The sequence below is a fragment of the Condylostylus longicornis genome, unplaced genomic scaffold (assembly GCF_029603195.1).
Source record: "Condylostylus longicornis isolate FDR11 unplaced genomic scaffold, ASM2960319v2 ptg000083l, whole genome shotgun sequence".
Classification (NCBI taxonomy): domain Eukaryota; kingdom Metazoa; phylum Arthropoda; class Insecta; order Diptera; family Dolichopodidae; genus Condylostylus; species Condylostylus longicornis.
In genome coordinates, this window is record NW_026578051.1 from 1,915,936 (window position 1) to 2,204,293 (window position 288,358).

Below are 288,358 nucleotides of genomic sequence, written 5' to 3' on the forward strand. Positions count from 1 at the left end.
TGAGTACATATTTGTTATAATATTGAGTATTAATCAACATTCCCTACATTTAGCCTCTGAAATTTATAAAATTAAATTTCAATAATTTTATATTTTCCTACTAATTTTATTACGCTTAAATAGAGATCTGTAGGTACTTATTTAACCGTACCTAGAATATGTTTAGATACAATAATCAATTGCACTTATAATACGTACATAGTATATCCATGTTTATACCCAGTATTCATACCTGTTCAAAAGACCTAAAATTAGTTATTAAGACTATTTTTGAAATTAATGAATTGTCAAATAATTTATTTTACATGTTTAACATCTACAGTACACTTTTATTTACTTCAATATTGCATCAGTACTCCATAATCATTGCTCAATTTTAGATGCAGTATTCTTGTGATACAATAAATTTAATAATTTTAACCAACCATTGAACATTGGAATTCGCTGATTTAAAGAATGTTGCAATAAAAAATTTTTTGTTCTTCTTCAAAGCGTTAAATTAGTTACTGTTTGCTGTTCATATACATTAACAAATAATATGTATAGATACAATATAAACATAGCCTTATAATGTAAAAGTATTGAAAACGCTAGGCTTCTCTACTTTGCTTTTTTTTACTGAGTTGGTAATTTGGTGTTCTGTTATTCAGCGTTTTGTTTTGTTTTTGTCTATAATTTTGTTTTTATTATTCTGTTAATAAGAATGACATGTTTATTATAACTAAATACTGTTGATATTTACAGGTCTAATAAACATCAATATCGATATATGAATGTATATGTATATGTATGTAAATTTTTCACATGAAAAATTTGATTTTTTAGGCTACTATCCTATATATACATTTGAACATGTGTGTATAGATAGGGTAGCATTAATTTCAGTATGGATGCCGTCAGTTCAACAAACAATAAATGTGTTTTTAATATTATAACATTCTTATTACTTTTATAATGTTTTTTATTTGTTCTTTCGTTTTCAGATAATAAATTGTTTAATTGAATGTTGTAAACAGGAGAAAATTAAAATATAATATGTAAAGTAGCTGTGAATAATAAAAATATGTTTTTCAGCAATACAACAAAATCATCTAGGTAAATCCATATGTTTATACTTCTGTATGTACATATGTATGTTTATAAATAAATCTATGCATGGAAGTATGTATGTATATATATATGTACAGCATGTATTTAAACTAAAGTTTGTTTTCAAGTTTGCAATTCCTCCTACTATATTCCCTGGACTATAAATATTAGGGAGTTTGTAAGTTAATTTGTATAACATCTCCAATAAAAAAATATGTGTTATATTATATTCTGTATACCATAATAAAATGTGTTATATATGTATGTATATTTATACTATCCTAAGCTGTTTGATTGACAAAAATGAAAAGTTTATACATTTTATAGTTGTAAATTTGCAAAACAAAACTGTTCAAATTACATAATTTTTTGAAAGTTTGGTCAGTCATTATATTCATGACCTTCCTTTATGTATTATCTGGCTCCCCAGATTGAATTTTTGGCCGAAAATTAACAATGTTAGTATGCAAAATTAATATTCTTATTGTTTGGACAATATTCTCGTCAAATATGAACAAAATACAATAAAATGTATGTATGTATGCATTCAATTTTATAATAATAAAATATAAAGATGCAGTCTTATAAAATATTACAGATTTATACATGAGCACATACATACATATACTATATTCATACATACATAAATGTGAACTAAAGGTAAGCTGACCAATTTATTTTTTAATAATACACCGAAAATTAATAGTATGAGAACATGAGAATTTTTTTTTATAGTTTTGTGTGATGTGCAAAGAAAAATTTTCGCATAAGTATTATTGTTTTCAACAGGAAATAGCAGACTGAAGAAATATCCTTTACTTTTTTCTCCTTTTTTTTTTTTTGTTTTCTTGTTTTGTTTTCTTTCGGCAACTTAATATGTATTGCTTTTCATCAATATTGTTCTAGATTGTTTTAAAATTTAAAGAAGGAAAATTATTGTTCTTTTGAATTACGTTTTATCAAATTTTTCGTAAAATGAAATCCGGTCGATTCAAATATGACAAAATATGGCAAAATTTAATTTTTGCATATTACATACTTACATATGCACATATATGGGATTAATTATTTTTTAAAGTTGTTCAAAAGTTTACACGAGGTCTTTTCCCCTTAATTTATTGTTAACACACGTTTCATTCTCCTTATCCATAGGCCACATGTTTTGTGTTCCACAAGCAAGGGAAATGAAACGTATATAAACCATTAATTGATACAAAAGACGCCGTGTAAACACAGGTATTGAAATCAAATCATAAATAATTCATTTAAATATTAACTCATATTATGTATTTATAATTATTAATCAATATACGTGTATATATTTATGTAAATAATTGTGTTAAATCTTTCATGAAAAAGTTTTCTGGAACCTGCACCTGAATTTACTCGATAAACTTATAATACTTTTAACTCAATAATATTTTGACATTTTAATAATTTTCACGATATTTTAATTAATTTAACGCTTGATGAGGGAGAATATTGTATGTATAAGAGAGTCAAATAGAATATTAGATTTATGAAGTAAATACATAATGGTTGTAATACCAGCAACATATTGACATGGTTCACGGATCGTATTTAAAACTCATCCTTATATTTTCTTAAAATAATAAATTTTTGAGAAATATTTCCATTACATAGCACAATTTATTTTGATTTTCTCTTTACATGATATGGGAGCTATTTATATTTATTGCTAAAATAACTTCATTTAAGGTAGCTGTAGACTATTGACCGTAACCAAAACACTGTAAGGTTGACGATTCCTGCTATTATGATAGTGTACATATTATGTACATATTATGTAAATATATACATATGTATGTATGTGTATAAAAATTTAATATTATAATAAAATTGATAAGAAATAAAATGAAAGTTTTGAAGACAATAATAAAATATTTGTTTGCAATTTGTCAACGATAATTTTATTTTTAGTATTTATTATTTTAAATCTTCAAGTATTGCTGTTAATTCTCAATATAGTTCACAAACATATAGACATGCATGTATGTATGTATGTAAAATAAACAAATGTAAGCACATATAATATGTAGTACATACATACATATGAGTGTAAATTATTTTGTTCACTTTTACTGTGAGTGTCGTTTATTTGCGATTAAAAAATATTGTTAAAATTGATTACGAATAGAAAAATTGTGTATAATAAAAAAAAAATTAATCTGAATTGAAAACCTAATCAAAAGTGATTTTTTTTTTTGCAACACCTTCAATATTTTAGGTGCATAATTTATTTTGTTCCAGTAAAAAAATATGTGCATACATACATAGGTACTTACTATAATTTTTACAGCATTTTTTCGATGGTAAAGGCTTTACTAAATTCACAAATTACGTTATATAATTTTTGACAAATAAAATTTTGTCTTGATTACCTTCTATTTGATTATGTATGTGATTGATTCAATTATAGCACATTTAAACTTACACTTAATAATTGTTTATAATTATAGATTACTCAAATTATACTTAAATATTTTAGTACACCTTAAAAGTACTATATACCTAGTACATCCATAATATAAATATAATTTATACAATATTACAAGGTTATATAAAATTTAAAAAGAACATATAACCCTTTTTTAATAAATGTGTCTGTATAATTAAACTTACGTACGTAAATTTACGTTATGTATGCATATAATTTACGTAAGAATAGGGACATTTTGTATGTACACTATGATATTGCTAATATTGCGTTGCAAATGCAATCCTTTTATAATAACAACAGCAGCTGTTTATATTTTTGGTAGAGTAACACAAGATATATAATATGACTCATATGTAGGTGGTATATTTTAACGTATGAACTTAGGTTTATATATTTATTATATTAAGTAAATTTTATAATAATATGCTTATACCAAAAATTTTCATTTTGCTTTCTATTTCATTGGCAATAGTATTTGAATATTCTTAAAATTTAATTGAATTTTTCAAAATTATATATGCACTAATATTATTTGCATTATAAATAGTATTTGTGAACGATATATGCATGGGGCTGTGTAAAATATAAAGAACCTCCAGGACATACATACATAAGTGTGTATGTACGTTTCAAAATTTCACTATAATTTTCAACATTTTAAACCATAAATATATTACCAAAAACTCAAAATTTGTTTTCGTTTGTTTTTTTATTTTTTCTCGCCTGCATAAAATTTCTACACAATATTTTTCAACCTGTTGAATGTTTTGAATTTAAGTATTGAAAGGAAAAATCCCAATATAAATAAGGAATTCAAAAAAAAAAAAAGGAATACCTTTTAATAATAATATTATGTGAAGTGATAAGTTGGAGCAAGAGGAGAAGTAAAAAAAGGAAGTTGATGTTGCTTCGTTTACGTTTTTTATTTTTATTATTGTTTTTTATTATTTTGGTTATGAATAACAATATTGTACATACGAGAACGTACATAGAAGCTATTTTGTGTGTATGTACTTACATTATATGGTGTTGTTGCTTAGATTAAGGTTCTTGTTCTACATTAAAAATGTTTTCGAAAATATGTGCGTCAATTCAATAATAATTTATTTTAATTTTTCACCTTCTATATTATTTTGTTTTTGTTTTTCTATTAGTATACATGTTATTTGTGTAGTATTAATAAATGAGAATAATATTGGGAATATGGATGTACTTTTGGCATATTTTTATTTTCTTGTTTTTTAGCAAATCTATGTTAAATTTTTGGTTTTATAACATATTTTTATACTGTACATACTATATTATGTACATACATATATGTATATGTACATAAGTAAGTGCAATAGAACTGTTTTGATTTTAAATTAATTGAGAAGAACTATTACGATAACACTTGAAATTTATTTTTAGGTACAGAATATAATTAAATACAAAATACTATTTAAAAATAAATGCTTATATAATAGAATAAATATGAAAATATTTTAATAATTTAGGTATTAGAGAATATTAGAAATTGTTTTTTTTTTTTAAATTTCAAATTTATTGATTCATGTTAATATGTATGTAGGTATGGAGTTAATTGGAGATGTTATTGAATTGCTGTTAATACATACAAAAATGAATTAATTATGTTTATTGAAATTATTTTCAAAATTTAATATTCACAGCTTTAGTTTTCAATATGATTGCAATTTATATACGTACATTACATAAATATGTAATTAAGTATTTAAAATCATAAATTGTCTACAATATTATTTTTATATACTTTCAATTATTCACGTTCATATAATAAGTATACATGTATTTTTTTTTTTAAATGCAAGCATTAAATTTTTTACCTAAGTTTGCTAGATATTTATAAGTCAATTTAGTATTTAAAAATTTATTCAGTACCCCATAATTTCACCAATTATTTGGCCATTAATCTGCCATACTGCGTCTATGAGAACTTTTAATTGCTTTTAACAAAAAATATTGTTGTCTTTATATCGTAATTTGTTTAAAGGAAAACATTGGGGCTTATTCTGAGTATCAAATCACTAAGTTATATTATATGATATTTTACTAGTGATATTTACCGTAAAATTTATTATAGACACGAATCATTTGTATGAATTACGATTACTAAATCACTATCACTAAGTGAATGGATAATCAGAATAAGCCTCAATGTATTGATACTATTTAATTTTAAAAATACTTATATAATACTATATATTACAGTATATTTTTCACAAAGAAAAAATATATTGCATTTTAGAAATATATTCCTATTTAAAATGTGACAAAACTATTACAAAAAAAGTTGACTACCACTGATTAAAAATTCTAAGTGGTTTAATTTTTTTAATTTCGAAAAAATAAGTCCGTACATGTAAAATCAAGGATGTGAAATCAAATTGCAAAATATAATAGTTTCATTTAATTGTTATAAAAATTAATATGTAATTAATAACCCCTGAAAAAAAGGGCAAAAGATGTATTTAGTTTTCATAATTTGTACATATACATACAAACCTATTTACACATATATATGTATATTAATTTTTTATAATATAAATCAATTTATAAAAATTATATACTATACTTCACAAATTATTTGTATTTTTTGTTATACGATCAAAAAATTTCTTTATAATAAGATATGAGAAATGATTTCATTCAAAATAAAAACAATAACATATTAATGTTATAATTATACAAGGTAAAAAATATTTATTAAATCTACATAGCTGTAAAATACTACTTGTATACTACTTGTATATACTTATGTATTTTATATAGGTAGTATCCACAAAAATATTATCTTTCTCGTTTTGTATATGTATTTATGCAACAAACCTGATATATATTATACTAAAATAAAAATACTATAATATTTAATATTTATAAAAAAAAAAATAAATAAAAAAAAAGCTTAGAGAAAAATAAACAAAAAGTTCAAAAAACATGAATGTATGGCAATTTTCTGATTCATAACGCGTTATTAAATATAAAGAATTAGGTAGATTTAGAATAAGGTAGACAATATAAATAATAATTTATTATATTGATATTCATATATATATTCATACGAGTATATATATACATAATATATATTTAAGAAATAATATTTAAAAAACATATAATTTTGTGTGTATATGTATATAATCTTAGAATAATTATCATGCTAATATTATGAAATATAATAAAAAATTTGTATAAAGTAGTGTATTGCGATTATAATAAGAGTTAAATATAATTTTTTTTTAATATTGCTTAAATATTTTGACCATTTTTTCTTATTTTGCGTAATCGATTACTACAAATTATTACAAGCTCTTGTATTACTACAATTTCGAAGTCAGCCATACATTTTTTTGTATACAATTCAACAATTATCACTCATAATATTGTACTTGTATGGTGATACTTAAAATAAAGATTTTAATTTTTGGTTTGGCCGGTATATACTGTGCTCAAATAAATATTATGTTTTACGAATAATTTTTTGTCATTTTGATTTTTTACTTGATTTGACACTTTATGCTTGATTTGTTTCTGTTTTCACTTCTGTTTTCACTTCTCAGCATCACATCGATATAATATATGCCATAAACACAATTTTGTACTTCAAAATTGCAAAGTTTGACGTGTTATTAAAATATGACAAGCAGCAACTGCCAAAGTTTTGGATATTTCAATTAAAATTCAAATATGTAGTAGTACACCTTTTAAGAATGTCATAAGCTACATTATAAAGCTTGCATGCAAATATGAATTTTTTTTTGTAAACATAAAATATATACATAAATTATAATTTGTTATTAATTAATCATATATGTATGTGTATACATAGATAATATATTCTTTCAATTTTAATTGTTTATGTATGTACATTCATACATATATTAAATGAATTTGCATGATTATCAATAATGTGTATTTTATCTTAAATAATATATAGCGTATATTATTGAATACATATAAGTAATATTTGTTAAATGAACTAGAAAATAATATTTAATCGGAACTTTTGTTAAAAATTGAAGAAAGATAAGAAACACAATAAACAAATTTATTTTGATTAATTTTTTAGTATGTACATACTTACTTCACAATGTCTATATAATTGGATTTATTTTGTTGTATTAAAAGTTTTTAGAAGATGGCAAAATGAGCATACAATTATTTTCTATAAAGATTATTTACATCTATTAAATATATATATATATACATATATATATATATATATATATATATATATATGTATATTTATGTACCTATATAATATATTAGTTTCAACAGGTTAACAAACATATACATCAAAATTATATAAAATTAATTTGAAATTGGACAATATACTCGTATGTAACTTTAAGCTACATATACCGATTCAGTACAATTGTCAGAGCTTTGAGATTTTTTGACATTCAATCAATGTTTTTTATTTAGTGATAATTATATTTTTTTGATAAGTATACTTTATATTTATTGAAGTAAATTTAAATATGAAAAATAATTGAAAAAAATAGACAAAAGTAGGATAAAAATATAAATAAAAAATATATTGATATCTTTTAGTCAGACGATCAACGAAAAAATAAATATTGTATGCAAATTCACATATTAATTATTGTTCAAAGGACAATAGTATTGTTAGGACAATAGTGTTGTTATTGCAATTACAATTTAAATAATTCCTAAAATAAATTTTATTATGCAGTTATGTAAGTATGTATGTATGTTTTTCGATTGTATGAAATCTACAGTTTTTCTTTTTGCGTTAACATCAAATTGTCATGTTACAAATATAATGGTCATCTTAATTATGAATTTTTTCAAAGGAATTCGCTACATTCATTATGTACTCTGTAAAAATTTTTTGCTCATACCTTGGGATAATACATTGGGTTCGAAGCTTCCAAAGTAAAATTATGTTGTGATACTTTTAAGACAATTTTTATATTATGGATGACGTATTGTTTGACATTTAATATAAAATATTAAATTGCATTTAATTTAAACAGTTAGTTTTAATTGGAGCATAATTTTGAAAAATTTGGAATTTATTAAAATATTTACTGTTTATTTAAACATAAGTATATACATAAGAAAATTAATATGTGTGTATGTATTTGTGTAGGTATGCTTAAGTATGTATGTAAATTATTGTTTGAAAAAAAATAATTGATTTGAAAGTTCAATTTGTTAAACAAAAGCCAAAAATGACAAAAAAAAAAAATAGTTATAAAAAAGCATCTAAAAATTTTTTTTATATTTCAAATAAAAAAAAAAGGAAAAAACTGCGAAATTTTTGGTCATGCGTTGGCTGTAATCTTTTTTTTTTATATAAATTATTATATTTATATATATATATACATTTTTAATTTATATTTACTATTTTTTTATTGCACAAAATCAAAAAAAAAAAAAGTTTTATTGAAAAAAAAAAAGGTTTACATATTAATTTTTTTTATCATTTTTAACGCTTGTCTAGGTATAAATGTATTAAATTTTATGGCAGGTATGGGAAGCGAGTTTTTTAAACGATGTTGCCAAATCTTTTGTTATCAATTGTTTTCTCACTGAATCCGTACTTTTACTATATTAGATTCATATTTGTGTACATACATGTTTATATATACATATATATACATATATGAATATTGATAGTTATGTATGCTTTATATTTTTAAAGTTCTGAATTACATATTTATATATGCACATAAATACATACATATGCACAAATATTTGCAGTATAGATACTATATAAATATAATATTGCAATAAATTAATTAGAATGCTCTAATTTGATTTTATATTTACATATGTATATACATAATTTTTATAAATATATGTATATGTATGCATGTGTATATATGCATATGCAATTTAAAACACCTTTATGTGTTTAGCTGCATGACTAAATTATTATGTATGGATCTATATACAAAATCTATTTTTCTGGGGTTTTAAAATATACATATTTATATGGATTTAGGTACATGTATATATACGTACATACATACATATGTTTGTGTGCAATAATTGTTTAATCTTATATACTTAGGTACCTACCGAAACAAAAAAAAAATAATGATTTTGTTTTATATAAGAGTTTTAGGGAGATTATGATTTTTTATGTTATTATATATATTATTATATATTGTTAATAATCTAAGATTTATCTTGAATTTTTCAAAATTTTAATCAAATAATATGGAAACTTAATAATTTTAATATTTTTTAATATTAACCATATTGTAGCTTCAAGCGTATTTGATGCCTATGTTTTTGCTCATCAATTAAAAATTTTTTTTTAACTTGATTTGAAATATTAAGAATGACTTGAAATGTAATAGCTAAACGTCATTTTCTGAATTTTATGCTGACATTCATGTACAAAATACCATTCAATATCTGTCAAATTAATGGCTTAATTTACTGACTTTTACCACTTTAGAGTTATTTATACATTAATATGGATTTAGAAATTAAACATTAAATAAATATTATTATGCTTATTAAACTAAAAAAATTCAAAAATTCATTATTAGGTCAAAAAATAAAACAAAATAAATAAATAGACCATATTATTAAAATTTTGTATAATAATCTAAACAAAATACATAAATAAAATTAAAACAAAAAAATAAAAAAAAAAAAATTCAGAATTTAGGATTAAATTTCAAATTTGTTTATCTAAAATGTACGTATGTAGATACATACACACATTATTTATCTAAACACTAAAAAACGTTTTCAGCTATATTCAATGAATTAGGCACATGATGTGTATATTGTATATATACTACATATACTCGTACGTATATATAAACTTAGAGATTATGGCTATTCATTTATGCATAAATCTAATGACATTTTAAGGCAAACTGTAAAGTCACAATAAAATATTTTTTGTATAGATGTTTATATTTATACATGCTCAGTTATTTTCTCTTAACAAAATAAATTTAGGGTCCCTATATTGATAACATCATCGTATCGTGTTTATTAAGGACAAAAGTAGTAAATATATAAAAAGGAAAATTCATAAGATGTAGTATACGTCATATATTTTTTTGTGACAAAATTTAATTTTTTGACTGCATTTAATAATACTTACCCTATACTCTGTTTAAATGACATCGCACGTTTTCTATACTCACCTACATATATAATATACATACATACATTATGCATGTATAACATTCCTATTATTTTCCTTTTGTTATACAAATGTTAACATTATACGTACCATTGTTGTAGGTATAATCGATATGAATTCATTTTTATTTCACATCCATTACTAGGATATATGAAATCAAAAAAAAAAAAAACAAAAGAAAATAAAAACCGAAATTAAACTAAAAATAAAAGTATAACATAAATAGACGCATACATGCATAATACGTATGTACATTTGTAATCATATTTTTTTTCAAAATCTTTTTAGTATACCTTACTATATGTATATTATTATTAAATTTATATTGTATGTAGGTACATATTTGCATAATGAAAATCAAATCACCCTTAAATCTGTGTATCCATGTATATTCCCTACAATATATACATAATAATATTAATATATGTGCGGATATCTACATATTATATAGAGAGACAGATTGATATTCGAATTAGATAGAAATTTTATAGAATTATATATTATTTACGTACATACATAATAATCGTTCGTACAATATATGTAATTTGTTCCATTGCTTATAATAATTTATCTTTGTGTGTATTGTGTGTATTTTTAAGTCGCGTTATTCGTTAAATGTTATATCCATATATGTACATAGAACTCTTTGCTCATTCTCATCATTTAATATAACAATAGCAGCGCAGTCACTGTAGACTCCAAAATGTGTATTTCCTGAGAGTAATATTTGAGACATATTCTCTAAAATATTATAATAGTATCCAAATATGTATTCAAAAAAAAAAAAAATTTTTTTTTTTATTTTATTTTGTAGGTATAGGTAGTTATTTGATTTAAAATAAAAAAAAAATATTTTATATATGCAATGTTATATCCTTTGTGATTTTCATTAAAATAAAATAACAAAAAGAAATTAGTGATTGGACTATTATAGATATTTAACGTATTTATATTTTGTATAACTATTTAAATTCATAAAATGAATCATTAATGTTTGATAGAAAGTCAAAGTAATTATGGTAATAGAATAAAAATTATTCAAATAAATTAAAAAACAGAACTAGAACATGGCGAATTTAATCGTCGGCGGTAAAATATATGTTGTTGCCGCTCAACGGTAATCGTATGTCGTTGCCGCTCACCGCTTTGGTTCTGTCATTATAGTAATACAGAAATTTATTCACATTTCATTATGATTTGTAGACAAATTATTAATTAAATTAAATATTTTGAACTTAAACATTAAATCAATATAATATTAATTTAAAACTTTGATTTTGTAAATTCTTATAATTATATTTTTGTATGTTATGTGCTTATACAATGGATATATTTATGAATTAGATTATTTAACTGTTATACCCTTATTTAATTTATTGATTAAAATAATTCAATACATAAATATATAATATTCTTAAATATTGAATAGAATAGTACCATCTCTATTTATAATATTGTGTGTATCCACAAAATATATTGTATATGAGACGAGCATAGTATTGATCCGAAGTTAAATTTTTTCTATATCTGTAATACTTTTTTTTATATTTTTGTTCTATTATTATAATATGCTTTTTATTTTAAATATAATATATATATATATACATTATATTTATAAATATACATGTTATGAATGTATTTAAACAAACATACATGTAAACATACATTATAATATATTGATTATTGTGTAGTAGAAAGGGAAAGTTTTTTATTCTATTTAGTACCATATACAAGAGCTTATATATTTTATTTAGCTATTTTATATATGTTTTATATTATAATATAACGTATTATAAGTATATACATACATTTTTTTATTTTAAAAGAATTTAAACTTTAATGTTATATCTCTATTATATTGTATAGAAAGTAGAATATTTTGTTAAAATGCAAAGCATCTCTGTATTTACTTAATGTGTACTCAACGTATGTCTGTTTTAATATTTGTGAATCACGTGTATTGAAATATTTGATGCAATCAGATTAAGTATTTAAAAACGAGGTAATTTTATTTGTTCATTTGTTCATTGAAATTTTCAACTATATTTACTGTTATAATGTATAGGTAAAAACATTAAAGAGTTTAATTAGACTTAACTTATAGGTTGCGTCTAATTAACTCTAATAATTAGATTGCGTCTTCTTATTCCAAAAAATAAGAACTTATTCCAAAAAATAAGAACTTATTCCAAAAAATAAGAACTTGTACAAAAGCTCGATTATTTTTTACCAACTTGTTTTGAAAACACTGCATTACTCATGAAATCGTTCTCTGATATGCCTGTAGAAACTGTTGTCCTGCAATATCAAACTTTTAAAAAAAATTAAAAATTAAAGCCATAACCTCTAGCTTCTTTTGAATTTATTTGATTTTTTCACAAATCTATCCTTAATTGTACATTAACATAACCCCAAACACTGTGTACATTTGTTTAACAATACACAATCTGAACTACAAAACAGTAAAATTAGTTTTATTTTTTTTGGAAAATAAAAGGCACAATATATTTTCATTTTTCCTGATTTTACGATATTTTAACGGTGACTTTAAACAAACAGAAATATTATTCTTCTAACAATTTATTCAATTTTATTCTTTTGTCAAATCAAAAAACATTCTTTTTTATTTTAATTTAGAGCAACATTATGTAATATAGAAGAAATTTCCATTTTCAAAAAATATTATTTTCCAAATCAATTGCAATAATGAAAATTTATTAAAAATTCTAAAATCAAATTCATTCATTCATACATGATATATTTACGGTTTATCGTAAATCGTAAGTTTACCCGTCAAAATAATATCGTATATCGGAAAATATTTTATATTTTGCTGATTACTGACTAAGGAGAAAAAGATATGCGAGCGAACATATTTCAGAATATTTTGTTGCTTTTGTTTTTTCTTTGATTTTTTTTTTGTTTTTGTTATACTTTTAATTTTTTTGTTTCGTTCCACGTTCATTGCTTTGCTTTTTTGCCTTCCTAGTTTTTCATGAATTTTTCATTCTGGTTTGGTCATTGCTTTGTCAACTTTCAAGTATTTGAGAAGAATTATAAAAAAGTTAATTGAAAAAAAAAAAGTGTTATTCTTGTGTATTAAAATTTTAAGTTAAAAATCTATAGTGTGAATTTTTAAAATATAAAACTTTTAGTTAATTAATAAAACTAAATTAAAAGAGTGAGTTAAAATTTATTGTTATACAGACATTTGTGATTTTTGTTGAAGAAAAAATTTTTATTGCAAATTTTATAAGTAGATACTTAAATACATATTTATATTTATTTTATATGTACATACATATACTTAATTTATAATTGTAATTTCACATTTATGCTTTTATTCCTTAAAAATGCCTTTTTTTTTAAGAAAAAATTCTAAAATTGGTAGACCTATTTATACAAAATTTAAAAATAAAAATAAGTCAATACTGGTCATTTTATTAACGAATATGTGTGTATGTGTGGATGTACATATAAAATCCCGCGTTTTGATTTTTTTCTTTTTTCATTGTATCATAGGCATTTTTATATCAAAAACCATATCAAACTTATTTTATTAACTATATATTTTCATTAATTTCATTATATAAATGTTAGATAACATGTACTATTCGAGATATTTCATAAAATTTACAATCATATTGACCGGCATAAATTCCTATTGGAGAGGATTATTTGAAATACAAAAATTTTTGAATTTTTCATATTGAAGAAAATGCTTTTGAAAGTACAGTCACTGATGAAAGCGTAGTATGACGCCCTATACAACGCGCATTAATTTATAAAATTAATCATAATTCCACCATTTTGTGGTAAATTGCAAAATTTTCTTCCATGAAATATACTAAATTTAATATATTTTAAGTCCTAGTACCTACATTTTTCACTTTATTAAGAATATTTTGTAAAAAATTGATTTTTTTGTTGACCACTTTCATTACCGAATTCACTCAGTATAAAATTTGTCTATCGCCATACAAATTTTATATGGGAGAATAATTTCATTTTATGTATAGAAGAAGATTGTAATATGAAAATGGTACAGTCATGTTAAAAAGTAGTAAAAATGTAAACAGAAATTTTGACGTTTCTGAAATTTGAAATTTTAGTTAACTTATTGTATACATGATTTGTGGAAATCAAGGAAATTATTTAATTTCAAATTTCTAGTGTATTGAGTTTATGTATGATTGTTTATACATATGTTTATATTCGAATGAATAAATTTTAAATATTTTTCAAATGGAAGTTTTGTTATATAAGTTTAAAAGAAATTCTATTGATATTGGTTAATATTTAGGATATCTAAATGTAAACATAATGTATTTAATGTTTGAAAAATTTAAGTTTTGTTATACTGTTTTTTAGGTAGATACGCGCGTTAGTGGTATATTGATGAGCAATATATGTATGTATGTACATGCATTCATATGTAATGCATTTACATTATAATAACGGTTTTATTATAATATAATGAACATATGCATACACACATCCATACATGCGTACGTAAACTAAGTAAGTAGTTATGCATGAAAGCATGTCATACGAAAGTATAAACAGCAATTGTCTTGATAAACCTATTTATATTATTTTTAATATATTATACGCGATGTAGATGCATATGCATAATGAGAGTAAAACATTTAATGTCTTGTTTATTCATCAATTGATAATTTAGTTAAATGATTATAATATAGCATAGTTTTGACATAATGTTTATGCAGCTTTTATTTTTATTGCGCTCTCTAATGTATATTTTAATCTCAATTCTATCTGATCAATATATTACAATCTTAATTTTTTTCGGCTATTTACTGTGGAAACAAACAAATCAAGTTTTTTCTTGAACGAATATGAAGTTACATGGAATTCATGTTTGATAAAATAGATTTTGTTTTCATACTATGTCTTTACATAATTTTTTTAAAGGTCATAATCTCAATCACAAAACTACCTATGTATGTATATAGACTATATAAGCAACCAAATTAACAATGATATACATATATACTTTTATTTTATCGGTGGGTATATATCTACCTATATTATCAAAAAAAAAATTCAGGCGGAAACCTAATGCACACTAGATAAATTTAAGCAAAATTTGTAAATTAGCTGTCAGATGACGGTAATTATCTGTAATTGAATCTAAAATTGCCAAATGTTTTTAATTTTGTCGAAAATATCGAATTGACCAGTTAATGTTATTGATCGTACAAGTATGTGTTGTTTTCTTTTTCACTTTAGCATTTCGACAATAATTTTTACAAATTTTCGGAAATGGTTTTTATAAATTATTTTATTGTAGATTTGTAGAACATAGAATTAGGTTTAAGGTTGAACTATTTAAAATCAAGTACCTACCTATTTTAAATTTTAAAAAATTATATTTTCTTTTGACATATTCAAAACTACTTATTAATGGAAAGGGAATTTAAAAAAAAATTGAGAAGCATTAGAAACAAACAAGAACAATTTTTATATAATGTGAGCTCAAAATTTAATTCTTTTTATGAGCATTTTACTTCACAAAAAAAATGCAATAATTTTTAAGTCTTATGTATTTCAAAATAATTTTGTATAAGCCACCAACAAGTTAACAAACAAGTAAGGAAAGTAAAACAAACACAACTGCTCTCTATTCTTCAGTATTGTTGTTTTCCTTCAATAAAATTTTCAATTCAAGTATTTTTAATGTTGTTACACCAGTATATATTCGTATAAAACAGCAAAAAACTAAAACTAAAATCAAAAAGAATTTATTTTATTCACAAATGCAGGATCTTTCAATTTATTTTCGGCTTGTTTTATATGAATTCCCTTTCCTTTTTTATTTTTTCATAACCGCTGTCATCTACTTCACAGCAGCTTGCCTCTTGTGATATTTACAATACACATTATTGCATATTATATACATATGTACATTAAAGATTGAACGGGATTCAAATTCAAATTAAAACAAAATTATATGTTTATAGTATGTACATACATATTTATTTTTGCCGGGAAAAAATCTATAAGTTCTCTTTTTATATGGATAAACGAAAAACAACAATAACATAAAATAATTGGTTCGTTTCTCAAAGCACAATAAAAATTCTGTGTTTTATTTGTGTATTAAAAAGGTAAATTCTAAAGAAAAATAAGGGTATAGAGAAATCTAAAGCAAAAATCAAAAAAAGAAAACAAGATTTTTTGTTCTTTTTCTTTTCTTTACTAAATATTCTCATAAAAACGTCAAACAGTTTTTCGATACCTTTGGATTTTTGAATTTTATCCATCATTCAGGTTCTTGAGTTGCTCTCGTCAAAAAGTATTCGTTCTTTTACTTAGCAAAAATAAAAATTCTTCGCTTTTTTCCAAATTCAAAATCAAACCAAAATTTTTTTTTTCTTTTCTTAAATTATTGCTTTTTTGGAAAGTGAGTAAAAAATATTATTTTTAATAAATTATAATTAAAAAATATAAAGTGAAAATTTTAAATTTCAATGTGAGAAACAAATAGAATTTTAAAAATATTGAAGAAGCGAAATGTAATGCGGTGGCTCGTCAGTGACTGTAATTAATATTATTGTGTAAAAAAATATTTCGTTATTTATAGGAACGACAATATTTTTGAATATAATTTTTAAAATAATATTTAAAATTTTTTTTTTTTAATTAATATCAGTATAATGTGAATTTAAAATATTAAAGACGCTTCAAACAAACCTTGGTTAAGAGAAAAATGGCGGGAAATTTTTCTTTATTAAGCGTTGCTTTATTTAACTGCAAAATAAAAAAAAATGGTTCATTTTTATAAAAGCAACACATTGTGTAGAGTTAATAAATTATGATGTGATCTTAGGTCTATATAAAATTTAATTGGAATACATAGATTATTCTCATATGTATATTAAATAAAATATATTTAATTAACAAATAAACCTAAATAAAATTAATCAAATATGTTGCTTATAAATGAAATAAATTCGAATGTTAAAAAAAACTATTAAATTATTAATATTATATAATATTATGAATATTTTAATTAATATTATTAATTAATAATATTTGTTATACTTGTACATTTGTTAATTGTTATACATACATATTTAATATAAGTGAATTGAAGCGGTTCTAATAATTATATTGGGTTTAAATTTTTGTGTTAGTATGTTGACTTTATACCTTTACCTTACCTACTTATAAATTTCAATTCTTTTATCAATTTAAAAACAAACTTTTAAAAATTTTGAATACCCTTAAATAATGAGAATATGAAAGTATTCAAAATATATTCTGGTACATTTTTTAATGAATGTTCATCCACATTTTTGTGAAAATATCAATTAATTAGTGTTCAAGATTGTGCAAATCCAAAACTTCTCATTCATATTTTTGCTAGACTATTCTTGATACAATAAAATGTGGTGCATAATTTGGCGTTCATAATAAGATTCGTCTTATAAGTAAATAGTTAATTAAATATTAGTAAAAGTAAAAACAAATTAAATATGAATTTAATTTCAGCGCATGCAAAAGTGTATTGATCTTCATGGGGAATATTTTGAAAAACAATAAAACCATTTCCAATGATAAATGTTTGTTTTTTATTGCTAGACCCGAAATATAAATAGTGACCCTCGTATGTAAATTTAATTTATTTAATAGAAGATAACCCATTTTTTTTTTAAATTAAATCCAACATTAACCAATTATCGTTCATTCAAAACTGAAATATAAATTCTTGTTTGGATTGAATTTCACAAACTATAACCAAGAATGTTACAATTAAGTTAAAAACTTAAATTCACATCAAATAAATTTTTTGTCCATCATATAAAATAAAGTATGGAAAACGAAACAAACACAACTGCTCTTTATTTTTCCATTATTGATCTTTTTCCTTTAACAATCAAATTCCAATTCCAGTATTTTTAATGTTGTTACGCCACTTTTTGTGTTTATTAAAAGAACAAAGCTTAAATCGTTTTTTTATTCTTAAATAGGGGATTTTTGTCGGAAGATTTGAAAGGGAAAACCAAGTACATAAATTTTTTGATCAAAATTTGCAAAAATTGATTGTCTCTCATTTCTTTGCGTAATGCGTTTTTTTTTTTTGCAGATTCAAAATGAACACAAAATGATTCTTTCAAATTGATTCGTTCTTTTAAATTTTTGTAAAAAAAGAAAAGAAAAGTAAACAATCATCCCATATTTCCAATTATTGTTATACAATTATTCATGCCGGTAAAAAACTACAACTCTTTTTCTCTTTATAATAAAACAATAAACCAAAATGAATAATAAAGGCGCATTGATTCGCTTTTATAAAAATTCAAAGCATAATATAAAATTCTGTTTCATTTGCATGAAAAAGTAAAATTCTAAAATGAAAAATAAGAAGGGTTCTTGTAGAGTTCTCAAAAAAAGGAAAGCAATTTTTTTGCCTTTTTTTTTGTTTTAATAAAAATTTGCATTAAAACAAAACAGCTTTTAGTTTTTATTTATCATTAAAGTTCTTTAGTTGATCTAATGCTCTCACCAAAAAGGATGCGTTCTTTTATTTAGCGAAAATAAAAATTCTTCGCTTTTTTCTCAAAATTCAAATAATTCACATTTTTAATTATAAGCTTTTGAAACGTGAGTAACGAATGCATTTATAAAAAAAAAAAATATTTAATGGAAAATAAAAAGTGAAAATTTTTTAATAAATTATTTAATTTTAATTGAATTAATTAATTTAATATAATAATTCTAAAAAGTATCAGAAAGCAGAAACAAATTTTTATAATACATACATATGTACATATGTACATATTTCATTATAAACGAACAATAATTTTGCATATGATTTTAAAATGTGTATTTTAAACTTTTACATTAAAATCAATATAAAAAAAAGCAAAAAAAAGGAAATAAGGGGACGCTTCAAACACATATGGTTTGGACGAAAAATGGCGGGAAATTTTTTTGTTCACAGATTTGCTTTATTAGCCATTTAAAAAAACAAATTGTTCTCTTTTTTAATTGCAATATTTAAATAAGAAAATAATATCTTTTATATAATTTATTTGAAATTGTACGATTATTTTGCCTGTATATTATTTGTATTTAAGAAACAAAAAAAAAAATGTAAAATCATTTATTGAACTCAGAATTACTTACTGACAAAATCAAATTAACTGTCAAATTACTGTTGAATTTAAGTAATTAATGAGTGTACCTTTAATCAAGCAAATATTGCTTAATTAATTAAATGAAAAATACAAAATTAATATACATAAATTTAAAATAAAGTTTTTTTAACTATTTATTCAAAATATTATTAAAAAAATAACAAATAACAATCGTTTTTTTTTTAATAAAAATAGTAGTCTTAATAATTTTCTTTTTTGGCATTATAAGAATACAATATTATAAAAAAAAAATTAATTGTATTAAATTTCGTTTCTTTTTTATTTATTTCAGTTTTAAAATAAAATAATTATAAATATGCCAGAAAAACCAAAACGTCCTCTCTCAGCTTACATGATTTGGTTAAATGCCAACCGAGATAAAATTAAGAAGGAAAATCCAGGTATTAAAGTAACGGAAATAGCTAAAAAAGGCGGAGAATTATGGAGAGCAATGAAAGATAAATCTGTAAGTAAACAAAAAAAAAAAAATATTTGTGATTATATTATAAAATAGAACTTATAAATAAAAAAATTAGAATAAAATTATAGATAATTAAAAATCTAATTATGTATTCAAAATTATGTAATATCGTTTTTTATGTAATATTTTCATAAAATATATAATTTATTTTTTTTTTTGTTTTTTTTTTTTTTTTTAAGGAATGGGAAGCCAAAGCCGCTCAAGCTAAAGATGATTACACAAAAGCTGTAAAAGATTATGAGGCAAATGGCGGCGGTGGTGAAGGTGGTGGTAAAAAGCGTGGTAAAGCGGGGAAGAAACCTGCTAAAAAGAGCAAAAAGAATGATTCAGAAGATGAAGAAGAAGATGAGAGTGATTAAATCAAATATCTAGATTTAATTTAGTTTTATTAAAAAACAAACAAAAAGAAAAAAAATAAATCCCAATAATAATATTTCCTTTATTTTGTCCCATATTTTAACCATTTTTTTTTTTTGACTCTTAATTGAAAATCCTTATTTATCTCAAAATATTATTATTCGTGTTTTATTCAACAAATAAAAAAATAAATAAATAAATAAATATATAAATGTATTTTACCCCCTATTTTAATAAATTTTGTATTTTATTAGACAAAAAGCGAAAAAATTCAATTTTTTTTTTCCTTTGCAAAAGAAAATTAAAATTAAAACATTGTTTTATTTTTTTAATTAACAAAATGAATAGTTCTTTTTTATGTATAGAAACAATGTTCATATAAAACAAACAAAAAAAAAAATACATACATACTTTTTTAAATATATTTAATGGAAATATTTTAAATGTTATTCATAAATTAAAAAAAATTTTTTTTTTCTTATACATATGTATAAAACCGAAAAAAATCGGAATGTAAAATGTAAATTAAAGAAATAATTTTCTACAAAATTATTTAAAAACAAAATAAAAACAAAAAAAAAAAATTCAAAAATTCAAAAATTCAACTTTTTTTTTTTCGTTTTGCCTTAAGAATTTTGAAAATAAAAAATATAAAAGCTATTGGAAGCACTCAAATTTTTTGTTTTAGTAAACTTTTGGACATCGGGAACATTTTTAATAACAAAAATTAAATTTTTTTTTTTTTTTGGCAATGGTTCGGTATTGTTTTGTTTTCCTTTTTTGTTCGTATTAGAGTTAAAAACAAAATGATAAAAAAGTACAAAACAAATTCTTAACAATATATTTGATTCAATATTTTTAAAACAAACATAAAATATACATACATATATATATATAAATAAATTAAAAAAAATGAAAATTAATATTTAAAATATTAATTAATAAGACAACGCATATAATTATATATTCGCATATTTATACACATAACATTTAAAGAAAACAAAAAAACAAAAATATCTTTTAATATAATATTGTTCATTTAAATTTCATATTTGTGTTTTATTAATTTACACAAAAAAAAAAAAAAAAAAAACAAAATGTTTTCTTAAATTTTACACGTTTCTGATTAAAGCAAAAAATTTTAAACCTCAAGGTACTCAAATACATTATAATATTTTAAAAAAAAAAATATATTTTATATAGAAAAAAAAAACAAGAGTTAAATTAACAAACACATGCTAAATCAATAATTAAACAAAATTAAAATTATAAAAAATTTAATATTATATATTTACAAATAATGATAATTTCATATATATTTTTTTTTTTTTTTTTTGAGTGTATTCAAATACAAATTAAAATCAGAATTCTCTGTCTGTAAATTACGGAATGAAAACTGAAAATAAATTAATAATTATAAATTCAAAATTACAAAATACAAAAGCATAACATTATATAATAAACTAAAAAAAATAAAGAAATAATCTAAAATTAATTTTCTTATAAATAAAATTCTTTTTCTAATTCTTTTAAAATATCAAAAGCTCATAGTTCTTATTTCAGAATGTTTTATATAAACACAACAAAAAAAAAAAAATTAATATTTGATTGCAATTTTCTATAGTTGTCAGGAAATTCTAACTTTTTCATAATTTTTTTTTTTAATAATTTTGTTAGAAATTTTTTTTTTAATTAAAATAATTATTTAATCGTTATTTTTTTATTCTTTTGATTTAATCCTTCCTTATTTTTTTAATTGTTTTCGTATCATTAATTTGAAATTCATTAAAATGTATTACTTGTATTATGCAACATTTAAAATTTTTTTCTTAAAAAAAATTATTTTTTAAAAAATAACCAATAAATTTTTTTAAATTAAATTCAAACAATCATCTCTCTTTCGTTATTTTTAACATTAAATGATTTTTTTTTTTAAGTCATCCTTAACTTTTTTTTTTTAATAAAAAAAAAAAATAATAATTTAAAAATAATTTTTTCTAATAAAATAGACGAAAATTTGTTAATTAAAATTAAAAAAAAAATTTTTTTTTTTTTTTAATTTTTTTTTATTTTTTTTTTATAATGTTTAATAAAAAAAAAAAAGAAAAAAAAAGCCAAAACTTTTTGACAAAAAATGCCTTTTTTAATTTTTTTTTTTTTTTGATAATTTTTAATGCCTTATCAACAATAAAATTATTATCAAATTATTTCAAAAAAAGAAAAAAATCTCAATTTTGTAGAATATTTTTTTTTTATTATTATTTTAATAGAAAATTTTTAATGTTTCATTAAATTTTAATTTTATTATTTTACTACTATTTTGTTTATTATTATTTAAAAAGCAGCAAAGAAAATTTTGTATGCAAAAAAAATTTTTTTTTAGTTTTTAAATTATTTTGCTTATAAAGTATTGAATGCATATTGCAAATTTAATATTAGATTGTATAAATAAAAATATTAATTAGATTTATTATTTATAAAATGAAATATAAAAAAAAAATTAAATATTTTATAATTTTAAGAAATCATCACATATTTTAGCTGAACACTGGTAACCAACCACCAATACAAGGATAGGCTACACAAAATCATTTCTCATTAAAGCTGGTTGACGTTTTTTTTTTTACAATTCTGAAATCATTCTGAAAAATATCCTTAAAACACCGAATTTACACAATAAAAGTAATAAAGGAAACAAAACAATAAAACCATTAAATTATAATAGATTTGTTGTTAAACAGAATGCATTTACCAAGTTACAATTAAAAAAAAAATATACCTAATATATATGAGATTTTAAAATTTCCATTTTATAAAATCTATAAAAAAATATGATGAATATTACAAAAAATGTAAAATATTTTATTTGTACAAATCTAATATTATTTATTTTGCATGTAATTGTGTATCGGGACTGAAATTTCAAATTCTCCGATTTTTTTTTTTTAATTTGAATTTGATTTTTATTAATTTTTAAATTTTTTTTTTTTACATTTGAAAATATTATTATTATTTTTTTTTATTAATTAACTTTTAAAATTTTTTTTATGTCATTTTGTTTCCTTTTGGATTATGTTTTTATTTTATTTTTATTTTTTTTAACTAACAATTTTTTTTTTTTTTAATTAAAGTAAATATTTTGTTTTATATTATTATATTTTTTTTTTTTGATATTTTTTATTATTTTTGTTTAACACGATTTTAAGGCAACTGATTGTTTACTAAACACCAATTGTAAAATATTAATACACAAAAAAAATTTTAAAAGACTGAAATTATAAATTAAATTCTTTAATAATATAAAATTAATATCTAGAATTTGTTTTTTTTTTTTTTAAAAATAATGAAGTCTATTAAGTTGAAAAACAAGAAAAATAAAACATCAAAAAATGTGTATTAATATTTTGCTCAAAATACCCCAAATAAAAGAAGACAAAAAAAAAAAAACGCGTCGGACTACTATTTCGTAAATATGGGAAATTTTCTCCGATAAATTTTTATTAATCATTTTTTTTTTTGACAATTTATTTTTACTAGTTTATAATTCTTTTTTTAATTTTTTTACATTTAATAATTTTTTTTGTTTATGAATCTAAGGATTTTTTAGCTTACAGAAATATTAAATAATGGAGATAAAAAAAAAAAACACATTATTTTTTTTTTAATTTTATAATTGTAGTGGAAAACACGGAAAGCAATTAAGTATTAATTTTTTTTTTATTTTATTTAAATTTATTTTTTTAATTCTTTAATTACTTTTATTTTTTTTTTAAATAACTAAAGTTAAATAATTAAAAAATTTTTAAAGGAAATTTGCACCTTAATTAACATTATATATTAAAAATTAGAATTTAAAAAAAAAAAAAATAAATAAATAAAAGAAGTGGACAAACAACGGTTTATAATAAAAAAAAATATTAATTTTTAAATTAATTATTAGAATACCATTTATCTAGAATTTAAGGGAAAAAAATTTATAAATAATTAATTAATTAAAATATACAACAAAAACTTGAAAAATGAAAAAAAAAAAAAAAAGATTACATACATGTTAAAACTCTCTGTGTAAAAACAAAAAAAAAAAAATTTAAAAATGAAAAATAAATAAATATATGATATATAGAACAAAAATGAACAAATAATCATAAATGAAAAGAAAGATTAAAAAAAAAAAAAAAATCGAAATAAAATTATATAATTTGTATTTAGAAATTTTATTAATTATTAATTATTATTATAATGTAAGTTAGTTTATAATTTGTAAGAATATTAATTATATTATATAATATGTATAAAATATTATATAAAATATATTTAAATTCAAATCTAAAAAATATTTAAATACAATTTAAAGAGTAAAAAAATTATAAAAGCAAAAATACAGATATGAGATGATCCACAAAAAACAAAAAACATTTTTAAAATACAAATACGAAAAATTATACGAAATTTAAGTCAAACCAAAAATAAAGATTTTTGAAATAAATAATGAAAATTTTAATGAACATAGCTCATTAATAAATAAACCGATATAATAACAACAGGTATAAATGATATACTTGTTTTAATAATAAAAACAGACCGAATTTTAATTTCATTTGAAATAGAATTTTTTTAATGTGCTATTGGAAAATATTTTTAATTAAAATACATTAAAGCTATTGCACAAAAAAAAAAAACTATTAAGAATATAAGGAGTGCATAAAACAAAAAAAAAACAGTGTGTTAGTGTTGAAAACAGTAAAACAATGCATTATATAAGGGACAACAATCAATCAATTTTTGATATTGGAGCGCACTCAGAAAACCTACTCACCAATAACATAACTATTTATTTCATTAAAATAGGAAATTTACGAGGGTCACTATTTATTTCATTGAAATAGGAAATTTACGAGGGTCACTATTTATATTTCGGGTCCTGGCAATACTAGTGCTGCCAGGTGCAATCTGACACTTCCATTGGAAAGTTTGACATTTTTTAGGACAACTTCACTCAGAACGTTTTGTCATTCGAGGGCAAATTGTTTTGTTTACAGTAACTTGAAAAATTCATCTCGGTCAAAAAATGGAATTGTCCCGTGAAAATTTTCAAGACACAAGAGTGTCTCGATCAACTTGTTTCGACTTTTGGTGATGAAGCACCATCAAAAACCACTGTAAATCGCTGGTACCAAGAGTTTGGTTTCGGACGCCGTTCGCTCCAGGATGAATTTCGTGAAGGTCGGCCAATTTCGGTCGTTTTGCCGGAAACCATCGATGCTGTGCGCGAAATGATAATGATGGACCGGCATGTGACATACTGTGAGATTGAGGCATCCTTGGGCATTAGTTCCAAAAGCGTACATAAGATATTTCATGAACATCTTGTATAAAAAATAATATTGAAATTTTCATTATTATTTTTAATCAAAAATAATTAAAAAAAATTAATTAATTTTTTAGACAATTTCGTATAAAGAAAAAGTTTTTTTGAAAATAATAATCATTTTTTTTTTTTTTATTATTTTATTTTTGGAATGTAACAATGATTATTATTATAAAAAAAAAAAAAATTATTTTGAATTGCAACCAATATATAACATCATTTTTTTGATTTCAAAAGAAAAAAAATAAAATAAAATTTAATATATATATAAAAAAGAAAAATTTAGAAAACATTTTTGAATGTTGATAAAATTTTAAAATTTAATATATAATTAAAAATATTTAGATTTTAAGGAAACTTATATAATTAATTTAATAAGATAATAAGAAAACGCTGGTATAAATTGTTATTAATATTAGTCGATTTAAATTTTATTTCATAAATATTAATTTTTTAAATTTTTTTTTTTTTTTTTGTATAAGAATTTTGAATTAATTAACATCATAGAAATAAAAAAAGAAAAAAAAAATCACGAAAAACTTATGGAAACATCAAATAAAAACATAAGAAAAAATTTTTTTAGTAAAAAAAAAAAAGATAACAACAACAGAAACAAAGAAAAATCGCTTGAATTTTTAAAAATTATAAAAAAAAAAAACATTCATATTTAATATCATTAAGAATGATTTTTTTTTTTAATTATTAACGTCTGATTTAAAAATTAAAAAATCTTGTAAAAAGAAATTTATTAATGTTTAATTTTTATTTTTTTCGTTCTATATTTTGTAGGTGTTTTCTGGCTCCTTTGAACGCTTATAAACGCAAAAAAATTTTTCTTTTTTAATAATTTTAATACTTTTTTTTTTAAAAAAAAAAAAAAAGAGGATTTTCTATAATTCAGTGGGGGTTTTCGTTTATGCACGCTACGCTGAAAATTCTACAATTGAACTAAAATTTCTAAGTCACAGCGCGTTAAACAGTATGCAAAAACTTTGGCAAAGTTGTTTTTTGTTTACGCGGTCTACACATTCTGAAACTTCTTAAAGACATAGTCGTTCGAGAATAACAGAAATTACATTGTTTATGAAGTTGTATCGCAAATATTTTTCGCCTTCACTACCAAAATAAGGGAATTTTAACAAGATTTAGAGAAAATATACTTTAATAATCCTTCAATATCTGATTCTGCCATTTTGAATTTTAAATTTAAAAAAGAAAAATTCATGAGGCAGCGACAAAATTTACATGTATTTAAGGTCTGCGCTCCGTTTCTAACATTTTTTTATTTGCGATTGAATTTCCCGCGATTGCAGCGAATTGATTTATTGCTTTATATACGATCTATATTTTCAGTGTATGTAGCGTGTAGAACTATACTAGAACTGAATAAACGAAAACCACCAGTTTTACTTTAGGTCTTTTATATAAAGCACGTTTGATAAATCTAAACTGCAAGATCTGAAAAAATAGCTCTTTCGAAAGTGAAAGTAGAGCTTGAAGTTCTAAAGAAATTTTTAAGGTGTTTTATAACTACATACTGGAAAAATAATTATAAAATTAGAAGTATGATGGAAAAATGTTGGATATTAATGAATTATTCAAATATGTTACGAATTTAAAAGGAAAATTTCTGCAGGTTTTTAATGTATGCCTGGATTTAAATAATATTAATAGGATAAATTTTTATATGTTCATATAAAAATATACAAAAAAAAATTGATTAGTTGATAATTTCGTTAAATCATAATATTTGGTAACTAACTTCTATCAATTCCTTTTTCTGGATATGCACACAAGTTTCGGTTGCGTCAACTAAAATTACATAATTCAAGGTATGTAAATAAATAATACGAATTTAATTTTATAAAAATTTTATGCATTTTTTTAAAGTTTTTATAATTAACTTAATTTTGTATTTTATTTCTATTTTGCAAATGAGGTCTAATACAAAATTTGTTTCGAGAATATTTTTTTTAAGAAACATAAAAACTACGATTCTTTTTATTCATCTTCACTCCCACCACCGCTTCCTTCATCTGTCATTTCAGCTTCACTTTCTTCGTCCTCATCATCAGACTTTTTATCTTTTTTTGATTTACTGTCTGAAGTACTTTTCTTTTCATTATCATCATCCTAAAAATAAAAAATTAAACAAGTTATAAAAAATATTTATAAAATTTGAAATTTTAAAATTACTTTTTTATTTTTCTTTTTATCTCCACCGTCGGAAGAGCTTTCATCATCAGAAATATATTCTTTACTTTTATAACCAGCACCAGCGCCAACACTTGATGGCTTTTTCGTTGGACTTTCCTTTTTTCTCTTTTTGGATGCTTTAGAATCACCACCTTCATCGTCACTTCCTCCACCTCCTTTTTCTTTGTATTCTTCCATCTCTTTTTGATATCTTTCCTTATCTTTTGCAGATTTTTCTTCCCATTTTGATTTATCTTTAAGATCTCGCCACAATTCACCGCCTTTCTTTGCTATTTCTGTTATTGAAATACCGGGATTATCTTTTTTAATCTGCTCACGGTTCTCATTTAACCACAACATGAAAGCTGTCGCAGCTCTTTTAGGTTTATTTGAATCTTTGTTCTTCTTTTTGGATGAAGAGGACGATTTTTTCACAGTCTTTTCTTTTTTCTTTTCTTTTTTCTCCTTTTTCTTTTTCTTTTTTTCACCTCCTGATCCGTCTTCTTCATCATCGCTTGAGCTATCTTGGACGTCACTATCATATTCATCCTCTACTTCAGACTCCTGTTCACCTGGTTTAAAATCTTCGTCTGTAGATTCTTCTTCTGAACCCATAGAATCTGCAGATTCACGCTCTTTTGCTTCAGCTTTAACACGTTCTAAGTAGGCATCTGGTTCAGCTTCGTTATCAGAATCTCCAAAATCTTCTTTATAAGCTGCTTTATCATTCTTTCCAGTATTTTTAACGTGGAGTTTTTTATCCTTAATGAAATCAAATAATTTTCCGTACTCCTCCTTTTCTATGCTACTAAAAGTGTGTATAGTTCCTGATTTTAATTCGATTTCGAAATCAAATGAGCGGGTTGAACCTCCACTTCTAGCAAAATTCACAGCTACTATTTCTTCAAACCGAATATGAAGTGGAGGTTTGTGAATGTACATGAATCCTCTTTCTAATGGATATAAATAACCGGCAGCAGCTTTAAAAGAACAGCCGATTGCAGCAGTTCCAGAGTGCCTAAAAATTTACATAATGTTCTGGGAAATGTTCAAAATAATATTTTCGATACAAACCCAACAAAGTTTCCTGGTCCAGTAATTTTACGATTCACTAAGACTTTCATTATTTTTCCCATGACTTCATACACTGGCCCTGATAATTCTTTCGTTATTTTACCTTCGTATTTTTCTTTAATTTCTTGTTCCGAAAAAGGTAATTCTAATGTAATCTCTTCCTCATTCCCAAATAATAATACTAAGAAATGGTATCTAGTTTGGCCTTGTTTAATAGGTGGATCTAGAGATAAAACGAAGAAATTTTGCCTTTGATCCTTATGAGGCAAGAAAAACATTCGAAGAACTGTTGACATTGGAATTTTGTAATCAAATGTTTTACCATGCAGTTGAAAGAATGTTTGAAAAACTTTAATGTCATAACGTCCACGTGGGGTTAGACAGTGAACTTCACGAAATATAGCTATTGCATCGCCAGATACAGAGATAACTGAAGCTTTGTTCAAAACATTGTCGTAAAAAGATTCGACTGGATCATTATCGCCAGATTCATTTGAAGGAATATGGAAACGCATCTCCAGTAATCCCACTGGAGCATCATCGTTTTGATGAAATTCTAATGTTACTTCATTTTTACCAGTTTGACATTGTGATACGTGATTTAATGGAATTTCAAAAGTCATTCGTTTTTCATCGCCAAATGTAAGAACATTTCCATTAAATTTTGCTATTCCCCAATTCCAACCTTTTAAAAATAACTCTTGCTCTAACATGTCTTTTTTATATTGTTCTTTGAAAAACTTTGCAATTTTTTCATTATCACCTTCCTTGAAACCACGAAATCGATGTAACTGACCTTGCTTAGTGAATATTCTTATCCCCCAGGTTCCCACGAATTTTTGAAAATTTACTACATCAATATCGCTAGGGCTGATTTGCTCAACACGACCAGTTTTACTGTTTTTAAAAATTATATTTTGATCCGTCATTTTCAATCGTCCCGGAGTCTAAAATTGGAGAAGTTTGCTTTATGTTGATTTCCTATTAATCCTTTATTATTTTTAAACTTACCATATATCCACGCACTTCATATGAAACATCATTGTACTCCAAAAAATCCATTTTATAATAATTATCAAAAACTGAGAAAAATCAACAAATTCAAATACAAATCTTAATACTTAAAACTTTCGGCGGAATCCTTTAACGGACTATGATGCTATGCAATACTATTTCTTTGTATGTTTTGTTTTTAAGGTTAATTTACTTTTTTTCTACTTAATATTTCAAAATGTCAAATATAATTTTGATTGAAGCTTGTCAATTTAATTTTTCTGCAGTATATTTACTACTTCGAACTTTGATAACTCGTCCTTGGCAACAAAAATATTTTTGTCATCCGCATACTCTTTCTTCACAAGCGCTTTCACATTCATGCCTTTGTTTTTATTAGTACATATTGCGCCAGCAGACCACTTAGTTCTTCAACATATTGAAACCTAACAAATTTTTTGACGTGTTGGAAAACCTAGTTGAAAGTGGCTGAAAGCGACTCCACAAATATTATACTATCTGAAAGTTACAGTAATTGACCTGGTCCACTTTTTCGACGCTGATGTCTACACTTGTGTTGTTATTTAAATGCTGTCATTCTGCTGTCACTATGGTTTAGGTAGTCAATCAATAATTCAGGCAAATTGTTTTTCTGATATTTTAGATTTTTTGTAAATAGAAGATAAAGAATTGTGTTTTATATAAACATAAATTGAATTTGCAATATTTTATATTAATTTAATATGGACAACGTAAATTAAAGCTGCTATTTGAAGAGTACAATTTTTATAATTCTATAAGTACAATATTTACAGGAACTTAAATCGAAAATTGAGCAAGCAGTACGCACAGCAGAAGATTTCACAAGGTTATATTACAAATATCTAGACAAGCAAAGAAATGTAAATCAAACATGTTTCTTTACAATCAAGTTTTTTATTAAGTTATATGCATTTTAGCAATTAAGCCGTTTGTATCTGGAAAATGGTCTATTGGTTTGGAATGGAAATGGAATATCAGGCAAAGACAATATTCAAAAATATGTTGAAGAACTTCCAGACTCTGATCATCATTTAGGGATTTTAGATGCTCAACCATACGTGGATAACGCAGTCTCAGGTCAACCAACTCTTTTGATTCAAAGCGGTGGAAATGTAAAGTATACCAACCACCCTAGCAAACCTTTTCAGCAAACATTCGTAATAACAGCACAAGGAGATAAATGGAAAATTGTGAGCGATTGTTATCGATTACAAGATTGCCTGCAAGCAAATCAAAAATGAAAACATACAATATATTACTTTAGACATGAGTTTTTATTTCAAGTTCTCATTCTGTTTTAGGTTTCTTTGCATCTGGTTCTTCATTTCCCGTAAATATAGGTTTAGGTTGGGTTTTTTTATATGCGGGCGTGATCCAGTAAGGGTTTTCCTCTGCTTCTTTTGCATATTTTAAAATAGCTTCTCTTGGATCTTGATCATCGTCAACCCGCTTGCTAAGTCCTAAATTTCGAATAACATATGAACTTAAAGTTCCTCCTGAAGATGCAACACGTCCACCTTGGCCGCTGGTAATAGGTAAATCTGGTCGCCGTGATTTTACAGGATCCATTCTATCTTTTTCCATTTTTTTTCGAAGTGATCTAGATTTTTCTTGCCTAAACATGGGAAGTGCATGCGGTGTTATGACTTGCGCTACGCCACCAAACACTTCTGACTGTTTCTTTCTTCTATGTACTTTCGTCACACATAATTTAGCCCCACGGAAACTACGTTTTTCATCGTAATAACATTTAATAATACCATTTCCACAACCAACAAAGAGTTGATTTAATTTTGGGTGCCATAGAGTTTTTATTACATGGGAATTCGTTACTGGAATCGCTTTGACTAATTCGAAAGTTAATGTGTTGTAAAAGAAAATATTAGCTTCTTTATTTTCTTTTGGTAAAGATTCACCGGTGACAAGTAGTTTATCGTTGGGACTTAAAATATAATAAAATAGTTTCAAATATTGAAAATTATTTGAATATTTCAAAAATATACATACCTGAAGCAACAATCTGCGACGTCATACCGAGTGTATATATTCTCCCATACGTGCAAAGGAGTTTTAAGACTTCTCATGTCCCATAATTTCATAGTTTCATCACAAGACCGGGAAGCTATTTGATTACCTTAAAGATAAACCAAAAAAAATTATAAAATACATATAAAACATGAATGTTTCAATTCTTTTTTACCTAAATATGAAAATTGTACCGATGATATCTCATTTCCTTTTTGATGGGCATTTCTTACAACTTGAGTTGGATTATTTGCGTGAATTTTTCTAGTGTCCCACATTTGTAAAGATCCATCACCACAACCGGCGGCAATCAAAGTTGCTTCTCTATTATAAGTACAAGAATTTGGAATTGCCCTTAGTCCACCCTGAGCCCTCACTTTTATTACACTTTTTTGTTCTTTTGATCTTAAACCGGACCATATTCGCAATGTGGCATCCATTGAAGAAGTTAAAAATTCCTCTTTAATAAATGGATGCCAACATCCAGCTGTAAGTTGAGCTGTATGTCCTTTAGTTTTTGACATATCTGTTATATACTGATCCCCTTTTACACATTCTAGTTTTTCATAACCGTCTCGATCCAAGATTTTTGCTTGTGAATTCCCTGAAACCACTAGTATTGTATCTCCAGTAACTGAGTAATGTAAGCCTCGAATTGGATAGTTTTCGCAAGGTTGAATTGAACGAAATGATTTCATTGACTTATCCATTCCAGAGAAATCCCAAAAGCACATATCATAGTCGATAGATCCAGAAACAAGACGTGCGCCAGAGGAGTCTACGGCTAATGCTAGTATTGCTTTTGTTCCATGTTTCATTTGAACTTCATGGCTATTTGGCACCATTTTCTCGACATTGTTTTCGTCATCAGAATCTTCTCCACTTTCGTTATCTTCATCTGAGTCATTTTCATTTTGTGTTTTCAAGTTATTTTCCAAAATTTCTGTAGGTGGTAATGGCCCTACGATTTCATCTTCACTTTCACTATCACTTGTATCGCTCTCTGATTCAGATTCACTTTCTGATGTCTTTTCAGGAACTTGTACACCTTCGTCGGGTGGCTTATGAATTTTATTTGATTTGGCTTGTTTTATTTGCTCCTGAAATTAAATTATATTTAAATATATGTATTGGATAAATAGCAATATTTTGAAAGTGCCTCTATGTCAAACGTTTGAGCCTTTTTCCCAAATCCTGTTATGCCCATCACTTCTTTAATATGTTGACTTTCTAAATCATCACTAACTTCATTGATTTTTTCTATCAATGTTGGTTTGTCAATTTTTTTAAAACCTTTAAAAAGTTTAAATTTATTCAATATAAAAATATTTTTAATTTATGATCTTACCAGAATTTTCGGATGTAGCCGAATGTTGTTCATTCCTATTTGGTTCAGCAGAAGGAATACTCAAATTTATTTTACCAAATGTTATTTTCGGTTTGTTCATCTTGTTTCAATTTAATTCTTAAAATAAATTTATTTTTATTTAATAATAATTTTTTTCTTTAAAGTTAGAATGTTTTTATTTACAAACTTTATTCTTATCAAAACTCAAAAGTTGTCATTTGTCAACCTGTTTATTTTGACATATTGTCAAAATTAAAAAAGTGAGAAACGGCTTTCACACTCAACCTCTGGTAAATCAAAACTTTTCAAAAATTACCAGAAAGGCAAAATAAAAGTATTATACCTGATTATACTTTAATTTTTTTATATTTGATTGCCCTTCGATTTCAGATGGGGATTGATTTTCACAAATTAAAAAAGCTTTAGCAAACAAAACAACTATTTTAAGAAAATTTCCTAATAAAAGACTTTTTTTCTATAATTTACGAATTTTATAATTCGGAAATATTTTTTCATTTTATAAATATATTCATTTAATAAAGATAATAGTTCTTGAAATTCAGTATGCGTAGTTAAGTTTTATATATACGACAAAATTTACGATTTAATCTGAGTCTGGTGAGAGATATACACTTTTGTAAACTCTGTTTGATAACAGACTTTTTCCGGCGACAAATAAGTTACTGTTACAACAGATACTAATATTATATCTGCATATACGACAAATTTTAAGATTAAATCGATGATAAATTATGGTGTTTGTGTATCATTAGATATTGTCGTATATGTAAAAAATATTTTAGGCTTTGTCGTATATAGACTTCAGAAAAAATATTTTATGGCGCTTTTAAGTCGAAAACGAAATAGATATCAAAATATTGAGTGTCAATAGCTAGCGCGTCTGACCACTGCACTATTATTGAAATGTCAAATTAAACAGGATATTTTTGTCAACACTTGGCAATTTCAATGTTTTGTAGTTTTGTTGTACATAAAACGCACATGTTACAGATTAAAAAAAAAATTGTTTTTTTTTTTTTTTGCTTGAAGAAAAATGATTCAAAAAGGTGATTTAATAAAAACTATTGATGAAGACGAAAATGTTGAAAATTTTTCAGAAGATTCAGATGTTGAAGTTGAAGTTAGTATAAATTTTCAAACAATTTTAAGATCAAATCTTAAAAATATTTTTATTTTAGTATCAACCATCTAAATTTCGTCAAAAGAAACTTACGGATTTCAGTAAAGAATTTCAGTTTGTGTCTTCTGTAAAGGAATATAATTATGATACATGGGATGATTTAATGAAATATGTTAAGCGTAAAGCAAGAACGAAAACAGATGATAAGATTGCTGAGCGTTTAAAAAATCGTAATCAAAATGAAAATGGACTAGAAATTGATTCTGATGGTGAAGAGGTACATATATTTTAACTTGTAACCTGATGTATTTGATATATGTTATGTATTTTTATATATAAATATTTTATGTAACAAGAACAGATCGATTTATCCGAAGATGAACTTAAACATGATGGTTTGCGTTTGAAAGAAAAAAAGCAATCGAAACGTTCGCTAAAAAAATTAAAAAAACTTGAAAAGGAAAATGGCGAAATTGTAAAAGAAGAAGATAAAATGGTTTTTGAAGAAGCTGATAATAATGAAGAAATCACATCTTTTTATCAAATGAATCTTTCAAGACCTTTAATGCGGGCAATAGGTGTTCTGGGATATATTTATCCTACACCAATTCAAATTGCTACAGTTCCAGTCGCTTTATTAGGACGTGATATTTGCGGTTGTGCCGCAACTGGCACTGGAAAAACAGCAGCGTATATGCTTCCAACTTTAGAAAGACTGTTATACAGACCTATAAATAACAAAACTGTAACAAGAGTTTTAGTTCTTGTTCCCACAAGAGAATTGGGTGCCCAGGTTTATCAAGTTTCTAAACAACTATGTCAATTCACAAGCATAGAAATAGGTTTAGCAATCGGTGGCTTGGATGTGAAAGCACAAGAAAATGTTTTAAGACAGAATCCTGATATTGTAATAGCTACGCCTGGACGTTTGATAGATCACATAAAAAATACACCCAGCTTTAGTTTGGATTCAATTGAGGTAAAAGGAATTAAAAATGAATTAAATTAAAAAAAATATATTTTAAACATATAATGATGATTAACCTTGCGCTCTGAGTTTAATAACATGTTCATAAAAATATGTTTCAAGTTGAAGAAAATTTTTTTCAACATGTTTCTTCCGAGAAGAAACTTTCTGAGATTTAAAAAATAAACTAATTAATAAATAATTAATAACATTTAAAAAATTGTTTTGAATTCACTACAGCTTCATTCTATTTAAGGTTTTAATTCTTGATGAAGCGGATCGCATGCTGGATGAATATTTTGCCGAACAAATGAAAGAAATCATAGCTTCGTGTTCCAAAACACGGCAAACAATGTTGTTTTCAGCGACAATGACCGAGGAAGTAAAGGATTTAGCTGCTGTATCACTTGACAAACCTGTAAAAGTTTTTGTAAATTCTAATCAGACAGTTGCATACAATTTGCGACAAGAGTTCATAAGAATACGTGAAGATAAGGAATCCGATCGTGAGCCGATATTAGCTGCTTTAATTTGTAGAACATTTCATGATCATTGTATGGTATTTGTTCAAACCAAGAAACAAGCTCATCGTTTGCACATTCTTCTTGGGCTTTTGGGTGTGAAAGCGGGTGAATTACATGGAAATTTAACCCAACAACAACGTTTAGATTCTCTAAAAAAATTTAAAGAGGAACAAATTGATATTCTAATAGCAACCGATGTCGCTGCTCGTGGCTTGGATATAGTGGGTGTAAAAACAGTTATAAATTTTGTTATGCCAATTACTACAGAACATTATATTCATCGCGTAGGACGTACTGCAAGAGCTGGTCGAGCTGGAATTTCGGTATCACTAGCAGGGGAAAAAGAGCGTAAAATAGTTAAAGATATTGTGAAAAATTCTGAAAACACAGTTAAACAACGTTTTATTCCACCAGATATAATTGAAAAATATAGAAAAAAAGTTTATGAATTGGAAGCCGAAATTCGTAAGAAATTGATTTCTAGATAAATTCGTTTTTTAATTTATTTTTAATTTAAGAAAACATTCTCGATGAAGAAGCAGCAGAACGTCAGATGGCAAAAGCCGAACAACAATTATCTAAAACTGAAAGAAAATTGAAAGGTGAACAAAATGAAAAACGTGATTGGTTTCAAACCAAAATGCAACGTCTTCAAGAAAAAGAGAAATTATCGATTAATTCTGCTTTAACAACAAATGGAAATGTAGCTGGGCCAAAATCAACCGTGAAAAGGAAAAAGCAACCTGAGTGGGGTGGTGATGGTGAAGATGGCCCACCAGTTAATTCTTTAAAAAAACCAAAAAAAGATACAAAACCTAAAACACCTGAGCAATTGGCAAAAGAACGTGTTTTTAAAGAAATGGAAAAAGTTTCGTTAGTTAGAGCTAAGATTTCGAAACTTAAAAATCGTCAAAGTAAATTGAATGCAGTCAATGACAAAGATAACGTTGTCAAAAAAGATCGTGACGTGATTAAAAAAACAAAGAAAAAATCTAATTTTACACAAGATTTAACTGATGTTACACGCGGAGGCGCGAAAAGGTTAAGATCTGAGGCGAATCGTCATATTAAATTAGGCAAATTGCGAGAGAAGAAAAAAACTAGTGCTGTAAAAATTACAAACAAAGCTGGGAAAAATAAATTCAACAAAGGCAAAAACTTTGGAGGTCCAAGGCATTCTAAAAAGAAGTGACGCTGTTAAAAATTTGTATAAATATTGAAATAAAATACACTTTTTCAAATTTAATTGAATCTAAGTTTTATTGAGTCTAGATATTGCCTGATGGTTCTGGTAAACTCAATACTTCACTTAATGTGTCACTGTTAACTAAGCATGGTATTTGATTTATAACCGCTGTGCTCTTCAATATCAGTTTTAAGTGTTTAATTTTCCAATTATTGTCGCAATTCGGATCTCTGATTAGCCCAAATAGAGATTCAAAGGTACCCATACATGTATCTGTTGTATGCAAAGTTCCGCAACATAATACTAAAACTAAACCATGCATATCAAGCCGACCTTGAACTCCTTCATATGCTAGATTGGGGTTAAAAGAAAATTTAACTGGATTTTTTATTCCTAGCAATGTTTCTACAACTTCTGTACTTGAAGTACATTGATGTTCTTGAGTCTCTCCACTCTGTACCTGCACCATTTTTAAATGCAATGATGAATCTATCCAAAAATCTTGTGGTTTTAATGTGTCATCATTGTAGGAGACAAAAAACCATTCCGAAAATTTCTTAGCTAATAAATTAATTGGATACGACATAGAATTATTTGTTGATAGTTGATTGTTTTGTTGAATCGGAAAATCATTTTGAATTAAATCTGTTTTATATAATTGATTATTTTGTTCAATTATGTATTCATTTTGGGGTTGTGACGCAGAATGCAATACATTTTGCTGATCAATATGGCTAGAATTAGGATTTACTTCACTCAGAGAACTTTCATTTTGATTTTTGTTATCGAAAAATTTTTCTTTCCAAAAGTTTTGAGTTTTTTCAATCAAACTACTTTTTGTAAAATCACTAGACGCTCGAACTGAGTTTTTATGTAAATATTTAAATAAAATTTCTTTAGTTAGCATTTTTTTATTAAGTATTGTTGTTGAACTACCACCATGTACAAATACAATTTGTAAAGCATCTAAAAAAAATTTATTATTTAAAATAAAAATAACAATGCTATAACCAACCATCTAAATTATCCGCAGACACATAATTTTTTGTTAAAGATTTCGCCAATTGTATTAATATTCCTTTGTCCTCTTGACCATTAAATAAATCAAATAAGCCTTGTTTTTCATAATCTAAAATTCCACTCATTTTTTGGATTCACTTAATAATATCATTCGATTTTTTAATAAAGTTTAAAATTCTTAATGGATAATCGCAAAAATATTAGCAAATAAATAAATAAGCCGTCACTTTCAACCAAAATAAAATTTGACATCATAGACAAAAATATGGCCAGATTACATTAACTTTGAGTAGTAAATAATGATACGTCAAATGTCAATAGCTGGGGTATTGTTGACACTTTTAACATTGTTAATTCATTTTGCGTGATTTGATGAAATCTCCTGAAAGTTCAAAAGACATATATATTTCATCATAAAAATACAAATATTTATTAAAAAAATAAAAATACAAAATTTTTTAAAATGTGATCTCAGCTATTTAAATTTTGATGTAAAAAACACTTTGTGTAAATCTATGTTTGATTGTTTATTGCTCAAATGTTTATTCAATTGTTAATATAATTATGACGTCTAATCGTCAGTAAAAAATGACATAATATTGTGAAATACCTTCTTCTGATAGGGTTGTACAGGACTTACCAATTGCAATCGAAATATTGTCCATATATAAGCAATAATTAAAGAAATAATTTTATAAATTGGGTATTAATATTTTTAAATACGTTCTATTAGATAATATTATATTGAAACTTTTTGAAGATTTTTCATAACTTAACATGATCTTGTAAAACATTATACTTTGAAACCTTATTTAGTTTAATAGGAATACAAATTTCTGTTATCTGCTTAAATTGTCTTATTTTGGCTTTCATTCTTTTCCTTTTGTTTATGTTTTCCTCCAATTGTTATTTCATTTTCTCAAAAGATAACTTCAACTTCTTCAAAGTTCTTTTGCTTTAAAATTTGCTCAATATCTGGCTCATTTAAATTAATATTTCCATTTTTCACTAAACGTATTAATCAAATTTTACATAAATTTAAAGAATAGAGCTTCTTCCAGGGCTATTTTAATAATCCCCAATATGTAAATTTATAGGATATTTTTTACTCTCATACATTAGATTTTTATAAAATGTACATATATATATGTAGCGTTTAACAAAAATTAAAAATATACGTCTTACTTTTTTGAATTTTGGTACTATCTGCAGAAAGTAGATTTGTCTTCAGTACTATTTACCAAAATGTCAAAGTAAAATCAAATCCAACTCAACTCGATACATTTTTTGTTGTTTACTAAAATGCAAAAGAAAAGTAGATGATTAAAAATCAAAAATTTGGTTTGCATTTTGGTATACGCCCTTGGACCATATCATGTAATTCGATTATCAAATTACATAGTAAGGCTCTTGTATATGCTTCGTACAATGTTATTATTTTCAAAGACATTAAAAATTTTCACAATATAAAATTAAAAACAAAATTTTTTAGTTTGAAAATCTTTAAATTTTAATTGTAATTTTAAATTTATTTTACTTATTTTATTTTAACATTTAATTCGAGCTTTTCATGTTTTTAAATAATAAAATTATTTAATTTTTTTTTTTGAAATCACATTACAGTTTTAATATTTAGCTGAATTCAGCAAAATTACTTGTTTTATATTATATTAATAAAAATATCTCAGCATAACAAAGATAGTTTTGTTATGTCAAGATAATAATGCATATTGATCTATATGGTGTATGTGTGTTTGTATATTCAACCATACAATTGTTTACAGGTTTGATTGATACAATTTTAATTTTTTTTTTTTATTTTTAATTTAACGCAGGTTCTATTAAATTTTAAACTATAATAATTAGAAACTATTTAAAATTTTAATTATTTAATTTTCTTTTATTTATATATTTTTTTTTTGTATATGTGTCAATTGATTTTAGGAGGAAGTGGGAGGGGGGGACTTTACAGGAGGTTTGTTTTTTCTTCTAATAAATAAAATTTCTATTTTAATAATATTTATTTTTATAGTTATTCTTTCTTGAATTCATTACCTTAAAACGTTTTTTTTTCTGTTGTTTTTTGTTTTTATAAATTGAAAATTTAATTTCAGTTCTTATATACTACGAAACTATACAATATGTATGATGTTTTTGTAAAACTTGGAAGCTTTCTTAAAATAAATTTGATAATTGAAATTCATCAAATAATATCATTTTAGAGAAAAAAAAAAAAAACAAAAAAAAATTGAAATTAAAAAGAAAATAACACAAACAAAAAATTTGCATTATTATTTCAATTCTATTGAATATTTTGTTCTATTAAATATAAATTCTATTAAATATATATAATAATTGAAAATTTCTATTCTAATGATCTTCTTCTTTGCTTTGTATAACCAATACCTTTATCAATAACTTCAGTTGATAGACCAGCTAATAATGGAAGTTCTCTCATTGATACATTAACTGATGGTAGTGGTTCTAATTTTTTCAATTTTTTTATAGATGAAATTTTTTCTGGTGTTCCTGGCAAACTGTTTGTTATATTTAAATTATCAATACTGATTGATTGGGGTGTAGCATTTGCTGTTATAGATATTTCTGTTTTAAAATTATTTATTTTATTATTTTTATTACCATATATATTTGATAAATAGAATTTATTTTGTAATAATAAATGCGGTGTTAATGAATTAATAATATGATTATTGCCAGATGTTGTTAATTTTGTTGGAGTTTGTGTTTCTTGAGATTTTTTATTGATCACATTATTATGATTAATATAATTATTAATTGTGTTTGGCGTTGTATTTATAATAGAAGAATTATTTATTGATGTTGTGTTTAGATTTGTTACCGATGCAGCAGCAGCAGCTGCAGCACATTCTTTCATCATCATTAAATGATCTAATTTATCGACAGTTGCATTTAATTCCATTTCCCAATTATCTTGTTGTTGTTGGCATCCGTCACCGCCTTCAACTGGTCTAACAGCTAATGTTTTAACTTTTTGACGTAATTTTTCTTCTAAATCTATAACATTGTCATTATTATCATCAGTAGATTCGAGATCATTTTTAATATTATTACTATTTATGTTACTATTATTATTATTATTATTATTATTATTATTATTATATAAATGTTGTTCATTTGTTATTATTGTTGCTGTTGTTGTAGTAATAGAAACACCAGATAATGAATTATTATGATTACTTGAATTCGTTTGTATTGAATATTCACTATCAGTCATTGATGGAAGATCATCATTATCACCACCACCGTTACTGCTGCCACCATCACTACTGCCACATTTATCCAAATCTAAATTAAAATCTAATGATAATTCAGCACCAACGCCTGGTTCCCGTGGACCCGGTGGAGGTGGTCTATTAACCGGTAAACCATTTGGATAATTACTAGGTGATCCACTTAAAACGATATCACCACGTTGTTTATGAATCTCTTCACTTATTTGTTCTAATTTTCTTAAAGCTGTTGAATAGGTTTGTTTAGCTGCTGCTACTTGAACTTTTAATTCTAAAATCCGATTTTTTTGTGTTTGAAGTTGATCTTTACATATTTGTTTTTCTTCAAAATATGGTCGAGATTTTTGTATACTACGTCGATAACGTTCTTCTAATTGTTGTACCTAAAAAAAAAAAATGAAGAAAATTTTATTTGCATCATGGAAACAGACTATAGTGGGCTGCTATTAAAATCATTAATTATAAACTTACTTTCATTTCAATTGCATTAAAAATTTGTGCTTTTCTTTGATGTTCAGCATGACATTCAGCTTTTTTTATTTCTGCGTCCATTACTTTTTGTGTGGCATGATTTAACATTTCTTGCCATGCATTATCAAATTGCCATTCATGTGAATTACTCATAAAACGTTGTTCAGCTAATGCAACAGTTTCTTTTGCAGCAGCATGATTTTCTATAAAAAAAATTTTATAAAAAAAATCATAAATTTATTTTATTTCTTTAAAAAATTTATGTATATAAGAATTAAGAATTACCATTAGCACGTTGAAATTTAACTGCTGCAGCTTGACATTCAATTTGAGCCTCACGAGATTTCTCTAATGCATCATAATATGGCCGAGCCTTTTCAATACAATTACCTAATTTTTTTATTAATAATTTTAAACGGCGTGTTGATTCATTCATTAAAATATTGAATGTTGTATTAGCTTCCTGTAAATAAGAAAAATATGAAATTAGTTATTTTAAGAAATAATAAGGTGAAAATTTTTTCTGTGTGGATCGGTCGCTACAATTGTAGTTAATTTACTGTAATATAAATTTATTACTAATTGATTATTAAACTGAAAAATTTTGTTAACGAAATATTTTTCGATATCGGAATTCAGAAAATTAAAAAAAAAAATTATTTTAGAACTAGACACTAATTAATTCTTAATTTAAATTAATATTTAAATTAATTATTAAAAAAAAATATTTTATATTTAAAAATTTTTTGATTCCTTCATTCATTAGAGTTTGCCATGTAGATAGATTGCATGCAATAAATATTTTTTCCCTAATTATTAAATAAATATAAGGTAGAAAAATTTATAATAAAAAAAAATAATTTTTGACCTTTTACAAACCGATAATAATTGACTCGACCTAACTCTATATTCGTATGTACAATACGCACAAATAAATATACATAAAAGGAAAAATTCATTCTATTACTTTAATAGATTTTTTTTGCAGAAACTTTAATAATGCATTTGTTAGGGAATTACTTTTTTTTATACGTATATCTACTCTTGTATACATATTGTATGGTATATATAGATTTCGTATTGATTCCCAATAGTATTATATAAATATAATGTTCTATTTACCTAGAAAAGCATAAAAATTTATGGAATTTTGCATGACAAATTCCAAAATATCAAAATATACGTATATGAAACCTATGTGTATATAAAACCTTGTATGTACATTATTAATATACTCGTATTATGTTAAAATACATGTATGCAATTTACATCTATGTATATATATATACAAAAATAGTCTAATGTTGAACATTCATAGGTATATTTGAAATTCCTTATGGCGGTAACCCCTCTCTATATTCAATATTTTCCTTTTACGAAACTAAAAAAAAAAAAAAAACATTAAAAACGTGACTATACTTAAAAAATAAAATTACACTTTTTGTGCAAAATAAAGGAGTTAAGAAGTACATATATATGTACATATTTTATTCTCAAGATTTATTATCGTTCAATATTTTTTTTTTATAAAAATATTTTATGTACATAAATTTAAAATGTACTTATATACATTTAATAAATACTAGGTCTAGGAATGTATATATACGCTATGTATAGTAAATATATATACAGAGTATAACAGTATTACTGCAGTAGGGTTATAGAATAAGCCAGATGAAAAAAAAATTTTTTTTTGGTGACATTTTGCTTTTTGAGCCCACCTTTTCGAGCGTACAAATTTGGTAGCATACAATATTTTTCAAGTTATCAACAAAAATGTATAAGAGAATTATGAAGCTTCATAATTCGAGAAGGAACGCCCAAAAAGTAAAATGTCATCTAATATTTTTTGTATTCCAAAGGCATTCAATCACCCTGCTTCGGGAGTTCTATCGAATCTTGGATACCCGGTATATACATATACATACATATAGTTTTTACTGCATATTTTTTTTAGTTGTACGTATTGAAACAATCGATTTTTTTTTATAGCTTTCCAATGATTAATTTTGTTTGTGTTGTTGTTGTTGTAAAATTAAGGATAGGTTGATTTTATTTAAGATTTCATTTCTTTTATTATATGGATAAATTATACAAAAATACTGCATACTTTATTAAAGTACAATAATGTGAAACAATGTCTATTTCAATTTGATAATGTGGAATTTTTATCAAAAGAAATATATATATATGTATTTCTAGCTTGAAAATTATTTATTACATTATTCCAAGTTTCCTTTATTATTTCTAGTCAGTTGAGTTAATATAGCACATTTTTCTTCATAGCTAGAGTTTTTGAATTCTATTGCTTCGATTGTTATAGTATACAAATTATAACAATATGTTAGATTACCTCTAATTCAATTTCCAATTTATTAATTTCATCTGTGGCCGTATTAAGATTTTCCAATTCAACCTAAAAAAGAGAAAAAACAAAGAATAAATAAGTATGTAAGTAATTTTTTTTTTTAAATACATGGAGTTTTATGCAAAATAAAATTGTTAAAAAATTCATAAAATAATTTAATGTAATTTTTTATTCACCACTTGAATTTACAATGTTTAAATTAATTCTTAATTTTGATTGCTTAATCAGAGTAAAAAAAAACTAATTCATATTAATTTTTTTATTAAAAATTTGTTAGAAAAAAAAAATGTTTTTATAGTAGATTAAATCAATTGAATTCGTCCGTACACAATAATTTTTAACTATGGAGAGAAAACGTCAATATTGTGTCACTGCGTGTAATATGAATTGTAAAATTAAACTGGTGTAAAACGAATTGTCAAATTTTGAAATGTAGAAGTAATTGTAGCATTTTTAGCATTTATTTTTAGCATTATTAAAAATTAATTTTGACTATGCATACAATTCTAAATAATTTGAATAAATTGTTAAAAAAAAAATAAAAACTCTGTTGGAGAAAAAAAATTAAAAAATTTTTCTAACACTAAAAAGAGTAAAATATTTGAATGTTTTGATAAAAACTCTAATAATTGATTAGCCCCGTAGTTCAACTTCTTTTTGCAATTCATAATATTTCAGTAGCATAAAATACTGTATAACAATATTACTACAAAAAAGTTTCAGCCATCTCTTATAATTTCTTAAAATTTTTTTTCGCAGGTGATCCTTAGGCACTTTTCACTTTGAGTTATAGGATCTTTTGTAATCGAGTTATAGGAGCTTTCGCGACGAACCAGTAAATTAACTGTAAACCGTCTATAAACTTAAGTGTCAAAAACGACAACGATTCCAATTCAAATTTATTTTGTAAAGAAATTAAAAAATGAACTTCTACATTTTTGTTTTTATATAAAGTTCTTATTAATACGCTTATACGACTTTAGATTTGTTAACATATTTTTCTCTATAAAACATTGAAATACTCGCTTTGATTAAATAAGTATTATAAACATACTAAATCTATGCGCATCCGTAATTTTCGAAAATTAAAAAAAAATTGGAAATTCATGAAATGTAATCCAAAAATTAGTTAAAGAGAAAGAAAACTTGTAATGAAATCACGAAATGTCAATTACTTTTTTTTTCTTTTCTCTCCCTCAGCAATTTTATTTCATGGTTTTGTTGAGCACTCATAATACACAACAACCATCTCTTTTAATACGCAACAACCATCTATTTATCTCTTTGAAATTACAGTTAAATTTTGAAATTATTTTTTTATGTTTTGGTTGTTTGAACTTTTATAATAAAATACACATACATATAGTTACGTATGTTTTAATTTTATGCAGAAAACACGCAGGGTTAATAACAGAATACAACGACTTTTTAAAAAGAAAAATCGGGTCAAGGTTCTCTCTTTATAACGCCAAAACTACGTTCGTTGCATTATTCGCTAAAAATTTCTTTTCAATTTTGTCTTTCTCTATTTTTTTTTCTTTTTTTTAGTAATAATTAATATTATACTATTAATAGTTGCTAGTTTAAAGTAAAGAAAACATTCAAACAAAACAAATAATAATTAAGTATAATAAAAATCAAATTTTTTTATTATTTCAATTAATACAACCATTCGAATAATTTGAATTTGAAACCTTTACCTTAAGAAACCGTTTCTTTTTTTCTCTCCTTGTTTTTTTTTTTTGTAATTATTTATGGTATGTATATGTATACCTGTTTGATAGTAAACGACCTGTATCATACAATTTCTGTTTGCCTATTTTATAAATGAGTAAACAATAAACTTAGTGTGACAGAAAATTGAAACGAATATGGAAAATCACTCATTAAATATGGAATTTTTTTTTTATATTTATGTTTACATTTTGTGTTTTGAAAAACTGCTAAGTGCGTATATGTATACACGTAAACTCTTATATGTTTATATGAATGTATGTAAATATATATGAACATTATTTTTAATATTGAAGTTTAATAAATTTAAACATCCAATAGATGACGTTTCATACAAAAATTAATTAACTTGTCAGACTAAATATGAACTGTTATCATTCAACACTCTCTTGAAATATTGAAAATGCCAGAAAATATTGTTGTTCTATTCAGAATTTGAGAAAAAGGTATCAAAGAAATCCAAATATTACTAGAATTCCGAGATACAACTTTAATTTTTTAAGATTAATTTTTAAATTGAATCAGAGACGACTACCTCTCTAACAAAATCAAACATAAAGCTCATACACGTAATTTTCCAGAATTTAAATGAAAATATTCTTATAAACATAAAAAAAAATTAAACATAACAACATCATTTTCACTCTAAATAACGTCAATGAAAATATACACTTTAAAATTGTGATTAATCTTGAATAATTTTTGATAGAAAAATATTAGAGCGGAAAATTCAACATTACCGCGTGCATATGCGTTTCCTTTGTGGTAAAAGTTTAATAATTACATTATGTAAATACGTATAAATATAGCATGCACCCACATATACGTCTGCTTTAATACATAATCTAAAACGAATTTAAAGCCCAAAAAAATAATTCTATAAAAAAAAATAATTTAATAAATTAAAAAAAAATAATTTAGTCACGCAAAATTCTGAATTTACTAAATACATAAATATTAGTTTAATTATTTTATTGGTTCAAAAAATCTAATATAGTTTTCCAGAATATTATTATACTTATATAATTATTGTGTTATAATTTATGAATGCATGAATGAAATTATTGTCAAGTTATACTATTTGCTTTTAGATAATTTGCAAATATCGTTATTGCATTCTGATGTTGGTGACCATCAATATTATAAAAAATGAGAAAAAATAGATTTGACGTTGTCAACTCTGTGATACCCGTACGAACTTGTTATCCTATGTTATCCGAATAAATATGCCATAACTGACTATGGGACAGACTATGACTTTAAGTTGCCGTATTACTATATTAATTTATGCAAAATTTCAATACTGTGTGTGCCAAACTACTATTGAAGATGTATGGCAGCTACTAGAAAGAGCCAAGAAATTTTAACGAATTTTCCTACTATTATATTCGCTTGTGTGAAATTTCAATACCACAGCTTTTACAGTTTCTGAGATATATGAACATACGTTCGTACGGGTATAAAAAAACACTTTACTCTTTTATGTACAATTATCCGGTTTTCTGTCAAAATTTTTCATATATTTTCGGTTCTAGTTAGAGTCTCTTTTTTTTTTAGAAATATACATTATTATTAATAATTAAAATTATGAATTGAGTATTTAAACTATTTAAATATTAAATTTTATTAGTCAAATTTCATTTTACAAAATCAAAAAATAACAATAATAGTAATTCAGCTAACATACATAACATAAATAAATGTAGGTAATTCAATTGAAATATTCAGATAAGTGTTTCCCTTATTCTTAAAATCATTATGTTGGTACATTGTTAAACAATCACAATAATTTTTTTAATGATTCTTTTTCGTTTATTGTGAATATCGTATATATAAAAAAAAATAAATAAACAAAAATTTTATACTTATACGTACAATAAATTCAAGGTTGCACATGTTTATTGTACAAAATGTATACAAAATCAATCAATCAATATAAATTGAACATGCATATAAAAGTAAAATAAAAATAAAGCATAAGTATAAAAGTTAAATTCATTTTATTATCAGATATCAGTTAAGAACTTTAACATTTTAGTATTTTGTATCATCCTAATCCATTCTATTATTGAACACACGTTCATTTACCACACTTTTAATTTGTATAAAACAAAAAGTCATGAAAAATAAAGAAAACACTAGTTCAAGTATTTCTTTATTTAATTGGAATTTATATTCATAATATGGCAAATTCATGTATAACAAATATATAATAAATTATCCTCATTTATTAATTTATTAAAAGAAATAGTTATTGGGTACGTGCGGTTTCTGAAACGGATTCAAAAATCCGAATTGAAGTTTTTTTTTTAATATACAAGAAAATTATGTTCAAAGAAATTGCGTCCTCTTCACATCCATTCAGAAGATACTCACAAAAAGAATAAGTATAACAGTTTCATCATAAGTTAAATTTAATTATTTTATATACTCTCTCTTTTCTGAATTGATTTCAACTACATTTCATAATTTCCAAAAATTTTTATTTTTCTCAAACTATTATAATGAGTTTTTGTTTTTTTTTTTAATTTAAAAATTATTTATTGTTAAATTGGATTATAAAATTAATTTTGTTACGCTCGATTATTATCCAAATTTTTTTTTTTTTCAAAAAAAAAAAAAATTTTTAATTAAAAATTCAAAAAGGAAAAACCATTCCATGCCAATTCCGTTTTCAATTAGCTTTGTATTAAAAAAAAAAAAAGAAAAAATTTCGGCCTGAATTTTAAAAAATGGAAAAAGAAATAAAGAATTTTTTTTTAAATTAATTTTTTTTACAGTATTCATGCACAAATAATTTATAAAGTCTGCATATACGTACATATAAATTTTATATATTTATAATTTATTTTTATGCCCTTTCAAGTCAAAAAATATGAAAATATAAGCGAGGATATTCGACAAAAAAAAAATGAAAGAGAGAAAAAACTTTTGTTTTTCAATTATGAGTATAACACTTTGCATAAAAATAAAATTTCTTTCTTTTTTTTTTTTATCAATAACTTTTCGCTTTTATATTATAATTTGAATGAATTATACACGAATTTGCAACAAAAAAAAATAAATAAATTATAACCATTACGAATTATTCATTTTTTAAAGTGAATTTATTGCATAAGTGCTTTTATATAAGTAAAATTATAATGTTATACAATATCATGATTACTGTCAAAAAAAAAAAATACAATTGAGTGTGAACGTCTTCTATGCCCTGTCATTACATATATTCACAATTTTGATTGTTAATTTTTATTTGAAATTAGCTTAATTTAAGTTATTCAACGCTTAACCTTACTTTGTGAATGATTATATAAAAAAGTAAAATCTTTGGTTCAAAAATTTAAAATTTTTAGATTCTAAGATTGGGTAAAAAATTTCAACTCAAAAAAATTTAATCAACTTTCCTATGACTTCAAAAATTACTAATTCAAAATTTTATTGTAAATTTAAATTTTCCAATTAAAAAATTTCAAATTTATTTCTTTACAGATATAGACCGAAATTTTTAAAAGTTCAAAAAAAATCAAAGTTTTAATTTGTGCCGAATTAAAATTACTAATTATGAAACTAATTTTATAGACTGTAGAGTGTAGAATAAAATTATTAGTAAAACTATCAATACAGTAAAATTCATTTAGTTCGAACTACTCCAAAACAATAAAAATAAGTTTGGAATAAAATCAATTTAGAGAGAACGTAAGAGAGAAAAAAAATTTAATTTAATTTGAATTTTAATTCAAGAGAAATTTAAAATCTAAAAATATGTAGGTAAAATGCGATTAATAAGACCCCTTTGCTAATATCTGTAAGTTAGCTTTTTATACTAATTTTTGAATCTCTTTAATTTACTTAAATACTATTTTTTTTTGTTTGAGTGAAATATGAAAATAGTTTTTATTTAAATAAATGCTTTACCTTAAATCATAACACAGTAAAATATGTTTCTAGATAAATATATAATTACGTAATATAAGTGATTTTCATAAGCTCATAAGCTCATTAATAATTGTTAAACTGTTCTACAAAAAATAATATACTAGTTTATATTATGATTTAACTGCATTACTTAGAATTATTTTACTTTGTTGCTAATAAATTTTCAATGTTTAAGAAAAAAGATTAGCAACATTACTTTATAAACATAAGAATAGCACAGTCTTACTATCTATTCTATAGTGATATACTGCGTTTAAAAAAAGGCCTATTATATATGTACATAATAACATTATTTATATAGTATATGTATAACAGTATAAATCAATATTATTTGAGATAAAATTGGCACAATTATCAAGTACGATAAAAAGTTTTTAGTAAATCATTTCTCTAAACAAGTTTATTATTTAATTGTTTTCTAAGCTTTTTTTTTTGTATAATTTCAAATTGATTTCAAAGATAGATAAGGTGTTTCTAAAACTTGAATTAATAGTAAAATAAATTTGAAGGGGGTATAAATACTTGGCTGGTAGAAAGTTAAATGACGTTGCACGCAGAAAAATTTTATATTTTAAGTATACATTTTACGAGTATGTTTTGTACAAGAAAAAGGTCAAAACGTAATTATTTCAATTCAATACCCTATATATTGATTCGGATAAGTGTTTTGTAATTAATATAAGTGCTATGCACTTTATTTATTAAAGTATGTATTAAAAATTTAATTAAATTTTTTCATCTAGGAGAAAGCAAGGGAATAAAAATCATTTTGAGTGCCATTACTACACCATTAATAATAATTTTTTCTGCATAAAATAGTTTGAAAAAAATGTCATTTAAGAGTGAAACAATAAAGGGATGAGTAATTCGGATGCCAAATATTTTATAAGAATTTTTTATTAACTTTGAAATATTTCTATGGAAAATGTTATTTAATTTGAGTCTTTTTTTTCTATATTATCGATAATTTTAATGTGTGAAAATTATTAAAATTTTGTTAGTTTTAAATACCGGCTTACCCAATTTAAAATTAAATTTAAGCATTATTACCAGGGCTTAAATAAAGTACAGTAGACTATCTACGTAACGAACATTCAAAAATTTCATAAAATTTTGATCGTAATACAGAGCTTTTATATATTAAGTGTTTCAAACAAGATAGATAAACAAAAATGATACTATCAAACAAATTGTTCGAAGGAAATGCTTTTCATATGAAATTTTCATTACTTATAGTATAGAAATTCTTATACTATTATATGTGTATTTCCTATACTATACTATACTATTATATGGAATGCACATCAATACATACATACATATCAATAAACTGTATTTATTATGTATGGATGTGCGGTCGTTTCTGTCATTTGTTTTTGCGAATTCTGTACTTAAATACGAAAATTTTTTACAGTTTGTATATAAATATTTGAAATGTAAGTGACATAGCAACTAAAATGTTGTGATATATAAGAAAATTTCAGTCAAACCACTAGTCTCGCTATATATATATTCAAGTAAAGTATGAGTAGATGTCAAATGTTATTCAACCAAAATTAATTTTAAAAGTACAAAGTGAAAAAAAAAGTACAAGTTAATATAAACCTTTTACAGCAATTTATTTTACTGTTTAACATTTTTTTCTTATCACAATCAAATCACATTTATTTTGTTTAGTGACAAGCCATTTTTTTCTTTTTTAACAAAACAAGCGGGAAATGAAATTTTGTTTATCATGAAATCAAAATTTATGTAAGTACAAATAAAGTTTGATATTCGAATTCAATTATTCGATTATTTTTTTCGTAAATATTCGTACGTCATATCATACGTACGGTCATACCAGTGCAAAAACTGGTTATTTATTAGGTAAGGGGTATTTAAAATTTTTTTTCTTCTCTTTTTTTTTTAGATTACGTTTTGGTGTTTTTTTTTTTTTTTGCCTCTTCCTTTTGGGGCAATTAAGTTAAATTGCTGTATTGCTGTACGGTAATTAGGTCAAACTCATTTGGAAAAGTTTTTTGAGAAAAAAACACGAAAAAGAAGACAAAAATAAATTATTTAAACTTTATCCTTTTACAGAATAGTTTTATAATATTTTCGAAATTGTTTTAACAGTTTAATGATATTCGCACATGATAAGAAAATGGTAGATGTCAAAAGTTTCTATAATTAATAATTATGAGTATGGTTGTGTATGTGCAAAGTATACGTATAATTATGTATTTGTATGTGTAGACACTAGAAAAATATTACTTTTAACACTATTTCTATACCTATATATTCACTTACATACATACATACTTCATGTATATTTACTAAATGAAAAGTAAATCTACTGTGTACCTTAAAGTAGATTTGCTTTAATAATATAAAAACTTTTGTGTTTAAATGTGCTTGAATTTCGTATATATAAAAATCCTTACTATATGCACATTATATACATATGTATGTATATACATGCACAGAATACATAAATAAAAAAAAACAAAGAAGAATAATAACAAAAATTTTTGGAGAAATTTCGAGTTTTATAAAAAAAATTTCAAAAAAAAATCCGGCTTTGACGAGCTGTATCTTGAAAACTATGGCTCAAATCTAATTAATTTTAAGACCAAAAATAAAGAACAAGCAATCGCCTGTAAAAAAAACTACCAATGATAACTCTATGTTGTATATGGTTCCGGAATTATAAGCATTTATTTATATGCAGGAAAAGAACGGTACATTTTTTTTCAAACAGGCTGTACCTCGAAAACAAATATATCTGCAATCTCTCCCCATACAATTTTTTGCAGGAAATTATCTTATGCAAAATACCCCTGTATAATACATATGTACATATATATATGTATGTACTGTCATATCTATTTTATTCCTTAGTTTTCAATGCAATTCAAATTTACATTAAAAAAAAAGAGAAATATATACCTACAATGAATGTGAGTATGTATACAGTACATATGCATAAATAAATTGCACTTTATATTAAAAAATTCGAATTTAATCTTCAATTTCTAAAAAAAAAAACAAAAAACGTGCAATAAAATATTTATCACAATTATCGTTCTAAATTTAAAATTAAGAAAATGTGACAACTAGATATTGAAATAATTCACAATAATATATAAATGTCAATAATAGTGTTGATAAAAAAAAAATTGTAAAAAGAATACCAAAGACAAAAAACCATTATAATTTTTTTTTTTAATTTTTAAGTACCCCAAGTATTTCTTTACTTTATTTTTAGACTTTTAAAACTTTTATTTTTTAATAACTATATGTGCCATTGTACATGTATGTATGTATGTGCTTGAATGTTACAATGAATATTTTTTCTGTTTTCATTCACAATTTGTTTCCTTCATGAGCACTTTATTATCCTCTTTTTGCAATTATTGTAAAATGAAATTTTCATGTTCGAAAAAATTTTTATTTTTCTTTTCATTTTTTTCAGTATTTTTTTGCTATTAAATTTTCTACACTTGCAAGTATATTTTATTATTTTATGTACATACATATGTACATATTCTGTAATCTAGACCTCAGAAATATTAAGAAAATGAAAAGAAAGCACACAATGTGTACTCGTATATATGTAGACTGCAATACTCATAATTTATGCATCAGTCCGTATATACTATGTATATGTATATATACATTATATGAACAAAATTCACATAAGTACATACATTCATCCGTCCAAGTAAAAATTTCAACGTGAAAATTTTATAATCGTGTAGTTCATTGTTCGTTTTACATGAATGCATTATAATTTTTCTCTGACTTCTCTTCTTCGTTATAATATATTAAAATTTAACAAATCGTGAAAAATATTATTAAAATATAAAAATAAAAAAATAATTTAGGCTTCTATACACATTACATTTTTTTTTTTCATGTATACAAAGTAAAAGTATGAAGATAACGTTACATACTCGTAATATACATAAACATAATGTATTCTTGTATAATAATATTATATTAAAAAAATTTTTTTTTGTGGTTAGGGTTAAGGTAATGCCGAAAGCATAAAAGCATCACAAATTAAAAGCTAACAGATACAAAGGAAGAATGAAATACAAAAAAATACAAAAAAACAACAAAAACATAATAAAATAGCAACATTATATGAGTGAGTTAGCATAAGATACCATAAGATATTTAATCCATTTGTCGGACTACAATATACAACATAAAATAAACGTGATATCTACATAGCATGCATGTATACATGTAACAATTATATTACAGAGTATTTTTTGTACTTTTTTTTTTTTGCTATACGTATAACTAACTTGACAGGTGTAAAATATTCGTATTTAAATAACAACATACGATGTATTTATATATGTGTGTATAAGTGTTAGAATTCTTAATAAATGTTTGGCGTATCATAAATATTAAATAAATTTTACAAAATTTCGAAAAAAATAAAATAAATAAAGCATTGTAGCTAATTAAATTTTAAATGTTATGCGTTGCTCATTCTTTTGACAGTTAATCTAAAAAGTTTGTCAAAAAGATACGAAGCATTTTTTGGAGAATCATATTATAATCAAGTTTCCTACATAGGAAAAAAAATTCAGGTTTCCTTTTAATTTGATTTCAATTTAAATCGCAGTACACATATGTCAAAGAATCGGTTTTTTGAAATAGCAACAAATTTATCCGAATTATGAAGTATTTTTGCCAAAAATTTGGATCTTCAAATATTGATCTTGGCCACATAATCTACAATTTTCAAAAAACAAAAAAACTTATAACTGGACTTCTTAAAAAAAGCTATAAAATAAAAACATACAAAAATTGGGGTATCTTAAATATTAGTCGCTATAAATACCAAAATTTACACAAATTAGAATATAGAAATCAAAACTATGTATGTATAATTCAACCAAAAAAAAAAATTGGGGAAGTGAGAAGTTCATATTAAATACGTTCTTAAACCTTCTATACTCATTAATAATTAAATATACTCGTATGTGTACCTTTGAAAGTACAAATACCTAAAATACGCAAATTTAATCTCATTAGTAGTTTGTAATTATTAAAAAAAAAAATATTTAAAGAAAAGTGGAGGACAACTTTAATATTTTATTTAATTATTTTTATAATTAAATATAATTACATTTTCTTACATAAAAAAACTGAGAAACACGACTCTACATATATGTACATAAGATGTTATATAAGTGTTTTTATCGATTTAATTATTTTAGATAAGGTTACGACAGCAGAATAAGTATTTGAATACGAGTACTTACTTCAACAAAATTGTATACCTATATATTAAAAATTTTTCATTATTATTGGCAATATTTAAAATTGAAAGGAAATTTTATTTTTCTATATAATACTTAAATTATGTTAAAAATTTAATCAAACAACTGCTAATAAATTAAAAGAATACAGAAATTTTATAACAATTGGAAAGAATTATTATATACGGTGACCATGAAAACATCAACATTGCTGTTAAATTTTTTTCTATTCTTTTTTCCTTTTCGTGCCAAAATATGTCCTTAAAAATGTTGACAACTGCGCCAAAGAACAAAAAAACACAAAACTTTTCGCTTTCTAAATAAAATAAAATAAATAAACATGTAAACAATAGGTGCAGTTATTTTCCTATTCATGCCCCCCCACCAAACCAGAAAAAAAAAATAGAATCATTTCTAGAATTTTAATTTAAAGAGACAAAAAATAGAGAACAAAATAAGATTTAATTGGTAACATTATTTACAAGCATGGCAATGTAGAAGAAAAAATTTTAATATTAATGTTTGTGTGTTAAGGAGATTTTGCGTTTGCTTATTTTTTTAAAATACAAAAATAGGAAAATGAAAAAGGATTTTTTTATGATTTTTTTCCTTTTTATAAAGGATATTTCAATTTTTCATGTTTAAAAATGACTTAATAATGACACAATTTTGATTTAAATTTTTAACGTGAAAGCAAAATTGGCTCTTCTAATGATAATTTGCGTTTTGTTTTTCAATAAATGTTTGTGCCAATTAAATTTAAAATTTTACAGTTAATTAAATATTTAATTTTATGTTTTTTGTATAACATTAAAAAAAATGTGTTATATACAATATAATGTGTATGTGTCGAATTTGTTATTTCAATTTATTAATACGATCAGAATTTTTTGAAGTTTTACATTAAAAATGTATAGAAAGACAACACAAATACGGTCATATAATTTTGACAATTGCATATAACGTATAAGTGCATGTGGAAGTTCATGCTATACAGCGGTTCTCATCTTATATACATACATGAAAAAAGATAAACTAGAAACTAAAATTATAATTTCAATAAATTTTTATAATTAATTTCACGGATATACTTAGAAAATAATCACTTATGTACTATTTAATTTTATTTGTACATAAAAGTATTATTTCATAAGTTACTTTCAATTCCTTCATTAAATTAATAATGATGACAAAATTTTTTCTTATTATTGATTAATAATATTTTAATCTAGTGTGACACGACATGTCAAGCCATATTTAAATAATATTTCATGAAAGGTAAGTATTAGCTTGTGTTCTATAATGAATTTACATATATATACATCTTACACATCACAAGAAAATATACATTATTATTTAAATTATAAATACATACATACACACATATATAGATAAAATATTTTTTAAGAATATATATAGTTCAATGTCAGAATAGTTTTTATTGCAGTATATTTTATTAATTTTTCTTAATTTTTGGCAAGAAAAAACAAAAAAAAAATATAGTAGAAAAGTGAAAAAAAAAAGTATAACTGTATGTTTTTGACATAACAATTGTGTATGTATGTATTTAAAATACATAAGTTTTTTATAACCAACTTTTATAACTTTTATAAAAAAAAAAAATCGATTCAAAATTGCTACCTAATATACACATGATTTTTTTTTAAATATTGCATACTTTTGGGCGACATTCAAATTATTTAATTTAGGATGCAATTAAATATTTTCTATCTAGATTTTAAGTTTTCAATTGAAAAATATTTTTATTATAGATCATGTACCGTATATTTTGAATAAATTTAGTTTTCTTCAAGGATTTATTGGAATTTATTTGAAGAAATTTAAAGATATTTGGTACTTAAAAAATGGTAAAATTATATTTTACTTTACTTTAAATTTTTCATTATACTTAAGCATTGTGAACGCATTGGAGACCTTAAATCTGACATATTGATACCATTTGCAGGATGACCGCCAAATCATATAAATGTTGCTGTGACACTGAGAAAGGAATAAGTGTGCTATGAGACGTTTACGTTCACTTAGATACGTTTTACTGAATTCTTATTTATATGACATTTTTAGGTTTAAATGCATTCGGTATTTTGAAAAAATGAAGTCGGAAAATAATATTCATATGGTTATTACAAGTTGCTGTTTTTCAGAAATTGAGTAAACAAATTGAAGTTGATTACAAAACAGGAACTAAATTTTAAAAACCAACAAAAAACTTATCATCCTCTCACTAATTTTAAAATCTTTTCAATTTTTTCGATTTTATTAATATTGTTTTATAATGTTCGATTAGTTCAGCAACCAACAAATTTACTGTTTTGCTTACTGCTTTTCATTTTTTAAACATGTTGTACATCTTTCCGGTTTTAATATAATTTTGCATAAGAGATTTATTGTTTTACCAAATTTTATATTCGTAAAATAAATAAAAAAAATTCCCACTTTTATACCTATGGTTTACAGGCAAAGAAATCATTTACAAAATATTTATTATAACAAAAATTCGAAATTTTAAAGCTTAGAATTTCATTACAATATTTGACCTGATACTCGTTAAAATTTTCACCTTTTCAAATAAAAATTCATTTTGAATATTCTTGTAAAAAAAAAATTTATATGCACACCAAGTACATACATACACACATTTATAAATTCATACTGGTTGTAATGAACACTAAACCGGACCATTTGAAAAGAGAAGCATCAAAAACATCAACCTGAATTTAAAAAAAATTTAAAATAGCCCTAAAGTAACCAAGTGGTTATTTTTTTTTTATGTTTTGTTACAAAAAAAAAAAAAAACAATTTCCTCCATTTTTTTTTTTTTGTTAAATTGAAACACACACCTGTATAACGATTTAACAAAGAAATGAAAACTTAAAAAAAAAAAAAAACAAACATTCCGAAAAGATATCACTTTGTGTATTGCCATGGTATCCGCTATGCATGCATGAGACAGCGAATTTATAACCAAAACATATTATGTACCAATACCAAAACCAACCAACCTATAGCTTTTGTTTTGTCTGTTGTCTTTTTTCTATATCACAAAAATGTACTAAATATGGTAAAAAAACCTAACTAAAAAAAAAAATTTGCTTTTTTAATTTTCATCGTATCTCTTTCAATTTTCATTTAAATAAATTTTACATTGGAGCCCAAAAAAAAAAAAAAAAAATTGTATAATAAAAACGTTAAATCCCAAATAAGCATTTGAATCCAAAAATGCAGTCATTCCACTTCATTTACTGACAATGTTTTATATATGTGCACATACACATCTACATTCTTCATTTAAGTATATACGTAAAATTTTACCCGTATTTTTTTTCTCTTCTAAAAAGTATGCTCTTATAATGCTGAGATAAAAGAATTCTTTTTTTTTTTTCAATTTAAAAAAAAAGTTTTTGCGCCTTTCTGTTTTTGCTTATATTTTCAATTTCAATAGTTTGTTTGTTGGTTGGTTGAGATTGAAGGTGTATTATTTACGGGCAAAGCGAGAAACTTACAAGGTTCAATTCACCTTTAGTTCAATTTTAAATTGAAATTTCTCAATACTAATTGTTCATAACCAGGAATATTTACAGAAATTGTAAACCTTTTTTTTTTATTATTTCATAATTGGTCCGCTATAAAAATTAAAAACTTAAATTAAGCTAAGCTTTTAGTAAATTTACTCTAATAATAAATTTTTGTAAAAATTTTTAATAATCAATTTCAAAAGTATTATTTCAAAAGACTCTAGGCTGAAATAAAGCATGTAGATTTTGAATGGTACGCAATTTTATATGGTAAATGGGGTTGTATAGATCAAGCGAACACACCTCGAAAAATATTCGAACAGTCAATAGTGTACTGAACACCGTTATATATGTTCTTCATTAGCTTCAAGAAGGCTCTCGACACAATGCATATCTGCACTGATGCATGCGATTTGAAAAAACACTAAAAGACAGGAGAATCCCGCACAAAATAATGCATGATTCTAGTGCTGTACGAAGGAGCCGCGCTGGCGTAATACATAGACAAAAAATAAGCGAACCATTCACCATCCCAATAAGAAATCAGACAGAGCTGCCCACATTCACCACTGCTCTTCACAATCGTTCTATACAACATACTACAAGTGACCTGCTCACAGAGAAAGTTTGGATTACGCGGATTACATCTGCCTTCATTTACATAAGATCAGAGACATGTAGAGCAAATTAAAACACTTCGAACAACTTACCAGACATCTAGTGATAAATATAGACAAAACTAAGACGACGAAAATATATTCCACTAGCACACACAGTCTGAAACTCAATAGCCAACAAATAGAGTTTGCCAGCATTTTCTGCTACTTGGGCTGCATCATAGCATTTAATGGCGGGACCATCAGCGAGGAGTTGCAGATTTTTGTCAATAGATGCCGCATCCATTAAGGTAGGTGTAATGGGAGTGTTATACAATTGGAATATTATACGTTTAGAGTGCCATGCTTTGCAGTAATATTTTTTTAAAATAATATTGTCAATAAAAGAGTTTTTTTTTATAATTAATGTTTAATAAAAAGGTTACTTCACGTTTTGGCTCAACAGAAAATCTAATATCAAGTAGATTCTAATCTAAATTTAAAAATTCTAATTTTCTCTTTATGAAGTGACTGACGCACATTATTCGAATGTCCTTATATGAGGAAATCTGAAGTACACTTTAGATCTCGTTACTGTCTTCGAAAAAAAAAAAGTGTATAACAATTTATGGTTCATTCAATTTACAAATCGAAATGGTTCTCCACTTTGTCATTTTTTCATACCTGTGTTATCGAGAAAAAAAAAAAGTGAAATAATATGCGAGTTCAAATCGATTTTTTTTTGTTATTATTATATTTTTTTTTAATAGGAGGAAATTTCAATAAAAGGCATAAGATAAGAGAGAAAAAAAATGGTATAAAAGAACAAAATTATAAAAATTGGATTTTTTTTTTGCCCCTCTATAAAAGTTGTACAACATCAGATCGTGTTATTTCTTTTGTTTTGTGATGAAATAGAAGGAGAGAAAAAGTAACCGAAACTTGAAAATGTATGGAACTTTAATATAGATAGATGGGACAAAAAACTCGTTTTGTTGCTTTGTTAGTACTTTCTTGAAGATTTTTCATGTTTGTTGATTTTAAAAAAATTTTACTCAAGAGAGAATATCTGTCGAAGTCGACAATATAATAATATATTTTTTAATACACTATAAAAAATTGTAGCTATATAAGAACTGCTCTTTTTCATTAAAATATATGAGATGAGTTCTCAACAATTCAATTCAAGTATACTTACTAAAAAAAAATTTAATTAAGAAGAAAATGTGGGAATTAGATTTTATGAAATTTAAAAAAAAAAAAAAAAATTACACAGTACAAAACAAGAGATAAACATAATTATTATTGTACTAACAAAATTTTAATAACAATATTGATGCAAATTGAAGGTGAAGATATTTGTGTTTATCGCACACAATAGAAATCTGATATTGTGAAAGTATATAAAAGTATGATGAGTGATAAAATGACTAGAGATTTTGACATTTTTAAAAATTGTTGTTTAAAATAATTGTTATACACTCTTGTTATGGGTTCATTAATATGGTTTGTTTTACTTTCAAAAAGTACTCAAATGAGTATAAGTATGAGTATAATGATTTGTATTAAACGTCACTTATTTGTCATTACATTAACAAGATTTAATAATTAAAATGAGACGACTATCAAAAGTTAAAATATTAATCAATACTCCTCTGTTGTATGATAGCGATTTGAAGCCCCAATAATTTAGTGGAGAGTACCCTCCTGGAAAAATGTAAACTCTCTCATCCTCATAACTTTTCAAATTATATATCTCAAATTTAGAAAATCCAACCATTTTATTATTTTCTCTGTCACTTTATAATTTAAATAATTTTTCGTCTTTTTTATTGCTCTACATTTTGGAGATTTTTGTTTTTCTTAATTTCTTGACAATAAATTATAAAATAAATTACAAAGATGGTTGGTGTCAGTTCATTTTCCCATAAAAAATATTTTTATGTTTTCCAAAAATAGTAAACTTAAAAATTACCAAAAATAATATGAAATAAAAAAAAAAAACTTCTAGCAGCATCTGCCTTCAGAATATTTTTTTTTATAAAGAATCGAACTTAAACCAAAAAAGGTATGCAACGGTATACTTTAGAAAATATTAAAATAAATAAAACAGTGCAGGAAATAAAAAAATTTTATATTTGATTTTTAAATTATGTCGGAGTCCATCCAAGTGTATTTCTCCATAAATATATATATATATATATATATATGAGAAAAGATTTATTTATTTATTGTTGTCTAGAAAAATTATTACCGTCGTCATGTAAGTATACAAAAATTTATATGCTTAAATTCTTAATATTTCAAAGTATATGTACTTAAATTTTTTTATCAGAAATTTTCTTAATACATATACATATACAATAATGGTAAAACACAAAGTAATTGCACATACTTACTTTCATAAATAAAATATAATTTATATACTTTAAATCACAATTTCCTTTTGTTCAATTGAATATAACAATTGTTTAATTTAACGCTTGACTTCTTCATTATTTACACGGATATTTAGAAATAATTTATCATAAATCAATTACAAATATATATATAGAATTTAATGGAATTTAAATAAAAAAAAAAATTATTTTGTAATTATGAATTTTTATAATTATAATAACGATAAATTAATTTCATGTAAAAATAATTACATTTTTAAAGAAAGAAGTTTTTAATATTTTCTTAATTATGGGAAAAATGAGAGGTGGTTATAATTAATTAATAGAAAATATTTTTAATTAGTTAGTAAAGTATATTATGAAACATTCATTTACTCTTATTTTTATTGTAGGTCATTTAATACATACAATACATATATACGAAATCTTTAACATTAATATAAGAAGCCAATTTTTCACTAATCCTTCATTCCCTTCACATTATTAATAAAATTTCAATTTAAAATTAGAATGTGAAATAAATATATAAAAAATATGATGAGGATACAAGGGTTAATAACTTTTCAATTGAAAAATATTGTGATGTAATTTTTAAAATAATTTTAATTAAATTTTTAAGACGATTTTAAGTATTTTGCATTTGTTATTGTAAATCACGATTTTTCACTTTAATTTTCCATTCAATCATACTTTTAAAGTAAAATTTCCAAGTAGTTATTAAGTAATTTTTGATCGTGCATATTAAGTAAAAGTAATTAAAATTAATTTAATCATTTTGTTAAAATGCCTGTTAAAATTTAAAAAAAAAAAAAAATTGAATAATAATTCGATAATTTCAATATTTCAGTATTGAATTGTATACTTGATTGATGTTCAAACAGGATTTGTTTTCGTTTTTAATTAAACATAAAATTGTCATATTCTTATGTCATATTGCTTAATCAAATTTGACATATTTGACAAGACGGGCTTGTATTTGATGGATTTTTTTATTTTATTTCTAATACCTTACTAAATTTATGAATATGTAAATAATTTGTAAAAAATTGTCAGTTTGAAAACAAAAAAATTTCTATTTTCACTTGTCTAAAATTTTTAGATTTAAGAAAGCTGAATTATCAGTTTTCTCCAGTTTTTCATTTTTCTTTTTTTTTTTTTGTTGATTACACTGTACACATAAATAATATTGGAGTAATTGTATACAATGTACACAATTGTATAATGTAAGATTAGAGAAGAAATCATCAAAAATTTTCACTCCACCTAAACACTTTACAATAAAAAAACAAAAGAAGATAAGTAATTGTGTTAAAAAAAAACATGTTACAAATCTATCAATCACTATATGAGAGTACAAAGTATATTGAATATGTTTTTCAGTAAAAATATGTAAGTATAATATGATGATTTTGAAAAGCAGTTATAAGGAAAGTAAAACTATATAAAAAGGTTGAAAATTGCCCTGAAGAATTTTTTTAAATACCTTGAAATACAAAATCAGTACCTAAATGTAAAAAATAGAAACGAAATTAACAAAAAGGTAAATAACAAATTAAAATGACAAATGATAATTTCCAGTTAATTATTAATAAAAAAAACAATTTCTTTGTAAAATATTTAGAAAGTTTTAGGTTAGGTACCTACACATACGAATATGAAAGAGGACCACTTCAAGCGCAATAATTTCAAAAAAAAAAAAAATTCGAAATTAATAAAAATAATAATAAAAAAATAAAATATTTAACAATGCTGTTGAAAAGTTCATTAACACTTAAATAACATTTGATTTTTAATCATTAACAAAGAATGCATTTCTCTCCCTTGAATCCTGTTCTCTCCCTCTCCAAACCTTTATACAGCATAGATAAGATAACAGATTAATATAACATTTTGTTATTGTTATATATACATTCATATACATACATATATATATCAAAACTTGTTGTTGTAAATATTTAATTTTCACAAAAATTTTCTCTAATGAAATTTCTCTAACATAAAAAATAAGTAGCATAATCATAATAAAATATTGTATTCATGTATTGTACATATGTATGTAATATTTTAAGCATGTTATATATGAATGCAGGTGCTTACATATGATGTTAATACAAAAACTTGAATTTTACCAATTATTCATATTTATTTTAATTGTTTCAAATCTTAATGATATCAAATACTTAAGTATAGTTTTATTTTGTTAATGATTTTATCGTATTATTGTTAATAAATTAAGTTCAACATTGAATTTAATTATAAAAATAGGGTTGTACTTACTCTAATCAGATTGAAATAAAAAGTAATTTAAAAAAAAATTTCTTTTAAAAACGCCTTGCGGACACTGAAGACATTTTTGTAATATTCTGTTATATTTTGTAGAATGATAATAAATTTTTTGTAATAGTAAAATGGTTGTCAAGCGGATAGTATAGAAAATAATAAATGACACCATTAATTTGACAGTTGGAAGAAGTAATTTAACAAATTCATGTTTTCAGATTTATACACAAATATGTACTTAGTGTTTTATTTTTTCAGTAAAATTTATAAAATATTTTGTATTTAATTTTTGTTTTTGCTAATGCAAAGTTATGACAAAGATAATAATTTGACAGTTCGTATACAGTAGTACTCTCTCATGTATGGTTACGAGATTAATATTAATCTTTGTTTGATTTAAAATTTTTTTTTTAATTTTCTTTTTTTCAATCATGTGATTTAATTTACAAAAAATTAATTGAAAACTTCTTCAGTTTTCTCATGAAATATCTTATAATTGTGAAGTATAATTCAACAGAAGATACAAGTTTTTACAAATTTTTCATTTTTGCTTTTCACTTTAAAAGCAAAATTCCATAATATTAACCAAAATAATAATAAAAAAAAATTTTTTTTAGAGTATTAAACAACGCCCAATCCTATCTCTGCAGTCTTTTAAAAGCAAAATTATAACTCAAAAATTATTGAAATATTTGAGTAAGCATTAAAGTTACAATAAAATAAAATTTTGCTATTGTTATACTAAGCAATGGTATTTTTAATTCAGCTCTTATACAATTGAGAATGTAAGCAACATGATTTTTTAATTGAATTTTTATTTAATCCCGACATTCATTTTAATGATATAAAAAAAAATTATTGAATTTACCAATTTTATAATTAGATTTTCGTGACCGAAGAAAAAATTATTTTTTTATATGAGATTTTTTACCATTAGTCTGTTTTTACCAAAAAAAAAATTTAAAAATTCTTAACAAGACTATTGAATTGGTAATTAATGAAAAAATAAGATGTTTTGCAATATTTTAAAAAGACACTTAAAAAAAATTAAATTAATAAATTTTAAAAAACTAGTCATTAATTTTATTTTGATATTAAAACAGGATTTAATTTACAGTTTGCTTTCAGTTTATAAGGTTCGAAGTACATAGGTGTCATAGAACAGAAGAAATATTTGAAAATAATTTTAGAAACAAAAAATTTTTAAAACAAAAAAACTTAAAAATACTTATTTTATATACAAATTGCAGTACACTGTAAGATTTTATATTCAACTGCATCCAAAATTTCATCTTATGGAAATAAAAAGAAGCTTTGGAATTGGGAGAAAAATTTTTGCTTTTAAATAGGCGGTATTCCGTATTGTAAAAAAGCCCCAAATTTTGACGTGATACATTATTCCGTATACTTAGTAGATATCTTAAAAAATTTTTACAATGTCACGTATTCCAAATTGTATAAAATGGTTTTTCGAATCGCAGGAAAGCAAATCGTGCTTCCAGAAAATTCTGCATACTTTTTGTGAACTTTTGACAATAAGTATTACCAGTGTGCGTCAGTTAATATTTAAATTAACATAGCGCTAACTTTTGACTTTTTGCATTGAAAATCAAAATTTGTATACCGAAACGAAAAAAGAAAAAAATTTGTTTTTGTTTTACTATGCAGTGTCATTGTATTTAAGTTTGGATTTTAATACGGCTTAAAAGATGCTTAAAAACTTTGTTTTCTTCAATACGGAATACTGCTATATTATTCCGATAATCAAAAAATTATTTAATTGAAAACAAAACCCTCTATATTAATAGAAAAAATTTACGATATTCATAAATTCATAATAAAATTTTATTTATTATACAATAAAACTTTTGAAATTTCTAAAAAAATTTTTTTTTTTTGTATTGTCTCAGAAAATTTACACAATATTTTTGAATTTATACAAAATTATTTATTGAAATTCAAATTCTAAAGAAAAATTTTACATAAAAATTGATTATATCATATTTTTATTATTGAAAAATCAAACTATTATTTAATATTTTCATTATATGCATGACATAATACGTAATTTGTATGAATTCACAATAATCATATACACACACGTATACGAATGTATAAAAAATTATAAATTAAGATTTAATGAACTTTGAAATATTGAATTGCAGATGAATAAAAAAAAAACAATAATTACAATAGAAAATTAATTACAAAATATAATTTTGCAATTATTATTATTTACTATTTGACTTTATTATTATATAAATTCTAATATTATTATAGTTTTTTAATATTTATGTGATAATTGAGTCTGTAATATTTTGAACAGTTCACAATTTAAATTAAAAATAGTAACTGTAGCAGAAACTTGCTTAAGAACCAAATTTAAATTGCTACTTTGTAAAAAACACCACAGGAAATAACACCCAATTGATAAACTGAATTTTTTTTTGCAACACTGAAATTAACCCATTTTTTTTTTTATTTGTGTACGGTGCACCACAATACTGAATCAGATTTTCAATGAAAAAAATATTAAATACAAAAAATCGTTCGAAGCAATTGTGACTGTTAAAGTATGTGTCAATATTGCTGTACTGTGTACACTGAGAAAAAATTTATTAACAATTTTTTTTCAAAACGGGACACGAAAATTCGCATTTTTGAAATACATACATATGTATGTACCTAAAATATTAAGTTATCTTAATTTTGCAAAAAAAAAAAAAAATAATAATTTTAAATTTTTAGTTGAAATTTTTTTTTTGAAAATCTCTACTATTTAAGAAATGTCACGTTCATAAACATTTTTCGATTGCATTATATGATTGTTCCATTAATTTCGTTCATGCTAAATATTGTTTGCTTAATTTTTATTGAAAAAATCCAATATAACTTTCATGTGTATGTACATACGTATATACATCTTATTTGATTCTCTGCATAACGCCAAAACATGGATACACCTACATATTACGTGCATATATTAATCATATCAAAAGATGCTACTTTTTAAATCATTTTAAATTTATTAAATTTTATTAATAACAAAAAAAAAATGTCTTCAAACGAATAATATTAATTTACATTTAGATATTTAAATATAAATTTTTATAGATTTCTCCATTTATTTTCAAAATGCATACATACATTATTGTATGTACTCGCTCACATTACGGAAGTCATTAACAAAAAAAAAAAAAAGCAATGCATGAATAAAACCGTAAAAATAACCTTATATTATAATGCTCATCCAAATGGTCATTAATCACCTACAGGCAATTATTATTTTTTTTATTACTATTGTGACAATTATTTAAATAAATATTTTCTATTGGAATATCAAATTACAATAGGCACACCACACAGATTTAATATGTAAAGATGCACATATACGTATACTTATTATTATTGTGCGTACCTATTGTTATTATAGATGAAAAAATTGTGTTAGCAAGTGTGTATGTTTGTATATGTATTATTTACTGTTATGAAACGGTTTTATTTTTTTTTGTTGTTTTCTTTTAAATTAACATCACCTTAAGTGATATAAACCTTGAAAATAAAATTAAAAAAAGAAAAAGTAATAAGAAGAATCAAATAAATAAATTTAATAGTTAAAGTATTGCCAGATAACTTGCATATTCGGAATTTGATAATTTCCTATATAAACAAACACAGTATTCAATAACTAGTACACAAGAAATAAAATTAATATTTGCTATTATTTTAGAAATAACAAAAATCCACCATATAGAGATGAACGTGGCAACACTTCTACTAAAAATGACATTTAAAAATATTAGAAATATTTTTCTTTTGTTAATGTTTACAAAAAATAACTTTAGTAAGGTCTTTTCTCACACTTTTTTCTTAATTGTAAGTTTAATTATTTTAAAAAGTTCATATTTAATGCCTAGCTGCTTTTGATTACAATTACATAAGTATATGTATATCTAAGTATGTTGAATGTAACATCTATGTATGTATGTATTATAATTTACATAAATGTAAATAATTTGCAAACAATATTGTAAATATAAACAAAAAAATGTATTCAAAGAAATTTTATTGTAGATTTTTTTTTTAATTACACCCGGAATCACTCATATCGCACAAATTATACATATTTAAGAGTAAATAGAAGAGCAGCATCACTCAGTCAAGTAGTAGTAATTGTAAAAACAAAAAATACTTGTATATTTTCAGTACCACTATATACCAGCCACCCACACCACACATCTACAAATGTGTCTGTGCATCAACTTGAATTTTTATTTAAAAAATATAATTATTATGAAAGAAAAACAGTGAATAAAATAAAATAGATAAAAACCGAGACAGCAAACTTCCCATCACCTCACGACTCACAATAAAAAAAAAATTCAACGTGTCGTAATGGAAAAAAAAAAGAATTTTTTTTGGCTTTTATCATTTTTTTTTTTCATCTTTTTAAAGTATTTTTTTTCTTTTTTCATAAATTAAAAATTCAAAGTTTGCTTTTTTTAGTATTTTTCCGTGTAAATGAGCTGCATTTTAATCATGCATATTTTATGAGATCAGATGGAAATTAGGAAATAATGACAGAACAAAACAAAAAAAAAACAAATAAAGGAAAAATTATTTTCGTAAAACAAATTACCAATAATGAAGAAAATAAAAAAAACGTGTTTTATTGACATTTTTTAACGAGGCATTCAGTTGTCATTTTGCTGTCAAAATTTAGATGGATTTAAGAATAATAGTAGAAATTAAATATTTTTGTAATTTTAATTTTTAAATAAAATAGTACAAATTCATGTGGAAAATCATACTTTGCATTTAATTTTAATTTACTTACTCTGCATTGGTGTACTTAATGAAAAAATGAAGAATAAAAAACAATTTCGAAATTTTTAATCTGATTTTAGCAAAAAATTATATTTGCATAAAAACTCGATTTAAAAAAACGATATGAAAAAAATTTTTTTTTTTTCATTCCATTTCGTGTAACTTTAGCAACATTTGTTTTTCTCGTTTATTGTCAACAAATTTGTTTACTGAACGTAAATATTACTAGAGAGAAAATCATTGTGTTTTCTCTTACAATATTCGTGTACATTATATTTAATTGAAATTTCGTTAATATTTGTAATATACTTTAAATTTTTTTGGTTCGAATCCAATATATTTAATTGATGTACTTACATATATACATAAACATGGACATGGTATGTGTTTTTTGTTTACATATTAATATTTTATTGTAATATCATTTTTAAATATTTTTATTTCACTTCACTTTCATTTGGCACAAGAAAACTTAATTTTAAATCAAATAATATTATTTATATAGATATATGTATATATACAGTCGAACATGGTTATTGGGAACACGAATATAAGCAAAAATTTTTTTTAAACGGCATTGCATTTTTTTGCTCACATATAATTTTTCTAATCAAATTGGAGTTGAATAACTGCACAATATATGAAAATATGCATAAAAAATTTTGCCCGAAAAAGTGTGCATATAAAGATCGCCTGTATATGTGTTTAGATAAGTTTTTCAAAATCTATGGGGTTTTTACCGGAATGTCATAATTGCGGTTGGCTTGATTTTTTTTATGAGAAAAGTAAATATTTTTTTTTTTAAGTTGCGTTCATTTGATAAATAAAAATTTAGACAAAATGCAGTTATACTTTTTTTTTTTTTGAAATTTTTTTTGATTTGTACATAAATTAAGCGATGCAAATAAAAATAAACTAAGAAAAAAAAATATAAAAGAACATTTTCATAGAGCATTAATTTTTTATATACATGCTTCAAAAATAGAAATATCTTACAGAATATTAACTAAAAATTAATTCATTGCTAAAAAATTAAAAAAATTTTCCTTTTCTATATTTTTCCCTTAAATTTACAAAATTTTCATATTTTAAATATAAAGAGTTTGTTTTTCATACTATTGTACATAAACGTATGTATTTGTGTGTGATGTACCAGAAATGGCAAAATGCCCATATAAAGGAAAATAATCATAAGATTTGAGCAATTCTAAAATTAAAAGAACATTTTTATTAACATGCATTTGAAATTTATAAATAGTTTATTAAATACATATATGCACAAAATATTTTAATTTATTTGAAATTTTTGGACTATTAAAATTATTTTAATAATTATTAGGATAATGGTAATTTTTATTTGTTAAAAATTAATTACGTATATATACAAAGTAAAATGGCAATGACAGCAGACAACAATTTTACTATTAAAATGTGAAAATGTTATTGTGAAACTTTTGAGCACTACGTAGTTTTAAAATTGAATATTTCCTACAGCGTGGCAAAAAAAAAAATGTTTAAAAATTTCTCGAAGAATTTCTTTTGTATGAAAGTCCGTTCAAATCACTATCCCTTATAGTTTAGGCATAAATGGCATATATGCCTAATTTAAATTAAATTTTTTCACAAAAAATAATTTAATTTCGTTTTTTTTTAATAAATTTTAAAAATCGTCTAAAAATTTTGAAATAAATAAATTTTTTTAAGAAATTAATTAATAAAATATTTTTTTTATGATGAAAAGAGACAAGTTGTTTTTTCTTCATGGACAAATGTCTAGCGCATTTATATATGCATAAGTACTTATATTTTATATGTATTCTTATTGTATATTGGCCCATACATATGACTAAATTAATAAATAATGACAGCGTATAAAATACCGAAAAAAAACACTACTTATACAAATTATTTTTTTCAAAATACTTAATAAAAATGACCTTTGCCGAAATGTTTAATTAATTTTTTGAACTTCCTAATTTAATTTTTAAATACAATCATACATAAACATTTTCATATATGGAATAAAGCTTTTTCATACATTAATTTGTGTATTTTATAATTTAAAAATATACTATGTTTTAAAAACAAATTGTCGTCTGTGTCTCTTATGCATATTATTTATTCGTTTATAAGATAAAAAGCAAATTATTTTTTAAATTAGCACTCATACTCTTGAAGTCTTGAAGTGTGCTCTTAAAATTAATATAAAAACAAGTTTATTGTATACAACTTATGATTTATGCGTGGGTATGATTGCATATCTATATTTGTATAATGTAGTCAATATTCTGATTCCGTAATCGATATTATATAAAGTGGTTAATCATTAACCTATTTTCGATACATCACGTCACTTTTATCAATTACTTTAATTATTTTATTATTAATTGATTCTTTTCAATTTATAATATGCCATAATTTTTATTATTTATTCAAATGGATTAATTTCAAATTTAAATTTTTTTGATTTAATTATCTGGGAATGCATCGAAATTTATTTTGATTTTAATTCGATTTAGTCAAATAATGGCCAATTTATAAATATTAGTAATCTAATAAAATTGCTCAGATCAAATCAAATTGAATTCCAAAATTATTCCCACCCTATAAAATATTTAATATTAATTTTTGTGTATATGTTACCGTAATTAAATTAATTACTTGTCATATATTAAATTTAAAGTTTTAAACCTTCAATTTTATTTTTATTTTTTTGTCTCTAATAAATTCAACGTAATTGTCTTATTTATTCCAAAAATGGATAATTATTAAATTTATTCTCGTTGTGACTTAATTGTAGATGGTATTTTATTAAATTCTTTAATGCACTCACTTTTATTTGTTGAGGTTACCTCTTCTTGTTCTAAAATCATCTGCATGTCTAGTGTTGTAATTATGCAGTGTTATACGAGTATTATATATTTCTGTCTCCGATGTTATATTTAATATATAAAAATCATTATATGAACCGTTAGTTGACGTTCTAATATCTAAATTATGCAACATTTTAATTGCTTTGTTTTACAGTGCTTGTAGTTTATTAATGTTTCTTTGAGAAGTTGGTCCCTAGATAGTCAATCTGTATGATATATTGCTATGCAATATTCAAAATAAAAAAAAAAAAACGTTTTACTGTGTTTGGCAACTTATTAGAAGTCTACCCGCTATTCTTCTACATTTTTTGACAACAGTATCTATATGCAAATTCCAACTGTACCTTGTATTATACCTACAAGCTATTAACCTTTCTGTTTAAATTGTTTTTAAAAAGTTTTAATTATAATTATTATTAAGTTTTCCCTTTTGAAAAATTAACAAATTATTTTAATTTCAATTAATTGTACATTAAGTTATTACAAAATAAAAAAATATTTGAAAAGTTTATTATCTATTATCTACTTTGAGTATTATTATGACCAGAATATATAAGTATAGGCTAGTTTATATTGTAATAATCAATAGTTTAAAAAAGTTTTAATGTTTCTAGCGTAATTTTAATTTTCTAGTCCCAAAATTTTATATATGTACTCGTATTTTAAAAATTATGTACTTATGTCAGTATAAAAATGTTATATGTGTATATAAAAGCAATTAATAAAATTTTCAATGTCATGTAAAACATGTCATAATATGGTATTGGTATATGCCTTTTTAGAAAATTTAATTAAAAATGTAATATTAATAATTAATATTACATTTTTATTATTGTAACTTGAATGATCAACTTTATAAATATAAAATTTAAAAAATGTAGTTGTATACATTCCAAAAATCGATAGAAAACTAAAAAGCAGTTTAAGTTGCTGTTTACTATATTCCTTATTAGATTTTTTGTTAAAACAGAACTAAATCGGTAAACGGCAACGGCAAACGATTTTTGTTGGTAATCCAGAACAATAGTGGAGCAGATTTGTATGTAAGATACATATACATGAAAACAGAAGAATGATGTCAAAAAAAATTTTACCGCTAGTGTTAATTTCGCTTGATTCTGGGCAGTCCCATTTAAATTTTTGACATTTCGCCGAGATATATAAATTTCGACATTTCGCCGAGTAAAATCACTCTTTTTCTGTTTTCAACTTTACTGTTAAAGTTTTTAAAAGTAAAATTGCGTCAATTAAAGTTTTGAGCTGCGATCAGATGATTTTTATTTTGGTTATAATTTAATAACGTAACGAATTGTTACTTTATGTTAATTTCAGTTTGTTATCAGATTTTACCGTAGATTTAATCTTAGATTTTCTCGTATATGTATATGTAAACAGTACCTAAAAGTAGAAAATGTTAGAAAAACGAACTACTACATGAAATTTTAAATTTTAATATTCAAATATTTTACATGTATTAAATTACTGGTTTGCACATACGTTATGTATTAGTAAATGATTGTGAAAATTTATCAAACCCTAAACTTCAAATTTGCAATTCTTGCAATAAGATGATTTTATAATTTCCTTGGTACGTTCTAGAATATTAATTTTGATATTTTCCTCCGAGTTTATATAATTACATTGCTAAAATCGTATCAATATAAAGTTAATAATGCTTTTATGTTTTAAGTTGTAGCAACAATAATTAAAATTTAACAATTATAAATCTTTATTTGTTTGAACATGAATCAGTCTTTTTGTTAAACAAAAAATATACTTTCTAAGCAATTTTAAATTCCAGATAAGCGACTAAAATTTAAAATAAATAAATAAATACACAATTTATAATTGAATTAACTACAGTAGGTTTTAAAAAAAATTTAAAAATTCAGCATTTTCGTCAGCAATTAAAAATATGAATGAATGAAATGAATCACGAAATTATCGAAAAATTGTAGAAAAAAATGATTAGTTTCGAATTTTTTCTTAACATTTTAATATTTTTATGTATGTATGTGTTTTAAACAAATAAAATAAATTCTTATTGAAAACAAAATTGAATTCATTTTGAAAAAAAAATGAAAACTTCTGCGAATATTAATGTTAAATTTTTTGGTTTTTAATTTTCATTATAATGAACCCATTGTTTATCCATGATATACGATATAAATGTATGTACCTATGTGGTTACAAATTTGACTTATGAGAAAACAAGTGATGACATACACATACACTTATTTGTTTTATGTCATAATTAACTAATATTTATATTTTTTTTTTGTTAAATTCACTTGCTGTTAATTCGATTTTTGTAAGTGTATGTGATGTCAGATTTTTCTCGAGTAAATATTTTGAATGATTCAATTATTTTACAAAAACAAATAACAAAAATAAACTCACAGTTTAAATAAGTATTATACTTCAACATATTTGTGTACACAATTTGGAAAAAAATAAAATTTCTTTTAAAAATCAAGTTCATTGTTAAAATTTCGTGAAAAAAGAAAACTCATTGATTGGTTTCAGTAAAAAATACTTGGTGGGATCGTGAATTAATTTCGTTATTATAAGAAAAATTTTAATTTTTTTTTTGTTACGCTTTTATCATGAAATTCTGTTCATATATGGCAATGGTCATAAAACTCATAACTATATATTCTGCTTAATGGAAGCACTACTTCTGAAAAATTTTTTGTTTTTGGTAAAATATTCAAATTAAATTAAGGATAATTCCTACGCATGTTGTCTTAAAAATATGAATTTATTATGTATTTGTTATTGTATTTTGTAAGTTTGTTGTCACATGCCTACATACTTAATAGAAATTGTAATTTCAAAAATTATATTGATCTTTCGTGAATCAACTTTATTTATTTTGATAAAGTTGAATAATCAAATATTTTTATGCTTATTTTATGCTTTTTTAAAAAATATATTGCTGAATGATTACAAAACATCCTCCTCAGACAAAATTTTTGAGTTGGAACTTCTTATAGACATAAGTATGTATGTGCGTAGATAAAGGCAAGTAGCCATGCTTATTTAAATAGTAACGTGGGTATTTTTGATTTTCAATTTTCTTAATTCAAATATTTGCACATTTTACATAAATTTTTTTTGTGTTTTATTAAAAAATTAAAATTTTCTTTATAAATTCCCATACTTGATTCTAGATTTTTGTAATGTAAAAATTTTATATTGAAATTTATAATTTTATTATGAAATTACTAATATATTTCAAATTTTGATTCTCTTTAAATTTAAGAGTTTTATTGACACTGATTAATTGAGAAAATTTAAATTAATTTCTCTTACACGTTGAAATGGTTAATGTATAAGAGTAGTTGAGAAAAGTTTTTTCTATTAATAATCCAAATAAACATGCACATGTACATAATTAATATTGTTTTGTTATTATAACTTCAAAGAGAAATAAGTTCTTTGAGTAATTGATTCACAATTATTTTCTTCACAATTCACAATTATTTTCTTATTTTTCGTAAATGTTACTTAAATTCATTATTATACGAAGAAATTTGTTTTAAGCTAATAGGAAAAAAAAAGACCAAGAAAAATGAAATTTTGAAATCAACACAATAAAAGTCAATTTACATTTAATACGCAACATAACACAATTTTATTTATTGTATAAATTATTAAAGTTATTAAACTAACATTTAGACTATAATGTGTCAGATTATCTACATATGTATATTAAAATTGAAGATATATTGGTATACAGGAAAACCTGTTTTATAATAAACAGTATACTTATAGACATTTGCTCTAGTGAACATCCAGTTTTATGATCTTTCCATCAGAGTGAACATACAATTTTTAACATTAACTGCCTTACCACAATGAATAAGAATGTTTATAAGAGCTCAACATAGTGAACAAATTTTACAGAACTGTTAATTTTTTTTTTTTATTTCTTTTTCTTTCTATCATTTTAACGGGACTTTTTATATTGAATTACAAAAAAAGGGCAATATTTTGTTTATTAAAATAAATCTTATATTGTGTTACGCGTCATAGTGTTCATTTATATTAAAAATTTGATAAAATAAAAGAGTGATTCCAGCGGTTTTTTTTTTTTAAATGCCGAAAACAAATATTAAAAGAAAACATTTAAACTTATGTGACATGAGCAAACTTATAACATCTTTCAAATCAGGAGTAAGAATTACAACAATACTTAACTGTGTGAGTGTTTATATTAACAAAAATAAAAAGAACCAATTTGGGGGAAAATTCATATAACATAAACGAAAGAAAGACTATTAAAAAGGTGAATTTCTACTAAAAACTATTTTTTAGTTTAATTTATTTGACATTTAATATTGTGAACTTTTTCACTCGAGCAAATTTCTATTGTATATGTACGGCTTACATAATTGTAAATTAAAAAAAACCACTTAAATAATATTTATAAAAATTTCTAGTTAAAAAATAAAAAATTTAAATAAAATTTTTGTTAAGAAATAGAAGTGATAAAAAATATTAATTTTATTAATAAAAAATTTTAACAGTAGCTTTTAAAAAATACAAATAAATTTTATTTTTCTTTTCAGAACCTTTTGCTACTTAGAACTTGATCTTAAATTTTCTTTTTCTTTTTATAAATTTATTAACGAACAAAAGATTATTTTTTTTTTTGTATAAAATTTTATTAAATTAAATTATACAATCTCATTGTTAAAAAAATATATATTTGCATAAGTATGTATGTATGTATGTATAAGTATATTATAGTCGTTTTGAATATTGTACTAAATCCAATATAATCTTGAACTTTGAAATTTCACTGACATTTCCTAACATCGCAAATACATAAAATTATAATTCAAAAAAAAAAAAAATATTTCTGCAAAATATTTTTTCATTTTAAAATTTCAAGATGATAAGAAAAAGAATTCAGTGATTAAAATTTGTATTTTTTTTTTTTTATTCTTGTATACCAAATGACCGTCAATTACTTGTCTACTTTAAGTTGGTTATCTTTTTTTTCAAGAACTTTATAATGTAAGCGCAAGTAAATTGGGGGAAAAAATCCATTTGAAAATGGAATACTTGATAAGTACTTGATAATAACATTAAATTTCGAGATTTTATTTTAAACTTATTAAAAAGAATTTTGTTTTTTCTTGATATTTTTCATTTTTTCAATATTTTTATTAAATTTCAGGAAAAAAGGGAGATGTTTAAGGAACAATTTTAATTAAGAGATCAATTGAAAAATTAAATAGGGACAGTAATCGGGATAATTTTAAATTTAATTGAATATAGAATGGGGCTGAAATTGTATGTTCAAATATAATTTTATTAAGCATAAATTTCGGAATCTCAATATTTTGAATTATTTTTCAATCATTCTGTAATTTAATTGAAACATTCTTATATGTTATCATAATAAATTTGAAAAGACTTGAATACTAAGACTAAGAAAAACATTTAGGTTGATCGATCACCTACTACTTACTTAACTCATCGCTCAAGAAGTCCGTAGGATGACATACATATATATGGCGATACAAATACCGAATCCGTATGGTTTTTAGAAAGTACCAACCTTCAAATGATATAATGGTAAAGTTTCATGTTATTCGGACTATTATTTACCAAAAGTTAGTGTGTGAACGTTATATAAAATTATAGAATTGAATAAATTTTCTGAACATGTTATAACTTGCTTTTGGAAAAGTTTTTCTGAGAAGATATTAAAATATTTTAGGAATTAACTTTCATCAGTAATTCAAAAGAATTGATGTTTATAATTATTATTTCATGTTAAAAAGCCCATCAACACCTATAAAACATTTTTTAAGTGCAGCAATTTTTTTTTTCGAAATTCAAGAATAAAATTAAGAATTAAGAGATTTAAGAAGAAAAATTTTCGAGTGTTTTGATTTAAAATAATACTAAAATATATACAAAATTATTCAAGTATATCCTTATAATTTTTTTTCAATTCTCTTAAATTCTTGAAGTTAAGAATATTAAAACAATAAAATACATAAATTTACATGAAAAAAAAAATATTTGATATACTTAGAATGAAATCTTAATAAAAAATATTAGTAAAGTAAAAAAGAAATTCTTATATACCAAAGTATTTTCCAAGAAAACAAAAAAACAAAACAGAGAAGCATTTATTTTAATTTAAGGATTAATTAATATTAAAAACCTTCAAGATAAAAATTCATATATCCTTTTTCAACAGATTTCTTTAATCATATTCGCTAGTATGATATAAAGTGTATATGTATACGTATATGTTTATGAATATGTATGCAAAGAGATAATGTTATTTAATTATTTGATGTTCTTCTTTAACAATAAATCCACATTAGAATGTTTATTAAAATCTGTATATGTATATATGTATGTGTACGTATTTTAAAGGATCTATTTATGTTAAGTACACAATATATTTTATGAATTTTTATTTCATTTTTCATATACAAATAGAGAATTTTTCACAGAAAATATTCATTGAGAAAATTCTTTTCTTTGAAATTCTTATATGAAAAAATTTATATGAATAATGCTATAATGTACTATATACACATATACGTATGTATATATGTATGTATGTATTTAATTTTCATGTCTATCTATATGATAATTTAATTTAGGAATAAATTTAAATAGCGCTTATTATGCATAATAAATAATATGTTAAAAATTATGTTAAAAGAAATAATTTTTTTTTTTATTTTAAATTACTTAGGATGTATTATAAAGTTTCTATAATTTTTTACATTATACATATATACCTATAATTTCATAATGTTATTATTTTCTTTTAATACTTTTGAATAATATGGAGTTTGTATGTTTTGTACACATTTCAAAATTTATAATTTTATACTTACGAGTGTTAAAGTAATAGAAAAATTTTGCTTAATTTTTAGAAAAGGCATTTATTTTTTGAAGAGAATAAAAAAAAATCAGTATCTCTTGAAATTATACAATAAATTTTGAACATTTGAACATTTTCCATTCATTCATTACAACATCAAATTTTCATTATCATACATAATCAAATCAAACAAAATTTATATGAATTGAACAATGTGTTTTAATATTAATTCTTATTAAAATTAACAAAAATTACTGTAGTAGAGTGTGTTGAATATTTTTAGTAAACATGAAAAAAAGAGAGCTCAGTTCAATATCGTTGTTGAAATAGAATTGGAATTTAATAAAATTGTTTTTATAATAATTAGTTGCGTTGCATTTTTCACGGTCAATAGAAAAAATCTTTAATTGGTATAATATAATTTCATAAATAAAATTTTATTGAAAATATGGTTCCAAGCCACGCACCTTAGTACATATGTATATTTATGTAAATCTACTTTCGACTTTCTAACTATTAAAACTCGTTCTAACACATACTTATATACAAATTACATAACATATATTTTGTCACTATACAAATGCAACTAATTAATTTCTATATACATAACATACTTATAATAGGAAATAAAATTTATTAATTTTATCCTAAGAATTACTCAATTGTATATTACAAAAATGAATAAATAACAAATTACAAAATATAACAAACCATTGTGAATTAAATTAATTTTATTAGTATTAATAAAATTTATGTATGAACTTTACAAATTACAATTTTATATCCTATATTAGGCCTATACTGTACAACTTACACTAGACTAATAAAATAAGCATTTTATTTACATACACTCAAAAAAATTAAAATTTATATATAAAGCTGTCTTGTCTTCTCCGGTTCTCTACTACTCTCTTAGATAAATTATTTTCAATACTACGTACGCTAATTTATGTACGTATTCGTACGTAGCGTACGTAGCTATGTATACCTACATAGATATACATATGTATATTAAATATTATAGCATATTATGTGAATTCAAAATTAAAAATGGAAAAATAATAATGAAAAAATTATTGAAGTGAATATTACTTAGGTATATAAAATAATTTAATTTATTATAATTTTGGATTAACTGACATGAATATGGTTTTATATACATATATGTACTTAAATTAAATATTATTTTTATTTAAATATAAACAATTAATAATATAAGTAAGTAAAATGAGATAGATTTTAAGTAGACGAATCATAATTCATTCATGTAAAAAATTATATAAAATGAATATGATGATCTCTTTAATAATAATTGATTTATCATATTAAGTACCTTTTTTTTTTTTGTTTTCCATGAGAAGAAATTATTGTTGATAATAATTATTCTAATTAATAATATTATAATTTTTGATTATTGAGATGTACCCATATGTATATACATACATATATGAATGCATATATGTATATTGAAAATAAAATTTAAAATTGAGTAATTTGGATTTTGTGTTGGTGTTGGTAGCTTTTGTTATATTTTTTATTTAATTATGATATAAGGATGTGAATTTTAAGAGATGTGATTAATTTCTATTGTGCTCACTTTGGAAAGTAAGGAAAATATAAAGGTTTTTGTATTCAGTATTAATTCTTGGTACTTAAATTTTCTTAAAAGAATTTTTTAAAATTTAAAGTTCAACAATTATTGATTAAAATAATAAACATTTATTACTTACTTATAGAAAATGAATAATAAAATAATCTATTAAATATTTCATACCGTTTGCATCTTATCTTCCAAGATAATATTTTTAAATTTAAGAATATTTTTACTATTATATTTCTAAAAAATTTTCAGTTTTTTAATTTGAAATTTTATCATCAAATCAAATTATAGATTTTTCCGTAAATAAAATACTCAATATTCAGAGCCGAATTCTATATTAATATTGCTATAGCAAGGCATTGCAGACTGATAACAAGCGATATAAAAATGCTAATTCAAATGGTCTAACTTGTGATTAATATATGGCATTAAAATAATAGCCTTTTTAAATAATTCAATTGGTTTTTGTAAAAAATTTAATTCAGACACGAAATTCTTCCAAAAAATTTAAATATATTGTAAAAAACTTAAAGTAAAAAGTGAAAAAGATAAGAAAATATTTTTATCCTTGAAGAAAATTACAAAAACAAATTCAAAATATTGATTTTAAACCTTTTTGTTTCTTTGCTTATTCGAGTCTATTAAATAATTTCTTAAAATAACCAACATAAAATAGCAATTAATTATTTATGTATATGAAATTTTAAATTTTTAAATATTTTGACCTTCATCCTTTCATCTCTCACTTAGTTACTTATATATATAAAATTTCTATGTGGGTATTATGATTGTGTTTAGTTTTGTTATTATTTTGTAATTTTGTGTTTTTTTTTTTTTGATATTAATAGGTCAATATTTATTTAATTAATTTTCTTTAATAAGTATTTGAAGAAATTGAATATTCTTATATAGATTTAAATTCTATGATATTTTAATAATAAAGTTAATTAAAGAAAAACACTTTTGAAATTTCTATTTGTCTTCTTTTTTTGGATTTAATTAATTTGAATATTTAAGATAATAAGGGATGGTATACAGAAATGAAAGTACATAACAGGAGAACCAGGCAGGAGGAGCAGGCTTCTCTTTTAAAAAGAGAACAGCAGTAAGAATTCAGTAAAGTTCTTAATATGACTATTTCGTTATATAATATCATTTTTTTCCAATCTATTAACTTTAATATCTTCGGATGCTCTTATACAAAGTATACCTAAAAATATTAATGCCTTTACTTATTTTGTGTTTATGTTTTTTAACATGAAACATGGCTAATAAAAAAAAAACTATTCAATAATAAAATACAGATTGATTCATAAATAGAAGCTTGAGAATCATCTACCGAATATTTTGATTCCAGACGAATAACCAATACAGATTTCTGGATCAGTCCATCAAGAGTTAATCGCAACCGGAATAAGGAAGAGAAAATTGAGATGAATAAACCATACATTGCGATCGTCATTTGAAACAATTGGTATGAAGCCCTCAGGGGGAAAAGGAGTGAAGAATGTAGAAAAAACATAACCTTTAAATTCAATTCGGTATTCATTTACAGTATTCATTTCAATTTGTTAACCCTACACTATGTATATTGTTATACTGTATATGCTGTTTGAAAAATGGTCCAATATTTTTCTGTGTTATTGAATTTTACAAGAGTATTAATTAAATTTTAAATTTTTCCAAAGAGAAAATAAGGGCAAAAAAAAAAATTTTTTTATAGAAAGAGTGTTATGTTTAAGTAAGAAATTTATTATGAACTTGAATAATTATGTAAATTAAATTTGATTAGAATATAATAAAGAGTAAAGGAGAACAAAAATCAATAATCTTAATAAATAAGAAATAAAATAAGAGATAAAAAAAAAATAAAGTAAAAATTCTTGCCTGAATTGTTCTGGAGAGAAATTTGAGATAAAAAAAAAATAATGAATTTCTCTTTTCAATAAATGGAAAATCATTTATTGTTACGTAGTTGAAAGGTGTTATACTTAGTGAAAAAATTTCTGTATCATGTACACCTATACTATTGGCGAAGAGTTGGCTCTCCTTTACATTACTTGAATGTATTGAAAAGATAGTTCTTGGGTCTTCTAAAAAAAAAATATCTTCCAAAAAGATATTTAAATTCATAAAGTATGCTAAGAGAATCTCGGCTATAATATTTTTCAGAAATCCACAATATTTTAATGACTTTAGCTGTGTAATTTCAATAGCTTTAATGTATTCAAAGTACATTTTATTCAAATTTGGAATGATATACTGAAAATAAAATTACCTTTAATTTATTATACAATATAATTCATTTTTAACAAAATTCAACTAATTTTAATAATGTGATTCACAATTTATTTTTTTTTTTCTAATAAAAGGAAAACGAAAATGGAAAGAAAAAATAACATGCGATGCGATACAAAAAAATAATTTGCACGTATAGTTAAGTAAAGAAGAAGAATAGTAAAAATCGATGGTACTTTCCTTTTTTTCTCCTTTTCTTCTTCTACACTTTAACCTACTTTATTTATTTAGTTTGCGCCACACCACCAAAAATACAATAATCGATTTTTATTTCAATAACAAAACTACATTTATCTATTATTTTGGATGATCGAATTTCACTACCTTCGCTACCTTTAACTACCTTCACTTTTCAATTTGTTTTTTATTATAATCTATGTTTATATTATACTACTATTGATTACTAAAGCCCTAACACTGTTTTTCCATTTAATCAAAACATGACAGAATTTTTTTTTTTATCATAATATTTTCAACGATTTTTACATTTTATATGGAATCAACCATTTTATTTATTCACCAATTTGTTTTATTTATTTCAACAACAGAGAAAGAGGAAACAACCGAATGAGAGAAAGAAAAAGAAAAGAAAAAAATTCGTATTTACCATCCCTTGAAAAGTGAAAATTTATGTACATTTTACAAGCTGATAACTTTATAATTTGACATACATGTCTACATAATATATTTAAGTATTTAATTTGATATATGTACATATATAACGTATGTACATAAAATGTTTATTTTATTTTATTTTTCTTATTTTTAATAATCCTATTTTGGTTAACTTTACATAAACCAAGGAAAATAAGACTAATTTTTTTTCTCTTTCTTTTTTTTTTTGTTTATTATAAATTCATTCGTTCGTTCGCTGTGTCTTTTACGAAAAATTATTTTGACAGGCCTTGATGAGCATAAGCTGATGTATTTAATTTAGTAGACAAAACAGCGAGAATAAGTAGGGACATCTGTAGGGTATTTGTAAGAAAGAAAAACTATTTAATGTAACAAAAATCTATATATTTTGGTTTCCTAACGTCCCCTGAATCAGTGATTAATAAAATTTAGAAGTTATTTCTCAAATTTTTTAAATTTTTTTGCCAATTGAATTTTTATCACTTAGTATACGTACTTGTTTAATTTCCCTTTAAGATGTGACAGGAATTACAATTTCTTGTTTGAGTTGCAAAAATTTCTCTGTGTTTACGCAGTTTGCAAACGCAACTTGTATGTGCGGGTGCCTAATATCGTAAGCGTTAGCAGATGTCAAATAAAATTTTGCTCGACACTCGAAAAATTTTTATATACAGCAAACTATACCGCAGAGATTAATTTGGACGACTTTGGCATAATACATTTTTTATAAAATCACAAAAGGTTTTAGAGATATATTAAAAAAAAATCAATAAGTGTTGAATAAAAAATCCGAAAATTTCGAGATTTTAACATGGAAAATTAAATTTAAAATACCTTTATCTAATTAGGATGATTGTTAACATTTATCTTATAAAAAACAAAAACGGAATATATAAAAAATAGTTGTAAGAATGACAGACATGAGTGACGGGGATAAATAAATTGCGAAAGGTACTGTACAGAGGCCAAAATACACAAGACACAAGGCAAAAAAAAAAAAAAAATGTAATGAGAAAAAAGAAGGAAAATTTTCTTTTTCCAAAAAAAAAGTTTTCTTTGTCTTTTCTTTTTGTTTCTTATCTTTTTTCACTTTTCCTACCAAATTTTTTTCTTTCGTCTTCTTTCTACTAAAATATTTCATAATAATGACGATTAGGGAGTGCTGTCGCTGTGCTAAATTATATTTTTTGTTTTAGTGGTGTGTCTTTTTTTATGATAAAACGCGAAAATTGCGAATTTTTCTTCTTTTTTTTTTATTAACATAATCAATAAATAATTATGGTAGACCTACTTTCTTATTTTTTGATATGAGAAATTATATAATAATAATTTTTATTTTGATTTTTTTTTATCACACACACAATGTTAAATGGGCAAAAAATATTCACAAAAGTAAGGTTATGTCATGTCAATTTTATGTTCATTAACAATAAAATATTAAGTATCGTACCGTACCGTACTCTCAGCCTTGCTATCTTTAATTAAAACTCTTGAAAATAAATTTTATAACATTAAGTGGTTTTACTGATAATATATTATTATTACTTATTATTATACTTACAAATTAATCAAAATATAATAGATTATTAAGTACAAAAAAAAGAATGAATGTTGAGTCAATTAAAGTTTATTACACTTAATTGTTAATGATAGTGTGATAATAAATATAAATATTACTAAGTATGGTCATTAGTCATTAAGTATGGAAATTGACTGTAAACCTTTTCTTTTTGACACATTACAATTATATTTTCTTGTCAAAAAAACTGACGTTGAAGCAAGTTTAAAATATGCATGGTTGTGTCTAAATACATATTTACATTTCGTGAACTTAGAGCCTTATTATATATCAAAACAAACTTTATAATTAACTATGAAAGTACGAATTTATTATTTCTGTATGAGTTTTTGTTTTGATATGTCGTGTTTGGGTAAAACCAAAAACAATGTATACCGAGAGATTACTGTATTTCAATTGGGTGCCCAAACTGTGTATGATTTTTAATGGAATTACTTTTAGACATTTATTTTAAAAATAATTTTCATTACTTTCATATTGAATATTTTAAAATCAAGGTTGTTCACTGCTATCTAATTGGCCGAAATTTCATTAAATACTTTTCGGTTTTAATTTGAACTTTTTATAAATCTTTCATCAATTAAAAATCTAACGATGCGTTATAAATTTCCCAATTTTTTTTTTTTTTTATAAAAAATTATTGTATTTTAAATTTCATTTTAGGAAATTTTTTTGATGCGAGGTCATTTAAATTTTTAACCTCTTTTTAATAGTAGTAAAGATTTTCACGCGAATAAATAGCAATTGATTTTTGGTGAAACCCAAATTTTTTTATTTTTGTGATGATAAAAATACTTAATTATTATTGATTTTTAAAACTGGAAATTAAATTTGAAAGTTGGAATTAAAAATCTCAAAAATTTTTTTCATTAAAAAACAAGTAATCAAAACTTGAATAGCAATATTTAGTAGTTATAACTCATAAATATAAAATAGTCTTAAATATTAAAAACTTATTAAATTTTTGCTTCTGATATAATTTGCTAGTAAAACAAATTTACTTGTAAAACATTTAAATTTTTTGCACTTCATTATTAAGTTAGATAATTTCTTTTCTTTTAACTCAGCAACTCATTTATATTCAAATTGGAATTTGTAACAAAATTAACATTTACCAAATCAAATAACATTTTTCTTGTTTCAAAAAATCACATTGTTACCATAAAAGATTTAAAAATTTTCTTATCAAATTCATGAATTTTTTCCATTTAAACTCAAACTACTGTAAAAATTTTTGAATATAAGAAAAAAGGGCAAAAAAGAAAGAAAATGTTTTAACTTGGTCCTGTGTTTTGTTTTTTTTTGCTTTTTCGAAATTTTTCACACTTATTTATTTAAAATTCTAACCACATAATCCTATAAAATTTCTTTATTTTCTATTTTCTTTGTTATTTTTTTTATACTCTCTCTACTTTGCACACCACCCCCTCCGAATTCCACTCAACATGACATTAAGTATAAACGGGTGTCTTTTTGTTGTTTTGGTTTTTCATGTTTTTTGCTCTTTTGGCATTTCATTTGTGATTCGTTATATTTTTGTCAATGTCAAATTTATTTTGCTGGATTTTCTATTTTACTATATGAAAACACTGACATTCTTATTTATTAATATTTAATAAAAATTATTATTTAGCAAAAATTTTACTAAGAATTGTTGAAAGTTTTTTAAAATTATGCACGACCCCCTACCTTGGCAAAAAATTCAAAATTTTTTAAAATTTTTGCACGACCCCCTACCTTGGCAAAAAATCGAAAATTTTTTAAAATTTTGCACGACCCCCTACCATGGCAAAAAATTGAAAATTTTTGAAAATTTTGCACGACCCCCTACCTTGACAAAAAATTAATAATTTTTTAAAATTTTGCACTACAACCTACCTTGGCAAAAAATTGAAAATTGTTTAAAATTTTGCACGACCCCCTACCTTGGCAAAAAATTCAAAATTTTTTAAAATTTTGCACGACCCCCTACCTTGGCAAAAAATTGAAAATTGTTTAAAATTTTGCACGACCCCCTACCTTGGCAAAAAATTCAAAATTTTTTAAAATTTTGCACGACCCCCTACCTTGACAAAAAATTCAAAATTTTTTAAAATTTTGCACGACCCCCTACCTTGGCAAAAAATTCAAAATTTTTTAAAATTTTGCACGACCCCCTACCTTGGCAAAAAATTGAAAATTTTTTAAAATTTTGCACGACCCCCTACCTTGACAAAAAATTCAAAATTTTTTAAAATTTTGCACGACCCCCTACCTTGGCAAAAAATTCAAAATTTTTTAAAATTTTGCACGACCCCCTACCTTGGCAAAAAATTCAAAATTTTTTAAAATTTTGCACGACCCCCTACCTTGACAAAAAATTGAAAATTGTTTAAAATTTTGCACGACCCCCTACCTTGGCAAAAAATTGAAAATTTTTTAAAATTTTGCACGACCCCCTACCTTGACAAAAAATTCAAAATTTTTTAAAATTTTGCACGACCCCCTACCTTGGCAAAAAATTCAAAATTTTTTAAAATTTTGCACGACCCCCTACCTTGGCAAAAAATTAAAAATTTTTTAAAATTTTGCACGACCCCCTACCTTGGCAAAAAATTCAAAATTTTTTAAAATTTTGCACGACCCCCTACCTTGACAAAAAATTCAAAATTTTTTAAAATTTTGCACGACCCCCTACCTTGGCAAAAAATTCAAAATTTTTTAAAATTTTGCACGACCCCCTACCTTGGCAAAAAATTCAAAATTTTTTAAAATTTTGCACGATCCCCTACTTTGACAAAAAATTGAAAATTTTTTAAAATTTTGCACGACCCCCTACCTTGGCAAAAAATTCAAAATTTTTTAAAATTTTGCATGACCCCCTACCTTGGCAAAAAATTCAAAATTTTTTAAAATTTTGCACGACCCCCTACCTTGACAAAAAATTCAAAATTTTTTAAAATTTTGCACGACCCCCTACCTTGGCAAAAAATTCAAAATTTTTTAAAATTTTGCACGACCCCCTACCTTGGCAAAAAATTAAAAATTTTTTAAAATTTTGCACGACCCCCTACCTTGGCAAAAAATTCAAAATTTTTTAAAATTTTGCACGATCCCCTACCTTGGCAAAAAATTCAAAATTTTTTAAAATTTTGCACGACCCCCTACCTTGGCAAAAAATTCAAAATTTTTTAAAATTTTGCACGACCCCCTACCTTGGCAAAAAATTCAAAATTTTTTAAAATTTTGCACGACCCCCTACCTTGGCAAAAAATTGAAAATTTTTTAAAATTTTGCACGACCCCCTACCTTGACAAAAAATTCAAAATTTTTTAAAATTTTGCACGACCCCCTACCTTGGCAAAAAATTCAAAATTTTTTAAAATTTTGCACGACCCCCTACTTTGACAAAAAATTGAAAATTTTTTAAAATTTTGCACGACCCCCTACTTTGACAAAAAATTGAAAATTTTTTAAAATTTTGCATGACCCCCTACCTTGGCAAAAAATTCAAAATTTTTTAAAATTTTGCACGACCCCCTACCTTGGCAAAAAATTCAAAATTTTTTAAAATTTTGCACGACCTCCTACCTTGGCAAAAAATTGAAAATTTTTTAAAATTTTGCACGACCCCCTACCTTGACAAAAAATTCAAAATTTTTTAAAATTTTGCACGACCCCCTACCTTGGCAAAAAATTGAAAATTTTTTAAAATTTTGCACGACCCCCTACCTTGGCAAAAAATTCAAAATTTTTTAAAATTTTGCACGATCCCCTACCTTGGCAAAAAATTGAAAATTTTTTAAAATTTTGCATGACCCCCTACCTTGGCAAAAAATTCAAAATTTTTTAAAATTTTGCACGACCCCCTACCTTGGCAAAAAATTCAAAATTTTTTAAAATTTTGCACGACCCCCTACCTTGGCAAAAAATTCAAAATTTTTTAAAATTTTGCACGACCCCCTACCTTGGCAAAAAATTCAAAATTTTTTAAAATTTTGCACGACCCCCTACTTTGACAAAAAATTGAAAATTTTTTAAAATTTTGCATGACCCCCTACCTTGGCAAAAAATTCAAAATTTTTTAAAATTTTGCACGACCCCCTACCTTGGCAAAAAATTCAAAATTTTTTAAAATTTTGCACGACCCCCTACCTTGGCAAAAAATTGAAAATTTTTTAAAATTTTGCACGACCCCCTACCTTGACAAAAAATTCAAAATTTTTTAAAATTTTGCACGATCCCCTACTTTGACAAAAAATTGAAAATTTTTTAAAATTTTGCACGACCCCCTACCTTGGCAAAAAATTCAAAATTTTTTAAAATTTTGCACGACCCCCTACCTTGGCAAAAAATTCAAAATTGTTTAAAATTTTGCACGACCCCCTACTTTTGCAAAAAATTGAAAATTTTTTAAAATTTTGCACGACCCCCTACCTTGGCAAAAAATTCAAAATTTTTTAAAATTTTGCACGACCCCCTACCTTGGCAAAAAATTGAAAATTGTTTAAAATTTTGCACGACCCCCTACCTTGGCAAAAAATTCAAAATTTTTTAAAATTTTGCACGACCCCCTACCTTGGCAAAAAATTGAAAATTGTTTAAAATTTTGCATGACCCCCTACCTTGGCAAAAAATTGAAAATTTTTTAAAATTTTGCACGACCCCCTACCTTGACAAAAAATTCAAAATTTTTTAAAATTTTGCACGACCCCCTACCTTGGCAAAAAATTCAAAATTTTTTAAAATTTTGCATGACCCCCTACCTTGGCAAAAAATTGAAAATTTTTTAAAATTTTGCACGACCCCCTACCTTGGCAAAAAATTCAAAATTTTTTAAAATTTTGCACGACCCCCTACCTTGGCAAAAAATTCAAAATTTTTTAAAATTTTGCACGACCCCCTACCTTGGCAAAAAATTCAAAATTTTTTAAAATTTTGCACGACCCCCTACCTTGGCAAAAAATTCAAAATTTTTTAAAATTTTGCACGACCCCCTACTTTGACAAAAAATTGAAAATTTTTTAAAATTTTGCATGACCCCCTACCTTGGCAAAAAATTCAAAATTTTTTAAAATTTTGCACGACCCCCTACCTTGGCAAAAAATTCAAAATTTTTTAAAATTTTGCACGACCCCCTACCTTGGCAAAAAATTGAAAATTTTTTAAAATTTTGCACGACCCCCTACCTTGACAAAAAATTCAAAATTTTTTAAAATTTTGCACGATCCCCTACTTTGACAAAAAATTGAAAATTTTTTAAAATTTTGCACGACCCCCTACCTTGGCAAAAAATTCAAAATTTTTTAAAATTTTGCACGACCCCCTACCTTGGCAAAAAATTCAAAATTGTTTAAAATTTTGCACGACCCCCTACTTTTGCAAAAAATTGAAAATTTTTTAAAATTTTGCACGACCCCCTACCTTGGCAAAAAATTCAAAATTTTTTAAAATTTTGCACGACCCCCTACCTTGGCAAAAAATTGAAAATTGTTTAAAATTTTGCACGACCCCCTACCTTGGCAAAAAATTCAAAATTTTTTAAAATTTTGCACGACCCCCTACCTTGGCAAAAAATTGAAAATTGTTTAAAATTTTGCATGACCCCCTACCTTGGCAAAAAATTGAAAATTTTTTAAAATTTTGCACGACCCCCTACCTTGACAAAAAATTCAAAATTTTTTAAAATTTTGCACGACCCCCTACCTTGGCAAAAAATTCAAAATTTTTTAAAATTTTGCATGACCCCCTACCTTGGCAAAAAATTGAAAATTTTTTAAAATTTTGCACGACCCCCTACCTTGACAAAAAATTCAAAATTTTTTAAAATTTTGCACGACCCCCTACCTTGGCAAAAAATTCAAAATTTTTTAAAATTTTGCACGACCCCCTACCTTGGCAAAAAATTCAAAATTTTTTAAAATTTTGCACGACCCCCTACCTTGTCAAAAATTCAAAATTTTTTAAAATTTTGCACGACCCCCTACCTCGGCAAAAAATTCAAAATTTTTTAAAATTTTGCACGACCCCCTACCTTCGCAAAAAATTGAAAATTGTTTAAAATTTTGCACGACCCCCTACCTTGGCAAAAAATTTTTTAAAATTTTGAACGACCCTCTACCTTGGCAAAACATTGAAAATTTTTTAAAATTTTGCACGACCCCCTACCTTGGCAAAAAATTCAAAATTTTTTAAAATTTTGCACGACTCCGGACGATTCCCGTTCTTAACACATAATGAGAGCGGAACGGCAAAATCAACTGTTATTTTGCATATAATGTCACACACACACACATGGGAACAGAAGATAATGTCAATTAAATTAGGATTTTAGGCTGTTTTACCGCTACCGGTTATGAATTTTTATAATGTATAGCTATGCAAAATATTTATATAAAATTTAAGGAAAAGTTGTGATTTTAAAAAAAAATCACCCGTTAAACAGATCATACTTATTTTGAAATTATTTAGTCTTATATAATATTTTAACTATGTTTATGAGGTCTTGTTGGAACTTTAAATTGAAATTAAATTTAATATTCTGATTACGATCATAATTTCACACATAATAAGGGTATTTGAGTAGTGTGAATAATTATTATTTAAATGTGAATAAAATAATTCCTTAGTACAATTTCGAACTTTATTCCTTTTAAATTATATTTTTTAAATTATTGAGCTGCAGCTAAATATCGTAAACAGAAGCCAATTTATAACTCTTAATTATTGTTGATAATTTTTATATGTACACACAAACATTTTTAAATGAAATAATTATCGGTAATAAGTAAATGATATATTTAAAAGAAATTTTACGATTTTTTTATACAGACATACATACTTATACTTAAAAGTCCATAAATCAAAATTTGTACTTTACTCATTCATTTTATACGTTTGTCTATACTTTACGTGAGTACTCGTAAATATCGTAACAAAAATTTATTTAAAAAAAATTTTATTGTTGTTTTATTGAACACCGCACGTCACGATTTCATAAAAGCTCTAGCTTTTTTACCTCATAAAATATCAAAGAATTTTAATATAAAAAAAAAATATCACATACAAAAAAAAAAATTAATGACCTAAAATTCGAACTGATATCTTCGAATGGTGGTCATTTTTAAGTATAAATAAATAATAAGTATAAAAATAGGTAAATAAGGTTACAAATTAGAAAAATACATAATTTTCTTTTATCATTTTCTATACAGCTACTTTTATAATAAACAATAGGCGTCTTAAATTAAAATGTTAAATATATTATAATACATTAGTACATATAAATGAAAATATTTCAATGAAAAATGATAAAAAAAATAAGCAGTCCGCTACAATTTTACTACCTTACGTATATAAAGCTACACAAGTATATAAAGTAAATTAATTTTTCGAGGTTATTCAACTTAAAATTTTTGTTCAACTTAAATTTTATGAATTTTACAAGTTTATATAGATTTTTCTCGAAGGGAACAAATAATAACAGTTTTCAATTAAAAAAATATTAGAAATTCTTTGTTTAATAATTCTGTGGGCAACAAGCAACAACTATTTATATCGAATGGTTTGTACCCGTCTAAATTTCCAAATTTTGAATAAAAACGAATCAGAAAAGCTTAATTTTCTCTTATTTTTAAAAAACTAAATCTTAATTTTTAACGTACTTTGATGAAAACACAATTTATTGCCTTCTTCCACTTTGACAGTTTTTTCTTAAAAACATAGAATTTGTATAATAAGTACTTTCCCAGAATGTCATCAACTGATGATCATGTCAGTTAATGTTCATTATTTTATTAATAAAATATTCTTTTCTAACTGTTGTCTTTTCTAACATCAATGTCAGTCATTTTTAACAATTAGTTATTGTGTAAATGCAGAAACACATGAATACAGCAAAAAAAATCAAAAAACGACAATCATTTACGTTAGCAACAATTATTAAGTACTCATGTGTATACTCGTATTTTTAATCATTTCGTAAATTTCTAAATTCCACATAAGATTATATCTACGCTTTCAAAAAAATTAAAATCTCTCTTTATTTTTTTGTACATCTACTTTCTAATGCATTTCGAAATAATTAAGACCAGAGCAAATTTGTTTGTATAAAATTAAAAAAAAAAAGAAAAGGAAACTATCATAGATAGCGCTATAATAATAAAAATCCAAAACAAATTCCATAATTGATTGATTTGACTGATAAAACTGCCTTAGAGTAGTTGTGTAACACTTCCATTTTAATTTTTTAATATTTCAAACGTCAATGAACTTTAAAACGCAAGAGTAATAAATAATGTAGGTACTTAAATATTATCAAAATTTATTTAATATACAAAAGAGACAACAAAAAAAAAAAAAATTTCCAATTAAAAAATAAAATAATCCATTATCGAAAAAAAAAATAAAATCAAATGAAATTATTTTTGAGAAAATGCTATTGCTTATGCAACGATGATTAATCAAATAAAATTATTTACAATACAAAAATAAAATAGAAAAATAAATATTTTTCAATGTTGAAACATAAATTATTAAATGCTCGGCTACATATGTATGTAATTGAAAGTTTTTCAATTAAAAGTACCCGATCTAATATCAATTTTTGATTATCATTACTTATTGGTAGTTGGTACATAAATATAGGTGTACATATTCTACTCGTTTTTGATTAAACTCTAGTTGATTCGATTAACCCAAGCCTCTAATAAAGCATAGGAAAACATACAAAACAATTTTTTATTTTGCTCAATAGTAAACATACTAATAAGGAAATTCAACATTAAATTGAAAAATCACATTCTATAATAGTGCATCTTGCATTTTTTTTTTTTTATATTATAAAAATTTTTTTTCCAGTTTCCTCTTAAAGATTTCAATCATCATTTAAAAAAAGAAAAAATGTAGCAAATAAATTACAGTTTTTAAAATACTAAGTACATGAAAAATAATTGGCTATTTTTTTTCTTTGTAATTTTAAAATATTTCCCTCAGTTTTTTCTTTACTAGTATGTGAATTCTAAAACCTAACAATATTGACTAGTTAAAATTAATATCACGTTCCTGTTTTCATAAAGAAAAACTTTTCTAATGGTCAAATACATTTTAAATCTTAATTGGCATTAAATTAATAATTTGAGTAATATTTTAGTGTCTGCCAAATTTCTAGTTACCATACGTACTAACATAATTAGAAAGAGTAAAATTAAATTAAATTATAATGGAAAATTCGGAAAATTATAGGAAATTCTTATAAAAATTATCCGGAAAATCTAATTTTTATTTATGATATAATTTTTTTAATTTTATTCCAATTTAATTTTCACTTACTCAAATTATCATTTAAAATATGTACGCAACTTCTTGCAAAAAAAAAACATTATAGACTTTGTAAATACAAAAGGCAACAAACACACTGTGAAAGTACCATTACGATATTATATCTATTTTTTTTTGTCATTGATTCGGTATTAGTTTAAAATGTTAATGGTGGTAAAAAATAAGAAATTTGAACTCCTCCAAAGAAAATATAGGCCTCATACATAGAATTCTATATTTAAAATTTAATATGGAAATTTGAAATTTTTTAAATTAATTGTTGTTCTTGTAAAATACTTTTTCTTCTTTAGCTGTCATAATATGAATTAATGTTATAAATATGAGTTTAAAAACTATTAAACTTTTTTATTAAATTACTTAATCTGCTGCATTTCTTGCTGTAAAATCACATTAATAATCTATACCCTTATTTATAAAACAAACAACGACACTGAACTCTACTCTATTAATAAAATTGTATTTCGTGAACGGAACATAATTTTTATGCTCGGGTTCAAAGCCTACTCGTGGCGAAATTTTATTAAAAAAAAATTTTTTTTTTTTTGGATATTTTTTTTTTAATTTCATATTCATTCATATATAAAAAAAAGCATATACATACTACAAATAAAAATTTTGTTTTATTATTTAGAAAAAAAAAAATTTTCAATATGCATCTAGAAATTTTTGTAATTATGGGAAAAAGAACCTAAGAAAAGGAAAATACAAAGTTTGAGCATTAAAAATTTTTCATATATTTCATTGAATAGATATTAGATGGCGCTTCTACGAAACGAAATTCACTTACATTTAAACATCAAACTTCCATCAAATTTTAGTGAAATCATACAAAAACAATAAATAATTTTTAGAAGTGAAAAATTTTCTCTAAATCAAAATACAAAATTGCATGCGGAATGAATGCAATGAATAAAATGAATTATTTATGCTATTAGTTATTTATTACACACACTTGCATTAAAATGTTAAAAATATAAAAAATATATTTTGCCTTTTCTCTTTAATTTTACTTTTACTGCTATTTTGTGAAACTAGTTTCTTTTTGTTTACAATATTGTACTGAAAAAAAAATGTCTGTATTTTAATTAAAAAAATTTAAAAATAAAACAAAATACAAAATTGCTACTAATTTACACATTTATTTTTAGATACATACTTAAATATTATAAAAAAAAATATGTAAATAGCAAATATACAACATACATATTTATATATTCTAATTCTATCACACACCAAACAAAAATTAAAATTGCGGTGTTCTTTTACATATTTACGTTACGTACGTTTTCACAGTATTTTTAATGAAATGAATAAATTAATTTTAAAAACAACAAAAACAAAAAAAAAATGTTGATAAAGCTGGTTTTAGTAGAGAAGCGCAATTGATTTGAATCGCTCTCCGTGGAGTGAAATTATCATTTTATTTTAGCCCCTTTATTAAATCACATGAAATAAACACAAAGGTGAATTGTATAAATTCCTTAGTGATTCCCATCAGGGCATAATTTTGTTGAAAAACATGATATTTTTTTTTGCAATTCTCACCACGTGTTTTGTATAAATAAAATTTTTTTTTCTTTACATTTATTGCTCTCAGAGAGAATTGAACTCAAACATTAAAAATTTTATTCATAACGTAAATAATTTTTGACGTCTTAGACAATTTAGCTAAAATGACTTAAAAATTTTTAACAACAAAAGAAAAATATAGAATCGTGTACATAAGCAGGTATGTGTGTGAAGAAATAATAAAAAAAAGGGCAATCTACATTATTATTGTTAACATTTTTGTTCGGTATAAGTAAATTGAAAAAATTTTAATAATAATTATTGTTAAATATATTAAGAATTTAATACAAAATTTAAAAAATTTAATTTTATGCGGATATGAATTTTGTGTTCTATTAAAGAATATACTGAATTAAACTAAATTAATCAGGTTAATTCCAGTTTTACTTAAAGCATTTAATGCTTTTAATGCTTTACAATTATACTTATACAGAAAAACCCATATAATGTGTTTACTTAAAATTGTGTATAGATATGCATTTATGGTAAGCGGTGTATTAGAGACTACATTCCAAAACTCTTTTAATGAAAAAAATTAGCATGCACAAATATGCAAATGAATTTATGAAAATTGAAAAATATTTTATTTACATGAATTAAGCAGAAGAATAAATCATAATTATTTTAATGTTACACTAAAAAGATGTTAATAATGAATTGAAAAATTTGACATTTAAAAATGTCAAATACATAAAGTTTGTAAAATAATGTTTTCAATAACATTTTGTGTTGAGCAACATTTTTTATGTAATTAAAATTTGTTTTTTTTTTTTCATGTAAATTCTGGTATGGTACCTACTGATTTCAAAATATTGTAGGCAGACTATAAGGTATAGAGGCTGTTCACAAAATGAATTAAAAATATTTTTTTTTTTTTCGAAAATAATTGTATAGAATGAGCAATTCGTGATTTCAAAATATTAGAATGCAAAACGGAAAGCAAAAACTTCTATACCAAATAGGGAAGCAATTTATTCGGATCTTACTGTAACTTATTTTACCAAATTAAAATTTTATGTTACATATTATATTTTTTGATTGTTAATCTTTTCTTTGGTAATTTCTCTGCTTTTGTACCTACATACACATTAACAAATATAATTTTAGAATATTTTACTGGAAGCAATAAAATAATCTTTGATTTATAAAAATTGCTACTTTTTTTTTTCTATTCCTACTATTCTTTTCTTATTAATTTTATTTATATAACTATATGTGTAGCAGCTATATTAGTACGTATTTATATATTTGTTTATTCTTAATAACGATAATATTTATATTTATTTACTTCATTTTGTAGGCAGGATGAGAAAAAACAAAATACCCAAACGTAGATAGACAACAATAATAGAATATCAACACAAGTAACAATCAGAAACGTTTAGCGTTAATAATTTTAAAATTAAAAAAAAAATATATATAAAAAAAGATTAAAACTAGTCGATTTCAATAAGATTTATGTATATCAATTTTTATATTTAAAATGATGAAGTCAGTTTTTTGTGTATTTCGCGAGAAAAATTTTTTATTTATTGTTAAAATGGTTATTATGCATGTTAAAGGAAATCTTAGAAATTATTGTGATTTTTTTTTTTATATTTGTTGTTATTTTACTGTTGTTAATAATATTAATGCGTTTTATATTGAATTATCGTTAAATAAATGTTTGTTAGTAACTATGTATATAAAAAGAAACATACATACAACTTATGTTAATAAGAAAAATAATAAATTTAAGATGAGACTTGAATAATATTATGATTTTTTATAATAAATTCATTTGAAAGCAAAAGTACTTGTACATGAATGTATTTTGTACAAACCAAAAGAATTTTCAGTTCGTAAATAATTTTGTAATTTTAAAAAAAAATATTGCTAACCATAAAAAGAAAAAAAGATATTATGCATGTATCCAGTTTTGAGTTATTTTCGATAAGTAAAAACAAACATAATCCTGTTGATCCGGGACAAATGGTTAATTCACGTGAAATTTTAAGAGAAAATATTAAAAGACATTGCCGATTAAAATATTATTTAGTTTTGTCTAACCCGGTAATGGCATTGTCTAGAATAAAGCAAACGGAATTACCGCCGCAAATAAAGCTTCTACTTTTTGTTCTCCGCTTTCGTTCTGTTTTTAAACTAAGTAAGCAATCGCATAAAAGAAAATTCAAATTAAATTCATTTGTTTTGTTTGCTATTAAAGAAATTTTTCTTACATGAGTGGAATATATACGGGGGTCCGACTTTATATTTTATATCAATTATAAAAAAAAAATCTAATTCAATATTTGAATTTATAGGGTATTCAATATACATAAATTTATTTTTATTTATTAATTAATTAATCATTTATATTGTAATAACATTTAATAAATAATTCTAATAAATAATTGATAACAATATTTTAATAGTAGCTATAAAAAATAATAATAGTAGCTATAAAAATCTTATCGAATAAATGAAGTTCAATAGCATTAATATAAAATATTTGAATATTTGAATTTTTCAGACATGAAAGTTCGACTAATTTGATTTTAGTTCGAAAATTAATATTCGAAATTTTTTTGTTACTATATAAGTAATAATAAACAAAATTTCTTAACTTAATGAATCATACACCAAAAGTAGTTTTCAAATTTAATTCAGTTTCCATCAAATTCGAAAATTCCTGAATGAAAGAATTAAAATAGACCTTAATCAATGACAAAATTCACGGAGAATATTCAAAAATTCAACTTGAGCAAAAAAAATTTGCCATTCAAAGTTCGACTTTGGGCAAAAAATATAAAAAAATTCATAATTTTATATTTTCTTCTTTTGTCTATTATTTTTCAATAGCTAAAATAATTTTGCGTATTTATGCTAAATTATTTATTCATGGATATGTGTGTATGTATATAAAATATTCCTATTCAATATGTTTTCTTAATATAAATTATAATCGTGCAGGTAATATTTAAAACCATATTAACATAAATTAAATGAACTGAAAAAAATAAACTGTAAAGAATTTTTTATTATAAAAATAAAGAAAAAGAAATAAAGTAATAAAAATATCAATTAATATATTGAATATATTAAATTAAGATGTCTGTGAACACACACAATAATTACACACTTATTTAGAATACACATTACTCTGTTTACTACCTATACTGTACAGGTACATAAATAGTATTTTGTTCAAATATGTGCTTAAATATTAATTTATGTATTCTTACGCTTAAGCAAATTTTAAAATTACGTAAGTACTTATCAGAAATTTGTTTCATTATATATAGATAGCTATATTTTGGCAAATTTCTTTTAGTAAGGGAAAGGGGGGAGGCAAATGTTTGTCTATTACTTAAGTATATTCCTGTTTTTTATTGTTCTATTTATTTTCAAGTATATGTAAATAGGTACTTATTTTATTCTTAAGTTACAAAAAGTAAAATTATCACATTATGAATATTACTGTCAAAAAGATAACCATTATTACACGATAAGCTATACATTATAAAATTTTCATTTAGAAAATTAATCAAAACGGTTGTTAGTCCTTGTCAGTCGTTATATATATAAATTGTTCGAGAATCCACAATACCCAAAAAAATTAACAAAATGTTACTCAGTTCGTTTAGATTCATTCCATCATCTTGTTTCAGGCGATAGAATACCTTTAAATCGTGTCATCGTGTCAAAGACGCTCTAAAAATAAAAATATTACGCACGCATCATAATTACAATTCTAGTTTTATGTAGAATAGAATGAATGACTCTTTTAAAATGACAATACTTTCCGTAATTTTATATTCAAAATATCACCAAATTATTTACCCAATACAATCCAACTTAGTTATTTTTTCTAAATTTTCGTCTCATTCTGGAACACTTTTATAAATCCAATCATTAAAAAATTTATAACTTGAGCACAATCCTATCAAAAAATTATCAAAAACAATTTACGATATTAAATAATAAATTAAGTACTTATGCAAACATCACGTTTTTCAAGTTTTTTTTCTAAATAATAAACTATTGAGGTTTATGTACTTATGTGTACTTTAAATTAACAAAATCTATACTTAAGTATGAGCATTTGAATTATATCAGATAGAAAAAAAAAGTAATAATTTTAAGCATATTGAAGTAACGTTTTTGTTTTTTATTAACTATTGCTTATGTGTTGATCAAACGTCATTTTATAATTTTTTTTTTTTTTTGGAATAGAAATCAAAAGTAATAAAGCTTTTATCAAAACAATGAAAATTTTATCACTTGTACAAAGTTTAAAAAAAAAAAAATACAAAGTGACTGATTAGTAAAATTAATAAAAATTTTTATTATTATGACGCAATTAAATAAAAACAAAAAATTTAAGACTTTTTGGAAGAAGGAAAAAAAAAACCACATTTTTTTTCTACAATAAATAGAGGAAAAAGCTTTAAGTAAATTACTTTTATTTTCAATTATAAAAACAGATAAAAAATATTTACTTATCATTTGTATCAAAAATTCTTATTAATGATAATGAAAAAATTCCAAGTTCAAAATGATAAAAGATTTGATTACTTTTTAAATTTCCTCATTATGTGGTTGATTACTTAAAGTAACTAGTACCTTAATTATTTATTATCATTTATCTTAAAAAATTCATCCAAAAATTCTTATCATTTCATTTTCCAATTGTTTTTATAAATAAATAATGTAATCAAAGTCTTATAACACAAACCATTGTAAGAGTAAATTTTTCATAACACTTACTTACTGTTTTGTTATACTTTTGCATTACCCTTACCCCTAATTATTTTTATTTCTCAAACCCACCACTATTTATAATATTTCTATGATTATATATACATATTCAACTCTATTTATAATACTTCTATGATTAATTAAATTATTATTATTTTCAAAACAATTACATGAATGTATAATTTTAAATTGTACATTCATGTAATTGTTCCTACATTTAAAATTAAATGGAAAGCACTAAACATAATTAAAATATTCTTTGATGAAAAAATTGAGTCAAAATTAAATTCCACGCGTTATAATGAAAAAACATTACTTTCAAATATTATTGATTACATACTTTAAAGGACAGTAATATGGATTTGATTGCCTTATTCAAAAAATAATATAAAAGTACTTATTAATAAAATTAATTTTCTCAACATAAGATATTTTGACTTACGAGTACTATTTTTTGCTTTTGTTTTCAAAAATATATTAAATACCGGTACGTATAAGGAAACTGATTACTTAAGTGAGCTTTCTCACAAAAAATTGGAAAAAATTTAAATAATTTTAATAATTTTACCATTATAATTGTAACCTACCCTACAATCATTTATAATTTTAATAATGTGTATTATTAATATACTAAAATTATTTGAATATTATTGATTGAAATTTTCTGTAATAATTCATTCTAAATTGATTTAATTATACATTTGACCTCAAATAATCTAAAAAAGTTAATAATAAATAATTGATTAAAAAAAAATTTTCTCTATATTCAGGTAATTAGATATTATGCAAAAGATTATTTCGAATTTAGAGATTAAAATTTGTTATATATAGTAAAGAGTAAATTAATATAAAAGTACCCAGGTATACTATCTACTTCCGAAATATCGAATATCAAGTTAAAAATTCATTGCATTAGATTAATTTGATCCTTATAATCTAAGTGAAAAATTTTATAAACAATTAAAAATGCGGAACAATCGGAAAATAATGATAATTTCTACCAGATTAGCTAGCATTATGATTACAGGAACAGTGAGGTGAGAGATTTTTAGCCTTTTTATAATTAGATATCAGTCTGTAAAACACATATTTTGTGGTTTTATATGTGTACATGTTTTATTTATAATTTTAATAAGAAAGTGAATAATTCCAAAACACACAATTCAATAATTAAGACAAGATATAAAATAATTAGATGAAATTTCAGATTAGATGCTAGGTTCTTAATTTGATGTTAGAAAAACTTGAACATCCCTACTATTTAGAATTATGCTGATCTTAGTACCTTATCTTAGTATCTATACTAATTTAACAATTTTATAAATTATTACAATAAATTAATAATAGATTAATACAAAGAATTCAAATAAGATTATAAGGCTCAAATTAATCCAATGCACTGAATTTTTAACTTGACATTCGAGTGTTTTTGAATTAATAAAAGTAGGTATCCAAATATTTTGATTGTGCAATATTTGTGCTCTAAAGACCCGGTTCTTTCTTTTTTCATTTCATTAACTCTATGTACCTGATTACATATATACATACAATTTTTAAATGCCTTATTTAATTTTACTTCTGAATTTCCTGACAACCAAGTCAAGTTATTTTTTTTTTTATATAAACAAATAAATAACATTACTTAGATATTGTGAGTTCAGATATACATATGTATGTTTGTAGACTAGAAATAGCTACTAACATATAAAAAATAAAAAATTAGGTAACTGTGAAAGTATCATATCCATACATTTACAAACATATATTTTTATATTTAATTTATTTTATACGCAAATTATCTAACAAAATCAGGAAAACAAACAAAAAAAAAATAAACCAGAAAAAAATAAGCACAAATGTCATGTAAGCGTAACTCAATAAAGCACCATACAATTATAATTTTTTTGTTTTTCTTTTTTTTTTTGGTTTTTTGACTTTTATGGGAATGATTTAAGCAAAAACTGTTGTATACAGTAAATTGTATAGTGTCATGCATGCTATTGCTACATAAGTAATATTTTATTATAAAAATAATGATTACCAAAATATAAATAGAGTAGGTAACTATTATGTATTTTATGTGACTGAATATACGATATGAGTTTTTTAAATAAAGTAGGTACTCAACTGTATATCTGCATACCTAATCTCATTAAAATTACTAGTTACTATTCGTTACTACAAGTAAATAGAACAAAATTCTAACATGAAAAAAAATTTGAAATTACTTAAAATTATGTTGGAAATACATATGTATGTACTTATATTCGACAATCGACATGAATAGTCAAAATTGTAATTTTCATTTTTCTATGTCACAAAAATGACAAAAAAAAAAATTCCCAAAATAAAAATGATATAAAAAATTCATTTTCGAAATTAGATTTGTTTTTGTTTTATTGTTTTCTATTTTTCTTTACTAACAAAAAACCTGTATTGCAAAATATACATAAATACATATTATATGTATATTAAATTTTATTATATAAGCTTGTATGTACATACATGAATTATTATAATATTGAAATTGACAAGTAAATCGTAATTGAAATTGAATTTTTATAATAAAAAAAAAATTATTATACAAACCTGTATACGGGGATCTAAATCTCCACCACATCCAACACCACCACCACTAGCAGCAGCACTTCCATCAATTTCTGACATTGTGACAGTTTAATCCTTAGCAGTAATTTGCAAATTAAATTTCAATTTTTATTTTCTAATTTAAATTAGGAGTATTTTATATTTTTATTTTATTTTTTTATTATCTAATTAATATTAATTAAAAATTTATGTTACAATGTATATTTTTATTGAATATTAACTATTAATTTTTAAATTTTATCATGTTTAATTTACAAGTGTATTTCTTAAAAAAAAAAACTAAAAATATAAAGTAAGGTTTAAAACCTTAATATTTTTTTTTTTTTTTTGATGAAAGAAACAATAAAAATAGAAAAATTTACAGCCTCATATTTAACATTGGGATTAATATTTTTTTCTTGTCATCTTTTCTGATTCTATTCTATTTTGAAGATTCTGTTTTTCATTTAATTTTTTAAAAACTATTTTAAAATATATTAAATCTATAGTAGCAAACCAAAAAAAAAAAAAATTAAAATTTATATTTTTTTTTCTTTCTTCGAACAAAAATCAAACTTTCACATTCCATTAACACCACATTCTTCCGTCAATTTAATTTATTATTTTTTATCGTATGATTTTACAGACCGCTGTCACTTAACTGATTTTTGACATTTTAAAAATAGTCCTAAAAATTTTGATATTTGGATTTTCGAAAAAAAAAATTAAAATGTTCGAACAATAATATACAATTCAAAATGGAAATGTCACTGTCATTTAATTTAGAAGAACGTAAAGTCACAATAATAAAATTACGATATTAATTAGGGTTTGGTAAATTAATTTATTGTTTCAAAAAAATAATCAATGAATAAAAGTTTTTAGTTGTTTTTTTGTGAAATTACCTAAATGAAATTTAGCAGTTTTCAAATTTTGATTTTGAAGTGCATGCTCATTGTTTTTAGGGTATTTAATTTCAGCTTCCGTATTTTGTATTATGTTTATGTGTCGATAAAATCATTTATGTATAAATTTAAATTGTTGTAGTCCTTTGAAAAAAATATTGCAATATCAAAATATACTTATGTATATTGTGAATAAATTAATTCAGCATTGAAGGCAATAAATTTTGACATATCTACTGACTCTTTAATATTACAAAAAAAAAACCCAACCCAAGGGTGTGTAAATGTCAAAATCAGCTGTATACTTTTTATTAAAATTTTCAAGTGCATCATTACATTTTGTCATTGCAATTTAGTAAAAGTATAATAAAACAATTTTTGATAAAGTTCTTAACATTTTTCATGTTATTTTTCAATTAAAAAATTTATAAAATTAAAGAAAATTTTTAAATATAAAAATATACATAATATATTGGTTTTATAAAAAGAGAAAAGTGCTTTAAATATGACTATGTCTTCAAAAGAGAAAAATGCATCAACAACTCCAACAATAGAATGGTCTGTTGAAGAAGATATTCAATTATTTTCTGCTCTAGAAGGTTTAAAACCAGTTGGTGTAAATAAACATTTTTATATGGCTTGTATTGCTGAACGTTTAGCAAAAGCTCTTAATCGAGAAATTCCAGCTGAAGCAATATGGGAACATTTAAGAACAATGTATAATTTGGATATGTTAGAAGAAATACAAACATTACCATTCCCAAATGAACAAAAAGATTTTTGTTTGCCAGATAGTGAATTTAGTCAATTAATTGCAAAAAAGAAAATGGAAGAGAAATTGGATGATAAAAAATCGGATAATAAAGGTAAAAAAAAAACGAAAAATCTTTATTTTATTTTTTTTTTGTATATTAGTTTACAATATTTAAAAGAATATTTTGGGCGCATATTCTACAAATTCTGTATCAAAGAATGGGTCATATATCAAAGTATTATTATTGATATAATTTTTTTTTTTTTTTTGTAAATTGTATCTTTTACTTAAATTTATAATTAAATTTAAATTGAAGTAAATAAATTATTTAATAGGTGGCTTGTGTATACATGTACATACATATGTTTATTATTAATAAAAATCACAGAAATTTAAATGTATACTGTGATACGTAAAAGTATCTATCTAGGTTTTTATGTACAGAAAAATGTGTTTATGGTAAAGTAAGTCATTACATTTCTTATTTTTTACGCTACAAAATTTATCTACTTTACACCAGTTACACATTTTTATCATTTTACCCACCTGTTGAATGAAATATTTTTTTCTCATATCCGAATGGGATAATATTGATTCTGTTCTTATGTTGAATTTGTTTTGTTTTTTTTTTTTTTTTGATAAGAGAATATAAGAAATCAATATACATATGTATGTACATACATGTATGTAGTCAGTTAAACAACAAATAAATTCTCATTTATTTTATTTTATCTTACATTGTTTTTATTTTATTTTAGATAAAACAAACAGCACGAGCAAAATACTGTCAACACAAAAAGATTTTGAAAAGAAAGTTACAGCTAAATTGCAAGCTGATATTCCAAAAAGAACACCAAAACGTACAAGAGGATCAGTTTCTTTAGAATCAAATAGCCCATCAACAACACCCCCACCTACATCAAGTAATAAAAGAAGACGTATATAAACAAAAATTTTTTTTTCTTTAAGAAAAAAAAAAAGTATAAGTTGAATGGAAAATTCAATTTTCTATTGCATTGACTTTCATCAAAAAACATTTACCTCAATTCTGTTAGATTCATCATTTGGGTTGTTATTCAAAAATGTTATAATGTTCTAATGTTAAATCAATTTTAGAATTAAAAATTCTATACTACAAAAACTAAAATATTTTTTAATAACATCCCATCACCCCAAAATGATTTGACTAGCAGAATAAGGTTGATTATTTCATTGATTCGGACCTTTTCAAGCCTTTTTTTTTCTAGCTATAATTATTTCAATATTATAATAATATGAATTAAGACTCTTTTTTTTTATTACTTTTAAAAATGTTCTTAATAAGAATGTAGATTTAAAAAAAAAAAAACATAAAAAAATCGAAAATTAATTAATCGTAAACAAAAAAACCTAGATAATAGTTAAAAACTCGTAGAAATAAAATACGAGAACTCAATGCAGAATTAAAACAAAAAAATATTATAATATTATGTAGTAAGCAAGTATTTAAAAAGAATTAAAGATTTTAAGTATTTGTAAAATTAATTTTAATGGAATTTTTAAAAAAAATTCAATTACTACTTTTGTGTATTTTTGTTTATTATTTTTTTTTCTCTTTTAAATTTATTTGACATGGATTTTGATGTGAATTAAGTTTTTTTTTTTTTGTATTTTCAATTAAAATAAGAATTTTATCTAGTTAATTTGAAGTCATTAGTGTAATATTGACCTAACAAAACAAAAAAAAAGCACTAAATTAGGTACGTTGTATCCAAAGATAATAAATGTTGTATACTATTAAAAATATTATAAAACAAAATTAAAAAAAAAAAAATTTAAAAGTAGAATTTAAGATTTATGATAAAAAATATTTTTAAAAATAAATTAACTAACATAAAATATGTTTGGAAAAACTTAAAATCCCATTTATAATTATTCTAAATAATTTTAAGAGATTACAAGGGATACAAAGGATTCTTTAAGAATTGAGGAATTTTCGATTATTCGGACATACACTGAAAATTTTGAAATTAAATCTTAAAAGTTTTTTCTCAAATACTTGCAAATCTTCAAAAATTGACTGTGTATTTTACTTGTAACATACAAGAGTAATTCTTTAAATATTCAACATTTTTATAACATAATAGATGACCTTCTTCTAATTAGTTATATTTTTGAAGTAGTTATAAAAAAACTTAAAAATTTCTGGACAACTTAAGGTACAACTATCATTTTCGAACGTGCTTTTGCAATTTGGATTTGTCGAACGTTCTTAATATTGAAGACATAAGTTAAAACTATCGAAAATCCCCTAGTTTAAGAAAATTACAAGGAATACAATGAATTTTTTTAAAAATAAGCTGGAAAAATAAAACAGAAAATTTTAATTGGAAAACGGTTCCCTCAACCTTTTCGTCTGGTTTTTTTTTTTTATTTACTTCTTCAAAATTTTTTCCACATTTTTCTTGTTTATTTTTTATAATATACAATTATTACGCACATTTACACAACAACTTTTTTATGTACTTTTACAATGTTTTTTTTTTTAAATTTTTGCAAATGAAAACATTTTATGAATGCTTTTTTCTTTTTCTTGATAATTTTCTACGATAAATATATTTTTTTATTTCTGTTTTTAACATTAAATTTCTACAAAAATTACAAAAAAAAATTATTTGACATTTTTCCTTAAATAAAGAGCAAGTAAATAAAAAAATAAGTTATTTATAACAAAATGAGAAGGAAAAAAATACAATAATATAAAAAGAAACTTTGATACATCTTTTTTTTAAATGGTTTCTGATTTTCTTTACCAATTTGATTTGATAAAGTTGATTAAACCATTGGTGGAACTATCATGTGAGGAAACTGGATTATTATTTGCAAGTTCAGGTTCAATTGCTTTTGCCAATTGTTTTCCCAATTCAACGCCCCATTGATCGAAGGAATTAATATCCCAAATAATACCTTGTGTGAAGATTTTATGTTCATACATAACTGAAAATTGAAATTCAATAAAACAATTAGTATTTTTATAACAAAAACAAAAAAAAAACCAAATGAAAATTTACCAATTAAAGCCCCCAATGTAAATGGTGTTAATTTTTTCACAACAATTGAATTTGTTGGACGATTACCAGTAAAAACTTTATGTGGTAATAATTTTTCGATTTTATCTTTAGCCATACCAGATTTTTCCAATTCAGATTTAGCCTGATCTGGTGTTTTTCCAGCCATTAAAGCTTCAGTTTGTGCAAGAAAATTTGCCAATAAAATTTTATGATGAATACCATTCGAGATTGGATTGTGAGTAACAGCTGGTGCAATAAAATCACATGGAATCAATCGTGTACCTTGATGTATCAATTGATAGAAAGCATGTTGACCATTTGTACCAGGTTCACCCCATACAATTGGACCAGTATTATAATCAACATTCAATGATGATTTTGTTACAAATTTTCCATTACTTTCCATATCACCTTGTTGGAAATATGCAGCAAAACGATGTAAATACTGATCATATGGCAGTAATGCATGAGTTTCTGCATTATAAAAATTAGAATACCAAATGCCAAGTAGTGCTAAAATAACTGGTGCATTTTTCTCAAATGGAGCTGTTTTAAAATGATTATCCATATAGTATGCTCCATCTAATAATTGTTCAAAATTATCAAATCCAATTGATAAACAAATGGATAAACCAATTGCTGACCACAATGAATAACGTCCACCAACCCAATCCCAAAATCCAAACATATTAGCACTATCAATACCAAATTCAGTTACTTTTTCTTTATTTGTTGATAATGCAACAAAATGCTTGGCCACTGATGAAGGCTGCAAATTTAATGAAAAAAAAATTATTTTATATTATTAACTAAAAAATATATTTTTTTTTACATCATTTGTTTTTTCCAACAACCAATTTTTAGCTGATGTAGCATTTGTTATTGTCTCTTGTGTTGTAAATGTTTTTGATGCAACAATGAATAATGTTGTCTCCCAATCAATTTTTTTTAATGTTTCAGCCAAATGAGTTCCATCAATATTTGAAACGAAATGTGATTTTAAACCTTTACAATATGGTTTTAATGCTTCAGTAACCATAAGTGGTCCTAAATCAGAACCGCCAATACCAATGTTAACAACATCAGTCATTTGTTTTCCTGTATGACCTTTCCATACACCAGAGATAACTTGATTACAAAATTCTTTCATATGTTGTAAAACTGCTCGTACTTCAGGCATAACATCTTTATCATCAACATTAATTGCATTATTTGAACGATTTCTCAATGCAACATGTAAAACAGCACGATCTTCTGTTATATTTATACGTTCACCTGAAAACATAGCATCTCTAGCTTTTCCAACTTCACGTGAATTTGCTAAATCCAAAAGAAGACTCCATACTTCTGGTGTAATACGATTCTTTGAGTAATCAAGAAGAATATCTCCATCAGCTGGTGTAGGTAATCGAAGACTAAAAAAATGAAAGTATTAAGATAACAAAATAAAAATTTGATAATATCAAAAGTATCTATCAACCAAATTAAATTAGGTAAGGTATACGTGTATATCTAAATAATAATTAAACGTTAAACGCAAAGCTAGTCAGAATAGATTCTTCTATAACAAAAAGTTAATGTAACAAAAAGCTTATTTTTTTCACCACAGATTAAACCGCATTTTATATGTGTACAAAATAAATAAGCAGTCATTTTTATTACATACAATTTATAATAAAAAACTTATAAAATTGTTATCGTTATTACAAGTGGAAAGATACCTTTCTATATTTTTAATAACATAGCACTTTAATATTTACATAAGTGGGTTTGCAGTCTAAAAACGGTTTAATCTCCATTACCTTTATCTAATGTAAATTGTTGTATGACTTTTAACCTTTTTAAACTTGAAAATACATACATACTTATAAAAACAAGAAAAAAATATCCTCGTAAATTTATTTTTAGCACAAATTTAATGCTATTGACCCCAACTCCTATTTACAAAATTTTACTTTGTAAAGAATATTTTGGCTTATTTCAGGTGCTATAAATATGTACCCACTAAAATAAATTCATTTTTTTTTATTTAAATATTCAAGGTCAACTGCCATATAACCATATAATTTTCTTATTTGTACGATCAAGAATCAAATAAGACTTTTAAAATGTAAAATTTATTTACATACATATTAACTAATACTAAGGTTCAATTTTTTTTCAATATTTTAAAATTTAAGTTTTTAATTGACCTACTTTTACAAGTTCATATTTATAAAACTTTCTAATTAATTCTGTTTTAATGTTACGGATTATAATTGATAGCCATTATTTAAAAATTTAAAACAATACAAAATTTTAATTAATTTTTTTTTTAATTAATATTGGAATTGGTTTTTTTTTTTCTTTTCAAAGAGATCAATATTAATATTCAGCTGTTGCATTTATTAAGCGGTTTTTTCTTACATACCTGAACTTATCAAAACGCCCATTATCGGCAGCAAATAATTCTTTGATATTTAATTTAGAACCGTTTGCATTATAATATTCTTGAATTTTCTTATAAACTGGATCAGTAGATAAAAGAGGTTTATTAGCCATTATATTTCTTTTAGTTTTAACAAAAAAAATATATTCTTAATTTTTGAAAAAAAAAAACTCCAGCCAACGATATTTGAACCTTCTTTTGGACAGCAATTTACCTTTGGTCAATGTCAGAAATGTCATATTTTTGTTCTGTTCCATCATCTGATAAAAACAATACTCGAAATTTTTTAACGTTATCACAATGATGTGCTGCCATCACGGCTAATATTTTTGTTATGTCAAGGTTGCCATACTAAAAAATTTTACAAAGTAGAAGTTCCACATATTCGCCTGTACTACAACAAATGCCATAATTTTTTAGTAAGGTAATTGAGTAATCTGATGTTAAAAAATTTAAATATTTTTCTTATTAAAGCTCCATTTCTCCCTTTCAAACAACTAATTTATATCAAGATAATTTGCTATGAAAGCATGTTCGATTAAAACTTCCTCTACACATAAAAATTTATATAGAAAAAAGTTTTTAACCGCTACTAGGTTCCTTGTTCCTGAAATATCATACATTTTCTTTACATTGCAAAATCTGTAGAGTTAATTTAATATTTTTACTTACATTGTGTATATGAATAAAATTTTGTCCTAGTAGTTGAACAGTATCAAACATTAGATTTCAGAGACAAAACTTACAAGATAAAGTGGCACTTTCTACTTTTATTTTGAGTTTAATTTTCGATTATCGATACTAGTTGTCACGAAAAAATAACAATCCATTTTGACATTTTCATATTATTTTGGCTTTAAATTGAAAACGATGGCGGCCATCTTAGAAAGTAAAATTTTGTAAGAAAATATAAGCGTTTTCTTATTTTTAATTAAATTTAAAAACAATATTTAAAAAATAAATATTAAATAATTTACATAATATTTTATGGAAAGTTTTCTATAAGTAGAAATATTAAAAAGTATAAATAAAATAATTGAATGAAAGTTTATAAACATTTAAAAAAAAAAACAATATGATTGGTGACATTTGTTTTGAAAAAAATTATTTAGAAAGGTAAATAAATTACTCAAAATGTGAAATAAATATAAATTAAATCATTAAAGGAACTAAAAATTAATGTAAAATGGTAAAATGTTTAAGAAAAATTCTTGGAATTTTATTGAATTATTGCAACCTTGCAATTGCGTATTTCAGTAGCGCTAGGCCTTCTGTGAAGCGTGGTTTAATTTTTGTAATTAATTTAACAAAATATATTGTTATTAATATTGTAAATATTAAAGAAAATTAAAAATATCTTATATTTTAATATTGAAGCAAAAATAGAATAGTATAGTACGGATTTAAACAGAATAAGTAAGCCTCAATTGAAGAGTGCACAGTAGTTAAAAAATCATGGCTGCTCTCAAACTCTACAGGTGGCCATTCAAGAAATTGGTGAGCTGGTATTGGGTATAAAGAAGAATAAACAAATTAGAATTTCGTTTTTAATAACTATTTAAATGTTTTATAATAAAGAAATAATTATATTAATCTAATAAAAGTAATAATTGTCTTAATGTAATTAAAAACATAATTATCACATATTTATTTACATTTTAGGTTCTTACAACTGTGTGCAAATTGAAATTAGAAAATATGATAAAAACTAATTAATTGAAGTAATTTTGTTTTTGTTGTAAGTTTATGAAGTAATTAGTAGCAAAATGTCAAACGAGCAACCAGTATCAAAGCGTCAGAGAATAGAAAATAGTTCTCGACCTAACTCAAGTATTGATAAAACCAATACGACAAACACGCTAACAAAGACTATCCAAACTCCAGATATCTTAGCAATTGGACACCAAATAACTGATCCATCTGAACACAATGGTAACTCTCATAAGATTAGTGCAGCTATTTCATATGGACCAAATTCTATGTCTTCGGGATGTTCATCATCTTGTTCAACGAGTACGAGTCCCACAAGTAGTTTAAACAGCAGTACTGATGAAGTTGACAAAGTTAATAATCACACTAATATACCAGAGTCTACATCAAATAGAGAAATTCCTGATTTAATAAAAAACAATGTATCAAAATCAAATAGAAACATTCACTGTTTAAATAAAGACGTATTACAAACAACGACAACTAGAAATGAAATGGCTGATTTTGAAGGTTTTTTGGTTAAACAGTGTTTATGTGAAGTTAGTGAGACAACATTAAGGAGACCGTTTGAATCACATTATCATGAAGACTCTAATGGTACTAAAAGAATAGCAAATTTAAGTGAATGGCCCACTAGTAAATTAATGCAGTTTTTATCAAATCTTCAACTTTTATTTGACATATATTTAAAACAAAATTCTAAGGGTTTTATATGCAGTCGAATTATGGATATATGTGACGCTTTAATTCGTAATGATCATAATTTAATTGATGAAATAATTGAACTAGCTAATTTCAACAACAAATTTGTGCAATTTATAGCAGGTCGTGTGTTAGCTAGCTTTCTTGTAATAGCGAAACATAATATGAATGATGATTGGCTAAAAAAACTAATCGATAATTTATTTTGCTTTGAACGTATGGATTATATCGCAATACGGAAAATGCATTTTAGTTTAGAAATAATTAAACAAATTGTGGAATGGAAGGATATCGATATTCATCCACTGGAAGATGAATTAAATGATCAAAGAAATGCGGGCATTTCGCATTCACAAGCATCATCATCATCATCAACATCAGCTGCACAACAACACCAGCAACCACAATTTCATCCTAGAATAGAAAATAATTATTTTGCAATAAATTTTAACAGGGAAATGGACCGTGAAGCAGGGGGAAGTAGTTCAAATAATATCGATAACGAATATATTGGAAGAAATGAAAGGTAAAATTTTTATTTTTCTATCTATGTTATTTTGAAAATGTGGTTTATTCTGTAGATATATAAGCAACGATAATGATGACAATAGCAATTCAAGCCAAAGTCCAAGTCATGTTTTATCCCAAAACGGTTGTCACCTAATTTCGTTAACCGATTCAGAAAGTTTTGATACAACTCATTTAAAATGCGTTACAATAAAAATTTTAGAAAATAAATGGCCTGCTTTAGTCAAAAATATGAGTCAATTAATATCTTCATTTCGTAATGTAACGAATGCAGAAAATTGTATTTTAACTTTTTTGGTGTTATGGGAAAACATAATAAGTGTGAAAGCAAATTTATCAATTGTTGAAACATTACCGTTTTACGCTCAATTGGATAAATTTGAATTACTGTTGAATCAAGAATTATCATGCACAATATATAAACAGATGTTAAGTTTATTTAATGAAGCTTTATGTTATGGAAGCACATTAGCGCTTCAAGATCTTTTACCGGAAGAGACATGCATGTTAGCACATCAAATTGTTCGCCATGTAAAAGATTTTCGAATATTAGATTCTTTACCAAGGCGACAACCTGAAAATTCAATAAGCTTGATTGGATATAAAGGTAAATTTTTAATTAAAAATTTATAATATTTTAAAAATTTTTCTTTTCTTTAAAAGTTGTGTTCACTTATTTAAACTTTTTTCTTTTTAGGCCGAAGTATAATTTATGAAAATACATCATTGGATCATATTAGTGAAAATGATTTGTTAGCATCGCAAATTATTGGTGATGATGATGGTACTGAAATAAATAGCAATATTAACGATAACCATACAAATTTGCAAATAGACTCAAATGATATACCAGATATGGATAAAACGATATTGCAAAAAATTGTACTACTTGTATTAAAATCAGTTGCTGTAACTGTTAAAGAAATTCGAAGTGATTCTTCGGATTCATCAATTGATAGTACAGATTATGATGCATTTCAAGATATGGTATTAATTGAACGATCAATACGTGATGTATTAAAGAAATTAGAATCATTTATTAAAAATACTTTAGAATTTCATCCAGAATGTCATTTTAGTAAAATTTTAATACATTTATTTGATGATCAAGATGATCATTTAATTGAAGCAATGGTTTGTACTTTAGATGTTACAGCTGGTATATCATTTCGTAATAATGCATTCCCAGAATTAGTGGCAATGTTAAATCCAGTTTATACGTTCCTAGAATTTTTAAAGATGATATCAAATAGTTCAGATTTATTATTAGATTTATTAGTTAGTAATGAAACATGTTTTCTATTATATCTATTACGTTTTCTAAAATATATAAGAATAAATTGGTCAATGTTTATAAGTAGTTGTCGTGAATTCGATGAAAATATGGGTGGATCAAATTGTTTAGATGATGCTATGAGTGTATTAATTCGATTAAGATTACAAATTAGTAGATTAGTATCAAAATCTTTATATCCATATGATATATCACCAATATTAAGATTATTAGAAAGTTGCGAAAGTTTATATGAAGGCAATGAATTAAGTTAAATAATTTAAATTAAATTTAACAATGAATTAAATTTGTAAAATAAAGAATAAAATATAAGATAATTATATTAATTTTAATAATAAGAAGTGCCGCAAAATAATTAACCTCAGTACAAAAACAAATATAAATATATCAAGTTGTATATATGAAAATATATATATATATATATATATATATATATTTTTTTAAATTGCAGGAAGTCTTAATTATCGGGTTTTTTTTTTTTAATTAATTTTCATTTACGGGAAATTTTTATAAGAAAAATTTATGTGTATTATTTAATATTTCTTGCTAATTAATAGTTCCATTATGATGTTAATATTTGTTTATGAAAATAATAACAGGTAATTTTGCTTTAAATAAAAAATAGATTTATGATTGCAGTACACATTTATATAGAAATATGTATGTAAATTTTAGTTATATACGTCAGAAATACATAAATAATAATAATAATATAAGAGCCATAAAATTACATAAATTTTCATAACTACTTTATTTTTTTGCATAAATTATGATAAAAATCACGCCAATCAATTCCGAATTAATACGCTCAAACTATTAAAAATTTTATTATTTTTTTTTATTTATTTTTGTTTCAACAAATTTGTTATTCAAAATGCATTGATTCAAAGCAAATTTATATAAAATTAAAAATTCACGAAATGTTGTAAAATAAATTAAACATTGCAGGGTAGTTTTCAAAACAAAAATGTCTAATTTTTAAAATTTTTAACATCATTTTGTGTTAAAAATTTTTTATATATTTAATTTAGAAAAATTAAATTCCTATAAAATTTAAGTAAACATTTTAATATTCATAATATCGCTGTTATATAATTTTACTTCATATATAATAATAATTTCGGAGAATGAGCATTTTATGTTGAAACCCTCAAATAATGTCCATATTTTGTAAGGCAAATCATTTGAATTAATGATAAATTATTAAAAAAGTTTATAGTTTGCAGAATTAAAATAAGTTCTTAAAATTAAAGTTCTATACTGAAAACTCTTAATGTTTTTAAATTAAATCCCATGATTTCAAGTGATGCGCCTTATGTAGGTAAAATATAAAAACAATTTGTATTAATTATAAATTTTAAAATAAAATTCAAAAATTTCATTTTAATTTAAATGATAAATAGATAATTTAATAGATATTTCATAAAATGTTTCATTTTATAAACACATTAATAACAATAGGGCTTGTTTTGTACTTTATACTAAATTTTTTTTTGTTATTTTCACCCTAAATTTTTATAAATTTAAACTCTTGGCCTCCTGCTTCATTATAATATATTTTTTTTAAAAATTATTTTTAAGTATTTAATTTTTAAGTTAATAATAATAATAAAAAAAAACAAAAAAAAAAAATATCTTGCCCTAATATAATTAATATAAACTTACTTAAATAACTTATTTAAAAATTTATAAAACAATTTAGAAAAACAAAAAAAAAAACAATTTTTTTTTTTGCAAAATTTAATTTAAAAATTTTTTTTTTTTTATTTTAAACAAAACAAGTATTTTTAGACTGACATCTAACCGTTTTTTATATTTTCTATATTATTTTTTTAACTTTTTTTTATAAGTTAACAAAAATTTTTTATTTAATTTGTAAAATATATAAGAAAACGTAAGGCAAAATTTAAATACCAGTAACAATTTTACTAAAAAAAAGAAAACAATTAGTATTTAAAATAAAAATTTTGTACATTTTACATGTACATACAAAATATTCACACTTTATTTATATTAATAGAAAATCATAAATGAAAAAATTTTTGAAAATAAAATTAAATTATGCGTTTTATTTTCATTAAAAAAAAAACTTATTTTTTAAATTGCTATAAATTATAAAAACAAAACTCTAGGTAATAAGTGATTAATATATAAAAAGAATAATGCTGTAAGTAATAAAAAAAAAAAAACAACTTAATTGTATTTATAAATAGAAAAAAAAAAACTATTTCATATAAAAATTAAATAACATTGAGAGATTGTATTAGAGTGTGCTAAAATGTGCCTTAAGAAGAAATTTATACATCAACATGCAAAAAATAAAAACTAAAAACTAAAAAAAAAAATAAAAAAATAATATTTTAAAAAAATAAAAAAAAATAAATAAAAATAATATAAAATTTTTTTAAACAAAAAAAATTATATTTCTTTTAATTAAAATTAAATTATTTTTAAATTAAATTATTTTTAAATTAAAAAAATAAAATCATTCACCAGGACGTCTTCTAAATTGTAGATCTAGGCTCAAATTGATTTATTTAGTAATTGTTTTGTAACTGTTAAATTTACAATTTTATTAGACTGCCTCACATTTCATCATTTTTCCAAAGGTTTAGGTTTTGTATTTCATATTCAAAGGTTTTAATGAATTTTTTTTTAAAAATGTCTAAAATAATTAAAAAATATTTAATTATCAAAATTAATAGATATTTTTCCAAAAACTGTAATCTACACATAACATTATCAAAACTAATTTTTCACTTAAACAAAAAATTATAACTTTTAAACGCTTCGAAAATGTTATGAATTTGTTCAGTAAAATCTAATGGAATATTTATAAGGGCTTGAATTTGAAATGAATATTAAATATTTATATTTAATATTTGAATATTAAATTATTTTATATTTAAAACTGGTAATAAAAATATCTATATTTCCATTGTGATTGATAAATCATGAATTAAATAGGGGCTTCCTCTTAGAAAAACTTCCTTACAAAACTTAATGGGATTCTTACAAATCTAAAAATATGTTTTTGTTTAATTTTTGTACAAAAAACAAATGAAAAATTTAAAATTTTATTCTTAATTAATTTGTTTTTATTGAAAGTATATTTTCTTTGAACTAAAAAAATTTTGTTTTTTTTTTCATAAAATTTACATATCAATTATAAAATTTTTTTACATTTCTTTTTCTTGTTTTTTTTTTTTAACGGAAAAATATTAATTTTATTATTAATTATTTTTATTATATATTGTCATAGTCTTCATCTAATTCTAAGGTTGTTGTTGCTGTTGTTGTTCCTGTTGTTGATGATAATATTTTTGAATTATTTGATACATTATCTGGCGTTAATAAATTACTAAAATTGAAATTGATTGTCGGCGGTTGTGTAGCAATTTTCGATAAATCTATATTTATTACTGGACTATTTGTTATTTCAGGTTTTTTATTAATTGTTTTATTTAATTTATTATCTGTATTTGATATCGTTTTAGAACTATTCGCATCATACTGTAATAATTTTAAATTACTATAATCTATATTAACAATAGGCTTATTAGAAATATTTTCATCGATGCTAACTATTGGTTTTTGTATAACCATTGAATTTTCTTGTTTTTTATTAATTTCAGTACTTAATTTTTGTGAAATTTCTATATCTTCTTTGGAGCCTATTGTCGATGAATTATTTATGTTAGCAGTTGATAATTTTGGTAATTTTAAAGAAGTCATTATTTGTGATTGCTGCTGTTGATCCTGTTGTGTATTTATAGAATTTAATCGAGATATTTTTGGGGGAGTTGAAGATGATGAATCTAATGATGTTTCATTTATTGTTGTTGAATTATTTTTGGAATATGGTGAATATAAAGTTGAAAGTGATGCAGCTGGATTTAATGATGATACTATTGATTGTATTGTTGTATTTGCAGAAGTATTTGTTGTTGTTGTACATTTTAAAGGCGGTTGTGTATGATGTCTTAAACGGCTCATTGATTCCCATGATCTTTTTAAATCATTACGATTTTCTAAACCGATTTCAGGGGTATTATTTTCTCTTAAATTATTGTCAGTTGACAATGTTGGTATTGAAATTTTTGCTATTACTGAATTTTTACACGTAATTTCAATTCCATGTGATGATGATGATGAGGGTGATTGTATTGGTACAACAGGTGGAGAAGAGCTAATGCCTAATAATTGTTGCTGTTGTTGATTATTACTAATATTATTACCATTTCGAATCAATGGACTCGATTGACCATTTGACATTGCTATTCCTAAAGGTTGTTGATTTTGTAATTGTATTGATGTTAAGTGTTTTTGAAAATTGAATTCACAGCTAGTTGACGGTCTACTTAAATCATATGGTTCTTGTTGTATTGGAGTGATTGGTGTGTGTGGTTGGATTGTTGGCGGTGGACTTTCTAAGCTCGGTGAAACTGGCATCATACTGTCATTCAAACTACCACATTCTTCATTAACACTAATATCTGGTATATTTTTTACTAGTTCACGTAAAAAATCAAATTGATTTTCCGACATTATACACTGTTTCATATGGGATGGTGATAGTGTCTTAGCATTCCGAGAATTTGTTATTTTCAATGTCTTTGTTAACAGCGATTCTACAAACAATTCAAGTGTTCTAGGTATATATAAAAATATAACAATTAAGGAAAATTGTAAATTGAATAATTTCTTAAATATATAAAATATCAACAATATAAATTGTTAAAAAAACAAAGCTAAAAAAAAAAGTTTTCAAAAATTAAAACAGATAAGAGATTTAGAAAAATCAATGCTTGTTTTGAAAAGGATATAAATTATCACTGGAACAGCCTGAGCGACTTTTCCTACTTCTTCGTCACTTTGCATTATCTTTTTGATTCGACCCTAAAAAATAATTAAAGTAAAGTTTTAATATTTAAATTAATATGAAAAGAAATTATATATTTATTATAAAGAACTTTAGATAAAAATGCTTATTACAAATGTTCATTTAAAATAAAAAAAGACATTTAATTATTTATCAATATTCCAATGTTACACCACATTAAAAAAAATCAAGAAAAAATGCACCGCCTCTATCTTTTTACTATAGACATCTAATTATTTTACAAAGTTTTATTGTACTCACCGCCGGAAATCTTGCATTATATTTTTTCTTTTTTGAAGGCATATTTCTGTATTATTTTCTAAAACTAATAAGAAAACTAGATTTACGATATAATAATTAAAAATTGTTATTTAAAATAATATTCACTAATGCAAGCTCCCATGCACAAAAAATGTATTGATTTTTGACATCTGTCTTCCAAGTAATTATTGAGTATAAATAGCACCTGGGCGAACATATTGGAAATGAAACAATGCATTTTTCTCCTTCAAATTTTATATTACGGCTGACAATGGTATTAATTTTGAAACAGATCAGAAAAAGGAAACTAATGGTAACAGAAAGAAACAATAATTAATAAATCTGAAAAATTTGTTTAAAATATTTTTTAAGATTTATTAAATCTATCGCTTAACAAATTGCTTGAAGAAAAGTACAATGCGTTTGTTAATTTGCTTTAAATTTTTAGAGAATTGAATTGGAATGAGGAATACGGTTGGTTTTCGTTTGAAATGTAAATTCTAAGACGGTTGAAATGTAAGGTTATGTAAGGTTGTCAAAAATTTTAAAACTTCTTATCACATACAAAATTGATGGTTATGTACGCCTTTCTAAATTCAGGCGAGTTCAATATCAAAAATTCGATTACATTTAGAAAATAGTGAAAATTTAATGTTTTAAAAAATAGCACACGGCTGACAGAAATACATATTTTTTTTAATATCAAGAGAAATAGAGTACACATGATATATGCATATGTATGTACACGTCTGTGCAAAAAGTACCTTTGTATTTATTAATTCTTCCCTCTAATATAAAATTAAGTCAATAAAACAAAGAACTACTCTAAAATCCTTTCAAAAGAAGGAAAATGTGAACAGAATTGTTATATTTTAAATTTTTTACAAAACGTCCTTGGAATATAAGAAACAATACAGATTACATAGATACAAATATTTATCTACTTATGTATGTGGAGTGTATGTATTCTTTTAAAGTAGATATATGAATGCTTTTGTGTGATTTAGATGAAGAAAATAAATATCGAATGTCAAGGTAACAACTTTTGTCGCAAGATTTTTTAAAGTTTAAAAATGAATTTATTAAATTTATATCAAAGGGCAAAAGACAAATTGCAATTATCAATATTATTACAATGGCAATTTTTTTTTTAAATTTTTATTTCGTAGTTCTGTTACTTTTTTTTGTTATGAATTTGTTAGATATGTAGATCTTGAAGCATTCAAATTTCCCACATGTCAAGTTTACAATGGTAATTGCTCAACCAAAATTGACGCCGGCATAAGTAACCAAAATTACCGTATTGATGGTGTAGAAAAGGGTAATTGTAGCACACGGCATTATGTATTTGTTGCTATAAAAATGTGGCTGACGTTTGCTCAAAATGTCAAAAACAACCAAATTACTGGTTTGCTTTTAAAAATGCACTCTTAGAGATCGGAATTCAAATTCTGTGCTGTGCAGCAGTTTCTGTGTTTTATATTTTAATAAATGGAATATGCAACACATGTGTCCAAATTTTTTGACAATAGCATCCCACTTACCGCATCCATATTTTTTGTTGAATTGAAAACTAAACGGTTCGGTTTGATGTTAATTTGACATATTGGGCAATGAATGTTTTGAATTGATATTATTTAAATCCATATGTACAAACATAAATGTACATAATTCAAAATGAAACTATGGTACTAAAATTAACAAAAAATTTTTAAAATTAAAACACAACAAAACATAAAAAAAAAAGAATAACTTCCGAAAATAGCACCAAAAGCAAATCAACGCCTATTGTATTTATTATACTTATATGTATGTATATGCACATACTTACTTATAAAAACGTCAAATTATTTCAATCGATTGGTAATTGATTGAAAAAATAAAAATTTTTAAGATCATTGAACATTATAATTCGTTAACGTTTTTATCCATATTAAGATTTAATTTGTTTTTTTTGCTTCAAACTGGTTAAGATTAACTATTATTTTTTATGATCTATATTAGATTTAATTTACATTGTCAAAAACAAAATATGAATATAGAGTTACCATATGCTTTTATCAATCATTTGAACAGTAATCATTTTTTAACAGTATTGAAAAAATTATTTTAAATTTACGATAATTTTACGAACTTTGTTCTTTTTTTGATTATTTCTCTTCTACCTTTAAGGTGTGTTTTACATTTAGTCTATGGTGAGCATCAGTACCTATTAACTTTTGGATAACTTTTTGTATAGTGTACCAAAACCTATTTATTTTATTCCAAATTTGTCTATATTAATTACAGTATTAAATTTATTTCTTAAACTTATATTAATTATTAATTTCTATTAATCTTTGTATCAAACAAAAGTTTTATATAAAATAATAAAATTTGAGTTCAAGTTCATATTTTCAACCGCAAAGATAAACTATGTGTATATACAAATGTAATGAGATAATAAATTTAGCAGATCATTTAATAAATGTGATAAATAGTTGATAATAAGTTAAAAAATAATTTAAGCGTTTGTCTAAAATTTTAGTACATCACCTACAGTATAATAATATCAGAGATTATAGAAAAAGTAACTGGTATAAAAAGATAACGCAAATAGTCTATTGCTGTTTTTTCGGTTCTAAAATTAATAAGATACATAAAACTATTTAAAACTATAAACATATATAATAAAAGTGTAATTAAATATTTCTTTACACATATAAATTCATATCTGAAGAGATTTATTTACATGTAAATATTTATGGTAATTCATGAATATAGATATTAACAATATACTATTGTCTTTCTTTATTATTCCATTGTTTTCTTTCAACTAAAAATTAAATTTAAATTTTATTTATCCTAGTTTTGCATACATTTTATACAATATAATATGGTCACCATACGTGTGAAATACGTATATATTTATTAATTATTTGTACTGCTTACAATAATGATATACAATATAACATGTAGTTGGATACATTATCACATCAATATTACCATCAGGTGGTATTTAGATAAATAGACGAAATTGTATACTAAATTTTACTCTAAATTTTGTAGTTAAAAATTTTTTCTTTCTTTTACATTTTGTGTAGTTTTCTATACACACATATTTATGGTTTTTTTTTTCTCTTTCATTTCTTTGACACAAACAACTTAAGGCGAGTAATAATAATAATAACAGCTTTTGCTGTCTTTTTATATTATCGTTAATAGATGGCATGGCATTGTAATTCTTAATATTTACCGTTAAAAAAATTTCATTAAAATAAATTTTGAAAAATTAAAAATTTGTTAAAATTTTTTTTTACAAGAATGAAAACCAAAATGTCAGTCAGTCTCATGAAAGTTGATATAAAAATAATTTGTAAGTTTTTTATAATAGTCTGAACTGACATTACTGAACAAAATAAAATAAAATCCTTCAATACAAAATTAATTTTCTAATGTCCTCTTAATTTGTGCGGAATTTTTAAATAATTAAATAGAAGAGAAGTAAATCATTTAAAAAAGGCACTAAATTTTTAAATTTTATAAAATAAATAATATAAGAGTCACAAGCTTTGTTCACCATCAGCAAATGTTCAGTAACGGACACAATATGCAATTTTATAGCGTGGCAAATTTTCTAACTAAAATTTTTGGACAGATCAACTATAAGCAAAAAAATTTATTAAGAAGAGAGTTGTAAAATATAATAAAGAAAAGAGTTGCAATTTTGTTTGCGCTGAATTTTTTTATGTAAATACAAGTGAGTATGTACATACGAGTATATGTATTCAATTATATTCGCACAATGCAATATGATTTTAAAGCAAAAATAAAATTTTGCCATAATCATAAAATTTTACCAGTCAATATTTTTTTCTTCTTCTTCTTCTTCTTTTCTTTTGAGGGAATTTTACTTATGTATATGCCAAAGAATAACAATCTGATGTGAGAATATGCGGATACTTGTTAAACTAAAATTATACAATAATAGTTAGGTAGTAAAATATTACAATATAAAAAAAATATCTAAAGTAAAGTGAATAGTAACTAATAATTTTAAAGTATGTATGTATATGAGTATGTTTAAGAAAAGCAGCAGGTACTTTTGAAATAATTGTTTTTTTTGGCACTACTTATAATTTAAAAATTGACCTAAATTAGACATTATTGTTATAAGAGCTAGTAGTATGGGTTTATGTATATATATATGTATGTACATATAAATATGGATTAGTTAAATGTAAACCCATATAATGTGTTATGGCTATTAGTAAAAGATACTTAATTTAAAAAAATATCTAATTACAATATGTATATGTATGTATTTGCTATGTATGACGTACTTATGTATAAAAATTATGATATTTTGTAAATTAGAAAAATGTATGTATGTATTCGTGAAAATATAAAAACAAAAATGTCATTTTGAAGGTCTTTCCTTCTATTAATTATGTATGATAATAGTTTTAAAAATGTAAGACCATAGAAATGCAGATGAATGACATACAAATTGTTAGAATCATATTTAATAGGTACATAAACATACATATATATGTATATACATACGTAATTATATAAATATAGTAAAAGTACAAAACAAAAAGAAAAATTGTAAATCTAATATTTTTGAGACCAATACGTCATGCTGTGCATACTATATTGTACGTAATTGTATATACGGATAAAAGTTATACACATATTATGTACATATGTATATAGATTTATAATAAAGTGCCCTAGATACCTGGGTCCTATAAATATTAATCCAAATTTTTTTTTTTTTTGTATATTCATGTTTTAACTTGTTATGATTTAGTCATTTTACGGGTCAAATTATGTAAAAAATATGCTACATTAAGAATATAAATGAACTTATATAATGAAAAATTAAACGAACACATAAAGTGTATACATACATACATATATATAATATGTATATTTTGACTTGTACAATGATACAAGCTGTTTTTCAATTTTTTTGTCATATCGTACAATGTGAATTGAAAAATGTCATAAAAAATTTTCTCATAAAAAAACTGCGTGTGACTGCGTTTATTCATCTAAATTTTTCATATTTTCTATATTATGGTCACCTTACAATTAATTAAATATTCATGAAAATTATTTGATTAAAAATATTGCAAAAATATATATATATATATATATTTATGTATAAAATTACGGAAAATTGTTCAAAATATAACAAATTTGGAATTAAAAATATTATTAAGATCTTTTTAGCAAAATGACGACCTTAACAATGACACTTACTTAAAATCTTTTGTTATTTTATTGTTGATTTAAGTTATGTGTCATATTAAATATTCAAGTTTAAAGAGTTTAACATAAATGTGCTTAAAATTTATTTAATTTTTTTGAATTTTATTGATATAACAATTTTATTTCTAAATTTAGTAAACTTAACTTTTTATCAAATATGGCAAGTACATTTAAAATTTTACACAAAATTATTAGATATTTTAAAAAAGGGTCCAATATGGTTTTGCTGGATTACTAATAAGTATTTATATAACAAAATCCGATTGTGGTTTAGGGCCCTTATAGGTTGTATACTTTTAAATTAGAAAAATTAGAAAAATGGTACATATATTATTATATCAGGTTCTATTTTCTTAATTTGCTGAAAAAATCATAATGTGAGCTTTGTGGCAGTAATTGCTCGTTTGTATTTTTAAAATTTACATACGAGCATGTATAAAAAATTGCCTATAAACAATTATACGGTTCTTGTGAATTATAGAGTTAACTTACCTGACATTGAAACAGGAGCAATATTTAAATCCCGATTTTCTACTAAACTATTTTTCTTTTGTGACTGTTTATAAATTGCAAACCCCCTGTATAAGAAATATTTTATCCTTTGTATTATTGCAATAGATATACTATATATACGTATGTATATATGTATATACAAAAACAAATAGTTTCCTTTTATTTTTTAATTTAGAATTTATCAACAAAGAAAAGGTTAAGAAAACAATGAAAAGAACACACACCTGTTGTATTTGATAAGAAAATTGAAAAATGAATCTTTATTAGTTTTCTTTTCTCTTCTTTTTTGTTGTTATTCATTTTTGTTATATAAAATATTCAAAAAAAAAACACTATTTAATTATTAGGTAATTAAAAATAAAAAACTTTAACATAGATGTATGTAGGTCAAGATTTGGATTCTTTAAAATTTAAGGTTAAGAATTTTGACAAGAAAATGAGAAATTTCTTATAAAATTTATTAATTAAAGGTAATTATTTTATTTTAGCTTTAATCCCTTCAAATCCCTTAAATCATGAAATTTTAAATATTTGATTGAAAATTTTGAAATGTTCGTGTGTGTAAGTATGTAGATGTTTTGGTGTTTTATATTATTGTAAAATTTAAACGGTGTGTATAAGAATTCCGAAGACGCAATATTCTGTTTACCGCTTCGTGTATACCATAATTATTTGAATAAAAAGTTACTACAAAAAGATACGGCGTACGAGATCTCATATTATAGTATCAATTTCGTTCAGAATGTCGGACAAAATTAGCCTCGATTTTAAAATTTGAAAAATAAATGTAACATAAACAATTTCTCATGTTTTTTGTAGGGTTGTCAACAAGCCTTAATCTACATTCATAAGGAGCAAAATTGTTGAATTTTACCAGGGAAGGCGATGTAGCGTGAGTTTAAAAAAAAAAAATTCTTTGAATATTCTCAATCCTATTATACTGTTTCTAGAACATTATAAATTGCGAACCAAAATAGCGCACAGCAAATTCGAGGTATGGGCTAACAAGACAAGAATCCAGAAATTTCAATTTGTAAGGATCATTAAATTCTTTTAACCATATATATTTTAATGAGACCAAATGAAGAGTAATAAGTATTGCCTACAATAAAATTAAATGTTTTTTGAAATACAATTGATACAATCGAAACTGATCAAAATTAAATTTAATTAATTTATCATCACATATACGAGTAGTTATAACCACTATATGGAATATAGTATTTTGAGCCATTAATGTTCAAGTATATAGATTATTAGAATTATTATAGTAAATTAATTATACTTAAGTATTATAGTATTAAACTAGATTTATGAATGTATATTTAGTAAAACAAAAACTATTTTGTATGTATATGCGTATATATAACTTATAAAAGGATTATTATTTAAATAAGATTAATTGTTAACCTAATAATTAAATTTGTTATCCTTTAATGGAATTTATATTCGTTACACTTATTTATTCCCTAATTTTTCTTATTTTAAAAATACATTTTCCATTTTGTTTTTGTTTTTATAGTATATTTTGTTCTTTTCTTAATGTCAACAAGTTCATATTATAATAATTGAAATTTTTACATATATAAATACAAAAAATTCTTTTAACTACTGTACCATCAAATAGAGTACTCTTTAAATATATTATTGCCCTTTATTGAATAATAGAAAAGATTATATTATATACGTTTGTGTATTATATAAAACAAATAACCAAAAAAAGGAAAAAGAAACAAGGATAAAAAGACACAAAGTTGTACAAAAAATCTACTATTTATTTTGTTATCCTTATGCATTATGTTGTAAAAAAAATTTCTTTATTCTTGATTTTTTCTAATTTAACAAGGATAATGAACCAGAAAGATTATCAGCAAACAAAGAAACTAGTTTTCTCTTATTTAATTTTTACCCTACTCTAGCCACTCTATATATTTGTAAATTTTCTATATATATAAATTTTTATAAATGCAATCACTAATATTTTTACTTACATTTTAATATTTTTGTATATTTATTTTATAGTTGTTATTATTATTGTTCAAAGGACCTGAACAATTTCAATATTTTATAAATTATTTACGCTATTTGATCCAAAAAAATAATTACATATATATACATATATGTATGAATGTGTATGAATATTTATTTTTATTCCTGTATCTTTTTTGAACCTTATATATTATATGATAAAAAAAGAATTGTGGTCTTCAGGTGTACATTATTGTTTGTTAAAAGGTACAAAAACACAAATTCAAAAAAAAAAAAAAAATGAAAAAATAACTTTTGAGAGTATCTAAAATAACAGACATGAAATATTATCGTTGAACAGTATAGCTTTAGGATATTTGTTAATTTAAATTCAATTCCTTGTTATCTCATAAGAGCACACGTTATTTCTCGTTGAACATTCTAAAAATTTGGTATTTTCTGAAAAAATATTTTTATATTGTAAATTTTGTCTTCATAATTCTAGAAATAAAACTTAACAGTAATATTACAAATCCAATATTGATTCGGACTTCGACTGTAAATTTGAAACTTTAAATTAAATACAAATAAAAATAAAAAAATTCCAGTAAAATTGTGAAAATTTTATTAAAAAAATAAATAAAATTTACAAAACTACTGAAATGTTTTAACTAATATAAGAAAAATTGCATTTGTCCAGGACCTGTGTTGTAAAAAGTAAAATTTTACTTATATGTAATTTACATATTTTACCTATTTTACCAAATACTCTGTCATACGGCCTCCTTTTGTTAATCTGAGCAGAGAAAATCATCTCTCCTCTCTACATCCTATATACAATTGTAAAACAAGTATCCTATAATTGTTAATCGTTAATCTAAAAATATTTAATCTAAAGTGGTAAAAATTCAATTTTATTTGTAACACCAAAATAATTTCGGAATTTAGGGTAAAATTTTACAAAAATTTGCGAGATTCTACATAATTACGAGTGTACCTGTATAGAATTGTTTAAGAAATTATTTTAAAAATTTTAAATAAACAATTGGAAAAACACATTATAAACAGTAAATCAAAAAAAAAAATATTTTTTACTTAAAATTACGATTTTCATTCCTATATCTAAAATTGGCGTGTCTTTTTTTTTAGAAAAGGCGACAATATGTCCAATTTTTGATAAGAAGAATTTAACACACAGGTATAAAATCAACCACCCTTCCGGTTACGAATTTTTTTTTTATTATTTTATTGTGCATTTGTATATTGTGTGTTGTTGCATTATTTTCTACTAGCAAGCAAAAAATAATCAAAGAATGAAATAAAGGACATTACTACAAATTTTTGTTTTTTTTTTTGTAAATTTTATAAAACAAAGTACCTATAAGGATATTTTATTATGATATGTTAATAGTGTATGATATTAATAGAAAGAGGGTAATTTTTATTTACTAAATTTTTGATATGACTTAATGAAATGTATATTAAGGGGAGGGGTAAATCAAAATGTGGTTATATTCTCTGTTTTAACTGCATATATACAAAATATTCTTGTCAAAGAACACAAAGAGTGTGATGAATGTTCATTAATTTGTTGTGTGGTAATTTCTTTGTCATTACAAGATTTTTCTTTGATTTCAGACACACACATAACTTACATTATGTACCTATTACAAAGTTAAAAGAAAATATATATATACATACATACGCATACACATACATAATATATATTTGTGAAAAAGTTTTAGAAAAAATAGAGAGTCAAAATAGTAAAATATGTAAAAATAAAATGTAGCAAGTATTCAATTTTAAACTTAAAATATTTATTATGTTAATTTAGGTGAGTTTGAATAAAATTTACGTAAAGAAAAACAAAATATGGTAAACTAATTATTAATGATAGTAAAATTATGAAAATTTTCTAAAGAAACAGATTTATTTTAACATTTAATTTTAATTTAATTTTACACTTTAAAAATTGATTATGTAATTTAAAAACAAAAAATTTTTTACATTGAGAATGAAAAGAGAGTTTTGTGTAATATTTAAATAAAAAATAAAATATTTTCTTTGTTGTATGAGCTTAATTATATAACTATATACAATGTATTTAATACAATTGAAAATTTCAATATGATTTTTAACTTTATTTAAATAATTTAAATAAAATGACATATCATATATTTGACACGAATGAATGACGTTTGAATCTCACGTTATTCACAAATGATCAGTATTGGACACTCAGAATCTTGTTATATATATAATTGAACACGCATAAAAGTATGTTCGAATGTACACAAAAAAAAAAATAAGTTCAGATCTGCTAGTAATAAATTTAAATGGTTGCGTAATGCGGCATGCGATTATCAAAAAACAAAATGGGCTCCAAGTGTTCAAATGTACATTATGTCGAAATAATAGAGCGGCAGCCAACATTTATAATTTGACATTTTAATATAATTTTTTGACATTTATAATATAAACGCCAATAATATATTTTTATAGAAAGAAATATGAATTACGACGCGTGTATTCCGATCACGGTATACCTTAGCGGTAATATGGAAATTTTGATTACTGTAATATTATAACCTAATATTGGGCATTAAAGGAGATTTCCTATTAGACGCAAAAATATATTAGCTTAATACTTTCTTAAATATGAAAATTATCATCTTTATAGTTTTGATATTACTTTATGCGGTTTTTATATTTTTAACTAACTTTTAAAATTTAAAATGTTTAATTTAAAATTTTAAAGAATTCAATAATTATATATTATATTACATATTTACTTTTATGGATTGTTAATTTGTAAATCAAAAAAAAAATAAAACAAACGTATAAAATTTGAAATATTTGATTCTTTATGTGGTTTTTAAACGGATTGTCAAGCAGTGTAGAATGCCAGAATATCAAATTGATCACGTATAAATAAATCAATATGAAATTATTTACAGTTTAAAGAGCAATTAAAATGGATTTTAACTAAAAATGTGTATTAAATGTATTTAATAATAAATTAAAGAAATGCTGTCAAGGTGAAGATTATAGTAGAATTTATATATTATTATTATGCTTCCAATTAATTATACGTTCAAATTATTCTTAAAAAAGCTCAAAGAATTCTTATACAAAAGCTCAGTGTATTAGATTGAAAATTTGTTATCATTCAATTTTAAGTAGTTTTTCGGAAAGAAATAGTGATTTATACTTAGAAATTTTTATACTTATATAAATTTAATTTTTACAATAAATTTATTGCAATTACTTTAATTATTTTAGAATATAAGGAATCGATCCAAGTTTTTCTTTATAAGAGCCCAAACATTGTAATATTCCTAATTTTTTTGTCAAATTGACTTAGGCGATTTTTCCATTATGCTGCACATTTTGTTAAAATTCAAGTAGTTTTTCTGTTTTATTTTTAACCTTTTTACCTTCATTCATATTTATGGTCGATTCCACATAATATTTTATGAATTTAACAATTTTTTTTTTTTCTTACTTTCAGAATTTTTATATGAAAAAAGAAAAAATTCAACAAAATTTTTTATTATACAACAATTTAATTTTTTTTTTCCCCTTGTATACCCAAACATATTATGAACATTTAAAAATCTTAATTATAATTACAAATATTACATAAAACCAAATTATTTTAATAATTTAAAAATAAAAGACTAAAATGAAATTGAAACTTGTATGAGTAGAGTGACTTCAATTTTTATAATTGTACATTGATCTCAATATTTAAGTTTTATAATAATTATATTTGTTATACTATTGCTATTAATATCAAAGAAAATTACTTATGATATCACATATTATGCATCATAATAATCTGAAATAAAATTTTGTTAACAACAAAGTAGGAAAAAATTAAAAAAAAATTGAATACATAATTAATTATTTGACATAAAAACAATTCCTATATACTATGTATGTATATGACAAGTTTGACATCTGAATTTTTTAAAATACATAATAATGTTAAAGGAGCATATTGAAATAAGTAAGGTACTAAATATTAATTTAATAAATTAATATAAATTATAATAAAATTTATTATTTAAGGTAGTATGGAATCTCAACAGTTCTCGTACAAGATGATGCACCTGATATTTTTTGAATTCACATTCTCCAGTAATGATAGAGCAAGCATTAATCTACAAGAGAAGGATATAATTTAATTAGTCATTGCGATATATTGAAAATAATATTGAAAATTACTACAATATCACTTACATGATTGGTCTAATTACAGGATACGATTTAAGATTAGATTTATTTAATAGTTGTCTCAAATTAAATAATTTTCTTGTAAATATTTTTGTAGGAAGTATATACCGTATTAAATTAACAGTGGTCAGCTGAACTATTAAAAATTATTGGATGCTCTGAACTTATCAAATCAAGGAAATGTAAAGTAATTAGGTTAGCACGTATAAATCTGGATGAAATCTAAAAATTTTAAAATTCAATTGTTAAAATGTGTTATATAAAGTTCTTTTTTTTTTTGTGTAAAATAATGTTTAAGAAAATCAGGAAAAATTTTACTTTTACTTGGCTCATCTCGGCTTTTATGTATGTAAATTTAAAATGAATTCCTCGTGTACATTAAAATAAAAAACCTGGTTCACATAAAAATATTATTACAAAAATACCTTAACTAACAGTTTAGTCTTAAATATACCACTCTATATACCAATAATCAACCACATTAAACCACTTTTTTTTTTATTATTGTTGTTTTTTGGTGGATTATAGTAATTAATAAAAATAATAATATAATTGTATATTTTCTTTTTTTTTTTTAATATGCTATTTAAATTATGTGACTTTTATTAAAAAATGTTTAAAATATTTTTGTCTTCTTATAAAAAAAAAAGATTTTTAAATACCTTTATTCACTATAGTCACATTGTATACATACGTATATGTATATTCACAATAGTATAGTAAGAAAAAACAATATTTTTTAAAAAAGTCTAAAAATTAAAAGAAAAACAAAAAACCTCTATACTTTTCATATTTTATAGTTTTACACACATGTTGTGAATATTACAAAATAACTTACTGATGTGAATTTATGGTAGATTTTTTGTACATTTATATATATATATATATATATACATATATGGGGCTTTTTTCAGATATATTATGTAGTTAAGATGTGTACAAGTTAGGATTGAATTGAATGTGCGTGTAATTATTTTTTTTTTACCTTATATTGTTTTCTTTTATATTTTCATATAATTTTTAAAATAGTTGAAGTATTCAATTACTGTTACTGATAAAATGATTTAGTAAAAATTTTATTTGAATATACTGCGAGCTCTTAGTTCGAATTTATTGTATACTGTAGGAAAAAATATTGCTGGACAAATTTTTATATATAAAACAACAACAATATCTGTCAAAACGTTACACAAATGCACGCATTGTAAATAGTAACTAACAGTAATGCAAATTTACTACATGAAGACTCTTAATATATGTTCAGTTCAGTTATTACTCGGATGGAGTTTTCTCTGAAAGCAGCCCAATCCGTTTGACAAATTTAAGAATTTTCCCAACAAATGACTTAAAAGTGTTATGAGTTTCGGTTGACATCTTGTTATATAAATCCCAAAATCATTGTTATCCACTGTCTCATAAAATTATACGAATGATTATTTTTTTATTTTTTTTTTGTCTAATTATAAAAACATAGCCAAAGCGGTGAACGGTAAGAGCACATGATTTCTTTTGTTAACCCAGAATAAGATCCGAACGACAAAAACAACTGATGTAAACCGAAAATGTAAAAAAAAAACGCATGCGGTAAAATAGGAATTTGGATTATTCTAGCGCCGGTGGTGATTTCCTTGGTTCTGAGCAGTCCTGTTTAAATATGTGTATTCTATATGAATTTTGACATTTCGCGGCGGATATACGTATTATAAAAGCAATTTGTGGCGGATAAATTTCATTTAATTGCAAGTAATTTCTATAAACACATATTGGATACGGATATTATAATAAAGAATAATTCCATACACTTATTAGTACGATTTTTCTTCTTTAAAAGTTTTGTGGGAGTCGGGGTTATAATTACACATATGAAAAACTCATTATTACTTGTATAAAAAACGATCATATTCTGTTGAATATGGATCAGTTGATATTAAGCTTTTGATTGAAATAGTTCAAATTAAACATATACATACATACACACATATTCACATATTATTTAATAAATTATTATAAATATAAAATTAAGTGAAAAGTAAAAATAAAGAGAAGATATAAAAACAAAACGGTATATGCAATGTTTTTAAAGGTATAGTGAAAAATTTATGTTGTTTGTTTATATTTTTATATGTGTAAATATAATATTAATTAAAAGTGTTTAATTGAAGTGAAAAATTTAAAAAAATTTGAATGAGAAAAACCAATAAATAAAATGAACATAATGAAAATTATATAATAAGAATTTTTAAAAAAAAAAAGAGTAAAAAATATTTTGTAATAATTAAATTTTAGGGAAATTTTTTTAAATTAATTTCAAATATCATGATGATAAATTTATGGAAATTATGTTGTGGAAAACAGAATAGACGACTTGCATGTTTAACTATCGTTTTTATTATGGTTATGTATGAAGTTTGTTACATTAAATGTATACGATATATAATATGCAGTGCATCTACTATAATTATTTTGTATACATTCTTACTATGTGTAATTACAAGCAAGAAATTTTTAGTTTTATGATATTTTTTTCTTTCATTATTTTTATGCTGTCATAACAATATTCGTGTTTGATAAAATGAAACTGGTTCGGTTATTAATTAAAAATTATGTATTAAATTATCCGGACAATTGAGTTTTTTTAATGTGATTTGTACATTAATGGAAAATTTACATAATTATATGCAACAATATTAATTTTTGTATATAGTGATTTTTGTACGGGTATAGGCTATAATTTGAAATTATTCTTAATATAGACAGCGTAATTTTTATATTTCAGTGATAATAGAAAATAAAGATTAATTATTTATTATAAGTTCAATGATTTTTAATTAAAATTTTGAAAATATGAGGTGTCGAACTATTGCTTTTCATAATATGAATAAATCATTACGTATGTTGTTAATTAGGATAATTATATATTAATTTGAAAAAAATATTTAAGGAACAACAATAATCTTATTAATTTTATTACCTATATTTAATTTATTTATTTAATATTTATAATTTACTTTAATACATGTATATATTTCTTAATTTATTCGAATAAGATTTTTCCCTCTTGCATTTCTCCTAATTTTTGATCTTTTAAATAATATCCACCTATTTAGTCAATGTCCATATATACATATTTTGGTATAATAGTCCATCAATTCATTAATTTAAATTATTAATAAAAGCGTATTATACATAATTCTACTTCTATAACAGTCATCTATTTCAAATTATCTATAACATCGTATTAATATGCATTCTTCTATATTTCTTATATTTGATAACAATTCTCATTGCCTTATTTTGTATTATTTGCAGTTTGTCAAGTTTAGTGTTGTTGGCTAAGAATAGTATTGATGCACAATAACTAAAATGAAGTAATATAATATTGCAGTATGTATAAATTTATTGCACATTTACATATTAATACTAATTTTAATATTTGTGTATCGGTTTTTGTAATCGATTTCTGTACTTGTACTTCATATAACATGTTGCTACTCGTCAAGTACTTTTCTATCTATGTATTAACCACTTTTTCTAATACTTTTTTATATGTTGGCAACATTTTTATTATTGGCGTTATATTTACCGATCAATGTGATTCTAGTTAAAAAAAAAAATTCTAACACTTCTTTACTTCTTATTTGCTTTTCGCAATTAAAGAAAATTAAAACAATTCAATAAAACTAGGAAAAATAATTGACATTTATTGAAAGCTGAAAAATTTGAAAATTTAATACTTAAATTTAAATTTGGGAAAAAATAATATTAATAGAAAAAAATATGTATTAAAGTAGAAAATTCAATGTTATTAGTAAAAAAAATATATAGAAAAACGTTACAAGGTTGTAACGCAGTAAAATTAAAAAAAATAATATGTCAAAAAATTTTATCACTTAGGTATTGCATCTAAAAGAATTTACCTATGTATATGAAATCTAATACGTAAACTGTAAATAATCCAAATATACGTGACGATTTTGTTTTTTATTTTTCATGTGTCAAGGCAAACCATAATAATAAGCAAAGTCAAGAATAGATCAGAACCGACGGAAATTAGTACAAATTTTTTGTATTATTTTATTAAAAATAATTGGTATTCACAATAGCTCAAATCGTTATTAATTTTAAAATTTAGGAGAAAAATTTCGATGAGAACGAGCACAATACGATATCGAATTTAAGTTGATCGTAGAAGTCTTTATTTTTATATAACATAACAAAAATGTTTAGTCATTTATAATGCAAATGTTGAAATGCAAATTAAATTTATTTTACTAATTTAATATATTTTTCTTCTTTCTTTCTTTTTAGGTTTACATGAAAATCTTTATTATTTCATTTTTAATATTCTATGTTAAAGGAATTCCATTACAAGATGATTTAATACATGCACATCATGGATCATTATATGAAAATATAAATTATGCTCATCAAATTGATAATCAACCAATTATTGATAATAAATTTAAGAATTCAAATTTTCTAACAACACAATTAGGATCTGAAGAAAATTTTGGAGAATTACATAAACAGAAATCAATTTCACCCGATACATACAATTTAGATCAAGTCATACCAAATTTGGATGCAAGTAAATTAATTGGAATCGCAAATAAATATAAAGCAGATAATTTATATACTCTTGCATTACCAAAAATTAATTATGGTCGGCCAAGACATTATTTTGTATTTCGAGATAATGATGAAACACATCATGAACTTCAACCGCATCGTTTTAGTAATTTGGCAATTAAATCTCATATGAATTCAAATGATGAAGATGATTTATCTGATTTAAAACATCATGAAGATTTAAAAAATATTGTTAAATCATATCCAGAACTATTTGAAACGGTTACATTAAAAAATTTTCTAGATCAACCAAAAATTAAATTTATTAAACCAACATTTTCAAATTTAGATAATGGTGGAAAAATATTTAGTAGAGATGTTAAAAATAAATTTTTACGTTCCACAGATGTTTCACATGTTAAATTCAGTGGAATGGGTACAAGTTATGAATTTTAAATGATGTAATCATTTTGTATTGAATAAGAAACTAAATTAATTAAATTGAAATTATTTTAAGTTGTACTAAAAATAAAATTAAAAAAAAACATAAAAAAAACTTGTTACATTTTTTAATTTTTTTTTATTTAAAAGACCAATAAAATGTACATTTTACAGGTTATTATGAAATGTGCTCATTTTAAAAGTTTTTTATTTAAAAACTCTTTTATTTCGATCTTATTATGGTAATTGCGGGTATATGACGTTTAGTAGAGTCAAAATGCATGTCATAAACGCTAAAGTTAAAAAATAAATAAGTTACAACGGTAACGCTAGAATTTAATTTGATGATAATATTTTAAAATAACTGTAAAAAATTATTATAAGATATCAAATTTACTTTTTGATTTTAAAAACACAATTCGTTAGCACTAATTTAAGACAATAAATTTTTTTTTTTTTAAATTTCACTAATATGTACAGTGTTTACACTATTATGCATAAAAGTACAGTCAATCAAAACATTAAAAATATTTCACTTTACATATTATATACACGCATATACATATTTGCATATAACTATACGTTTATGTAGTAATTTTTTTTTTATTTCAATTTGTTTCCCACCCCTGTCAAATCAACAATCAAGTCAAGTACGTAACAAGTACATTTATGCACACATAATTCACATTTACGTTCGCATGATTAGCTACATAAATGTATGATATTTACAGTTTTGTTTTTAAATTTTTTTTTGTTTGTTTTTTGTTTTTATGTATGTAATCAATTCGGTTATAAAAAAGAGAATAACAGAACTTTTCTCTCATTTTATAATTTATACATACTAACATGCTTTAATATTTAAATTATTATAGTTTTTTAAATTTTTTTGGAATATGTATTTAATTATGTAAGTGTCTACATAAAGTGTCTAAACTCTGTCTCTAAAGTGCCTACATAAAGTGTCGTTTCTAACAATGGTAAAAAAGGGATAATAATGTAGTTCTATCAGAAATATCAGAAATATTGTAATAAAAGATATTGTAGAGCTAACGAATATAATCAGTTAGGGATGTTGTTTATTTTATTAAAAACAAATATATTTCTTAAATATTTATTATTTTAAATAAAAATTTGTTTTTATTTAAATATTAAATAATATTTATTTGTATGCAAAATTTACTTCTTATATATTTAGATCATTTAGTTTACAAAGCATTATTTAATTCGTTATCATGCAAAAGGATGTCATAAATAGAATTTTTTATTTATAATTGTGAATCTAAACCATTGTTAACATGAATACATTGTAAATTTTAATCAAAGAAACAAACCAATTTTACAATATTCCGATTTCAATACTACATTAATATAATTTTCATTCCAATTTCCATTGTTACATTACATACCATATTCCATTTTCTTTCGTTTTGACTTAACATTTGACATTTTAATTTTTACCATTCTTATATAGCATAGTATATATACTACATTGTTTTTGTTCTGTTGTCAGAGTTACCCTCGAATATAAAATCAAAAAATGATGTTTGAAATTTTTTCTTTCAAAACAAAAAGCCGTCAAAATATTATAAAAATAATAAAAAAATAAATACAAAAAAAAAAAGAAAAACAACAACAAAAAATAAAAGTGCATTTCAGTTTTTGTTTTTTTTTTTATTTATTCTTCTTTTTTTTCTATCTATCTCTCTCTTTTGCATTTAAGAATTTTTATCAAAAGGGGGAAAAATAGAGGTAGCACATAAAATAATAAAAAAGAAAAATGAAAAAATTCAATTCCTCTTTTTGTTTTCTTTTAAATTTTGATTTTTTCAGTTCTTTGTCAAGTGCCAGTTTGGGCGCGTCGTAAATATTTTTTTCTTACTCAGTACAGTTTGAATTTTATATAAAATAAATTTTGAAATTTTTTTTTTCATATTTGAAAATTAAAAGAAAAAAAAAAATATATTTTTGACTATGAAAACATTTTTAAAAGAATTTATGATTAATTTTTTTTTTGTATAAATAAATAGTGAAGGAAAAAAAAAATAAATAATTAAAAGACTGAATTTTATAACACAAATTTATATTATTAATTAAATAAATAAAAAAAAAAAATAAAATTAAGTTTTGTATAATAAAGAAATATTTTCTTAAATAAAAATTAGTGCAAAAATTATTGAAAAAAAAAATATAGTTTTCATATTTCTATTAGTATTGCAAAAATTTCTTTTTGGAATAAAGAGAAATTTTATTTTAAATTCTACAAAATTAAATTTCTATTTTCGGTAATATTTTTTGTGATTTTTTTACTTTCATAATAATAAATGCACTTTTATTATTCTTTTTTTTTTTTTACTGCTATACCAACTTGTATTGTATAAACATTACATTTTTGTATATTAGTTGTGAAGTTATTAGAAAATTTATTATTTAATATTTTACTGTTTGAAAAGAAAATATAAAATAAAAATATTTAAAAACATCTACTTAATACAAATTTAAAAAAAGAAGAAAAAAATAAACAAAACAACAACATTATACAAAAAAAAAAAAGAATATAATTTTGTTTTCTTTTTTTTTTTTTAATAAGATCTTATCTTTCAATTTCCATCCATAACAAAAATTTCAATGCATGCATGTCAATAATATACCTTACCTTACCTACCTACAATTCTTTTAATATTATTATTCTTATTCCATTATTGTTGTTGTGCAGAAGAAGAAGAAGAAGAAAAATTAAACAAAAAAAAAAACACTTTAGTAGAAATGAAAAAATCAAAGAAAGAACAGCAAAAAACAAGAATTATAAAAAAAAAATAAAATCGCCAGGTGTGCTTTAAGAAAAAATAAACATAAAATCACAAAAAATAAAAAGTTATCTTACATTCATTAGGTGCATAAAGAAGTCAATTCTCTGCCAATCTTTAAGTACATATATTTGGATTTAAGTGCATATAAGCAGCAGTAGCAGTAATAATAATAAAAAAAAATTAAATAAAACAAAATACATGTAAAAAAGCAACAGCAACAGATACATAATAACTTATCCATGAAAATTATAAAAAAAAACAAAACAAGTAAATAAGAAATACAAAATCATAGTTATACAAGATTGCATATTTTGTATAAATACTTAAAATACATACATGCATATAATATGCAAGTATATATACACACTTATTCATAAAACATAATTATTCTAATTCATTATTCACAAGTGCATTCAATTATTAACAATTTATGCATATTGTGAATTAAAAATTTTTATAAAATTCAAATTTAAAAAAAAAAAAAAACATTCATGAATGTTGTCCGAATAAAATATAAAATTATTTTAATAAAAAAAAATTTTTTCAAAAAGTATTTTCCAAATTTAACAAAAAATTTCAATATTACTGCTATGTAAAATTATTGTATTGAATACAATCTTCTTCTTTCAATTTCAATAAATTAAAAATAATTTCAAAAAATTTTAATTTAATAATATGGTAATAATTACTGTTGCGTTGTGAAGATCAACAAAATACATAAAAAATTTTGAAATGACATCATAAGAATTTATTATAAGAGAAAAAAAAGAGCATTTTTTTTTTATTATTTACATGTCATCACGACAGTAAGCAAAAAAGAAGAGAAAACAAATAAAATAAAAAACAAAAACAAATAGAATTGAAGAATAAAAAATTATAATAAAAAAAAGACTTACAAATTTACATTTTATTTTGGTTAAATTTTTATATATATATATATTGTATATAAGTACGTCTACATATTAGTATTTTGGCCTTGAATTATGTCGCTCAAAAGGTCAATGACATTTTTATACAAAAATTTATTATTATATTTTAAGAAAAATTCATGATAGTGCTTATAAACAAAATATTATACAATAAATTACAATAATTATTATATAATAATTACATTTTCCTTTTTTTTTTAAGGTAAAATTATAATAATATTAAATTGGATAAAAAAAAAGGGTACAATAAACTTTAAGTACGGAGAAACAACAACAACAATAAAAGTATTGAAAAAAGTATTCACTCTGTAATGACAGTGAATAAAATTGAAATTAACTTAAAAAAAAAAAACAAAAACACAGAACTGTTCTCATAATCTCTCTTTCTCATTTTTTTTTTCTTATTAATCTTAATAACATTAATAATTTTAATTCAATAGTTATTTGCAGAACAGTAAAAATAGAGAAACATCCAATAACACAAGAAAAACATAAAGAATATTTTAATAAAAAAAAAACCAATTTTTGCCTATAAGCGAAGTATGTGATTTTTTTATAATAAATTCAAAAAAAAATATATATTTTTGAAAAAATAAAATTAAGTAATTAAATTCTAATCTTTCTAAATACATTATTAATAATAAAATATAAATAAATGCTTGCAATAAATATTAATTACAAATTACAATTATATATATAAAAATAATAATATTTTGTATATCTACATACAAACATACATACATAATATATTTTACAAAAAAAAAATATTTTTTAAATTAAGCAAATAAAAAAAAAATACAAATTTTAAATCCAAAATAAAGTGGTGCTTTAAATGTGTGCTAAAAAAAAATTAAAAATAAAAGTATTTCTCTTTCTATCTTAAATTAATATTAAAATAATAAAAGGCTAAAAAGAACTTATTTAATAATCTTTTTTAAAATAACTACAATCTTATTCAATATATTGCAAAAATATAATTTTGCAATATAAGCATAGCAATAAAATTTTATAATACTTACTTATTTATGCAATACAAGCAAAAGCATTCATTTACACATTTTGCTAATACATACAAAATAGTATTTAATATTAATAATAAATAATAAGAAATTTGTATATTTAGAGGTAGTTACATTCAAAACATTAAAATTAATAAGAGATTATCGTCGTGCATAACAATTATTACAAAAATTAACAGAAACATTAAATATAAAATCATAACAGAGACAAAAAAAAAAAAATATAGAAATAAAAAAACGCATTTTTTAATATAAGAAAAAACATTTGCATGATATATTTTGCTCTCTCACTCTCTCTATCGCTGTATTGTTTGTTATCATTCCCTGTTAGCCTTTGTGAACAACATAAAAAAATTAAAATTAAATTAAGAATAAATATTAAAACCAATATGCCATTATTCTAATAAATTTGAACTTTAAAATTACAATGAAATATTAAAAATCTAAGATTATTTACGTAAATTTTAAAATATAAGAAATAAATGCAAAAATAAATGAAGAAATTCAAATCTAACAATAAAATTCATTTAAAGCTCTCAATATACTATTCTTGTTTTTTTTTTTTTTGTTCTCAATTTCTTATAAAAAAATAATATTAATTTACACAAAACTATAATAAAAGTGCATACACATTAAAAAATATAGTTAATAAAATCTTAAATTTTTTACAAGACATACAATTATTTATCTACAATTAAAGGTATTATATATAGCTATTATGTATATATAACCTAATAAAATAATAAAATAAAACTTTGAATATAAGTCACAAAAAAAAAAAAAATCACAAAAAAAAAACAAATCAACAACAACAAAATCAATTTAAAAATTAAATTGCAAAACATACAAAAAATCGGCGGCAAAATTATTAATAATAAAAAAACAAAAACAAAATATTACATAAAAGTCCACGTTGGAAAAATATCTTTTATATAATATATACATACATACATTGCATATTAATTATTATACTAAACATTCTCAATATTATCAAAAAATTTAATAATAAAACTATTATACATACTTAATACATAAATATACTCTTAATATAAAAGTAATTAGAATAACATAAAAATTTTAAATTTTTTACAAGTGAGTGAAGTGATTGGATTGGATAAACCAGTAAATTAGAGAGACAGAAAAAAAAACAAGTTTTAATAAAAAAAATAAGATTTAACATAACATTTAACATAACATCATATTTGAAAATTTGTCGTCTCTCATTATTATTATTCATATTATTTAATATACGTATATATATACATAAATACAAAATGTATACATGCATAATATTGTGATTATTATGTCGAGATCACAGGTGTACTATTTATTTTAAATAAATAAATAAATAAATAAATAAGTAAATAAAATCTAAATACAGAGGTAAGAGAAAAATATAAAATTGTTTTATATATATATACATACTATATTTATTAGTATATTTTATATTACTTATACATTACAATATATTTACTTGTAATCTAACTTATATATTATAAAGCATGTCCAGCATAATAATTAAATATAATAATTTATTATTATTATTTTTCCTTGTTTTTATAATATTATTGAATTTATTATACATAAGTATATGTACGTTTCATATCAAATTGGAATACATTATACTTTACAGCTATATAGGAGTATATGTATATAATTATAGTAAATTTTTATAACAATATTTTACCTACTTATTCGTTCATGATTTGATTATTGTTTTTCTATAAAAATTTTAATAAATTATATAAGTAATATTAAAATTGAATATATATGCTTGCATATGTTATATAAATAAAAGATAATAATAATAAAAAATGATAACTTATTTAAGTATATATGCAATTTGATCTTATACTTAAATACTTACATAAATGTAAATTTATTGAAAGAGAAAGACAAGTTAACTAAGAACCTCTTATTTCTTGAATTGAGTAATTTATTTCTGATACAGTCTTCAAATATAATGTTTTGAATATTTTTCTTGCTTATTTTAATATACTTAATTGTTTTCAAAAATTCTTTATTTATTTGTTCAATATAGATACGAATTTAAATAATATGCGACATAGACTATTATATGAAAGTGACAGTATAACATTAATTGTATAGTTAAGTAACATATGGCTGAATGGCATAATTCAGTTGGGGTCTAACAATATTCAGTTCTTTGAAACGAAAACTTGCGGAAATAAAAAAATACTTACATATACATATTTAATTAATTTTAGGAAATTTTTTTATTTGCTTTTCAAATAAGATTTGACAATTACTCTTTCTTTTACGTTAGTTTCAGTATACGTTATCAATGAATACCAATCTACACACTTAGTTATTTTTAAATTTAAATTCAAAGTTCCAGTTAGGGATCGCTTTATTAAGTTTCATTTAAAATTATTCGTTTTAACACTTTAACTTTGCTAAAGGATAAGCTTCATTTTAAATTGAAAATTTAATAAGAAACTTGAAATTTTTTTTGTTAATTTTAATTATCAAGTTACATTAAATTTTGGACTCAATCATTCAAATCTAAATAATCATTTACTAATTTCAATATTCTCAAACATATTTAAGTATATATACATAAATATTATATATATTATGCCAGAAGTGCATGTACATATATTTCTGCACTAAAAGTATTGAAATAAATTTGTCATTTACCTCGTTCATATGAATACTTGTGTTGGAATTAGCTCAAAACTCAAACTGTATTTGTCAGCCTCAAAAATAATACATACTATAATAAATGTAAAGATAAATGTAATTTATGACAAAAAAAATTATGTGCTGTAATATTCAAGCTCTCCAGCCTTTCAAGCCAGCTTCGAGTCAAGTAACATTTATATGGCTTACATAAAAATGGGCTTCAAGTACGACGCATGAAAATGCAGGGTAGTTGTCAAAAATTTTAAGAATCTGTTAACGTAATTGTGTTATATTGTGTAAACGCTTACTTAAATAAAGCAATATTATTTTTTTTAATGTCATCTTAAGAACAAATGAAATTTATATTGCTTTTTTATAACATACATTCATATAATATGCATAAAAATTATTCGAAGATGAGATTCCGTCATCATTTTTCTTTCTTTCTCTCTCTCAGTCTCTCTCTTACTCTTCATATTATGACACATTGTTGATTTTGACATATTTTTAGAAATGTTAGTAACTAACTATATTCTATGTTCTTATTAGTTTTAAATCAATTCAATTTTATTGGGAAAACATTTTTTTTTTTTTTTTGAAATATAGAAAACCCAAAAATGGATAATTAATGTGACATTGCTGTTTTCTGTTTTTGTTTCAAATCTAATTATAAATTGCAAAAAAAAATGTTTCAAATGATTTTTTAAAAAACTAAACTTGTTTTTGCTTTTCATTTTTCCACTGAGCCTATATAAGTAAGTAAAGAAGGAAATCTAGGTTTTTCAAAAATGGTTATTTTTAATTACATTTTTGGAATTTTATTGAATGTTAAAAATAACTGGTATATTTCGATTTAAAATTGAAAATCGTGTGAGAATTATTAAACAAAACCAATAAAACAAAAAAAATATGAGAGGGCGAATGACGGGACGGGGATGAGCGGGTTTCTTTTTTTTAACTTTACTAGACATTTTTTTTTAAATGTTGCCAAATGGTTAGCCTTTTTCTAATTGTATTTTTTTTTTTTTTTTTTTTTTTGTTGTCATTTTAGCAATTTGAACTTGAATTTGAAATGTTTTATAAAATTTACTTTAGGTACTTATTAGGAAAATATTGCTTTGAATTCATTAAGAAACTCAATCAATTGACTTATGCATCTAGAAAATAATAATAAAAACAATAAAAAAAAAATTGAAATTGTGTCGGGATTCGTGAAAATTAAAACAAAATAGAAAAGTTGAATTAAACTTATGACTAAATATGTGGGCAAAAAACACAACGTGCATTAGTCAGAAAATAAATATTATGCAAAATGTTTAAAAATGAACAAAAATCCTTCTATAAACTATGAATTCTAAAATTTTTAAATAAAATTAAATTTTTGGAAATTTTCGTTTTTGAGGAATGAAAAAAAATTGAGGGCAGAACAAATATTGGCTATTGAGTTTTAAATATGTATTGGAGAAGGATATTGATTCGAAAAAAGGTGAACCAAAAAGATATACTCAATCCAATTAAATTTTAGAATTTGGTATTTAGAACACCAGAATTTTAAGTTGACTTAAGTTGTATAAGTTATTCATTTAATCATTGAATAAACCCAATTGACATTTTGGATTATAAATAATAAATAAGAGTTTCTTTAGATTTAAATTAAATATTTTCGTATCTCGAATTCAATAGAATAACGAATATAATATAACAATACAAGCTGAATATAATATAATAATACAAGAGAGTGATAGCTTTCGTGGACCCTTCCTGTTGAGTATGTTGTTATGAGATATTTTTCCGGAGAAAAAGTTTCTCGTATTCATCAAAAGTGTGGGTTTCGGGTATGTGCTCTAGACAAAATACTGGACACTCGTGAAAGGACAAAAGATCATTTAGGTCGCGGTGTATCGTCGTTCTAATCTACAGTCTACACTGACATCAGTGAGTACGTTGACACATCTATGGTCATATAAGTTTACTAACCACTTACTTATTCTTTAAATACTATTTACTATCTACTGTAATTTTAAAATTACAAATGATTATTTTAATTGTAACAAAGATTATTTTTTCCATTGATTATATTTTCCTATTATTCGAATGCGGGCATTTACCTATTTAGATTTTCATTGGAAAATCAAATAATGTGATGACAAAAATCCAATGAAATAGACCACAAATAAATCAAAGCACACAAAAAATAATATTAACCATTTGTACCATTCTATCAGTCGAGCCTATTTATATACGTCCAAAGTAACAAAACTTCAAACAAACAAAAAAAAAAAAACATATTTATACAATCCTTCCGTCCATTATTTTTTCATTTTCATCCTCTTTACTATTGAAAATTCACATCAAAATCCTTAAATATTATTTTCTCTCTTTGTATCCTTTTGATGTTTTTCTTAGCACTTTTAATTTATCATTAAATAACTGTAAATAAAATGCGTGTGTCTATTTTACTGCTTTCCCTGTCATGTTATTTTTCTCTTTTTTATTTTTTCGATTTATTAATTGATGGGTAAACCAACACCACAATTTTATACAGTTTAATAATAATTAAAAAAAAATATCCTTTTCCATCTATTTTGTTATCCTTTTACTTATAATTTTTTGTGTTTTTTTTTTTATTGTGATTATAAATTTATTATTATTTTTCTTGTCATATAAATTTTTATTTTTGTTTTCAATACTTTGTTTTTAAAGAAGTACTTTTGTTAAATTTATGCTGTTGCTTGTTTTTTTTTGTACTTATTACTAAAATGTAGAGAGCCCAGCCATTCATGTATGTATGTACTTACAGTAAATTATATATTGTAGAGAGTTTGGGGTTAAAATACATTGTAATGTTCACGTGACACAAAGAAAGAATAATAAAAATAAGTAATTAATAAGTAAGTATATAAGTACTTGTATATAGTTGTATGTTCTATATGTGGTTTTTACGGGAAATAATGATTCTTTATAATGTTAAAAATATAAAATAATTTTATTTGTATATTAATTAGAGATAGGCAAATTAGAATAAATTTATATTCTTAATAATTTAGATTTGGTAATAAAATACAAGAAAATTTGATAGTAGAATGAAATTTAATGAAACAATATGAGCTGACAGACAAGAATCCCTCTTAAGAACCAAATATTTGATCTTCAAATTAAATTACAAAAATTACTTAATTCATTTTGGATTTTTTAAACTCTGTTCAACAATTATTTGCAAATTTAAAGAAAACAAGCTGAAATCAAATATTTGATTCTGTTCAGTTATAAATAGAGGGCGCTACTCTTAATATGCCACTTTATAATATTAATTGTCAAATAAAGTTCTGTTGTGACATAATTAAGCCTTCAGTCTGTGACTCTAATAAACAAACTGACACTTTCCCAGAATGTAATTTTCATATAACTTTGAAAAATCATGAATTCTAATACTTTTGATGCCTAAAATTACATCCACAAAATAAAATTAAAAAAATTATGCTTAAATAAAAATCTATAAAAAAAAAATACAAAATTTACCTGTCAAATAATTTTCGTCATATGTCAGATTAGTGATGTGATAATTTTCTTCATCTGTCCGGTTTCTGATTTCATTTGCAATTTTTGACAAATCACAACGGTAAATTGCAATAGTAAAAATTTATTATTTAATAATTAAATAATCAATTAATTTTATAAAATATTGAAGTAATTAATTAAATAATTACAATATTAAATGTTAAGTATTATATTATAACATTTCTAAAATTAAAGACTTATAAACGTTTCTTTTCAATTTCTTTGTCCTTTTTATATAATTCAATAAATTATACTTAAAATTTTTACAATAATATTCTTCCTAAAAAAAAAAAAAAAATAAAATATCCCAAAAATTATAAAAAATGAAATTATTTTATTGTTATACTCACCCTTTAATAATAAATATAACAATATATAAATTTTAAACCCGCACCACAACGCACCATTATATTTACTTATGTCCACAATAATTTCACTGATTTGTAATTCTATACTCATTTATTTACTCACTACACAAAAAAAAAAAAAGTATCCGCGTCCCTTTTATTAGTAAAATATTAAAGTTCCAGTTCATCCAACTTGTTTTCTCTTTTACAATTTTAACAAAGTGAAAATAAATAATATTCTTTTTTTTGGGTGAAATATACAAAATAACAGGAACAACAGAACAACAATAGAGCAATAAGAATAATAAGAAAAAATCAAAATTAAAATGAAAAAAAAAAGGTACGCGGTGGTGAAGGTACGCTCTTTTATAATATTATATGTTTATATTTTCTTTGTTGCTAAAATATTTTTATATATAATCATCGTATAACAGAAAACATGCAAGTAAACTGGCTATCATTAGATTTTACGTACATTATACATATTATATAGTCAGTTATGTTGACAAAGGATTCTCATCATACTCACTTATGTACTCAATCTATATCATTCAATATGTACACTGTGGCAAATTTATATGTATATAATACAAGAAATATGTGTATATTAATATTTATGTATAACATGTACAATAAATTGATATTTGACACTTGTAAAGTAATAAAAAGTTCAACTTTACATATACACATATACTTACACACATGTATAATATGATTGGTTAAATACTCTTGATGAAGTATTTTGATTATTAGAAATTATGATGATGATGATGATGATGATGATGATGATGATTATCATTATTGAGAAATCTAACTTAATTCTTCAGTTCAATTTCAATTCGGCTATAAAATTTATTTGTACTTGATCATAAAAGTATAAGATGATAACTTGTAAAAAATCTAGGAATACATAAAGTTTGTTTACATACATACATACATATAAGTATACTTGTATGTTACTGGATATAAAGGAAAATGAAAATTAAATGGGAAAATATTTGATTTTCCTTAATATAACACGGTTCTTTGTTACCGGAAATCATGTAGTACAGGCACTACACCGTACGTACAATACGCTATAATAAAACAAAAAAGAAGAAAAAAACAAGGGGGAAATTGAATTTTTTTTTTTGCAGTTTTGATGGTATTGTTGTTGTTTTCGTCATTTTTTGTTGGAAATATCCTTTTTGCACACAGCGTATATCATATATATTAATGTTATCCTTTATTTTTCTTTGTTTGATAAAAATTTTTGTAAGCAAAATTTTCCAATGTTTATAAGTGCAATTTAAAAAGGAAAAATATTATTCGGATTATCCTTTAAAAAATAATGCCACAATTTAGCAAGTAAAATGAAATCATTGCATAAAGTTATAGTGTTTTTTTTTTTTTTGAGGAAATAAAAATCGAATTTAAAGTGTAATTTTTCCAATATTTCGAAATAAGTTTTTTTTATTTTAAAATTGATGTAAGGTGAAAAAGTAAAAAACAAAGACAAAATTTTGACACAGAAAGAGAAACGCTGCACGCATATAAAATAAAGGAGGGGATAAAAGAGAAGAGAGGAAAAATTTAGATAAGGGAGAGGAAATTTTTTATATTATGAAAAAAAAGCGCGGGTCTTTTTTATTTTCTTCCCTTTTTGTTTTTCTCTCTTTTTTTTTTTTTTAAAAAGCATGTGCTTCGATCTTCTAAAATATTTTCAAACAAAGAAAATATTTTTATGCTTATGTACAAGTATAATGAAATTAAGGTGTGGGGTAGAAAATTCTTTTCGAAAATTTTTGTGGGTAACTAATTTTAAAACATACCTTTGTACACTTATATCATTAAATACTTATATTTTTCATTCAAAAAAAATATTTGAATATTTGATTGAAATTTTTGTTGTTTGTGAAAGAGGGAAATAAGTGAAATTATTTATGGTGTCAAATTTTAAATAAGTATCACTTGGTAATCTGTAGAAGATCTAGATAAATATAATTTAAATGTCAATTATTAGAGTATGCAGTAATTAATTGATTATTGTATAAGAATTTAGAAATAAAGAAAGAATGAGAAAGTTGAAAAAATTTTAAAAATATGTAGAGGTAAAGTAGGGGAGAATTTAAATTTGTATATATGTATATATACTTAGATCAATAAATATCGATAATAAATTAATTAATTAATGTTAACGTGATATTGAAATATTATTTAATTTTTTATCATTGACAGAGGTTCGAAATGGCTTCAAATTCCGATTTTTTTTTTTTGCCAAATTCAAATTTGACTTTAATATTCACACCGATTTCAGACTTAATAAACTTATATTATGACTTTAATTACTATTTAAATTCCAACTCCGACCTTAACTTCGACTCCGAATTCGACTCCGAACTCGATTACTACTCCGAAATCAATTCCGATCTAGATTTTTACTGCGAACTTAATTCACCTTCTCACTTTCATTTCTAGTCCTAATCCGAAATCGACTCCGAATTCGAATTTCGACACTAAACTTTTGTCGAATCCAATTCTATTTAAAGATTTCGATTCCGAATTCGATTCTACTTTCAATTTAAGATTTCGTTTCTGAACTTGATCTGGAAACCGATTACGATTAAAAATTAGGAGTTCGGCATTAAAACTGATTATGATTCCGATTCAAGTATACCACTGAGTAAGTATACGATTCTGTTAGTTTTATTTGGTTCTGAATTCCATTTAATAACTTAAAGTAAATGAAATATAAATGAATATTTAACATTTAATTAAAATGGAATTTTTGTATTTTAAATATTTTATTTTTAAATTACATATATATTTTTTTATTTAACAATGTGTCATAAACAATTAAAATGAATTTGGTTTTTAATTGTGCTTGAAATAAGTTTAATATTCTTGATACTTATATAAGTACATGTACATATACATACTTTTTTATCCCTTTTATTCCTTGTTTTTTTCTTACATGCATTTTAAATATCACAATGTTATGGTAAATAAGTGCTAAAAGAAAAAGTTGATATATAAGACTCAAGATTTTTTTTTTAACTAATTTCTCTTCCATTTAAGTACCCTTGAAATATTACAACTTGTTCTCTACAAAAAAAAAATTATATTTTTTATCCTACATAGAGATATGCACACCAATACTTTCATAAGAAATTTTCATATATTTTTTTCTCTATATTAAATTTATGTGTAAATGTGCATTACTTGTTTATGTATGAATGCATCAATGCCATACTATGTGTATATAATACATATATAGTTCTCTACATACAATGGGTAAAAAAAAAATTAAATATGCATTTTTTTTTTTTTTACATTTTCCCATTTTTTTTTTTTATAAATATTTCAATCTATGAGCATCTCGATATCGATTTATAACTCTCTAAAGAAGACTGCAACAAAATGTATGAGTCATACTTAAGAATTTTCAAATGCAACCAGAAAACAGAAAAAAAAAATTATAAGAGAATCCTCTATAGAAGCCATTGAACTTTGACTTAAAGGAACAAAAAAAAAATGAGAAAAAAATAATACGAGAAAAACAAAGAATCAACACGAAATAGAAAATAATGTAGTGGACGGGATCTTTAAAAGGGATACGCGCTCTTAAAGGTAAAAAGTGAAAAATTTTGTGTTAAAAATAATAAAAAAATAGAATTGCTGTTATAGTTATGATTACATTATTATCATTTTTATATGATGATTAATTTATATTTAATAATAAAAAAAAACCGTCGTATTCCTCGAAATATTTAAACAAATTCACTTATGTGCATGACATTCTTTAAAAAAAAAAACAAGAAAAAGTCATTGTTCCTTAAATATGTTTTTTTTATAAACCTTAATAAAATGTAGAAAAAATTATAAAAGAATCAGAAATTTTATAGACAAAAATATTTTAATAAAATAAGAAAAAAAGAACAAAACAAAATATACAAAGGTACTTAAAAATTACTTGATTACGTAATATTCCCGATTTGTTGTATAGAAACGTAACAGAAAAAGATCATAAGCAACAGGAATGACTAATTTTTCTACCAAATTTTTTTTTTTTTTGAAAATTTATGAAATTGAATACCAATATACAAATCATAAGCATATTAAAAGACTTATTTCAACTTAAGCACAATTTTCTGTTCAAATTAATCTTTAATTAAGGGGTGAGGAGGGGGGAGGGAGTGAACGAAACAAATTCTTACGTGTTATATTATTTTCTTAATATTACAGAATATTGCATACTTTTAGGAGAATAAAATTTAAAAAGAGTTTTAACATAATAATTTAATGCAATTATATTATCTGTTAGAAAAGAATTTACCGTTATGAAAATAGAAAAACATTTTACCGTTATTTCTTAATTTTTATAGAAAATTTGTTTCGCGCGTAGAAATTTTCTTCACTGTACAATAGCAGGATATGATTTAAGCATACATATAAGTCTATATCAGATTTTTAGAATGCTATTATACCGAACGAACGCATGCAAATTTGGCAAAGAAGAAAAGCGATCAAAATTAAATTAAAAATCAGTTCTGAAATAGAAATAGAGTAATGAGGAATTGCAAGCATCTGTTTAACTCTTATTATTTTAATTCTGATTTTCGAAATGTATTTTCATGTGGCAAATCTCATAAGAAACCTTGCTCTAATATGTGAAGACTTCGTTTCTTTAAAAATATCGAGAATTTAAAAATATTTTCACTTATGCAACACTAGAATATATATTTACATATGCATAATTATGTGTGCAGTATGTGTTGTAGTATATATATACAAGTTTTTTTTAGCGTAATTTTAATATTTATGGAGACAACAGAAAAAAAAAACGCAAACTACATACTTATGTTTAAATTTATTCATACAGACAGGTATACACAAAGTGTTCATATGTATGCACAAATGTACGTAAATATGAATAAATAATTTTTTTTTCTTAAATTTTATCCTTATATTTATTTTTATTCTTATAATACATTTATAAAATACAAAAAACACTTATATATATTTTTGTATATGAAAAAAAAAAAAGAAATTATTCTGTCATCTCATTTTTTTTTTTTGCTTTGCTGAGGCAGGCAGGCAAGCAGGCAGGGCTTTTTACAAAAAAAATATAATGAAAAAATCAAAAAAAAAAAAAAATAATATCGAGAATAAAACAGGCTCCCTATACTTACATACTTTTTATGAAAAATTTGAACAAAAAAAAGAAAAAACAGAGTCGAGCTCGACGAACATTAAAAAATCCTTATGTCATATTTTTTGTAATTCATTGTGTATTTCTTCCGTGTTATAACAAGTGTCTAGGTAGACAACGTAAATCCTTTTCACTTTTTCTTTTTATTTTATTTTTTTTTTTTTTCAAATTATTATTAAAAGGACAAAAACAGAAAATAAAAAATTAAACTAAAATTTTTTTTTTTTTTTTTGTATTATTTGAAGGCATAATAAAAATTATAAGAAGAAAAAATAAATGTGAAAATATTTAACGCATTTTTATTTTAGTCGAAAACTGTGTAAATTAAAAAAAAAGATTGGAAAAATCACTTAAAATTTGACTGTCTGACGTTTAGAGTATATTGTCAAATTTTCCAATTCGAAATTTTTACATTTGTCTTCTAAGAATTTCGAAAATCTGAAATTAATATCAAAGGGCAAGCATAAAATATTTGGTGAAAGATATTTTAATGACAATCACAAATTATAATCTAAATGGTATTATCATAATTAACGGTATTTAAATTTATGACTCCACAGGTATAACACGCATAATTTAAGTAAAGTTTTTTAATTTTCAAATTTTATTTGTTGAAAATATCTTCCTTTATTAATAATAATTTAAGTAAAAAGTAAATGTCATAAATGACAGTTCAAAAATTGAATGTTGTTTGACGTCAAGAACTCAACTATAATAATACATGATTTTATATGATATTTTATTAAGTATAACAATTTCAAAAATATTAATGAAATATTACAATTAAATATTTATTTGTGAAAAATAAAATAAGTTTTTATATTTATGTATATCTACCCTCGAGGATTTGAACTTGTGCCTCTTAAACTTATAAATTGTTCTAGTTGCAGTAATATGAAAGAACTTTGCAAAATTCAATAATTTTCACTTGTTATAGTTTTTCAGTTCTGTTATTCCGATTCTTAAATTTTTTTTATTTTTATATTTTATTTTCAATTAAATTTCTTAATTATATTTAATTTCTTGTATTAAGTATAAAACCTACAAACGAAATACTTAATTTATTTTTTAAGAATTTCTTAATGAGTTTATTGTAAAATTGAAGAAATTCGTTCAAATTATCTAAAAATTGCTTTTATACGGCAATTCCTTTTGCGGCAACAATTTATTTTGCTTTAATTTTTTTCTTATCTCTTTATTACTCATGTGTCCCTTCATCACTTTTTTTTTGTATTCTTTGCTTCATCTTTAGTTTATGTACATTTTTTTTTAGCTCTTTACTACAAAACTGTTATATTGTGAAAGTAAGCAAAAGAAACATCTGAAAGGCAAAATACAAAAAAAAATATCCTTTCTTTATCCTTTTTTTTTCTTTATTTTTTTTTTGTTATCATTTTGATTTTTTTTTATATTTTTTAACTTTTTTTTTTTATTTTACAACAAAACTATAACCATGTTTTGTGTTTCCCTGTTATTCCTGTACATGATATGGAAATATTCCTGTACCTAAATCAATAAAATAAAAAACAAGTAACAGAAAAAGAAGATAAAGAAGAAAACACTGGCAACATTTTTAAATTTATACATACATACATCCATACATACATAGCAATAATGACATGCAATGCAATGCAGCAGTAGCATAGCATAATTTTTTTTTTTTATTTGTATTCTTTCCTTTTAACATTGGGATATGCAATAGCAAGTAAAGCAATGCACAAAACTAACATAATTATAATAAAACAACATCATTTCAAGCAGTAAAGCAAGAACAAGAATAAATAAATTGAAAAATAAAAAAATGTTCTTTCTTTCTCTCTATTTGCTGTTTCTCCCGTCTTTGCCTTCTTCTCTTTTTTCATCTCTACAAACTACACAACATAATATTTAATTCTCTTTCCTTCATAATGTTGTAGTTGTCTTCTTAGTCTCTTAGCTTATTTAAAATATGTCTTTGTTCTTTGTGTTGTATGTTGTGTGTTTCTTTGTCCATAAAATATAAAATTTTTATATACATATATATATGTATATACTTATATACTCTCGAATCTATAGATTTGAATATATATATTAATGTACTTGCATATAGATATACATACATTATGCATAATTTTACATTATATACATACACACATATTTTTTTATGAAAATTTTATGTACAAAGAAGTTGGTAATAAAGTAAAAAGAAGACAATATTTTTTGGTGTTGCTGTACATTTTATTTATGTTGCTATTTTTTTTTTGTTCTTCTCTTTATTTTTTCATTTTTATTATTATGATTTTTATGATTTTCTTAAATTCTTGCTGAAAACCTAAAACCAAATTTGAAGAACAAAAAAAAAAGGCAGAAAAATTTTTTCTTCTGTTTTTAACTTTATATCCTTGGCAAAATATTTATTTTCACCCCCTTTTCTAAAGAGAAAACACACAAACACTTGTACAAATGCATAATCTCTCGTCACAAGTTTTTTTTCTTATTGTTATTTATTTTACTTTTTGTTTTTTCTTTAACTATTATTTAATACAAGAAATAGGCAAAAATAAAGGAGCAACAACAGCACTACTGCCACTCACTAAAAGAAAAAAATATTTTTTTTTTTATTAAATAACAACAATAATAGCAATACAAGAACAACAACGTGGTTGGCTGTATTACTCGTATTGTATGAGTTGTATATATGCCATGCAACAAAAAAAAAAACAAGCAAAACAGTAGAAGATGAGAGAAGTGTAGATATTATAAGAGTTATGTAAGGTAGAATAAAAAGTAAAAAAATTAAAAAACAAAATTTTCATAATATCCCAGCATGGATGGATTTGATATTAGATGGCGGGATTAAATTATATAAAATTATTTATTTTGTGAATATGTTATGTATAATTATATGTACAAATGTGTTTGTGTATGTAAAATAGATTTTATTAAGGGTTTTTTGTTGTTTTGTTGTTGCTATTGTAAATGTTGCATCATTTTCACCAATTTATGTACATATATATTTATGTTGTTGGTGTTGTTGTAATATTTCTTTATCCTATTTATATTATATTATCTTTTTGGCGGAAGTTAAGCGTTATTTACTTTTATTATTATATACTTTGTATATGTATACATAAACAAATGTGATATATTGTAAAAAAATTTAACTGAAATTGTAATAAAAGTTAAATTATTTATTGAGAAAAAATTTTTTATGATACAATGTGGTATATATATACAGGAATTCTTTGTTGTCAAATTAAGGATTACCAATTTAATATAAACAAAAAAAATCACAAAAGATTTAAGAATTTACTTTTCAGCAATATAAATAGTTAAAATCGCATTGCTCCTTTTACTCCCAGACAAGCCAGTTTTTGTCGAAACTTGGCTTGCATGCCTAGCTGTTGCATCTTGCAGCACCACGTCACAGACACATAGGCTAGTAAGGGCCGTGTATATAGCCACAGTCGTACCCTCGGACTAATGCCCCAAGTTTTACTAACAAAACTCCTACACGACCACAAGGTCGTCATTAATTTTTTAATGACTCTCTACATCATATATGGTTACCCCCAGATATTTAATCTCCCTGTAGTACGCAATGCGCAAACTGAGACTCGTCACCAAATAGACTGAGACTCGTTAATTATTCCCTGCTCCTATACGCTTTGTGAAGGCAACCAATGTGCTCTTACTAGGATTTATATTTAGCCACAAGCCTGTGCACAATTCCTCTACAAAATACATACTATAAGTAACTTTCTGAAACCAAAATCAAAAAAAACAAAACTATTTTTTTTACAAAAATCGGATTTTCAAAAAATTCGGGTGCTTTCGGAAAATACTTCGTAAAATTGACGTCAATATGTCGATTGTAATAGGGTAGGCTTGGCCTCATTCTGATTGAGGGAGTTAATTTTTTTTGCTCCTTGAAATTAAAATTTTTGCTCCTGAAAGTTATCAAATTAAATTTGTGCTTCCGTTTACAAATTAGTGATTTAAATTCAATTTGTCTTGGGAGTACTGTTATGGATATCTAGGATTCAATACTAATTTATTTGTACATATGGTAACCTTTATTATATTAAAATATTATCTATATGCACATATACATATATATCAGTATAACAATATAATAATATATTTATAAGTACTTACTAATAAATTACATTATCTTTGTTATCTTATTGGTATACATATATATTTTATGTTGCTGTTATACTATTATCATTGTTTATAATATTATATTACTGTTATATTGCTTTCATTATTATTTATTATACTGTTACTTATTATTTAGAGCAAGCAGCAGAGTTAAGTAATTTTTTAGGGCAAACAGTTAACAAAAATATTTTATTTTTATGTATTTTATGGTTTTTTTTTTCTCTCCTTTTATTTTTTTGTTTTTTATATGAAATTACATGAAACAAAGAAGTTAAAATTACCAGGAAAACAAAAATGAAAAATTTATTTCTTCCCACAAAGAATTTTTGTGTTTCTGTTTTTTTTTTTTTTGTTATACTTAACTGTTTTCCTCATCATCATTTTGGGTGACAAATTCATTTAACCATAATAACCGTAGTTACTTTATATATTTATGTATGAACGCATACAATGTATGGAAGTTATAGATTTTTTTTTTGTATTTTTTGGTATTTAAATGCAGGTTTATTGTTTATTATAACTATTTATTACTTATTTTACTTATCAACGTCAATATTTTCTACTCGGGAATTATTTTTGATTTTAGATTAAATTTTTTTTTTTTTTTGTATTGAAAAATATTAAAACATAGCTCGAGGGGAGTAACAATTATTAAGTACATATTTGTATTGTCCTTAAAATTGAATTCAGTAATCAGTACTTTATTATAGCAGGAGGAGGGAGAGAGAGAGAGAGAGAGAGAGAGAGTGATTGTAATGTTGATGTAATGTTGATGCGTTTAGAAACAAAAAAAAGTAAGAGAAGGGAAGAAAAATTAAAAATAATGAGTGTTTTTTTTGTAATTTATAAAAAGAAGGGGTTAAAATGTAAGAATAACCATATATAACAAAAACAAAAACAAAAAAAAAATTATTGTTAATTGAGAGAAGATTTGCCATGGAAAATTTAATTTCTCTTTGTTTTGGTTTTTTGCTATTTTTGCTCTTTAAAAAATAATTGAATTGGTAAATTTTTTTTTGCTTTAAATACGTGTACGTGTACGTATACGTAAAGTACTTGTGTTGTATATAAAAAAATTTATTGTATTGTAATGGTAAAAAGTTTGATAATAATTTTGTTTTGAAAGGATATTTTAACTTTTTTTAAAGGATTATGGGAATTAAAAAATTTTACATTTAACTTTGTTTTTAACAATAATTTCATTTTGAATTTTTTTTTCTCTTTTTTTTTTTTAATTTTTATTCAAATTTAAATTATACAATATTTTTTAATTGTATACCAAATACATATAGTTAAAATAGGAATTGAAAAATTATGGGTTCAGGTGTTTTCTTTGTGTCGAAATCTAAATTTATTACATTTTTAATAAAATGATGAACAAACGAACTTGATAATGAGGGTAGTTTGTTCCTTCCAGTTGATCTCAATTAATTCCAAAATATGTTATGACAGACGGAGTGTTCATTGTATTATATGTAATATAGGCATATAATATGTGTATGTTTGCATAAATTATGTACATATGTATATTTAAATATTATGTAACTATCACATATACAATTTTATGTGTAATTGAACAGTGTTATGCGAAACAAAGAAAATAATTTGAAATATTTAAATGATTTGGTAATTGGAATAATTTTTTTTTTTTTATTTATTATAAATGGTGGAAATTAATTTTTCATGTAAGAATATATAATAATAGTAATTTATTTTTATTGTTTTTGTTAGGAACTCCTGAATTATTATTAAGCGTTTAGCTAATAGGATAATTGAAGCATATAAGCACACATATGTGAAAATTTGCAATTATTGTTAAGTAGTTATTTAGGATTTTATTTTAAAAATTACTTATGCAAGATTGTTACATAAGGAGTAATTAAGTAATATTTGCAATTTAAAAATATTAATATAAAAATACTTAATCTATAAAATTTTGAATTAAAATTTTTGATAATATCAATTCTGGTTCCAGAATTAAATGTTTAGGAAAAATTATATGAAAATTACAGCCAGGTTCTGTTATTAAAATTTTTATTACTTAACCAATGTTGAAGGCAATTTGTATATTTTCGAACATTTTCTATTTTAAACCCCAATTTTTTTTTTAAATAACTACATGTAGTATATATATATAGAGAGAAACCAATTAAATGCAGTTAACGTTAATATTACACAATATGAAAATAATTATGCATATTGTATTATCTGCATCTCAATTTCTGAATAAAATCAATTCCAAAGTTTCTATAACATATAGACTATTAACAGAAGTATGAGTAAATTTTAAGGACAAACCTATAAAGAGACAACATAAATCATTAAATTCTAAAACTAAATGAACATTTAAAATTTAAAATCACCCCATATTATTCTTGCAATATTTTATTGTGCAAATATTTTTTTTTTTTTTTTTCAAAAACCTTAAATTCAACAATTTGTATTTTATAAATTGAACAAATACACATAACATACGGTTGTAGATTCAACAATTTGATTTACTTGTCTTAAAGGAATAACAAAAAAAAAAAAAAAGATGGGGTAGTTTTAAATTTTTATAGCAACAAGTTTCTTACTTACTTACTCAATTTATTATTTTAATAAATTGAGTAAATTTGTACTAATTGAAATGTTAAAATTTTTTAAGGTTAAATTAAATTCACCATAATAATTACGTATAATATGAGTACTTTGTTTCTCTTTTAAAAAATTTAAGAAAATAAAGAGAATTTTTACTGTCCTCAAGGTATAATTGAGAGGTATTTTTTTTCAATTGAGCAATATTTTGCGTTTACTGAATCAGCTGTCTAATATTGGGATTTTAATTGTCCAATAATTTATTTAGATTAATTGCCGATCATACGAGTACAATGTGTATTATTTAATTTTTAATGTAATTTTAAAATTTATATATGTAAATTAATTCGGTTGAATTTGATTGAATGAAGGTGTAACGAATGCGAAGGTCTATTTTTAAAATGTATGATAATCTTGCATAAATAATTTATTTTTAACCGTATGCACTCACAAATTTTTTTTTAAATTTCTTAAAACAAAAAATTATATGTTTTCCAAATGTTTTTTTTTTTTTGAGGTTTATTTATTTTTTTGCAAATGTTTAGTATTTTTCACTTTTTTAATTATACAAATATTTATTTTAAAGTGAATTTTTTACTTATTTCTGCTTTCGTAAACTTGACTATATTAAAAACTTAGTAATTTTATTCTACACAATTATCAGTTTTTTTACCAATATGAAGTAAAATATAAAAATAGATTTTGAAATGAAAATTTTATATTTAAAAAAAAAAATTTTTAGAAATTTGATTATCGAATTTTTTAATATTTATTATAATATTATTGTGTATATACAACTTTAATATATATATATATATATACACAAGTGTGTATGTTAATAATTAAGTAACACAAAACAAAATTGATAAATTTCTAAATATAGAACTATGAACATCAAAATAATAAAGCATGAGAGATTATAGACTAATTTTTGCTAGACAATAAACTTTTTTAATTTTCTGCATGGAAAATTATTGTTTACGAAATTAAATAAATTTATACGTACATACATATAAATATTTAACGTATAAACGTATGTGATTTAAAATTACGGCTGCTATAATGCTTAAGAAAGAAAATTCGAAAAGAAAAATTAATAAGTAAATAATTTTCTTTTTTAATATAGAATCATATAGAAATTTCTTATTTTCTTAAGAAAATCAGCTGAATTTTGTTTTTTTTTTAAATAATAATAAAATATGCATGTACAAAAAATAAATAAAAAATAATCCATAATGACCATAAAAAAATTGTATATAAATTTTAAGATTTTTGTTCCATATATTTTTTTAAGATTATTTTGAAATTAATTTTAGTACTTAATGTTGAGTTGTGTAGCAATATTTATTATGCAATATTTTCAGTCCAATAGGCGATTCAAATTTTAATGCGTAATAGGTTTATTCAACAATTTCAAGAATTTGGTATATTAAGAATTAATTTATGCATATATGTATATGTATATATACATCTGATACCTAATTTTGATAAAACTACCGAAAATTTTATTTGATTGCAATTTTTAGTTTCCGATTCCGAATAACAATATAACTTACTGATAACACCAATTTTGTTGTGTACTTTATGATATGTTATCATCATTAAACGACAGGAAGTGTATATGGAACCGAAAGTATAGTCAGTAATTTAAATATTTGATAACACATTTCCTTTAACCCCATTTGAAATACCAGAATTTCTGATGAAAATTTTTTTCCTTGATAACAAATTTCCTTTAACCCCATTTGAAATACCAGAATTTCTGATGAAAATTTTTTTCCTTCAGCCCCATTTGAAATAAAAAATTTCGTAATAAAAAATATTTTTAAAAAAATAGTTTTTCAAAGATGAGAAAAATTATATAATAAGTACTTATATAATTATCAAATTGTTCGAAATTGTGAGCATTACGTAACATAGTAATTGTGGTGAACTGTGGTGAATTAACTTTTGATAAGAAATAATTTTTATAATTAGGCGAAAACACACATTTTTGACATTTAATTTTGAGTTTTTGAGCGTACATAATGTAATTTTAAATTTGACATATTGTATTTGGTGTTGGTGTTTTGTAAACATAATTAATTCTTAAAACTTTTTATTAAAATTGAATTTAGTCTTGTTTTTTTTTTTATTATTATTGATTTTAATTGTTATTTTTATGTGTTTTCGAATGCGTCCATCAATTCGAGATATTGAATTATTTATTGACAAATAAAATAATGTGGCTTTATTCTTAAACTCAGGCAAAGGTGTATTAAGTAAATGTCATTTCTGATTTTTAAAAGATTTTGTCTACCTTTGAAAAATCGAAATTATTTTAGAGTTTTTTTTTCCTATTTTTATTATAAAGGATTCTGAATTCTATTCATTATTCTATTGAATTTTTATTCAAAAATTTATTATCCATGAGAGAATTTGTAATTTATTATTATTATGTTGTATTTTATCCCTAATTTTTAAATAAATACTTTAACATATACCCAAATTTATCTATACATTCCTTTCAAATTCCATACAATATTTGTTTTATATTTTTATAAAACAACATTACGATAGTTTATACTTTTGATATTGTATTGGTTATAGAATTTCAAAAAATACAATAATTAAAATAAGAATTTTTGAGGTTAGAAATTAACAATCGATTTAAACAAAATTTTTTTTTTTCGTACAATGACAATCTCAAGAACAAAGGCAAAAATAAAAGTCAAACAATAACTACCAAAAAATATAAATATTCTTAGGTATATATAAAAAAAAATAAAATTATTTGTCAATAAAAAAAAAAAAAGGAAAGAGACAAAAAAAAGGGCAAATTATTTGCCACATTCATTAATATTCGTTCAGTTACCGCCTCTCTTACTCTTCTTATTTTCATATCTAATTCTAATGTTTTTGACATTTCGACCCTTTTCAAAAATAAAAACTATATTTTTTTTTTTCATTTGACAACTTATTTCGACATTAATAGTTCTCATACATATGTGTAAAGGATATGGTTATTTTTAGAAAATTATTAATGATTAGCAAACATTTAAAAATTATATACATATATGGAAGTACTTATGCTACAGTTGCAAAATGCATTCTTTAACTTAAAATACATAATAGATTTTTAGATTATTGAAAGGCATTGCCATATACATACAAAAATATTTATAAAATAATATTGGTAAATTTTGTAAACCTCCAATATTGGTGCTTATACATATATATTTCGTACGCTGCAACATGCGCTTTGTCAAACCTGGGTGCTTTTTATTAGGACAACAATATTAATAATCTCTTTATATTTAAAACAATTAGATTAGCTTCAATTGTAAGGGTTCAATAAGCGGTCACTATTACTGTAGTGTAAAAGGCTTACACCATGTTGAACATAACGGTTCTTCTCCAAAACAGGTTTTCAATATTTCTTTAATAAATCTTCATATATTATACATAATTTTTTTATTGTTTTTATTACAAAGGCGAAACTGTCGAGGAGAGAGGGAGAGGGAAGAAGGCGTGATAATTTTTACAAATGCAATAAAAACTTACTTAGCATAAAAAATGAAAGAGCTGCTACGTTCTGCTACGACTGAAATTTATTGTTACTATTAAAATTTATGATTTTTTTAGGCGGCAACTCTATAAGTTAATCGAATTTATTATTTTTGTTTTTTTTTACTCTTTTGTTTTGTTTAAAATTTATTGAATTTAATGTAATATTATGCTTTAACACCCTGTGTAATAAATCGATTTTGTTACGGTATTCAGAATTTATTTATTTTGTTTTTTTTCTGTTATCTTTATTATAATATCATTTGACAATTTACCCCTATAAACAGCCATAATTTTAATGCAATATTTTATTTAAAAATTGTGCACCCTATTTAACATACATCCAATTGCTTATATGTATATATATATATATAAGTAATATATATTGAAGGCAATGTCTGTCTACTACTAGTTGTAATTGAAATAAAAGATTACCCACTTTTTTGATTTTGTAACAAAGTGATACTTTTAATTATGATGACAAAAATATCAAAGATATAGGCAGGAAAAGAATTTTAAAATAAAAATGTAGATAAAGGTATACGATACATATATAGGTATAGGAATCATCATCAGAAATCATCATTATTATATCAACTATAATAACACAATAATAATGTTTTGTTATTCAGATTCAAAAGAAATGAAGGCAAAAGGAATTAAAATTAATGAAATTGATAACAAAACAGAGAAGAAAAGTTAAAATTCTAGTGAAGTGAATTACTTTCATTACGCGGCGGCGTCGTTCTCGTTGTCGTCATCATACTCATATATAATGTTGCCCCATCCTCTCTAAAAATTTGTTCCGGTTTTAACAAAGGATTTTATAAATATTCATCCATACAAAATCCATATAAAAATTTTTAATTCAACTTGTGATTGAATTCTCTGAATAGAGTTAACCATATAAACACAAAAGTGTCTGAAGAGAAATTAAAATTGAATTTAATAGAGGGTAAAGGAAAAGCAAAACATTGTTTTTTTTTTCCTGGTTAGAGGGTGAGAGTTTTTAAAGTTCTTTGTCCGAATTTTACAGAAAATTTCATTTCTTTTTTTTTTTTTTTTTTGTTATTTATATTTTTGATTTCACTGATTAAGGTTATGATTTACATGTTGAATTTATATAAAGAGATTATAAGCGAAATTGGATTTCTGTTAAAAATGGACTTATCGGTAAATGAGCTCATAACCTAATTATCTTTAATTTTATGTTTAAAGATTTTGTATGAAATGACATTTTGATGTAATAATGACAATTTTTTTGTTTTTTTTTGTAATTCGGTCTCCGTTGACCTGCTGGAGAAAATCTATTAAAAAAAAACAGTATTGCAACTTTCGGTTGCTTTATTATAGAGTCTAGAATACAGTGTGTGAAAAATTTTTTTTCATTTGGAAATTCAAGATTAAATTAAGAAGAAAAAAATTATTTTGTGAAAAAATTCACTAATTTTTATTTATATTAAGACTGACTAAATTTTTTACAATGAACGCAAGTTTTTAATTCTAATGTTAATTTTTATGTTTTTCTTTTAGAAAATGTATAGTTTTTCTGGTTTACTTTGGAATATCCTTTGGAGATATGAGAAAATTCGAACATACTTATAAATGAGGTAAGAAATTTATTTAATATAATTTTATATTAGTTATTAAAATTTTATAATTTTTTTATTAATTTATGTTAAAAAATTTTATGTTTACACATGACACTTAACTTTCATGCGATTGAATTCGCGATTGCATTTATGACTACAAGAGATTATGTTAATTAAAATTGCTCTGTAATAGAACTAAAAAAGATGAAGTGGCACCCAAAATCTGGTGTCATAAAATTTAATGATAGTGACAGCTGATAAAATTTAGTGACAGTGGCAGCTGATTTACTTATTATCTATGTATATATAGGTAACTACGGCAGGCTAATCACCTACCTACTTAAAACTCTATGACGCAATGAAATTAGGGTATGATTATCTATGATATCATGCACTAGCCTTATGCTCCTTCTAGGAGTGAAAAAAAAAAAAATCTATAAGTATAATTGAGGTTATAATATGAAACTGGAAAAAAAATTTTATGACGCAAATTTTGACAGTAAATATTTTGCAGTATTACCAATAAATTTTTTGTTCTTTTGAATATTGACATTTGTTCTATTATAATTAATTTGTACTTTTTACTATTTTTTATAAAAAAACTCAAGAAACAAACAAGTTTCGAGTCGTTATAAGTAGATTCGAAAGTTCCTTTGAAAATACAATAATTAAAAGATAGTCAGAGCAAGTACTGCATGGTCAGTATTAAAAAAAAGAGGCTCGCAGCTGAGAGTAATTTTAAAGCTATTCCGCCTTCCAAAACTACTACGGAGTGTTAAGAGGGATTGACTACAAAAAGAGAAAAGGCTACTTTTTGAAGCGGTTTCTTGTACACTATAATTATTTATGTATAATAGAATTTATAGAAATTACACTAAACCTGTCTTTGATTGACATCTATTCATTAGCATGTACATATATCTCATATATATGTATGTACATACATACATACATGAATATATTTATTTAAATTTGAAGATTTCTCGATTATCTTAAACCATCTTAAAAACTGAATTTAAAATGGACATTATTTTTATAAATATTTTGGTTCTTTCTATTGTATTTCTTCCTAATTAAATTGAAAGTAAGCACATGTAAACGCTTAATAAAGGAAAAAAACGTGAAAAAATAAAGAAATTTTGAACATAGATAAATTATTTTTAATATCTGTCTCTTTCTTCCTTATTCTACTTAATGCTTATTCCAAACAACTGACACCATCTTTAATGAAACGATAAAACTAACAAAAAAAAAACAAAATAAAGAAAGAAAACGAAACTTTCTGTTTTTTGTTTTTCTTTTTCTAATCAAAGCTTTTATTATGATTCATGCATATCATCTTTTTCTTTTGTAGTACGACGAGTTTTTTCTCTTTTATTCTTATTATTGCTTTTATTGTTGGATTTGAATTTACAACACAACACAGAACACAGGTTGAAGCTTCGATTTAGAATGGAAAATTGAAGATTTAAGAATTGATAGGTTCCCCAATTTTCTTATGTTGTTTGTGTTTAAGTTTCGTGTAAGGTTTTTTTTTTAATTTTGCGTTTTGTTTTTATTTTTCTTTTACCTCTTTTTTTTTAACTTTTTATTCTTGTTTTTTTAATGTTTTGTTAATATTTTGTTCTTGTTAATTGTATTGTTATTTCTCTTTCTTACTAACTACTGAAATAAAGAACAAAAAAAAAAGTATTGTAACCACCACTGTACTAATGCACAACAATATCAGCAAAATGCTATACGTTTAGTACATAATATATGAAAAAGACTTACCGCCTTACTTTATTAATTAGTTGCAATGGCGACATACTATTCAATAATCAATTGTTGAAAATCAATTATGTGCGTATTTATATTTTACATTCAAACATTCATGAAAGATATTTCGTTCTTCGTAGAACTAGGAATAAATAATAAGCCTTATTTTGATTTTCGCGTCACTAACGTGGCATTTGTCCGTTGTCACATCATTTGGAATGTGGTATTCAAGTGGTCGTGTGATGGGAGTGCGAGAAATCGACAAGTTAACTTTTCAAGTGAAATATAAACATTTTAAAAATAAATTGCGACGAGTTCTGTCAGCTGGTTCCACTTGACTTTATATTCTTTGCAAGTATTTATGCAGCTATTTTCTGCGAATTTTAGACCTGTTGCTATAAAGGCGTTTTCTCTAATAAAATTTCCGATCTATGCAAATTGTTTTCTTATGGTTTTTTTTTTATGATTTCATTTAAATTATTTTCTTTTAAGATTGCCGTTTTGGTGAATCTAGTTTGCTTGTCATTTGCTAAATACTTTTCGACAAAAAACCTCACTGCACTAAGCCGTATGTCACATCAGAACGACCACTGGAATCTGATCCATTGTTATACTAACAGATTTTATTTCGGCGTCGATGAGAAATCTTCACCCACAATTCTTACAATTACTTGATGCTGACTGACTTCGCCGATCGTCAGCGAAATGTTTTGATAACCCGTTCGTTAATACAAAAAAAGTGTCGTTCCATTATTTAGAAAATAAATTTAGAGTGGAAACATTTTCCCAAACGTATATTTCTTAACAATCTGTGATGTATAAGCGAATATAAATTTTTTTTAATATCTGAATATTTTTCCTTTTTAAATTTTTCGCTTAAATTACATAATTTTGGCATTTCGAATTCAATGAAGCCATTAAAAATTTTTAAGCTAGCTATAATATGTAGTAGAATGTTTTCAAATTTAATATAAAATTTAGCCCTCTATTACTTTTAGGTTATCTAACCTAATTTACATAACGGCAACTCAATTATTATAATCTTTAACATATACAATTCATACATGTATAAAAAACAAGTGTAAACCGCGGTTTAGATTTCGCTTAATTCGTTCTTTCGTTCATTCGTTTATTTCTTATTTATTTATTTTTTTTTTTTATTATGTTATTATGATTATTTCGTTTTTAAATAATAACAATAATAATAACGATATTAGTTATACATATACATAGGTATTTTGTTTTTGTAACAAAAAAAAAAACTAAACTTTGTGGTCTGTCTGGTCATATACAGTCATAGTCATAGTCAGTCAGTCAGTCAGTCAAAAGAGATAAGAGAATGTGGTTTAATAAAATATACAATAATTATTGTTATTACGAACTACGTTTGAATTTTTCTTTATATTTAAAGTGAACAACACGTTTATGAAATAGTTTTTAAAATAAAAATCAAATTGTTAATTTTTTAATAAAAAAAAAATAATTAATTAAATTTGTTAAAGAAAAACGCGAGCGAGAAGAGAACGTTTATTTATTTGATTGAGAAAGAATACAAAATTATGTTTGGAAAAATGTTAAAAATTAAGAGAAAAAGATTTAAATGTTTTTAATAAAAATAATAAAAAAAATATTAAAATGTGAGTAATTTTTAAATAAATTATTTAAAATAATTTAAAATGAGTGTGAGTTTTGTGATTTTCTGAAATTTTGATCAAATTTTATTTCTTTAATCATATACATATTATTAAAGAGAATTAAAATTTGTGCAAGTAAGAAAAGTTTTAAAATTAAATAATTTACATGGAATACCTACACATTTAAAGAATTATGAAAAATTTAAACAATTAATCAGGGTAAGAGTTTCATATTCGTAATATTCTACGAAAAAGTGCAGTAATTGTAAAATTCTAATTGAATTTAATATTAATATTTGCTTGTATTTCCTGAAATTGTTGTCAATATTTTAATTTTGTTCGTGAATAATTTTAATTTTAAGACTGGAATACAAATATTTTCTTTTATTATGAAATTTTCTCTCAAACTTTATCATTATTGGGATTTGGCACTTAAATCCTGCATATTTGATATAATCGAATTACTGTAGGAGTTATTGTGTCAGTATCACTGTGATTTGCACGTCGGAGATCCATTCAATTTAATAACAGAAACACAATTTTTGTTTAATAAATAAATGATTGTTGATGAAGCCTAATGTGGAAATTCGTTTGTGATTTCTTTATAAGATCTTAAGTGTTAAAATTATGTTCTATTAAAATTCTCATATTTATAAACACACTTTATTTTTCTCTTTTGTTCGTTCTCGGTAAACAAATCCTTTGAAACGTACTTTGTTTTGGGCATTTAGACACTTTATTTCTGATCAGCATTTTCCAATTAATTTGGCCTCCTCCGTGTTACGGATATAGTTCATTGTTAGTTATTATTCTGGCCACATATTATTTTCAAGCACCTGTTCATGTCTGTGTCTTATTTATATATATGTGTTTGTGAAACAGCCTTACTTGAATCTTAGAGAAGTACTTATTTTACACATGAATTGAATATTCTGATTTTAGTGCTCCTTGTTCAAACTGAAATGACTTTCATATGGGCTATAACCGGCCAAAGGCCTTCCTTACTCTCGACAACTCTGGTCTATGTCTTGTTTCACGTGCTTAGGTTAAATATTTATTGTTTAATAATCTCTGTAATAGTCCCAAACATAAATATTGGTAAAATTAAACGCGATTAATATATGGATTTAATTTTTTTATTATACCTTTTTTTTTAGAGATTTTTCTGTTCTTTGTAGTTTTTAAGAAATGCCATAATTCAAAATGACTGCATTTTTTTTTTCGTTCTTGTTTTAGTAATAAAATTGTAAAATTTAAATTTTTTTATTATCTATTTTGTATTCCTATTTTTTTTTATTAAACCATACTTTGCTACTGAGTTTAAAATATTTTATTTAAAAAATTAATGCTGATATGACCGCTGTCAAGAAGACATAGAATAATAGTTAATAATTAAAAAAAAAAAAACAAGTGGTAAATCGGTTTCCATTTAATCAGCTCTCTGTTTTTATAAATGTATGTACATATTGTTTTTTTTTTACGACGTGATGAATTGGTTTTGTACTAAAAAAAAAATTTACAAAAGAATAAAACCAGGAAAGTGTGTAAATGAAATATGATACGAAAATTTTGTGATATAGATTATAAAACTTGATAATCTGGCAACGTTGATTTTTTTCTTTCAAAAGAGAAACATTAATATAATAACACCTGTTTTCAATTTTGATGGCTGATCGGATCTCAAATTGTATTTTTATCGTTTATTTATGAATGGTTACTGCGTTTATTGTTCTGTTGACCAAACAATGTTTTAATTAACGCATCGTGTTTTTGTTGTCTATACTCTTTTTTAAAACAGAGTTTTGTTCTATTTTAAAATTTTTCTATTTAAGAAATTTTAATTATGTTTTATTTTAAAATATTTGAAGATTTAAAAGATTAATTGTATAATATATCATTTTGGGGACATTTTGATTCTGTTAAGAGAGATTTTGTAAAAACTTAAAAAACATTTTGTTAAATTAAATTTAAGGTTGTAGTTGTGTCAGATAAACATATAAACATATTTATTGAACTCTACACGTAAAATATCCGAATAAATTCAATCAATACTTAGAGTTTGACCGAAAATTGGGACAATGTGGGGACCGTTTGTGTAGATATTTCCATAATAAAGATGAGACGACTGAACATATTCTCTGTTTTCGCGAAGCATTCACCAAGAAGTGATTGCTTCACCTAGCTCTTAGTGAGACGTTAATTTCATAATTTACATTATGAAAGATCTTGACAGACATCCAAGCGCTTTGGTTCTTTTTAGGCGTAAGTTTTAAAAAATTTGCTTCAATCCCTCTAATTATTTTATTTTTAAATTTTTATTAAATTACTTATCAAATTTCAGTATTCTTCATGTACAATTCTAAATTAGACTTAATTCTACATTGAATTTTTAGAAAAAATTTTCACCACAGCAATTTAATTGAAAGCTTTACTTCAGTAATATACTTAAATTTTTTTTTTTTTTCACCAAAAATTTTCGACATTTTAATTCATTCATAAGAAAACCACAATAACAAAATCTTTAAATATTTTGATTTTAAAATTGCTGATTACCACTTTGCTGACTTAATACAATTTTTTTTTTTTTGTTTATGAATAAATTGCAAATACATACATTTATAAAAATTTCATTTAAATGTGTAAGTAAAAATTATAGTTTGTTTGTTTGTCTTTCTAAAATTTAAATTTCATAGTTATATGGAATTATAATAAAAAAAATAAAATACCCAAAAAACAATTTAATAACAACAAGATTCTCAAGGTTGCTGAACGTTGCCGGTTTTTTTAATAGTTCAATAACCTCAAAATGTTGATTACTTCAAAGTAAAAAAAAAAAAAAAAAACAGCGATATATGCTCTTTACTTAATAATGGCGATGGCGGTAATGCATAAATCTTAATTTTTTCTTGAGACATGAAAATTTTTAAAAGTTTGTAATAATTATTTTCGGCAATTGATTCTAGAAAATATGACTTACATATAATTTGAGAGCAAGAGAACAAAACAGAACAAAATCAAAAAAAAAATGTTGAATGATGATGTGAAGATCAATGTGGGAAGTAGCCATTTTTTATGCTTGTTAGTTAGGCCTGTGTCGAAATCGTGATATAAAAATTCTTGAATAAGAAAAACTTTTTTTTTTGTGAATCAAATAAGAAAATATGAAAATGAGGTCATTTCATTCAGTAGGCCCACTTTATATTTTTTTTTTGTTTGTGTAATTGTTGGGGGTTTTTGCTGTTTCAATTTTTTTTTTTGTTAATTTTATCAATCATTTTACGATTATCAATTTTTTTTTTTTGGTTTTTTAATTCTCTGTTACACTTTTACATGTACAGGTTTTTTTTGTAAGCTATTAAAAGGTAAATTGGTAATTGAAGTTAACTTGAAATAAAGTTGGGTCAAACCAATGGTTTGTATTGTAGCACTTTTCCCTTCAACAAGTGAAAATTCTGCTTTTAAATACAGTCTATGTATACCTATCAAACTATTAAAATTATTTTCATTCATATACAAAACTATTTCTAGAATTGCATATATTTAGGATGACGCATATATGCAGTGTTTGAAATAAAGCAAAAATTAAATTAAAATGGGGTTAACATAATGCTCGATTTTAAGGGTTAATTGTGTGAGTTAAGAAAAATAATTATATTTTTTAATTTCATGGAATTTACCGTTAGCTTTTTGCGTTTATAAAAATTTGGAAAAGCTTGCGGTTTCGGAAATATAAGGAGTCAAAAATTCAAATTTTACGAATTTCAAGAGGTGATAACTTGAGAGCGGGTGGAGATGGAAAAAAAATTTCTTCTAACGAAATGAACTATTTGTTAATGTCTAAAAGCTCCTAAAATTTCAAGCTTCTACAGGCTGGGGTCTAGAAGAAAAACGAAATCAAAAATTTGGAAAAAAAGGACTTTAGATAACGGTAAATTTGAACGGCCATTTTGTTTTTCTAAAGTTTAACTATAGTATATCGCGCTAGGGGAAGCAAGCCACTGCCTTTCTGCGTTTGCAAAATTTCAAAAATGCTTATGGTTTCATTGCAACAAATATTTAAAAAAGGCCATTTTTAGGGTTTTGGGGGGGTATAACTTCTAGAGGGGGGGAGATAGATAAAAATTTTGTTCTACGGAAATAAGTTTCTAGTGAAGATCTATGTACGTATGAAATTTCAGCTTTCTATCTTAAAGGGTGTAGAAGTTTTGTAAACAAAAAAAGTGTCCACGGACGGACGGACGGACGGACGGACGGACAGAGTGAAACTAATAAGCACTTTTTTCAAAAATTTTTTTGGAAAAGTGCTAAAAAAAACTAGTAATTCTAGAATTTTTCATAATTTATTTACATTGTTCTTTAATTTTTGAAAGTGATTTCATTAATTTTGCGTGGTATGGTTTGTCGATGATCTATTTAAGAGTTCAGTATGTGAACGTTGATATTTGCTACTTGCATTTATATTGCAATAAAATTATATAAGAGATAATAGATGACAGACGACTGTTAAAATTATAATAAAATTATGAGAGACGCTTTTTTACGTACTTACTTAATAAAGGCGTCTTTCATAATTAAAAAAATGACACTGATAATTCCAATCGAAAAGAAGTAAGTGACACTACCCTCTATTCAAGGTATAAATTCTTCTGTTCAAGTTTTAATTTTTTTATTTAAATAGAATGAGTGCTTTAAATTTTCGATATTTAAAATTGCAAAATTGCGTTTTTGCGTTGGTCACTCGTTAAAAATTCATTCGTATGGCAGGAATATTAAATTGTCTTTCAAATAAAATGATGATGTCAGGAATATTTTTAAACAAAAATTGGTTATAAATATCATAATTCTCAAGTTAATGAACTGAATAAATATGTGTATTATAATTTTTAAGTGAATTTAAATATTAAATTTCTAATTTAATAATAGACATCAAGCAATAAATAAAATTAATACAATAAAAACGCGCTCGTTAAGTGTTGATGACTATTGACGATGAATTTTTTTAACTATAAATTGAATAATTATGTAAAATTTTTGACACATTTTCATTTTGTATGTGGTGAAAATTTTGAATTTCAATACAATTTATATTTTCATGGTGATATTTTCTTTAATGGTTATATTTATTAAATTAATAAATATTTAAAAATATTCTTTATATTTTATCAATCAAAATTATTTGATTTACCTAAATTTTTTTCTAAAATCAATAGATTTACTCTCACCTGTTAAAATAAATCAGCAAACAGATAAAAAGAGAAACAAAATCTTGAAAGTGTAAATGTCACCTTCACCAAATTCACATTTATTTTAGTGTCTGTATTGTGCGTTAATTGCTATAGTGTGCGTGGTGCGTGATTTTTTTTGCTAATTTTTTACTCAAATATTTAGACAATGAATCGTTGTTACTAGATCAAATTGAATACGCATTTTTTTTTACCAATTAGTTATAGCGCTTTAATAAAGTGGTTAGATCATAACTTGACTATTTTGGCTATATTTTTTGAAGCTTTTATTCAGATTTTATATATGTATAGCAATCATATGATTTAAACTGAGAAAAATTTTTGAATTTGGAAAAGTGGTATGTGAATAATAAAATTAATTTTAGAGTAATGAGAGTTAATTTTGATTTTTTGTTTTTTTTTGCTTATTTGTGATTCTTGATGTGTGAAAGCTACTATTCAAAAATCTCAATGATTTAAATAATAAAAAGGTTAAGTAGTTAAGAAAATTCAAGGTTAGTTAAAAATTATTGTTAAAAGAAAGTGAAAATTGTTAGTTTGGTTAGAAATGGTAAAAAATCATTAAAGTAATGTGAATTCAAATTTATTAGAGTATTGTGTTAAAATGAATTTATTTCGTTCAGTAGATAGGATCTATGGGTATGTCTGTGAATCTTCGCAAATATACGAATCACATATGGGAAGAAGATCATTGTGAAACGCGACTAACAAATTGAGTGCAAAGCTAGATTTACGTAAAAACAATGACCGCCATCTTATACGGTGATGAAAGAGCATACAATATGTTGTATACTAGGTTTTTAATATAGAATAACCTATTTGTACCGATATTACACGCAGGAGGTAAAAATTTTGAATGTCATCCCTGTTCGTAATTAAGCGAATGACAGAAGATATTCACTCGGCCCCCCCAAAAAGATCGATTTAGTTCACATGAGGTTAGAAATTTTGGGATACATCGATTTCATAACTGGCCCGTTTATCTGAGTACACGAAGGTTCGTGTTAACTTGATCAAAGTTAACCTAACGGTTTTGGATTTGTTTTTTTAGCGAAATTTTAAATTATATTTGCATTTTTAAACACCTGCACTCATCTCTTATAGGATTAATAATGAATTAAAAGTTTAAATGAGAAAAATTGAGTTTATAAGTTGTTTATCTGGTTTTTGTTTTTCGTTTTCATTTTTCGAACGGCATTTCCGATTCAAAAACATCAACTGAGCTTGAATATTGGGCAACATAAAATTTATATTTTGTGTTTTATTCTCTTCTTATTTTTTCGTTAAGGACCATTTGAGAGAATCCAGATAAAAAAATTTTATGCTGTTTTTTTTTTTACTCCTATGCGTTATCGTTTTATGCTTTTATTGAAACCTGTATACGATGACTGTATGCCCGTTGGATGCAATCATCATTATTTGTTTTTATGTTTTTTTTTTTGTTTTATTTAGCCTTTTTTCGGAATACAAGCAAATATTTCCTTTATGAGTCATGAATCTAAGGTAAAAAAACGAAAATTATTATTGGACAAATGGTTTATTTAAGAGAAAAAAAAAAGAAGGAAAACATGAAGAAAAAAATCACCAGACTTTTGTTTTAGTACAACAAGTATTTTGTTAGTAAATTTTTATTTATTTTGAACTTGGAAGCGTCTCATATTTTATGGTAAAAAGAAAAAAACAAAAATCATATGACTTCAATTTTAGAATATTTATTCAATTTTATGCTAGGTATGGCGCAAGACGCCAAAAAAATTTTGTTTATATTATTGTTCTTGTTGTCAGATAATACGGCTTAGCTTAAGAGTAAAGCGCAAGAATTATTCAAAAAAGACATAAGTGATATTGTTTGTAGGTATACCATTTTTTCATCCGTAATATTAAGCCTAATAAAATTGACAAGCATCGTTATATTATACTTGAATGGAAGTTTAAGTTATGTTTGAAATTTTAGGTAAAAAGAGAATTTTTTTTAAAAAACCTTCTAATGTATTTTCTTCTGAAAATACATGATTTCTTCTAATGTACTTAACAAAATATAAAAAATGATGTATGCTTAGGTAGATTACCATAACAAAAATTTTAAATTGAGTGTTTCAATATTAAATTACATGTATAACTATTTTTTAATTCAGAATTTTCGTTCAAATGCATTCTAGGTTCTTGCACAATAATAAACGCTTATATTCAATAATATTTGGGTAGTATAAAAGATGTGTTTTACTTTTGAGTTCACTGGTAAATAGCATTGTATTAGATCACTGCGATGAGTTAAAATTTTTGGATGGAACCAGTTTTCGAAGTTCTATAACTTCCAAAGTACGGAGAGGCTTCAAATTAATTTCTTATCTTATCAATTTCTCATCAGAGCTCATATTCATGTGGCTATATTCGCCAGTATTCGTCTCCTAGTGGAAATTATATGAATTATGCAGTAATAGTTGTTTAATGTTTATATGCTACGTATATGTAAATAATATTTAATTTTTTCCGTACTGCGACTGCTTATTACTTTAAGAGTTATAGCTTCCGTGGAATTTGGGAAATTACAACAACTGAATTTCATTATAATGTTCTTTTATTTATAATGCACTATTTATATTTTAATTATAATGCCCTTTAATTTTCAAAACAATTGTCAAAAAATAAAAATTTTAAAATTAACTTCAACTTAGCTGCACTGTGACTACTTTCACAAAGAAGAATATTTAACGTAGAGAATATCAGATAATTTTATATACATTAAAAAAAGAGAAAATTGAGTTGTACAATTGGGATATATACTACAAAGAGAGAATTGAATTGTGTATATGACAAGTGAGTTGCTATGTAAGTAGGTAAATTTAATTTTCATAATTAAGTCAAATTCAAGAAGGTATGCAAAGATTTAAGAAAGCGTATTGCAATAATATGAAGACTAAGCCAGGGGTGAAAAACCTTTTGTGAGAAAAATTTTAACAGAGTCGCATTTATATATTTTTTACAGTTTATAAAATAGTTTAGTGAAATAGTTGTTCTTGTGTCAAAATTCATGTACTTGTACTATGATGTGGCGTACTTATATAAACGGACATCTATGTTAAATAATTATAACTAAATCATAACATTCACTTTATTAAATCATAATCTACTTATATAACTAATCTACTGTTTTTAAATTTTAAATTATTTTCACATAATTTTCCGTTCCATTTTTAATCACCATATGATTTTTGTTTTTTTTTTTTTTTTTAATTTCTTAAAAATAATAGAATAAATTAATTTTTATTTTTATTCCTTCTATAATATTTCATAATTATTATCTACTATCTTATAAGGTGTAAATCTATATCATTATTAAAGTTTTAGAAAAATGAAAATGTCAATGCACTTTTCGAGAATCAAAAAAGCAAAATAAAAAGTTATGTTTTTTTTTTATAACTAAATCTAAATAAGGACCTGTCAGTAGTATTAATATTTACATAACTATTATAAAATTTTTTATTATTACCATTTTTCTTCAGAAACATATACAAATATACTAAGTCTAAATAATGGAATAAAACAAAAAAAAAAAAAATTCAAAAAAAACAAAGACTAGAAGTCTCTTAATAAAACATCACTTTCTAAGAAAAATTTATTACTTTACTTTTACTTTACCATATTTTAAAAATACAATATTACCAAATATAAATAATACAAACATTTATAACAAAAGCTATTATCATAATATAAAATGAAAGGGTTTCCCTCTAAAAACGAAAAACAAAAAAAAAACTTTTCTAACTGAATATCCTATGATGCATTTGAATATAGCGGTATATTTAGATTCGAGAATCGGAGAAAAATAATAAAAGTTAGCACCATTTTAATTCCCGATAAATGATGGTGATCAATGATCAGAAAATATACGGATCTCGTTTATAACTCTTCTTTATTCTATTTTTGATTGTAGTTTTCTTTGCATTTTATTGTTCTTTCTGTATTTTACAATCCCTCAATTTTGTCTATTTTGTTTTTAAGAGTTAACATACATACATATCTATATATATATATATATATATATATTATGCATGTATACTTTCAATAATGCGTATGAAATTTAATATTCTCGATAAAAAAAAACCCAAACGAGCAAAATATAAATTAATACTGGAAAAAAAAATTAAAATGTTAAAAAGGAAAAAGTATAATACAAATAAAGTGTTGTTCAGTATTAAATATCTATTTTCACATCAAAATTACAGTAATAGCGGATATTTATACATAATGACATTTCAATGACATCGAAATTTCACTAAAACTACATTATTATGCAATTCAGCAATTGGCAATTATAAGCTGAATACATTAGTGGATGCGGTAATTGTATAATTCTGATATTAGAGAAATTTAAAATGTATGTAAAAATAATTTGAAACAAAAAAACAAACCATTTTGAATTCAAAATTGTAGTGATATATGTACCATATTAGCATGTAACATATTAGCTAATCAGAGCTCCTGCGAGATTATTGGGGATCAGAAGCAATTTAAGAAGATTATAGGGTTGAGTAAGAACGAGAATTCTCACCGGAATCTTGTTGGGACACTGCAGGCTTAGGGGGCGTCTTAATATGTTGGCTCTGGAAAATGAGGATACTTGCTGATTCTCTAGGAAGTATAAAGAGATCCGTGCTCACCTTTTGGGAAAGTGCAATGGTCTCGCTCGAAAGGAAAAAGATGCTCACACGATGTTTGACTTGCGGTTTCCGGGCCCCACAGGGTGCTAGAATTCATCGGGAGACTGAATTTCAAGCGTATGTTATATAGCATGTTCCACGCTCAAAGGAGGGAGGGGTCATAATGGATTTATATACGCGGTCGGTAGCACACTTACTCTGGTTGTACAAATCTACAATCTAATATATTAATTATATAAAAAAATTCAGCAATTATCATATACAAGCTGAATTCGGCATTAACAAGGTATTTCTAGAATTTTTAGGTAAACATTAACTATAGGATTGTTTTTAACTATGGAATGAGCTTTGCGTTTCGCAACAATTTTGTATAATCCTAATTGATTAACCCTCCCCGTAGATATTGAAATTACTTAGAAAAAAGTTGTTACACAGAATATTATACAAAAAAGAAAATCATTGTTCTTTTTAAAAAAGAAACAACAAAAACGGCAAGAAAGAAAAACCAATGTAAAAAAAAAAGAATCAAGCCTATAACACCATCCACTTAATACAAAAAAAAAAAAAGAAAATACAAAACAAAACAGAAAACGCATAAAAAAGAATAAATACAGAAAAACAACGGCTTCAGTTTTTTTTTTTTATATTTTCTTCTAATTTTCTCCATTCTAAAATCCCCCTATTTATAAAAGAAAACAAAAAAAAAAGTTATACTTTACCAACTTCTCTCTATACAAAAAAAAAAAAGGAAAAACAAACCAAATTAAAAAATAAAAATCAGATGAAAAAAAAAATTATCATTCACTTTCGAAGTCACCCAATCTTTTCTTCGACAAGAAAAGTTCTTTTAATATAAAACCACCATCACCATCCACATTACTAAATACATGCCCATACTAATAAGTAACATAATGTGTTGCCGCTGTTACATTCATTCCATGCACAGCCTATGTATTTTTTTACATACAACTAAATGTACAGGTTACTAACCAACTTCAGCATCGCATCCATTATAAAACAACATCGATGCATCTTTTAATATTATCATTATTATTATACTATTATTATCATCATTATCAATATTACAATCAATATCATTATTATAATCATTTCTATCGTAGAAAGAAGAAGAAGAAGAAAAGGAAAAACAATAATAATAATAAAAACATAAAAAATAACACACCTGGTTTAATTTTTACAAAAATTGTCTAGAATTATAGACGCCGATCATATCAAAAAAAAGAAAAATAAAAAAGAAAGAGAAAAATAATAGTTAAACTACTATAAAAATTGGAAAAACACTAAATGCATTTACATAGCTTTCATTAGAGTTACCAAATTATTTAAATTCGCACAATATACGAACATATATGGTAACAATTAATTTTGTTTACTCTTATCCTCCGAAATTATTCAAAAAAAATAAAAATTTTTTTAAACATTAAATTCCCGACTGATCTGAATGTTTTCAAAAATTGCATATTTTTAGGTGTATATTAATAATAAAATTTCCAGTGTTTGAAATAAGAAATCCTCAATGATTAACAAATGCTCTCATTGAAAATTAAACGTAAATGCTCTTCTTAATAATTATTTATGGTAATATATTGTACACGTTTTGTTAATTTTTGCCGACTTGTCAAATTTTCACTTAAGTGAATTTTAAATTTGAACAAGCTATAAGTCAAAATTTTAGTTTTTATATTTTAAAACAATTCAAATCATAAAAATTTGAAATATGACTAAGTATAAGTATAAGACGGGTTTAAATTGAAAATTTTAATGAAAAGTATGTCAAAATTTATGTCAATTATGTCAGTAGCAAACTGGATCTCAATGAGCAATACTTGCTCAAATTAGAAAAATTTATGGATTTTCATGTGCTATATAATCCATTTAATCTACCAATCAAATGGTTTATGGAGCCCTAATTTATAATTTTAAGTTGACCAATGGCAATGATAAAAATTATCTGCGGTCGGCAATCTTATTTTGTATTCAAAATGTATGATAACTATACAATAAAAATTTCATTTTTCTTTTCTATTAAAAATTATTTAATTTTTTTTTTCCATCATTTTCTTATATTGCATTTAAGATAATTTTCTATAATTTTAGAATCATTTGTAAAGAATTATTTGTAACAAATTTTATATTGTATATAAATTCTACGTATGTATTTGTATGTATACGTATATATTTATAGATTTATTTTTATTTTAAACAATAAGCAATAACAACAAAAAATCAAATATATACCACATATTATGAATTATAATAATAATTATATTACAATATTAAATTTTGATGATTCTCTTTTGGGACCAAGATCTTAAATCATATAAAATAACACTAATATTATTATAGATAAGAGAAAAAAAAAAAACATAAAATAAAAAACAGATGAAAATTTATGGATTAATTTGATTTAATATTATATGAACATACACACATTCATACAACATACAAATAAATGATTTTCTTCTTTCTCTCTCCTTTTCATTCATATCACATGGTAAATTATAATAATAATAAAATAAATCTAACTTGATTAATGTAATTAACCTCGTTTTTTAACCCCAAGTGTGTACTGTTTATCTTTTATACTCTTTGTATATATACAAACATACATTATTATAGAATAAAATTTTAATGGAGAGTGCGAGTAAAGTGCAATATAAAAACAATAAACGTATAGGGGAAAACAACAGCAAAATAATAAAATAAATTATTAGAAGAAAAGTGATAATTAAATAAAAAAAAATTTTTGAGTAAGAACTCTAAAATTACAGCATTTTTTTTTTTTGTGAAGTCGTCAGTTGAGTATTGTGAGTAAAAGAATAATTGCAAGAAGAATAAAAAAAAAATTAATAAAAAAAAGGAAGAAATTAAGATGGGCATGGGACTATGGGGAGTTTAAAGAACCGCATTTAGAAAAAACAAGGTACCACCTGTTTTTCATTTTTCACTCATCAATTTATTTAATAATCTTTTTTTTTTTTTACTATCAACATATCCGTACATACAAACATACATGTATCCCAACATGCGTATGTACATATGTATTAATTATTATATATGTATACATAATATTCTACCAGTATACTTAAAACAGTACAGGTTTATCGATTTATATTTTATATAGTATTGGCATGTACCTGAACACCAAACTGTGTATTTATGGCTCAACATTGTAGGAGAAAATTTGTGTAATAGTAGAATTTTTGGATATGATTTTTTGTGTAGTCGTCAGTTCAGTATTGTGAGTAGCAATTTTTTGGAGAAAAGAGAAAAAAAATATGTATTCAAAATTGTCATCACACAAATTTTATACTCACAAATTTTACAATAGCAAAACTATAGGAAGAAACGAGAAGAATGTATCAAAAATTAATTTTACCATTTTTTTTTTTAGAACAACTTAATGTTTAAATTTCTAGCTCTAATTTAAAAAAATTGTTCTAGTTATTACCTGCGAACAGTGTTCCACTTTTTTCTTGTTCAATTTACCACCTTTGGTTCGAAAATTCCTATTTTTGCTCATATAATTCTCTTTTTTCCTTTTCCTCTTCAAGGCTTCAAAATTCCCTCAATGTGGGAAATTACCCACGATTTGTTAACACTGCATACAAATATATTTTCGAACGACCTCTAACGAAGAGAAAAAAAAGTATTAGGAATAAAAAACGAAAATTTTGAAAAAGATTGTAAAGTTAAGAAATCGGAATTCGGAATTCAATTCGGAAACAATATTGAACTTTGAAAATAGAGTTTAGATATCTCTCTTATGAGAATATATTGCGCATACTCGTATATTTCTTCTCTTTCGTTAAATCCACTCAAACGGAGTTTACTTAAATTTGATTTAATCTTTAATTTTGGTTATAAAGCAATTTGAGAGAGAGAAACTCTTTGCCGCGAGAATCATTTTATTTTTACAGATTGAACTAAACCGGAGATGAAAAATTATAATTTAAACTTAGTTTTATAATTTTATATTAAAGTACAGAATGGTATTGAACTTGCAATTTATATTTCTCCAAATTTATTTAGAATATGCATTATGTTGACAAAGAAAGCTGTTTAATGCCTCACATGTATAATAAATAAATTTTAAAGAGTTTAAAGAGTGCACTGAGTCTAAAGAAACGTGTTTTACTGTACACTACGACTTATAATTTGGAAGCTAAAACAATTTTTTTTAATAAATTATACAAGGGATTTCTTTATATCTAATATACTATATGGCGTAATGGTACACCATGATGACGTGCACAGAATAATTAAAGGATTTGTTTTATCTATTTCTTAAAGCATGTACCTACATACATGTATAAATGTTATATAGTTATAAGATAATTATATATAATATTGAGTAACGAATGTTGTTTGTTAATTTTATTTCTATATTGTGTTATAAATGAGATCTAATTATGGTTATTATTATACAGTAGCAATTTGTAATATACAGTAGCCTTTTTAAATCTTATAATAGATAATAAATATGATGCAGTATTTTTGTTTTAAAAAAAATTTTCTTAAAATTAAATAGATATATGTAATAAGTATATAATAATAATATAGATGAAATAGAACTAGAATGTCATTAAGTTTCTGTAGGTTTTTCTGAAATCTTTATGTCGATGCATTTAATATTTTGTTTTTTTTTTTTAATTTTACTTGTAATAACATTATATAATTATATCCATATTATTTTGGTTCTTAAAACGAAAATTTATTCAATACATACATTCATATATATAGGTAAGTGCAGGTATATTTGTTATTTAAACAAAGAGAAAATAATTTTTGCATGTCATTAACGCCTGAAGAGAGGCAATTTAAAAACAAAACAATTTTTTTATTCATTATTTAATTGATATGACTATGGCATTAAATTATAGATTGATAAGCTATGACATTAAATTATGGGGCACATCAAGCAAATAAATCTCTGCAAACGAAATTAAAGCTCTGCAAACGAGCCAAAACCGAACGATAAAAAACTTTTTTAATTATAATTGGAGAGAGTCTACTCAATTTATTCATCAAACAAATAGTATATTGTTAATTGAAGATCTAAAAAAAATAAAACTAATGGTACACATTCATAAATTGCAAACTTCAGGTATTCATTTAGACAACCGTATTAACCAAAGGAAGTGAATACGACAAGTGAATACATTCAGTAAATACGGGAAATAAAAATTTAATTCACGTGAACTGAATAAACACTGTACATTTATCAACTACAATTTGATATTTATCAGTTTTGACACAAGCTTATGTATTTTGTATGAAATTGACATCATCTTTATTTTTAGTTCAGCTTTCTTTTTTTTCCTCTCTCTCGCTCTTTCTCAAATATATCAATCAAATTCAATTTTAGAGCGGAGTTTTTTTTTTGAAATGTCAATTTTTGTTTATTGAATTTATACATGTAGTTATTCTTGTCAAAAAAGTGTCAAATATATAGGGTAATTAGAAATAAGTGCGCTCAGCTTGTAACTAAAAGTGGCAAAACAATGAATCCACCTCTAACATGTGGTTGTAAATTTCCATTTAATCTCTTTTTATTGCAAATTAATTTTCATCTTCATTTTTTACCATTCACCTCATATTTACCTATTGCATTTTATGAAGTGAAGCTGAACGGATTAAATAAATAAAATAGAATTAAAAATTATGTTTTTTTTTAAATTAAATAAAAAAATTAAAAAATTCTACACAAGTCCTGACATTAGTCATCAACATTTTAACGGTTCATAAAATTTTAATATTTTTTTTTTGTTTTTCTTTCTGAATTCAATTTAAAAACTAAGTAAACCCGTCATAACTGACCTGACTTTACCTTTATTATTTATATATAAAAAAAAAAATGGTAAGGTGCTAATTGATTTACATATTTACCATGTTTTATTTGTTTTCTTATTCTTTATTTATTTCTAGTTATATATGATACATGTATGCATTATTCTATATAATATAATTTAATTTTCTTTTCATTATTAATATTTTATTTATTTATTTTATTTCTTTTTAAAAAAAATTTAGTTCAATTTCTAATTTATGAGTATACAGTCTCTTAACCAGTTACCACCATATAAGGTTTTTAATGGTAACCTATACCTTATTAATGTATATGAACGATTTACATTTCACGTATGTATGAATGTACATTATGTATTGTATTATTGGATGATGTATATTATGATCTTGATGACTAATTATTTATATATGCACCTTAATACACATATTTCAATTCAAATACAAGTGCAAATATAGATTAATGTATACATATGTAAGTATGTATATATTACGGTTATTTCATTGCAATAAGCACAAGATATTGAAATATGGAGAGAGGGTTGCTCATAAATCAGCCGATATAATTTTGTAATAGGTAAACAAGAAATGGAGAGGGTCAATAAACTTATTCAAGGATTTATTTATATTTATTTTTTTCCGATTTTTTTATATGTAAGTATAGAAAGTTTAACATTTTTATAAATGCGTCATTTTTTTAAAGATATTTTGTAGGTATTTAGAAAATTTGGTTAAGATGATTTTAGTATTAATAAAAATAGGTAAATGGAGTGAAGTTGATTAAAAAATAATACAATTTTTTTTATAAATTTCTTATTTAATTGAATGTAAATTTAATTTCAAATTTTATTTTATAAGTTTTTGTTATATGAAGGTGCAAGGTGAAAAATTATTTGACATAATTGAACTAAAATTTCTTTTCCTTTTTAACACAAATTGAAATTTTTAATTAAATTAATTCTTAAAAGTAAGTGAATACAAATAATTGATTTATTTTACATTAATGTTAGTTAACCCCAAATTAGTAAAACTTAATAGCAATTAAATTAATTCATATTCAAAGTTTTAAATAAGCGGCCCCAACTTCAACTAGCTGCCGAATTTTTAAAACCATAGTTTAGAAATTATAGCTATAATGTGAATTAATTAACATAGTACTAAATACTGCAATTTTGAAGCCCAAATTCTAAATAAATAAATTCCGAATAGCTGTGTCGTCATAAATCATATGTATGAAACATTTATTAATTCTGAATATTATTTTGTTAATTACACAATATTATTAAAATCTTTAAATTATTTTAGATTAACAGACATACATATAATATATAAGTTAGTAATTGTATATGAAAGAAAAATTACCTGAACTGTGTCACATTCGGAAGTCAATAAACTCAAAGTCGGATTTTAAAGAATTTGTTTGTTGGTTTGATTCATGTATGCTGAGTAAAAGTAATTTTAAATACACATTATTGTGAAATTTAAAAATATCGCTTGCTTATATAGTTTGTTTACAGTGAGCTGTGAAACCGATACACTTCATAACAGCATACGGCTGTATTGTCAAAAAATTTTGTTATTACAAGTTCAAATCAATTAAATGTGTGTATAAATATCATATTAATGCAATTTTGAAGTCAGGATATTATGTGTCTATATTTGTATGTGGATTTGAGCTATAATCATATTACCACCCTGCTATTTGCTGAATTGTTGTACTGTATACTTAAATACAGATTTAACGTCATCTTACCTTATTCAGTATATACAAAAATTTTTATTGATGAATAAAATAGGATAAATTTCATTTTGTATGTAGGTAATCGTTGACAGTGTTTCTGAATTCGTAATGTGTCGATATTTAAATACCTTAGACTTTAGAGTAAAATTATTAATCAATTTGCAGAATATTACTTATCATTGATTACATAACACTGGATGTGCATTTACGTTATTATACATTTTCATAATATTCGTTTTTGTTTTAAAATAATCGAAATTTTAATTAGAAGCCCATATGTACCTATATAAGAATGTACAAGTTATTGTTTACATATCTTAACGTAATTCTATAATAAACAGCAGAATTTAAAATATGTACAAAAAAAACAAAAAATATGTTTGACATATTCGTGGAACAGATTTGCCGCGTTGCTCGATCATGTCATTTGTAATTTAAGTAAAGAGAAAACAATAACAAAACTATCGATATTTCTATTGTTTACTTAAAAATAAAAAGAGAGGAATATAAAGCAAAGGCGAAAACTGTAAGGGAAGATGTAAACGTAATTTAATTGATTTTTGACACATTTTTTTTTTTTTAAATTCACGTTTAAAGTAGACTGTGTTGGTATGGATAGAGTACAATGTATAGTAGAGGACGAATAACTATGTATGTTACTATATTTTATATATGTATGCATGGGTTTGTATTTATGTTTGCATGAATGTTTAAATGAGCAGAATAAAATATATATACGTATTTGTGTGAATTAATCTGCTGTCTCAGGATTATTTTTTTTCTACATTTTGTCATAAAAAATTTTAAATGATTTATGCGCCTAAATTTACGTCTTTTTGTTATTTATTAGTTTCGATTTCTTCGTTTTTAAATATGTTTTTTTTTTTCAATTTTTATTCTTTTTATTTTTTTACAACTTTCTAAATTAAATACGGTTTTATTATGTGTTTCTATTTCCTTGTCAAGTTATTTTATGTTCTTTTAACTTATTCTTTTTTAGAAAACAAAACAAAACCAGAAAAATTTTTTTTCTTTACAATTTTACCCCCAGCAAGTAATTTTTTAAATATATCTACAATTTTCTCCTTTTCTTCTTTTTTTTGTGAATTGTGATGATTTTTAATTGCATTCTACAAAAAAAGGAAAAAAAAACGAAATAAATAAGTAAATATAAAAATAAAGTATAAAAAAAAGAAGAAATAAAAAATCTATTTTTAATGTGCAAACCTAAACTTAAACGTTCCTTTTTTTTTTCCAAATTAAAATTTGCAGTAGAGTTCAGTAATAATAGGTTTTCAGTTCAATGCATAGTAATTTACAGTTAAGTGTCAATTTGAAAAAATTTGACAGATTGTGTTATATGCGAATTCGATTTAATTTTTTCTTTATCAAAAATATATTTGCCACAGTACAGTACTCAAGTTTACATCTATACGCTGATGATTCTTCTAATTGTATCAGCCGAGACCATTTGAACTGTTTGAGGATGTCAGTTTCTGATTGAAGGCGAATTCGGACTGCAAAAATACCTGGGATTGTTGATCAACATAAAGTTTAAATACCTTATGGCAGGTCGAGAACTGATTCGTACGGATATTTTTACTCCAGTTAGTATTTGAGGAGTAAAGTCAGTGAAAAATTTTTGGTATGATTTTTAATCACACGTTTACGTGAGATGATCAATGTCGTCTAATAATTAGGAAAGTTTATGCTGAACATTATGGTTTTATACAAGGGATTTCTTAACGACTTCGCCCAGAAGTTTGCTGGCAAAAATTGTGTTAATTCTATTTTTCACATATGGTTGCGAAGTTTTGGGCACTGGATCTATGAATGCTCGAAAAGTTTCGATTGTATTTAGTATTTCATTTAGTTCAGTAATTATGTATGCTTACAATTTGCGTTATACTTCTCAAATGTCATATATTTTGACATATATCTTGATTATCGATCGTTGGTTTTTTGAAATTATTTAATGAAAAAGCCCGAGCTACATATACAACAACTTAAGATTTGTTAGATCAAGAAGGATGAAGTTCCTTGTTTTGCTCAACAATAACTACTTACTTTCGAGTTAACATTCTTTCACGCATTCGGTAAGACGCTGGAATTCGTTGCCGGCTTCAATATGGAGTTCATTGGATTCCATTTCTGTTAGCGAAACGTCTAGTGCTTTGTTTAGGTATCTCCAATCGACATAATGTATTCCCTGTGTTTATTTTTCTTTCTCGATTAGTCGTGCTGATTAATTGTGATTAATTTTAGCGTGAAGATACATAATATTATTGGAACTGAATAAATGAAGTTTAGTCAAATTTTAGTCAGTTTTAGTAATAATTATTCACAATTGAATTGAAAGGGTATTTAGGTTTGTAGTTCGACTGTATTTTTTATTTTACACAAAATATTATGTTCTTTTTAGATATAAATTTCCATATGGTATTAAAATATTTTCTAGCTTCAATTTTTTTACTATTTAGATGTTTTTTTTTCAGTTTTTATTATTTCGTATCTTCACTATTTGTATTTTTTTTTTTTGCCTATATTTTTACAATTTCAGAAATTTTCCACAAGTCACATTTGTTCGCTATCTTATTAGAATTAGAGTATTGTATATAAGGGCTCGAAACAATATTTTCTCATATATATGTACGTATAAGTATAAAATATACTGTACATTATGCACATGACTTAAACTGAATGTAATGAGTGGTAACGAACGAACATATGAACGCAACGATAAACAATTTTTGTTGGGTTGTTGCTTTGTTGAATATTTTTTTTGTTTTTCATAATTTATTTTTTTTTTTTCAAAGAATGAGATTAGATTTTAAATTTATATTATCAAAATAGTTTTCTATCTAGTTCATATTAAATATAGTCTGCTATTTTAATAATTTATGAGAATACAAAAGACAGCTAGAAAAAGAAAAAAAAAACGAGCGAACAATTTTATTAAACAAAAAATATAAAAATAAAAGAGAAGTTGGATTGCATTCAATATAATGGAGAAAAATTAAATAATAATTTGAAATAAATTTCCCGATTACTGTCAATTAAATAAAATTTTCTAGTTAGAACTAATATAAGCAACCAAACAAGAAAATAAGAAAGCATAAACAATATAAAATGTCAAAACAAAAGAAATGTCGTTAAGTAAAAATTCGTTTGGCAATCCCACGTTAAGAAGAGGAATTTTTTAAACTCAACAGTAGATTGTAGATTTCAAGGGAACCGAGTGGGGCAGGAGTAACCCCCCAAGCCATCGCAGCCATTCTTGACTTATTGTAACCTCCCCACGCTCCCACCTATAATATCCCCGTCCCAACCACTCAACAGTAGTTTGGGCACAAGTTATTTCTTGAAAGTTCGATTTATAGTTAAGTTTTGTTATTAATGTGTCGAAATCATTAGTTAAAGAATCAAAATTATTAGTTAAAGAGCAACATGACGTCGGTTTGCCGAAATGAAAAATCCACTTCATAATCTGACTTAATTATGTATTTTAAATGATTCAACATTGAATTGTCAAATTTTTTAAGGGAAGCTTCCCTATTTTACCAGTTTTAGTATATATTATACATTGTAAAGCATCAACATTGTACACTGTTGTGTACAATTGAGCGATCGGTACTAAATTATTTGTTGTTGCGATACGGTAGTATTTTTATCTCCTTCTGATAACTGGTAATCGTATACAATAAGATGGTTCTTCATTTAAAATTTCTTTTAATGAATTGTTTTTCATAATTACCACCTCAATTTGAAAAATCGGGAAAGTTAAATAAAAATTATCATTATTCTTTATTTATAATTTAACATATTAAAAATTTAAAAGACAGAGATAGTCATATAAATAAAAAAAAAATATTTGTGTAAAAAGAGAATCAAGGGACTATAAAAAAAAAGTGCATTTTCACTTGAAGCGAAGATCATTAGGTCAAAAATCTTTTGCTATATTCTAGCGCGTGCGTAATGTCATCATCTTCTTCATCATCTTTATTTATCATCATCATCATCATAACCATAATCATCAAGCACTAATAATAATAATTATTATTATTATGGTAGCTGGTAATCGCATGATATATAATTTGTTCTTTTTTTTTTTTCATTTCGCTTTTTCATTTAATTTTTTCCACATTTTTAGTTTCATTTGCTATGGTTGCTATGGTAATGAGATTTTCTTAATTTTAATTTCATTTGACATGTGTTAACTCTAGAAAAGAATTACTTTGTATTATTTTATATTCTTATATAATTTTATTTGTTTGCTATTTAAATTTAGTAGTACGCTTTTACGACGGATGGTGTACGATATTCATTATTCAATACGTATATGTAGATATGTACATGCATATGTCATATTAATGTTTATGTAAAAATTTTTTTAAGAGAACGCGTGTTGTCTTAATTAAGCGTGCCTTTGTTTAATGGAATTAGAAAGATGCATTGCATTGCACAGATTGATTCCAACCTCAAAAATTTTGAAATACATATTTTGTTTTATTTATTTTTTTTTTTTAATTTGTATGTGGGAACGGTAAAATATTTTATTTTGTTTGTTGTTGTTCTTGTTTTTTTTTTTTTTGTTTTGCTTGATGACATTTAGGGTGACATTTTCAACACAACTGCGTATGAAAATATTTTTAAATAAAAAATATGTAATTAATAAGGTATTGTATGGGTATTGTAACTGTAAATAAATGAATGTTGCGAATGGTATTTATTTAAAAATAATTTGTTTCTTAAGAATATGTCAAAAAAGATGACATTGTTATCTTGATACTATTATTATATAAGTAAGTAAGTATAATAATCTGTTTAAATAAGAGCATTTTATGATTTAAGGGAAAAATTTTTAAGAATGTTAGAAAATATAAAAATAAATTGGAATTACGCAGAAAAATAAAGGCGCAAATCAATATGTCAAAAATAAAAATAATTCATTCTCATAATTACTGGACTCTCATGTAGTTGCTTGTACTTTAAATAGTGTACTAGAGTTCAATTAATTTTGCAAATGGGTTTTAACTAATCGCTTGATTCTATCTTAACTACATTTTTATTTCTCTTAATTATAGTTTATTGATAATTAAAACGACCCTGGTTTCATATGAGAATTTAATTTTCCAAAAACATCATTGACATTTATTTGAATTGTGTATTAATCAGCTGTTCTGTGAAATATTTTGGATTTATAAGTGTTCACAAAAAATTAATGTTTATTATTTACATTTTATCTAGAACCTTTTTTTATTTTATCATAATAATTTCAAGGTAATAAAATGGAGAAATTTCTAGACAAATTTTGATAAGTGCGGCAAAATTCTAAATGAAAGATAAGATAAAATTATTAATTTTGAACAAATTTTACGAAATTCTATTAAAAAATACAAAATATTACAAAAACACCTCACTTATATGGTGAGTAATATTAATATTTTTGTCAATTTGCTTGAATAATAAAATGCGTAAACATATAGAAGCACGTTATCTAATTTTTTTTTGATTGATAATATTATAATAGTAATTTCAACAGAAAAATTCTTTAATACTAATGAATAATATTTTATTATTTTGTATAATAATGTTATAGTCCAAGTGAAATATGGTTCATTCAGATTTAATTAAGAACATGCAATATTACTAAATAAACCCCTATTGAATTGTTGACTAACTTTGAAATAAACAGCATATTAAAAAATACCTATAATCGAAAACTCATTCATTTTTTTTTTAAATTATAGTCCTTTAAAATTCATTTTGTTGAAAAGTAATGCCTCCCAACATAATAATTAATTTAATCAACAATAACATAATTCAATATTATAATGATAGTCAGACAATTGTTTTTCAAATTTTTCAAAATTTCACACAACATTACCTTAGATAATCACCACTAAACGTATAAGTTTGTAATGTAGCTATATCAAAAGGACTCTTCTTCTATATATAATTAAAATTTTATATTAATAGTATAGAATCACCCCTCCAATAAAAATATTTTTATAAAAAGTACAGTTATTCCTTTAAGTGACATCTATATAAACGTAAAATTAGTAGATTTTTATCTATTCCAAATTTTGGGAAATTTGGAAAAAAATTACTTATGGTGAATTTTTTTTTTGTAATTGACAGTGGACTTCAATTATTGCCTTTTTGTTTTATATTATACATACATTCGTATGATGACAATAAGTTCTTAACTGAAAATAAGAATGCATTTAATATTTTGATGTTTGATAAGTGATGGGCTATTAAAATGGTCTGAACTAATAATAATAACAATTAATGTTATCAATAATAATTATTTAATAATTAATTGAGAAAGTAACAGACGGTATTCCGTGATTAAGTATTTTTATTGATAATTTAAAAGAATCAAGCAAAAGGATTGCTTTTATAAATTATTTAGTACTTAAAACCATGCCTTTTCCAAGAATTTATAAGAAAAAATATATAATATTATTTAAAATGGAAAATAAAGAATTTAATTTACTAATACGAGTATTGTTTTCCAAAAAATTGAAAATTATAAAATAATGTTAATATCGAAAGGTCTTCGTTGCTTATATAATATATTGTCCAGAATATTTGACATTTTTTGCTGAGACATCTATTGATGAATACTTGCAACTTCCAGCTGACGAATTTTAATGTTATCCAAGTTTCATTGCCGTTCTGAATGGTTCTGATTTACGACAGCAAATCATTATGAATCATTTGCTTCAATTTTTGACATCAATTTGTATAATAGTCGTATGCAGCGTTCCCACTTGGATACAATTGTATCCATTTGGATACATTTTTTGCTTTAAATTTAGCTTGGATACAAAGATACTCAAATCTGCTAAAATGCCGAAATTGGCTACATTTCAAAATTTTGCTGAAATATGGATACATTTATTTTCTAAACACTAAATAAATGTTGCAAAACTGTTAAAATGCTGCTAATATTAAAACGCGCAATTGCTTTATCTTTCAAAAGTGTTATTTGCTGGCATTTCTAAGCAGATTTCCGAGTTTACTAGAAGAAAGTAAGAAATTTGCTTTATTAAATGAATGCTGCCTCTTCCTGTATTCAAATCTAGAACATTTAGACAAGAACGTACCAGAAATATTTTGGAGTAAGCTAGTTGTAATAGAAAATGCATTAGCTGTACATATTTTTTAAAATTTTTCCGTTTTAATGGTGAATTGTCTTTAGCACATAGTTCAACAACATATATGCATATGTTTTTTATTAAAATAAAAATTAAAATACACACATAAAAATTTAGGATGTCAAATTTAAATCATGTATTGTAATTAATAATTTTTTTACAAATTCTATTCCTCAACTACCATATCAATTACAGATAAATTACAATTTATATTGTATACAATATATATATGTAAATTAAATAAACGCGGTCACTTTATTAATTTATATCTGTGTACAAAATGCTTACATATATTTTGTAAATATTTTCTATATATAATGTACATAATGTACCTGAGTACAGTCATTAAAAAATATCAGAATTCTAACGCTTTCGATTCCTTTTATTTTTTTTTTATTATATAAATAAATAAAGTACATATAGCTAAATATAATTACAAATTTGATTACATCTATTATGAATATTTATTATTATAATCTATTTTATATATCTGTAGTGAAATATCCTCTATTAATTTATAGAGGTCACCATTCTTTCTCTCTGCTTCTTTTGTATTATTTATTTGATTGAAATGTCCTATGACAGTGTAATAATTTCTGTATATGTATGTATGGATATATTTCATAATAACTAAAAGAAAATCAATTATCTAATAATATCCGATCTTTTTTTATGTGTTACCGTGTTAGAAATGGTGTTATTATTGAAATATTATATTATGTATATACATTTACAATTGTACAAACGAATGAACATGCACTTTATTATATTGTGTAACATTTATAAGATATCATAATCAAATTTTTTTGTTGATACTTTTATACCTTCTGTTTCCCCTTCTCTCTTAATATTTTTTTTATTGGTTCTCAATTTTTTTTTTTGTTTTTCTCTATTTTATACACGGTATATATTTTGTTGTATTTATAAAATAAACTTACAATATTGATTTTGTTCTACATATGTACAATATTATTTACATATTGTGATATTAAAATAATATAATGTACATATAGTTACGGAGTTACCTATATTTTTGTATATTATATTTTAAAAGATCATAAGGATTAAATTACATTCGATAAATAGCCAATAAATGATTTTTTTTTAGATGTTATACGAATGTTTTAAGATTGAAATTCTTATATTTAAAAAAAATAAACCCCTTTGAAGCATATACATTTGTCGCAATGGAAAAATTTAAGGTTAAGTGCAATACAACGTGTTCCACCAAATTTTTTAAATAAAAATAATGAATGACAGTAAAACTATTGAAATTATTAGATATGTTTACACTCTAATTAATTAATATAGTCATTTGTCTGAATCTAAATTGAAAATTTGCATAGAAGAAATTAAATATAATTAGTATCAAATTGTGGATCCGTTTTTTTTTCTGACAATGACAATTGATTCAGATTTGTCAATTACCATTCAATTAAAATTTCGGAATTGAATTTATTTCTCGTCCTTTATTTCAACGAATAATTGAACCTGTAAAATGAATTATTTCACTTTTTTTTATTTTGTCTGACATTGAAATGTCAATGAAAATATTTATAATATCAAATGTATTGTGTCTGTTTTGAGCTTCTGATAGAGATTCTCAATAAAATTCCTAGGGTTCAAGTACAAACATGTTATTTCCGTATTTTGTTGAAATCTTTAATAGTTTTTATTATTTTTGTTCTTTGCACTACACCCGTTATTGTGTCCACAATTATACACAATTTCATTTATCAACGTTAATATTTTATAATTATATATACGTTTTTATATATGTAGATATACATTTGAGTATGTACGTTTGTGTGTAAAAACAAACCTGTAAAAAAATTCTGTGGGTTCATATTTTTTTTGTCATTTTTCTATTTCCTTTTACCTTAACACAATTTTTATGTTTTTACTCCTTTGTAGTAAATTTTAAGTAAAAAAAAATGAAAACAAAAATGATATCCTCTATTTAACTTTGTAGAGGGCACTTATTATAATTTTTTATTATTGAAAATCCAGAAAAAAAAAATTATAACCAAACAATATTGAACCCTTATTTTTTTTTTTTCATTTTTTTTTTTTGGTATTTTTTATTATTTTCCACTTTATATATAATATCATTGCACCAGTGTAACATATTTACATACAGATAAAATGCATACATTCTGGCATACATATAACAACCATAGATACTATTGAACATAAGGCTTTGGACATTTTAATAATAATAAGAAAGAAAAAATGAGAGAAAAAAAAAAAAAAAAGAATTTTTTTACTACTAAAACCATTTTTACGTATCACGGGTGCGGAAATAACACACTATAAATTAAACGCCAAAATATACCCATGTACATACCAACATACCTACATACAATATGGTACTTAGTACAAAACAATATGAAATAAAAAAAAATTAAAAAAAAAAAACGAAAATTCAATTTTTTTTTTCTCAATTTCACAATATAATGGAAAAAAATATTGAGAAAGAAGGAAAACAAAAAAAAAAAAGAATCAAACGTAAATTTACCTGTAAATTATTGCTGCCTACCTGTATTGAGAGATCCTTTATTTCTTTCATTCGTTCCTCATTCTTATTATCAATTTAGAAGTTTACATACTATGTATACATACATGTATTATATATTTGTACTTCATATTGTGTTTATGCCCTTTACAAATTTATGTAGTATTTTTTAGTGTATTACATATATACTTATATAAAATGTGTATACAATTTTTTTTGTTTATATTTCATTTTATGTTTTTTTGTTGCTTTCTTATTTATACTTGTTTGTTTGTTTATTTGTTCTTGTCTTTATTGTAAAAATTACCTTTTGACCAGAACTAAGCAATTTAACCGGAGTTCTTCAGTTCTTTATTTTGTTTTTTTTTCTTTTTTTGATTTTTAAAAAAAAAACTCAATTCAATCCTCCAAATCCAATAGTATATTTTTTGTTCAAACAAGATGTTGTTGTTGTCGTCATCATCAACATAATATTATAATAATCATGATCCTCATGAAATAAAAATTTTGTAAATTATTGTATTTATATGATATACATATATGTATGTAAACAAATATATCATTGGATGTACATTATGTACATATAGCCCGTAAAAAATGAAGTATATATATAAAAATATAGTAAAAAACTATGTATTTTAAAGCCATTATCGAGAAGGAATAAGGAATGAAAGGTGGTAATAGTTAAAATAAGATAGTGAGTTGCATACTACATACATATACCCTATAATATACTTTAAGTATGCATATAATTATGTATACATATATACATTTCCATGTGAATGTATAGTAAGGAAAAAAAAACAAGTAAAATTACTGAAAATCCTGAAAATCTCTTTGAACATTTTATAGGTTATCCTAACATACACAACTACTTAACATATGGCAACTCTTTATTTTAATTAAATAGTATTTATTTTTTATTTGGGTTTTGATCTTCTTTAAATAATCATAATTTTAACAATTGTGTTTTAAAAATTGTGTTTTTTTTTTTAAATAAAATTTTGAATGTGCCAAATTCAATAATGACTTTTTATTGTAGATTAATAAATTTGTATATTAATAAATTGGGAGCTTTGAGTTGCTTTTGTAATGTCAAAAGTTAAAAATCGGAACGTTAAAATAAAATTGTAATGTTGAAATTACAAAAAGTAATTTGAAAACGATAAACATAGATGTCGCACCATGGCGATCAGTTGGAATTTTGTTTTTTGAAAAAGATTGAATTGTCATTGCTTACGTTACGACGGTACCTTTTGTTTTTGTTTTTTTATTTAATTAATTTTTTTAATGATAATGTGTCACAATTTTTTTATTTAAATTAATCTGTATTGATTGCCATATACATATGTATATATAATGTAATTTTAAAATTAAAACATTTACTGATCGCCATTTTTCTGAATTGTCAATTTAGATTTTATTCAGAAAATTTCAAGATTTTTGAATGAACAACTAATTACGTCAAGTGATGCGACTAACAGAATCTTGGCGATATATGTTTAGACCTGTTGAAATTCAAATTACAGATGCTCATCAATTCATTTAATATGTCAATATTCCAAAAAATGAAAACTGCGACAGTTAACTTTTTTTGACACGGTATGTTATACAGAAACAATTTAAAAATTTTTGACATATTATGATTCAAATGAAAGTAAGACTGATATAAAAAAACTGGTCGTTATCAAAAGACGAAATTTTCACCATTTTAATTTAGAATTTTTTTATATCGTAATTTTCTGTTCTGTTTTAATTTTAAAAGAAATTGTAAAAAAACGGACAGACTGTTTAAGATTTTGACTAGAATTTCATGAATTTCTTTAAAATTTTAGGAATAATGAGAGAAAACAAAAACTCACCTCTTTAAAACAAAAAAAAAAAAATCATTCGCTAAAGACAACGTTAACGTTTCATATCTGACAAGAAAATCCAAAACAACACACACAAAAAAAAAAAAATTGAAATCACCGAGGGAAAAAAAACCAATTTTCATATTCCAAAATCACCAAATTGGTTTTCATTTTTTTTCGCTCTTTTTTGTTATTTTTGTAATTGTAGTTGTTTTTTTTTTGTATCTTTGCATCTGCATTAAAATATTACGGGTCAATGGAAGCTCAACGCTTTTTTTTTATTTTCTTTTTCATTTTTTTTTTTGTTTGGCTTTTGTTGTTTTGTTACTCTTCTTCTCGTATTTTTTGTTTCGTTTTTGCTTTTGTTTTTCTTTCAGTTTTTTTTTTTTCAAAATATCACGCCAAGTGTTCTATAATTTTATGTTGAATGTTGAGGAGATCCAATGGACATAAAAAACATTGTTAAGTATACAAAAAAGAGAATACAAAAAAAAAAGTAGAAAAAAACTACTATGATAAAAAAAAAGAGAAAAAAGAAAATAAAATGATGCACGTGTTCTTTCAAGTCCTTGTTTCGATTTTTCTTAACCATTTGTTGTTTGCTGGTCGTTTTCCATTTTTTTTTTACTACGCAAACAACATAAAAAATAATCAAAAAAAAAAAACACCATATCGCCATGCCATGCATACTTACTATCGACAGTCGACACTGGGCGAGAAAAGAACTTGTTTGATAATAACAAAAAAAAAAAGAAGAAAACCGAAAAAAGAAAAAAAAATGATTTTCAATATTAAAAGAAAAAAAAAAGAACAAAACTGATTTTTTTGTTCTCTCTGTTCAATTTTAATATCAGAGACACTACTAAAAACTTGATTAAGTTCATTTTGTATTTTCATGTTATGTAATAGACCTTTGAATTCAAAATTGCAGTAATTAATTAATGGAACAATGCGCAATTGAGCTTACGAGTTCATTTGCTCTCATTGAAAACGAATGGAGTTCTTAATTCGAAACTGGTGCAGACCTGCAGATTTAAAGAGTATTGAAAATGATTTTTAATATAACAGTTAATGAGAATGAATCCGTCACAGTAACACTTCATTCTCATTTACACTCACTGAAATACCGTACTACTTTACATACTTCTATATTATATACCAAAAATTTATGACACCAAAAAAATTTTTTTTTTTAAATAAATCCAAACGTCATATAGTTCATAATGTCAATTCATAACAATTGAAATTATTGACATTTTGTAATTAAATGAACCGAATAATTTTTTTACTTCATTTTTCATTTGCGTGTACCTGATTGAGTGCACAGTATTATTTTAATAATGCATTAATAATATATTGTTATATAATATGATACATTTGTATACATAAATACGGGTTTTTTAATATTTAGTATCTGCAAAGGTATAAACCTTTTATTTGCATGTAAAGAAATGTAAAATCTCGTAGGGATCATTGAATTGAAACATACATACATAGCTCACTTTCTTGACATTATTTTCTGTATACATATATTCAAGTGTTTACGTTTATTCTAAATTCATGTTTTCCAAAGAATTGATTTTTAAATTATAAATCTCGGGCTAGAAAAAAAATTATATTACGTTCTAAGTAAATTAAAATTTTGATATCGCTATAAGGCTTGAGTATAAATTTGTAGCTTTCTACTAACTTTCATTATTGAAATTATTAGGGGATTCTTTACAGAAACAATATCAAACGCTCTCCAAATATTTTTATTTCGCTCTTTATGATTCTAATGTCACTCTTTGTTAATTTATGATCTTTAACTCACTTTTCATGATTCTCGGGGAATAATTCTCTCCTCGTACTCTTTGTGATTTTTACAATTTTGTCAGGATTACACTTGTACGTTTTATGTTTTAATGTAAATTAGGCTTTAAAAATTGATATTATTTGTGAAAAACCACACTACGTACATACATCCAACATTTCATTATAAAAGATTTGTACAACATTTTCTTTATCTGCACACTAAAAAATGATTTGTAAAAGAAATTGTAAGAGAATCAGATCGGAAAGCGAGAGAAAAATTTGAGAACCTATGTTTTTATTATGTTTCAAAGCAACGCTCCAGTGTTGTGTGTTGTGAACTTAAGTTTATTTGGTTTTTTTTTTCTTATGTTATTCTCATTTTTTTTTTTGTTTTTTATATTCTTATGCAGTTTTTATGTTTTAAATTTATTTTTTTTACTCATTTTTTTTTTACATTTTGTTTTTATTATTATTTTTATATTCTATTTGACTTTAGGATATTGAAATTGCGATTGAGTTTTTTAGCTAAGCTAGCTCAGCTCAGGTTGTTGTTTCAGATTCAGTTCATCAGAGTGTTCAGTTTTGTTTTTGTTGTTTGTGTCATAATGTAAAACGTAAAATAGCAGATTGAAAATTTATGTGTATAAAAAACAAAGAACAAAAAAAGAACTTTTTTATGTATGAATGTATGTAAATAAGTATGTGAGTAAACAGGTATGCATATTTATACATCATATTATTATACAAAACTATATATGTACATACATTCATACATAATTACTCAAAATGTTAGCATAAAAACTGAGTAATAAAATGTAGTTAGAGTGCAACACTAAAAAAGAGAACCTAGAATAGAATAAAAATAAAAAGAAAAAAAAAATGCAATAATAAAAATTTTTTTTCTTTCTTTTTTTGCGCCCCTCTTCTTCGTTTACAATTCTTGCTTGGTTCTTTGTTCTAACTTTATGACGTACATGCATTTATACAATTTTATATACAAGTAAATGCATTTATATCAACATTGTGTATATATACATATGTATGTATGCATCTATATACATTTAGAGTAGTAATATTTTGCTTTTATTTTATAGAACGCTTCAGTCTTTTATTTTCATTTTTTTTTATTGTTAAATATTATTTTGGTTGCCGTTGTTTGTTGACATGTTTGTATGAAAAGTAATATGCAAGTACATATGTATTTATGTTCATATTGTATGTATATCTAAGTATTAGACTATATGTATTATAAAATGTTTGCAAGAAGAAAAAAATTATTAAGATTTTTTTTTTATTTCTATATAATATGCAGATGAATGTGTGTATATAGAAATAATTTCATTACGTCGTCGTCTTGATAATAGCAATAATAATGATGATGATTATGCTGTTGGTACTGATTATATGATGCTGTACTATAACAATGTTTTTACTTCTGTCATATTACTATTAATGAAAATACACGCTCACTTTTGTGCATACCTGTACATAAAAACATGATACAGGTTGAATAGTAAATTTAGCAGAAAAATTGTAAAAAAAAAAATTAAAAGGGTTGTTTTTACAAAATTTCAGTAGCCTGTTACGTGATAGAATATCTTATGAAGAATTAAAGTCCTGTTTATAGAACATCTGTTACCAATTTCATTAATTAATAAATTTTTCAAATAATATTAAGGAAATATTCAAAATTATAGTAATTAATTTGTCAATTGTCCGATTTGTCTAGGAATGGTTCGGTTCGAGTTGAATCAAATTTTATTAAATTATGGGTTTGAAAATTAGGACAAAGATATCTTTCATTGTTCAATATGAATTCACATGATCATTTAATTTTCACCCTGTACAATGAGAATTTTTGTTTCAAATTTGATTTTTATAATTGAAAGTTAAAAGTTTTCAATACAGTAAGTGTGTTTTTGTTATTTCGTTAACTAAATGTTTGTCCTGATCCAATATATGTATGTATATGTACAACTACAAATATAAATGTATGAGTTTGTAAATATGTAAATTAACAATTTTTTTTTTTTTTGGAAGAGTTTCGATTTTATAAAAAAAAAGGTAACAACAAATAAAAACAATAATTTTTAGAAAAGTCATTATTTTTCATTTTTGTTTTATTTTTTGTTTTTTCAATTCCGTTAGACAGTCAGCTATCTGACATTTTAAAGTTTAATAATAAAGTTTTTTCTCTTCTACTTTTTTTGATGGATATTTCTCTTTTTTTTTTTTTTTCTTGTCTTTTGAAAGTGCAATTCTTTTTTCAAAGGAAATTAAATTGAAAATATAGGCACGATCCATTTGGAGTAAACAAAAAAAAAAATTTGATTTGAACTAAAATTTTATATGCGTTGACAAGTGAATTGACAGTGACAGTGACATTAAAATCTCATATATACGAGTATTTTATGTATGCAGTTGTATTTAAATTTTTTATTAGTATAAGCCAACGCAATTGATGATTATGACGAGCTTGTATTAGAAATGTCAACGCAATTTAGCAACAATAAATGTCGCATGATAATGTCATATTACTGCCATAAAATGCTATAAAATTTAAAAAGAATCTTTTTGCTCTACTTCAACTCATAGATATATACAAAATAAAATAAAGTTGATTGTATCTTATGTTTTATTTTAAATTGACAAGTTTTCAAAGTTGTTATACTTAATGTTAGGTATAAACACAAATAAACTGTAGTGTGGGGCTCCTTTAAATTTTTGGATTTAGAATTTAAAATTAATCTTTCTGTGCGAATATATTTATGTACATATATAAATTTAGGCATGTAATAAAGAATAAAAACTTCTACATATGTGCGTACATACTATACGTATGTATATACTATGTGATATTGATAAGTGCACTGTACTCTTCATATCTTTGTATAAAATAAGTCTAACCAAAAAACCAAATAAATATCAACAAAATAAACCATCAAGTTTAAACAAATCAATCAATAATATCATATCTATCTACCTATACATATGTGTGTATGCTTAATGTACATATGTATGTGCATAATATTAATTATAAGCTTAAATTATAGATATACATATATAACTCCCTATATATATTTATTTGTGAATGCGTTTGTTAATCTCATACTCATATATATGCACATAATTATTATATAGAAGTAAGAAAAATTATATGTTTGCTATCTTAAAGAACTAAGAGAATATTACTCAGTGGTAAGTTTTTCTCTTGTATTTATTAATTCTATATGTGTTTATCTACATACATACATACATATACATGTAAATACATCTATTATAATAGAAATACTAGTTTATATGAAAATATCATGTTATTGGTACATAAATGTTTATATATGTATGTATGTACATAGATTTATTTATTTGGGTTTTTATGGTTGGCTACTAGTTTTTGAAGAAAAAAATAATTTCGTTTTTTATTATAGGGAGTTTTAAAACGAATAAAATTTTTATGACACGCACTAAGAATTCAATTGCAGCACTTTTCTAATGTGAGTAAAAATAAGTAAAAAAAAAAATAATTTTTTATGCGATACTTATAATATGCAATTTTTGTTTTATTTGTTGCAAATGTAAATGAAAAATTACAGTAATTTTATTTAATAATCATAATTTTTTTTTTTTGTGTTTTTAATTAATTGTCTGTCTGTTTATATTTTTCTGGTACGGTACAAATATAGTTTCACTTAATTTAATTGAATAGCATAAAATAATTTTTTTTTATAATGTTGCATATAGTTAGGCGCGCGATATTGCTATTTTTTTATTCAAACTTGATTTTATCTCATTTATTAAATAATTTCACTTAAATAATATGAATACCGCATTTTTTGCTCAATTTTAGTTTGACGTTTTGGTTTTTTAACTTCCGGCTAACATCGAGTCAGGTTCTGAGTTGTCAGAGCTCTGTTCATATCAAAAAAATTTTTAATTTGACAATTCTAATTTTAAAAACGAAAACAATAAACTTTATTCTGTCATTTAATACATATTTCAAATTTGAAATGTCAAAATTGAATAAATGAGTTATTTGAAAATTCAACACTCTTTTTTGAGAACGTAAAGCGAACTTAATCTCAACGATATGATCGTAAAGAACAACATGAATTTTTTTTGTCTGAGGTAAAAAACGAACTATGGAATCTGTTTTGACAGATCTAAATTTATTAAATTAAATTGTATATTAACGTTTCGGATATTTTATTAATTTTATTATTTCAATATTGGCAATTTTGTAATAATTTTATAATTTCAATTTTTCAATCTCTTCAAATTTAATTCGTCATAAAAAGCTTCACTTAAAAATTAAATTGCACAAAAAACAGATATGATTGACATTTAAAAACGCATTTCAAATTTGACAAACAAAAAAATGAATACGAATAATTGCGTATCACATTACGTGTCATTAATAAAATGAGTAATTGCAATTTTAAAATCAAACTTTTAATACGAGTAATAACACTCTTGCTCCAATGGTATAAAATATGTCATTAGAATTTTGTCCCCTTCTCTTATTTTTAATTCAAATTCTTTGTTTTTTGCTTTTTTGTGTGTATCATTTTGTTGTTCTACTGTAATTAAATGCAATTTAATGTTAATTTGTACACAGTTTTAATATTAATCTACTTAATAATTATTTGAACTGTAATTGAATTTGTAATATATTTATTAATAGTAAGACATGTAATAGTGTAATATTATACTGGTCATACAAAACTTTAATTAAATATATATATATATATATAACGTATATAGAATATTATATGGACATATATGTACATCTATAGTATTAAATGCATGTCCATACGTTTAATAAGATCAATTAAAAAATTTGTTCTTAAAAAAAAAAAATTGAAAAATATTTTTTGATTTACAATTTCCCAATTAAAATTTTAACAATTTGTTTTGTTGTTTTGACCTCAAAATAATGAAAATGAAAACTTTCAAAAATGTATTTTCTGAACTTATTTCAAATTTTCATATAAAATTAATAACTTGTTAGTATGCACTTACTTACTCTAAAGTTCGATTTTCTTTAAAAATTCGATAATTACTTTTTTTGACAAACAAAATTTAAATATTAAATTTCAGATAGTCTCCTTTTTGGTCAAGAAATTAACCTTCGAAATTCTTGTACTATTTGGCAACAATTCCTCCTTATTGCGGTTTGCAATGCGATTCGGTAACAACGAAAGACGTCTAATTTTATTGAATGCTCACAAGTTTGGATTTAGAGAATTCGAAAATTGAATTTAGAGAACTGAAGAATCTGAAAATTGAAAATAAATTTTGCATTATTCGATTTTAAAGTTGTGTGTGTTTATAAAAGTATGTTTGTATGTTTCTATGTACTCGTATTTCTTAAAAAAATTACCTAATGCAAATTACAATCGCCTCTTATTAATATATTTAAAACTTTTATTTATTTTAATATTTGAATAATGATTATTATTTAAAAATTAAACAAAAAAAATATAAATTAATTGACATATAGAATATAATGACATAAAATGAGTATTGTATATATCAATTATAAAATAATATGTTGTGAAATTTGTATAACAATTTTAAAATAAAATTTCGATTAATCGATTCTAATTATAGCGTATAATAAATATGCTAGTGGCATGATAATTATTGTTGTTGTATTGATGGGAGTATAGAAAAACTGTTGTAAGCGTGACAGCGTGCTGTGTCTTATTTTTTTTAATTTTGTTTTTTTTTTTTGTTTTTTATTTGGGGATATTAATCGCAGTTATGTTTTTATAATTTCACTTCCACCTGTGATACTCTAGATGATTTTTTTTTATTCTTTATTTTTTTATTTATTTTTTGGTAGGTTTCTTGTTTCTTTGCCCTTTCTTCTTATGCTTGAAATGATAATGACGGAAAATGAGCTGGAAAAAAAATAACCATAATTTTTTTTAAAATTTTTGCTTTTTCTTTTTCTCTTTCTAGTTTTCTATAGTTTTGCTCTTGTGATTATTTTTTTTTTTTGTTATATTTTGATTTTTATTCTTACGAGTAGTACAGTTTTGTTTGTTGCAATTCTTAAGGCTTGATTATTTTTTCTTTTATTTTCTTATTTTTTTTTTTTCTGGTTTTTTTTTGATGTTTCTTTTTTTATCTATTTGTACACATACGTGTATGTACATACATACATGCAGTGATAGTATACACTTAACTTTAAGTGGTAAACGTATGTTTTGAAGTTGTTGGCGCTTGATGGCGGAGCCGCTGCAGAAATGAATATCTTCTACTTTTATTTCTCTTTTTTTTTTAAATAGAATATTTAAAGAAGAAGTAAAGCGAAAGCGAAAATACTATTTTATTTAAAAAAAAAGAATACTACACTAAATATATATACGTATTTGTAGTAAAATAAAAAAAAAAAAAGAAAAAAAAAAAACAAGAGAGATAAGAGGTACTTCTGGTTTTGGCGGTTAATAATACCAGTTGTAAAATACTGATATATCTAGACCTAGAATAATTATGTTTATGTATTACACATGTATGTACATACAAGCATATAGCCATTAACTAGATTATATGTAAACTATACTTTTCTTCATAAAATACAACGTTCTCTTGTATAACTACTGTTATACATATACACTTTTAAGCTACATATGTACATAGCCTTATCAAATATGCTTATTCTTAAATAGAACTTATACATATATGCATGTTAAACCATACACATGTTTTGTATAGATCCTCGTATACTTGCAGAAGTATGAATGTGTGTATATACAAAAATGAGTAAATCTAGTGATAAAGTATAGTGGATTTTGTTGATTAGTTTTTTATAAAAATAAAAAAAAAAAGAAATTGCTTTTTATTATTTAAAAAAAAAAATTATCTATATTTAAAAAAAAAAACAAAATATATACATACATATATACATAGAAGCATATTTATAGCGTATATACATATAAATAGGTGCTCTTTTTCTTCTATTCGAGTCACTATAGTCAGAATATTACAAGAAGGTTATTAATACCACATTTTGATTGCCTTCTATATAGGTACAAATATATGTGCATATGGTTGTACTTATTCCTGTAAATTACAACTAGAAAACAAAAAAAAATAAAAAATAAAAGAGTTTGATAAAATGAAGATGAATATTTTATAATTAAAGTTTAAGTGTTTCACGAGCTACTGGTGATTATAATGTAGGTTTTTCTTTTGCCCTCTTCATACGTACATACATACATATATGGGCTCATAATGTTTATATGTATGTATAGATACGCATATATTTTTTTTTTGATTTAAATTTAATATTTAAAAGAAGTTTCTTTTCTTTTATAAGTTATTGAAGTCATAATAAATAAGTAGTTTCTGTATAATATGCAATAAAGATTTCGATACTATGAGATATGCAATACTAGATTACCATTTCTTTCACTTAATTTGAGTATACAAGTTCTTATGCTTATCTGTACAATTTTTTTTTTATAGTAATTATGTACATATAAGGACAAATAATAATTAGTTTTTGATATAAGTTTATAGAAGATTGATTGATAAGTAATAAAGGGATATAGGTATGAAAATTGTTATACCTATGTATCTGCCTTGCAAAATGTAAGTAATATTAAATCTCTTGTATCCCATAATAAAATTTAATTTTAAATCTTTTGCAAAAATGCAAAATAATGAGGAATTTTTTTAATATTTATTATACGATAAAATTAATAATATTATGTAATGAACTATTATTAAAATTTAAATTGTTAATTATATAAAAAAAAGGAGTGATTAAGTAGAAGAAGTTAAAAAAAAAAAATTCTTAAGGGCAGTAAATTATAAAGATTCGCACGGGGCCAAATGGGCCACACCTTGTATTCTATGCTCAAACGTCTCATACACTTCTAAGCAAAGACGTGAGCTGTGCCAGCTCACTCTCCACCATACTCGTCTTTTTCAAGTCGACGATAGAGAGACACTGAACACAATTTCACTCAAGTCTGGATGACCTAATTTGATCAGCCTCTCCCCTGCACTTTGAAGGGTGCAATAAAATTTTTTAGAGTCAGACATACTCAGACATCGATTCCATTAATCATCCATGAATCTCGTAATCTAGCCATCGACTATCCGCGGGATCGTCGTTTTCAGAACCAGACTCAATAAATGTACAGTCGTCGTCTCTCTGCGAGCAAGCTCATTATCCTTTTCATTTCTCTTAATAATGCCCGGATCGTTAACAATATCAACGTTAAACTGTATGTTTCGTAATTATTCGAGAAAAATATGTTCTATTAAGGGTAAATTTTTAACCTATAATATTTGAGTCTTAAACTTCAAAATAATAAAAGTTAAAATTAATATTAATAATTTTATAATTTTAATTACGATTTTTTATTTAAATTGAATTTTTGAAAAAAAAAAAAAAAAACAAAAAGCTTACTTATTTAAGAGCCTTCTTTTACAGAGTTACAGACAAGACTAACATAGAATTGAGAATAATAACAGAAAAGAAAAAGAGAAAGCAAAAAAAATTAAAAATCATAATTGAAACTTCTTATCTACTTTTTTTTTTTTTCTCAAACTCTATTGACACTATTGAGTTGTTCTCTCTTAACATTTTCATATCTACAGACTATAGGCACACATGTGTAATAGGGTGTGTATTGTGTTTTTTTGTTATTAAAATAGTGTGCTCATATGAAAATTTTCTTTTTGTGAAAATTAATGCGTTTATAACATTATATCCATAATCATATATATTTTATAATAAATTTTTGTTATACGAGTATACTTAAATATTTTGTAAAATAAAGTTTACAACAAAAAAAAAGATAGAAGATTCAAGAAAAATATACTTGATTAGTATAAATGGTTGTCTGAATAACATCATATAAATAAATGATATATGATTAAATTAATTCAAGAGTTTATACATACAAACATACACATATATATATATGTACATGTAAGTTTTTTACAATATTATGTAAGAGTATCTACAAAAAAAAAAAAAAATTAATATAATATGTAAAAAATAATTTATGTAAATCTGAAAAAAAAGGAAAATACTGAGTGTGTACCAAATATGTGCATACATATATAGTTATACATACATACATACATGTATTATTTAAGTACCTATTTAAATATATTATATAGTTGCATATAGGCAGGCTATAGTTTTACTGATTACAATAATAATGATGATGATGATTATGAAAAAAAAAAAATAAAGATTTTCGCAAGATTATTATAGTTATACGTTATGCATACAACTATACAACTATACAAACTTTTTCATAAGCAAAGCCTATTTATTTTGTTTTAATTTTTATTAATTATTATTTTTGTTTTTTTTTTTCTCATTATATAATTATTTTATTAATATGATGTTATTCACAATATTAAAATTTATATGAAAATTGTAATAAATGATGAGATAATAAGTAATTTTATTTGAATTTATGCTCATGAAATATTAACCTATATGTATGTGTGTTCTTTAACAATATTATGTACATACATATATGTATACCTTGCAATTATTCTTATTATAACCTTAAAATGCTCATTATATAATGAGTGGCATATAAAGTCATTTAAATAGATAATTGATTCTATGAATTTAAAAATTATTATTTTAGAACATAAAATTAATTAATAATTATGAAAATAAGCGTGGTAATATAAGACTGATCTTTTAGATTAAATGTTTTGTATAATAGTTTCTGATTGTATATTTAATATGTCATAAATATGATGTCGAAATGATAATGAAAATAATAGTGAAAGCTTATTCTAAAAGTTTAAATGTTAAGAAAATTAAAAAAAAAAACTTTTAATAGCACGCCGTAAATTAGGCAATTGTTTAATGAATTCAAGTACGTATGTGGATAAATATGTACATAAATAAAATAGATTTTCGATTTTTAATATTATTTGAAAATAAAAATAATATAGAATCTTCTTCGTTTTTTATAATAATATATTTAATAGTAAATATGAAAACACTACAATGAATTTAACAAAAAATGTATATAGTTTGTAAAATTCTCCGAACATAACTGTCATTATTTACTAAATTGTTTGTCAAAATGTAAAAATTAATTAATTACTCTATAGAATTTGGAAACAAAAATCGCTGATCCATTCAAAATTGGAATGAAAAATTGTAATCAAATTTCATTTCAAGATGTACATAATTTTAAAAAGAACCCAATTTAAAATCAATGAACTGATTAATAGTCGGCTAAGCAAATAACATTTTCGACAGATATAAAATTTTTTGGTACTGAGCTGTAAAAATTATTGAATTTTATCATATGAAATAAATTTGGCGCAAAACTAACAATGAAAACAAAATATTTTAAGAAAACAAATATCATACAGTCATTTTCGATGTCTTAAAGAGACAAGAATTTAGATATTAGATTATGGCAAATTATTATTAGATTATGGCAAATGAAACACATACACTGATCATGACTTGAATTGAATTTTTGCTAAACTGATTCAAGTTAATTCGATTACACTAGTTTTCAATAGCTATATTGTATTACAAACTCATTTTTCATGAAAATTAATTTTATTTTTCAAAATAAAATTTTCAATATATTTTAAAAAAGCTTAAAATTATGGTTATTTTAAAAAAACAAAAATTACTTTATAACCTATATTTTTATTATTCAAAATTCAAAATGCAATCAATTTAAAATAAGAAAATTTTGCTTGTTCTTGTTTTTCTCTATATTTTTTTTTTTTTTTTTTTTTTTTGGAACACACCAAACCTATGCTTTTCTGTACATGTATATATATTCAAAAATAAATATTAATCACAACTTTTAATATTTTATTATGTAATATAACGAAATATATATAGAAAAAATCTTTGGGTTCGAGTAGGTATTGTAAGTTTTAGTTAAGTAAGTTTTTATTAAGAAACTAACATGAAAAATTGTTAAAATGTTAAAATTTTTATGTTGTAATTGCAGAAATTCCGGTTTTTTTCATAAAAATAAACAATAAATACAAGTTGAAATAGCAAAATCGAATGAAAATTTAAAATAGCAAAAACAATAACAGCAATAATATGCAAGAACAACTGCAATAATATTGTATATATATATAGATATATGTACATACATAGATAAAATAAGAAAAATTAAAGAAAATTATCACGTATTTAGTGACTTTATTTTTTACATAAAAAAATATACTTGTGTACATACATGAATATGTACGTATGTACAAATATGTTTATAACTTGAAAATAACATTTGTATGTAATATATGTGTATATAAACTCTATATATGTTTAAATTACCTATAATTTTTTTTGCAGTGATCTATTGAGAGAATCGTGATTTTCTGTAAAATACATCTTAATAATTATTCATACATGTATAAGCTAATAAATGTACATATATTTAAAATTACATTTAAAAGCTTGATTTATATATAAATATATTATATGTATGTACATAGTTAATATAAAATGTATAAATATTATCAAATCATGTTTAATTTTGTTCTTGTTTTTTGTTTTTTTTTTTCTTCTCTTCATAAGCATTGAACTTAACCTATATTTTATTATTATTTATTTTGGTCTTGTTTTAAATACTCGTTTAACTTAATATTATAATAAATTTTTAATTTTATATATTTATATAATAATTATTTAATAATAATATAAATTTAATTCAATTTATTAAATTTAATTTAATTATGTAAAAAATTTGTTAAATTTTTGTTCATACCTTATTACAACTTACCAATTTAAATGTCAAACTTTTCAAAGCCGATGTTTTTCTGGTGGAATCGAATCGATATCGATATTATATTTCACTTAATTTAAAATTCGATTGTTTTACAAATTTCCTAAAAAGGTTGAATTCGATTTTCGAAAATTACCACATGATTGCCATTTGACCAATAGAGTAAAATATTCTTGCCATATGAAAGCATTTGCATGCTTTTTGATTGCAAAATGCTTAATTGTACGAGTATGTATGTATATAATTTTGCTAAATTAAAAAAAAAGTTAGCCGTATTTGCAATATTGGTATTTTACAGTACTTCCATATATTTAGTTATACCTTTTTTAGTAGATGTTATTGTAACGGTTGCTTGGAATAAATTTATGTTTATCAGTCTTTGCATTACAGATCATAAAGAAATGACACTTTTTCTACCCAGTTGCAACTTTTATAATAGAGCCTCCAGTAATTAATTGGTTCGTTAGCTCGTCTCACAAATTACTCTTTTGCACTATTGTTATTTTCTATAAAAGAACAGCAAATTCTACAATAAGTAAAGCGTCACATAGCACTTATGTATAGAAAATGGAATTTTTTTGTAGTAAAATTATTGTTAAAATAATAATCGAATCGAAATATTATTAATGATAATTTTTCTATTTTAAATTACTCATAAAATTTGAAAATTTCTCTTTTTATCCATTCCACATTTTGTACAATTTTATTCAATTTTAAATTTTTCAGTTCTATTATAATTTTCGACCTTGAAATTTCATTTTTACAATATTTTCATTACAATAATACAAGTACATATACAAATAGATATTATATATAATGATTAAAAACTAACCTCCATCAATGCATTCAATTATTTTATCATGAATTTCAATTAGCCTTTCAATATTTCACTATTAAAAATTATCTAGGATCATCACCATTCTTAGTAAAAATTAATATCATTTTCTATACCTAAATACGTGAGTTTTCTATAATTCTCTTTATTTATTCTTACTTTCAATTGAAATTTATATTTGTATGAAAATATACATATAAAAAATCGATTATTATAATAATATTAAAGATAATCGATTTTCATATATAAAATATTCTAGTATATTCACGGTTCTGGATCAAAAGAATTTTGTGAATTATCAATTATTTCATTTATATTTTTTTTATACATACATACGTTAATATTATAATCTTCTTCTATTTTCTAAAGGTACATTGTATATACGAACTGTTATACATATTATATACAACAAGGATATTATTGTGAATAACATTAGTAAATGAATAAAATTGAAAAATGATCATAAGGAGCCGCAATAGATTACACTTTAGTTCAAATTTATGATAAAAATCGAAATACTTACATGCATATATGTATGTACATGTATATTGAAAAATAGACGATTAAATTTGTGATTTATTGAGTTGTATAACACTATGGTATACTTAGCATGTATGTATGTATTTATTTTTATGGTCGTATTTATATTTTTATTATGTATTTTAAGCGGCAAAACTGAAAGAAGCAATGCTAAGAATTTAATAATACATATAACCGCATTTTGGCAAATCTACTTCGAAAATTCCCTTTTCAATGTGCATGATAGTTGGAAAGTTGATTAAATATCTAACGAGTTACGGCGAATTCATTTCATTTTTCAAATTCATAAGAAATGAGTTGAAAACTTGGTATTTCCTTAAAAAAATAAATGAATCAGAATATTTAGATTTAAAATTAAAATTGAATTAATAACATTTTTGATAGCAATAACAAAAACTACATTGGTATGAAATTATTTAATTATAGGTAGAAATTTATTATTAAAACAAAAATACACGATTTCATTATTAATTTTATTTGTAAGGGTTAATAATAATGAAATACAAATAAACCCTTAAATATATTACATATTTCCATATTTATGTATGTATGTATGTTCATGTATGATATTTTTATTTATAATTTTATATTTACGCCTTAATTTTCTTTTTTTGAGTGTAATAAAACTTTGTCAATCTGTTTTTTTCCTCAACACTGAAATCTGTCATTTGGGTTTAAAAATTTCCCTTTTTGTTCAGTCTGCTATGTGAAGAATTTTGACATTATACTTATAGAACCTCAGCAATGATACAATCATATGTTAGCCGGATTTTGTAGTAATGCAGTAATAATGGTGCGATTTCAATTATTCAACGAAAGTATTTTTCGATTTTTATTTTATCAAATTTTTTTTCTAAATAAAATTTTTTAGCAAAATATTTAAATTTTAAAATATATGTATATTGCATCTATTCCACATACATATATATGTATATATATGTATATTTTGTGCATACATAAATTCATGATTACATAATATATATGTAAATAGGTACGTTTCGTGCAAATTTACAAGTAAAAATATTCATGAGCAAATTTTATGTACATTCATTTTAGCGTAATTCCGGAGTAAAACTGGTTTTTTTTATTAAATGAAAACGATGTCAAGCTTTGAGAATAACTGAATTATAGTACATGTGTATATATGTTTGTATATATCGTATCTACATAATATAAAAGTATGGTACATTCAATAAGTATAATTGCAAGTGAATTTACGATAGATAGACGATCAAAATCCAGTTAATTATTATTTATAATCACGTATTCATATTTATGTATGTATGTTTGCAAATACGTAAGGAAGGAAAGGAGAAATAGCATATAATAGCAAAAAAAAATAAATAAACAAATAAAAAAAAAAACACCATAATTGCATGATGAACGAACAAAAATCCACCACGCATTTCGAAAATTACAAAAAAGAAGAAAACAAAAAATTAAAACGATTTTTTTTTTCGTTTCGTTTTCAACTCAAGATTTAAGGAAAAAAAAAAGCAATAGCAAAGAAACAACTTTGACTCTCGTTGATATTTTTTACGCGTCAATTTTATGCACTTTTGAATTTTTTCCTTTTCCTTTTTTTTTTTATTGAAAACTCGTTAAATGAAATTATCCTATATATACGAACGGGCTATACTTAAAAAATTTTTTTTTACTTCTTGCATTTTTCTTTTTGTTCTTATTATTTTCATGTATACTGATATATGTACATATACATATATACTTATGTATATGTATGTATAAATATGTACTTCACTGTAAATTTTATACTGTGAGCATGCAAAAATATTTGAACCTCTCTTCTACTCTTCTAACAATGAAAGAATGAGACGAACAATAAAATTAAAGTGCAAATTTAAAAAAAAAAAAAGAGAAAAAAGCAAGAAATGTTTTTGTAAGTTAAAAAAAAAAAAAAAAAAAAAATAAGAAAATTTTTCGCAATTTCACAATTTGAAATAAAGTTGCCAGTAAGAAAAATTTTAATCAAGTCAATATTAATTGTGAGTAAATATGGCGAACTCGCTAGTCAGAATATATGTATGTGTGTATAGAATGTATAAGATAATGTGATTAGGTTTTTATAGGTTGAATTATACTGTACATACATATATACTTATGTATGTATATATTAGGGTTCAATGACTGTATTTAATCCTATTTTTGATTCAACGTTATCATTTATTAATGTAATCAATTCATTTCTTTGATTAGAAATAACAATGATAAAATGACGCTTATAATTTAATTGTCATTGAATACAAGTTTACAAAATGAATAATTTGCGCGGAATTTGTAACATTTTAATCATACAAACAAATAAATGCATAGTACATACCCATGTACATATGTATGTATGTATAAGTATGTATTAAGAAAATTTATTTAGATAAGTAATAGTAATTTTGAATCTCACTTTACTAATTACATACATATGTACATACATATAGGTATGTTTATGAATTTGTATAAATGCCATTATGAAAGTGAGAAAAATATTTTTCATAAGTACCTACATATCTTACTTATGTATTCAAAAAATATGCAAAATTCACTCATTAATCGGTTCACTTTAATTTTGTTGAAATATGACATATTTGTACATACATACATACATATCTACACATATCGTAATTTGAAATTTACTCGAAAAGGTTAAATCTAAAATGAGGTATAGAATGAGGTTATTAATAAATTGCATTTTGATATATTTTACATACATACTCATGTAAGTATGTAGCAATTTTTTAAAGCATAATGGTCACATTTTTTAAATATTTATTAATTTTATGTAAGAATTCAAAATTACTATGTATGAATCTGTGTACATTGAAATTAAATTCGAATTCCCTGACAGAATGCATATGTAGGTATACCATTTATTAATTTAATTTTATGTTTCTGCACGAATATATGTATGTATTTGTATGCATATGTATATGTATGTACATGTGCGTATATGAAAGTACATAATAACATTTATTATGTACATATGTTTCCTTACGGAAAGGTAATTAAATTATAATGCAGTGTGTGGGGCAATTATGTACATACACACATGTATGTGGAAAAATTATTTCTCTTAAAGTATTTTGAACTTTTTTAAAGAAAAACAAATATATGTATGTATGTACATTATGCATGAATGTATGTACATACATACATAACTGTTGTATAACACAAAACTAAATTTTTCTCTTTTCTCTTTTTGTTTTTTTTTTTCTAAACAAGTGAAAATTACACAAATTATTAATCCTTATAAATGACTAAGTCATTATAATTTGAGGTTTTTTTTTTAATTTTTCTTCCTGAAAACGAGAAGGAGAAAAACATTTTTCAAAATTTTTTTTTTTGTAGGTAAAGTATATACTACATTCATGTACAAATGTACATACATATGTACATATAATAAATAAACTTGTCAGAACACTTAAAATATCAGTGATGATTGAGATTAATGCATTGTTTACATTATTACGTGTAAATTCAACGCATAAAAATAATAAATATAAGCATGTACCTACATACAATTATATGTACATATGTGTGTATGGATATAAATGAATAATATTCATTTTAGTTGAAATACTTATAATGTATGAAAGAAAGAAAAGTAAAATAATTGCAATAAAAAATTGTAATAAAGCCAAAGTGAAAATGTAATAAAATAAATGACGTTTATTATTTAATATGTTTATTTGATTGTTTCGCGCCATTTTACTTTGCTACTGTATGTGATTTTGCCTTTGTTGTTTGTATTGCGCTTAGTTAATGTCATTCTTATACGGTAAATTAGTTCAGAATTCATAATATTGATAGAGTAGTAGAGAATGTTCTTCCAAAAAATATTTTTTTAGTTTTACACAATTTGCTTTATATGTGCGTATGTATGTATGTACATGTATAAATGCTATAGATGGTCAATTAATATCCTATTCGTTTATTACTCCGAAAATCAAAAATTTGATTGAGCTTTTATGTTTCATACATTATAACAAATTTTAATTCGTATAGTTGTGGTTTTAGCTTTTTATAATATATTATCAAATACATAAGGTAACTTATAAGTTACATGCATCCAAAGTTTACCAATTTTCTATTACTGTCAAATATCAAGGTACCTGCTAGTGAAGGAGCAGTTTCGTCTGAGAAAAATTTAATTGAACATAGTAATGGATGGCACTATGAGAGTTTTTCATAACGTTTCGCAATAAAAAGAGCCTGTACCAAGTCCACTTGCGGAATATTTACTCGCATTTATAGGTGGAGCTAAATTCAATAATATTAGACTTGTGTTCAAATTTAATTTTGAATTTTTCTTCATTTTAAATGAAGCTGATTATAGAATATCATTAGTCACATCTGTTCACCTTACACTAGTATTCTAGACATCACGTCGCACAAAATTTACCAGAATAAACTTTAATATCAATAAATTATTTCAAGCACTCTAATTCATTGAAGAAATATTAATTTTATTTATTTTTTATTTATTTTTGATAACTGTCCATTGTGATTCATTTTTAATCGTTTCTGCTTCTTGTTGCTCTTTTTTTTTAATATATTGTTCAGGTCGTTGTTGAGCTCAAGTACTTTACTTTTATTATTTTATACACTTGTTTCAACCACTTATAAATCAAGTATAATTCACTTATTACGTTATCAAATGTTTTATTATAATTTTTTCTTTTTTCGTAAAATTAATAAATTTTGAATTTTAATCTTAAAGTAATTGCTTTTTTTATATAATAAAATGTAGGTTAAAACTGTTTAGTTGTCATAAAAAATATGAATATGCTTTGCATATACATAAATGTGTAGATGTATGTATGTGTATTATAACAGAGTGAAGGAGTCTCAGTGGTGCTCCCGTAGTTGTCTTATAGAATGAATCTATGAAGATTTGATATTGTAGATTGCAGATTGGGAGAAATGTCCTCTCACCATATTGTGGTGAAAGGACATTTCTCCCTGGGCCACTGTGACCACTGAGGCCATTTGTGACTTAATGTAGTCTCCTATGCTCCCTCCTATACAGTATTTCTGTTCCAAGTATAAAGTTGAAAATACTCTCAACGGAATTGGATAGTAGTTCACGAATACTTTAGAAACTTTCTCTAAAACAATTGCGACGCCGGAAAACCAGTGTCAGTTTCATCGTGACGGCAGTTTCATCACTGTTCCCACAAAATTAAAATCTAAAAAGGAAATTCAATTTAATCAGTTTATATAAATGATATTTAATTGGATGGGTGTACAATAAGCTAACTCGGGGAATGTAATAAATACTAATAAACTCACTTGAATCAAGTACGTATTATTTTTTGTAGTTTCGGACTTGTTCTATCACACTACTTTTCATTGACTATACGAATTAATTGCAGACAGTCTATGGGTACATATTTAAATAAATATTTGTGACAAATTAAATTTGTGGTAGCAAGTAAACCTTATACCCAAGTCTAATTTTGCGGTTTTTAAATTTAATTTTAAAATTCGAAATGTCTACATAAATTAATATGACAAAAGCTACAATTTCTTTTAAATTGGAATTCAAAATTTCTAAATTTAATTTACTCAAAATTCGATTTAGCAAGTTTTCCCTCGAAATCACAGGATTGTTATAAGTACAAAATTAAAATATAAAGAAAAAAAAAAAATTCTGAATAATTTCTTTATCGAAAATAGAACGTATTTTTTATTTTAATTCTGTTACATATCGTATACAATAACGCGTATATAAGCACTTAGGCTAAATTGAATCAAAATATAATTAAAAAAACCACAAAAGAAAAAAAACAACAAAAACGAATTGTAAACAATTTATAAATTAAATAAAAGTTTTCAACTTCCTTCCAATATTCAAGTTCTATTTTATAGTACAACACACTTTAAAATAGAATCAAAAAAGAAAAATGAACAGCACATGACACAATCTTCTACTGATATAAATTATGTATAAATTTTAAGTCTTTCTATATTTACGGGAACGCAAACATAAAAAAAAAGATTGCAGATAAATTCATCATAAACGTTTTTTTTTTTATAATTTGATCGATTTTGCTGATACTGTGGTGTATTTCAAGTTCATCAAAATATAACAATAAAATTTATTTTATAATAATTATTATGAAAAAAAGCAAAAATAAAAAAAAAATAGAAATTAAATAAAAAAGAAGACAAAAATCAATTGACTGTCCTACTTAATTCTAGGATACGAGTATTTTCATTCTAAAAAAACAATTCAAAAAATACGTGATAATAATTATTAATTAAAAATGGACAGTAAATCATACAACACACAGTGTTGTGGAAATATTCCTTGATAAAATTCCTTGATTTATACTGCTATAAAAGGAGCATGAAATTTAACATTAAATAATGTATGTTGCTCTTTTATATATTAAATTGCCCATTCACAATTTAAAAGTAATTTGCCAATATGTCTTATTATATTATTTCATTTCATATTGCATGTATATATGAATGTTCTATATTATTATTATCATCAATCAATGAACAATAAATTTTGAATCATTGATTCATTGAATGTCCACTAGTCTCTAGATATCATTCTTCTCAATCGATTTATTAATTAAGTTATATTATTTGAATTCGAGTATCAGAGTGTCGATTATATCAAGGTTGTATGTGTACGTAAATGTGTATATACAAACATGTTTATTATAGATAATTTGAATATGTTTATATTTAATATTATTTAAACTAAACTAATTTCTTGGTTTTAATTATTTTTTTGTACATAGTGCAGAATTAAAAATTTTTAAAAATATGGGTTTTAATTAAATTTTTGTGTTTGTCTTTTGAAATTAATAATTTATACAATTCGGATGCTTTCGGCTTATTCAAAATGATCGTCATCCACCGCGTCAAATGACGGTAACAATTTATTTTATAGTTGCAATTGTCATATGTTTAATTGATTTTCATTTAATTTTAGTTAACGCAACTTGTTTCGAAAACTTGCTAAGTAGATGTTTATATGTATTCGGTGATAATCTTCTTTTAATAAAAATGAAAAACTTAAAACTTAACTGTTGTAACAGCAAAGTAAGAAAAACTCTTAAATTGTCTTTCATTCATTTGCAATCATTTTGCAACTATAAAAATACATTTTAAGACTCAATTAAATTGTAAAAGAGAAAAATTGGTAGTCATCAAAAGAGATATTTTATAATGTTATAAGTAGGGGTATTCAGAATTTAAAATACAATTCTTAAGAAAAATTTCCTTTAACAATAGCAAAATTGAAAAAAAAAAAACTAATTTGCATGCAAAAAGTGATTTTAATTTGAAAATTAATATTCCACTTTAATTCAATCTAAATTCAATATTATTAATGTTAACTTTTAAGAAATTCATTTGAAATTGTTAAATTTTTTCATTTCCAAAATTGTAATGATTAAATGAAATTAATATAATTGTAATATGTAAAATTAGTAAATAATTATGACACATGACATTAGTATTGTCATTTTAATATTGGTAAAAATAAATTATCATTTTGAATTACAATTGGAATTATGTAGTGTTTACACGGTGAACAATTTACACTATAAATTAAATATTCTGAAAAAAATATGTTTGTACATACATATAAGTATGTATGAGAAAACTTGAATTAACCATTATAAACTTAGAATTAATATTCTTAAACCATTCTTATTAATTTTAATTTTCTTTTCATATTATATGCTATATAATATGGTAAAGAGCGTGTCAAAACATGTTTTATCGTCGTTCAACTAAAATCGAGCGATGTTTTTAATTTTTTTTTTTATGTTGTTTTCATCACAACATAATATTTTCAAGTACATATACATATTATGTATGTACATACATACTTACATATGTATATATGTGTATGGATTTATTAATTTTAATTAAAGGGTTAAAAAAAAATGTTATCAGTTATAGAAAACGGTGTAGGTACGATTTCTTTTCTCTTTTATACATGCCAACATACATTCATGCATACATAAAAACATAAAATTTGTATGCATACAATAACGTCAACAACATAAATATAAAAAGAATAATACACCACACGTCCTTTTAGCGGGATCTTTATAAATTCGAGATACGTACGTATTTATATGTGTGTATGTATGTATGTATGCATGGAAGTGTATATTTTATTATATTCGTGCTTTTTAATTGAGATAAATTGAAGTTTTTGATTTTATTTTCTTATTATTATACAGTATAACAAATTTAAAAGAAATATGTATAACTTTGTCACTTATTATATTTTTTAGAAGCGGGATGTTTTTAGCAATTCATACAAATTTCAACTGAATAAGAATTTTCATTTCATTGTACTTTAATTCGGCTTTTGTTAAAACTTATACGAAGCTAAATTTCCGTGGCATGTTAACATTTTTGACATCCGGAGTTAACGCGTTTAAAACATTTTCTTTCTTACAAGGGGGGGTTCTATTTTTAAATTTTGGAAAAATATATTGAAATGAATGTAAAATGATGTAAAGCTCATGAAAAGTGTGTGCTTAATTTTTTTTTCTTATGATGGTTTCTTAAAATCGGATTATACTGTATTCGATAATGTTGTATGACGTATGTATGTATAAAATTCAAAACAGATTTATGTTATTTTATTGGGATACAGGGCAGAACATGACCATATTATATATGCATATACATACATTAATATGTATAAACAAAGATATAATAAATATTTATAAGCAAATGTATATATGTGCATACATATATTATGAACATATTTGGTGCAAGTATTGAAAACATAAAAAATGCATCAGGTGTTTTCTCTCAAATTAAATGCTCTCAAATTAAATGTATAGTATAACAAACATAACATGTATGGGAGAAAAAAAAGGGATATTTACAAATACAAAAAAAAAAAAAGAAAACGAAATGTGGGAATTTTTTTCAGGACATGCTTAGGACATGTTTTAACTTGATTTTTGTTTAATATGATTTAAAGGAATCAACGAATGTGATGTTAAAAATTGGTAAAGAAAATTGATGTTGGTACTCACGACTTTTTTTTTTGTACCAGTTACATGCGATATGCAATGTTTTTTTTTTTTGTTTTATTATTAAAATTAAAATATGATGCAATTGGAAAATGAATTAAAGTTAAAAGCTTGAAATTACATATACTCGTATGCACATACAAAGGTACCTTTATAATTGTATATTATTCATATGTACATACATAATGTATACATAATATTTTATACCCGTACTTATAAAATAATCGCAATTGCAAAAAGACAAAAACGAATAAAATTTTCACGTTTATACAGGAAAATAATTAGGATTTGAATTAAATATACCTAATATCGAGTATCGATTTTCTATGTACACATGTACATTCATATATGTATTTTATGCTACTTGTTGATTCTTATTGTTTTGCTTGTTTTTTTTTGTTTTAGAATTAAGATCTCTCTCAGCAATGTGCTACTGTATTCTGTTTGTTATTGAAAAATAAAAATAAAAATAAGTAAAAATTAATTTCGAACACATAAATACGTATGTATGTATATCTAAATGCAAATTATTTAATATATATATATACATTTGTACATATGTACAAATATGTAGTAATATAAAAAATTCACAGTTTTCATCATAACTCATAAATTATTTTAAGATTAGTTTTAATAGTGACGTTATAGCAGTAAAACAAATACAACACTTAAGTTATGTAAGTTAAAAAAAACAAAATTATTAAATTATAAGAGAATAATTGTAAAAGAGTAGATTTTTAATTACAAATAATTAATTTTGAATAAATTAATTTGAGAGAGTAAACAATTCTACCGTGAAAATTATTTTAGGCATTTTAAGGAACATGAAAGCCATTTTAAGGAACGTGAAACCTAATATACAATAAAATAAAAAAAATTGCATATACTAGGGCGAAAATAAGTAAAATAAAGGTTTTCAATATAAAATCAAATTATTTATTTAAAAATTAAAACAAAGAAATTCAAAAATTAATTCATATAAAAATAAAAAATGAGTTTTAAATTTATGAATTTTTGATATTTAATTCAAATGATCAAAATTTTATTAATAAAGGCAATCACTTCCATTTTGTCATTGCGACTTAATTTATTTTTTAAATTTTCTATTTTATCTTATGTGTATATATATGTATCTAAGTAGTTTTATATTTTTGCAAAGTGTTAAAGTGTTAATCAGGTGATTTCCGTTTTTTAGGAATATTAATTTCGTTATTATCGCAATATTCTTTGTCGAATATAAACAAAAAGAATCCCCTTTATCTATATAGTTAGTGTCGCAAGAAACACAAAATTAAAACCACAACAAAATAAAAAATTTTAATAATACAATGGTTTTTTTTTTTCTATTTGTCATTATCTTTGTTTTACCTCTTATCATTAAATGACCAATCATCAACAAATTTATTAATATACCGTTATTTTAATATTTATATACATATATAAAATTTTACAATTTAATAATAAATTCTCTGTATACAGTTACTATAAGTAGATTAAGTATAAAGAACAATATACTTATAAGTATGATTAAGTAGATTAAGTATAAAGGGGTAGGTTATACATGTTCATAGAATTCGAATTTCGAAAAATATTTTATTTCGATAATTATTTTATTATATTTTGAATAACAATTTTTGAGTACTTATTTCTTGGATAAGTTACTAAAGAAATTGTATTTTTTGAATTATGTCACTGTTACAATAAATATGTTTTCTTATGACAATCATTCTAAAATTTGCTAATGGCTAAGAGAATCCGAATAAATTTGCTAAATTCACCAAATTCTGGAATGAATTTGCTAAATTCACCAAATTCATTCGGATTCTTTTAGCCATTAAATTCTGCTATAACATTATATTACGTAGACATTTATATACGTCTTACAATCCGGATTGAAATATTAATTGAAATGTTAAGAGAACTTGTTAAGTTACTGTTGCCATGTTGTAACTTGTTAACAATTTAATTTCCATTAAAAATTACAGGCGCATGTCTATGTGTGTTAATGCTAAAATAATAAATCATAATTTTAATGATCATAAAATAAATAAGTGAGAAAATTTTTTCGGAAAAATAAAATTGTTTTTTTTTTTTTTTTTTAAATCTACCCTATATAACTATAAACCTAATATTTTTAAGATTTAAATTTTGAAAATTTATAAGCTTTTTGTATGTACGTTAAAATTTGCTTATCAATGAATTTTCAAATTCAATCTTGTTTGTTTTTGTTTTGATACGGTCATATACGGAATATTTTGTAGGTGAAAAAAAAAATTTTTTTTTTCATATTAAATATGTAAACAAAGTGAAATTTTATTTACTCTCCTAAATCTCAATCACAAATCGTAAAATTTTTATTTACCATACATTATTTTTTACTCTCTTATTCTTCAATATAATTTCCCATAATAATCTTACAAAATACATCAAATACAAATATAATATTATTAATATTGTTAAAATTTTTAAAATTTGATTTTTTTTTCTTATCTTCTTCCTTTATAATAATATAAATTTGATATTAGGAAGGTATACAATAAAATACTCAATTTTTACTCACCTTAAAATTGAATTTATTTTATTATTGAAGTTTGTTATTACTCTCTCTCTCTCTCTTGATTTTGATTTCTCTTTGTTTTTTTTTTTGTGTTTTGTGGAGAAAATGATTAGATATTCACTTGCAGTTATAAAAATATCTTAATCATTATTAAAGAGTCGATACAAAGGAAAGGAAAGAAAGTCAAATTTTGCTTTATCAAATTAAGACATGTTCCTTATTTTTGATTCCTTTAAGAATTATCTATTTACATTATGTAAGTACATACGTAAAATAATATTAAATAAATGGTAATTTTTGTCATTTATATATTCATATATTTTAATTTTTTTTTTTACATTATTTTACATAAAATAAATTTTAATTTATTCCCTTTTTTTTTCAATTATTTTATATTTGTTTTTTTTTTTTTATATTTTCAGTTCTCAATTGAATTTTTAATAAAGTTCACATTAAATACGGAGATTGGAATAATCCAATCAATTCATACAAACATACATATATACATTTATTAATTGCAAAAGAAAAATAAATTAAAATTCAAAATGAGTTTTAATAATCATAGTAGAAGTAACAGTGATTGCGACATGCTGTCGTACAAGGAAATTTTACCAATATTTTTAGAAGATTTTCTACGTGATTTTTCATTTAACGATATTTATTTTCATCTATTAAATTGCGATATATTTACACAAGAAGAATTAAATAGAATAAAAACATTACAGGTGAGTTTTTAAATGAAATTCAAGAAAAAAATTTCAAAAAAAAAAAAAATAAAATAATAAAAATAAATTAAATTTATTATTGTATTGTTAAAATAAATGTAATAATAAAATTTTATTAATTTTAAAAAAATTTTTTTCTATTTCTAATATTTTAGGATAGTCAATTGTGGTCAATACAAGAATTAGAATCAATTTCATATCAGGAATTTGAATCACGACAAACATTATTAATGTTTACAATAGTTATTGATAAAAGAGATGATATTATAAGAAGATTTTTAGATATATTAAAAAAAGATTATTCATGGTTAACTAAAAAAGTATTAAATGCATATAAAATAATTGAAAATAAAGATCATTTACAATATTTATCAGCTGTATATGAATTACGTACAACATTTCCAAAACATTATGATTTTAATGTTCGACGTTTAAAATATGTAAGTATACATTATTTATAATATATAAATATAAATTAAATATTGTAAATATTTATAGTATATAAAATATAAATTAATTTAGTAAAGAAATGCAAATTAAATTTAATTAAAAATATACGTGAAAAATAAATTTAAAAGTAAAGAAGGCAGATATTAAAGCAAGGGTGATTTTCAGTAAAATGAAATTTTTTAATGTATATAATTAATTTACTAACTGAATTTATTTAATTTTTTGTCCTGATTTTTAAATTCAATTAAGTGAATATCGAATTTATACAGCAGTATTCATTAAAAAATTATATGTAGGGTTATTTACATTTATTTTATTTTTTTTTTGTATTTACTGTCTGAATTCGATTTATATTAATACCCCAATTTTAAATAGCAATAAAGTAAATTATTAAAATTTAAATTATTTTATAAAATATTTGCATAATTTATTTTGCACAAATATAGTTATTTTCATGTGAAATTTTATTACAAATTAATTAAATTAATTACAATTGATTAAAATTTTAAAGGATATATATATATATATACAATAATTACTGGGTATTTATTTTAAAAATTGTATGAATGAAAATTTTGTTTAGTAATTGCATTGTTATTAAATTTACTTGCATATCGCGCTTGTTAAAATTTAAAAAAATATTCTTTACAAACATTATTTTATTAATTTATTATTATAATTTAAAGAAAATGATTCATTAATAAGACGACGAGTATTTTTAATTTTTAAGATTAGATTTCTTAGTCATTTATTTCGAGAAATGAATTATCAATTATTGATATATATCTCGTATTACGGTACGGTATAAATAATAATATAATAAAATCGTAATTTCACTTATAAATATATGAGACAATTGTGCTGTCATTGAAAATAATTTTTTTTTTTTTCAAATATTTGGATGTAAGGCTAATTTTATTTATAAGATATAAGGAATACTTATGCAATAAAACATAATTGACATGCTATTTAAAGTGAAAATTAGTTCAAATCTGTTTTCTTAAGTTCAAATTTAAAATGCTATTTATTTAAGGTCATAAAATATTATATAATGAATTAGATATTAGCAAGGTTATTTCTAAAAATTAACAAGAAAAAATGTATATACATACTTATATCCACTTAAAATAAATATCAAAATAAACAAAAAGAAAATCTGATTTAAAGAAAATTAATGAATAATGGCATCAATTTCATTTTAAAATTTTTGGGTTGACAGAATTTCAATATATAGAAGTAAATAAATTTTATAAAAAAAAACTTGTATGTCACATTGTGTATTAAATTAATAGTTATTTTTTATTCTATATGATCACTACACTACGAGTATATCACAATTAATGACGCGTTTTTTTATTTATTAAATAAATTTAAATAAAAATTACATACTTATATATTGTTTTACATCATGTTATAATACGCTATATATATGCATATACATATGCACATACTACATATACATATGTCTATAAATAAATTTAAATTTTATAGATATTGTTCTAATTTTTTCTTTTGTATAACAGTATGTAATATAAAATTTGTGATATTATAAAAAAAAAAAATATTACATGATATTCTTCTTAAAATAGAATAATGTACATAAGTATGTACTTATAAAACAGGACAATGGTGACCTTGATTTGCGTGTAATTTTTAATAATTTTAAACAAAAAATGAACACACTCACATAGAATGGTTACAATTAATTAAAACAAAACAAACAAAAAAAAAAGATAAGAAAATTACGATAACATTTAAGTAGATCAATTTGTATCACAGGCTTGCTTGCGTTGCGGTTACGAAATAATTAAAAATTTATTACAAACTAAAATTTAAATAATGCGCATTTTTTTATTAGAACAATAAAAAAACAATAATTATTGTTTTATTGAACGTTAAACTGGCAGAAATCTGGTGATTATTAAAAAAAAAAAAAAGTAAAAAGAATTTTCAATCGAATCAGAAATTATTTGATATTTAAAATAAATTGATATTTAAAATTGAACAAAGAAATTTTTTTTTTAAAAATTTAATTGTGTGCAAAAAGACAATTCGGAACAAAATTATAATATTGTATGGTTTATTTTAAAAATATAGTAAGTCAAGTAAAAATTAAATATTGCTGCGTTTGCGTTTAAAGTAACTAAAAAAATCATTTATCTATGGTTATATACTTTGTAGTATATTTGTTTTTCTATCCAACAACATTAGTCCGTAACATCCGTTTTGCGAATGTAATTGCAAAGTTTGCACATAATATGAAGTACTTGCTTATAAAACAGTTTTGCTTTTTTGTAAAAATAATGCATTGCTTAGATTTTGCATTTTGGATTATAATTATAAACTCTTATTGGGCGTCATCAATTTATTAATGTCACATAATTTCTTTTTGACAATTTTATTCTTTAAAATTTTTTGTAGAAGAGTAACTTTTTTGTTAATTCAAACCAAATGCACAAGCTCCAAAAATTTATTTGTGCTATTAAATATATTTTTGCTTCTACAAAGTGTAAACTTTACAACTTGTATCGTATGATAAAAATATTCGGTTTGCAACCTGGATTATGTGATATGACATTGCTAGTTTAAATTTTTCAATTTAGAAAGTTAGGAAATTCAATTCTAATTTTTGACATTATCATTGTTTTGGTAAAAAAGTTGTTTGAAAATTGTAGTTTTAAGAGATAATTTGTATTTACATTTAATAAAAATAAAATTATAATAATTTTTTTTCCTTTTTCTTTTACAGTATTGCACTATACGAAATCATTTAAGAGAATTAAAACCTAAAAATTATTTAACAATTTATGGTGAATTAGGTTTTGGTAAAAAATGGTTAGCATTAGATGCATGTTGTGATTTTGCAACAATGAAAAAATTTGGTTTCAAAGTATATTGGATTGATGTACATAATTGTAATAGTCGTGAAAGAGATTTAGAAAAATTACAACAATTAAAAATATTATTAGGTGAATGTAATTTTCGTAAAAAATCTGGTGATTATGAAGGTATCGATAATAAAATATTGGAATTACAACAAGAATTACGTGCAATATTAAGACAAACAGAATATAAAAATTGTTTATTAATATTAGCTGATGTACAAAATCGTAAAACATTAGAAACATTTGATTTAAGATGTAAAATTTTAATAACAACACGTAATAAAAAATTAAAAGATTATATGCCAACATCATTAAATAAAGTAATACATATACAAGATGGTTTAACAAAATTTGAATATTTAAATATGTTTGAAAAAATTTTAATGAAATCAAAAAAATTTTTTCCTGATAATTCAACGGATTTATATGATTATAGTAAAGGTCATCCATTTTTATTAAATATGATTGCAAAAAATTTAAAACAGCAAATAAGTGATGAATGGTCACCATGGATTAGAAATTTAGAGAAATTTAAAATTGATGATAAAATTGCTAGTACAATACAATTATCATTAAATGTATTAAATAATGATGAAATGAATTTATTTAAAACATTAACAATATTTCATCATTCTGTTAAAATACCAGTTAAGGTAAAAATTTTATAATTTATTATCAATTTGTAATAAATCATTAATTTTATATAAATTTAATTTTAGGTATTAGCTGCACTTTGGAAAAAAAATGATCTTGAAGCTAAAAATATTATATTTAAATTTGATAAATTTTCATTAATTACAAAGGCTCAATTAAGTGATGGTTCAATGGCATGTGTAATACACTTTTTATATCATTCATATTTAAAAACCAGTACAATTTGTGATAATCGTATTGAATTGCATAGAAATTTAGTAGAAAATTACAGGTAAATTAATTATTTATTTAAAAATATGATTTTAATATAAAAATTAAATAATATTATTTATTTTGTATTTATATAATTTTAGGATTTCAAATGCATTAAATCATCGTTATGAATATGATTTAGTTGAATTACCGAATGATGATTATTTTCATTATTTTATTGGTTATCATTTACGTGAGGCAAATATGATTGAATATTTTCCAAAATTATATTTAGATTTTGGTTTCTTGGGTCAAAAATTACGTGCATCTGGATTACCAAATACAATTGGTGATTTAAAATATTATCGATCTGAAATAACTGGTGGTGATAAATACAGGGAGCAATTGGTTGATAGCCTATTAGAATTTTTACCAAATATTGAAGAAATGATATTTCGTTCAAGTGATACATATTTATTACAATATGCATTAATGGGTAATGGTATATTACATGAGGAAGCATATAAACAAGTTCAACAATTTCCAGATAAAATATTTTTTATTGATGGGTAAGAATTTCAAAATCAATTTTAATATAATGGCTTTAAGAAGAGCGTATATAATTATTTTATGTTATTGTTTGAGTATGTTTTGTTTTTTGTTTTGTTTAAAATATTGCTTATATTTTGTGCTTAATTATGTTAAATATAATATTAAAATTGAAATATATATTTTTTTCTATGTTTTTTTTTCTATTTTTCTTCCCTTAATCAACTCATATTTATGATTGGTGCTTAAAAATTTTATATAATCATCTTGCATTTTTTTCCCTGCATCCATCCGTTCATATATCACATAATACTCATCATTAAAACTCATCATTATTATCATAATCATTATCATGTTGTAATTTTATGTATTTTATATTAAAATATCAAAAAAAAAAAATCATCTTTCATACATAAAATTGTTGGAATATATCAAAATTAATCATTAATAACAAATAAAACAAAAAATAGATATGAATATCCAAATATACTAAATCCAACGAATAGTTTAAAAAATATTAAAAGACCAACCGAAATCAATTCTAGTGGACATTTTCATCGAAGGCGTCAAATGATCTCATTACCATATAAGCCAAAGCATTTAAAATTAATTGAACCAGATACATGTTTAATTGCTCTCGATAATAATATTATGTTATTGGCTGATCTTTCATTAGGATATAGTATTGAACCAACAAAATTTGAAGGACATCGAAGTGAAATTATTGAAATGGAAATGTTTGCAAAAAATTTCATAATTTCACTTGATCGGGAAGGTGAAGTAAGAATTTGGTCGATTGTAGATGAACGTAGAAGATCACTAGAACGTAAACATAGCAGTAGATCTGTTGTTAATCATATTGATTTTAATATTGAAAGAATGAGGAAGAAAGAATGCGTTCAAGTATGTAAAAATAAAAAATAAAATTAATTTATTTTTTTAAAATTCTGATAAATTAATTCAAATATATTTAATTTTATTTTAGGTGATCACAAAAAATATTGATGGACAAAAGATTAAAGTTCAAAATTTCCATTTGGATAATTATTCTGATGAAAGAGATATTTATTTACATTTAGTATTTAATAATGGCGATATATGTATATATAAATGGTCTGAAAATCAATATTGCTTTGAAGCTGAACGAATTCCAACATTACATTCACGTATTTTAAATATACGATTTTTAGTAAAATTATTTGATGAATATTATATATTATTGAATAATACTGGTAGTCTTAAAATCTATAAATTATTGGATAGTTCAAAAAGTTGTTTTTCATTTGAATGGCCACAAGATACAGATGCTCCAATACGTGTTCATTATTTTAAAACAAATGTTGAATCAGTAATTTTTGTTTTTGGTATGAAAATATTACAAGCAAATTTTCCAAAAACAAATTTTGAATTTTTAAAAGGTGATTTACAAGTTTTATACGAAACACAAGATCGACGTTCAGCTATAACATGTAGCTGTTTATCAGATGATAATCGTTATTTAATAATTGGTACAAAACAAGGTATTATTGTATTTGATGTTATCGAAAAATCTGAAATGTTACGTAACAGTATAAGCGAATCAATTGTATGCGTTGATATTTATACATTAGATGATCCAATTTATAAATATATTATTGTATCCGGTTCAGAAAAATATAGTGTATTAAATATATTTGGTTTAAAAATGAGTGGTAATGAATCAATAACATGGTCTAATAGTATTGGTACATTAGGTAAAGAAAAAACATCAAATCCACAATTTGAACCAAATGCTTGGTTATTAGGTGAAAAAATGTTTGATGTTAATTTTCGGGAAAATTCATCATCATTAGTTGCTGTTGATTCAAAAAATCGGGTATGTTTTTTTTTTTTTGCTAATATTATTTTTTAAAATAAATAAATAATATTTTTTAATAAATATTTTTTTTCCTCTTTTTATATTTTCATTAAAATAGATACATCGAATGACAACAGAAAATAAAAATTGGTCATTATTTGTACCGAAAGATATAAACTGTAAGATAACTGCCATAACATCATTAGATAATTTATGTTTCTATGGTTGTGAATGTGGAAAAATTTATTATTTAACTGGATCAAATGATAATTTTAGTAGCGGAAGTAGCAGTAGTACATTACGTTATGGTTCATTCTCAGATGAATCAGATTTAGAAGAAGAAGAATTATTTCATGGTATTATTAAAGAGAAACCAATAACATATTTAAAATTATTTAATAAAAATTTATTGGTTGCATCGTCATCACAAATAACAAAATGTTTGATAGTTTTTATAAATACAAAGCAAGTTTTTGATAAAAATATTAGTGTTGTAAATTCATTTATTGCTTTTAATGATCAATTTTTAATATTAATTGATGAGAATTGCTATTTCTATGTAAGTTTAATTCATAAATTACTTTTTAAAAATTTATAATTTACTTATTCAATTTTATATTTTTATACATATGTATATAATTTTGCATTTTAGGTAGTAAATTGTGCTAAAAACTGTGAAATACTATATCGTGATACTGACATATTTGAGAAATTTTATGATAATCCAAATGGACCATTATTGGGTGGTGCTGATTATAAAGATGGAACATTTGTTATTGGAACAATAAAATCAGATATTTTTGTAAGTTTTTTTTTTAGGAAATAAACTTTATTTGTTAAAAATTACGTAAAATTTTTCAAAATTTTATGAAAAAAAAAAAATGATAGATAGAAAAAAATAGAAAAATTCAAAAATTGGGTGCAAATTCTAATTGAAAAATTTAACAAAATAATTGCTACAATGTTTTTCAATTAAATAAATATTAATGTTTTTTTTTTTTTTTTAATTATTAAATAAGTTTATTAAATATAGAAGACATTGTTAATTAAAAAAAGAATATTATTATATTTCTTTCATTTTGTAGAGAAAACAAATATGAAATTGAATTTCGTTATTTTGATAAAAATAAAAATTAAACATAAGAAAAAATTCAATTTGTAATCAAAAGAATAATTTTTTTTTATGAATTTAAGAACATTTTAAATGATGATTGAGGACGTTAATGTCCCAAAAAAAATATGAAATAAGGTAAACCAAATTTTAAATAGAAAATTATAAAAATTGTTTTTTGAATTGTTAATCATTTTTAATCAACGAAATATTTATGTAAAGCACACAACTTATTATAAATGTTTTAATGTTTTATTTAATTTTTTATTGTTTAATAACATAACGCAAATATTCATAAGCATTTTTGATTCATTTACAAAAAAAAAAACAAATTTAAACGAAGAAAAAAGATCTGGAACAATACTAATTTAATTTCAAACCATAATATTAGTCTTCTCTCAGTCATTCATATTTGCTATTTTTTCTACATTTAATAATAATAATTAAATAACAATTAATTAATTTTTCTCCCTTTTTAATTTTTTAATTAATTTGGTTTTAATTGTTTTTAGATTTTTAAGCTAGAAAAGTTTAATATAAATAATTTTTATATAGTCTTAGAATTTAATTTTTGTTAATTAAAAATATAAATGAATCCGTCTATTTAAATGCATTTTTTTTTCTAATTTACTATATATGTAATTAATTTATCAAATGAAATTGAATTAATGGAATAGTCATAATTATATAAAATAAATTTGCATTTAGGTAAATATTTAAATTTTTATAAAATAGAAAAAAAAATTTATAGTTTCAAAAAAGTGTAAATGTAAACTTATAAAAGGTTCTTCTGAAAACTCAATTCTAATTTAGATTTGCTGTGTACATGTTTAATTGGAGTTGCTTAAACTATTAAGCAGTTCTTTTAGAAGTATAGAACTGCAATAATTTCATTTTATGTTTACATTTAAATTCTATTTTATTAATTCTTCAAATATATATTATTGTTATACATACTCGTACATACATTATATTATATCATTTAACTTGTAAATCTATTTTTTTTGAATTGATAGGGATGAATTAAATAATCCGAGATCTCTTTAGTATAAATGTTATAGATATAGTAATAAACCAATGTAGAACAGCTAATTTCCTAAAGTTACTAAAATGAAATTAAATTTAATTTTTATATTTACTTTCAGAATACGTTTATGAAAAAAGATTTTTTATAATTTTTAATTATTACGAAGAAGAGATTTAAAATATAGAATATAAATGATTACAATTCCTATAATGTTCTAGATTTTAGTTTAATTGAATTATTTCAATTTAAAATAACAAAAATTAACAACAATAATTGTAAATATATAAAAATAATAGGTGTTTATTTTAAAAATATCAGTTTAATTTTTCAATTTTTGTAAAATCATTGTAAATAGTTAGAATTTTTAAAGTAATAGTCATCGTTTTATGTCTTCACTCTTTGATAATCAAATATTTAATAAATAAAAAAAAACAGAAATAAATAAAAAATACTGATATATGTACATAAAAATGTGTACCATAATTCTTATTAAAGAATTTTTTAGTTTGTTTTTTATCTTAACAATTTTTGAAATAGTTTAAAAATCTCATTTTTATTTAAATCTCAGAATTATTTTTTTTTTTTAAATTCATTAATACATACATAAAAATGTTCATAAATAACCTTAAAAACAAAAAAACAGAGCACTCAATTAAAATATTCGCACGTGATTCTAATTTGTTTTAAATGTTCAATCATTTAAATAATTTATAAATATAAAATAAATTAATAAAATCATATTTTTTTCTAATTATATTAATTACTAATAACTATTTTGTTTCCTGTAGACCTACAGAATAAATTTGGAAGAATCAAATCAACTTTTAGACATTAATGTGTCAACATTTCAACGAAGTACTACAGAAGAGATTACATGTATAGCTGTATCAAGAGATACAAATTTATGTGCTGTTGGTTTAAAATCCGGCCAAATAGAGGTAAATGACTGCAATTGTAATTTATAAATTATGTAAATCTTAATTTTATTTAAGTTTAATACAAGATATATTTGATAAAAATTTTAGTTTATAAAATTTAGAATAAGTAATACTAATCTAGTTTTTTTTTCTTAATAATATTATTACAGGTTTATAGATATTCGGGTGATCAATTAATTATATTACAAAAATTAGATTCACATAAACAACAAATATATGATTTAAAATTTTCACCATGGCAAAATGATAATTTACCAATTGTATTAGCAAGTAGTTCAGAACAATTATGCTTTTGGGATATAACATATGTATTAAATAATCCATTAGATGGTAAAAGACGTCGTCATAGTTCACGTTTTAATTCAACAACATCAGCTAGTAATAGTCCAAATCGTTTAAGTACAATTAATCGTTCAATTGTTCCAATATATCCTAATACAAGTCAATTAAATAATGCTCTATTAGATGTCAGAAATCAACAACAGCAATTTAATCAACTACAACAACAACAACAACAATCGCATTCATTACAAAATCAAAATGTTTGGTCAAATAAAAAAGGACCATCTGATAAACCAGAGCTATTATCATGTATAAAATATGCTGGTGGTAGAGCTGAAAAATTTTATGCAAATTCAACATTTACAAAATTCGTTACTATTGATGATGAAGGAGAATATTATTTTTTGACTGTACAAGATGCTACACTTATAAATAATGAAAATAAAATATTTAATAATAATGATAATAAAAATATTAATAATAATAATAATAATAATAATAATAATATTCTAAATAGTACTAATTTAAGTAATTATTTTAATAATAAATTTTATAATTTAAATATTAATAATAATAATAATAATTATGGTACAAATGGTGGTTTATTTAATGGTCGTTATTCACATAACGACGATGATGATAATTTAAGTGATGATGTAATAATTTGACAAATCAGTAATACAAAAAATAATGAAATGAATAATTATAAAAATAATAAAATATTAAATAATTTATTTGTTATATTGTATTACATGATTGTTTGCATATTTTATATAAGTATAACGTTTAGTACCAATTTTTGAAATATCTCAAATTATATAATATATAAAAAATGAAAATTTAAAAAATTTCATTAAAAAAAAAAAAATATATGCCAACTTGTAAATCAATCAATTTAATTCCAACAAATTCAGACCAATCAGTAATTAAAAAGTCTTTTGAGGCTTATAAAATAATAAAAAAATTTTTAATATCTCATATTTGTTTCATTAGTTTTTTTGTTTTTCCGCCCCCATTAAATGAACATTTATTTTGTAATTAATTATAGATCAGTTATTAAAATAAGAATTAAATTGAGACAATTATTGTAAAATAATTTTAAAATTTTTTTATTTTAAATATTAAATTAATATAAAAAATTTATATGCACAATAATATTGGTAAATTAATAACAATCAATAAAAAAAGTTTACTAATTTTTTTTTTTAATTCTATTTTGTTTATTGTAATAAAAGTAATAATTATTATTTTTATATCATATCAGTTTATTTTTTTTTTTTTTTGTTAAAATATGCATTTATATAGAGAAAGATTAAAATAGTTCATTAAGAATACGGCAAACGTAAAAAATAAAGTAAAATAGAATTATTATTTTTACTTTTTTTTTTTACTTAATAATTCTCATGCACAATTTATATATATATAAAATATAATATGTTACATATTAATTATTTAATATTTTGAGAATCATAATTAATTAATTAATTTAATTTTTATGTTCATTCATTTATTATACAAAAAAAAAACAATTCTTTGATTGTAATATACACTTTGACTTAAATATGCAAAAAAAAAATATAAATAATTTTTTTAAAAAAAATTTTTAAAATATAAAAAAAAAAAACAAGTTGAATTTATAATATGATTTTTAGTTAATTAAAATTATTAGTTTATTATTGTGTATTTAAAAAAAAATAAATAAATAAATAAATATTACTTTTCTTGATTTAAATAAATTTTCAGAATTGAAATTTATTTTGTAATTGTAAATCAATTTAAAAAGAGAGAAAATAAAACAATTTGTAGATAAATTTTAGTTAATGTGTTTTTCTTAGCTTATTAATTATTAATATAAAAAATTAAATATACATAAAATATATATATATATATTATTCCATTTTTATGAAAAAAAAACTAAGTATTATAATTTTTGAAATTTTTGAAACAAAAATTTAAAATAGAAATATTTTTTTTTTTTTTATAGTGTAAATTTTTAAGAAGAATTTATCATTTCTATATAATGCATAAATTTATGCATAAATTAAACATTATTTAATATTGGGATTGAATATTAATTATTTAAAAAAAAATAATAAATCATATAATATAAATAATTTTAAAATGTTATAATTATAATGTAAAATATAATAATTAGGAAAAAAAATATATATTATATATTTTTTATTTTCAATATAAATACATAATGTATTTATAAAAATGTATTTAGAAAAAAATATAATTTTGAATGATTTTTTTCATTTCTTAATTTCATATTAAAATATATTTACAATTTTTATGTGTACAATGAAGTCTCAATAATTTAAGCAATAATAAAATAATTCCATTCATATAAATAAAAATTTGAAAATGAAATATTTAAAAAAAAAAAAAATAAATAAAATTTTACTTTTTTTTTTCATTTATCTAATCCGATTTGTAAAATATTATAAATTGTTTATAAATATAGTATCATTATACATAATAATGTAATTATAACAATTTTGTGCAGATCTATATAAAATTAAATGTTAAAAATTTTTATTTAAAATAAATCAATCTCTTAATAAAATAATTATAATATTAATTAATATAAAAAAAAAACAAAATTGGAAATTATAATTTAAAATATTTTTTTTGTTTGTTTTCTTTTTTATTTTATATATTATATACATATTAATTAATTTTTTTTTTTTTATTGTATTTTGTAAAAGTTGAGTATTGTTTAAAATTTTATTATATATAACATATTATTATACATTTTATAATATAAATTATATATTGTAAAGTACAGTTTATTATGAGTGTAATTAAATATCAATTAAATTAATTAAATATTAAATATTTGAATATTTTCATTGCTATAAACCATAAAATACAAAAAAAAAAAAAATAATTAAATTTTGTAATATTTATTAAATCATAAAAATAAATTAAAAATTAAATTAATTATTTACTTAAAATAAATATTTAGGGGTGAGCGGAGGGTGCATGTCATCATTATTTTTGATATCATAATTAAAAAATAAACTGTCAAAAAAAAATGTGCCATTGTGCATTGTAATTTTATATGAAAAATTATTATCATTCACTTCAATTTTTGTGACAACGATGACAGATATGCCTCCACTGTGTGTTTTAATTTAAATAATTAATTATTTTATAAATGAAAAACGAATATATTTCAATTTATGTAATTCTTTGTGAACTGTACTTTATTTATGATATAATCAAAATTACATAATGATAATCTATTTTTTTTTTTCATATATACAAATATAATATTTTTTTTTTTTTTTGTTTTTTCCTTTTATATTCGATTTCAAATTTAAAATAATTAAATTAAATTTAAAAAATGTAATACTGTTTTAAAATATTAATTTTTTGTAATAAAATCAAAATGTTTTAAAATTTTTTTTTTTTTTTTTTGTAATAAAATCAAATTAAATTATGTATTAAATAAATAATTAAATGAAATATATAAGTAAATAAATAAATATAAAAATATTATTCATAATTAATTTTCTTAAGTAAAATAAAATGAAAAAAAAAAAAAAATAAAGCAAAAGAGAAACAAAATAAGTTTTTTAAAATGGCCATAATTTTTGAACAATTGAAAATAAAATTTTTTAAAATAAATATATATTGTTTTTTTTTTATTATTATTATTATTGAAATTAGTAATAATTATTAATATACATAAAATAAATACTTATAATATTATTTAAAATCAATAAAAAAAAATTTTTTTTAATAAAAAACTTGTGAAGATTTTTTTTTTTTTTTTTGTTTTTTAAAGGATAATTTGTTATTATTACTTAGGTATTATATTTTTATATTTCTAAATGCTTATTTTGAAAAAAAAAATATGAAAATATTAATTAATTGCAGTCTTTTATTAAAATCTCTCTATAAAAGAAATAAATATTAAAATCGGAATGATTTATTTAAAATATAAAAAAGCATTTATACAATAACGCAATAATTTTAATAATTAAACAATAGAAAACTAATTTAACAATTAAATTCAATTTATTAATTGAAAATAAAATTTAATTTCCAAAAAATTATTTTATAATATTTTAAAATCTATGGAATTGATGTTATTTTTTTTATGTAACTTTAAATTCAAATTCTTCTTGAGGGTGCAATAAATTTTTTTAAGTGAAAAAAAAAATATTCGTACAAATTTTTATAAGTTTATGAAATAAAAATGATAAAATATTGCTTTTTTAAATTTAAATTAAAAAAAAAAATACCTCAACTTAATTTTATGTAAAAGCAAATACAATAATAATACAAAATTTTCACTGAAAATCACATATCACATATAATTATTTTAATTGTGATAAAATAATAATAATAATATACATTTTTAAATATAAAGGTGCTATAATACATATATTTTTTATACAATTTATAAAAGAAAATAATTGATAAGAGAATATTAAATTATTTTTAATAATAAAAAAAAATTCAATAAAGAAAATTACAAAAAAAACAAAAATAACAAGACAAAGAAGAATTTTGAATTTAAAAATCTAGTTATTCTAGTAAAAATATAAAAATTTCTTTCTTTCATCAATTCCATCTTGATCTAGTTTTAATTCGGAGAGAATAAAAATATTAGATTTCACATAAGTTCTGATCAAAATTTTTCCACTTTTGTATAGCAGTGGTTATCCACTGAACTGCAGTGGAAATCCATGGACTGCATTTTTTTTTTGTTTTCTTAAATTTCAAGATCAATACGATTAATTTGTTCTAGCGTTTATTTTGTTCTAGCGTATATTTTGTTCTAGGGCTGAATTTTCTTTTACCATTTTAATTTTTGTTAATAACAATTAATTATATTTGTAATAGCATTACGTTATAATAAAAAACTAGGAAAACAAAAAAAATAAGAAAAAAAAAAGGAGCAATGAAATTTTAGTAGAATTGTAAAAAAAAAAATTATAAAAAAATTGCCAAAAATTAATAATGGAAATTTGATAAAAAACAAAATAACAACGAAAAATGGACACAATAACAAAAAATTTTTGGAATATTTTTATTTAAATTTCTGTTAGCCTCTTGTTTTCCATAATACAAAAAGAGTGTTATTATTTTTTGTTAGAAATTTTTAGAAGATTAAATTAAATTTATTTAAGGCTGACTGTAAATGTTTATTTACAATTATGTAATTTTTTCATTTTTGTTCAAAAGTCCAAGAACTTCTTTCCTCATTGAATTAAAATCTTTTCATATATTTGAATTGAAAATTATTTTAGTAGTTAAAAAAATTAATATTATTAAAATTAAATTGTGTCTTTATTATCGGCCTTTATTTTTATTTTTATAAATATTATTTTGTTTTTTATTATATTGTGTATAAAACAAATCAAACCTCATTTTTAAAAAAAAATTATCCTTATAAAAATATTATTTAAAGTTATATATAATCACTCATATTCTATTACGAATTGCCTCATTTGAATTGATTGAATATTCAAGACAATTGATGAAAAATTGATTTTATTTAGAAGATGCGATTTAACAGAATGTGGATGAATATATACACATATTTATATATACATATATATATATAAAAATATATATATATTTATATGAAGGATAAAAGTCCAGTTTTCATAGATCTCAAATTCTTTGTAAATTTTTTTTGTTTTTTTTTTTTGTGTAACAATTTTTTTTTTAAAATAAAATAATTTTTAAAATATATATTTAATAAATATGCATAAATAAATGAATATAGTTAAATGAATTAAAATAATAATAATATAACAAAATAAATTTTTAAAATAAAAATATCTTTTATAAAGATAAGAAAATAAAAATATTTTTTAATGAATTAAAATAAATAAAATAATACTCTTGTTAAAATGAAAATTATTAATTTTATATAAAAGGAAAATTGATTTTTGAAAATTCTTAAATTATTATTTTTTATCAGTTTGCCATTTTTATATTATATATATACAGATTTTTTTAATTTCAAATTAGAAAATAATTATTTTAATATTTTTTAATATTTTAAATGAAAAATATTTTTTAAATAAATACATATGTATATGTTATGTTAAAAGTTAAATTAGTATACGGAGGCTGCAAAAAAAAAAAAATATACCGAATGTAGAACAAAAAAAAAGAGAGGGTAGTTACAGTTTCTGATCATCAGCTCTATCATGAATTAAACTCATAGAATTATACGAATTACAAATATAATTACAACGTAGACTTTTAAATGATTACAAATTCTTTTCGTAGAAATTATAAATTACCAATGACAGTAACATTTTCCCAAGTATCAATTTCATTATTTTATTTCAATTATCAAAAATGTTTATTTTTTATATATTTCTCTAATTCAGTAAACAATTTTCATTGATTATTTCTTTCGTAGATTTTTGAATGTAATTTTTATTACGATCATTACGATATAATTTATATACGATATAATTTATGATTACTCCCAATGCCGTATATATCTATCAGGCTCCCAAGCTAAAATTATTTTCCGAAAATTTTGAATCGGAAAAAAAATTACAAAACAAATTTGTTAATGGAATTATCAACCGATTTTTTTGAAATTTAAATTTTAAATTTAAAAAAAAAATTATTGAACTATTGTTCAATATCCTTCACAAAAATAAATTCCGACAACGCTTCCAATTATGTAAATTTGGATTTTTTTTTTGATTTGCTCTCTAAGCTTCATGACCTGATATGAAATATATATGGCATTAATTACCGCCATTATGAATATTCGGAGCAGAATTTTAGTAATTCGTAATTTATAATATCAGATTGATATCAGATTGATATTCGTATAATTTTCCAAATTTCAGAGTTACAAATGAAATTCATGATAGGGCTGCTGCATGCCTCCTTTTCATAATTAAATGAAAATTATTTAAATTCGATATTGAAATTCGATAATTGATACTTTTCTTTATTTATTTCAAATTTTTCATTATATAAATTTTCAATTATTCAATTAAAATATTAAAAAAAATGAAATAAATAAATTTAAATTAATTAATTTAAATTTAATTTTAATTTATTTTAATGTTAAATGTGCCTCTTCTATACTATCTATACTTTGTCTCATGACATATATTAAATTAATTTTTTTTAATTATTTTACTTGATATTATGCGATATATCTAAAAAAAAAAAAATTTTTTTTATTTAAGGTATTAAATGTAGAAATTTTCTACATATTTTAAGAATAATTTCTTTTTTATACTTGTATTTAGAAAAAAATTTCTTTATTTTGTATAACATTGTTTTTCATTTTAAGACTTCAATTATTATTATGATTTGTTTTTTTCTTTTTTTTGCATTAATATTAAAAAATTAATTTTAAGGCAAAATTTTTCATCAAAAAATTTATTTTAGGGCTATGTTAGGGAAATACATTCACAAAACAAAAAATATTCAGTATTGCCAATTTAGGAAAAAATTTTTTTTCATAAAACGCAATAAACATGAGACTCATACCATAAATTTTTCAGAAAATTATTAATCACCCTTTACTTTTAAAAAATATTTGGAAAATTTTCGTTTCGCCAATAGTCTTATTCACTAATCGCTAATGAAATTTTAATTTAATGAAATATGTAATTTTTCAATAGAATTTAAAAAGTATGCAATTAGGAAGGACCCTGATGATATTGTCTCTAATAAAATTTAATTGAAATTCTAAAATTCGTTTTGCTTTTATTTGAATTAATTATTTAATAGATAAGAACATTAATAATTTTTATATTGATTAAATTCAATAAATTTTTAAATAAATTTTAAATATAATTAATAAAATAAAATCATAAATTGTGTAACAAAGATCTCATATAAATTTTCGTTGAAAAATTAAAAAAATTATAATACATTTTGCTTTTTTTTTGTTTGATTTGTTAAAAATTTAAATTATTTACTTAATAATAATAATTTTCAATTTTTTGCCCCCAACAACCCCTTACACCCAATTCCCATTTGCAATATTAATAAAAATTAATTAACAAAAAACTACAAGAGAAAACGGACAAAATGAAATGAAAAAGAAAAATTGTTTTTGTATAACAAGAACAGGATTAGTCTCTTAAAAAGACCATTTCTGTGATAAGAGAGAAAATTGTAAAAAAAAAGAAATGAAATATTTTTTTGAAATTTAAAATAAAATAAAAATATAAGAAGAAACAAAAATCTTTAAAAATATTTTTTAAACTAAAAAAAATAAATTTTGGTAAAATTAAGAAAACACAAAAATTATATTTTTTAATCATAAATATTAAAATTAAATATAATTAATTATAAAATAAAGAATATTAAAATATTAAATATAAATTAATTGTGAAATAATTGTGATTTTTACATGTGACCATTAAATTTTTCAATTATTTTTTTTTGTGTAAATTAAATTTTAAAAATTATCCAATGATTAACCATTGAGGTGATTATATTCTAGGATTTGGTCCTCAATCTTTAATATTTTTCTGAATAGTAAAAAAATGAAAAAATGAATAAGTGTCATAAATTGTTTTCATTATTCATATTGAGTAGCCGCTACTGGAAAGAGAAAAATAGTTCCTCTTGTCCATTGTAATTTTTTAATACGGAAATGAATTCGATGAATACGGAAATGAATTCATTAAAACAAAATGAATGATACTGCATATGAATGTCATTCATTTTTTCATTGATGAATGATAGTTTTTGCGTTTCACTCATTTTATTCATTTAATCACGTTTTTGTGACAGTGATGACAGGTTGGTTGTCCAATTGAAAAAAATAATATTTTTGTATATTTTTTGTTTTTATTCTTCTTATTTTATGATTTTTAATACATAAATGTTAAATTTCTTCTTAAAATTAATTTTGAAAATGAAATTAAATGTGCTACTTTTAGCTTATTTTTTAAAATATTCAATTTTTTTTTTTAAATAAATTTTCTAAATTCTGTTAAAGAAATTAAGGAAACCACGTTGTTCAATATTTTCGCATTTTATTTAATAATCATTAAAAAATTATTCTAAATTACTAAATATTTATGTATAAAATTGCTCTTATGCTAATTTTAAATACATACATACATAAAAATTTATATTAATAATATTAAATATAATTATTTAACATTAATATTACTATAAATTATATAAAATTTAATATATCGATGTTTTCTTTCAAAAAGGAAATAAAAATTAAAGCACAAAACAAAATGTTTTTAAAAAAAAAAAAAAATACAAAATTAAAATAAAAATAAATCAAATTATTAAATAAAATTTTAAAATGTAAGATATAAAAAAAAAACACAAAATAAATAATTATTTTTCAAAATAAAAGAAACAAATGACAAGCAATTTTTTTTATACATTTTATACAATGTTTTTAATTTAATTTAATTAAATATTATTATATATAATTAAATATAACATTTAAACTTTATACATACATTATATAATTATACATTTATACATACAAAACTACAAAAAAAAAATGAACCTTTTTATATCGTTAATCATTACAATGAAACAAAAATAAAAACAAACAAAAACAAAAAAAAACCAAGTTTGGAATGTAATTTTTTCAAATTATAAAATATTTTTGTGTTTTATTTATATTTAAAAATATTTAAATTATTATTATATTTCCATTTATCCCCTTAATAGACCCAATATTAAAAATTAGAAAAAGAACTAAAATCATCGAAGATTTTCGAGGTCTTAATATAAAGCAAAAAATCTGAGTTCAATAAATCTAAACTGTAAAATCTGTGAAAATGACAACAGTTGTGCTAAATGAAAACAGTGAAAGTTCTAAAAGCAAAAATATTATAAATTATAAGAAGAGCATAATTGAGAAATGTTTGATATTGAAGAATTTCTCGTATATGTCACTAATCAAAAATTCAATATAATAATTATTGATCTATCCAACATTTTTGCAAAAATTGTGTTATAGGCTCTTATTATGGTCGGCGAAGAGAATATGAATTTTTGGTATTATGATTAACGAATTCGCCTAAATTTCTTTGCAAATGAGTTGTCAATTATCTGTCGAATGAAAATTCTGTACGGTAAGCTTAGCGAATGAAAAATCAAATTAATACATAAGTGTTTTTTTTTTTTATTGGATATTATAGCATTTATCGGTAATATAATGGAAAAATCTAAACTATTTGAAAAAGTAAGTACATAAAATTCTACAAATTATTGTAAAAAAATATTGATTGTTTAATATTAATTTATGTATGGAAGCAAAATGAACCAAACAAAATTCGAACATTTAAATAAATTACTGGACAACAACCACGTAATATGTGTTGTTAACTTTATTATTTTCGGTAGGTTTTCTGACATCTTGCGGTAGCAACATTTTCGATCTAGTCCATTCAATTCGATTAGTCATTCTCACTTTGCCGATCATAATAACGGTAATAATATTCAATAGGAGCTGTAATGGGCTAAAGAATTTCTCTATATTTTTAAAATACTTTAGTTTACTCCCCATTTTCATTTTAATTTGAAATAAGTTCGTTTTTGTTTTTTAAAAAATTTTTTTTAAAAATTAAATATTTAACATTTCAATCGGAATTTATTCGAAATGTCATTTTTGCGAGTAGGTCATTAATGCGTTGAGTGCCTCATAAGTAAAAGATCTTTAAGATTTAATTTAGAAAACAAACGATAATTCCCGTGAATTTAAGGCATTTAAGTGAATTTCAATTAAAAAAAATTAAAGATTAATAAAATTCTTCGTTTAATTGGAAACATGTTGTATTGAATGAAAATTTCAAATTCAAATGATAAACTGTTGAAATTACGAACATTTTTTACTTTTATTTCAAGGGTTCACTTTTATCAAAGAAAAGAAATAAGTTTCGGTTTTAACAGAGATTACATTTATTTCGTTATAATACGACATTTTAAGTGGCATTATTTCTGTGATTTTATGATTAAATATATCGTGACTTTCCAATAGTGACCTATGCACCTAATCACAAAAAAAATGGGTTCATTTTTGTTTGTTTTACTATTATCAATTTTTCTCGGGCTCTTCCTTGTTAATTTCAAACCATTATGTTGTATAGATATTAAATATTTTAAAATATAACGTGCTTCCAAATTATTATTCCCCTTAACTTGCAATTAATATATTAAAACGCATGCGTTATTTTAATTCAATGTATCGTAATGTAATATGTACTTCATTCAAAGGAATCATCATAATATTTAGGGGTCTTTCATAAACAAAATTCTTCCATAAGTGAGCAATATAAACAATTCATTGGTTTACTTATATCCTTATACAACATTGAATTGTAGATTAGTTTGTAATAATAAATCGATAAAAAAATAACAAAGGCAGAAAATGATATTAAAAAAATTAGAATATAAAATAAGTAAATAGTATTTTTAATCCTTCATTTATAAAATTTCAAAAATAAATCATTTCACTTTAAAAAATACATATACATACGTATATTAAAATGTCTTCAGAATCAACAAAGATTAAAAATATAAAAGAGGACCATGATGAATATTTAAGTTTATTGAAATTATCACCACCGTCCAAATCGACAATAATTGACCATTATTCATGTTGCGAATTTTGCAATTGTGATTGTACAGCTGAATCAACTAGAAGAGGTGATACAAAATGCGATAAAGATCGAAATAATAATAATCATTTTATAAGTAATCTTAATGATAATAACAATAATGAAATATCAATAACAAGAAAATTGAATAGTGGTAGAAAAAAGAAAAATAAAAAATCAAAACGTCCTAAAAGTGTTAATACAAGTCGTAGTTATACTAAAGATTGTGTTATATTAAATGAAATATTAAATCTTGAACTTCCAAAACAATCAAATATAAAACAAAAGTCTAAAAAGAAATCTGAACTTCCATTAAGAGTAGCACAATTCCCTCCTGATAATGAATTCGATGATTTATGTGAACCAATGCAAAATTTATGCCTTTCACCAAGAATACGTCAAGCATATAAAAAAATTCCAACACATGATAGAAAAATATTAAATCGAATGGCTAAAAGACGTAATGAACGTGCTATACTTAATGAGAATGCATGGTTAGCACAAAGACTTTGGGAGAATGAACGTTTTGAACGTGAACTTATAAAATATGAACAAGATGAAGAATATCGAAAAGCAATTAGAGAAAAACAAATATATGATAATGAAATGACAAAAGCAAGAGTCGAAGCAATATTAAGACGAGATAAAGAAGATATACAACGTTTAAGAGCTGAATTATATGAAAAAGATTGTAAATTACAAAAGCGATTAAAACGTATAAAATTAGATAAATCTATAAAAATACAACAACGTAATATAGATGCATTTAGGAAAAATGAAGCTGTTCAAATAGCCCAAGATGAAATACATTTTGATAATGCAATAAAAAAACAAGAAATATGCGATCGTTATGAGAATCGTCTTGAACGTGCCGAATGTATTCGTAATCACATATTAAATTCATATTTAAGACGAATTAAACATGCTAATTATATACAACAAGTTATTCATGAAGAAAATTTCAAAGAAATTGATAAATATGAAAATATACGTCGACAGCAACTTTGTAATGAAATTCAACGTAAAACAAATCGAACAGAACAATTTGTAAGAAAAAAACAAAAAAATTATAATGAATTATTAGAACGTGCCAAAATTTCGGCAAATTTAAGAGATTTAGTAAGAAATTCTGTAAGTCCTGATGGAACCCAACAATATTTAAATTCTATGCCTAATAGCATTTTTAAAGCATCATTTAATGAACGCCCAATATCCGATTTATCATTTCAAAGTAGCGTAAGGTTAGGTTGATTTTTGTCTTTTGCAACATTGTTTAATATATTAATATATTTAAATGAATATTGTTTTAGATTATTAAAATTAAATTAATAATAAAAAATACGAATATTTTACAGTTGAAGTTTTACATTAATACATATGTACAAACGTATGTATGCTTAAAACTTTTTACTTTTCTTAAAACTTAGAACAAAATTTGGTTTCCATTTTTAAAAAAAATTTCAAAAATTTCTTAAAAATCATATAAAATATTTCGTATTTTAGTCACTGTTTTTTTGTTTACCCGAATGAGGATGACAGACCTGTTATTTGGTCTAAAATATCTAAAATGTAATACAAAATCGAAATAAAATTAATAAGCAATTAAAATATAATATGTTTACCTGATATTTCTAGATTCATTGAGTTTTCATCAAAAATTTTATGCATTTTTTTAGTTTCTTCACTTGTCTGACGTTTAAACATAGCAGTTCGTAAACTAATTTCTAAAATATTTCAAAAAATAAAATAAAATACTTCAAAAATTTTGAAATTTACTTCTCTTTAGCTTTTTCATTTCAGGAGTCTTAATCGTTGTTTCTGAATAGGAGCTGTCAAAGCTTAGTTGTCTAGAACATTGTCCGATTAAAGATTCAGTCATATTTAATTTTTTGTTCTTATATAAAATACTTTTTATAGTAGGTGAAATACCTAATGATTCAAACATTTTCTGAGACTCTGCTAATTCTTCTGATGTTATAAAAATCTGTTCATATTTACTTTTTGTTGAAATATCGCTACCTTTATTTAAAATGATTTTAAATTTTTCGAGACAAGATTTCATAATTTTGAAACGTTTCAATATTCTTTTTGGTTCAACCTGGTCAGCACAAGTTAAAATAGCTGAGCATTCATTTGCCATCAGTTTAAACTTATTGTATTTCTCATTTTTTTCATGGTCATCCTCTAGTTTTAATTCCGATTCATTAAGTTCAATATGCTCTATTAACAAATTTGCCATTTGTGTTATATTAGTAAAATCTTTAAGATCAAATTGGTTTTTTTCTAGAATTTCACTTAAAATATTTAAGTATGATTCCGTAAGTGCATCAGTTTCAACTATTGTTTGAAGAGATTTTTTAAGTTTTTCAACTTCTTCTAAAAAGTGTTCCTCTAATATAGCAAAATTAAAATCGCATTTCGAGTATAATGATGGAACTAGATAGGAATCCAAGGATTCTAACGATGCCAAAGAATTCCGGACATTTGTTTTCACTAAAAGACAGTTCAAAAAAATTCTATTCGCTTTTAAAGCTGTAGAAAAATTTTAATTTTAAACAAACCTTTTGAATTTGGTGCAAAAGTTAAAGCAAACGTTCCAATCTGTATTAAACGATCAACATTAATATCAAAGTCTGCTATCATATCATCAATTTTTTTGTCCTTTGGATTTTCTTTTATACTCTTGCGAATATTTCTGACCGAATTATTTTCAAGGTCCGTAAAAACGAAAAAAAATAATTTTAAGAGACTTTCATTAATAAAATCTTCTAGCTTATATATAGCATTTTCTACTACAAGTGATTTCAAGCGAATATTTTTCTGGGTCAATAACTGCTTCTCTGTACTTGAAAAATCACATTCGTTTTGAAAATCTATGCAGTCTTTTAAAACTTTTTGGCACAATGAATTAATAACTTTCTTATCACATGATTGGGCAACATTTGCAAAAGCTAATGATTGACCTATCAATTTATCGATTGCGGTTCTTAACTGTTGACAAGCGATTTTTGTTTGAAATTTTTCCTAAAAAATTCCAGGATTATATTTATAAATATTTTAAAAATTATGTTTACTCTGGGAGTTGATTCATCACAGTTTTCTTCGCCATATTTGCTGTAGGGTACCAGCAATTCTAAAGCAGTATCTATCAAAACAATGAAACTTGTTTCATCTAAAATTTTTGGGAAGGTATTATCGTTCATTGAATTCGTTAAAGATTTCATTTTGACAAAGCACCAAAGTATTCGATCCACAAAAAATTTTCTAGTTAACTGAAAGGAAAGTAGTTTTTATTAAATAAAATATAATATATACGCATATCAATATTTGGCGTTTAAAATCTTACACTCAAAATTGAATTAGAAATTCGTTCCATTTTTATAGTTTTCTCCAAATAGTTGACACAACTGATAATTTGATATAAACACAAGAACATAATTTCGATAATATCATATTTTTCATGGCAATCAAATATTAAAATTTTATGAAGTTTAATACAACATTTAGAAAATTCAGCACAAAATTCCTAAAATATTGCAATTGTTTGATTTGGTTTTTGACTGGGAAAATTTTGGTGGAATAACATTATTAAATTTCATTTAATTTCTTACATTTAATATAAGTAATGATCCGGATTTTGGTAAATCATAAATTTTATGAAGGATGCTTTCACATAACTCTAAATGTTTCAAAATATCCATTTCCATTTATCAAATTGTCTTGTTTACAATATCAAACCTTTGTTTTCAATTTCATTTTTAAACTTCAACAGAACTATTTATTTCGAATATCATTGCCATATGTATTAAATTGTAATACATCACAATAAAAATTCACAATAATGTTAAAAAATCACCAATGAATTGAAAATTCACAATAAATTCCGATTGAAATTTGTTTATGATTTGAATATGATTATACATTTTGACGTAGTTACGCATTGTTACATTTCTCTTTGCTTTCAGTATTTTTGGTTTTGACAAGCTACGTGTTAGGAAAACAAAGGGAATTACGATGCAATAAGGATGCAATAATTCTAAACATTATATGAGATTATTTGATATTCACAGCACATACATATTTCCGTTTTTAATCAATTCAAGTTTAGTTTTAATAAAAAATTCAAGTCATAAAAGCAAAATAAAATAGATGGCTTTCGAACTAGAAGAATGTTATCAAAAAAATGTGCATTCGTTAAGTGTTGAATGGAAAAATTACCTTGATTAAAAATCTAAAAGAAATGATACGTAAACAATTTAACGCAAAACATTTGACATTTTACATTGGAATTGCTAACCTTTTGCTTGCATATTGAGTTTAAATGCATGTTTAATTGGCAAGATATTGTTTTTAGTTAAAACGTTTGATGTTTTAAATTATGCATGTATTTAATCAGCAAAATGCTTGTTTATGATCAAGTGGTTGACATTACGTGAATTCTTAAAATCAAACGTTATGATTAAAGGTGAAAAAGAGCGATTTTTCGCTGCGAAATATCAAGATTCATATAGAATACACATTATGTGAAGGGAGCTAATTACAATACAATGAAATTACAAAATGCAACATCAACAAATACAAATGCAAATTCAACTGATGACGGTAAAATAGCTTAAAATCCTTTTTTATCGCTAATATTTTGTTTTAGAAAATTTGAAATGTCATTTATTATGCAAAATACTGAACACCTGATTTTGTCGTTGTGCTGTTGTTCAGCGTTAACAACTGCAATCTTTCATCGTTTTTTATATTAACTAGTTGAATAGTCACCTAATCCACTAAGAATTCAACGTTTTTAAAAGTCTTTATGTTGTCAACGTGTTGAAGAGCCAATTTGAGTAGTGGACGCGCAGAATTAGATTTCGGATATTACTCTATGCAATAATTATATTGAAAACTTTATAATTTTAGTTCATTTGTAGTTAACGAACGAACTGTTTTTGTGTAAGAATAAGCAGTAGAGTAAGACTAAGAACAGTATAACAGTTTTTTGTAATTAAAATCAAAATTTTAAAGTCTAAGTATGTCTAGGCTACTTCATCGGATGAATCATAATAACCATATTTCTCTAAATTGAGAGAAGTAGAAACAGCGTATTTAAACTTTTTATATAATATTTAAACAAATATATTTCCAAATCAAAAAACTATTTTTTTAAAATATTTTACCAATAAAGGCGTCATCAAACGTTTTTTTTTTAATGGATTCCGAATTAAGCGTTTCAATGTTTTCAACATATTCAAAAAGCGATCAATTACGGGAGAAATTTCATAGGAAAATTAACAAAATAAAAAAATTAAGTTTATTTGTAAGTAAACAATCATGGTACATAATTGGAACCTGTGAAAAAATTCAAAGTAGTATCATCTAATTGTGGTATTTTTTTTAGAATGATTCAGTATGGATGTTTTTTAAAGTTTGTTTTCAACAATTGGAGATATGTAAAAATAAATATGGGGACGTGGTAATTGATTTAGTGTTAGATTCACTGGATTGCTTATTGGTAAGATTGATAAAAATTTATAAATTAATTGTAAGATTTCAGTGTATGTAGATAAGGTAACTTACAAATAATTCACGAGCTGGTAAAATGGAATCACTAGTTGATACATGAATAAATTCATGTCTTGTTTTTTACTTGCATGTGTTTTTACATGTGTTTGCTTTGGTGTTTTGGTCATGCATGTGTTTGCTAGTAGTTTTGCAATTGGTTTTTTTAATTTTAAACAAGATGTGGAAAGAAGACTCCAATAGACGGCTACAATTTTCTATGTGTAAGGCAAAAAACAAAAGTTTTTTACGCATCGACTCAATATTTTCAGTGAAATCATGGTGTAATTTGCAAACCTCGTTTTATTTGTAATAATATTGCAATATTTTTAATTACGCACGATTCAAGTGATTGTTTTGATGCGAAGAATATAAATATTTCTTTATTTGTAACTAAAAATTTTTAATTTTACTTGTTTTTTTAGTTTGTAGGGAATGAATGTAAGAGCTCATACGAGAAAGAAAAATTTGAGGAAACTGCTTACGATGTAATTAATTATTGTTCTTTATTGATGTCTTTTAAAAATTCTAATCCATTGTATCTTGGTAAACTTTTTGAAAAATGGAGGACATTATTGAATTCAGAACTTTTAACAAGCAAGTTTTTCAAAAAGACATTTGATAAAGCAGAAAGTGTTATGTAAGATTTTTTGCTTTTGATTTATATACCTATTTATTTTTTTAATTTAAATTTATTCATTATATTTTATTGCAGACCTTTAATATTAGACAATATTTACTTAGCTGGAAATTATGAAACACAATACAAAGGTCTTACTCTACTTATAACATATTTTAAATCAGCTAGTGAAGAGAAATTGATTCAAATACTTGATAATATAATATTACCAAGCTTCAAGCGTAACATCAAAGAACTGATTGAAAATCTTTATTCAAAAAAATTTTTTCTTTGTTGTCGTAAATATATTAATATTATAAATCTTGAATTATCTGAGGAAATGTCGGTATTTTCTGAAAAAGTTATTTCAATTTTCATAAATGAGTTAGAAGTTAAGAAAATTAAATTGGGAAAGAAAAAACGAATGCCATACCATAATGGTTGCCCATTATGGGTGGATTTTAATTCAAAAAGTAAAAGTGTCTCATTCGAATGTTCTGCTCGTACCTTTAAAATTCCTTCTGATGAAAGAGTAAGATTTGAAATATTTGTTGATCATATTGAAAGTGATGGGTAAGTGAATAATGGAAAAATATAATAAAATCCAATTCAATATTGATGGTATATTATAAAATAAAAAATTGTTTCTTCTACCTTCTATATAAAAATATTTTTTTTTTATAAAGAAAATTTAATCTTCATTATTACTGATTCTATCTTTTTTTATTCTATATAAATATAGTATATCTACTATTTTCATTTCTTCTAAATCGGATCCAAAGATTTTACCAGAAAAATATAATCCTGTGATTCAATCAAATTCAATGAATTTAAAAAGTTTAAAAATAGAATATAATCCACAAAAATGCGCTAATAATATTATACAAAATATAATTGATTTTATGAAAAATGTGAAAGTAAATGAAATTAAAAATATTAATGGAATAAAATTGGGATTTAAAAATTTTAAGAGCTTTCTGTCTCATGGTAAGTATTTAATTTAGTATTTTACCAATGATTTTTTACTTGTTTTTCCAATTTTTTTTTTTATAAAAGAAAAGCCCACATCCGAAAATTCAAAACTACGAAAAAATAATATTTTCACAGAAGTTTTAGCTTCTGAAACTACAGAAAATCATAGCAATTGTAACCGAAAAAATCAGAATGACATGCTGATGTCGCCTGTTTCTACAATAATTACTGGTTCAACTACTACGAAACAGACAGGACCAAAATATACTTTTGATGCCAGTATTATTTTATATAGCTAAATTTTTTTTTTAAAGTTAATTAAAAGGAAAATTTATTTATAGATAAAAATTTCGTAGAAATGAATTCACTCTTGAAAAATAAATGTTTTGTTAAGTTATCAAGATGTGATGAGGAAAATGGCAATAATAGTTCTTCAAATAGTTCTTCTGCATCAACTGAATCTTTTAAAAGTTATAAAATTCGTAACTTCTATAAAGATAGAAAAGGACGTAAAAAGAATTCTCAATCTAGCGAAAGCAAAAAAATTGAACAAATTAAAAATTTTGAAAGAATTAATGAAGAAATAAAATTTTTGAATTATAGAAATGATGATTTTGATAATTTAAAACTATCAAATAAGGATAATAAAGATCAACAAAAGGTGAAAATAGTAATTCTGAAAATAATTTATTAATGTTTTTGTAAATTTTAGAATTTTTAGCAAAAATGTTGAGACCTAATTGTTTTATTTTCAAATTTCAATTAAAATTAATTTTCTTTTTTTAGGGAAATAAATTACCATTGTCAATGCCTTTACCAAAGAGTAATAATATAAGTGATCAATTAATTTTTGAAAAGAATTGTAATGATAAAGAAAAAAACATGATTAATGATAACATTTATATTGAAAATGATAATAGCACTAAAAATGATAAATATAATGATAATAAAAATGAAAAAATGGAACATATTAAAAGCATAAATAATAGTAACAAAAAAAGACATAAAAAAATGCAAAGTACCCCATCAAAAGTTCAAAAATTTGATGAAATATCTTCTTCGGATATAACTCTCGCAAAGCAGCAAGAGAGAAAAAATTTCGCTATGAAATATTATGATACAAAAAATCAAAGTCTTTGTCTTGTATCATTGGTTAAACCGTTGTATAAAAACAATCCTGAAAATGTTAATAATAACAATAATAATAAGGAAAATATCAGTAATGTTAGGAACACAGAAAAAAATGATGTTGCATTAATAGAAGATGAAAATTATTTAAATAAAGCTGTTGATGAATATGCTAAAAATCATGGTTTAATTGGTATAAAAACAGCTTTAAGTCAACCAGAAAATTATAAGAAATTTTCTCAAACTGAACGTGAAGTTATAATTAAAAATTGTGATGTAATATCAAAAGCAGCAGATCGGTCGGTTCAACGTTTTTTTAAAACCGATCCGAAAGAACATGATGTTTATGCTTTAAATAATATATTAAAAGATGCACCAATTGGATCAAAAAAACGGAGTATTGCAATTACAATTATTATTTTTCATATGAATTTTATTTTTAACAATTTAAGAGTTAAATTCCATTTTATATTTCAGGAAATCATCAAATGTCAGCGAAAAAAGCAAAAAAGAGGTCGTTTGAAGGGGATATTACCAAATCCACTGTAATTTTTATTTGAAGTATATCAAAATAATAGAAATTGTTGAAAGATATTAATTGTTTTGTATAATTTTTTTTTTTTGCTTACATATTTTTGTGAGCAATAATGGCTTGAATTTTAAATATTACCATTCCCTTTCTTAATATCAGTTAAAAAAAGAAAGATTATTAATTTTCCTTTAGTTAATATTTAATAATGATAAAATTGCCGAAGCCTCCGGTAATTTCCATTAATTTTTATTTGATTCTTTTTTTTTTAGATCAAAATAATTGATACACCAAAAAAGAAAATCAGGGCACAAAATCATTTAATACATGAATCCATAGAAGATAGAAATCATAATAAGGTAACTACATTGCAAAAACTTTGAATGCATTTCTTGATAATCTACAGGGTAACTTAAATTTTTAGCATATAACACCCAAATCAAAAAAAAATAAATCTAATGAATCGAAGAATACAGTCAACGAATTGACGATTGATGAAAATCTAAATGATGATATTGACAAAAATGTAATATATGAAAAATTCTTTAATTCACTGTCTGATAAATCAGTTCACCCAATAAACGATCTGTTACAACCAGTGGAGGAAAATAATTTGATGAATATAAGCTCACCGGATTTGTTAAGGCATAATGAAAATATGAATTTAAATCATTGTTCCCCAATTATTAATATAACTTCTACGAAAGGTGAATTTTTAACATAATTATAAAATTAAAAGTTGGTATTGGCAGTAACACTTTTTAGTTATTTTTTCGAATTTCAAAAACCAGTGTTAGAAACTATTTTTTTTAAGTATAACAATATTATTAATAATTGTTCACACCTTATATTCTTAATATTAAATTTGCATTTTTGCATGATTCTATTGTAATTTTTAAGTTATTAACTACATTTTTAATTAATAGTAATAATACATATATACATACATTAATAATTACTTATAATTATATAATTAATTATTTTTTAACATCGCCTATAATTATTATTGAAGTTGATTATTTTAACCTTAGTTGTACCAAACTGTTTATGAAAATAAAATTAAATAAATTTTTCATGAATGAGAATTGAACACTTTAATTGATGAAATTGTAAAATTTTTTTTTTACAATTAATTAAATATATTATTTTTTAGAAAAAAATATGGTTGAATCAAAGATTTGCACCAACGTTCCATTGGAAATACGTACATCTCAAAAAAAATCATCTGAATCATCTGCGTGTATGAATCAAAAACATAAAAAGGTTAAAACAAATGAACGACAATCAACAAATTTCGAAAACTTGAATATTGGTAATATAAAAAATGAAAATTTAATTAGAATAAACAGAGAATAATATAATAGTTTAGATGGGGATAAAATTCATTAATTTAATTTTTTTTTCTATCATCTCAGAGAAAAAACTGTTTGAAGAGTTTGAAAATAGAATGGAAAGTCATAGTAAACGCATTTTCACTGAATATTTTAAATTTGATTTGTCACCATTGAAAGACAATAAAATTCAAGCATTAGAATTATTTCAAAATGCTTATGAAAATTTAGAGCAATTTAATGAAATTTATGAACACATTATAGAACTCATCAAAACACTTAAAACAAAAATGAAACAATTAACTAATGTGACTGAAGCTAACGTTAATTTGTATATGTTACTTAGACTAATTCCGTTTTTCTATCTATTAACAATTAAATTAAATTTTTTAGGATTCGTCAAGGAATTCGTATTTTACAACCGATGATTGTATCATATGATCAAGAAATAGCACAAAATAAAGCTAACTTGGCTAAATTTAATGATAAATTCAAATCTTATTCTATACATGTGGAACAAGAAATTTGGAAAACATTTGTTAAAGATTGCCTACAGGACTTCTGTTCTATTATTGAAAAGAATTGTATTTAAAGAATTTTTGAAATAGAACTAATTACATTTTTTAATATACTACTAATATTATTCATTTTCAGTTTGTAAATTAAATGAAATTTAAAATTGATATTCTTTTTTTCATATTTGTTAATTATTGAAATGTGCGAAAATTGGTAGAGTTAATTGCGAGACAATAAAGCATTTTTTTTCAAACTTTCATAAGTTAAAGTTGAAAAATGTATTTTTTATTTTTATACATTTAATTTGGACGGTCTAGCTTTTCAGTATAGCATTTCAATAATTTTGTTAAGAGTTTAGTTTATTTTTTATTAAGAATTGATGTTAAAAAATATGGATGTATTAATTTATATTGAAATAATATTTTTTTTATATAACATTTACATACATTTATATGTGATTTATATATCTAGTCATATTTTTCGTGAATCTAGTGATGTAGTATTCAAATATTCGCACATTTTTTGCAATTCCTTTTTTTCACTTTTTCCTTTGTTTTTTTACCAACAATGTGTTTGAAATAATATTGAAAATTATTTAACATTATCATGCTTTTGTGCTATTCGAATCTTGCAATTGCCAGGTTAATGTTAATTAATGCTGTTTATCATTTATTATTTTGCATTGTAGTTGACCATAGTTTTACACCATAAAATGACCTAAAATTAGATTAAAATTATTTTTTAAACCACAATAAAATTCCTGTCTTAATAATTATGATTTGTGGTGTAAATTATAATATTGCGCGTTTAGTAAAAATAATTTAATATTGTTTTTTGTTTCTTTGTGTAAAACGTATTAATATAGAAAAAATGTAGATATTATTGCAATTTGAAAAAAAAATAATTAAATGATTAACAATAATTCTATTCGGTTTAAGATCTAGATTTATAGTTATAATATAAATTAATATAAATTATTTGAACTGAAGCATCTTTATATTAATTTTCATAAAAATATATCTTAAAAGTATTGTTTTAGATTACCGAAGCACAATAAAATTTGAAATAGAATGAAAAAATAATATTTTATAACAATATAATTATTGCTCTACTATTTTTGACTTCTATTGCAATTTCAATACACTCTGTAAATTACATAAATGGATTGTAAAACCCTAATATTATTTATATGAAAAGCATGATATACTAATGTACTTTTTTTTTTTATCAAGAATATTCCACTCTATAGAAACATAAGTAGGTATGAAATTTCATTTATCTAAACTGCAATAATGGTAGCAATCATGACCTTATTCCCACAACATTGTAAATTATTTTATAATAAATGCATATCAATGTTCTTTAAAATATAAAAAAATATTAAACACAATGTACAATTAATATTGTATGTATAACATATATGATACAAGTTTAAATATATTAGAATTAAAAAAATAACTAATAAAGAAATTTATTGTAGAATTTGAAAAATTTTTGTTGAAAATAATTTTTTATATTTAATGGGAATAATTTGTTCTAAATTTTAAAATATTTAAATTTTCATGTAATTAATAACAATTACTTAATTAATATTTTGCTTTCTTAGTTTTTATAGATTTAGTAGATATTTTGCGGAATTATGCATGTGGTACATAAAAAGCAAGGGGCTGTATGTAAACTATTACAGAAAATTTAAATTTTAAGAGAAGAAAACTAATATGAATTTGCTAAGGCTAAAAAAGATGAAGTCATAAAATTAAAATCAATTTTTTAATCAAGGAATGCATACATCAAAATCAAAGAAGTTGAAACTTGCATTCGGAAAAATTTTGGTATATAAGAGTTTAGTATATTTTTATATATTTTTACATTTTATATATTATATATTTTACTTTATATTAAATTTACAACATTTTTTAGGCATGAGAATTACAAATTTTGGTCAGTTTTCCAACATTTTTCCAACTATGAAATCACAATTGGGTATAGAAGACGTTAATTAAGTTATTTTATTTAATTTTAAATATTGTATTAGTATATAGAAGCATTTTATTTATATAGAAATATAAAAAACCAATATTATGTAAATCAATTATCACGTGCACAAAGCATATACAATTATACATAAATATGAAATCCATGTAGTACAAAAGAAATATTTCTTTCAACTAGGTACTGTTACATACATTGAATATTCATTATTCTTAAAATAATTGAATATGATTAAGTGTAAAGCGTTCTTTCGGTTTAAAATTTCAAAAAAAAAAAATAAATATTAATTTATGAACCTTAAAGTAGATGAGTAGCTATGAACTTACTTTATATATTTACATAATACCTATATACTTTATTTAGTTCCCTATAAAAACCTCATATAACTTATTAATCGTGCATAATTCTTTTTTGTTTTTGTTTTACTCTTATATACGAGCACAATCATTAAAAATGTATGCAACTTTAGCTAAAAGAATAAATTGTAAAATAAATAAATATTAAATATAGAAACTCGGTTAAAAAGTAAAATGAAATGAACAGAAATAAAGAATGAAAACAAAATGAAATTTTTATTATGTATATAGTATATATAATATAATAAATAAGTAACTGATTTAAAGATAGCTGTAATAATATAAATAGATAAAAGAAAATTTATATATAAAATTTTTAAAATTAGAATAAAGTTTATTTAAAATGACGTAATATGTGATTTATCAATACATAGGTAATGATAAATAGGTAAATTTATAATGGGTAATGAATTAACTACTACTAAAATTTGCCGAAACGTTTTAATTTTAATATATTAATATTTGTTAGTTTATATATATAAAATAAATTTAATTTTTAAATTCGGAAAGTTTTTAATCAATTATAGAAAATAATACAGATTTAAAATAGATTTTTTTTTTTAATTTTATAAAATTTTAATAGATTTAATAGCCTTTTAATGTTAAAATCGGTTTTAATGTGTAATTTCACTTAAAGTAGATTTGATTTGAATTGGACCCATAACTGAAATAGAAAAAAAAAATGCAATATGATCATAACTTTGTGCAAATTGCACCGCGACCAATATAATGTCAAATATTAGAAATTTGAAAAAAAATATCTTAAATTTTTCTTCATAATAAAATGAATTGTGAATTTTTTAATAATATTTCAAATATAAGTAATTGTTGAATTATTGAAGAAAATTTGAAGTAATTTAAAAAGTTTCAAAAAGTACATGTTACAAATTTGTGTTTAGCGTTCAAATTATCTTAAGCATATTGCAATTTAGATTTATTAAAATATTATAGAATTATACTTCGAAAAAATTAACAAATTTTTTAAAAATAATTAATAATATTAAATTTAATATTATTATTTAATTGTTAAATATTATTTAAGGTATTCAGTTTAGTTAGTGGTCTTACAAGACATACGTACATTACAAGAAAACGATGGTTTTTTCTTACTACATAAGTTAGAATAGCGAAAAAAATTTAATATTGCACAACAAGAATTCTAAATAAAAAAAAAAATTTTTTATGCAATTATAAATTTACTGATTGTTATTATCCCCATTTTCCCTTTACTTGTTTTGTATGTAAAAAAAAAAAAAATCTTTTCCAATGATTTTAGTTTAACGTTTTTATAATCGCAATTTCTTTCATTGTTTTTTTTTTTGTCTAACTTAACAATAACTAATTTTTTTATTGTTTTTAAGTTTGTTAGTTTATATTTTTTATATATGTACATATTATTTTATGTACAAGGTATTTGTATTATACATATATGTATAAATATAGTTGAACAGGCATTATTTTTATAATTGAGATCTATGATGGGGACTTGGAAAACAATAAATAGATAATCATTTTTTTTTCCACATACTATTATTAATTTTTCTTTTATATTAATTTTCTATATACACTTACTATGTACATAATAATAATATGAATGTATTATACTTTATATACTTGTTGTTTTTGTTTTTTACAATTTTCAATTTAATAATAGAACATAAACTCGGTTAGTTTTTCATAAAACTTTGATTAGAACGCGCGTATATTAACGGAGTAATTATCATTTGTAATGTGTGATCATCATTGTAAAGATTTTAAAGAAAAATTTTAGAATGAAAGATTAGAACTAAATAAATACGATTTATTATTTATATTTATGGATATAAAAATATAAATGCATTTAGAAGGAAAATTCAATTCGAAAAATATACTAACTATATTATAATATAGTTATTAATTTATTGATATAATATTGAATAAATAATAAAATGAAAATAAAAATAAAATCTTAATAGTTAGTGTGCTTAGGAATTTAGAAGAATATTAGGATCAATTAAAAATGATTTCTCATAGCCCTTGAATTGCAATATATTTTAAATTTTTCGATTTTATTTGCAAAAAAATTGAAATAATAATTTAAAAAAGAATAGCAAATTTTAATTAAAAAATATAAAAAAAAAAAATAATTGGAATAAAATGACAAATCAAATGTAGATTTTTTTAATAAAGAAAAAAAATGTTTCATGCTGTTGTTCGTGTACTTTTAAAATTATTTGAGCTTGTAAGTGTTTTAATCTATTTGATTTTAAAAGTCTTTTTTAATATATAAGTATTTTATAATAATTGTAATAATTAATAATGTTATAAATATTATAAATTTTTATATTTTACTAATTTTATAGTAGTTTAAAAGTATTATGAGTTTTATTTAATTCTGGGCCGAAAACATATCCAAAAATTGTTATATTGAAGCAAAAATTTTGTTAGTTTAATATTCATTACGAGTATATAATTAATAAATTTATTATTTGACTATTTTAAAATAGAATTAAAAATTCATCTTTAGTTTATAGAATAAAATTTAATAAAATGGAATTAGATATATTGAAAAAGTAATTAATGTTGTTTGAATAAAGAAAAAGAAATTTAAAAATAATTTTTAATATAAATAAATGAATTTAAAGAATTTAAAAAAAGTAATGTACATTCTTATAATTCTTATATGTTATAAGCAATGAAAATATTTAAATCATGTATAAAATGTAAATGTTAACAATATTTCTATGAATTTCAAAATTAAATATTTCAATAAGTAATTTTTAAAAAGTTATTAAGCTAGTAAAATTGCATTTCTTGTAATTTATTTTTTTTTTTTTGTTAAAGTCCTAACCAGGTTCAGCTAAATTAATTTAAAAAAGAACATTGCAAAGGGTTTGTTTAAAATTAATAATAAAAATAATTAAAATGTAATATTGCAATATTTATATATATATATAGCGATTATTTAATATTAAAAAACAAAAGACTTTAATGCCTATATTTATATTATGGTATTGATAATTGTAAATTAAAATTATTAAAATTTCCTGATACAAGACATTAAAAAGTTCTTCAAATTTATAAGTACAAAATTAAAGTTTACTTTAAATTTCAATAATGCAATGTAATAATAAAATAATAATATAATATTAATACTAATAATACTAATAATATTAAAGAGATTTTAAAAAAACTTTGTCATTTGTACAAGAACTTATGCCGCTTTCAATACCTTATATAATTAGCCCTATAATAGCTCGTAATACATAAATTTTAATTAAAACACAATATTTTAATTAAACAAACAAATTATATCCTCAAGATCCTTCAAAATGCTTAATTTGCAATACGTTTCACTTATACGTTTGACATTATCTCAAAGTGTTATTTGCTAAGTATGTACAATATACAGCCTTGGTTTACAATTCGGTTCGTCTAGTTGCGGCAGTAGCGAAAACTTTTAAAAATCTCATTAAATCTTACGTGCAAGCTTTATTTAAGAATCATTTTTCCATTGCAAATTCTTCTTTCTAAAAAAATGTAAAAAAATTTTTTTTGCAATTTGTTTTTAAACAAATTGAGGAAATTTCCAGTGAATTTCTCAAAATATTAATTCGAAAAATTAATTTCGGAACATTTACACATGGCAAAAAACTAGGAACAGAGACAATTTTTTTTACTTTAAAATCCAGTTAATAATCCTGCAAAAGCTGCACATGACTATTTTAAAATTATAGAGATTTTCAAAAACGCAATATGACCTGATGAATATGCAATAAAATTTTAACTATTCCGTAAAATCAAGACAGTTCATTTGATTTAACTGCTAATTTTGCTATATTAAATTAACCATGTTTATTTGGTTAGCAAAATTTGTTTATGAATACAAAATATATTGCGATATACTGCGTTTAGGAAGAGGTGCAATATAACGCACAACTGTGGTATTGTAACGGCCTGAAATTTTCAATTTTCTTTTTTACAAAATCCTTATAATATAACAATAAAATGTGTAACTGTTCCAATTTATTTAGGTTACTTCTTATATATGATTGTGTATAATATGTACATACTTGTATATACATATTTTATATTTATAAATATACTTATATATATAAAAAATTAAAATAAATCAGTTACAATATGAAAAAAAGAATATTTCACAGAGTATTCTATAAGTGTTGAAAAAAGTAAATTAAAATTTATTCTAATATAAGCAGGTACATTAATTTTTTTAAAAGAGGTTGTTATAAAACTGATATGGTTATAATATTATACATACTGATAGTTAGTTGGCAAAATAAAAATATTGAATTTTATCCAGTTCATATGTGACATAATTTTATTATTGTATAATTTTGTATAATATTTTTATTTCCGAAAATTTATGAAGTAAGAGAATTTTTAAGATCTTTGGTTTTTAGGTTAATACTAACAGGGCATACACTTTTAAAAGTTATTCGGCAATTCTCTTTTGAAATTGATACGTAAATAAAATTTTGTTTATTATAATAATTGTAATTTAATAATATTAATATTTTAATATAAATATGTAATTTTAATATAATATGCGTGTTATATGCATGTTAAAATTCGGATTACAAGATATATTAATATTTTATAAAGAATTATATACTCTGTAAATTATGTAAAATATTAAATTTTTTAATTGCATAATATTATGTCGAGATAATATTATGTCATAATATTATGTCGACAATTATGATAAGATGTCAAGACAATTATGAACACAATGTTAAATTGCAATGAATTTCTAGTCAGTGTTTACGTATATACGTAATATAAGTTATAAAACTCTAAATAGTATGATTTATTCACGTATGTAAAGTATATACTCGTATATACATATATGAATTTTATTGAATGCAATTTACAATAATTTTTGAATAATTTTAATAAATATAAAAAAATATTAAAGTTCTGATTCTCGAAATATTGATATTTTTTAAAATTTACAATTTTATCTTGAAAATTCCATAACACTCTGTTTAAATTGATAAAGTTTAACAGAACTTACATTACTTTTTTTTTTGCTGCTTGTCTTTTATATAGCATAAAATGAGTATACCATATTATAACGTAGAGTAGAGTGGTAGGTAGCGGTTCGCTATAATTTCATTTTTTTTTTAGTTTCAAAAGTTCGATAAATTCTTATTGAATGTAGATGTATTTTAAATTATATTTTGGACTGTTAATTTCTTTCAATAAAAAGGAGGTTTTTTTTGCAATTTTAAAATTTACGATATAACAAAGCAACTTGTACTTACTTTAAAAAACAATTTATTGAAAACGGCAAAATACCAATATTTGTTTTTGTCGAAAAAAAATATTTATCGAGTTTCTACTCTAGTTTTATATACTTCTAGTTTTATATATAAAAGAAAATAACAAGCATTGTGAGACTAAGCTGATCTTATCACTGCTTGAACTCATTATCATGCATATTTACATATACATATATTAATGGTATAAGTGTATAACACTTTTTTTTTTCGTGACTCACGATGTTAACTTTCTTCTTTCATGTTTACGGCAGTTATTTTTTGCGTATATACAATGATTTTCGCTCTTTTTGGATCGGATGTAAAAAGAATAATAATTGTGGAACTAATAAATGGCATTACGGATGTGCAATTTAAGTATATATACATAATATATATACAACATATAATATATTATACTTTCAACCTATTTATTTGTATTTTTTTTATGCACACGTTCCAATAATAATAAAAAAAATTATATTATACAATTATATAATTTATTTTATTTACTATATTATATTGTGCTACCTACTTAAGAAAATGTTATACACTTGCATTTTAAATTTAATTAATAAATTTTATAAACTACATACAAAATACATACATATGTATTAATAAAGAAAAAAAAATTTATAAAACTGTAGATTGGATGCATTGCCTGTGTAATTACAAAAAATCTAACTGATCAAGAAGCTAGAAGAATACAATTAAGGAATCAAAAATATTCAAGGGAATGGAGTTTATTGAGCAATGTTACATGGTCTAGAGAGGGCAATGCCTTTGCTAGCGTGACTTATGGTGGATTTACGTTAATAACAGCCTTGTTACTTATTTCCAGGTAAATTTTTTTTTTTGTTTTAATTTTATTGTATGTACATTTTTAAGCATTGTTTTCTTTGTTTTTGTTTTCATTTAATTTTTGCTTTATTATTTTTATCAATAGGTAAATTATGTGAATATTTTTTAAGTTTTATGTATAGGTTCTAATGCAAAAATTTTGTTTGTATTATAAAGACTATAATCGAATGAGATTTATTATTCTTTTTCATATTAGTTCTATGAATAGCCCTTAGTATATTATTTTTATTATTAATGAGAATTACTTAATTTATGAAGCTTATACATTCAATGTGTGTACCTTCCATAAATAACACAACATATTGTATATTATACTAACATTAATTTATACATAATATGTATGTATAGCCATAAATGTATGAGAAAATTTTATTAGCTAATTTTCTTTTATACATGGTATATAAGAATATTGACAATGAAATAATAATAGCAGTAATTACTTCATGCTGATGGAAAAATTTTATAACTATAAATTAACTTCCTTATCTCGTGATTTTGCATGATTTTATTATGTGTGTGTTTAAATGTACATATATTGTAAAATTTTAATACATTTATTAGTTCTAAATTTTTTTAAAAAACTGTAAAATAATTTCAATGTTAATTTATTTGCTTCGTAAGTATTAATTAAGAATTAATTCTCATGATCTCGCATTCTCCGAATTAGCACGTGCGGAGGATTTTTTATTTCGAATTGTCATTTTTGGTTTTACATTAAAAAATTCGAAATAAAAATTAATGGCATTAAGATAGTGATGCAATAAATTATTGTGAATAGAAGACTATGGTGTCGCAGTAGATTATTTTGAATAGCAATATTATTAATAGTTTTTAAGTTATTATAGAATATTATATCAAGAATTGTGAATTGTATACTTAGAAAATATTAAAATCATAACGCTATGTACGGGCTTTTTGCTCACTTGAGATATAAGAAATAAATTAATATCTTAATAATTATTGCTCATAAACTTTTTTTTTTCCTTTTCCAGATGCATCAATTCAAGATCCCGTCCAACACTTACTGAAAAAATTTTTTTGACTGTTGGCATGCTATTTTTCTTTACAATAGGTAATTTAATATTTTTTTATTGTAATTCTTTTCATTATTTAATAATATTAATAATATTTTTTTGATGTTATTTTTTTTTTTTTTAGGTAGTTTAGTATATGCTTCTATTGAACAAGTTCAACCAGATTTACATGATAATGCATTAATACTTGGTACATTATCATATTTAGTTGCTATTTTATTTTTAATTGATTTAGCAGATCCAATGGAACGTACAACAAATAGATCAACACAAACAATTGAAAATGAATTAAATTTTCCAAATAGTCAAAATTCTATGCAACAAAATTCATCTTCATTAGCAAATATTCAATCACATTTAGATTATCAAAATGAAATAACAAATGAAAATATTAATAATAATAAAGATAAAAATATAAAATCAATACATAGAGTTGATTTAACACCAATACCATCACCAGATATAGAAGCAATACCACCTAATGGATATTATTTTCGACCAGGTGATCAAGTTGATATAGTTCAAACAAAAACATTACCAGTAAGAGAACAACCAATATTTGCAAAAGTTCTATTACCAGAAAAGAAACGTCCAATTAAAGAAAAAGTTATTCGACCTATAAGACTGTATAATGAAGAATATCGTGAAAATTATTTACAATCATCGAATAATGATGATCGATTTTATAGAGCTGATGCTAGAACACATTATGTTAATGCTAACAGTAATAATAATAATAGTAATAATTATTTTATGAATTCATGTAAAAAAAATGATGAGTATCCAGGTCCATTGCCAGAAAAAGATTATTTTACAGATGATGATAATATTGATAGACCATTAAAAAGTGGTTTTGTTGCTCAAGCAGCACGTATGTGGGATAAAAGAGCAAAAAGAACAGGAAGAAGGGAGCAAAACACACTAGTTTAAAATTTGATTTTAATTGGACTATAATTGCAAGCATATGACCAAATTATGAAAAAACTAATGTTTATGAATATAAAATTAATTAGGTTAAGAATTTGTTGAAATTTTAAAAATTTGATATTGTTTTTTTTTTTTTGTAAATATTTTGTTATGTAAGTTTATAATATCTATTGTATACTTTAAACATTATTATACAGTTATACGTAATGTTATTAATATATTATTATTTAGACCATTTTTAATATGAGTCTTTGATTAATTCACCATTATAAAGGTAAATTTCATAAAAATATTTTTTTCAAAAATCGAGCTGAACTCCCCCAAATTTATAGTTTTCATTGAACTTTTCAAGAGGTACATAATATACTTGCTTTGTGTGAATAAATTAAAATTGAAAATTTTTTGATTGAAAAATATTGAAACTGAGAATGCCATGTTTATTAATCATATAATTTTTTTAAAAAACAGAAAAAAAATATTTCAATAAAATTCGGAATTGTGAGAAGTTCAGACCAAAAACCAAAATTTTTTAAATTAATTTACATTACAATTAATTAAAACTTTAAAATTTCATTATAATCAAATTAGTTATCAAAATTTGGAATAAACAAAAATGTGCAATAGATGCGATAATGTAAGTACACGCATATTAATAATTAACTTTTAATATATTAAAATAATATAATATAATATTAAACATTAACTTTTAATATATCCCCTTAAAATATAAAATTCTGTAATATCTAAATAATACTTTTATATGTATGTATGTATTTTTAGTGCAAAGACAAAAGAATTGTAGGTGGGCAAATTTACTTTGGTAGCCCAGTTTTGTCATCCAATGGACTTCAAGATTCTCCATCTACATGTCATGGAGGATGCGATTTTTCTGGAGTAGCTTGCAGAAAAAATGTTACCTGGGGAGCAGATAATAGATATAATATGAATTTTGTATGTAGAAAAGATGTTTTTTCTTTTCGGCTCTAATACTGTATAACAAGCATTACAAGATATTGCTCATTAATTGTTTATTTATATAGAAAAGTTAACCGAACAAATTTTTAATTATTTTTTAATTTAGTTTTAAAATTTTTAATGGTTAATTCATATAGAATTTTAAAAGCAAAATATATTTACCTTAATGACCTGTAGTAAAATTGCAAATTTTGAATAAAATATTTTGATTACTAATAAACATTGTACAACCTTTCATTTTTAAACCTTTTTCAAGTGATTTTTGAATTAAATATTTTTTAATATTAGAATCAAAATCAAAAATTCTTAATATCACAAATGAAAGAAGAAAATTTTATACTATATATAAACTTATTTTATTTTTTTTTTAAATTCATTTATAAGTTTTTTGAACAGTTATAAAATATTTTGCTAAATCATTTGATTCTTTTAAAGTTTTCCCTTTAGTTTCGGGCAATAAAATATATGACATTGCACCAACTGAAATTTGTAATGTTGCCGTAGAAAATATTAAAGTTTCCAATGAATGATTTAAAAATGAACAATTAATAATTAATATTTGTATAATATATTCCATTGTTAAAATTAATGCATTAATATAAGTTTTTTTAGAATATTCAAATATTTCTGACATATATGTATAACAAACTGAACTGGAACCAAATCCAAGAAATAAATAATATATAAATGTTAATAGACCAGCTATTTCTAAGGCATGTAAATCTTTCATATAATCATTGTTATTCATATATGATGATGCCATAATTTGAATTATCATTAAAAATATTCCACTACCTATTAATGATGTTAATAATATCAGTTTTCGTCCTAACAATTTATCAATTAAAAATATTGGTATTAAATTTGCAAAACATTTTCCAATAAATATTGTATAAAATATATTATTATTTAAATGATAATGAAAATATTTTAAAATTTGTGCATTAATTGGTGTAGATATTCCTAATGTAAATGCAAAACGGCACATAAAAACTTTTAATATTGGTATAATATCTTTAAAATTAATCCATGGATTATTTTGAATTTTTATTATATTTTTTATACTTTCAATTTCATTTTTAATATCATATGTAATTTTATTTGGTTCTTTTCTTAATTTAATAAAATTATCAATTGCTTCTTTTTCTTTATTTGATTCAATTAGATGAAATGGTGATTCATAAACGAAGAAAAATATTAATGGTAATGTTAATATTCCCAATATAATTTCAATTATACCAATTATGAAAAATGTATTATTATTATTTTGTATTACATATATAAAAATTGATCCAATTAAAATTCCGATATCTATACTCAATTGTATATAACTAATTATAGATCCACGTAAATATTTAATTGATATTTCACCAGCATGTATAATAAATGTAATTAGTGTTATTCCAAATGATGTTCCAATAAAGAATGATCCAGTCATAATTATCTTGTAATTTTCAATATCCGAACATATGTAGAGTGCACCACTTAATATTAATAAAATAGCTGCTATATACTAAAATTAAAATAAAAATTATTATAAGTATGTATAAATATTTGTATAATATATATATATTAAAAATTATAATAGCTTTTTAATATTAAAACATTATCACCATTAATTATTGTAATTTTTAAATTTTAAAAAGAAAATATAATTATTTTAAAAATTGGAACAAGATAATGTTTCAGGTTACCACATATTCGTAGCAAAAGAAAGTTATTTCTTAAAGATTTTAGAGATTTTCATAAGACAATAATTGCGAAACCTTATTGTATTACAAAAACATAATGTTATGATATTTATCTGAATTCAATTATTTATTATATTTAATTTATTTTATTAATTACTGCACCATTAAGAAAAAATTATTTTCAACTTAATTCATTTATTAACAGTGTGTTGTCATTTATTTGAAATATTCTCTTAGTTAGATTGATCGTAAAATATTCAAATTTGTCAAAATGACATTTGACGTTTCACTAATTATTTTACGATAATTTAATTTAATAAACAAGAGAGTTTCAAAAACCAATAATAAAAAGAAAATTTTGTTAATTTATTTTAATAATATTAATATGAGCAGCTATTGATATAAATAATAAATTAAATTTTTAAATAATTAAAAATTATATAAAATATAAATTTTATCCCGATTTATTTGTGTACATATGAAAATATTACTTATATAGCAAATTAAATTTGTAATATACAATATTTTAATAATAATTCAAAATTTATTTAAAATTTATTTAAAAAATTTAAAATTTGGTAAGTAATTTTATATTATAATTCACATAATATTTACGTACATATATACATACTTACATAATGATTTGATTTTTGTAGAAATCTTAAAAGAATTGATGTTACAATTGTACCAAAAATAATACCAGCAAAAAATAATGTTTGATATTCATAATAAATAGAATACCATTCGGGAGCAAATAAAATAACAGCAGTAAAAATACCACAGCCTATTAATATTAACATAGCTGTAATAAGAGGAGAAAAGAAAAATTTAATTATTATTTGTAATGACATAATTGTAAAATGACATACAATGTAAATATATTAGGCCTTATAATGTGGTTTTTCGATAATTGAGATATGCATTTAAAGTTGTAATTTAAATTTTAGATATTTTTTTTTTTGAATCATTACAAATTTCGCAGGGACTAATTAGTTTATTTTTTCAGATGTGTATTTTTGCAATATTTGAAAAAAAATATTTAAATGATTTTAGGACGTGCTTCTTTTTTTAGTAAAAATTTATTATAATTAAATATTAATTTATGATGTTAAATTTACAGATTTTGTTGTTTTTTATTATATGATCTATGTAAGTTAGAATCGAATATTCGAAAATTATCAATTTTATATTAAATATTTATTAAATTATATTTAGAATGTCTGATTATTTTTCAGTTTTGTTTTTATTAATTTTCATATTTACCTGCTATAAAATTTATTAATTGTCTTATATGTTTTTTTCTATATTGAAATGAATAAATATTTTCATGTTCGATTTCAACACCTCTAACTACAAAAACCATTTCGAAAGTTTTTAATTTAAATTTATAAAAATATAAATATAGTTAATAACATAAGGGGTGTCTTAAACAAATGTTACCCAAAAACTAATTAAAAAAAAATAATATTTTATTGTTTATTTGCTTTTTTAATAAACAAAAGAAAAAAAAATATTAAAAAAGATAGGTGGTATAAATTAATCTAATAGACATCTCTTTATATCTAATCGAAATAAAGATTATTTTTAATTGTTTTCCATTTATTTTATAAATTTAAGGGATTATAGCTTTATAGTTAGTTACTTTGATTCATTATTCGATTTTGTTTTTGAATTTATTTTTTTTAAAATGTTATTGTACTTCTTATACATTTTATATTTATTAATGTATATTATGTACTTAAAGTAGGTTATACTTAAATTTGTTCCTCTAATACATATATTTTTATTAACCAGTTAATTTTCATATTTGGGCGCTTTATTTTAATCGGTGAATCAATTGAAATTTTTAGCGAATATGAATTTTTGGTATTATGAATAGTGAATTCGCCTAAATTTTAGGCAAATGAGCTGTCAAATCTGTCGAATGAAAATTCTATGTGACAAGTTTGGCGAATGAAACCAAAAATTAAAATAATACAAGTGTTTTTTTTTGCTATTGGATATTATAGCATTTATACTGATAAAATAGAAAAATCTTAGTAAGCTTATAAAATTCTACAAATTATTTTAAGAAATATTGATTGTTTAAAATTAATTTAAGCGTGAAAAAAAAACGAACCAAAAACAATTCGAGCATTTAATTAAATTAATGGAGAATAACCCCGACATTGCTGAAGGGATAGGAAAATTCAATTGTTTTTGTAAAAAAAAAAAACAGAAACAATGTCTCCAATGTCATTATTTTCGGTAGTAACATTTTAGAACTGGCTAATGAAAGGCATTCCCTAATCATAATTTAAAATTTCAATCGATTCGCCTAGTCCATTCGATTCGGCTAGTCATTCGCTTGGCCGACTATAATAAGGGTATTGGGGTTGATAAGTGAAATAAAAATTCAAAAATTACTTAAATTACAGATTAGTAGATACTACAGATTAGTAGTAAATTACTAATTTAGTAGATATATTCAAAATAAATTAGGTCGCATTGAACCTTTACTTACTTATAAGTGAATAAAGAAAATCAAGTATTTTACATAAGATTTTAAAATTTTAGATTATGAAAAAGGGTTTTAGATTATGAAAAGTCTATAATTAGATTAAATACTATAATCTACATGTATAATAAAATAGCTAAAATATAATATGAGTAATAAAAATAAATTTTTCATAAATTTAATTAAATATTTATTTTTTTCTTTTTTAATTAACTCTTAAATATAATTTTTTAAGATATAATTTTCTTTTTTATCATTATTTAATTTTGAAGTGAAATTAATTTTTTTGATTTTGCTTCAGCTTCTAATAATGTTGTTCTTCTTGTTTCTGGTAGTATACCATATGCTAAAGCGCCAGCTACAACTTGAAATACACCAGTACAAAGTAATATAGGTTGTACAGTACCTACAGGAATCAATGGATAATCAAAATTAATAACAATAAAATGTACAATGTATTCCAAAGTTATAATTAAAGCATTTATATATGCTTTAGATGAATGATTGAATAATTCTGACATATATGTATGTGTAACAGCACTACCACCAAGTCCTAAACAAATATTATAAAAAATAGCAATTAATCCAGCCATTTGTATAGTATCTACATCTAGAATACCAGCAGATGCTACTAATGCATGAATAACAATTAAGAATATTCCACTGCCAATGAATGATATTAATAATACAATTTTACGTCCAAAGAAACCATCAATTAAATATACTGGTATTAAAGTAGCAATAAATCTTCCAACATATAAGAAATACAAACTATAACCTCCTGTATAAATTAAATAATAATGCATCATAAAAATGTTAACTGGAACTGATGTTCCTAATGCATAAATTATTCGGTAAATAGATATTTTGACAAAAGGTATAATTTCAGATGGATTGAAAATTGATTTATTTTTTATAATTGTTCTCAAATTTTCGAGTTCATTATGAATTTCATATGTCATACTATTGGGTTCTTTTCTTAATAATGTTAAATTTTTAACAGCTTCTTGTTCATTATTTGCTTCAAGTAAAAATATTGGTGATTCATAAACAAAAAAGAAGGCAGCTGGTAATGCAAATATACCGAAAATAAGTTGAATAATTCCAATAATTCTTGCAGTATTAGTATATCGATCATTAGTTGAAATAAGAAAAATAATAAGTATTCCAATGAATATAGAAGTGTCCAAGCAAACCTGTATATTACTTAGTAAAGCACCACGAAGATATTTTACAGATATTTCACCACCATGTATTATCACTGTTAAAAGTGCTATGCCAAAGGATAAGCCAGATAAAAATCCTGCAGCTTTAATTAAATCAACATTGAATAAATCGAATGCAATAAATAGAATTGCACTTATTATTAACAGAATTGCTGATAAATACTAAAAATAAAAGAAGAAAACAAAAAAAACTGATTAAAATTAATTATTTATGTTTATATTTTTTTAATAATATATTTTGAATTTAAGAGAGAATTTAGCATAGTTACTCAAGTTTCAGATTTAATTTTATTATGAAAAAACCGTGTAATATGAATATTTATTAATTTATATAAATAAGAGTGTGAATTTAGTTTTCGAAAATGAATGAAATATTAAAAACTTTTGCAGTTTATATTACAAAATAATAATTATGAATTATTTTTCTATAATAATTGACGTATTACTTTTTATTTGTATAATATCGATAATAATTGATTTTACTTACGTAATGAATTACTTTTCTCAATATCTTTAATAATATTGATGCTGCAATAGCTCCCAATATTGTACCACCAAAAAATAATGATTGAGTTGCATAGTAAAAAGCAAACTCACTTCTGGCATATAAAAGAGAGGCCATTGTTAAACCACATCCCATTATTGTTAATAATCCTTAAAATTAAAAAAAAAATATTTAAATAAATTATATAGGATAATATTGATTTTATTATATACATATATTAGTATAACAGTATTATATATATATACATGTATTATGTAGTTAAAAATTTTCATATAAAAAATAACACTCTTTTTTAAATCTTATTCGAACACATAGTATATACATACATTATGTATATATAGTGAGTAAAAATCAAAAGAAGTAAATTTTGTTTAGATTATAAGATCGCTTGAATTTTGAATAAAATATCATACATAAAAATATATATGTATATGCATATATGTATATTTACAAAATATTTTTTATATTGTTGGATTTATTTATATTTTGGATAAGTAAAGGAATTTAATTCCAGATAAAATAATATGCTTTCTCCAAAGAATTCTATTTTTAAAAAATGTTACAAAATTCTAATCTTTGGACAGACAGAGTGAAATTAATAGTCACATTTTATCCAAAATTATATTGAAAAAATTTCCAAAATTAATTTGACGAAATATTTATCAAATCCATAAAAAATCTATGTACATATATATGTACGTGTATAACTTTATAGAAACATTTCAAGATTATTTCAAATTAGTTCAATTGTAGAAATTATATTTTTCTACGAAATTGGCATATTTGTAGATAACAGACACGCATGTAATTAATATTATAGTCACCTTTTTTTAAATGTTTATTTTCAACTTTTATATCTTGTCTACTTGAGTATTTCGTTGATTTATTAAAAAAAAAAAAAAAACTTCTCTCATCTGAAATTCACGTTTAAATAACAAAGATATTTTTTAAGTATTTGACTATTACATATGTAAGTACATATTTATAATATATATATAATATTCTTTACGCAAATTTTCAGTGCATAGTAAAACTGTAAAAATAAAATTACTTTATAATTCAATAGAAAAAGGTGACGATACTGAAGCTTTAAAATCTTTTAACACATACACAATTTTTAGTTTTGCAATCGTTTGTTTGTACTCCATTAATTCATAAAAAGTCTTGCTTTATAATTGATTTGATTAAGCATTTATAATTACAAGGCTTGATTTTAATATTATTGAATACGTTATATTTATAAACAAATTTTCCTAATCTAGTTCGTTCATAAACATTGCTAAATAAGCAATATGGTTAGAATTATAATATGAGTGGATAACGCAGTTAAATAATACGAGTATAATAATATGTGTATGAACTATTTCAATTTTATTGAACAATTAAAAGTATATTGAATATTAATTTCAGTATTACGTTTTGCAGTATTCCATTTATGAACACCTCTTTCACAAATACATATAAGATAAATGCCTTTTAATTATTCAGGAAACTATTTATTGTCATTAAAAATAATTATTAGTTTACTTTTAGGATCGAAATAAGTAAATACTCTAGAGGATTTTTAATATGTCATATAAGTTAAAAACTCAGTTTTTTTTCTTTCGAGAAAGACTGAGATCTCATTAAAAGTAATTTCTAATGTTATTTAAGATATATGTAACACTTAGGAGTTTTTAATGAAGAAACTAAAAAAATGTTAGAGATTATCATAAACACAATACTGCAAAACAATAATGTGATACATAACATACGAAATATATTTTTGACGGGAATTGTGTTCATAAACAAAAATGTTGTTAGCAAAAAAAAAAAATCTAATTATTTTCGGCCAAATAGTGAAAAATTCTATTTCATGAAAAATAAAAATTGCAAAAACTAGTAAAAAAATAGTACACCTAATTTAACTGCGCTATCCATGATAATTTAAATATTTTTGTGATAGATTAGCAATGTTTATGAACAAACTTGATTAGTTATATACATATGTATATGAACACAAATACAGTTAAGTTCTCGCTAAATATTGTTGTGTTTATGAAAATGCCTAATTTATAAAATACTAGCTATTTTTACTATTTTAGTATATCTACAGTTTTTTAGTACTATTTATACTAGAATAAAAATTTTTATGGCTTAGCAACATAAATTTAATATTTTTTTTTTTTTTTTGTATAATTTATTAAGTTCCTATATACATACATATATATGTAATATGTAATTATGAATTATATACTCCAGTTTTTTTTATCATGTTAAAAATTTCACGCGCGGTATTTTTTAAATATATGTAAGTTGAGGTTATAATGAATCATTTCTGTTTAAGAAAGTTATTTAAATTTTTCTATTTTATTAAATAAGAATTTAGTTAAATTTGACTTCACTCGATATTATTTTTTATTAGAACTTTTGTTACGTTTTTGTTTTTCTTTTATATTGGTTTTCCTTATATTGAGTGTAACACCATATTTTGTAACAAAATATATATTTATACAAGAATGTATTATATAATTATTTATTAGTACTTGAGTACTTTTATTACTATATTGTTATAATTTGTATGAAATATTTATGTACATATTTATATGTACATAAATACTTACTTCATACAAGTATTTATGTACATAAGTTAATAATATGGTTTTTTTTTTTAAAGTGGTGATATTTTAACAATTATAGAGTAATCGATGATCAAATTTCATATGAGAATAATTTTATGATTATTTTGTTACATAATATTTTGTTAATTTTTTGATTACATGAAGTATGTATGTATGTATGTATGCATGTGTGTTAAACTATTCAGCTAATTGGATGCAATATACAAAAATCAAAATTATACGGCTTTATTATATACTAGGTCCTCGAATTAAATCCTAGATGCGTTCCCAAATTCGGGCTCGTAAAGACGCAAAACAAAATTGAAAATATTGAAAAAAAAAATTCTATCGCACATAGAACGTGTATAATTGTCAGCAACATTTTATTTTTTTAAAAAATTACATTTTGTCTTTGTCCTTTCTGTATCGCAAATAAAAAAAATGATTTCATAAAAATTCATCGGAACTTCATAATTTATCGAAAAAAGTGTACTTATTCTTATAAAAATTATATTTTCATTATTGTGAGAAATGAAAATAATTTTTCAAAAATTTAAAAATTTCAAAAAGAATGAAAATAATTTTTTAAATTTAATACTGAACATTTGAAATCAAAAATTGGAAAATCCAGTGGAATTGCCGCGCTTCTATCTCTATATTATGCACTTTTTTTAAATAAATGGGCCAATTTTTTTTTTGACAACCGCAACTAAGTATAAATATTTTAATTAAACTGGAATTAATTGTAACTTATGAATAATTAAAATTTATTATCTATTTATTATTTTATTTGTATTAATTTTTTTATTTTTGGTTTATTATATTTTAAATTTTAGCTACGTACTTTCAAATTAAGCACATTTGAAAGATATTTAAGATAGTTATTAAAATTGTTTTTGTAATTAAAATTAAACACCATATAAATTTTGTAATAGATAAATTGCCTTTGATACATATGTATATATATATGGGTTGTAACTTCAAAAATCATATTTTTGAATTAATTATTTTAAGTATTATCACAAAAAATATTATATTTTAATTATTCAAAATTAATATTAATTTGCAAAATTACTGAAAGCATTATAATAGATTGTATAGGTTTAATGAATTAAATGTTCACTTTACTTTCTTACACAAATTTTTTATATATATTTTTATACTTATTTTAGTAATAATATACATACATACATGTATATTTATTTACCTGACGACAAAGATCTAGATTGTCTTTCATGTTTCCTTCGATATCGAAAAGAATTTGTATTTTCTTGTATTATTACAACTCCACTTACAACTTGTGCCATTTTTTTTTATGTTATTTTATAGAAAAGTATACAATTTTTATATTAAATTTTTTTATAATATAGTTTATAGCTTATAACAATTTATTGAAACTTTTCTTTTCGGATATTTTAATCTAATATTGATATACTAGATTATTCAAAGTTAAGCGATCAACTAATTTTAATAGTAAAGGAAAATTCAAATATAAAGATGAAAATTTCAAAATATTTTGTCAACTATAAGATATAAATGATATCTTATCAGCTTTTTTGATTATTGTTCGATTTTTTTTTTTTGTCTTTTTTGGGTACATGGAATAAGTGATTACGTTTATATATTTAATTTTATAAATTAAAATATTTATAAATGTAATTAAAAATATTATATTTCGTTTAAAATATTTTGTTACTATTTTTTTGCGTTCCGCTTAAAAGTATATAATGTAATTTTAACACTGAAAGTATAGAACGTAAAGTTATAGAATACATACATTTAAATGGGAGTGCTTAAAATCAAGCTATGTTTTACCGACCGGAGGTGTAAAACATAACCACAGCGGTGAACGGCAACGGTTTGCGATTTATAAACGTCGTAACCTCAGAACAACAAAGGAATAGCATAGCCACCTGCACAATATTTTGCATATAATGTTACACACATATGGAAACAGATAATGTCAAAAAAACCGCCAGGGGTAAAATCAGAATTTAGGTTATTTCACCGTCGGCGATGAAATTCGCGGCGGTAACTTCTCTAGATTCTGTACAGTCGCATTTAATTATCTTGTACTTTCTATGTATATAAACTGCGATATGTCGCCGCGGAAAATCGCACTAGCTCTGTTTTCAAATTAATCGTGTATGATTAAAAAATGTACATATATTTGTAATTGCTTTTTAGAATTTGACGTTTAATTTTTTTTAGAATTTGACGTCCAGCTCGTTATGTATTCATGTTCGTTCACAGAGTACCTTATGTCAAATAGAAAAATTAAATTTTTAAAAACTTAAAATCACGTACATGCCTAAGCTAATACAGTCTATATTCGAAAATATTTCATTTTGCAAATTATTAATAAGTTTTTAAAAAAATATATTAATTTTAAATGTATGATATAATGATGTTTTCTTAAGCACATACATACACAATTGCTTGTCAAATTGCATATGTCATGTATTACATGATCAGAGCGCGCTTTGACTCATGGCATAAAGGCTACTTTACGTATTATGTGGCCTGGCAGCTCTCAGTTTAATATAATCAGTTATCTAATTCAACCACCAAACTAAAAGGTGGAAACGCTCTCACCAGGGTGGTTTAGAAAACTGGTTATGCACACATTCCGATAGGTGACTTAATTTTTTATATGGCACAGAAAAAAAAAAATAAAGCTACTTATATGGAAAAGATGTACATACTTCACAAGTTCACATCTACAGCTTAAAAACACGGTTTAATAAAAGTTTAATTTATATAAGATTTACAATGATTAGATAAAATGAATTTTGTTTTTGAAAAACGAAATGAACGCTGCCAATAAATCAAGATTCAAAAAAAAAAAAAACACAATAATAGATTAAGTTGAGAAATTTATTTATAAGGATCATTATCAGCATAAGTGGTGAAACGGAAATAAATATAGACTTATGGAGTATACAAATTAAATAAAGCCAGAACGATATTCATGAGGTTATAGAAAATTAGAAGATAAATCCAAAAATTTGGCTCTTATATTTCCGGATATTCAAAAACATATAAAAACAAAAATATTCTGTGTAAAAACCACATTGTCATATTGGAACTTAAAAAGTAAGTTCGCAATGCATAACTCGCAGCAGTTCATTTTCAAAAGGCTTCCGAATCATGAATAGGATATTCTGACCAGATATAACTTCCAACAATTAAGTCCAGTCTTTGTGGAATTAACTGCTGATTGAATTTCAAATAAAGAAAAGCAAAAAAAAAACAAGGCAGAGCCACATATTAAAAAAGTCAGAGCATCTAATAGCAAAACAAGCAATATGAAATACGTATATGTTCTTCATAGAAACTTCAAGATTAATAGATCGAAGAATACATAAGGAAGAACTATAATGAGTAAAATACCTATATACTGAAAGGAAAATGTGGTGACACATTAAGAATTTAGTCCACAATAGAGAAAAATGACTAATTTTTTATTTTTGAATGGAGTTGCCTTGAGTTTTTGATGAAGTGGATTTGTATTTTAGGATGCCTGCGGCTTTGTAATTAATGGTAATATTTATGTAAATATAATATTTTGATCTATAGTAGGCAGACGATATATTATTATTATTTATTATTATGTTAATGTTGATTCAATAATTTAATTAGGAATACATAATATTATTATATGTGTCCGTATATGTGTATCCGTATGTATGCATGACTTACAAAATTTTCAAACTTAAAATATTAATTGATAACAGATTATCAAATTAAAGGTTTTATGTGTTTATAAATTTACCTTGAAAATAATTTTTTTAAGAATACTAAATTCAATTTAATTTTTTATTGAAACTTAATAACATTAACCAAAGGGTAGTTATATACATTTTCAATTATGTATGTACTTACTGTAGGTAGGTACCTACTTATTTTATGAAATGTTACGTATTGTATGTAACATTTTCTTAAAATTATTAGTAAAAAATAAGTGATTAATAAGGTATCTTTGATAAGTATAAAAATGTTTTATTTTTTTTTTGTCAAATGACTAATTGTAATCAGAGTGAAAGGTATTAAAATTTATTATGTACTGACTAAGTGGAGATTTATTGAGTACCGCAATCACAGTCAATAATATTATTACCGCTTTATAATTTTATAATATATTTAATGCTATATAAAAAATAAGTTTTTTATTTAATTTTCTCTATTAAATTTTATATTTAATAAATTTTATGATTTATTTCTAAATTTTAAATAAAAGATGATAAAAAGTCTAGAATTCCTAACAATATGAAACTCTTAATGAAATCATAAGTAAACAAGTGATACGCAAGTTGTAGTATTTTTAATTGTTCAATTTAAGTCTTAATAATGTGATTCATAACCAATGTACAGGCCTTTATATTGATTTTTGAATACAAAAATAGATGAATGAAAAATAATGGAAGAGCAGTATTTTCTCTATAATTAGTCATACAAAATTTAGTCTAGGCAGATAGTTATAATGTTAAATGTCATAAAATTAGATAGCAGAATTTTGTAGTTAGATTAGATTTTGAACTTCATATTTACGTTTGAATGAAATGAATAATCAAAACAAAAAACTTTCTTATTTCTTTCTGAATTAAAAATTATTGAAAATGTTACGCGTTTATCAACTTATAAAAAAAAAAATTAATTTTGAAATTACTGTTTATGCAAAAAAAGTTTTTATATATGTATAAGAGGATTTCGGGAAACGTGCAATTTAAGTTCTAACACTTAAATCTTAAATTATTTTTTGGGTACAATTACACTTCCCCATTATCATTTTATTATTTTTGTAAATAGAACTTTAAGGATAGCTGCAATTTTCAAACATGATGCTGTTTTTTTTATCAGAAATTTTAATCGAACATTTCAACTTCAATTTTGCAGATTTTACAATTTTGGTTTGTCAAACGTGTTTTATATTAAGACAACAATGTGTTTTAATGTAAAAGATTTTAGAAAGAACCGAAACCAATAAATTTTCAAAATTATTTATTTTTGTATAAAAAAAACATAATATACACACATAATTTTTCATACATAAAAAATTAAAAATTTCTTAAGAAATTGTTCTTGATTACTTCTTTCTTTTTTTTTCTTTTTTTTTTAGTAACCTGCAATTTAGAAATTCAAATTTCGTTTCAGAATTTACGTGTATATTGGATTTTTATATAGGTATAACATGTAGATCTATAAATATATTTTATAGAGCTTTAATTGAAGGGAGCTACCACATTTGATTTCATAAATTTATTGTACTTGATCGGATATATAAATTCGATTATTGATCGAAGATATTGCCAATACGAATTGCGGAAATTCAATAATGTAATAAAAAAAAAATTAAGAAAAATATCTTTAAAAACTTTTAACTTATTTATTAAATTACAAGAAAATTTTAAAAAATTAGGAAAGAGATAATTTGTTAAATTTTAGTACGTAAATCGAGAATATAATTGGGTAATTGTTATGTCAAAAAACCAATGATAATATTTTTTAATGTGTGTAAAATATTTGCAAAGGCAGTCCTTTTTAAATATGTGGTGTGTTTAATGAAATGTGGAACAGCTCCCTTCTAGAATAGAACCGCGTAAAAAGCAAAAATATTTTTTATGGAAAAATTCGAATTATTTAAATTTTTTTCTAATAATTTTGTTTTCTTTTATAAAATTTTTATTTTTTTCGTCATTATCATTATTTAAATAATTCGCTTTTGTATGAAGATTTAATACAACAGTCATACTTGGATAATAAGAACCATTTGTTGGTAGATTACTTATTTGTATACTTCCATAGGTTCCATTTGAAGTAGGTTCAAAATTAGTTGGTGTTCTTATAATTGTATTATCATTCATAGTTTGAAATGTTATTGGTTGACTTGCAGTATTATTAGATGATATTAAAAATGATGTAGAATTATCATTATTATTATTATATGGAATACAATTAATATTTGCAGTGCTAGCTCTATTTTTAATACCATCATTAATTTCATTAGTATTATAATTATTATTAATTTTTTGTATATTTGAAGTAGGATCACCCTGACCCTGATAATCTCCAATAATATTTGATTGATTTTTTAATTGTTTTTGATCTGGTAATTGAGAGAATTGTTGTATTTTACCTTGATAATACATATGCATTGAATCATTTGGTTCTTTGAATTGTGTTTGATTTAACATTGTATTTAAATCTAATTGATTTGTTTGATTATATGATGTTAAAGGAAAATTATATGGTGTCGGTTGATTTGTTGGTGTATAATAATTTGATGCTGCATTTGGTGGATTTGGATAACTATTATTCATCATTTGGGAATTTTGTGTAAACATTGTATTATATAATGGTTGATTCTGCAATAAATAATTTCCCTGTGGAATGCCATTATTTCCGATTGGTGATACTGGTAATGTTGTTTTGTTCATTTGCATTTGATTATTATTATAATTTGATTTTAAACCATCTCCAAGTCCATTATTAATATAATATGATGTTGGTGATTGTAAATTTTGAAATTGATTTGAATTTTGATTATCAGCAATTGATCCTTTCTCATTATCAGATATTGAATCTTTTGTTTGATTTTGTTGTTTTACTGTTGAAGAACATTGTCTACTATTTTGATTACGATCATTTAAATTAGATGAATTCTTTTTGCATAATATACGAGAACATCCATCTTGTATACCATTCCTTAATTTACAATCACATAAATTATATTTTCCACCACGTAATTCTTTTCCTCTTCCGCCCTAGATGTTTCAAATGAAATGAGAAGAAAAGAAAAGAAAAAGGATAAGGTATATAGATGGGATTTTTAAAGGAAGTGGAAAAATTTTAGAAATTCTTATAAGAGAGGAATTTTGAAGGGATTTTTTTGAAATCTTGAATAATTGAAATTTAATTTTATTCAATATTTTTATAAATTTATAATAGAAATCAAGTTAAATTAATTGAATTATAAAATATGATTTAAGACAAAAATATGTAAAATTTTAATGCTACTAGTTATTTATACATTTAAAATTAAATTTCAATTTTTATTCGATTTCATTTGGGAATAAAATTAAAATTTACTTTTTTGTTTTTGTTATATAAATAAAACACCACTCAAGAATTTTGTGTGTTATCAACCGTGTTATTTATGAATGTATATATGTAATATTTTGACAATATTTAAAATTGATTTTCATTTGCAAAAAACTACATACACACATTATAATCAATAAAATATAATTTAATTATAATCTATATGAATATATAAATTAACAAAATAATTTTAACGTAATATTAAGAACACAGAATAATCAATTATAAATCTATATATATATATATAGAAATATTATTATATTAACATTCTATTAACTACTTGTAGTCGAGTTTCAATAAACTCTTTCAAGTAGTTTAACACTTTTCTAATACCCTACTTTTAAATATCCTAATTTAGAAACTGTAATGAATTTTCAAATTTCATTAAAAGTATACCTATATATATATATTTTATTTTAGTAAATAATTGTTTTACAAACATATATAAGGTAATTAAGAATGTTTCCGGAATATTTTCGGAATATTTTCTCTTAAATATATATGCAATAACAATTGAAATTGATAATAGATTTTCATCTTTTAATGAAATTCACTACAGTTGCCTGCCATTTTTGAACAGAGCCATTGTCATTTTATAACAATAAAACCGAATCAATATAATTCTTTATATATAATTAAGAAACTAAAAAATTTAATAATTAAAATTTTAAAATGCAAGAAAATGTTGTTGGTTTTGTTTTTGAATTTTTTTTTTTTAATGTTTTTTTTTTTTTTTGGTTTTTAATATTTAAATCATTTTTGGTCAAAAAAATTTTCATTTTTTTTTTTGTAGATCATTTTAATCCAGGAATTTAACATTACCTGAATTTCTAAGAAATTTTTATTTTCCCGGGAAAATTTTTTCTTTTTTTTGACCCCTTTAATCAATAATTTATTGAATATTATTGTTTTAATAAAATTTGTTATATTTTATTCCTAGATGCAAAGATGGCAACTATTGGATTTTTGTTTTATTCTATTTCTTAGTATGTGAAATTTTTATATTGACGGGGTAGAAAGGGGGAGATTTTCAATTGAAACTTTTCAGATTTTCGCATTTTTTTGTTTGATTTTCAAAAAAAAAAAAAAATGATTTTTTATGTCGCATTTAAATGGCTATATTATTTTACTGTTTTTAGAATTTTGAATGTTGAAATTAGAATTTTTATACCGAAGCTATTTTTTTAAATATACTGTTATTATTATTTACTATATGTATTGTTGGTTTATAATTTTGTTATTTTTTTTTTTGTTTTTTAGATTTAAAGTAAACAGCATTTATGTCTGCAGAGATAACAGAAACGATGACGGTGATAACATGAATGATAGCAAGAGTGATAGCAAGAGTGATGGCAATGTCTATGACAACTATGTACCGAACATGATCCACAATGTGAACTGCCACAGCAGGATGAACACAAGCAATCACACATTTTGATGATTCTGTAAATATAGATAATAAGTGTTTTATTATAAATTTTTTTGAAAAGAAATTGCCACAATAAAAATTTATTAATTCTATATAAATTTCTCATATATATATATATGTATGATATATATATATATATATATTAGATATATATATATATATATATATATATATATATATATATATGTATTAATGTATGTGTATGTAAATATGTAATTTTGCAAAAAAAATATTCAAATTTAAATATTTTTGAAATGAAATTTATTATTTATTTATTTATTATTATTATTAAATTCTAAAAGTATGCATGATAATAATATACTTCCTTGTAAATCAAATTAATATTATATAAAAAAAAACAAACAAACTTTACATGTATTTATATTATCGTTGTTAGCTAAAATCGCGTGTTTAATATATACTATGTAATGAATTGCGATTGAAATTGGTGAACTGATTTTATTTTGATATATAAAAAAAAACTTATTGATTTAGAAATAAGAAAAATATTCTTATTATATTCTTATTATATATTTAAAAAAAAAATTATTTTCAATAAAATGTTATTTTTAATTTTTAGATGAAAATTTCGCTTCAAAATTTCAACTCATACAACAATATATGTTTATTATAAATTTCCAATGCAAAAGTCGGTAACTTCAAAGTTACAGATTAATATTCAAAATTGAGATTATGAATGTTGTATTTACTCAATTTTTTATAGCAATTGTGAATTTATTTTTATTTAAAATTATCTAAGTTATTTAAAATATATGTTGTATTTTACATTTATATGCTTATTTGATTAAGTATAATCCATGTCAACTTTTAACCTCAATTTTTGGATGTATATTTTATTCATTAAACGTCTTGGGTAAATAATTAAATTACAAGCCATATGAATTTCAATTAATATTTATAACATGTACATACGTGAAGTATATATAGATAATGTATATACTTCATACTTAATTTCAAATTAAAATTTAGTTGTAATATTAATAATCTTAATTTTGTTTTTAAAATTTTTAAAGTACATACTTACATAATATGTATACATAAGTACATACATTAAAATTAAATTGAAACAGAATTTTCTAGAAATTCTATGTACAAAGCACTAAAAAATATTAATTATTTTTGAAATTTATAAATATTTTATATTAAATTTATAGTCCTTAACCATGTATTGTTGTTCTAATCTTAGATTAAAAATTTACATTAAATTTTTCAAACTTACAATTACTGCAGTTGATTCTTTTCAAAAATAGAATTTGTAAATTTTCTGTTAAATATTTCGTTTTAATCCTTTTTCTTATTTTGTTTCCAAAATTAATTTAAAATCCAGTACAAAAGGATTTGCGTTGATTTCCAAATTCTTTGATTATTGCAGGATTACAATTTCAAAAATAGTTAAATTATTCCTTTTTCGGAATTAATTATATACAAGAATTTTCACTATTAACAATTAATTTTGACTTCCACAGTACAGAAAAAAAAAAATTATATTTTTTTCCTAATTTCCTTAAACAACGATTTAAAGATTTCGTCCTATCGTTTTAAACTAAAATCGAATAATGAATTTTTGATCAGGAAAAAAAATTTTTTTTCATATTTTTTGATATTTTAATTCAAAAAACAAAATTTCTTTTCCTATGGTTGCTTTGGAAATATTGATAAAATAAAATTAAAAAATACTTATGTATAACCCAGCATTTACACATACAAGTTACTTGCATGCAAGTTTGTATAATATTAATTGTCAATTAGTTTTTCGAAATGTCAAATTACTTGCTATTATGACGTAGGCGTTTAGCAAGTTAATTTTTGAAAATGTCTTTGAGAAGAAAACAACTAGCAATATATATAATTGTTTATAAATTTTAGAAACCATAAGTTTGCTAAGTTTAATTTTTTCAAAACAAAATTCAAAAATTTTAAATTAAAAAAAAAAAAAAATCAAAACAACAAATTTTTTTTTGTGAATTTCTCAATATGTCAAATTACTTGCTCAAATTACTGGCAGCAAAATTTTCTTGCAAGTTGAACTGCAAGTAAACAAGCAAGTAGAAATATTTCAATGTGTTAGTAAAATTTTTGTATGTATTGCAACTTTCTTGCAAGTAACTTGTACGTGTAAATGCTGGGTAACATGTACGATATTTAAATATTTGAAATTCTTTTATAATTGTGCATAATATGTGATTAAATATGTATATATTTAAAGTTATAATATCATGAACTTGATCTATATTTAGAATTTCATTATACTTTTTAAACATTTACATATGTACATTATAGCTTTCTTAGTACAGTTTAGTCAAAAGAGAACATATTATGCTTAAACAAGAAAGTGTATACGCTTATATATAACACTAAGGAAGCAATACTATTTCCTTATATAAACATACAATATGTTAATATTAATATACGGATTTGAGATTTCCTTTATACATTATGTATGTATATAAATATTACTTATTGATATCCTTCAGTCATTGTACAAAAATATTGAAACTTTAATTAGTGTAGTAAAATTTTGATATTACGGTATTCGCATGCTAAACTTGGAACAGTAAAATTATAAGCAGGGAATAAAGAGAAATATTACATGTTTTTTTTTTAGATCTTTTCAATATACTTACATAAATTAAGCGAAAATTATTCTCTTTTGTTCCTGTTTCTTTTATATATTACATGTACATGGGTATGTAAATTTGATTTTATAGTTATTTTTTGAATTTAGGTTGAATGTGTGTAGAATTGTCAAAATTAAGAAGAAGAATTTTTTACATAATCCTAGGTAAGTTCCTATTTTTCATAACCTAATTTGATAACTAACAATAATTGGCATATATTTGTATTTTTTTTTTTACGTTTTAATATTTTAGAAT

The 288,358-nt window shown here is 22.9% G+C and overlaps 18 protein-coding genes and 1 long non-coding RNA gene across 26 annotated transcripts; 10 read left to right on the forward strand and 9 right to left on the reverse strand.

Annotated features, from left to right (window-relative positions):
- The first annotated feature begins 13,728 nt into the window (after nucleotides 1-13,728).
- On the forward strand, nucleotides 13,729-21,100 carry LOC129613408 (high mobility group protein D). Of its 2 annotated transcripts, none has more exons than XM_055527453.1 (3): nucleotides 13,729-13,887; nucleotides 20,166-20,339; nucleotides 20,534-21,099. In XM_055527453.1, the coding sequence occupies exons 2-3, from the start codon at nucleotides 20,190-20,192 to the stop codon at nucleotides 20,711-20,713; spliced, it is 330 nt and encodes a 109-aa protein (XP_055383428.1). In that variant the 5' UTR covers nucleotides 13,729-13,887; nucleotides 20,166-20,189; the 3' UTR covers nucleotides 20,714-21,099. The 2 variants fall into 2 exon arrangements, with proteins under 2 accessions (XP_055383428.1, XP_055383429.1); XM_055527454.1 differs by lacking the exon at nucleotides 13,729-13,887 and adding an exon at nucleotides 17,004-17,133 and having other exon boundaries at nucleotides 20,534-21,100.
- Nucleotides 21,101-24,383: 3,283 nt separating this feature from the next.
- LOC129613395 (uncharacterized) lies at nucleotides 24,384-25,836 on the reverse strand. Its single transcript, XR_008697305.1, has 2 exons — nucleotides 25,578-25,836; nucleotides 24,384-25,538 (listed from the first exon to the last, which is right to left on the reverse strand). It is a non-coding gene; the product is annotated as an uncharacterized LOC129613395 (long non-coding RNA).
- A 2,142-nt stretch (nucleotides 25,837-27,978) lies between these two features.
- LOC129613353 (FACT complex subunit Ssrp1) lies at nucleotides 27,979-30,548 on the reverse strand. Its single transcript, XM_055527364.1, has 4 exons — nucleotides 30,361-30,548; nucleotides 29,350-30,296; nucleotides 28,276-29,293; nucleotides 27,979-28,212 (listed from the first exon to the last, which is right to left on the reverse strand). Exons 1-4 carry the CDS (start codon nucleotides 30,409-30,411, stop codon nucleotides 28,081-28,083), a joined length of 2,148 nt encoding a protein of 715 aa, XP_055383339.1. The 5' UTR covers nucleotides 30,412-30,548; the 3' UTR covers nucleotides 27,979-28,080.
- A 408-nt stretch (nucleotides 30,549-30,956) lies between these two features.
- On the forward strand, nucleotides 30,957-31,647 carry LOC129613367 (NTF2-related export protein). The gene is made up of 3 exons (XM_055527379.1): nucleotides 30,957-31,094; nucleotides 31,158-31,244; nucleotides 31,302-31,647. Exons 1-3 carry the CDS (start codon nucleotides 31,086-31,088, stop codon nucleotides 31,623-31,625), a joined length of 420 nt encoding a protein of 139 aa, XP_055383354.1. The 5' UTR covers nucleotides 30,957-31,085; the 3' UTR covers nucleotides 31,626-31,647.
- On the reverse strand, nucleotides 31,621-33,955 carry LOC129613366 (gastrulation defective protein 1 homolog). Its single transcript, XM_055527378.1, has 5 exons — nucleotides 33,758-33,955; nucleotides 33,569-33,702; nucleotides 32,585-33,509; nucleotides 32,392-32,518; nucleotides 31,621-32,326 (listed from the first exon to the last, which is right to left on the reverse strand). Exons 1-5 carry the CDS (start codon nucleotides 33,855-33,857, stop codon nucleotides 31,672-31,674), a joined length of 1,941 nt encoding a protein of 646 aa, XP_055383353.1. The 5' UTR covers nucleotides 33,858-33,955; the 3' UTR covers nucleotides 31,621-31,671.
- A 788-nt stretch (nucleotides 33,956-34,743) lies between these two features.
- Nucleotides 34,744-37,629, forward strand: LOC129613339 (probable ATP-dependent RNA helicase DDX27). The gene is made up of 5 exons (XM_055527351.1): nucleotides 34,744-34,898; nucleotides 34,957-35,175; nucleotides 35,260-35,877; nucleotides 36,122-36,854; nucleotides 36,908-37,629. Exons 1-5 carry the CDS (start codon nucleotides 34,812-34,814, stop codon nucleotides 37,579-37,581), a joined length of 2,331 nt encoding a protein of 776 aa, XP_055383326.1. The 5' UTR covers nucleotides 34,744-34,811; the 3' UTR covers nucleotides 37,582-37,629.
- On the reverse strand, nucleotides 37,628-38,816 carry LOC129613340 (uncharacterized protein C3orf38 homolog). Its single transcript, XM_055527352.1, has 2 exons — nucleotides 38,591-38,816; nucleotides 37,628-38,541 (listed from the first exon to the last, which is right to left on the reverse strand). The coding sequence occupies exons 1-2, from the start codon at nucleotides 38,718-38,720 to the stop codon at nucleotides 37,658-37,660; spliced, it is 1,014 nt and encodes a 337-aa protein (XP_055383327.1). The 5' UTR covers nucleotides 38,721-38,816; the 3' UTR covers nucleotides 37,628-37,657.
- Nucleotides 38,817-40,143: 1,327 nt separating this feature from the next.
- On the reverse strand, nucleotides 40,144-104,003 carry LOC129613398 (SH3 domain-binding protein 5 homolog). Its single transcript, XM_055527438.1, has 5 exons — nucleotides 103,346-104,003; nucleotides 44,692-44,754; nucleotides 42,624-42,801; nucleotides 42,339-42,541; nucleotides 40,144-42,250 (listed from the first exon to the last, which is right to left on the reverse strand). The coding sequence occupies exons 1-5, from the start codon at nucleotides 103,421-103,423 to the stop codon at nucleotides 40,961-40,963; spliced, it is 1,812 nt and encodes a 603-aa protein (XP_055383413.1). The 5' UTR covers nucleotides 103,424-104,003; the 3' UTR covers nucleotides 40,144-40,960.
- A 607-nt stretch (nucleotides 104,004-104,610) lies between these two features.
- LOC129613407 (MRG/MORF4L-binding protein) lies at nucleotides 104,611-106,788 on the forward strand. The gene is made up of 2 exons (XM_055527451.1): nucleotides 104,611-105,113; nucleotides 105,760-106,788. The coding sequence occupies exons 1-2, from the start codon at nucleotides 104,753-104,755 to the stop codon at nucleotides 105,945-105,947; spliced, it is 549 nt and encodes a 182-aa protein (XP_055383426.1). The 5' UTR covers nucleotides 104,611-104,752; the 3' UTR covers nucleotides 105,948-106,788.
- A 769-nt stretch (nucleotides 106,789-107,557) lies between these two features.
- LOC129613417 (glucose-6-phosphate isomerase) lies at nucleotides 107,558-110,699 on the reverse strand. The gene is made up of 4 exons (XM_055527480.1): nucleotides 110,462-110,699; nucleotides 108,884-109,466; nucleotides 108,052-108,820; nucleotides 107,558-107,977 (listed from the first exon to the last, which is right to left on the reverse strand). Exons 1-4 carry the CDS (start codon nucleotides 110,590-110,592, stop codon nucleotides 107,790-107,792), a joined length of 1,671 nt encoding a protein of 556 aa, XP_055383455.1. The 5' UTR covers nucleotides 110,593-110,699; the 3' UTR covers nucleotides 107,558-107,789.
- A 660-nt stretch (nucleotides 110,700-111,359) lies between these two features.
- Nucleotides 111,360-115,345, forward strand: LOC129613384 (protein lines). Of its 3 annotated transcripts, none has more exons than XM_055527419.1 (4): nucleotides 111,360-111,595; nucleotides 112,142-113,417; nucleotides 113,473-114,026; nucleotides 114,117-115,345. In XM_055527419.1, exons 2-4 carry the CDS (start codon nucleotides 112,246-112,248, stop codon nucleotides 114,965-114,967), a joined length of 2,577 nt encoding a protein of 858 aa, XP_055383394.1. In that variant the 5' UTR covers nucleotides 111,360-111,595; nucleotides 112,142-112,245; the 3' UTR covers nucleotides 114,968-115,345. The 3 variants fall into 3 exon arrangements, with proteins under 3 accessions (XP_055383394.1, XP_055383396.1, XP_055383395.1); XM_055527421.1 differs by lacking the exon at nucleotides 111,360-111,595 and adding an exon at nucleotides 111,723-111,976; XM_055527420.1 differs by lacking the exon at nucleotides 111,360-111,595 and having other exon boundaries at nucleotides 111,723-113,417.
- A 2,477-nt stretch (nucleotides 115,346-117,822) lies between these two features.
- On the reverse strand, nucleotides 117,823-120,069 carry LOC129613402 (rho GTPase-activating protein gacK). Of its 2 annotated transcripts, none has more exons than XM_055527446.1 (4): nucleotides 119,983-120,069; nucleotides 119,857-119,920; nucleotides 119,540-119,612; nucleotides 117,823-119,368 (listed from the first exon to the last, which is right to left on the reverse strand). In XM_055527446.1, the coding sequence occupies exons 2-4, from the start codon at nucleotides 119,896-119,898 to the stop codon at nucleotides 117,960-117,962; spliced, it is 1,524 nt and encodes a 507-aa protein (XP_055383421.1). In that variant the 5' UTR covers nucleotides 119,899-119,920; nucleotides 119,983-120,069; the 3' UTR covers nucleotides 117,823-117,959. The 2 variants fall into 2 exon arrangements, with proteins under 2 accessions (XP_055383421.1, XP_055383422.1); XM_055527447.1 differs by having other exon boundaries at nucleotides 119,857-119,932; nucleotides 119,983-120,029.
- A 13,749-nt stretch (nucleotides 120,070-133,818) lies between these two features.
- On the forward strand, nucleotides 133,819-136,978 carry LOC129613410 (uncharacterized). The gene is made up of 2 exons (XM_055527456.1): nucleotides 133,819-133,921; nucleotides 136,147-136,978. Exons 1-2 carry the CDS (start codon nucleotides 133,910-133,912, stop codon nucleotides 136,861-136,863), a joined length of 729 nt encoding a protein of 242 aa, XP_055383431.1. The 5' UTR covers nucleotides 133,819-133,909; the 3' UTR covers nucleotides 136,864-136,978.
- Nucleotides 136,979-142,416: 5,438 nt separating this feature from the next.
- LOC129613396 (uncharacterized) lies at nucleotides 142,417-235,656 on the forward strand. 3 transcript variants are annotated; one of them, XM_055527435.1, is made up of 13 exons: nucleotides 142,417-142,986; nucleotides 165,145-165,221; nucleotides 224,543-224,845; nucleotides 225,001-225,285; nucleotides 228,045-228,833; nucleotides 228,900-229,105; nucleotides 229,188-229,595; nucleotides 230,046-230,478; nucleotides 230,561-231,430; nucleotides 231,531-231,975; nucleotides 232,069-232,214; nucleotides 234,339-234,488; nucleotides 234,638-235,656. In XM_055527435.1, the coding sequence occupies exons 3-13, from the start codon at nucleotides 224,666-224,668 to the stop codon at nucleotides 235,436-235,438; spliced, it is 4,713 nt and encodes a 1,570-aa protein (XP_055383410.1). In that variant the 5' UTR covers nucleotides 142,417-142,986; nucleotides 165,145-165,221; nucleotides 224,543-224,665; the 3' UTR covers nucleotides 235,439-235,656. The 3 variants fall into 3 exon arrangements, with proteins under 3 accessions (XP_055383410.1, XP_055383409.1, XP_055383411.1); XM_055527434.1 differs by having other exon boundaries at nucleotides 231,531-231,971; nucleotides 232,065-232,214; XM_055527436.1 differs by having other exon boundaries at nucleotides 230,121-230,478; nucleotides 231,531-231,971; nucleotides 232,065-232,214.
- A 10,544-nt stretch (nucleotides 235,657-246,200) lies between these two features.
- On the forward strand, nucleotides 246,201-247,615 carry LOC129613356 (meiosis-specific nuclear structural protein 1). The gene has a single exon (XM_055527368.1). The coding sequence runs from the start codon at nucleotides 246,254-246,256 to the stop codon at nucleotides 247,613-247,615; it is 1,362 nt and encodes a 453-aa protein (XP_055383343.1). The 5' UTR covers nucleotides 246,201-246,253.
- A 152-nt stretch (nucleotides 247,616-247,767) lies between these two features.
- On the reverse strand, nucleotides 247,768-250,113 carry LOC129613357 (serendipity locus protein alpha). The gene is made up of 8 exons (XM_055527369.1): nucleotides 249,976-250,113; nucleotides 249,843-249,890; nucleotides 249,711-249,812; nucleotides 249,439-249,636; nucleotides 248,926-249,388; nucleotides 248,141-248,857; nucleotides 247,987-248,088; nucleotides 247,768-247,926 (listed from the first exon to the last, which is right to left on the reverse strand). Exons 1-8 carry the CDS (start codon nucleotides 250,069-250,071, stop codon nucleotides 247,883-247,885), a joined length of 1,770 nt encoding a protein of 589 aa, XP_055383344.1. The 5' UTR covers nucleotides 250,072-250,113; the 3' UTR covers nucleotides 247,768-247,882.
- Nucleotides 250,114-251,387: 1,274 nt separating this feature from the next.
- On the forward strand, nucleotides 251,388-257,158 carry LOC129613373 (putative histone-lysine N-methyltransferase 1). 2 transcript variants are annotated; one of them, XM_055527393.1, is made up of 14 exons: nucleotides 251,388-251,672; nucleotides 251,754-251,867; nucleotides 252,340-252,554; nucleotides 252,630-253,106; nucleotides 253,276-253,520; nucleotides 253,590-253,784; nucleotides 253,847-254,166; nucleotides 254,292-255,030; nucleotides 255,111-255,178; nucleotides 255,435-255,521; nucleotides 255,587-255,869; nucleotides 256,316-256,474; nucleotides 256,578-256,830; nucleotides 256,887-257,158. In XM_055527393.1, exons 1-14 carry the CDS (start codon nucleotides 251,565-251,567, stop codon nucleotides 257,083-257,085), a joined length of 3,462 nt encoding a protein of 1,153 aa, XP_055383368.1. In that variant the 5' UTR covers nucleotides 251,388-251,564; the 3' UTR covers nucleotides 257,086-257,158. The 2 variants fall into 2 exon arrangements, with proteins under 2 accessions (XP_055383368.1, XP_055383369.1); XM_055527394.1 differs by having other exon boundaries at nucleotides 256,578-256,824.
- Nucleotides 257,159-261,228: 4,070 nt separating this feature from the next.
- On the forward strand, nucleotides 261,229-267,628 carry LOC129613374 (uncharacterized). Its single transcript, XM_055527395.1, has 4 exons — nucleotides 261,229-261,578; nucleotides 265,266-265,459; nucleotides 266,472-266,551; nucleotides 266,638-267,628. The coding sequence occupies exons 1-4, from the start codon at nucleotides 261,534-261,536 to the stop codon at nucleotides 267,441-267,443; spliced, it is 1,125 nt and encodes a 374-aa protein (XP_055383370.1). The 5' UTR covers nucleotides 261,229-261,533; the 3' UTR covers nucleotides 267,444-267,628.
- A 681-nt stretch (nucleotides 267,629-268,309) lies between these two features.
- Nucleotides 268,310-274,451, reverse strand: LOC129613358 (uncharacterized). Its single transcript, XM_055527370.1, has 4 exons — nucleotides 274,317-274,451; nucleotides 272,944-273,991; nucleotides 269,065-269,243; nucleotides 268,310-268,357 (listed from the first exon to the last, which is right to left on the reverse strand). Exons 1-4 carry the CDS (start codon nucleotides 274,449-274,451, stop codon nucleotides 268,310-268,312), a joined length of 1,410 nt encoding a protein of 469 aa, XP_055383345.1.
- Nucleotides 274,452-288,358: the final 13,907 nt, after the last annotated feature.

What these genes read in the sequence shown, in the direction of transcription:
- LOC129613408 (XM_055527453.1), top strand. Translation starts at nt 20,190, where the DNA reads ATGCCAGAAAAACCAAAACGTCCTCTCTCAGCTTACATGATTTGGTTA. An exon ending in GAGCAATGAAAGATAAATCT is followed by an intron (nt 20,340 to 20,533) that starts GTAAGTAAACAA and finishes TTTTTTTTTAAG; the next exon opens with GAATGGGAAGCCAAAGCCGC.
- LOC129613353 (XM_055527364.1), bottom strand. Translation starts at nt 30,411, where the DNA reads ATGGATTTTTTGGAGTACAATGATGTTTCATATGAAGTGCGTGGATAT. An exon ending in ATGAAGTGCGTGGATATATG is followed by an intron (nt 30,297 to 30,360) that starts GTAAGTTTAAAA and finishes CTCCAATTTTAG; the next exon opens with ACTCCGGGACGATTGAAAAT. An exon ending in GGACCAGGAAACTTTGTTGG is followed by an intron (nt 29,294 to 29,349) that starts GTTTGTATCGAA and finishes GTAAATTTTTAG; the next exon opens with GCACTCTGGAACTGCTGCAA.
- LOC129613367 (XM_055527379.1), top strand. An exon ending in ATCTAGACAAGCAAAGAAAT is followed by an intron (nt 31,245 to 31,301) that starts GTAAATCAAACA and finishes TATGCATTTTAG; the next exon opens with CAATTAAGCCGTTTGTATCT.
- LOC129613366 (XM_055527378.1), bottom strand. Translation starts at nt 33,857, where the DNA reads ATGAACAAACCGAAAATAACATTTGGTAAAATAAATTTGAGTATTCCT. An exon ending in GGTACAATTTTCATATTTAG is followed by an intron (nt 32,519 to 32,584) that starts GTAAAAAAGAAT and finishes TTTATCTTTAAG; the next exon opens with GTAATCAAATAGCTTCCCGG. An exon ending in GTCGCAGATTGTTGCTTCAG is followed by an intron (nt 32,327 to 32,391) that starts GTATGTATATTT and finishes TTATATTTTAAG; the next exon opens with TCCCAACGATAAACTACTTG.
- LOC129613339 (XM_055527351.1), top strand. Translation starts at nt 34,812, where the DNA reads ATGATTCAAAAAGGTGATTTAATAAAAACTATTGATGAAGACGAAAAT. An exon ending in ATTCAGATGTTGAAGTTGAA is followed by an intron (nt 34,899 to 34,956) that starts GTTAGTATAAAT and finishes TTTTTATTTTAG; the next exon opens with TATCAACCATCTAAATTTCG. An exon ending in TTAGTTTGGATTCAATTGAG is followed by an intron (nt 35,878 to 36,121) that starts GTAAAAGGAATT and finishes ATTCTATTTAAG; the next exon opens with GTTTTAATTCTTGATGAAGC.
- LOC129613340 (XM_055527352.1), bottom strand. Translation starts at nt 38,720, where the DNA reads ATGAGTGGAATTTTAGATTATGAAAAACAAGGCTTATTTGATTTATTT. An exon ending in GTCTGCGGATAATTTAGATG is followed by an intron (nt 38,542 to 38,590) that starts GTTGGTTATAGC and finishes AATTTTTTTTAG; the next exon opens with ATGCTTTACAAATTGTATTT.
- LOC129613398 (XM_055527438.1), bottom strand. Translation starts at nt 103,423, where the DNA reads ATGTCAGAAATTGATGGAAGTGCTGCTGCTAGTGGTGGTGGTGTTGGA. An exon ending in AATTGGAAATTGAATTAGAG is followed by an intron (nt 42,802 to 44,691) that starts GTAATCTAACAT and finishes TCTTATTTACAG; the next exon opens with GAAGCTAATACAACATTCAA. An exon ending in TAAATTTCAACGTGCTAATG is followed by an intron (nt 42,542 to 42,623) that starts GTAATTCTTAAT and finishes TTTTTTTTATAG; the next exon opens with AAAATCATGCTGCTGCAAAA.
- LOC129613407 (XM_055527451.1), top strand. Translation starts at nt 104,753, where the DNA reads ATGACTATGTCTTCAAAAGAGAAAAATGCATCAACAACTCCAACAATA. An exon ending in TAAAAAATCGGATAATAAAG is followed by an intron (nt 105,114 to 105,759) that starts GTAAAAAAAAAA and finishes ATTTTATTTTAG; the next exon opens with ATAAAACAAACAGCACGAGC.
- LOC129613417 (XM_055527480.1), bottom strand. Translation starts at nt 110,592, where the DNA reads ATGGCTAATAAACCTCTTTTATCTACTGATCCAGTTTATAAGAAAATT. An exon ending in GGGCGTTTTGATAAGTTCAG is followed by an intron (nt 109,467 to 110,461) that starts GTATGTAAGAAA and finishes TCATTTTTTTAG; the next exon opens with TCTTCGATTACCTACACCAG. An exon ending in TGTTGGAAAAAACAAATGAT is followed by an intron (nt 108,821 to 108,883) that starts GTAAAAAAAAAT and finishes TTAAATTTGCAG; the next exon opens with CCTTCATCAGTGGCCAAGCA.
- LOC129613384 (XM_055527419.1), top strand. Translation starts at nt 112,246, where the DNA reads ATGTCAAACGAGCAACCAGTATCAAAGCGTCAGAGAATAGAAAATAGT. An exon ending in TATATTGGAAGAAATGAAAG is followed by an intron (nt 113,418 to 113,472) that starts GTAAAATTTTTA and finishes TTTATTCTGTAG; the next exon opens with ATATATAAGCAACGATAATG. An exon ending in AAGCTTGATTGGATATAAAG is followed by an intron (nt 114,027 to 114,116) that starts GTAAATTTTTAA and finishes TTTTCTTTTTAG; the next exon opens with GCCGAAGTATAATTTATGAA.
- LOC129613402 (XM_055527446.1), bottom strand. Translation starts at nt 119,898, where the DNA reads ATGCCTTCAAAAAAGAAAAAATATAATGCAAGATTTCCGGCG. An exon ending in ATAATGCAAGATTTCCGGCG is followed by an intron (nt 119,613 to 119,856) that starts GTGAGTACAATA and finishes ATTATTTTTTAG; the next exon opens with GGTCGAATCAAAAAGATAAT. An exon ending in GGCTGTTCCAGTGATAATTT is followed by an intron (nt 119,369 to 119,539) that starts ATATCCTTTTCA and finishes TTTTATATATAC; the next exon opens with CTAGAACACTTGAATTGTTT.
- LOC129613396 (XM_055527435.1), top strand. Translation starts at nt 224,666, where the DNA reads ATGAGTTTTAATAATCATAGTAGAAGTAACAGTGATTGCGACATGCTG. An exon ending in AAAATATTTTTTATTGATGG is followed by an intron (nt 229,596 to 230,045) that starts GTAAGAATTTCA and finishes AACAAAAAATAG; the next exon opens with ATATGAATATCCAAATATAC. An exon ending in GGAAGAAAGAATGCGTTCAA is followed by an intron (nt 230,479 to 230,560) that starts GTATGTAAAAAT and finishes ATTTTATTTTAG; the next exon opens with GTGATCACAAAAAATATTGA.
- LOC129613356 (XM_055527368.1), top strand. Translation starts at nt 246,254, where the DNA reads ATGTCTTCAGAATCAACAAAGATTAAAAATATAAAAGAGGACCATGAT.
- LOC129613357 (XM_055527369.1), bottom strand. Translation starts at nt 250,071, where the DNA reads ATGGAAATGGATATTTTGAAACATTTAGAGTTATGTGAAAGCATCCTT. An exon ending in GTATTAAACTTCATAAAATT is followed by an intron (nt 249,813 to 249,842) that starts TTAATATTTGAT and finishes GAAAAATATGAT; the next exon opens with ATTATCGAAATTATGTTCTT. An exon ending in GTGATGAATCAACTCCCAGA is followed by an intron (nt 249,389 to 249,438) that starts GTAAACATAATT and finishes GGAATTTTTTAG; the next exon opens with GAAAAATTTCAAACAAAAAT.
- LOC129613373 (XM_055527393.1), top strand. Translation starts at nt 251,565, where the DNA reads ATGGATTCCGAATTAAGCGTTTCAATGTTTTCAACATATTCAAAAAGC. An exon ending in GATCATATTGAAAGTGATGG is followed by an intron (nt 253,107 to 253,275) that starts GTAAGTGAATAA and finishes ATATAAATATAG; the next exon opens with TATATCTACTATTTTCATTT. An exon ending in GCTAACGTTAATTTGTATAT is followed by an intron (nt 256,831 to 256,886) that starts GTTACTTAGACT and finishes TAAATTTTTTAG; the next exon opens with GATTCGTCAAGGAATTCGTA.
- LOC129613374 (XM_055527395.1), top strand. Translation starts at nt 261,534, where the DNA reads ATGTTTCATGCTGTTGTTCGTGTACTTTTAAAATTATTTGAGCTT. An exon ending in TTTTAAAATTATTTGAGCTT is followed by an intron (nt 261,579 to 265,265) that starts GTAAGTGTTTTA and finishes ATAAAACTGTAG; the next exon opens with ATTGGATGCATTGCCTGTGT. An exon ending in GCTATTTTTCTTTACAATAG is followed by an intron (nt 266,552 to 266,637) that starts GTAATTTAATAT and finishes TTTTTTTTTTAG; the next exon opens with GTAGTTTAGTATATGCTTCT.
- LOC129613358 (XM_055527370.1), bottom strand. Translation starts at nt 274,451, where the DNA reads ATGGCCTCTCTTTTATATGCCAGAAGTGAGTTTGCTTTTTACTATGCA. An exon ending in TGAGAAAAGTAATTCATTAC is followed by an intron (nt 273,992 to 274,316) that starts GTAAGTAAAATC and finishes TTTTATTTTTAG; the next exon opens with TATTTATCAGCAATTCTGTT. An exon ending in AGCTGGCGCTTTAGCATATG is followed by an intron (nt 269,244 to 272,943) that starts GTATACTACCAG and finishes ATAAATTGTTAG; the next exon opens with GACGAAAACTGATATTATTA.